At 32.4% G+C, this 288,358-nt stretch overlaps 16 protein-coding genes and 1 long non-coding RNA gene across 23 annotated transcripts; 9 read left to right on the plus strand and 8 right to left on the minus strand.

The window, feature by feature from the left end:
* Nucleotides 1-12,202: 12,202 nt before the first annotated feature.
* LOC121113617 (uncharacterized) lies at nt 12,203-17,324 on the minus strand. 2 transcript variants are annotated; one of them, XM_040707446.2, is made up of 9 exons: nt 17,252-17,324; nt 16,043-16,063; nt 15,574-15,964; nt 14,968-15,141; nt 13,063-13,299; nt 12,944-12,992; nt 12,569-12,604; nt 12,457-12,509; nt 12,203-12,386 (listed from the first exon to the last, which is right to left on the minus strand). In XM_040707446.2, the coding sequence occupies exons 3-9, from the start codon at nt 15,746-15,748 to the stop codon at nt 12,337-12,339; spliced, it is 774 nt and encodes a 257-aa protein (XP_040563380.1). In that variant the 5' UTR covers nt 15,749-15,964; nt 16,043-16,063; nt 17,252-17,324; the 3' UTR covers nt 12,203-12,336. The 2 variants fall into 2 exon arrangements, 1 of the variants encoding a protein (XP_040563380.1); XR_011779033.1 differs by having other exon boundaries at nt 12,366-12,386; nt 12,901-12,992.
* A 3,102-nt stretch (nt 17,325-20,426) lies between these two features.
* Nucleotides 20,427-22,889, plus strand: LOC121113615 (uncharacterized). Its single transcript, XM_040707445.2, has 4 exons — nt 20,427-20,692; nt 20,770-20,990; nt 21,875-21,950; nt 22,023-22,889. The coding sequence occupies exons 2-4, from the start codon at nt 20,822-20,824 to the stop codon at nt 22,276-22,278; spliced, it is 501 nt and encodes a 166-aa protein (XP_040563379.1). The 5' UTR covers nt 20,427-20,692; nt 20,770-20,821; the 3' UTR covers nt 22,279-22,889.
* A 12,652-nt stretch (nt 22,890-35,541) lies between these two features.
* Nucleotides 35,542-52,136, minus strand: LOC121113614 (sodium- and chloride-dependent glycine transporter 1). Its single transcript, XM_040707444.2, has 5 exons — nt 51,428-52,136; nt 46,311-46,498; nt 44,471-44,670; nt 39,337-39,833; nt 35,542-36,467 (listed from the first exon to the last, which is right to left on the minus strand). Exons 1-5 carry the CDS (start codon nt 51,659-51,661, stop codon nt 35,769-35,771), a joined length of 1,818 nt encoding a protein of 605 aa, XP_040563378.1. The 5' UTR covers nt 51,662-52,136; the 3' UTR covers nt 35,542-35,768.
* Nucleotides 52,137-92,812: 40,676 nt separating this feature from the next.
* On the minus strand, nt 92,813-94,400 carry LOC121113609 (E3 SUMO-protein ligase NSE2). Its single transcript, XM_040707439.2, has 2 exons — nt 93,968-94,400; nt 92,813-93,892 (listed from the first exon to the last, which is right to left on the minus strand). The coding sequence occupies exons 1-2, from the start codon at nt 94,247-94,249 to the stop codon at nt 93,536-93,538; spliced, it is 639 nt and encodes a 212-aa protein (XP_040563373.1). The 5' UTR covers nt 94,250-94,400; the 3' UTR covers nt 92,813-93,535.
* A 356-nt stretch (nt 94,401-94,756) lies between these two features.
* LOC121113611 (ADP-ribosylation factor 4) lies at nt 94,757-96,236 on the plus strand. Of its 2 annotated transcripts, XM_040707440.2 has the most exons (4): nt 94,757-94,896; nt 94,953-95,153; nt 95,229-95,413; nt 95,483-96,236. In XM_040707440.2, the coding sequence occupies exons 1-4, from the start codon at nt 94,884-94,886 to the stop codon at nt 95,693-95,695; spliced, it is 612 nt and encodes a 203-aa protein (XP_040563374.1). In that variant the 5' UTR covers nt 94,757-94,883; the 3' UTR covers nt 95,696-96,236. The 2 variants fall into 2 exon arrangements, with proteins under 2 accessions (XP_040563374.1, XP_040563375.1); XM_040707441.2 differs by lacking the exon at nt 94,757-94,896 and having other exon boundaries at nt 95,006-95,153.
* Nucleotides 96,237-96,938: 702 nt separating this feature from the next.
* LOC121113613 (uncharacterized) lies at nt 96,939-98,620 on the minus strand. The gene is made up of 4 exons (XR_005863086.2): nt 98,464-98,620; nt 98,132-98,399; nt 97,567-97,788; nt 96,939-97,496 (listed from the first exon to the last, which is right to left on the minus strand). It is a non-coding gene; the product is annotated as an uncharacterized lncRNA (long non-coding RNA).
* A 1,398-nt stretch (nt 98,621-100,018) lies between these two features.
* Nucleotides 100,019-102,744, plus strand: WDR79 (WD repeat domain 79). The gene is made up of 2 exons (XM_071886772.1): nt 100,019-101,195; nt 101,259-102,744. The coding sequence occupies exons 1-2, from the start codon at nt 101,007-101,009 to the stop codon at nt 101,733-101,735; spliced, it is 666 nt and encodes a 221-aa protein (XP_071742873.1). The 5' UTR covers nt 100,019-101,006; the 3' UTR covers nt 101,736-102,744.
* On the plus strand, nt 102,744-105,517 carry Sans (SAM_USH1G_HARP domain-containing protein Sans). The gene has a single exon (XM_040707437.2). The coding sequence runs from the start codon at nt 103,930-103,932 to the stop codon at nt 105,259-105,261; it is 1,332 nt and encodes a 443-aa protein (XP_040563371.1). The 5' UTR covers nt 102,744-103,929; the 3' UTR covers nt 105,262-105,517.
* Nucleotides 105,518-109,522: 4,005 nt separating this feature from the next.
* Nucleotides 109,523-110,986, minus strand: LOC121113606 (THUMP domain-containing protein 1 homolog). The gene has a single exon (XM_071886771.1). The coding sequence runs from the start codon at nt 110,340-110,342 to the stop codon at nt 109,668-109,670; it is 675 nt and encodes a 224-aa protein (XP_071742872.1). The 5' UTR covers nt 110,343-110,986; the 3' UTR covers nt 109,523-109,667.
* A 405-nt stretch (nt 110,987-111,391) lies between these two features.
* Nucleotides 111,392-112,711, plus strand: LOC121132197 (zinc finger Y-chromosomal protein-like). The gene has a single exon (XM_040727591.1). It carries the CDS (start codon nt 111,392-111,394, stop codon nt 112,709-112,711), a length of 1,320 nt encoding a protein of 439 aa, XP_040583525.1.
* Nucleotides 112,712-112,999: 288 nt separating this feature from the next.
* On the minus strand, nt 113,000-115,003 carry LOC121113605 (uncharacterized). Of its 3 annotated transcripts, none has more exons than XM_040707433.2 (3): nt 114,763-115,003; nt 114,298-114,653; nt 113,000-114,235 (listed from the first exon to the last, which is right to left on the minus strand). In XM_040707433.2, the coding sequence occupies exons 1-3, from the start codon at nt 114,824-114,826 to the stop codon at nt 113,153-113,155; spliced, it is 1,503 nt and encodes a 500-aa protein (XP_040563367.1). In that variant the 5' UTR covers nt 114,827-115,003; the 3' UTR covers nt 113,000-113,152. The 3 variants fall into 3 exon arrangements, with proteins under 3 accessions (XP_040563367.1, XP_040563369.1, XP_040563368.1); XM_040707435.2 differs by having other exon boundaries at nt 114,550-114,653; nt 114,763-114,978; XM_040707434.2 differs by having other exon boundaries at nt 114,298-114,699; nt 114,763-114,961.
* A 2,091-nt stretch (nt 115,004-117,094) lies between these two features.
* On the minus strand, nt 117,095-118,352 carry LOC121113604 (Na(+)/H(+) antiporter NhaA-like). Its single transcript, XM_071886773.1, has 3 exons — nt 118,082-118,352; nt 117,639-117,921; nt 117,095-117,555 (listed from the first exon to the last, which is right to left on the minus strand). The coding sequence occupies exons 1-3, from the start codon at nt 118,350-118,352 to the stop codon at nt 117,312-117,314; spliced, it is 798 nt and encodes a 265-aa protein (XP_071742874.1). The 3' UTR covers nt 117,095-117,311.
* Nucleotides 118,353-118,407: 55 nt separating this feature from the next.
* Nucleotides 118,408-122,052, minus strand: LOC121113601 (triacylglycerol hydrolase DDHD2-like). The gene is made up of 2 exons (XM_040707427.2): nt 121,180-122,052; nt 118,408-121,107 (listed from the first exon to the last, which is right to left on the minus strand). The coding sequence occupies exons 1-2, from the start codon at nt 121,837-121,839 to the stop codon at nt 118,495-118,497; spliced, it is 3,273 nt and encodes a 1,090-aa protein (XP_040563361.1). The 5' UTR covers nt 121,840-122,052; the 3' UTR covers nt 118,408-118,494.
* Nucleotides 122,053-122,332: 280 nt separating this feature from the next.
* On the plus strand, nt 122,333-223,774 carry LOC121113603 (tubulin gamma-1 chain). 3 transcript variants are annotated; one of them, XM_040707428.2, is made up of 7 exons: nt 122,333-122,605; nt 184,502-184,581; nt 204,473-204,692; nt 204,807-205,181; nt 210,330-210,815; nt 222,199-222,423; nt 223,466-223,774. In XM_040707428.2, the coding sequence occupies exons 3-7, from the start codon at nt 204,531-204,533 to the stop codon at nt 223,601-223,603; spliced, it is 1,386 nt and encodes a 461-aa protein (XP_040563362.1). In that variant the 5' UTR covers nt 122,333-122,605; nt 184,502-184,581; nt 204,473-204,530; the 3' UTR covers nt 223,604-223,774. The 3 variants fall into 3 exon arrangements, with proteins under 3 accessions (XP_040563362.1, XP_040563363.1, XP_040563364.1); XM_040707429.2 differs by lacking the exon at nt 184,502-184,581 and having other exon boundaries at nt 122,341-122,605; XM_040707430.1 differs by lacking the exons at nt 122,333-122,605; nt 184,502-184,581 and adding an exon at nt 198,627-198,639.
* LOC121113600 (uncharacterized) lies at nt 144,980-156,703 on the plus strand. Its single transcript, XM_040707426.2, has 2 exons — nt 144,980-151,908; nt 152,086-156,703. Exon 2 carries the CDS (start codon nt 152,229-152,231, stop codon nt 156,390-156,392), a length of 4,164 nt encoding a protein of 1,387 aa, XP_040563360.1. The 5' UTR covers nt 144,980-151,908; nt 152,086-152,228; the 3' UTR covers nt 156,393-156,703.
* Nucleotides 223,775-243,183: 19,409 nt separating the features above from the next.
* On the plus strand, nt 243,184-251,390 carry LOC121113599 (uncharacterized). The gene is made up of 28 exons (XM_040707425.2): nt 243,184-243,304; nt 243,363-243,531; nt 246,015-246,113; nt 246,193-246,288; nt 246,351-246,446; nt 246,511-246,627; nt 246,681-246,797; nt 246,855-246,953; nt 247,022-247,117; nt 247,174-247,272; nt 247,350-247,460; nt 247,515-247,781; nt 247,851-247,946; nt 248,000-248,098; nt 248,445-248,555; nt 248,616-248,846; nt 248,899-248,994; nt 249,051-249,146; nt 249,215-249,328; nt 249,395-249,508; nt 249,571-249,708; nt 250,148-250,243; nt 250,306-250,401; nt 250,469-250,582; nt 250,640-250,756; nt 250,807-250,968; nt 251,026-251,121; nt 251,191-251,390. The coding sequence occupies exons 2-28, from the start codon at nt 243,525-243,527 to the stop codon at nt 251,304-251,306; spliced, it is 3,096 nt and encodes a 1,031-aa protein (XP_040563359.2). The 5' UTR covers nt 243,184-243,304; nt 243,363-243,524; the 3' UTR covers nt 251,307-251,390.
* Nucleotides 251,391-251,527: 137 nt separating this feature from the next.
* On the plus strand, nt 251,528-252,974 carry LOC121113598 (uncharacterized). The gene is given in 8 exon segments (XM_040707424.2): nt 251,528-251,584; nt 251,655-251,798; nt 251,855-251,950; nt 252,006-252,215; nt 252,282-252,398; nt 252,459-252,508; nt 252,510-252,585; nt 252,647-252,974. Coding segments are annotated over 6 exon segments (765 nt in total). The 5' UTR covers nt 251,528-251,584; nt 251,655-251,798; nt 251,855-251,889; the 3' UTR covers nt 252,898-252,974.
* Nucleotides 252,975-288,358: the final 35,384 nt, after the last annotated feature.

A 288,358-nucleotide genomic window follows, 5' to 3' on the forward strand; every position in this document is an offset into this window, starting at 1 on the left:
AGGGAGAGTTGGAACATTTGACAGATCTCATCTAATTGCCATTTGTGAAATTCCCTACTTGTTGATATGCTCTGTCAAATCAGCTCCGAATAATTGAACTCAAAGTGTGGGAACTAATCAATGAATTCTTCTACTATGCAATTTATACCTAAATATTTTTTTTATTAAAAAGTGTAAGAACTGTAGGGCATATATTACGCCTCAAACAAAATTTAATCTGGGTATTGTGCAATAATTCTGAGTAAGTCATTTTCTAATAACCTGGATTTTGTTATTTAACATATGGTGTATTAAAGTAAACTTGATGTTACACCCTGCGAAAGCTTCGCCCTCATACATATATTATAGCATAAACGTATCTTCCACAAATAATTTAAGATTTTCCTTTATTTCAACTTGAAGTCCTTTGTAATTAATTATGAAGTTATGGCATTTGAGTAATTAACATGGAATAATTGTTGTTTCTGATTATAATGAATTCGAACCGTTTGATATATTCTAGAGTATGTCCAAAAATTGATGGTGGTTTTTGTTAAAATCATTAAATAACCTAAACAAGTGATTTTTTTTTTTGGCAAAAAACTTTATTAACGTTCTGAATATGACGATCTTTAAGCTTAATATATTTTTTTATGCGTTTTGGCATCCCTTCATACAGATTATTCAAAGTATCTGGATAAATTTTTTCACAAGCATTTGTCAGTCTCTTTTTTAATTCATCCTCTGAAGTTGCTGGCGCATATTCATTGAGTTCCCTCTGGACCAAGGCACACAAATTTTCAATGGGAGACAAATCCGGTCTGTTGGTAGGAATCCAATTTTCCTACTGGAAAATGGCTCTTGATGTGTCAGACAACGTTTTCCTCTTCAAAGGAAGTCCAGTGTCTTCAGTACTAGACAAAGCTGACAACAGAAACTTCCTGAGGATCTCCGTTACGTAGTACTCGGCCGTCACAGTTTGGTTTCGTGAAATCAGGTGAAAATCTAACACTGCCTGGTGGCTGATAACGACCCAAACCTGAATTTTCAATGGAAATTTCACAGTTGGAGTGGGTTCTACATCTCCCTTACCTCTTGCCCAAACCAAATCTGTTTGGGGATTTGGGGCATGAAATAGCTCACATGAACTTTCATCACTGAAGAGAATACATTTCCAGTCATCTGCAATCCAGTGTTTCCGCTCACGACAGGATTGAAGCCGGCCATTCCTTTGGTTCCTGAAAGTTTGGGGTGCAGACGAGGTTTGTATGGCAAAGCATTCAAAGAGGGCCTCAGGTAGTTTTGAACAGATGACTTGGATATTTGATAGCCTTTTGAAGTCAATCTTGCTCCAAGTTTTCTTGTGGATTTTCTTGTGAACTAGGATGTGTGGCGTAATATCCTAGAGCCCAACATGGGACAGTTATGAAAGTCACCTTCTTATATTTTGATTAAAATTTGATGAATTGTTCCTTTATACTAGATATGCAGAATGGCAAAATTTTAGCCTGAAATTTCAAGTCTTTTAAAATTCATGAGGCTTGATCGTTGTTCTTCTAGTTTACAATATTTTACGTATTTTTTAAGAAAGCTTAATCAGCTATATTTTTTTAACTAATATACTTGAAAATTTAAACATAGACACAGTTGGAGTGTTAAATTCTAAATGGTAATGAAAACAGCTGATTCTTAACGAAAAAAAGACTTTAAAAAACCAAGCCAGAAAGTCATGGTAATCAAAATTGACAATCTTGCCTAAAGTTAAAAGAATAAAAAGTTTTTGTGGATTTTAATCAGCCATAGACTACATTTATTACAAAAAATGCATTCACACTCTCTTGGAATCAAGAATTAATCTCATTTTATATGAAATCCTCAAACTCATTATTTAAACATGTGATCTACATATAAGAATTACAATGACGATTTAAAATGTAAACAAAAAAATTCTGACTCACTTCTGAATTTACGTGAATATTAAATTTTTGTGAGAAAATAAATTAAATTAACTGTTATTTAATAGGATTTGGTAAAAAAATCTCTACAAAATGTTTTTCTAGTAAACTTGTAAAACTTACTTTTAGGTCCTAAGGCATCCGTATAAGTCAGAAACTCATTGAGAAAAGTTACACATTTTTTAGATAAGGAACAATAAATAGGCTTTCTCCTCTACATTTTTTCCATATCAGCAAAAGGAATGTCAAGACCTTCCAAATGGAACTACTAAGTCTTGTAGTTAAATCAACATTGTTAAAGGTACTTGAAGTTAACTATATGGTAAATCTTGTTTTAAGTTGATTTCCTTTAATCAACTTTTTTATAACATATGCCATGTCACGTGTTATATAACTAGTGATGGATGTGAAAAGGTGTAATCTGATATCGGGTTGAGGTTAAAAAACCACCCTTCACATATTCTTATAAGAAATAGGGTAGCTCTGAAAGAAAAAAATATGTTTTTTGTCAACATAAAAGCATGCTAGATAGTTTTTATCAAAATGGAACATACATAGACTACATTTTCTTTCTTTTACGAATTATTGTCAATTTCTATCAACAAACTATTATCATTAATCTTTTGAAAGCGCCGCAAGTTGCTCTTAAAATAGCCAAAATTCATTATTACATTAAAATAATGAGAAAGCGATAGATTTTATTTGAACGGCCATATTCGGTCCAATATAAGTCTCATTAATCGTATATTGGTTTTTAGCCTTAGCTAAAATTTGTAGATAGTTTAACTCATCGCAAAAATCTGAAAAACTATAATAGACTAAAATAAGTCTATGCAATATTGTCCTTTTCTGGATTTTTGTCAATATTGTTTTATATAGATACATATTCATAAGCAATAATTAATCATGCTTCTTGCTTCCAGATTCATTTGAAATAGGGATATATATATATAATAAGTAGGGGTGGTAATATCAGTAGGTTATCCAAATATATACATTTCTTTTTTACATTAACGCTCGCCGGGATTTCAACATTTTTCTCATCCCTATACAAGTAACTCACCGTCTTTTTATTATTATTCTTTGAACAAAATGAAATCGATTATAGGGCTCTACAAAGTATATACATATCTTTGAGTCAAATGAAATAAAACAATCGTTTGATAAATTGTGAAGATAATGTCGTCTATTCCTTGCACTTCAATATATAAAGGACACAGTGTATAAAGGAGCTTGAAACTGTAGAGACTCAATTCCTTTAAAAGAATAAGGATAATTTAACATAAGAAAAAAGATATTGTAAGTGATGCGTTATATGAAGAAGCTCCTAGATAAAAAAATATAATATTAGACATGTTATACTTTAAAATAATCTCTGATTGAGGTGATGGTGTTTCAAAAGATATATTTTGCTCTAAGTCGTACCCGGATTGGGACGGATCAATCTATATTTGCTTTTTATTTATTCAAGATTAAAGTAAAAATTATTTTTGAGCCTCACACCCATAACTTTGGGGACAAGTTGCTGAGGAGAAATTATGCGTTTAAAATCAATGGTTCTGGGTTGGGAATGTGATCCGGCCCACTCCAGGAAAATAATTTACGTATACTCCAATACCACATGCAACATATTTAAGTTTACACTGGAGATAAAGTTTATTCAAACTTTAGTAAAAAAGTTTGTGATGACAGTGAGAAATAAATTAAGTCTATTCCCAGTTTTTTATACAATATGGCCTCCCTCGGCCTTAATGACGGACTGCGTCCTCTTCCTGAAGGCTGCAAAGAACTCACGGTTGTAGTTTTCTGACAAGTGAGCCCATGACCGAATCCAAAATCCGAATCTACCTTTACCTAGATAGAATATTCCAAAGGATTAAGATCGAGGAGACCTTGGAAGCCACAAGTTCATTAACACATTCAAAAGAGGCTTGGCTCTAGACAACTTTTTCTCCTTAGTGGGTGTTATAATGAGATTTTTCTACCTTCATGCCCTTGATTTGGCTCCCAGCTCATCTTTAATGATCTTTCAGAGCGTAATCTCGCTCACATTCATCTTCCAGGGCATACTGAGAATCGTCCTTTCTGGATTTCAAGCAAGAAAGTTTTTGACACCCCTAATCGTGACCTTTGTTCTTACTGTTCGTTTCCAACCTTACCCATACTTTCTGGCGACTATTTCTTAGGTTTCAAATCCCTTTTTAATGTCATACACAGACCTTGGGTAGATCCAGGGAGCATTGGCAATCTCAGTTGGGATCTTCTGGCGCGCAAACACTTCCAACACAGGAACTCTTTTGTCTTCTATTATGTTGTCTTTGAAGAGACAACCAATATTTATCAATAAAAACTCGGACTCTGAGCATTTTTGTAAGGGTAAACTTAAATATGACACATTTATTACAACGTATTAATCAATAAACCAATAACCAATGATCAATAAAGAAAAGTACAAAATACTTATTTTTACACTACTTATCAGATTCAGATTATTCTGCTAAGCTATGTATGAGCCAGATGCGATTTCAGACAACTGGAAACCCGGGTGTTATTTGGGCTTACAAAGTCAAAAAATTATTCAAATTTGTTTTCATAACTTATAGGAATACTTTTTTTTAACTATAAATTTTTCGAATATAAGTACAGAAATTTTTAAAATCACGTGATGATAATTTATATTATTCTGGGTGTCCAAGCTATATAGGTCGCCAATTTGCCGCTCTCTCTCTCTCTTGGGAAAAAAGGGCATTTCGGTAGGTGTTTTATGCCTTTTTTTTTTTTTTTTTTTTTTTTTTTTTTTTTGCTAGATAGCTTGTTCAAACTTGCACAACTCAGTGTAGACTCAGTGTGACTTTCGTTTGCAAAGTTAAGAGGGAATTTGAGACTTTCAAATGTGATTTTGAGGCAACAGCAATGCGAACTGAGGTCAAAGATCGAAGTGACTGTACTTGGACGCCGTAATTCGTGCCCAGAATCCAGCAACTTGTCAATAAGTACCCAGGGAAGTCCATCAGTGCAATTTCTCAAAAAGTTGGCCTGTCAGAGCCGATAATCTGTCTCTGTATTCACGAAAATCTTCGTTACTTCTTATACAAAATGAAAAAAGGAACAGATCATGACAAAAAAAGGGCAAGAAAATTGCTTAAAGCACTCCCAAAAGCTCCTCAAGCACCTAAAACATCCCTTCATCGATACATGCATGCTCTGGTTTTTCTTGTATGATAAATTTTTTTGCTAGGACCAGAAGGTCAACAACCAGAACAAAAAGTGGCTGGCCTTCTACCCAAGGATGTGCCAGTCGTCATGAAGACTAAGTTTCTAGCCTGGTGTTTGGGGCCGTTAGCTCCGAAGACCATGTCATGCCTACTAATGGATTCCCTCAAGGTCTCAGGGGCAACACTGATGGCTACTTGGCCGTGCTAGATACTAAGATACATTCCTTGATCAACATGGTTGCCAATGGTATGCCTTACATTTGGCAGCAGGTCTCGGCTCCCTGCCACACCTCGAAAAAAAGTATAAAATGGCTCCAAAAAAATTTTACGAATTCATCTCACGGGACATTTGGTGTACAAACTCGCCAGATCTGAATCGATGTATTTTTTTTTTTTATTTTTTTTTTTGTGGGGTGGGATCAAACAAAAAAAACTGAGCCCCCTGTAACACCTAAGACGTTCTTATCAATCTAAAAAATAAACCTTATATTACAAATTCAAAAGATTTTCTGCAAAAAAATAGTTGCTATTTAATTGATTTTTTGAGTAGGATTTTTAATCTCCTTTATGGAATATTTTATAAAAAAGCACTGTACGGTTGTATAAAAATGTTTTGAAATTAAATTTAGAAATTAAGTCAATTATTTGACAGACTGTAAAAAGTAATCCATATTTTAGAGAGAGGAACATTAACCATAATTTAAATATGTTTCACATCCTATGTATTTTATTGATTAAATATAACTAATCTAATTGACTAATATACATTAAATTTTTGAATATTTCTTGCCTTTAAAATATTCAAAAATTATTCAAATTAGTCAAATAATCGACTTAATTATAATTAATTTCGAAACTTTTTCACGCTACCTCTCGTTGCATATTTATTAAATATTCCAAAAGAAAATAAAAAGTTAAATTGAAAAAATTGATGAGCTAACGATTATTTCTCTGATACAAAAAATAAAAATGCTAATCATTTCCGAAAAAAAGTCACTTACCACGTAAGTGATAAATATTATCCAGTTTTATAATCGTAACATACAGTTAAGTTAATTTTGCACCAATTTTTTAGGTAGATTATAATCAATTTAAGGGTATTCTGTAGAAATAATTGTAATATTAACTGATAACTAATAAGTTTATGGATTTGATTATTGCTTTATATATTAGCAAAATAGCTGAAAAAATGAACAATTATAATTTATAAAGCTTGACGCAAAAATTGTCATAAATAATTTCGAATCGAACTCTATACTATTATTTTATGTACATTTTAAGGAACATAATTATCAAGTTTTAATGTATACAAAAACTAACTCTCACAAGCCTTTTTTGAGCCCTGCCCTGACTAAAAAACAATTTTGAGTCAAAGTATATATATATAAAATACTAAAAAAATAAACTGTACGAGAAAAATATGATCATACAATATTATTTTTACTCTTCAAAATCAATTTTTATACATTATATACATACATAGATGCAATGGTAATGTCAATTTAGTGGCTATAGCTTTTTTAGTGTTCGAGATTAGGGACTATTCTTCCCCAAATAAAAAATAAACTGATCTAATTTATCAATATACAGTAGAATCTACTATAGTTTTTAAATACAAAATATCCTTTTTCAGTCATTCTATAAAAAGATTTGATAATAATTCGCTTAAAGGTTTTAAAAATCAATCAAAATATGTTGAATAAAGTAATTACATTATGAAAGATAGATTCTGTAGGCTACAAAATAAAATTTATTTTGCAAACTTATTTACCTATTCGTATCATTATTCATTATATCAAATCCTTTTATATATGGGAATGAAATTATATTTATTTGCAATCATCTTAGATATAATCTTTCAATTGCATGTGGGTACTACAAAATTGATAACACAAGAGTTATTTTTTTTTGCAAATGATACATTTGCTCTCCAGTTTAACTACTATGAAGGGGGTGTGAGGGGGAATAAAGTGAAGTGTCTGGTAAAATTATTGTTGCAAAAAGGTTGTACAAAAAAACCTTATAGTAATATCATTGCAGGGTATAATCCTGGTATATATTATACCACTGTGAAACCAAATTTTTGTGGCTAATATCATCACGCAGCAACGTCATTGTAAGCAATATTCTTAAGAGTAATCTGTTGCTGGACAATATTATCGCTTGAATTTCATTGTAATTATATGATATTCTGGCAATCAAATTATTAAATAATAAAAATAAACTCCACCGCAGCCGTTTCCTTGTGTTGCATGGATGGCCGTTTCGCCGTTTAAACTCCAAGTTAACCGCATTTCTAAACATCAAAGACCCCTTCTAATATGTTATACTAAACCCCAGATGTTAGGTTGTACACTGTATGTACAGGTTAAGTTTTGTCCCAATGCAGTTTAAGCTCCACCGTTGGCCTGTTTCATAGCCTCAGGTTGCTTCACGATGATATTAGCCACGAAAATTTTGTATTACAATCATAACGTACGCCAAGGTTTTACTAAGCAACAATACTACCCCAATGATTTTTGTCTGCAATCTTTTTATCACAAACATTTTACAGTGAACAATATCTGTCCCTCACAAGCTCCTTTTGACAAAAGACTAAATTTTTGGATGTAAGAATATGCAAAAACTTCCTTCAACAGGGATAGGGGCGTCCACAGGGAGTTGGATGGAAGGGCTGTGGCTCCTCCTCTCCCCCTCCAAAAAAAAAAAACCAAGGTCAATGTGAGAGAGTAATTAAGTATGAACTATTTGGTAAATTTGAGTAGAAGAACCAATAATCCGAGAGATCTTCCATCACGCCTTAGTTTCATCTGAAATTGTGAAATAAAGATACGTTTTGTTAAAACGTAGGACTTCTTTCTTTGTTTCTTATCCTTAATATTGACATTCAAGCTAGTCAATTATTCTGACGTACTCACACCACACTTGGATTTCCTTCAGTCATTAACAAAAGACTCTATGATTAAAAGAGATCTGACCTTGGAAGTGATCGTCAAGAACTTTATGGTAGATCTGGATTTAGATTCTCAGCCTGGATCAGTTGTTGGTTATGCATTGGACTGTATTGCTTCGCAGCGTGGCTCCAGAGTATTATCACAAGCTCTGGAATCACCCCAAGGAATTTCTTCTCTGTATCTGAGAGATAAAAGGGATATTTTCATAAAAAAACAAATGCTTTGGTTGTTTGTCGAGAGATACTGCAGTGATCATTTATCTTATCCTTGGCTATAAGACTTTTTAAATGTCTATTCAAATACTAAAAATAGTTAGGCTTTCATTGTAAGGGAATTTCAGGATGTACAGAGTGGTCCAAAGAAATTGAGGAACTCTTTCAAGGCTTATAACGAGGGAACTACATGGGGTAAAGCCATAATATTTCATTATTTGAAAGCTACATTTAATGTCATTCAATTATTCCGAATGAGATCCACTTCTCTTGATAACCTTGGTCACACTGCACCGGAAGCTTTGGCAGGTCCAAGTAATCTCACAATTTTAGCATTGTCATTATCCTAGTTTTCAGTATTAATTACAATACTTGGATGGACGGAGTAGCCCACGGAAGAAATGAAGCTTTCCAAAATGACACCGCAGCAAAAAAGTGTATTTGTATTGTCCACAAAATGTTTGGCCTACAAACAGTCCAGACTTGAACACATGCGATTACTATCTCTGGGGAAAGGTCGAGCATAAAGTCTGTCCTAAGTAGCATTCCTCTGTAGAGGCTCTGAAAAATCCCATTACCCATAGAGGTCGATCGTAAATGTAGCATTGAAATAATAATAAAAATTATGGTTCTAACCTATCTAGGTTGTAGATTTTCCCCATTCCCAAAGCAAAATATAATAAAGATGGAGGTCTCATTTCCCCAAAAACTCTTGAGAATACATGTGACTGCCCAGTAAGAAAAGGAGAGACAAAACTACTGAAGAATACGTTGTTGCACTCATAGCATTATTGGGGAAAACCATTGAACAGTTGATAAATTCCTCACATAGTAAGCATCTTATCTCTAAGTATTTTTAATACCATTTTATGTATAAGTACCCATTGTATATAAAATATTTTCTCTAATGTTAGAAACTATTTTGAAAGGTTACATGCATAGGATATACATTAAATAAATATTTAATTATATATAAATTTTTAATTGAATGTTTCAGATACTTAAAGTTTAAGACGTAGGCTCAGAATAGATTTGATGTAAACTGCAAAATTTGCCTATATTTTATTATGAAGTTAGTAGGGGGGAAATTTAAAGTTAACATCATGTGTTAAGGATTTGTTAATTGTAACAACAAAGAGCTAGTACAGGAAGGTGATAGAGAATGTATACAAAAAAACCTAAGTTATCACCCAACCCTTACATATAACTTTTTCATAATACATAGTCATGAGGACAGAAAAATATTCAATGGGAATATTTTAAAAAAATATCTATTTAAAAACTATGCATCTTCCATGATTTTTGTTTTTGTAAGTGATCTCATTTTGAGATATAACAATTATCTATTCGCCGAGAATAGATCACTTTATTGTTTCGTTCCTGGTATCTCATTTCCAAGGAGGAGGGAGTCAACTCTACTCCTTTAAGAGGTTTGATAGTTTTCCTCGAAGGAATTCTCATTTTTGGCGTCCCTCATGAAATTTGAAATCCAAATTCGACCATCTCTTGAGATAGAAGAGCAAAATCGAAGTATCTTCCATAGATTGTCATTATCTTCCTTTTACATGGCATTTTCTCATGAAATTTGCATTGAAATCAGAAAAAAATATGATGATAATATTGATTATTTGCTAGTACAATCCCATAAAAGATGAACTCACTTAAAAAATAACAAATGGAACCAAAATCCTTGGAGATACATATTTTTTAGATAGATTTTTTTTTTAAATTATAGAATGAATACTTTTCTATAATATATAAACACTTTTTATTAGTCTTATTTTTAATTTGGTAAATGTTTTAAGTGTAAAAAATGATTCGGAACGATAATAGTCACGTATTACAACTATCCCGGATATTTCAGAATTTAAGTGACTGAGAGAAAAATTGAGATTCTGCGCTCATAGATAAATTAGATTATTGTCTCCAGTTCATTTGTAAAAATTCCCCCTTTGTAATTTGTAAATTAAAAAATATATTTAAATTTATGTTGTTACTACGTACATTATATACAGGGATGTGCAATCACACACTTTGGAACACACTTTGACCTATTCCAGATCCGGTATGAATGCATCACGGCCAGGTTTCCAGCTAATACAGGCGAATACATTTCCTTTTATTTACATTTTTAGTCTGTTGTCAAAGTGGAGAAAAATGATGACTCATCAAGTTTTGCTCATTTGAAATTTTCAAAATTATTTGAATGAAGCTAAATCCAGATTTATCGAGATACAACAGAGTTTATAATTGGTGCCATCTAGTCCTTTGTTATTTAAAAATTTAAATTGGTGTAGTTAAGTCAGATTGGGTAATTGGAACCAACTCTGGGACCGTTTATTTAAGATTTAAAAAAAATAATTATGAAGTAAAATAATTAATCACGTTTTTATTTGATAAATTCATATAAATGCAGATATTGAGTAGTAAAAATTGAAATAGGATAAACTGTCAGTAATACCAACCTTTTCAAAATATATGAAATATTATTTATATATATATATATATGAAATATTTGAAACTTTTTCATTCAGCGTCAATTCTTTCAAAAAGTGCAACTCAGAGAGAAATGGAAAACTTGTCTAGAATGTGAGTTTTCTCATACAAAAACGGAGAGTAAAAAGTTTAGGATTTCTTGCGGAGTAATCTTCTATATTATTAAAGCTAAAGTTGTCATCTAGCCGACGCCTAATTACTCCGGGCAACGCCAGATACCACTGCTAGTTTATTAAAATAAACAACGACGATCTAATGAGATTTTTTATAAACAGTAAGATTTAAGTCCTTTGGTTCTAATTTAACAATCAATAGTTGACTATTTTCTTTCATTTTGATTTAAAACAAGTTTGTATTGTTATAAAACATGGTTATTTAGACCCTTAAAATAGAAAAAATTAAAATCGTGACGTCACGTCAAACCCCTGTATTAAAGTTTCATTATTCTTATAAAATAATTGGCCAAAAATCCTTCAATTCAATATCAAAATTGAAATGCCAGTCTTTTACTATATTGATAAGATATTATTTATTTGCTTGTCAAAACACTTATATAAATGATCGACTAACGTGGCATTCCATTTCATTTCGAGGACTATTTTTATAGGCTTTTATTAAAATAGATATAATCATTCAATGTCAAGTTTACTTTATAATATCTCTTTTAAATATTGACTCTGAAATTTTCCTCTATTTGCGATCTTTTATGTACAGATATACCTAGTGTATAGATTTTCGTAACTATCAAAGACACTTTGAATAAGAATTGATAATATACATTTATGTAGAGTAGTAAATTAAAATTAAAACGTGGTGTGCGTAAAATAGTGATGATATAAGCTGGCAACCAGTTTGTATTAAAGAAATGTAATTATTTTACTTATTTCATGGCTGTTCCAGTCATATTATTGGAGTTGTAAATTGTAAGCTATTTCGACATGACGCCCTTCGCCCATAAATGAGATAGCAACTCTGACAAATTGAAGAATGTTTGAAAACTTAGCTCTCATCAGATTAGATACAACCAATTATGAGAAAAAGGAAATTAACACAAATCCCAATGTGTATCTAGTAACGACATAGCAAGAATGAATCCGTTATTGATCCTCAATTCTACACTAAAAAGAAAGTGTAAGTGGTACCATAAGTTTTTTATGGTCACAGGCACATATGGCTACTAAATATTTTGATGTTATCTCTTCAAGAATTAAAGAATAATCCAAACACTTTTACCAGATTGCAAACTAACAAAAATCTCACACACAAAAAGAAAAACTTAAAATTTACAATTCTAGAAATAATCCGTATCAGTTTTGTTGCAATCACACTTGTAAGTCCATTTTATATATCATACAAGTACATTTGAGAATTAAGTTAGAAAATGACCACAATCAGTTTCATTATTTTTTTAGTTTAAATTATTAATCTACTATTTATTTTGATACAAGTTCTTGAAACTTTTAATTAAATCCTTCATCAGATAGTTCCCAAATGTATCCTAGGAGGTGAGGCCCCCAACTTCTAGTTATGTCGTAATGTTTGTCGATGTTAATGAAGGTGGTCTTATGTAGGGTGGTGCCTTACAAAAAAGATCATATAATATATTAGATTTTGAACAAATAGAAATTAAAAGAAACTACACTTACGAACGTATTACCAGGAATCATCTCAGGGATTGTAGCTAGTGGTGCTTGGGGTCTATAAGAGATTAAATATAGAGGGTTTAACTAATGAATTTGAAATGGAGTACTACTTACGTCACTTCATCATTCTCATAGACTCCATCTTCTCCACTGCAAACAAAGATAATAATTAATTAATCTCCATCAATTATCGTTAGTAGGGAGATGAGATTGGGTACAGTTGCAGCGATTTAAGATTCTAATCAGAGCTCATTTAGCTTAAGCATAATAACATTTGATATTAATTTATCTGTAAACGATTTTATCAATGTTTTGACTGACTCAAACCAATGATTTATTTTCTTGACGAAGAAAAAACAAAACACAATTTGACGAAACAGGAGGAAATTAACAGCAGTTTGAAAGAGCATTTTTCAACCTCCGTTGATTTAACTATCTTTACTTGCCCCATCAGTGATTTAAACAGTTGATTGATGTATCTTTCCTTACATGGATTCAAAAATATTTTTCGGCGGAGTCGGTGGAAGTTGGGGATAATCTTAGAAATACATAAGTATTTAGAAGTAAGTTATAAAAAGTATTTGTTAAAAAAAAAGTAAAATAATTACTTGGCTCTACTTGACAAAAGTACCGCAACTTTAGATCGCAATCCATATGAGTCCATTGATAGGGATATTTTTTATCATTTCCATAACATTTCTTGGTAGTTGAAGTGTTGACATGTGCAGAGGGTGACATGAACATCCCACTCTTACTTGCTTCATAGTCATCCCCGTTTTCCCAAACAAGAGTTGTGAGTGTCCCCGTACTTAGTCCGATGTAAAAGTCCTCATTCTTTGACATATCTAATATAATTAATTAGTTTATCATTATTGAGGAGAAGGTACAATTATCAATCTACATTTGTGGGCCCTCAACACAAAAAAAATTATGATGATTATTCTCAAAATTGAGTCTGGATAGCATTGGTATTAAATTAATGACGAATAATTGTTCATTTTCATCAACAAGTTATTATGATTAATTCTTTGGAAATCCTCCAAATTGAACTTAAACAAGCAAAATTCCATTGCCCCATTGAATAAATCATAAACAGATGGGTTTTATTGGAAAATTAAGTTTAATAGATCAAAAAATCTTTAAAATTCGAATGCAAAACCTATAGTTAACAGAAATATCTTAAATACAAAATATTGTAAATATTGAAGGGTTGTATACATACCGAGCCGTGCAGAATAATTTACCGAATTTTGTTCAGAACATATCGCGGACAATAATGACATTTCGAATCACTTGAGAAACAATTTATTCATATATTTTTAGAATAATAAAATAGTTTGTGATCAAATTTAATCAATGTAGCCACCATTTGACTCAATGACACTGGTCAGGCGACGTCTGAAGCTGCCACATACTTGCTGGATGTAATCGGCGTCCATGGAGGCCCAGGCCCTGTTGACAGCAGCCTTTAAGGCATTTATGTTCTTGTGTCGTTTTTTGCAGGCCTTGGTCTCCACGTACGCCTAGATAGAGAAGTCTAGTGGGTTCAGATCTGGGCTCTGAGGGGCCAGTAGTCCATGGGCCAAAAGTTCATGTTGTCCTTAAGCCACTCCTGAGCTTTCTTGGAAGCGTGGGTGGGTGCTCCATCTTGTTGAAAAACCCAAGGAGAGTTGCCGACTATGGATTTGATCCACGGAAGGACCTTGGCTTCATGGCCTTCCCGTTGGAGGCCACGAGACCCAACATCATCACCAAAGCTGGGTGCTTTGTTGTTGCCACATAGCGGTGCTTATCTTGCACATCTCCAAAGCTCACAACACGGTCATTTTACCTGTTGAAAACAGGATCGACCGTAAAAGTTTTCTTATCTGAAAAAAATGATGATGCGTCCAGATGAGCTCTTGATATCATTCAAGATTTTCTTGGCACACTCAAGTCTGACTTCTCGCTGACGTTCAGTTAGCAGAGGGCGTTCAGTACACCTCAGGGACTTTCCTCCAGCCCTTTTCAATGCCCTTGAAACAGTTGATCTCGACGTTCCCATCTTTCTGGCCATGTCGGCAATGGACCTGTTGGGAGTCCTCTTGAACACTACCTTTACTTGCCTTGTTGAGACAGTGGGCTTCCTTCCAGCCCCAGGAGAATGCTTGAGATCACCCCCAGACTCCAAAGGGTTGGAAACGTTGTAAATTATCTTCAACGGGGCCCCAACCTGTTCCTTAATGTTGTTATGAGGCACTCCCGCTCGGAGGAGGGCTGCAATTTCGATCCTCTTTGTTTCCTGATTGGACATGGTCTCACGTGTGGAAGTTGTTACGCTCTCACAGGAAGGATTTTTGTTTATTTTAACAGTAACAATACGAAACAATCAGATTGGTGGCCACCAAACCTCTCAAAAAGTATATTTACATCATTGATAAATAATTTTGCACGGCCCGGTATATTGAGAATTGCTCTTTTTCTTGATTTTTATTCAAGACTGTTTTTGGGTTAACTTAAGTTAATGAACTTACCAAAGATGAGATTATTCAGAGATTTTCCATTGACAACAACAGGATGCGAACCTTTTCTAGGACTCATGGAACGACATCTTTGTCTTGCATCAATAAAGGAAAGTCTATTCGTCGCCGAGTAGAAAAGGCATGTATCTTCCGCTGGAAAGTAAAAAAATCCAATGGGGCAGTATGCTGTAGGGAAAAATGATGGATTGTTATATACTTAAATCTCCTTTATTCATATACAGCGTTTAATATGACGTCAGTATTGATTATATTCGCCTTTTTGTGAGGCTATACAATCAGGTTTTATAAAAAAAATGGTGAAATAGCCTTATTTATTTAGATGACAATGACCATATTAAACTGTCTATTAAAAAAATCTTCAATGCCTATTACGTAAATTTAATTCTAATATCAGTATTAATAATTGACATCAAGTAGTATTTCAGTAATTGATTTAAGTTTTTAAATATTTTTAAAGCCATTTGATGAGATTTATTATAAGTTTGTTTGTTTTTAAATAGTTTTTTTTCTTTTTTGAAATCAACTCTAGCCCCAATATGACGTAACCTTCAATTATGTATGGCTGCAGTGAAATACCTTTCGACGTAGTTAACTCACCAGGAATCATTTCGCAAAGAAATGATGTTTTTTCCTCACAGTCTCCTTGCATTTTGTCTCTTGTTTTACTAGCTACAACACAATCATGACCTTGTTCAACATTTCCACTTCTCCAGAATGGAAATGAATAAAATGGATTACCATTTACCCAGAAATACTGACCCTTTTTTTGCATTCAAATCCGTAAGCCCAACAAAAAAGGTTTTTGAGGCAATTTGATCACGTATGAGATTTAATAATTGTGATGAAACAATCGCAGCCATGGATGAGTTTCTCAAAGGATCTTGATTCTTACAATATTCGATCGCTTCTTTGTACGTTAATTTTTTCCCAAGTGATCCATAACATTTATTCGTTTCCTTGAAGTAAAAGTATGACGGCAGACAAAAATCTAAGGTAATGATATGAATGAAAATATTGTTTTTTCTTTTCAAAAAACGATCTAAACTTAGAAACAGAATAAACTAACCTGAATATTCTACAATCAATGCTATAAAAAATATAAAATAATCTGTTAATACTTTTATTATTTTATCAAATGTACAGGATTGCTATAAATTACCCTTCCATTAATATTTAAGCATTTTTTATCAATTTCAAGAGATTTTGAAGTTTTTTTAAGAATTACAAATTTAAATACATTCACTATGAACACCAGTCTCTATCCCGGTCCTCAGTGTCCTCAAATGGAAAAAAATAAACCGTATTCCTGAAGGATTAAGAGTGACAAGGACCTCTACTTAGATTTTATGAAGACTAAGATACTATCAAGGGCCTGTGATGTGTTTTAAGGAAGCCTAATTTGAGTTCAACAGGGTGTAACCCAGGGGCGTCTGCAGAATTATAAATATATATTTGTGTTTATTTTTTATTTTTTTTGGGAGGGGGGGGCTATTGGAATTTTTGGAAAAAGAATTTAAAAATGAAAATTTTTGGAAAAAATTTTGAGAAATTAAATTTCAAATATTAAATTTCTTGAAAAAAAATAGCAAATATTATTTGTTTTTGAAAAACCAAAAATTATCAGACATTCACAAAGAATTAAATTTTCTTTTAAAAATCATAGCTATTCACAACAGATTTAAATTTTTTGAGAAGCAAATTTCAAAACTCAAACAGTTATTCGCAAAAAATTTATTTTTGTGGAAAAAGTAAGTTGAAAAATTATATTTCAAATATTAAATTTTCTTCTAAAAAGCAAAAAGTCTCTTTTGGGGGGGGGGCTACAACCCCTCCAACTCACGCCTTGTGAACCTCCATGAAGCACTTGCTAAAACAGCCATATTTGACTAAGTTTTGGGTGCGTCATTTTTAGAGCTTCTTTTTGGCCGTACTTCTTCTTCCAATTTCAAAACCCTAGACTTTATCTCATTGGATATGGTGTACAAAAATACCAATGCTGTTCCGAGAGTAATCAAGGATCAGCTTAAAGTAGCTACGGAAGCTGATTGAGATGTTGTGTTCCGAAAGAGACTAAATGTACCAGCTGCAAATATATTTTTTAAAGATACTTAAGGATCGGGTCTTGGCCAAAGGAGGGCTTTGGAATGAACTCTTTATATTATAAATGTTTCTCAAGGACAATAAACTTTTTTGCAACTCTTATTTCAGAGCCGTTATGAAACAATTTTGATGGGGAGGTAATTTATAAGAATCCCTTACCTATAAAAAACCTTACATGGAGAAGATTCACAAATATTTTTTCCATCACTCCATAACAGATCAACTAAAAAGAGATAGAGAATAAGAGAGCTATATTATTTTGCTATTGTGGAAACTTAAATAACACATCACCAATTCTGAATAAATATGTATATAGGTCCCGAACGATAGAATTAGTGATTTTTTATTTCATAAAAATCAAAATTATTATTGAAAGAATATGAATTTATCAAACAATGACCGTTGATGATCATTAAGAAACAGTCAAGCTAGTTGATATCTAGTCTTAAGACATTGGATATTAATTACTTAGCTCATATACGAATTTCCTTGTAATATACTTAGAGTCAAGAAAAATCATTTGGTTTCTTATTTTATAAAAAATTAGTGGATTAAATTATTCAATTTCAATAAAGTATAAACGTACATTTTGTTAATTTTATTGTAAACCCCCAACTTTTTCCCCAAAAAAGAAACAGAAAACAGCCCCGAAATCATCTGGTAGTTAGCCAAATAAGTCAATTATACCAATCCCTAAAATCTTAGACTCCTAGACTATCATTGTCATTTTATGTCTCCACAATTTTTAAAATGAGTTATACATATTCATAAATTAAAATCCAAAATAGTTCTTTATTCCAGGGATTCTCAAACTTTTTGTAAAATATTTATTTAACCCAAGTACGCCCTACCAGCACAATGGGTTTTTAACTTCAGGGACAGGGGCGTCTGCAAGATTATATATATTTAGTTTGGGGGTGGGCGGGGGGCTTCTTTTTAGGATTTTTTAGTTTTTTAGAGAAATCCAAAAATTATATTTTGTACAAAGATATTTCAAATATTACATTTTAAGGATAAGAATTTAAAAATCAAAAGCTATTCACAGATAATTAAATTATGTTTATAATATTAAATTCTTTGGAAAAAAATAGTATATTAAATTTTATAGTAAAAACAAAAATTCCTTAATATGAGGGGCTAACAGCCTCTCCAACCCAGCCCAAAATACATGTTATTCTTGTATTAGCGAACTAAAGGCGTGGTAAAATGTAATTATCGGTACTTTTTATATGTTTTTCTTACAAAACCTCTTCATTAATAAAAAAATTTATGTTATTTTCTTGAACTATGATAAGCTGAAATGTATCAGTCAACGAATGTTTTTCCATGATAATTACATGAAGAAGACGAAAGAAAACACATTTTTTGAATGTTGCATTTGACTACAACAAATATTTTTGTTTATGGACGAAATAAAAAACGATGCTGAATGTGACAAAGATAGATTTAAAATGTAGTGCGTCGAAAAAAGATACAATTAACACTGGCAAAACTAATGTCTCTATTTGTATTTGTTATCGCAGTCAAAAGCAAATAAAAAAATGAACACTTTTACACGATATAGTAAAAAATGTTTCTCTTAAAGAATCTTCTGAAAAATGACTTTAGATTAATGAATATGAGACATGAGATTGGTGATTTGAAGGAAGTTAAAGTCCTTGTAATTTTGAAATAGGGATTTTTGACTATTAAAATAACAGTCAAGGTAGACTTTGAACTTATTATATTAAAATATCCTCAGTCCCTTGGGCAAATGTACAAAGAACAGTGAAAATCTAGCCACACACATGATATGTGCTTTTGAAATCTTTCTTACCATACAAATAATCCCGCAAATTGACATCTTGAAGAGAGGCATTGGATACTCCTCTTAATGGAAACATAGTTTGGCAAGTTTTTTGAGCATCCTCATATTCCGTCGGAGTCGTGGATTTGTAATAGCAAAGTTTTGTTTTTTCATAGTAAAAAAAATGAAATGGACATAGTTCTAAGTAAAGAATACAAATATATATTTAATAAATGAAATTTTGTCAGTCAGTTTACAGATAAAATACAAGATATATAAGTACCTTTGTATTTAACTATGGTATTTGGAAATTCAACGACTCCACCAATTTGATCTAAAGGTTTTATGAAACATTACATGTGATTTGTAATAAGTTAATGAAATGATTACATACGTCCGTAAATAAATAGCTGGAATACAAGAGCAATGAGGATCATGCCTTGGACTATTAACTTCATATGAGAGAGTTGCAAACCGGAATCGAATATATATTTAATTACACCATTTCCCTTTATAATGTATACAAGGCGAGAACAATAGGAGAAGTACAGTCCTTATCAAATATCAATTTAAGCAACATACTTTTTAAAAGCCTTCAAAAAAAAGCGACATTAATAAGTAAATTCTTATATTACACTGTGATACCTCATTAATACAAAAATGTACACTGTACTGTGTCGTCAATTGCCTATGGCTCTACTTATTTTCCAGTAATTTGTGTCTGAACGTTAATCGCTTGAATTATAATTTATTCTTGTTAAGCTTTTAACAATTCCCAACAGTTATTATATAATAATTCCATGGTTGGTATGAATTGTCTAACTACCAACTTATTTTAGATCTACTTCTCTTTGGTCGAAAGATGATGATGTACAATAAAAGTAACCCCTTTATAGGGTTAATATGGCCTTTAAGTCATGTATTTGCATAAAATATACACAAATTTTATAATTATCTCTGATTTATATGTGTAGGGATCGTACATTGTCAGGCCACATATTTCACGGTACGAACTCCAAAAAAAACTGGTGACCGCTGAGGTAAATGACACACTTTTTGAAATATTGAGAGCTAAAATGTATTTTCCTTCATCAATTGGCATCTCTATGATTCAAAGCAGTTCACTCTACGTATTATGAACACAAAAAGTCAAGGACCTTGATTTTCATATTAATAAAATATTAATTATATCTCATGTAGGGGTTAAGTAATATCTCAAGAATAATTATCAGTTAACATATAGAACAATAAAGAAGTTTGTTTTTTGAAATTATTATATTTATTTTCAGGGATGAGGTTGCGAGTTGATAAAAATGCAGTAACGCTATGATTGTATTTGTTGTCAGTCGTCAATGTTTTCCCTCGTCAGTTTTTTGAATGTTCATTGTTTGAATTCAAATGAACTCTTGTTAAGCTGGGAATAATTCCCTCCCAAGAATTAATTATTAAATAATAATTCCATATTTGTCAAGATATTCTTTCTATCAACTGATTTTGGGCCATTTTTTAGGGTTTTTTTTTATTATTAGGTAAGGTTTTGGGAACCAATAAAATAATTACTTTTATTTCGTCTAAATATACTTGACCTAGATTCTTTCTAGGTAGTATATTAATTATTTCCTTATCGAGACCTTAATAAAATGTTCCTCTATTGATAGGGAAATAACCCAAACATCAGTTGAACCTTTTTCTATTATTATTTTTCCTTGTTTTTTGCTCTTTTTTTGTCTCATGATTTTGTGTATTCCGTAGGAAATGCAGTATCTATCAAACAAATTTTGCTTTCTTTCCAAGTACATAAATATATTTTAGAGAGAAGGAGAGGGGCAGGTAAGTAAACCATTGTTTGTTTTCATAAATCCTACCTCAAGTTGTGCCTTCTTTAACTAAGAATATATATTGTCTAGACCAGTTCCACGATGCTTCAAAAATAAAGATACAAAACAGGCACGAATCACAATGACCACTTCTCCAGTCAAAATCATCGGTAAAAATGTGAAGATACAACCATTAAGAAGGAAATCGGATGACTCCTCGAGTGGGAAGAACAGTGCTTCCAAAAATGGACGAAGCACCCACAGCAGCAAATCCCCTCTTAATAAATTATTTTCAAACAAAAATCCTCAAGGTATGTTAAGAACATAAGAAATCAACAAAGTAAAATTAATAGGGGCTCTCTTTGAAATTGAAAACGCAAATAAACATACATTGTCTATAACCATTGTTATTAGATTTTTGCATATTTTATTTGATACATTTACACAAAATTGCATATGTAAATTAATGCCTACTTTTAAGCATTTTATGTAAAAACTAGAGGGAGTACTTGGTATTGCTCCAAGTCATTTTTTTTTTGTTCAGGAATAGATATAAAAAACAGACAAACCTTGTTTTAATTACTTAAATAAATACTCCCTTTTTCTTTTCTTTTTAATATGACACGCTGAGCTAAAACTACAAGCTCCTGTTGTTAAAAATGTGTCCTTTCGCGGACAGACAAATTTTGCTTACTAATATAAAATATGTTGCATGGCCAACTGCAGGAGGAGGGCTGGAGGGGATGTAGCCCCCCCCCCAGGGAAAAATGAATTTTTGATTCTTACTAAAAAATTTAACTTTTAAATTTTTCTCAAAAAAATTTTCATTTTTTTTCCAAAAATTTTTTTTTAAATTTCCATTTTTTTCCAAAATATTTAATTTTCCGTGAATAGCTATGGATTTTTATAACTATTCTCTGAAAAATTTAATATTTGAAGTTTAATTTAAGAAATTATTTTTAGTAAACAACTCTGAAATTTTGAATTTTTTTTCTGGAGAATAGTTATGGATACTTGATTTTTTTTGTAAATAGCTGTGGATTTTTGAAAAAAAAAATACAAAAATTTACTTTAAAAAATTAAAAAATTCCAAACACCAAGATATATAATCTTGCAAACGGTCCAATGTATATTTATATTATTAAAACCCCTAACAATATACCTTTTTATTACGCTACCTCATAAAATACTAAAGAAGGGATTGGATCAAAGGTAATGAAAATGGTCAAGAATCCTCTTGGGATATCAAATAAGAAAAAATCAAGGAAAAGGTAAAACCCCAGTTTTTACACTATTTAAAAACCTAATTCTGATTAAAAATATATATTTGCATATTTTTGTAGTAAGGAGCTCAACTCCTCTTCTTCCAAAAGTGCCTCGGAGCCATGCCTTTCTTCTACATCAAGTAACAACAGTAGCAGCAAAGAGAGCCGCCTCTCAAATCTCTCACTTGCATCCTCATCTACCAACAATTCCTCATCCTCTACTAAAAGGAAAAAATCAAAGAAATCTTGGCCAAAAAAGAAAAAGAACACGGTTAAACCACAAAACGTCGAGAGGACTTCCCCAATCCACGTCTTGAAAACAATCAGCAACTAGTTTTTCCTCTAGATGTCAAAACGCAAATGACAAGACTTGTGACTCCAAGGCAGAGACAAGAGGTCTTTGCATTGAATCGTATCATGACACGACTTGAAAATGAAAAATTTAAAAGACTCTTGATCGATAAAAATAACCCAGGGAATTTTGTCCAAGGAGATGAGATATTAGATATTTTCATGTGAACAAAGGAGACTCTAAAAAATTTGTTAAACGAATACTCATATATTATGTAATTGCAATTGGGAATACTACAAAAAAATGTTAAATAGACAATCCCTTACATCCCAAGAGACACGTCTCTAATGAAAAAAAACAAATCATTTTGTTTCTTAATAAAGCAATCCTCAAATCCCAATAGACTTTAATATATTATAGATTTTTGTCAAAAAAATAGCAAATATTATATTTTTCTCTTTTTTTTTTTCACATTTTATTAAAATAATTAACAGCATTATTGAGTATGTAGCCATCATTTCTGCATTGACATCACAAGATCGATTGTTCATCCATAGATTAGAACGTAAAAAAGTATCCAAAATTAATATTGTACTATGTAAATGTATTTTTGTATCTTGCTTGATTGATAGACGGTTCTCAATATTTACTATTTGTATTTGCAAAACAAATTCATTTAGTTTAATCTCATAACCATTTTTATACTAGATTCCAAATAATCCTTGAGTAATAGTCATTTTTCATGTTGTGATCTCTTAATTGTAAAAATAGGGAAGTTATATGATTCTAGAGGGATGTTTCATAGAGGGTGTCGGAACTAGGGGGTGCAACACCATCTCCGGACTCACAGGATTACATTTTTTTTTTTTTAATTATGAATTTCAACTACACTGCGCGCAGGCATCCAAAGGACCTGTCGGTACTTGTTCTTCTTCCTTAGTACGCCACTTATGCTAGAAAACAAGTGTACACAATTAACAGAAGGTAACAATTTACCTCCCGAGAAGTTGAGTGGTAATAAATTCACTTGTTCCGTGAAGTCCCCCTGATTCAGATAGGGGCTAGGATACATTATAGACAGAGGTGATATTTTTCAGTGTGTGTTTATGTAGAATCTCAAACATAAGTTGGTCGGATCAGAGCCTAGCAGTCTGTTTTTTTTTTGCCTTTTTTGGTAGATGAGAGCTTTTCAAATTTTCAAAAAAAATCAGAGACCACTAAAAAACACACATTTATTTAGATGCAACTTAATGGCGTCCTTTTTTGCCTTAAACTTTTTTGTTGAAGCCAGTAACGTGGCAAAAAGGTTGTAGGGTGTACAGGCAATATTCAAGTGCAGTATGACTTGATTAAGTATTTTCCAATTTCAAGAATCACTGACTGCATTTAGTGTTACAAGAAGTGCACCTTGTTGCTTGTACACTTTACTTTCATGAGGAACCTGCTCTCCACCTACTGAGAAAGCCCTTTTATATTTAAAACTTGAGTGATTCATTAAAATTTGTAAAAAAATTCTGTTCTTTTAAATTTTACCCTAAAATTGCTGGATTACCCGCTCTGAGTGAAACTCCTTGCAGTAGAATATTTCATAAGTACCAAGGAAAAAGCAATTTGATGATTAAACGAGAATACAAATAATTGCAGTTCATTTCTTTCCTAACAATATCAATATTGCTTCTTTGATATCGAAATAAATAATAATCTTCATTACAAAATAATTAACAGAAAGAAATCTTTGAAAGGCGTTTGTTGAGCCAGGAAATGTCTTAATGGAATCGACGTAGCAGATAGACAACAAGCTCAGGATAAATTCTTCCCTTCTACTCAATGTGTGTTTGTTCGCAAACTTTTTATTCTTAGAGAAAAAATATACTTCATGTATATGGACTTCAACCAAGCTTCCAAGGTAAGAGTAAGTAAATGTTTAATTATACTTTATAAGTGCAACTCCATCTAACCAATTAAAGGAAAATTAAAAAAAATATTTTGTCGTATTTCACTGTTCTCCAAAGGAGTTTTTTTACTCCAGGACCAATGGCGAGCAAGTTATTAATTTTCCTCCTAATTTAGTTATCGTTGGGATAAATTTTACATCTTGTAGCGGTTCTGAGGGTATCATGAATTAGTCTTTTTATAACTATGCAACCTCAATCAATTCAATCTTTCAATTGAATTACAAAGGTGAATTATATGAAGGAAACAAAAGGTTTGATTTGAAGCCAACAAAATTTGGAAAAAAAATTATCATGATGTCGTCGTTTTGGGTTATTATTAATTAAATATTTATTTTACCTGTATTGTATCACACAACCTTTTTCTCTAAAAAGAAACCGGAAAAAAACCCTTAACTATCCTGACATAGTCGCCTGCTGTGATACTAGAATAATGAATGATTCAGACTACGACATATTTGACCAAATAAATAATAGTTATTTTACTAAAACATGCAAAGGCAAGGGGAATCACCCATGTTCAGGAGTTGCCCTACTCGTACACAAAAGGGTGACTTCAAGGAAGTTGGAAGAAACAGAAGATTGAATATGATGGAGGCGAAGATTGATATCTTTGGTTGCAGTAATGTTGTAAAATCAGTATATGCACCCTGAGGAAAATTGTTTAAAAATATCTTAGAAAAAGTAACATCTAAAGATAACAACTAACATATAGTTACTGGACACTTTAATGTTTCCAGAGTGGGAAAAGAGGAAACAAAAAACTATGTCAAACCCCACGCAAATACGGATGCCTTTGAAGCCTGGATCCAAAACAACGGTATTATACACATTGAAAAAGTTCAAAGCAATCAAAACCATACATATTTGGATAACAGACACTTAAAGAAAAAACAATCATCAGCACGAATAGATTACCTTTTATGCAACGGAGAAATAGCATGTATGATAGAAAACTTAAAAGTGGTGGTATATCTCAACAATTTATCCCTTTATGATGAAGGAGGACAACTGAGAGACGAATAAGATACGGTGCAGAAGATTGTGCAAGATTATTACAACAAAATATTCCATGTATCTGAAAATGCTCCTAAAAATTCAAAATTTGATTTCAAGGTTAAATTATCTAGTAAACACATAAAAAAAACTTACTCAAAGAATTTACTATTAAAGAAGTATATGAGCACAGAAACAAAAAATGAAAAGATGGAAAATCCCCAGGCCCAGCCGGAAAAAGTGGAGAATTTTTTAAAAAGTTTCCTCATACAATCCCTATTTTAACAAACTACTTTAACGAAATCTTACAACAGCAATCGCTTCCCCAAGAAATGAAGGAAGGAATTATAGTATTCTTGAAAAAAAGAAGGCAAAAACACAAATTATGTGCAGAAACTTGAGACCCATTACACTCTTAAATGTACACTACAAAATTTTATCGGGATTCATCGTCGAGAGAATGACCCCAATTCTAGAAGAAGTTTTACATAAAGAAATGAAAAGATGCCTACAGTTTTTATTAATTTAACAAAAGCATTCCATACAATATTGCACGGTCATTTACCGTTCACGGTTACGGTACATTCATTACGGTCATTTAATTCATCATCTCCATACTTTAAATATACCTCTAGAATATATAAATCTGATGACATCTATCGTAAAAGGATCAGAAAGAGAAATTACCCTAGTTGGAGGAGTAAAAATAAATATTGGAGGAGGATGTCCTCAAGGAGACCCCCTAAGCCCCGCACTATTTAACTTGGCAATAGAACCACGACAACTAAGAACTGAGGACGAACATAAATGGGAAAAAATATCTATGTGCTTTTTATTCCACGTTCATATTCGACGAAAATAACATGGGAAAAAATATTAATAACTTTGTAAGCATATTAGAGGAGTTTAAATGCCTCAGTGGACTGAAAATAAATTGGGCCGAATCTACATTTATGACAGCTAGGCTAGAAAAAACAGTTTTAAATAACTTGGAAATGCAGGAAAAAGAGGAGGTGGATCTTTTGTGAATTATAGTGGACAATACAAGTACATACAAAAGGGATACCACTTATATGGAAAATACTCTTCGAAAACGGATAATTTCAGGCCAAAAAGCACCATATGAACCTAATAGACAGAAAAAAAGTGTTAAATTAAATATTAATTTGTTGACTGAACCATTGGTTCAATGTAACAAACTACAGCCATACGATAAGTCAAAAATTTGTGAAAATATGTGAAAATTAATGACCTAAAAACATAAAAAACGACAGAATATACGTGGGAAAATATAGAGGTGGACTAGGCGGAATATATTTAGATGCTCACTGGATATTGATGGCATGTTCGATGACAAGAAAAAAAAATCTCCAAAAAGGATGGGGTCAAGTGGAGACAATTAATACACGATAAAAATTATGATCATCCTCCTTGGGCAGAAGCAATGAAGAACATAATTAAAAATAAACAGGTGCCGTGTTAAAGAATATAGATGTAATTTACTTCCCTATCAGTAAGATGAATATTGAAACGTTAAGTACACCTGAAGTTGCAAATGAACTCGAGCTATAAAAAAGAAGTAGGAAATAAAGCCACAAATTATTCTAAGCAATTAATGATGGGTAAATTTTGGACGGAAGAGAAAGTATAAGCAAAGTTTTTGCACCTTTTAAAAAGTACTGGAATTAAAGCAGGTAAGTCGATAAATTTCTCCTATGGAATCTTTGACAAGGATCTAACTCCGAGCTAAATGCTCAGCAGATATAAAATTGCAATCAGGATCATTCTATTTTTGGAAACCTAGGAACCCAGGAAGGAAATATGCTCAAGGTTTCTGGATGTGAGGAAACAATCAAAAACCATTAGCCACTTTCTATGAGAATGTAAACGCATTAAAACACACTTCACTTAAGAAAGGCGTGGAGGCATTTATTGGGAAAAAACTATGAGAATCTCAAATTAAGTATGGGCTATTAGTAGATAATGAGAGGTATACATTAGTTAATAAATGCATAGTTAAATTCCATATGATGGTAGTTGCAGGGATGGTAAAAAGAATTAATATAAAGAAAGGATTTGTGACGGCGGCGACGAAGAAGCTCCAAGAGATTGCCTCCGATGATTCAATTTCGACTTGATGCAATAACACTACACCATGACCTAGTTTTATTGAACAAGAAAAATTTTATATTTTAGTTTTTTATATCCTACTTTAGTTTTTAGAATGATGTCCCTATAAAACCTATTAATTAAATGATTGTAAGTGAGGATGCACTATGGCTTCTGTTGTTGGTGTGTTTGATTTTTTTCTTTTTTAATAATATTGAGAGATATTGATTGTTTCCCTTTTTTTTTTTTTTTTTTACATACAAAGTTAATATGTTGATGATATTTCTATTTATCGATAGTATTTACTTGGAAAGCCGGTACCTTCTTGTTAATTTGTAATAGTTAATATTTATTTGATGGGGCAAATTATAATAAAAAAACCTTTTTATTAAAAAAAGTAGCGATTAGAAAAGAAAAACAGTTGATGTCTATGCTCAGCATTATTCGTTATTTAAAAAGTTGTGGGATGTTAACATGCCCCTCTAAAGGATGAGTTTCCATTTTCACTTTATAAGAAAACAGCGCTCAACTAAGTTAGCAATGACAATATATAAATCTCAAGGTCAAACATTTGGAAAAAATGCTTTATATTTATCAAAATTAGTATTTTCAAGCGGTCAATTATATACTGCATTTTCAAAAGTGTCAAAAAAGGGTATTATTATATTTACATCAAATGGAGATAACACAACAAACTGTATACAATGAGGTTTTACAATAGAAATTTGCCTGTTATATATTTATAGTAGATCGTTTTAGCTTAGAACTTTAACACAAATTAACTAAATATAAATAAAATACTTTTAATTTTTCATTGGCTATCTTTAAGACAGCGTGTTCCCGCAATAAATGTGGTACTTAACTAATTAATCATTGATTACTGAACCTGTGTAAGTCTATATTCAATTTATTACACGATAAAAAATAAAATATAATGATGGGTAAGCTCTTTATTTCTGCAATGATATCCCATAAATCTTTACTCATTGATGGAACGGGTTTTAAGTCATTATATACATAAGTTTACCACTTACTCGAGTATATATTTTGTAATGTTTCTGATATTTTCTAATACGTTAATATAAATTGTTCAATTATAGAAAGGATATAAAACAGAGATGGACAGTAGACGGGTTTGAATTTAAACTTTTATTCAAATTTTGATTACGAGTATCTGCGGAAAAGTTGTTATATTGTTTGAAAAATTTTCAATGCAAAATTTCATTTAAAGAAGACAAAAGTTCTTTATTTCGTGAATAATTATTAAAATACAGCATTCATCATTATTTTGCATAAATTAATAATTATTTTCATTATTCTAACATGTAAAAATTATCAATGAAGTTTTTTTGTTTTTTAATCTACTATATGGAGAAAAAAGAGAAAATACGTAAGAAAGTTTTTATGTTTCCTGTAAAAAAAAAAAAGAATATGCAATATTCTCTTTTTTTGTTCCAGAGGGTAATTTTTTGAAAAAAAATTACAAATACTTGTTATAGGTTACAAAAAATGTCTATTTAAATTAATGAATGTAAGATAACTAAAAACTTCCTTTAAGGGTCTGTATTTCCTAAGTAAAGAGTTTTGACCTTTTTTTTTTTTTTTTCTCATATTTTGATCGAGATATGCGGCCTAAAAATGACCTTGTAGGATAATACAATTTTCCATAGGTCATTTTCATACCATATGACAATTTTCCGTACTAACTGTAGTCGAAATTCTAAAAAAAATGAAAATCAAACCTCTCAGAGGGTCAGAAATGTAATAATATTTTTTTAAATATATTGTTCGATAAAAATTTGTTAAGATAGAAATATGAAATATTTTTTTCTAAATTTTAGACTTACATCTTATTTTTACCGACTATTATATGAGAAAACTTAGTGATTGAACAATTTAAAAAAATCTATCGGAGAATTCTGCATGTTTTGTTTTTTTTCTTATCCAAATATTAATTTTTTTTTGAAAAATTAATTTTCAAATATTAAATTTTTTTGAAAAAGATTTTCAAACATACCCTTTGATATATAAATTTTTTCAACTATTCACAAAAAAAAATTTTTGGAGAAAACTTTCAAAAATTCATAGCTATTTTAAAAAAAAATTCAAAAATATACAATTGTTCACAAAAAAATTCAAAAATTTAATTTGTGACATAAAATTTTTTGAAAAAAAGTTCCAATATTAATTTTTTTTTTTGATAAATTTCAAAATAGATAGTAATTTACAGAAAATTAAATTTAAAAAAAAAATTTAAAAATTAAATTCCGAATATTAAATTTTTTGAATTTTTTTTCAAATATTACATTTCTTTAATAAATAGCAAAAAATTCATTGATTTGGGGGGGGCTATTTTTTTTCTTCATAAATTAGAAAAGTAATGAATAATAATAAATTTAACATTATTTGTCAGCCACCGATTACAAAAAGTACTGTATTGAAAGAAAGAAAAACTACGGTGAATAGCATTTACATAGGCAGCAATTACTTACAATGATCAACAGCAAAAAATATTACAAAATTGAAATAGCAGAGTTAGGTCTCTTGATCCCAAATTTGGCCTTAGTTTTTCTCTATCATCCTCAGGGCCTTCAGAAAAAGGCTATAAAGTTTTTTGGTTTTATTTGTCTATTTTTAATATTCAAAGCTTTTTTAACAGCTTGTTGTTGAAGATTTGGATAAATGACATTAATATATTTCAAAGCATAATGCTAAAAAATTCGAAAACAATTTTTCAAATGTATTTATTATCTTGACCCCCCTTTGTTTATTAGTTAAAAATGGGATTTTTTTTTCAGAGGATCATAGCTTCAAAAAAATATATCCAGAAAGTGTAAAAATATCTCATTTGATACCTGAAAGTCTGAACTAGAGTTTAACAAAGCCTTTAGAAAATCCTTCTTATATCTTTGTAATATTTTAATGCTACTTCTCATTTTCCTATAATAACTTTTTCTTATAAGATCAATTTATTTAATTATTAAAGGGTCATATAGGAAGAGAAGAAAAGGCTAGGAAAAAAGAAGGGGGAACTCAAAATAAAATCGGTACATACTCATAAAATAATAAAAGATTAATACAAGTAAGAATTATAGGTAAAAGGAACATTAATTATTCAAAAGATTCCCTACGACAAATTAATAAGGTAAAAGGAACATTAATTATTCAAAAGATTCCCTACGACAAATTAATAAAATTGAATAAAAATAAGTGTGATAGATAACACTTCATACGTAATTATTGACAAGACAGATAGCAAATTTTATTTAAAAAGGTTATATTATTTTCAAAAACGAATAATTTTTAAATTAAATTGTCATTTGCCTCGAAATAAATAATGATTCATTGTATTTTATCGTTAAAGATATTAATTAACTACTGGTTTTATGCATCATAAAACTATTCAAACTATGGTTTCTAACTAAAAACTTATTTTAGAGGTTCCACTTTTCGAAGCTTCAAGATACTGAACATCAGTATTTGAATTCTTACCCCTTAAAAAGCATATTATTAAGAAGAATATCAATATGAATGTTCATTCTTCTGGAACTAGCAAATAAATATTTTTTTCTAAGGTACTGAAACAATAGAGGACATGGTTTTTTGTACCTAGTAACAACTTTCAAAAAGTAATTGCTATTAACAAATTAAATAAATAATACAATTTATTACAATTCTACTGGATGGCAATGATTAATTAAATAGTATGTACACTTTCTTGATGAATATATTATATTTATTCAGTATTTATATGGCTTTAGTATAACGCAACATCTCTTGGATTATTTTGAATCACGTTGTTTACATCTCACACCCCCATTAAACACGTTTTTTGGACATTTTTAAAAAACATTCCAATGGAGGAAGGAGTGAATTTTTTTTATTGTTAACGTCATCAAGGACGCTGTATAATTTTTTAAGGGGAAGGGGGCTAGGCTGTTGGGTTTTCTTTTTTGATAAATGTCTAATTTGAGATCTAATTTATTTTAGAAAAGACAAAAAAACTATGTTTTTAAATTATACATGTTTTAGAAAAGACAAAATTAGAATAAATAACAAATTTTGTTAAAAAAAGTTTGTTTGTTTTTTCTCGAAAATTATGACATTTAAAAATTTGTAGATAGGAGGATTTTTATTTTTTGTGATAACTGTTTAAATTTGGCAAAAATAGGAGGGGGGAGGTGGCAATGATGACACGGCCTCTATGGTTCCTGTATCATGGATCCTATTCCAGCGACTGTTGTGGCACCTATGAGTAGAGAAGGGATTTTTGACGAGAAATAGAGATGTTGTTGTTCCTTAAATTAAATTAAACATATGCAAATGCCTTATGTTTTATAAACATGTATATTTTTACATTTAAAGATGATGAAATGGAAATTATATGTAATATTTATATATATATATAAGTATTTCCAATTTCTATCCAAAGTAATTTTTAAGAAATATTTTAAAAGTTGGTTTTTGTATGAGAAATACATTAATATTGTATAATTGCATTATTAATAATTAAAGAAACTTGGCATTTTTTTACAAAAATAGTATGCTCAATATCCTACTCTTTTACAAGAAATTTTCTCGTTCAAGTTTTTTCAAATTCATCATCCTCCCACATCCTCGTCAGTGACGTGTAGAATGTTATAAAATTAGAGAAATATACACTCAAAAACACATAAAAAAAGAAATTAATCGAGAGGGAAGCAGAGCCCTATTGTTTCCCAACATTGGATCATTCATATTTTAAAGAGTCTATTAGCAATCTCTTTACTAATTTTCCAATAATCCCTACCGACATATTTTGCTGCATATATTTAGTATCCCCTGAACTTTGACATCAGAGCTTACATATGTCTAGAGATGGGATTTGGGTATGAGTGCAAGGAGAAGGTGAAAGTGAGACATATGGTACTCCGGAATTAAGATCCCTTGTGAATATCAGCTGCCTGATATATGATTACGGGAGGAAATAATAAATTACTGCCATAATGAAGAACCTTCTATATTTAAAATAGCATCTGATATTTTTTACATACCAAAAGTACAGGGAGCGGGGATCAAATTGTTGCCTACTTTAAACCTTAATAACTTGAAGACGACATTATCAAATAAAAAACCGGTTACCAAATAGGAAAGCTATTCTTGTCAGCTGACGATACGTAGTTCAGTTAGCATCATGCCGTCATCATATGAGGGGATAAAGAGCTACAAGTGGAACGAGGAGCTTTCGAGGTCCGCCGTAGGCATGGCATTGGTTAATAATGGAGGTGAAATATCCGATTCAACGATTGCTTCAACCTTAGGAGTGAATTTACGGACTGTTCAGCGTATCCGTAAGAAGCTAGAGGACACCTGGGATGTCGATGCCACCATAAAGAGGGCACCCAAGGAGGAGGGCGCCGACAGGAAGGTCAGGACACCGACTTTGTTGACAAGGTGAAGAAGATGGTTGAGGATGACCCTACCAGGTCCATGAAGGCCATGGCGAGGGATCTGGGCTGCCATGAGAAAACAATAAGGGACTGTGTATCTGAGGATTTAAGTTGTAGGAGCTACAAGATACAGGTGGGCCAGATCTTGACCCAGAAGGCAAAGGACAACAGGCTGATGAAGTCAACAAAATTGCTCAACAAGCTCAAGCACCCAAAGCAGCCCGGGATGCTGTGGTTTTTCTCTGATGAAAATAATTTCTGTCAAGATCAGAAGGTCAACAAGCAGAACAACAGGTGGATAGCCACCTGCACCAGCCATGTGAGGAAGGTAATGAAGACCAAGTTCCCTGCAATGGTCATGGTGTTCGGGGTGGTCAGCAGGGAAGTTCATGTTATCCTTCCCCGCATGTTTGAAACGGGTCTAAAGGTCAATACAGAGGTCTACCTGGATGTTATGGAGAAGGTGGTTCTGCCCTGGATCCAAGGGGTGGCCGGAGACAGGCCCTGGGTGTGGCAACAGGACTCAGCACCCTGCCATGTGTCCAAAATCTCCATGCAGTGGTTAACCGAGAACTGTTATGACGTCGTAACCAAGGATTTGTGGCCTCCTCACTCTCCCAACCTTAATCCTTTGGACTATTTTGTCTGGGGCTATGTCGAGAGACATACCAACAGACATCCCCATAGCACCAAGACCAGCCTGATGGACTCCATCAAGGAGGTATTCGGCAACATGGACAATGAGATGGTCAGAAGAGCCTGCGGCCTGTTCAGAGGCCGTATTGAGGCCGTTATTGATGCCAACGGTGATTATATCGAATGAATGGCTACTCCATACCTATATGCTCGTCATAGTTTTGATTTTCAATAAAAAAGTTAAAAAATGTATATTTTGTGTTGTTTTTTGTAGAAAAATATTTTGGAATTATCCTTCCAGTAACAATATTCCCAAATTTAACGTAGAATACTTATATATTTCATCATAATTAGAACAAGTACTAATGGTATAATTTATGCATGAAATCACTTTATTTTAAATTGAGTTCTCTTTGAGCAATTCCTTTTCTAATAACATGATCACCTCTTTTACCCTTTTTATTGCAAATAGAAAATTTAACAGTTTTTCACCTCATGAATAAATTCTTCCCCTTATTAAGAAAGACTATTTAAAAGAAAAGAAGGTCCTTCAGAAGCTTTATATGCTACTTTTTGCAAAATATATTTTTATTTTAGCTTTTTATCAAATTGCTTATTTTATTCAATAATTATTTGGATTTTTTTTTTTTTTTGAAGAGAAACAGTTTTATTCTTTTCCCTCCCTACAAAAGTATTTGTTATACCATTTTTTGAATGAAGGGTTTATGAGTAGGGTTGCGGGTTTTGTTGATGTGACTAATTGTGCACACAATTGCTATCTGGGTTATATGTTTCATTATATCAGCTTCTTTCTATTGACAATAAATAATCAATAAAACTGATAGAACAGAACAAAGTATTAAGGGGTTTTTTTCTTATCTTAAAATCAACTCTATATATTGGAGAGTTCTTACATATATATGCACATGATGTATTTATTATTTAAGCTATACAACGCAAAAATGAACATTAAATTTTTTTATTGTACTAAGTTTGGCCTTTAAATGCTTTTTTATTATATTTTTAGAGTATATTATCGATTCAAAGGCATATTTCGAAGTGAAATAACTATATAATTGGAAATTAAAGTATATAAGGATTAATAACTCCAGCATTCAAAAGATAGTATATTTATTAAGTTATCTTGAATATATTTTCTAAAATAAAGGATCTCATAAACACAAATATTTTTTTATATTTGAGCGTAAACTAAAAAACAAATATTTTATTACAACGTAAAAAGATTTGCTGTAAAAAAAACTTGGATATATTTTTACCTATTTCAGTTTAACTTTTAATTAATCAATAAGTAATGTAAGATTGCGTGAAGTGTTGAGAAATTATACATAATTAAATCGATTATTAATTGTAATAAGTAATACATATTTGAGTACCAACAACAATAATTTTACAATTTATGTATGCCTAATATCCATATATCGAAGTAGTATTTATTGATTAATGTGACTCATTTAATCAAATTATTTATACTGTCATGAAACCTTATCTGTTAAAAATTCCATGATATTTTTTTTATAATTAAACGAAAAAAAATCATTAAAAATTGAACTTTTTTTACAGGAAATATTTTAATGTTGTAATATAAGGTGTATTAATTAGATTTAGCTATAATATCAAGCAATTGAAAAAATAAATATGCAAAAAAATCAATTCCTTTTACCTAACTTTGGTATAATTAGACACATTTTTGTAGGAATCGTATTCAAGATAAGTGAATGGATAATTAATTTTTCAAATGATATAATATTTTTAACAATTGTTATTCATTGCCTTTAATTTTTGTCTTTATAGTTATTTTTCGTCAAAATATAGCATTGAATCAAAGTTACACTCTACAAATATTATTCTAATAAAAGGTTTTAATGGTTACTTTCCTGCTCTACGGCTTCAATAACAATAATAAATGTGGTTTTCCAAGACTTGAATTTTGTTGCATTGGGAATTATCATTACAGCCTTTTTATCTCCTATTTCCTTAATGTTTCGTTAGTATGAATAAATTGGCAATGGGCTAATTACATAGCTCCTTATTTTTTTCTATTTTCTTCATTTCCTAATTAATCAACTGGAGTTGATACTTAACTCTATGACTCACGTCCACAAAACAATCAGATTAGTATTACATTCCTTGGATGACAGAAATAGGTAGAATCAAACTCATGATTATTTCAATAGTTTATAACTGTTATATGTACGAATATTTAGGACATAGTATTTAATATATTATAAAGAATAACTTAATTTCCTGTATCACATCTTTCTTAATGACAAAATATATGTTATAAAAATTCATCAATCAATCACAGTCTCATATTATCTATATATATTTATAACGTGTCATTGTGAAGATTGAGCTCCCTCTATTTCTTGAGTTATAACCTTGTGTCTGTCTAGTGAGGTCTATCTACAGTATACCATCCTGAAGACGGGGAGCAGACCTTAGAGAAAAGCTCCCAACCCCGATTCCCCTTGATCCAGTATTGAATCAAGATAGGAATAGGGAAGATAAAGAGAACCATGAGGGGAGAGAGCTCCAGAATCCATCCAAAGGCTTGGATATAGCTTGGGAATTCATAGTCCTCAAAAGACACTTTTTTAATGTTACTCCATCGTAAAATAACAATGACAATTAAAATCCCCGGCGTAATAACTGTCCACAGAGCCTTCCATATGTATTTGCTCAGCTTGGGAATATGGATTTTCATTTCGTCCAGATTATCAAAGAATCGATCAGTGCCATAGACCCAAGAGACAAGAATGACTTCCAGGAAAGCCAGGAACAGCAGACTTGAGGTACATTTCGAGTCAAAGACGGTAAAGACCAGGATGCCTCCATTTGTTGTCATTGGAATACCCAGAGCAAAGAATAAAATACATATAACAACGACGAGTTTAGCTCGATGGTTCTCTAATGAGGGTTTTTCGTCAATGATACAAGCGAGAATGGCTTGAACTCCTCCACTTATAGAGCTCATGGCTAAATTAATCAACATGAAGAAGAAAAGAAAGGACCAGAGAGGAGGTAAATCCATTTCCAGAACCGCCGTGGGATATGTTACAAATGCCAAACTAATTCCTCCATTTACAACCTAAAAAAAGAAAATAGAAGTGATTGAAATGTAATAAATATAAAAATATCTGAAAATCAAGCACAGTTTGTATGAATAACTGTTATTTGAGAGAAAAACAGTCATTTTGGATCTAAGAAATAACGATGTTGTCATACTAAGGACATCTTGAAGACATTTTGTAAGTAGCATCGAGCGTCAATACAGGGTGGGTGCACTGTATATAGTAATCCCTGATGTATATCATATTAATATTTTTTTTATCTAATAAATAACAATTTAATCATGCTAATGAAACGTTTTGTATGTAGAATTGAGCGTGGGATTTAGGAAAGCTCACTTTTGGAAAATTTGCTCTCGAAATACTTTCCTTGGGAAAATTCTTCTAATCGACAGTTTACAGTGGTTTACTCTCACAGGGAGGGAAATGAACCTTTTTTATTCCATATAAATAATAAGGACTTAAAACATATTGAACATTTCAGCATAATTTAAATTTAAATTTGAATTTTTAATTATTACTGAGAGCCTTCTCTTGATATTATGCGTACGATACTAATAAGAAATAATTCCCACAGATCCCAATTATATACAAAAGAATTAATTAATTCTAGCTAAATCTCACTTATGTAATGAGTTCAAACCAATTTATATTCAAATATTACCATAATACACACTAAAAGATTCCCTCAGATCAGCAAAATCATATTCAGATATATATTTAAATAACATAACTAAACTTTAAAAATAACTTATGAATGCATGTGAGAGCCTTTGAATAAAAAATATTGTGTGTGGGACACTGGTAAGAAGAATATTAGAAACTCTGAATAAAATCAGAATATAATTTTGTAAGTAACATTTAAAAATTTATATTTAAATAAGAGATTACGTAAAGGTAAATTCTATTATTCTATTAGATATTTCAGCACAGTGTCTTAGATTAATGCATGGTCATCTTTAATGGTTCTTGGAAAATATTTCGCAAAATTGTATATACTAATATTTCCCTAATAAACACTAAATAATTTCTTCAGATTAGCATAATCCTATCAGAATATTGATAATCAAATCAAATTGCAGTAAAATGATATAAAAATCCTCAATAATATGTTTGTTTTTTTTAAATAATAAAAAAGGCGAATTTTCTTCCAGGCGAGTTTTACCAACGGCAAACTTTCCAAAAAAGGAAGTTACTCAAAGACAAGTTTTCCACTAGAGAAGTAATCCCATGGCAAACCATATAATGTTAAAAACCTGTAAGCAAACGCTCAAACACGCCCACTACAACAAATGGGGTGGAAGAACTGAGAAATTACTGTACAATGACATTACGTAAGTTGATAAAGCCATTTGTCAATAGGGGGGGGGGATATTTATTAGATTTAAATAGTCAAACAAATACCTATATAAAAAATCAGGATTGTCTAATTCATAAATCACAGTTTTAATGAAATAGGCCTCTGTTTCAGGTATAGGTATACCTTCAAATATTTGAATCTAATAAATGGGGGTTTTATTCCATAAAAATATCACAAATGGCTTTATATATTTAAGTTATGTCATGGTAGTAATTTCTCAGTTCTCCTATCCCTTTTGTAACGGCGCGCTTGTAACCCCTCGCTTACACGTTTTTAATATTATATGGGTAAAATTTCACAATGCAAATTTTCTAAAAGCGAGTTTTCCTCACCCCCTGAGCATGTATACAAAGTGCACTGTAAATAGTGATCCTTGATGTATAGCATAAACATATTTTTGATCATCTAAGAAATAACAATGCAGGCATATGAATAAAACTTCGAAGGCGTTTTGTATGTACCATCGAGGGTGTGGAGCTAAGGATCAGGCAGGTAGCACTCTAGAGACTAAAGTATTCGCTGGCTCATCAGTCATACCGTCATATTTTTATGACGTTACCCCAAGCTGTAATCATTATTTCGTTCTTGAGGAGAAAACATCTAAATATTGAGTAACTACTAGTAAGTGTGAGTAACACTGATTATTTCTTATATTTTATATTGTTAAAGTAAAGTTTTTCTGTTTTACTACCCTTAATTACTCCATGTATAGCCAGGTAATACCGCTAGTATCATATTATCTTAAGTAGAGTTAGGCATTTGATTAATTAGCGAACCTTTCTTTAGTTGCAAAAATTATTTAGTATGTCTAAAAAATAAGAAGAAAACTCGATAAACAATATTAGTGCTCCCAAATGTATATCAATCTTAAAGACACTTCTGAATCAGTCGTTCCATAAAACACTTTTTATTCAATGAAGTAATCATCAATCAATCTCTACATTCAAAGGTTTACTGTTTATATAAACAAAATGATACATACTTCAATTAGGCATAATTTAAAAGTAATCCCAAACTATCATCGTGCATGAAAGGTACTTTTATTAAATTAATTCAATTGGGAAAATAAAGTTGGTATTTAACTATACCCATGATATTAGTGAATATGATGTTTCGTAGAGGGAGGTTTAAAATTTGGACTTTTTTTACAAAAACCGATAATATAGACAGATACCACAGGATAAAAGTTTTAAATGTAGTATAATGGGTATTTGTTCTAATCCCCAGTCTGTATTGGAAGCACCGTATAAGATAGATTTTCTTTTTTACTCATTTGGTTTGAGGATAATGGTTTTGTTTATTAAAGAAAAAAAATAAGAAACAGATTTCTATTCTAAAAAAAGGTCAGAATGCATTTCCTTTCTAAAAGAAAGGAACTTTGAAAAATGAGAAAGTGCCTGTTTTTTATTTTATCAAAAAAATACGTGAAGTTATTTTTAAAAAGAAAATTCTAAAAAAAAACAACACACCATACTGTATACTTATGTTATATATATATTAATGATTATTATTACTAAATCTCAACTTACATCTGATATTTTGTCTGCTTCCGTCTGCTTAGCAATGAATCCCAAAATGGAGAACACAACAATTCCGGCATAGAGAGATGTTAGGGAATTACAGATGGATATAATGAAGGCATCACGTCTAGTATTATTATGAAAATTATTGTAGGAAGCAAGAACGAGTTGACTTCCAAGACCAAGACTCAATGAGAAAAAGATTTGAGCTGCAGCCGCGGCCCAAATATCAATCTCCCAAAGTTTTTCCCACTCAGAATTAGTGAAAAAAAAAATTATCCCATCCAAGGCTCCATCAAGTGTGGCAGAGTAGGAAATAAGGCCTGTTAGTACAACATAGGGTGAAAGTGTGATAACATAAGCCATTTTTCCGTACGCCTTGAGGCCTTTTATTAGTATAGCCATGATACAGAGCCAAGAAAGGGCTAAACAGCCAACAATTTTCCACTGAATAGTTCCATAATCGTCAAAGTCATATCTGTCGCCCTCCTTGTTCTTTGTTAGGCCTGAAATGAAAAGTTTTTTTATAGGATATGTCAAATTTGAAAGTTTAAAATGCTGTATTTTTCAAATACAAACTTTTATTAAAGTTTGTTTTTTTTTTTTAAGAAAAAATAGAATTATTGTTGCTCCAATATATTCAAAAACTTTTACTTTAAATTTTTTTTTCCTCCTTGAAAGTTAGTATAGTATGACAGATCTTCAATATAGAATACAATATTTTTTAATGTTTATATTATAGTTTATACAAACTGTATACAGACAGAAAGATAAATTTACATTTCTTAAGATTTTAAAAGCTCTTATATTAACTCTCCGTTCCAGCCTTGTGAGTGCTTATTATTGTGTCTCCAATCTACATGCTAATTCTTAAGTTATGATATACTAAGGGGGGGGGGATCACGGACAAACTTCTCCTCCACTAATCTCACTCCATCACTAGACATTACAGAGAACATATCTTTCCATTAATCAGCCTGGTATGCGTTCCGATATTTTGGCGTTTCGTTATACAATCAGTTTATTCTTTTTTCTTCGTTCATTGTTCATCGTTCAGCCTCATTTCTGTTCCACGTTCCAATCATAAGGTTAGTATCATATATACTGTATGACAACAAATTGGGACTTTCACTTTGATAGTGTCAGGGAGTCCTCATTTGAGAACTAGGTTTCAAGATTTTTTAACTGACTAAAATCGGTTCATTCATTGTCGATATGGAGGGCAAAAGGCAAAGTAAGTATAGTAACTATATAGACAAGAAAAACTGAACCATGGACTAGTCGAGTAACTCCATGAACGGCCGCTACCTCGCCTTTACGATCGATGACGTTCCGACGGTCAACCAGACTTAGTTCCCAGCCTCTTTGATGATAGTGGAAATTGTGGAATCGGACAGGAAGAGGATGCCCCCGTATTGGTTCTCAGGCCTAAAAATCGAAGCCAAGGAGTACAAGGACGGGCTCAAAGAGGTTGAATTGCCTTGTATTAAGTTCAACAACCTAGGGGGAAAGAATATGTTCCAGCAGGATTATACTGCGGTCCTCACAACACACGAGAACAGAATTTATTATTTTTAGTCGCACATTTGTTTACATTCACGGCCAAATGATGAGTCTCGTCCCCATGATTCAGAATTATTGAAATGGTCAAGTTCATATGTTCAAGTTAAGATAGAGTCTACAAACTTTCCTTTTCGATAAGAGCCTTCAAAAAGTCCCTCCTCAACAAACGCAAAAATTTGATTTTAAGCGTTTCAAAAAAAATTGTGCTCCGTTCATTGAACGCACGTTCTATGGAATACCATTCAATTTTGCGTTACATTCACAAGCCTGACATTAATAAATGCATATAGTAGAATTATCTTAAGCTGCTAGATCTAAAGGGATTTACTACATCTCTTTACCCTACTGGGGGTCACTGAAATCTGAGCACTTACTAATTGAATACTTGATTGAATGAAATTAATTCATATTTAGATATATTTAAGATAAACAATTAGTTACAAAAGAAACAAGCCTGAGCTCTCTAGCTTACGTACAAGTCCAGTAAATGAAACTTGAACGTGATGGACGGATTTCCATGTCCACACTCTAAGGGGTTGGGCGTCTCCAGGACCCCCTTTTACGCCGTTAGCAATTCCAAAACGTTGTTGAGGAAGAAGGGTTCTTTCAAAAATGCCAAATTGCATCCGAAGAAGTTAAAGAAATCTACTAAGGCCAATCCCCTCAAGTCCATGAGGGGCCGTACAAGAGATCTGGGGTTTCACACCAGACTACCCAAAAGAGCTATTAAAAAATGATTGGAAAAGGCCTTGTGAGGGCGGAGAGGCTACTTTTGACACAGCAAAGAAAGAAACCTATCCCATCCTTTGTAAAAATCTTTTGAATAAGTCTTTTGAGTTCTTATGAAATCTTTTTTGACATTTTTGGTATCCCCACAGCCCAAATCCCAGACCCCTCACCTACACATTTTGGGTGCATGTATAATTGAATGAAGTAGAAAATAAAGTTCACTCCTTAGGAATTAAAATATAATGAGAACAGCTGAGGAAAAGAAAATTCATTCTTCAGACTAATTTTCAAAAAAGAAAAAAAACGAGTAAGCTAAAAAATATACCGAATTATCATCACAGTACTCAAGGAAAGCTATGGTTAAACCAAAATTATGTACTTGAAATGTACTCAAAAGAGGTCTGATGGATGACTCAAACTGACCACAATATTAATATTCAAGAACTTAAGACTCGACTTGAACCTGGAGTATAAGGACTTTTTATCACTTTTATGAATTACAAACTACCCCCTACTGATTTTGTGACATTTTTTGAAGAAAAGATTGGGAGATGGAAGGAAGATCTGACCATGTGACCATCTAAAGTATCCTTATTATTAGTAATACATGATGAAAGTAATTTTGTAACAAGTAATAAAATCCATTAATTATAATTATCATTAAGATTCTGCAGTTACTTATAGTTAGAGTATATTAATTTTGGATGTTGGGTGCATGCACAATATTGTATGTATATGGGGTTTGAGGAATAAAAAAATTCCTTTAAGAGTAATTTATTACCATGGAGACATTTAATAATTATATGACGATATAAATAATGTATATGCATGGTTGTATTAGAGGGTTATTATCCTTTTTTGAGGTTTCATATTTTACTCTTTGCTAACTACTGCACAGTTAAACTACATGGATTATAAAGGATGTACTGTACATTCTCCAGGGGGGCTTATGTGATCTTTGGAGTAAATAAGGGGATCCCTTCGGTAGGGATTGGATGTTTTCTCAACTGGAATATTGAATTACTTAAATCAGTTGTCCACCAGGGTTGTTATTTTGATTTTTAGTCACTTGATATCTGGTTTATGGAAGTGATCGATTCGATTTCAAATTTGTATTATGTTTGTATTTGCTTTCAATATATTTAACAAATTATTTAATGATTTTATTATTTAAAGTTGTTTAAGATTTCATTAGTTTGGAACGAATATTTTATATATGCAATCAAAGGAAACTGATGTATATGAGAAACTTGCTAGCAACATACATTTCCTTAATTAAGACAAATAACTTGCAAAAACAAATAAACAAACAGTGAGAAAAAGATATCTTCATCCATACGCCTCTTAACTTTATTTATTCATGACTCTTTAAACTATAAATCAGAGCAATTTCTTTGTACACTAAACTCTAGGGTAGGTTGTTCCGAGAGTTTTTAAACAACTTTTTCGATTTTTGAAAATGGGGTATTGAGAAAGACTGTGTGTTATAGTAAAGTGATAGTTTGTGAGGGGGGTCAGAGGTTCCCCAATACATAAACATTCTTATAATGTTTATTTTTTCATAAAATGGATTTATTTTGTGATGTTGACTAACCCATATTCACTCTATCCCAAACACAGTTTCTTATTTTTATGAGAAGTGACTATTTATTAAACAATATTATTCTTCAGCAACAGATGAAAATAACACAATGTACATATATCAAAAATACAAAAGCTGGCTCCATAGAACCAAGCAACTTTTTCAATAAGAACAAATTTGAAAATAATAGGTTAACAAGACCAGTCAAGTTTTTTTAGAAATCAAATTACTGACCATCCCTCTAAGCCTATAAGCCGAAAACATTTTTGCCAACAGACATTTTGTCGAAGGACGATTTGCTGAATGTACATTTTGCCAAAGAAGTATTTTTCGAATAGACATTACGCTGAAGTACTATTTGACCAAAATAAAGATATTTATGTTTGATGTATACGACTACATATTTAGAAACAATTTAAAATGATTGTACAGTAAATATGTATTGTTTATAGGTAAACGAATTAGTGTTCTTTTGCACGAAGCCGCGGTCTTCCAAGAGCGGCAAAGTACTCTAATCCACCTTGGCGGTTTTTCTTTTTCCCGGTACTCTAGGAAGAAAGAAAAGAAAAGGAAAAAAGAAGGAGATAAAAGACAGACAGACAGAGAGGGGAAGGAATAAACTGAGATTTCCAAAGAATTTACTTTCTTTTTCCAGAATTATCTGTATTTCCTTACACTCTGTGTAAGAGAGAACGCTAATTCAGCATGATTGGACAGTCTACCGGAACACTTTCCCGTGACATAAAAGTAGAAATTATTGAAAAAATGGTGGTTGTCGGAAGGGCCATCCGAAAACTTGCCTTTCGTTTTTACTACGTAGATGGTGATCTAAGTATTAGTGGAGATGGAGATAGTTTTGTGTAATTTAATAAAGTTTCGATGTAATTTCCATATTTTTGAACCTTTCCTTCTTTTTCTTCACAAGGATTAAAGAAAACAAGAGTTAGCTAGGATGCACACAACTGACGGCTAATTGAAGCAGTGTCCTCGAACAATTTCTGGCAAATGACAGATTTAGCTGGAAACCCCCAACAATTGTTGTTAATGTTTGTATTTTCGACCCACTCCACTAAACAGAGTACATGTATGTATGTATAATAAACTATAAAAAAACCTCTTGAACCAACTAATTCCTTTCCATCTTTCTAAATCCTCAAATAGGATATGAAAAAAGGAATTCATGTTTCCCAGGTGAGTATACAACTTACATACAAATATTTTATTTGTAGATGGGTACGTTTATAAAAAGTTTTAAGAATATATACATACCTAAAACATTTCCATTAAAATAATCCTCCGCTGGGGAAATTGAGAATTTTCTATAAAGTTGTTGAATGGTATAGCGTCCCTCGATATCAGAGCATATCTCTAATTCACCAGATTGAGCGAGTCCATGTTGACTACAGTACTCCTTATAGGAATAACAAGTCCCGTTGTAATAGGCTTCAGGACAGTCTTTGGCTAAAGAGCTAAAATGGAAAGAATATGAAATTAAAGAACGAACTAACAATGCAGATCTTGGACTCGATTCCCCCTATTTAAGTCTCATTTAACTACGACTTCAGACTCGAACTTGGAAGTCTTGAGTTTCAAAGAATTAGGAAATTGAGTCAGACACGTAAAATGATTTGTGAGCTGGAACAAGTCCGGGAACCATTTTTACGTGTTTGACTAGAACCGCACTTAAATCTAATTTAACTGTGACTTCAGACTCAAATTTACAAGCTTTGACTCGAATAGATGTCCTGAGTTTCAAAGAAAAGGGACTTGACACAGACAAACAAATTATTCGCTCTCTGGAAAGAGCCAGGGGCCAATTTTAATGTGTATAACTGGAACGCCACTTAAATCTAATGTTACAACTTCAAACTGAACTCCAGGGGCGTCCACAGGGGGTAGCCTGTAGGTGCTGTAGCCTCCCACCCCCATAGTAAGGAATTTTTGAGATTTTACTAGAATTTTTTTTTTTTTTTTTTTGCAAAAAGTTTAATATTTGAAATTTAATTAAATGTCTCAAAAAAATAATTAAAAATTCAATTTTTTTCCCGAAAAAAATTAATTTTGTCTTAATAGCCTTGAATTTTTCCTCCAAAAATTTAATATTACAAAAACTTTAAAAATATATATATATTTGAAATTTTTTAAGAATAGATATATAATCCTGCGGACGCCCCTGAACTCGGTCACGTAGAAAATGTCCCGTGAAGAGTGCAGAACTGGAATCTATTACTTGCAACTAATAATTCTCAAGTATCGGGATTTATTAGGAGTAAAGCTATAAATAAGTGGTGAAACGCACCTTTCAACATGAAGATATTCATACTCTATGTGAAATAATTTTACCCAGGCAAAATATAGCTTTTTATCATACCAGAGATTACGTCACTATATAATTTTCCCTCATTACGTATGTAACTTATTCTTCTCTTTGCAGAATTGACCTTGTTAATTCATGTAGGTTGATAGGTAATTTTAAATATTATTAAAATGTACTATACAGGGACGTCCTGCGCGAAAATATTTTAGTGGGGGTGTCTTGGTTTTTGAAAAAAATATCCAAAAATTAAAATATTTTGAAAGAAAAATTAAAAAACAATAGCTATACACAAAAAGTTTCAAAAATAATTTTTTTTTTTAAATAAATCAAATGATAAAATTTTTGGGGAAAAAATTTTCAAAAATCAATTGTTATACACAAAAAAATGATTTTTATTTTTTAAATTTAAAAAATCCAGAGACGCTCACAAAAAAATTTCAAACATTAAATATTTGAAAAACTAAATTCAAATGTTAAATTTTTTGAAAAAGAAAAGTAAAAATCAAATGTTATTTACAAAAAATCATTTTTTTTTAATTTGGGGTGCTACAGCCGCTCAAGACCACCCCGTGCGGACGCCCCTGCTATAAGCCCCCCCAGAGGACAAAATAATTATCTCGTAATCAACTGTATTTAAATGAATATTATAATGTGGCGTCTATTTCATCTCTTAATTTATTGTTTTGATTCGGACTAGAGATGAAAAGTCTCTAGACTAGGTAGCATCTAGGTAGCTCTCAAATGGCCTTGAACAGCTCTTTTTAAATTCTAGCGTAATGGAACACGTAATACCTTGAGTAACAGTCGTAGGTATTCCATTCCCCGTCACATTTCCCCCACGGAAGTTCACTCGCAAATCCAACAAAAAGATAGTAAAAAGACCATGCACAAATGATGAGGTAGTATACATTGACATAGGCTCGAACAGCGAGAATTGCATAGCCTAGTCCCTTGAAAATGGGCGCCATTCTTCCAAAAAGCTACAAAATACAACAACTTTTATTTCACAATAAATATGAATTTTGTCATCAAATAATAATATATATAGGAACTTTATTAAATGAAATTTTTTCACTAAAATATTTGTATCATAAAACTTTGTTTAAATAGTACAACTGAAACGCAGAACTTGAATGGAAAATTAGGTATAATCAATCTAAATATACAGGTTAGATATTTAAAAAAAAAACACAATGCGTTTGATGAAACTAGTGTTGCGTAAAGACAAACAATTATCCACTTGGTTTAATTCCATTTGAGACGATAACTCCACCAAATAATAAGTCAATTTTCATATTTGAAAAAATCTCTATTGACATCATATTTATATTGAGTAGGCTTAGAAAAGGCAGTGCAGTCCTCACGATTTTGTTTATTGATGGAATATGAAAGAGCCACCATTAATCAGGGCTTGGTGGTCCTTAAAATTAACCACTAGCCTACAAACATAGTCTTTTTTTTAAGCCCAGAATACCGAAAATATAAGATCATTTTTAGACTAGTAAAACGGTACCTTTCTTTTGACATAAATTAAGTTTTAGAGTACGAAAAGAAAGTAATATATGAATGTATTTTCTGAAAAACACAATTGTTACTTAACAAAAAGTAGAAATAAAATTGAAGTTGTACTATAAAAATTAGGTTCTAGCAAAATTGCACGGAAGAAAATTGCCATTTGAAAAATGTACCATCATTTACTAATAAAAATCACCACACCTCGGCCCAAACTTGTTTCGTGAAATGGCAGGGCCACAAATCAGTTTGACAATCACTGTTGTCATTTTAAAAAGCATTTAGGGCCCCTCTCAATACCTCCAAATGAACCCAGGGTCCATGAACTGATTGAGGCTAAGTGTGAAAAACACCAAGCAGTTGAAAAATACTTCAAAATGAACCTTAGATCCATGGTTTTTTTGTAGCTTTGCCGTATTTTTTATCAACTCATGGGCCTGAGGTTTATTTTGAAGTATTTGGAGGGGCTTAAAGGATTTGTGAAGTGGTGGGGGTGGTTTTTAACCTACTTGGTGGTCCTTCCTTAGTCCCAAACAACGCATGGGCTTAGTGTTAATTTTGAAGTAATTAAAGGTGGCCTAAATGCTTTGTGAAGTGACAAATGTAGTTTTTAATCTATTTGGTTGCCCTGTCATTGCACAAAACAAGTTGTAGGCCGAGGTACTGTGATTTTGTTAGGAAAGGGCGGGAAATTTACCCAATGCCAATTTTCAACACTGGCAATTTTCTCCCGTCAATTTTTCCCAATGGCAACTTTCTACAGGGTTATTTTCTGTCTATGAGTAATTAATATTAATGTTCCATTGAAATACCTAAGTCTTTCTTAAAACAATCTTCTAAGTTTTTCACTGCCAAGTAAGTAAGCTACTCTGTTTGCCTTATCTTCATCAAAATACTAATCTGAATTGACACAAGGATTTGAGCACAAAATTACCTGAATATGTGGGGTATTTAATATACTGGATTAAGTAGCAATGCATGCTCGACAGAACCATCCTGCACTACCCCGACTTGTTTTTACTAGCCATGTCTATCGATCCCTGCCATTAAAAAACCGATAAATTGATTAAGGACCTGAAGATTAAAATCTACGTCAAATTAATAAAAAATAATTATCCATATATTTGTTTTTCAAGACATCTTTTTTCAGCTTATTAATGAATTAATTGAAACAAGTCGATACAGCAATAGATTAGAATGAATTTCAATAACATTAAGAATCAAAGGTTTGAAGATATTAAAAAAAAAAAACAATCAACCCTTATTTACTTTTGACTTTAAAATGTACCCAACAATAGAACAAAATATAAAATCCATTGATGATAAAAAAAAAAGTTTTGAATTGTTTGAGTGAAAATGTTTTGTTGAAAAACTGTTGTTCAATGTACATACTGAAAAATTATTTCATCAAAAAATAATTGTTTACTGATGGTTTATAAACATAAACAATCAATGAAAAATTTGAGATGAAAAAAATATACTTTTTGTTAGACATGGTAACAAACTTTTTTATTGGATTGAAAATAAGTTATTGGATCTAAAGGCACACATTCATAATGTATATACTTGCAATTTATACCTAGTTAAGAACTTTGCACATTATAACCTTCAAACCTCGACCACTACCTCTGTCAAACACAGAAAGTTTCTGTGTGTTCAAATATTTCTCGTTTGAGGTAGAGAAAATGTCACATTAGACATTTTCGTGCTTTTTAAATTTCAATTAACGTGGAATTTTGACAATTACAAACAAGACAGATTTTTTATCAAAGAACTTCTTCATTTGAATAGGAATAATTGTTGAAGTTTGAAGATTTAAATATGCAAAGTTTTTATACAATAAATTGTCTATGATGTCAATTATTTCATTTTTTTTTTTTTTTGTAAAAAGTAAATATTGGAAGATTTTTTGATAGAAAATATAAAGTTTAGAAATTCTATATTTTTTTAAGATAAAAACTTGATTTGGTTTTAATGTCATCCAAATATTACAACTATTTAGTAATATAAAATTACTATGAAGAGATTTTTATATAATTTTATGAGTTGTATATTTATCTGTCTAAAAGAACGATATTGTATATAAAAAAATTGTAGCGTTCTGCCTACACATGAATTATTTCAAATCTGGATACACTATTCACAAATGATTTTAAATCAAACAAACTTTCTATTAAAACCATTACAGTTTTCATTCAATGATTTTTTTTTTTTGATTTATCGTATTATCTTTGTATCTGAAACATGAATTCCTTAATGTAAAATAATTTATAGATATAAAAAGTCCCTTAAGGACGATCTTCTCCAATACAAGCGCAATATGATAAACTACAAAGGAAATGACAATCTAACAACTATGTCCAGGATTCTTCCTCCAAAATCTCTTCCTTTGAGGAGATTTAATAAGAGGTACATCCTCCAGCCCACTGATAAAAGATATCTGCGATTATAAGTTAGATTGGAAAGGAATAGAAGGAAACTCTATATAAAAAACTAGCTCTTTCTTCGACCAAATGGAATCATACTTATAATTGCTTTCGGAGCACTCTTTCACGTTTCACCCCCAAATAAATGATTTTTTTTTTGGTAAAATCTTTCATTTCTCCACAGTTTATTAATTACTTATAATTATATTACAATAAGGATTTCAATTAAGTCCCTGTTTTCACATTTAAGATTCATCAATTTTTAACAAAAATTATTTTTTGTCTTTTGCAATTGTTATTTAATGGAAGAATTATTTATCAATAATTTGCATACCTCCATTAGCAAGTTTTTGAGCCTAGTATCTGTCCAGACGTTAAGTCATCTATCGTGTATCTCTCTGTTCCTTAGGTTAACACAGCCAAACGATTTGACCAATTTATAGAGTTCAAAGTTTACAAGTACGTTTACTTTTTATTTATACTAGAAAAAAAGTGACAAATTTGATAAACTTTTAGGAAAAAGAAAAAAAAAAAATACTTATATAGCTTAATTAAGAAAATAAATTAAAAAATTATGCGAAAATTCACAAGGAACTAATTGTATAAAAAAATGACCTCTGGGTCACTGGGGCCATTGTATATAGTATAACAAGAGCCTTCTTTCTGTTTGCTTTGGTTTCTAGTCTGTTGTGTATATCCTAATTCATCTACATTTTTAGTATATGTTCAGATTTGAATTAAATATAAACGCTGGTATATAAAAATGAATTTTGTTTGTTATTATTACATTCTAAAGACTTATTTAGGACCGAAAGCTGTGATCCAGTCCAACCCCACTTGTGGGTCCTTAAAGAAGTTAAAACTGACCCTTATGAGGGCAATGTGGGTGTTTATCCTCTTTTATGTAATAGAATCAATTATATATTAATCAAGAATATAATATGTTCGTATTGTATTGTACTATAATGGAAAATATAATATTTTTTTGCAGGATTTGTGCAATAATCTTAATACATATTTCCTATATCTTATTTGCCTTATTAAACCATGGATATTTGTATGAAAAATTCCAAGGATCCACAGTTAAGGACCAGTCCCAAGGACCGACGGTCTTAAGAACCGATCGGACCAGTAGCCCTAAGACTGGACTGGACCAAATTAATAAGGATCGACACAACACTTCACAGAGGTCCTACTATCTTTTTTTCTCAAACTCTTATTAATATTCTTTTATTCTTCAGGAGAGAACACCTATAAATTGATAAAGATATTGCGGGTTACGTATGAGTGTGTTCATAAAAAATGGAGAGTAACGCAGCGGATGTGTTGGGGACTATATTATTCAATCAAAATTTGTATGTTCGTTTACACCTAGTAGCTCTGGGCAATGTCTGACAATACCGCTAGTAATCAATACATAAGAGTTGAGCATATTCTCTTAGATTCAATGATTTAATAATGGATAACCCCTTGTCTACACGATGATCCTTAGATTTTCCAAGAAATAAAATGATGGATAAATGCACCACTTAATTTTCTTTTATAATTATTAAGAACGGGTTATGGACATTTTTTTAAAGCGTGTCGACACGGGGTAATTGTTACTTTGACCTCATGTATTTATCCGAGTATTTTAATAGCCGCCTATAATTTGTAGATAAAGCCTTAATGGTATTAATGCAATATATTTACTAATGAGTGATGAACATCGGTGCAGCTACAGGAGGAGGGAGGATATTAGCCCAATACTTAATTAGGCCTACTATAGAAACTATTTATGCGCATTAAGGATACTTAAAGTTTTACTCAACTAATTTAAGGGGTAAACTGATGTAGGGGCATTGGTGTGAAGTTTTTTCAAGGAGCAAAAAAGGACGGGAGTGGGCTTATTTTAAGACCCATATTAAGGGCTGAAGATTAACGAGTTAATTCAAAATTGTTCAAGTGTTTGAGGAGGAAAATTGAACTTACTTTATTTGCGCCAACTCTTCCATACTGCCCAATGGACTGCTCTAGGAAGAAGGTAGGAAGACCAATGAGAACCAACATGACAAAGTAAGGAATGAGAAAAGGACCTCCTCCATTCTCATAGCAAACAAAAGGAAATCTCCATATATTTCCAAGTCCTACAGCAAGTCCCAAACTTGTCAGAACAAACTCACAATGATTACCCCACTCCTCTCGCTCCGGTACTACTTTCTTCATGGCACAACGAATTAACAACCACTTTACTTTCTTCTCCAATCCAAAGTGAGGTAATGAAGAAGCACTGAGATACTTAATCAATCTATCAAAAGGGATTAATAATTTTTTACTATTTAATGATTAATACATTTCCTTATCTTTTTTCTTGTTTACTCTATAGCTGAGCTCTTCCTTAAAACAGTGCCTGCCCAAGTATTAGGCTTGTCTTTTGGCCTAGAAAAATTCTTGACCGGATATCAAAATGAAATCAAAATATGATTCTCCGCCATGTTCGGAGTACAAAATAATGTTTTTTGTTGCTTTTTTTTAGAAAAAATAAATTTAGATCTGCGGTCTGATCGGCTTTAAAAAAATCACTTAAGACTAGACCGATACAAAATCTGTTTCGAACCCTGTTTCAACACTACTCAGTTTATTTCTGTGTCACACATATAATGTGTACATACGCGCGTCTCTATCGACGGTGACTTTACTTAATAGGCACATAAGAGTTTCATATATATCAATGTGTTCATATAGAATGGAAGTAGTCTTATCATTATACAAGTATTTACTACTCGTTATTTGCTCATGTGGATGTTGAATGATGAAAAAGAATTGCATGTTTAAATCAACTCAGGAGGTTTGTGATTACATGTCCACATATAGACGTGAATCCATTTGAGGTGCAGTTTAATCGTGGATGAAGGAGAGACAATATTATACTCACTGATTTTGCAAAATTAATCCTTTTTGTCTTTTATGTAGATTATACATAGATAAATGTCGTTCTTTTCCAAACAAGAACTCAAATAATTTCAATAAAATACTACATCGTACGTACTCTATGAACTAGATATTTCCTGTTATTAGATCTGTGTTCAAATACGACTCTAGCTTTGATTATTTAAGTTTGTGTTATGTCGACAGGAGTGGATTTGATAAGCATTTGCCAATAATCTTTCCATTAATCAAGAACCAAAGTTAGAGGTTCGAAAGCAATCAGATACAGCCTTAGTTATAAACGGTGCCAGCTAGCTATACCCAGTTGTTTATAGGTTCAACTTGTGTCCATAAATTAAAAAAGGAGGAAAAAAATCCATGTCCACTGCCAATTTATATTCAATACAATATTTACAGCAAATCTAAAAGGGCAAATGAGCCTTGGTGAGTTGATAAGCCTTAGAAATATTGGAAATACAATATCCAAAAGCTTTGTAAGACTAGAGGCTATGGTAATAAGGAACATGAAAAAGGTTTGATTAAAATTTATCGGGACTTTAAACGACTGATGTGCAAAAAATGGGTCAGAAATCGAAATTTCCCAGCCGTCAATGCAAAGATTGGTGCTAAAGGACTTTAAAATGATTTGTTTTAAAGCTTCTCCCAAAGGATGGAGAGTTACAAAAAATTGTGGAAAATTTGTGCATGGAAGTTTGATAATATCTTCCATGCCGAGAAAAGTTGGGTACGCATCAAAAATTTAGTCTGTTGTCTTTCTTTGGTTAAAATCATACTGGTCTTCAATATTTTGGGAAAAATTAACATGCCCTCCTTTGAGTCCAGATCCCCTTGTTCACTTTGTATAGGATGATCTCTAGTCAAGTGTTAAGATTCATTCTTATCTTAATCCCTTATCACTCTGCGATGTCATCAAAGAACTGTGGGGACAACTTCCAGAAAAAAACATTCGTACAGCATGCAAATCTTGTACACTCTTATGTAATGAATGTATTGCCTAATAACGGCATTTATATTGAATAAGTAACTCAGAAATATATTCTAGAACTTTAATTTTTACTTTTGTCTAAACATAGCATTGTCTGATTAATTATCACGTAAAATAATACCTGAATAATTCATAAACTTATGAATAACCTTGTATATTAATGTAATTTGGGATCTTACATTATTAGATATGTACGTATAAATGTTTATCTTAGATTAGAGTGTATACTTAAGTATATAATTTTTTTTCTCTCGGCCTTTATTAGGATATACTCTTTATGTAAGTAAAAATTATTCAAAAATATTATAAACATGGAAATCACACCAAATATATCATAATAAAATATATCAGGTCCAAAGTTAATAGGGATATTAAATTAAAATTTCAAATTAAATGCAATTTAAATTACTCGAGTACAAAGTTAAAATTGGAATGATTCAAATTAAATCATTGTCTTTTATAGTCCTTTGCTTAAATAAAATATACTGTGCCTTAGTGATCATGGCGTTAATTTTATCATTTTTTACTGGTTGTTAGACCAGTCGATCCTTCCATCTTTCTCACCATGTCGCTCTTCAATGAGTTGTATAATACCCCTGTAGGTCAAATGTAGTTGTACGCATTCCCACATGATGTGATCTGTCGGTTTTGGCATTTCTTTGCAGAAAAAGCATACATTTCTATCGTCTTTGAAAAGCTTCTCATCGACTTCAAGTGTGCCTGTTAATAAAGAATATTTAAACCATTTTTCAGGAAAAGTTTGGAATTTAATTCTTATAGCATTTATACAATCTGCTGGGCCTCCTGTGGATATATTTATATACATCCTGTATCAATATAAATGTATACTTATATGCCGATCAATTAAATCAATACTTTTTATCTCTCATTTCTTCTTCATTGATAACTGGTAAATACTCCTTAAGCAATCAAACCAAATTGTACTTGAAATTGAATTCTTTAAGTGTAAAGACTAGATGTAGATTGTAAATCTTAAGCATTTATTAGCGTGTGATATTTCTAGAAAGAGTTGTAGAAAAAATGAAATTAGACGAGAACGTTACTTTTTGTAATTCATAAAACAATGTATTTTATTAAGTATCTGTTATCACCATATTTCCGTTCTTAAGGGGATAAGATCCAGGTAAATTTTTGTTGAAAAAATATTTTAAAAAACCTCAGCCATTCACGCAAATTAATTTGTTTGGAGCTAAAATTCAAAAATTGAATTTCAAATATTTTTTTATTCTTTGAGCAGACATGGTTTTCATGAGTTTATTTTAGCCACTCCTTATATTTTAAGCTTTAGCAATAATATGTTTATATTCATCTTAACAGATTTCATTTATAATTAAATAAGTCTATTAATTTAGACTGATGTATTTTCCAGTCATGTCCATACATTTATACCTTAGATAAATGCACTGAATTTTCACATTTAATTATCAGAATTATATTTATATACATATGGGTATATATTTTTAATATGTTCCCTGTCTTACATACATATTTGATGCAACTAACTATACAAAAAATAATGTTGTTGATAGGTTAGTTTAACTTTTTTCACTGTTATCTTAAATATAAAAGAAACTTTATAACTGTTTGATCAAACCCTTAGAAAAAGGGGTAGGGAATTGTTGGTTCAAATAAATCTGTTTGAAGATGTTTTCGAATCGAATAAAAGCCGTCTCATGGGTTTGTTCTTCAACTTTTTTTCGAATTTCTATTAACAATAGTACTGAGAAGTTATCTTATGCTATGAAAATGACCTATGCAAAATTGCTTTGTCCTCAGAGGTCATCTTTAAGTCCTATGAATGGTATATCTATTTGTGTTAAATCTCGGTTCAAGAAGAATCTGTGTTCAGTTCGGTTTTAAGTGATTTTTGTCAATAAAGTGACCAATATTTAGATTCAAAGAAGATCTATCAAGGACATAAACAGGAATTAATCCGATGCCGATCCATAATTAAACTCAATATAAGTCCAACAAGGACTTACACTTAGTATTAGGAATGCTAATTGAGAGCATTTTGGGCGTGTTAAAAAAGCCACCGAACATAGGCACGGTGGCCCTGACAATTTGAAGAATGTGTTAGAGGAGAGCCGCTTAGCTATCATGACGTTTCATTAGATTAGCTGAATTCAGCTGTGACGAGGGAGGAGGGGAAAGGAAATGGCACCAATATAAGCCAATAACTCTATAACAAATCCTACTTTTTCTCATTTATGAGCACTCACAAATATTTAATCTGGTTTTGAATATCATTGAATGTAGGAGAAAAGGAAGTTTACTCCTACGGAATTAAATAATAATGAACACAGATTAGAAAAAGAAAATTCCTTCTTGAGTTTACAACACTAAAAAACCGGACGACCCTAAAATTAAGTCCAATTTTCATCATTACTTATAATTTCCTAACAAACTTTTCAATGTTCCTCTCCAGCTTTCATGATCAAACGCACTTCATACTTAGATATTGTCTTCATAAGAATTAAATAATTATGACTTTGCTTTGGAAAATAAAATAAAAATTGTTCCGATTACCATCTGCAAAAAAATTTAGAGGGGTTTAAATTCAATTCTATTTTAACTATTATAGTTATAGATACAAAAAACCCCGTTGTAGTTCTTTTAAATTTCTGATCGATTGTCAGGTACTTTTATCTTATTAGGCATGCATAAGAAACCCATTAGTTGTGGAAAAAATTGTACATATAATTTTATAAATCCTAAATGTATTTTTTAAATTAAAATAATCAATGTTGAATATACCTAAAAGATACATATTCCATAGAATTTATTTCTTAAAGCATTTTTTTCCTACATTTATATTAATATCTACTCCATTTTATGATATATTTTTTTTTTTAATATGCAATAGAATTAGATTTCTCAAATAAAATAAATGAAATACTAATACCGGGTGTTACAAAAAAGTTTACACATTGAAATTCGTTCCTCAAGGGCTGAATGACGACGATACAATTAAAAACTTCATTAATAAATAAAAAATTTCAGTCCTAGTATTTTTTCAGAAGTTAATGATTAACGACAAGAGAGACAAACGCCCAACAGATATCGGATTTACTTGATCAGGACATAATATTTCCAATAATGCAAATAATTCTGGTATGTCTACTTATCAAAAACAAAAGCTCATTGAAGACAAGATAAGGCAAGAAACTGAAAATTGACAGCGGAAAGATGAAAAGGGCTATAAAACGAACTCAACTCAAAGACCCGCAACAAGGTTTGCTTGGCGTCTTCCACACTCATAAGGTTGTTTAAAAAGAAGGGTGGGAACTCCTTACGGGACAGGGTAGGCCACTTTTTACCCCAGTCAGGAAAAAAACTCATCCCCAAAGTTACGAAAAACTACTAAGAACCTCAAGTAATCAACTATGCGAGAAGTTATTTTATCTGATTAAAAAAACCGGAACTGCCGATTCTATTTGGCACAAAAGGAATTCTAGATACTTGACTATAAATGGGATATTGATTAGTCAGTCTGAATTATCTTAGTCACCAAAAAGCATGCCATACCTTTAATCTAATTCCCAAAATTTATTACCTTAATAGCGATGATTTCAAGGAAATTTTAAGATCAAAATTCGTACCATGGTTTAACCAAATTGTCCAATATGGAAACATTGACCTGTGACAGAAGAGGTCCCAACCAAGCGTCAAAATCTGTCCAGTACTGACTTGATAATATTATACTTTTTTGGCCAAAACCAATATGGCTTCCCTACAGTCCAGACCTGGACCCACTAAATTAGATTTTTTGTCTGTAAATCTAGTCCAAAGTGTGGAGATGATATCACAAGAATATCAACGCCGTTAACAGTAAATGATGGGCGATGAATAGCGAATAAATCATCAGCATGTGAGTTTTTTTAGACAGTAATTTGAGTTAGTAATTTAGGCCGGATTAGGATACGTTGAATAAAAGGTTAGTTTACTAGGCCTTACTTTTCATTAAAAAAGAGATTCAATACGGCTGAATAACTTGAAAAGTTCAAGCATTTATATAATTAAGTTTATATGTTTTTTTTTTCACAACAGCCGGTACATGGAACAGGCCTTATATTTTTTTCCTTCTTTTTTTGACAGACTAAATGCTATTTCTTAAGACGGATGACCACACATATCCTCCGTGTACACACATCCTATGTTGGATTGTAATAATATAGTGGATATCGGGAGAAATCGGGAGACAACCTTTAATCAACCAACAAGAGTTAATATACATATATTCTATGAGAAAATTTACAGAAGAAACGGATTTGACTTATATTTGGCATGCTGTATTGTTGAGAGAAAACTAGACCAGAAATGAAGTTTTAAACCTGTTTCTGGATCCAACTCTGAGTTTTGAGGTCTTAAAGATAAATAAGTTATCATTTTGTTGAATGTTTGATTAATGATGCATCTTAAACCAAAACAATGATAATTAAGTATGTATAATACATCATTAAAAAGCTATCAGATACCTTAACAAAACTTTTCCTAATATTATTTTTGTTGTATTTTGTATATATACTGGTCATACTACCTGGTATTGCCCAGAGTAGTTTGACGTCAACTAAAAGACTATTTTTTTCCTTTAATATAGAAGTTAACTCCCTAAGAAATCTTTTTAAAAAAAATTAGGAGTAATTGTATTATTGATAAAAGTCGATCCCACCATTACTTCTAATTCTATGAGTTTTCCACTCTACAGAGGTGTTTTTTTATTTTTTAATAATAAGTGTTATACCTATATATGATTTAATATTGAAAGAAAAAATCAAAAACCATGTACCTTAAAACATTTTAGATACAAAAATAAGGTCAAGCTTTTGTTTTCTTTCCTTTTTTTTCAAAACAAAAAGGAAGAAAAAATAGGCATATGTTTTATTAAACTAACTGATAGCTTTACAATGAAGTATTAAACTTATCTATAAAAAAAAATTGGTTTAGAACATATCACTATTCAAGTGTTCATATAAATACTCATTTCCATATCTTTAAGAACCTCATAACTCAGAGTTGAAATAAATTAGAGATTTAATATTTTATTTATTAGCTGGTTTACTGTCAAAAACACCAAATAGTAAATTTAGTCAAATCCGTTTCCTTCTGAAAGTTTCTCCTGGAATGACCCAAATATATATTAGATTGTTTCTTAAAAAAGGCCAAAACTCAGTTGGATTTAGTTAGCCAAGTTTTATTCAATTATTTATTCGGGAATTGTAAACAACTTCACAAGAGGTCATTCTAATTTAACCAATCAGAAAAATGTAGAGCTGTATACAACCACAACTTTTGACTATATATGTTTAATTCGTACTAGACCACAGACAATCTTTAAGACACACATCAACAATATTAAATCATTATACATTTGAAATAAACTCTAAATATATTATTCTGTTTTTTCTTACTGTACTCAACAAATATATTTATGGACTAAAGCTAGACTGGAATTTGTCAGAGGAGATTTGAGACTTCATACTCTACATGGACTTGCAATGATGGTAGAGTTGTAAATTATTAGCATTTCGTAAAGCATGTTTTTTGTTATATGCAATAAGTTCTTGGTGGAATCGGAGTAGAATTGAGGATCAACTACGTTGTAATTCCTGCCTATGTTGTCAATAGTTGTTCTTTTCATTTTTCTCATAGTTACTTGTGGCTAATATGATGAAACGTCACGACAGCTAAGCCGATTTACTCTAAAATGTACTTCAAATCGTTAGGGTTACCATATCACTTTTCCGTTTACTTTTTATAGATTTAAAGTGCATAGAATTGACAATTCAAGATATAAGGTCTTTATCCTCCTACCATTACAATCAAGTTTCAAAATGTGTGCATGAAAAAACCCTGAAATAGGGAAGCTTTCATTATATAATTTTAATTAATATAATGTATTCAAAGTAACGATACAAACATTTCATATGATGATTATAATTACTTAATTATAAAAATAATATTTATTCTTGTTTTGATAAGCTTCCAAATAAGTATGTAGAATGTACACTACAAGGCATATACATATATATTATGCACTATGCATTTATGCTTCATATCCAATTCCTGAAATACATACTCGTATCTATTAGACTGGTTCTTAAATCTCTTATTTTCGAAATGTTGAGGGTATATTGTATGTAGTCTGTAAATGTTTCTTTTAATAATAAATGAAGAAACATCAAGTTCGAGCCATATTGATCAATATTTCGAGGATTTGCGCAAGGCCCTTAAAGTTTCAAGTATTTTTACCTGAAAATAGTTATGCACTTTTTCATTTTCAAAAAAAGTTTAGTTCTTTAGAGCTTGCATAATTTAAAAATCACTGGGGGCCCATCGAGCAGGAACTCTTCAGATTTTGGTAGGCCGTAATAAAATAATCCGGTATATTCACTGTTCTAATGCTTTAATGCAAGGGATTGTACATTTCACCTAACTTCAAATTTTAAAACTTTTATAAACACCGAAAAAGAAAATAAACTATTCTGGCAAATCAGAAAATGGGGATTGTTGTTTAAAGAAAAAGTCGATTCAGTGAATGAATTATATCCTAGAAAGCTTTTATTTTTATTTGGCAATCTGAACAAGCTGTTGTATTTTCAAAAAGCTGCTGTAATTATTAATTAACTCTTAAAGTATAAAGTAATAAATAGTTCGTATCCTTATGAAAGTACTGAGGGGTTGATCCTCAGTAGTTATGTGTGTAGGTCCTTGTTGGACTTGGAGTACATAGAACAGAAAATTTCTTATTTCCTTCCACTTACAACTTTTTGCAGCTGTTATCTGTATTGTACCTTACGTGCTCAGCCTCCAGAAATGATATGTTTTCTCATATAAGAATAGAAGAATAGATCTAGCGAGTAGGAGAGCAAGGGGAGAATGTAATGCTCTCCAATGCTAATCCAATTTAAAAAGATTATAATTATTTAGTTTAACCAAAATATAGGAACTATATAATATAAGAACCAATCCACAGGGATGTGACCTAACCCGCGCGTAAAAAGGGACTGACCATGTAAAAATATAAACTTGATTTTATAAAATGTTAAAAAGTTACACAATGTTTAAATTAATACATGAAAGGATTGACAAGACACAACAGTAACACTCAAAAGGACGGTCTCCTAGTATCATTTTCAGCCAGCCAAAATATTGTATATAATTTTAGACAGCTCGTTGGTGAAGGTGAGTAAAATTTTAGTTGTACGAGTGAAAAAGTGCATAGTCCAGGACGTAGGGCAAGGAATTTTACTAGCCTTGATCATATTTTATTAAGGGGTTTTCCTTAGGGACGCTTCAAAAAAAATTCTGCCAGGGGAAAAACGACGCCATATTTCTTTTTTTTAACATTTAAAAACATCATTTGGTCACATTTCATCATGTAGCGATATACACTTGATCAGCAATTGCAAATTATCCACATTTAATACCAAAATAACCCCAATAAGAAATAACTGATTTTCACCGCAAAATCATCTTCAGTTATGAAGCTGATTTTTGGCTGAATGGGTTTGTTAATAAGCAAAATATATGTTATAGGTCAGGCAGCAATCCACAAGTGCATCACAAGACATTATTGCTTCCGGAAAAATTTGTTGGAGGGGTCATTAGGCCATATCTTTTCGATTGTGATGATAATCGCCACGTTACTTAAAATTGACAACTGATTTCTTTCTTTTTTTCCCCCTAATTGCAAGGTATGGACTTAGCAAACGTTAGAATCGATTTATTGCAAAGCAATTATGGTGAGTGCATTATTTCGAGAAATGGACTAGTTGATTGGCGCCTCGGTAGTGTGATTTAATTACTTTAGATTATTTTATTTTGGGTCACGTCATTGATCTACATTCATAATCCGTTGATGTTGGAGGAGCGCTCAGACGAAATATCAAATGCAAAATTATTGCAATATTGGTAAATTTATTGAAAAGGTAGTGGAACATTGGGTTCAGGGATTGGACTTTTGTAGATGTACTATTAGTGGGCATGCTAGAGAAATCATCGATTTTAACACATAATGTATGTATATGTTTATAATTTGTACTGAAAGAATAAATTTGGCAAAATCCTTAAACATTTGTGTGTTATTCATACATAAAGTTGATGTAATCTTAATGAAAGACCCTTTACATACAATAAAAGACCCACAAGTTTACACTATATGTAGTTCAGATATACTTTATTTTTTCATAAAAACAGTCATTTGAAGGGAGACCATTAAAAAACTTTTAAAAGATTGTTCATTCATCTAAAATAATTAGTTTATATAAAAAGTTATATTTTTCTAAAATAATGAAACATAGAAAATGATGTAAAAGGGATGTGCAAAAGGAAATTTAAGAGCCACTCCTATTATTTTTGTTATTAAACCTACATAAAGAGAATGATTTAACTTTGATATAGGGTATAAAAAAATGGTATCCCTTTATGGTAATGGATTCAAATCAAACGGCTCCATTGACATTTAGAATAGGGCTTTTTGGGATAAATAAACAAACAACGGCTTTCTTCAGTGGATGTAATATGTCTGAATCTACGTATTGTTAATTGAAACGGGTTTTTCGTATTTTTTCACGAAGCAAAGTAACGAAATACGTCTCTTCCTTTGAGGATCTTAAACTCACTACGAGAATACTTTTTTTCCCCTCAAGATGTGGCTTTTCAGATGTTAGTAGGGATGAAATTACTTTATCATTTTTTACAACTTTAAAAGCGTTTTCTTCTGTTTACATAATTAATGTGATTTCATGGGGGTTGCATTGCTAGTTAAAGAGTACTCTTTATGGCAGACATCGCTCTCAAATTTATATAAAATTATTCGTGAGTTATGTTTCATTTGTAGAGCGCGAGGAAAGGGCGGGAGCAAGACTGTTGATACTTAGTTAGTTAAATATTTAGTACTGCTTGCCATACATATATAAAATAAAATTGTACAAATATAAGGCAACGAACTCGACCCCACAGAACGGGGTATTTGTGCAACTACACCAGATTCTAAAACCTAGTGTACATTAAAATTTTGTTCAATAATATCTTTTATTTATTTATATTTCATAAATTTAAAATACGAATGTATTCGTTTTCTTCATTCATTGATTGATGTCTCTCGTAAGATAGAGCGGGGCATTTATTGATGAGATGGTCTGCACTTTGCAATTCTTCCATACATACATTACACGTTGAGTTTGCGTCCTTCCACTTGCTTAGGTGGGCTAGAAAAGGGGCATGTCCAGTGTAGACGTGTACAATGAGTCTCAATTTGTCTCTTCCGAGCTTGATACACTTCTACTTTGGCTTAGACTATTGATACTAGTAACAAAAGACTCTTTGTTCAAGTAACCTGCCTCTTTTATTATGATAGAAAAATGTGCATATTAAGGCTAAGGAACTCGTTTTTCTTGATTCAAGCTCTGTAGTACATAGTGGTTCTTAACTGGGGAAGGGGAAGAAATTTGTATCTCATATAAAACGCCATCTATATGTTTAAAAAACATTCAGCCATGCTTGGATTTTTTCCTCCGACGTCTCTATTTAGGACCTTGAATTGACCTTAACCTCAGCCAAGATCATACGTAAATGGCTATTTTTGGAGAGATCACACCAAAAACCAATGACTAGGTTAGGGTGCTGCCGTTTAAAGACCTTTCTGAGATGGATAGGGACCTCTCAAAGCCTTTAGACCTGTTTTCAACTATATCATTCTCTTTATAACGCTTGAGAAGCCTTGCAACCGTCAATTTCTGCTCCAACAGCCTCCTCTCGATCTCACAAATTGAAATACCCCTGATTTGATAGTTGAAAAATCGTCTCTCTTGTTCGAATTTTGTCTGGCATTTCACGGTTAGTTGTCTTAAAGACTTGAAATTTTCTCTAAACACGTACTATTTTATACAAAATCAGAAAGAATCTGCAAAAAAAAAAAGCAATCTGTCTCTTTTCAAAGGAGCTGATATAAACAAATCGGAAATTTTTTGATAGTTGAATCTTTCTCTAATAGGAACTAAAATTGGACAGATAAATTTTTATCTATCTAATATTCTAAAACAGTAAGTTTCAATAATTTTTTATATGACATTTTTGAAATTAGATAATTTACAAAAAATCTAACTAAATACTAATCGCCTCAGAATGGGGATTTCCAAAATTAATTAATGACATATGTATCCAAAAATTGTAATGAACTATATGATATATTTGCTATGCTTAGAAGACACCTCTTAAAAAAACTTTTTCATCCAATAAAGACGTTTAAAAAAGCTGAAGATTAAATACTGGTCCAATAATGCCCACAACAATGTACCTGTACAATCTTCAGTTTTTCATCTTGGGGAGTTCTTTCCTTATGAGGAAAGTGTTGTAAAAAATATTTGATTGAAATTATAATTTTTTTGACTTGTGGAACAATCTATTTAAATAGTTTTAATATTAAGTATGTGTATAAAAACTCAAACAGGAAGCACAAGTTCATTGGTGTTTACCTGACCCATCCTCCGGACCTTTTTGACATAAAAAATAAATACAATTAGATCTTCAACTCATAAAAAATAAAGAAGAAATTATCATTCTTATACCTAAGGTTTTGGCTCTCTTTTAAAATTTGATTAATGTCAAACACATTTTGTTACTAGTCAATGGCAGAATAGATCCCGACAATACTATACAATATACAACCTGTAAATTGTGGGTATGTTACAAAAAATTTTAGAAACAATATTTTCCTTTTATTTATAATAGATCTAATAGATAAGGGTAAAAAATACCTATTGACAACAAAATCATGTCTCTAACTTTAATATTAAGGATCTAAGACCAATTTATCATTGGAATTTTATCCTTTTTTTTCTACTGACTATGTTATAGCCTATACAAAAATCTGTGATATGATATGATACTTCAATAAAACAACACATTGTTCTTAAAAATCAAGAGAATTGAATGCAATTTTCAGAAATTACAGAGTACAGTATTGTGAAATAGATGTTACTCTTAAATACATTCAATTAAAAAAACAAAATGAGACAAAGTACTTTAAAATTGCGTAGTAATAAAGATTGAAGGTGCGCATATCGGGTTAAAATTTATGTACTTTGCATTGACAGATTAATTGAAAACTTAACAACGTACCACATAAATAAATGTTATACCGTCCACGGTACTTATGATTTGATCCATTATACTATATTAGTAATTTTGAAGATCACCTTGATGTAACTTATTTTCCAGTTTATGGTACGATTAAACAAATCAACGTATTGATTTTTTTTTTAAACTGGGAGAAAAATTAAAAATTTATCTACATTAAATATAATTGACGTCAAATTGATTTTCTCAATTTAAATAATAAAAATCCAGCATTCCTAAGACACTTCTATAATTTCCACTCACACCTCTTGCAAGTTTTTGACGAACCGTAAATCTACATTGTGTAGCATACATATAAATTGTTTGGTATTTTAAGAGTTAAAATAATTGTTATCGATAAAGGGCTTTCAACTATAAACAGTTTTAATTTTAATAAAGCAATGACATTCTTTAATCAAATTAAATGTATTTTGGAGTCTCACAAAATTAGAATAAAAAATATATTTATTTTGTTCGTTTGAGGTAAAAAAAAAAGTGCCTTGGAACGCCCTTTTGTCAGATGTTTTCAACTTCAGAGTCCTTGTTTTGATATTTTTTTTTTTACATTCAAGATCTAAGGATCCTCAAACATCAAAGGAACAACATTTTTCCATAATAATAAACGAGATTTTCAAAGCAATTGATAGCATTTTGTTGATAAAATCACGAGATGAGATAAAGAATAGAAAACACATTGAAAATTTGATTGTGTCGAGTTTGAAACTATTTCTTCTTGTCAGGGAGATTTATTATAAACAAGAGGTAGATCCATGAATTTTCAGGCCAATAACTTACTTTATATCACATGTAAACAAATCAATTTGACTTTAAATACGAATTAAGAAAGGGAATTAGGAGGAGATGAGCGAGTTAATCTTAGTATATATCTTCAATCTTCATTATGGTTGAAGAAGGAACACGGCATATAAGCAGTGGCTATAACAATAAATCAATCATAGGGTCAAACATTGAAAAAATTGCATTATATTTACCAAAATCAGTATTTTCAATTGCTCAAATATATGTTGCATTTTCAAGAGGGTCGAAAGGGGGTTCAAGTTTGATTATATTCACATACAATGTATAGAAAACATCAAAAAATAAATGTTTTATACAAGGAGGTTTTACAATAGAAATTTACATATTATATAATTATAGTTTATAGTAAATGGTTTTAGTTTAGAATTTTAAAATAAATAAGCGAAATATAATTAGAATTTTTAAAATTTTTCATTGACTGTCTTTAATTATTGTTATTATTATTTTTTTATTCTTGAGAAGAGAACATCTAAGTATTGACTAAGTAGCTGCAACTAAAGTAACTAAAAGTGAATTAACTATAACCCCGGTCGGTGACCCTGATATTTGAGGTAATTAAGAAAAGTAAAGAATGTCCTTTCCTCAAATCTTTTTGATCTCAGCAGCCTTGAACTCCATTGACAGGGTATTCTTACAAAAAAAAACCCAATAGTCAGGCTTTGTAGTAAAATGTAGTATCTTGGCCTTCATGACCTCTGTCAGAAGATGCTGTGGGCTCCTCGCTGCCTGTTGGTTTCTTGATCACTCATAATGAGGAAATTTTTATTTTTGTTTGTTTATGCACAAAGGATGGCTGAACTAGAATATCAAAAATTAACCACTAAACTTTCTTATATTAATGAGAGAATTATCATTAATTAACAGTAGTTTAACTATTCTTAGCTCGCCTAGGGATAAGGTCTTGAACTCTACACCTTTCATTATAACTTTAGGTTGAGATAATATAAGAGTCAACATAAAGCATAATATTGGACTCTGAAATCCCAACCATTTATTTTTTTATCTCCGCCACAGCACATGAAAGACTCGCTGATCTTGGTGTTTTGAGCATAGAGTCCATGTGGTTCAAAGCTGTTTTATCGCAATTAGTCTATCTGGTTCGGAATCTGTGTTCTTCTTTCTTACAAATTTTTTGCATGTTTATTTCTTCTCCACCTCCCCTGTACTATTGTGAAAAATATATGTTGATAATATGATCAGTGAAATAAAATCATAGTCTAAGATGTTGTCATTTTTTCTCTGCTCCCTTAGTTATATTTGGTTAAAATTGTGACTAAGTTGAAGAAAGTTGCAACATCAATTGACCAATAATGGGCAATTAATTTTAGGCCTTTTCTTTCCCCCTCTCTATCTCTCTTTTTTTCTTTTAAGAGAAAAGTTTATAAGCCACAAATAAGATCATAATACTTTCTACTACTTTATGTGTAATTATTCCCAAGTATGATAATTAATAATTATAATACTTCTTTTATACTTGGTAAGGTAGGTATAGGTAATATATTATTATTTTAATGGGACGATAATTTTGTGACTAAACTAATCAAATGTTGGTGAGTCGATTCCAACTCCTACCGTGACGGAATTTTTGAAAGACTCATGAATCATGATACAATTCAAATGTATGAGAACTAAAAATAAGGTTATTTTAAATTTTGTAAATTTCCTGTACAAACTTGCAAATTTGAATAATCTTTCTATGTACGTTAGCCTCCGTCTTTTCTTTTTTTCTATTTGTCTGAACGATGTTGTCTTGTATATTTATTTTATTGATTTGAAACCGTCATTTTGTCTCCAAAAAGGAGACCAAATGAGTCATATTATCCATATAAATAGTTATCTCTGGAATCGGCATTTTTTTAGGCCATTCCGATAACCAAGTCGGATACTTCAAAAAAGGTCGATTCTTGCCCTTTTTTTAATGAATCGGGACAGCCTAGTATATATACTTTTGTAATTTCATTCTACACTACCTATTTGAGAAACCAACCCCAAAACTTTACAACAAGAATCTTAAAAAGTAATGTAACATATATATATACATTTTTATTTTTTCTAATGAAAAAAAAAGTTCACCATGAACCTAGTTTTTGCCCTCAAATTTTTCAAGTTTTTATTTTATCCATTAAAAGATAAGACACTTATAAAAAAAAATTTAAGTGTAGAGTTATGAAATCATGAAGTTAGGAGTGATAGTGTGATTTATTCAAATCATAACTTTCTTTATGTAATATTTATTCTATTTTACTGTAAAAAGTTGATGTTCAATAAAACCTAATTTTCTTTTTACTATATAAGTCAATTTATCTTTTTGATACAAAGATGTTATCTCTTTAAGAATTAAAGAATAATTAAAAGAGCTTTAAATAATGAATTAGAACTGCTCCGATTGGCAAATACAAAAAATTGCACTCAATCAAGGTCATATTTTCTACAGTTCTATTTTTACCCTGACAGCATTTACATGAGTTACAAACAAACCATTATAGTGTTATGAAGGAATATATATTTTAATTTAAAATAAATGTAATATAAATTTGTTAAGAAATGAGACAATCATATGTATAAATTTTTTTTAAATATTTTTTTCAATTAATATTAACTTAAAGTGTATTTAGAGTAACAATCTATGAGGTAATGTCTGGAAGGATATATAATTATATGGCACCTGAATGCCTGCATCGGTAGTAAAAACTCTATCAAGACGGATTATATCATAGTCATTAAATCGTATCTAAATTAATTGTTGTCCATCCATCATTATTTTGGATGGATTACAAATATACTTAATGTAATCCTTTTTGGTACTGAAAAATGGTGGGTTTGATATAAAGGTTTTGGTTGCTTGTTTGGTACATCATTTTGGTCATTGGCTAATAAAAATTGGAACAAGAAACCAACAACCGCCTCGCCCTTTACCCCATGGCTCCCCGCCCTCCCGACATTTTACTCCCTCGAATATCAGTAGATAAAACGAGTACATATTATCTATCTACTATAATATTATATTATGGTTGATAATATGTATGTATATTAAATACGAATTAAAAAAGGGAGTTGGGAAGAGAATTAGCGAGTTTGTCTTAGTATTCTCATTATGTGCATAATAAAATGGTTCTATGAGGAATGGCTATAGCGATTTTCTTAAGTTTCTTAGAACTTAATAGTCGCCGATGTTCCATGTCCTATCCCAGGCATGTACTCTTTGAGTTTTTATGAGTTTGAAATAGACTGAAATAATCATTATAGTTGGTTTTATATTAGTAAATGATATTCAAACTTTAAACCTCAAACTGTGAAGATCTCCTAATCTTATAAAATCCTCAAAGCTCCACAATTCTACAGATGAATGGGGCTCTTGATTTAATATTGATCAACCTCTGAAAAGGATGCATTATTTTATAAGGGTCTTGAAACTATGTTTTTCCGAGGCACAGGGAGGGAAGTAAAGGTAAAAGGTAGAAGTGAACGCAACAAAATCTATGATTGTGATAACTGATAAGTTAATTAAGTATGTTGATATACTATATAAAGATTAAATATATCATATTCACAAATACATGTAGACTTTCATGGACGAAGTCCCCAGCATGCTCTAACTCAAGTATTTACAATCCTTGAAGTAAGTAGAGATTTCAATATCTCTTCATGGCATTTTGATGAAAAAATGGACTGCATATGAATGTCTTTTATACTTTGCAACGGAACGTAGCCGTAACATTCCGTGATTCATTCCCAAAGCTTTGAAACATACGTATTATTATTAAGGTTTCAAGAAATGGAATACAATAGTAAAAATTCCCCAAACAAACCTCTATATTTAAGACAAAATACCATTCCCTCTATTATTATCAAGGGCAAAAAAGTATTAAGGCGAAAACGTCGCAAGATGAAAGTGTTACACGCCGAAAACGTCCTAGTCTAATATGTAAACGGCAAAAAATTTCAGGACGAATCCTCCTGACACAAGTTCAGATAGATTATAAAGATAAAAAAAGGAGAAAATGTTGGATTTAGCATTAGAAGCTATACAAGACATATCGATGAGCCTTGAGTTTATATTTTTTCTGATTATTCATTTTTCATTTGTTTCTTAAGTTTCTTTGGTAAGGAACAATAATAACTTGTATGAAAATGATACATCAATCTTGGTAAACATACTCAGTAATAAGCAATATGAAATAAATAATTCAAATCACATTTGATTTACATTAAATAGTAAATTATATAGAATGTTTCTACTCTCAATTAATCTGAATCAAATAAAGAATATTCGAATACACTTCAAAAACTTCAAAGTAACTTCATTTTTTAAAAGTAAATAATCATCCTTTTTTTTGTTTACATTTTAGTAACAATGATATTAATTAAAAATAATCACGCAACCTCTCCAATAAATTTAAAAAAAAAAAAAACAATAATAACAATTTCAGCAATATATTTTGTTCAAAACATTTTAAGATACAAAAAAGAAACACTCTTACGTACACAGCGTTGATTTCTCAACAAGAAAAATATGGATATATGTACATTACACTGGTCCATTTTGAACTTTATTTGGAAACGTTGAGCACTCATAGGCTTTAAAAAATGCATTTGGGTAAAAAACGATGTCTGACAATTTTTGAACAATTTTGAAAAAGTTTTAGAAGTCGCTCAATGCCCTTAAAGTTTTAAAAATTAACGTTTTTTTCCAAAATATTGTCTTCTTCTTTTGATATCCTCCAATCAAAAGCAGATATGAATGAATATATATATATATAACTTTTTCTATGTAATTAACTTATCTTTGAAAAATATTGATATTATTTTGTGCTTAATTTAGTTTCTTTGATTTTAAAAGAAATAGGAGTGAAGGCTATTTTTTTAACCTATTAATCAGTACCTGCATTATTTATCTTTATTTTTTTTTAATCAAATATCAATATTGGCAAATCTTTATTTGAAAAAATACCGAATATATCAGAGGGACTTTCATTAAAGGTTTTTTTACCTCGAATTTCCTTAAAAAATTTGAAAAATTAAGAAAATTAAATATTATTGAAATAAGGAATGTTCTTAATATTGAAACAATTTATAACAGTCTTCTTCTACATAATGTAATTTTTCAAATAGGAGAATCTTTTTCGATGGTCCTGGACTACTGTTAATAAATACTGTTTCTGTTTTTTATCATTAATAATTAAAGAGTTGAGTTCTTTTATGAGAGCAACCCCCTTTCAGCCTAATCATTAACACATGTTAAGAAGTTAATTATTGAAAAGACTGTCTGTCATCCCTTGAATTCCAAGTTTCAGGGTCAGCTTGAAGGAAATTATTCGTTAAGATCAAAGATGTATAAAAAGTCCAGGGTGTTTATTGAAACAAATTTTGCTAATGATACCTTCTTAATATTTTTTTAATCTAATTTTATTGATTTTTAAATATTTTATGTATACATGCCCTCTATATTCATGATTTATTGATGTGAAAGTCTTTAATGTTGTTGACAATACTTTTAACTGTTGATGCAAGTCAAAAGATTTGATCAGATAGCTTTGCTCTGTCTATCGATCCAGTGCAATTCAGGGCTTAAAATACTTTTGACTCTCTTGTTTTTTTATGTGTAATGTATCATGTAATCATTATCACCATCTTTCAATGTACTTTCTTCGTCACTATCATGGTAAACAATCAATTCTTTACTTGAATACATGTTATTAGTTTACCACTCCGATTTTTTTCAATGTTATATGATGATACAAAAAAACAACAAGTAAAACTTTCTTTCTTGATAGTAGCTTTGCATCAGTTATTTGGGTTTCTTGATATCGAAATAAACATTAATCGTAGGTTTTAATCCTTATCGATTCTGCCATTACTTCAGTGCTCCTAGTTTAAATTTAACTGTTATAAGTATGTTAAGCCGTAATATAACAAATCAAAAAAAGAAATAGTTGCATGATTATCTGAATAATTTACAAAAGTACTCTTATAATCAATGTCATGACCATTTTTTAATAATATATAACCAAACTTTCATACTACAGTTTGACTGCCTGAATACTATATAAGTTTCGATGAAAATGCACTATATCAGGGATGTATAACCTTTTAATATAATGGGCCACATTGACACTTGAAATATTTTAATGGGCCGCAGAACCTATTATGTTAAATTTCTTGAAAATGACTAAATGAAACAAAACTATTGAATACAAATTTATTTCAATTTTAGACCAAATATAAAAAAAAAGCAAATCTAATTGTTCAAGGCCAAACTACTTAATAAAGTTAATCTGGCAACACTGTTAGAGTCTCAGAAAATATGATATATCATCAAATATTTTTCAATGTTTGTACGTATTTTGAGTGTTCAATACGTTTTGATGATATTGAAACAATTTTGATACAAAGTACTACTTTAAGGGAGAATGAGTAGTGGGCCACACCTAAGCATTAGGTGTCCACCTAATGGAATGCGGCCTGCAATCCACATCCTTGCACCAGATTATCAAATTGCTTGCAATTAAATTGTATCTTAATCAAATCCATAATGATCAAATTGCTTGCATAATCACCTTTTATCTGACAATATAAACGGAGGTAAAATGACTACTCTATAGGAAATTTTATGGATTATCCGGGCATTTTGCAAAATGCCTGTTTTTCAACATAGCCCGTAACATAATCCTGTTACTTCATACTCTTTTTAATTAATCAAAAATCCTTTTAACAGATAAAAAATAATTCCCTTTATATATACCTACCTATTTATATAATTACAATTACTCTGATGATCCCCCCCTCCTCATTAGAGTAATTAGATTTTTCCTCGCATTGAATTCAACTTATATATTTTTTTTTTTTATGTTTCTTATTACATATGATTATGAATGCATTCAAGTAATACTTCAAAAAAAAAAAGTATTCTTGATCAACGTGTCAAGTAATAGTACTCACGTCGATATCTTTATGGTAAGTCACAATCTTTCATATTAATAAAAGACACTCGAAATCATTTTTTGTTGAGTTAGCCAATTACTCCCAAACGTTGAATAATTGAGAATTGTTCACAGCTTGACAAGAGTTTATTCTATCTCAACCAATCAACCTTCCAACCACTTAAAGGCAGAAAAATAGAGACCTGATTTTACAGTAAAGTAACACTACCTACTAGAATTAGATAGGGAACTGAAAGGACTTTTGTAAATTGTGTTCAATAGTGTACAGGTTACATATCTCTATTTAACAACTAATACAGTATTTTTAAATTGATTTTCACCCAAACTAATCATCCAATTTTAATAAAAATCAATGAAAAATGGTAGCTGAATAAATAAAAAATATTATTATTCCGTACATTTGGTTTCAATAACAGCCACGACTCGACCTTAGAAACGGGAGCTGACCTTGATATCCGTTTCCATTGGCAGATTCCGGAATTCTTACCTTATCCTGGTCATCTGCTCAGATTTAGTATTGAAGGAAGATCTGTTGGTGTGTTGCTCAACGGCTCCCCATACAAAGGAGTCCAAGGTGTTGAGGTCCAGTGAGCTTGGAGGCCAAACACTTTGTAGAAACAAGTCAAATAAAAACTCTGACAACCAGGTCAATTTTGTCTTTGCAGAGTTGCATAAATTGGCTGAAACTGCAGCAATTTGCGTTAAATATTTGTTCAGAGCTCAAGATCTTTTCGCAAAATTCGCCACAACGATGTCACAGAGATGCCCAACGATTGAGAACGGGGCGTAAGAGACAAATTTGGGTCATCTTGAATTGATGTTTGCTTGTGGCAGCAATATTTTTTACACTTCGTGCATTTCTTTGTCTCACTGGCACAGGAACGTTATGTAGCATGTATGTGGACTCAAATTGAGCCTATAAAAATGTTTTGAGAACTGGAAAAAACGTTGGCATATATGTATTGCATCCAATGGAGATTATTTTGAAGGAAACAAAATAAATTTGAATGATTAAATATGAAATTTGTGTTTTATTTAATAATTTCCGGTACTTTTTGACTGAATGTATGCTCGATTGACCCGGAATTACTACATTTTTTTGATTAATAATTGACCCCCTTACTGAGATAGTCAAAGTGACTTAATTGTTAAACTTAACTTGATTTTATCTATTCAATGAAAATAAAATATTTGCCTGATACCTTAATCGAACACGATAGCTATAAATAAAGTACTCAAGGGAAAGAGTGGACACTCAGTAGAATAAAAATATGTTTGTCTTTCTCTTTGCTGGTTGGCTTAAAATTGTCAGTTGTCCTAAGGTCTGGAGGGCAATTTATGTACTACTTTTTGGCCTTAATTTAATTATTTATTATAATTATCCAATACTTATTAAATGCAATAGTATATAGTACACTGTATTTTATTAATAGATCAATAAATCGAGTAAAAAGTCTCCTGGCCTCTCCAGAAGAATTTCAAAGGAAGCAAAGAATTCCAATATGTTAAAACTCATGGCCTAGGGGTTATCAAATAATTAAAATTATCCTCATCACGTAGTTCATAGCTTCCTTTCATCAGACATTTTTATCCAAGAAGATTGAAGCTTTAACATACCCCCTAATTGTACCAATTTTATAGTGGCAAATAAATCTTTAGCTGCAAAAATACAGCATCTTCAAACGAAACTTGCCAGGATTGAGGCTTCAATAATGTCAACTAAAGAAACCGTAAAAAGATAATGAAAAATGTGGTGTCCTTATATGATACAGTGGAGACCATGATATATTACATTTATAATATTTATTTTTTTAGGCTCAGTTTTGTCGCAAAAACTATATTGAAGGGTTCTTGAATGAAGATCAATTAAGATGTTTGTTCAAGAAAGGAAATAACTCAAGAATCACTTGGTAATGTATCAATATATTATGTCTTAATAATATCATTTAATTGTATGGTAAATTAAATTTTTATTGAATTATTTACTCAAGATAATAAAACAAAATATTAACAACTATTTTATTGGAAATCCCCATTTTAAATCATGAATCATGAGAGAATAAGGACTATATATTATTCGGTGTAATAGTTGTAGATGATATGACCTTAGTTCTTTCCCTGATATATTTGTTGTCGTAGTAGATTTTTTGACTATCCGCCCCTTCCCTTGAGCCATTTAGCTATAACTAAAATCCAACACTACATATTATTGAATTGTATTTAGTTTATATAGTTTTTTTTAAGATATATTATTTTTTATTTTGACGAAATTGAGAGTTATTTTTTTTTGATAGAAAATGTTATTTCTTCATTCTCTCTATTGAAGTCATATCATGTAGGGTCATGAATATTGGATAGTATGAGTTTGAGACGATTGATGGGTGGTTTGTTGTTATTGTTTAATATAAAAAATTCTTGTTTTTTTTTGTATGTTGGTTGGGGAGGTGGGGGTTCGCTCAAAACAAATTAGAACCATCCTTTTTTATAATAAAAATTTAATATTATACACATATTATTCCCTAAATAATATATTATAATAGTACAGCAGTAAATCCTAAGCATTTTTTGTTTGCTATTTTTGTCTTCATGTAAAGCTGAAGAATATTTTTTTTTTTTTCAAACTGTTATTATTGTATTTGCATTCTTCCGAAGAGCACAATTAAGTATTGAGTGATCCCGTATGAGTGTGCTCGTAAAAAAAGGAGAATATCACTGAGGATTTGACGTAGAGTTATAAATGCAAGTCCCTGTAGGACTCGGAATAGAGTTAAAGATCAAAATCAAAATTCCTTGACACACCTATTTAAATTCAACAAAACCTTTTGATTGTTATAAGCTATTGCAAATAATGTATGGTTTTCACAAATTGAACGGTACAATTGAACTTGCCATAAATTTAATTCAATGAAATATCGTGAGAAACTTCTTGATTGTATTTGTTTAGAAGTTCTTGAATTTTCATAAATCATTTTATTAACCACAAAAAACCAAAATTCAAAACTTAAAATTAAGTAATCGTTTGGTTGATTTGGTGAACAAGCATGCTCCGACATGAATGAACTACTCTAGAAACGAATCTCGTACTTTCCTTGTATAAATATAACATATATTTTCTCAATATTCTTGACAAGTCTCTCGTTATATAATCTTGTTGAAAACCTTTATTAGTTTTGGTAAAAGCTATATGTATTTGTTTACGACTAGAAAACATTTTGAAGGAATCTAAAGGTCCATCATCATTTTGAAAACGTAACAGTATTACGGATATAACTTATTAGCCTTGAACTCACTATCGATACTTATATTATTGATCACATTGTAAAATGTACAATATCTGAGGCTTGTTCCAAAAATTAAGATTATGAATAGAGAACCAGCAAACGAGAAACACTCCAATTATTCCCTATAATGTATGAGAGATTAATCTGAGACAAAGGCAACCAATTCAAGTCATTTGGACAATAAAAATGGGATCAATTTCTTTTAGAATGCTATGTATACCTTGCGACAGATATATGGAATTATCGAGATTTATCCGCGAGAATATTTTTTCCAGAAAGACTCAAAAACGACAAGTTTGAGGTTTGATTTGGGATAAATTAGTTGAAAATTGTAAGTTAACTTACAGGCCATGTAACAATATCCCCATTGATGAGTAACTATTCACAACAAAAGCTGAATAAATATTTACTCAAAATATGGATAAAAAGCTTGATCAATTTGATATTAAATTTTGGTTGGTTAGAATGTATTTTAGGAACTATGAATCGTTCTCGCAAAGAAATACCTCCTGAACAAAAGGCTACCAAAAAAGCACTAACTACAAGATTGATTTTTTTATGTATATATATAGTAACAAAAGATTGACTTCTTATATAATAAAAAAACGAAGAAAAATTGTTAATTTTGAGCTCTGTTAACAAAAACATGTGTGAAAGTTTCAGACAAAAAAAAACGTTATCAAAAGGAATTCAATATTATAATGAAATTAAGTGTGGAGTTGATATTCTAAGTTAAACGGCAATACTATATTCAACCATGGTGTATTTTCACCGATGGTATTTATAATTTTTTAATAATATTTTTGGATATCAATGCTAGTATTTTGTAGAGAGAAGTGACGAGTTTACATTCAATTTTAGCAACCACCAACAGTTACAAATATTAAAAAATAAATGGTATTATTTTTGATATCCATCGTCGTTGAAGCAGGGTCGTTACCATCCCTCGTTCAGGAGTTAAAAAACGAGCAGGAGCGCGCTCAGGATTTATTGACTGGACTCATACTCTGGTAATGGGTATCAAATTACACAAGTCAACAAATTTTTACTCTTGGATTAAGATGGTGTGCTCCTAATTGCTTTAACTCGAGAACAATGAAAATGACCTTCATAACCCTAAATTCCTGGTTTTGTGGTCTACAGAGAGAAAAATTCTAATTATTATCAATAAAACATGATAGCTTAATACATATGTACGTATTTTTATATACCAAAAAATATTTTTTACACAACAAACCTTAAATAACTTTTGAAATATTAATCTTTTTTATGATGGTCTTCAGCAAAACCAGAAATTTCGGGTTTTAAGAGTCATTGTCATGTTTTTCAACGTAAAGGTAATCAGGAGCACAGCCTCTTCATCCAAGAATAAAAATAAGTTGAAATTTTACTTACTATTGTGTTGAAAAAAACAATTAAATCTATTTTCTTTGAATAATAATTTCGATTTTTCTTAACCAAAATAATACCTACCCATAAATATATAAGCAATATATAATAGGTATATTTTTCTAAGCTAAGAGTTCTAAAGTTATGCAATGTTTTTAATGACTGTTTGTTGACCCTTGGACTACCATATTTTTTTCTTTATCCCATTTGGCAAATTATGTATATAAGGACACGGCGTTACTTCACTCACATGAAGGCCTACATTGTATTTTGTTGTCAGCTGTGGGGGTTTTCTACTTCGTTTCCCTTAATAGTGTTCGAACTGTTGATTGGTCGAATTTGAATTAGCTCTTGTTAAGCTCCGACAATTCCCAACAATTATTAACTAATAACTTCATTATAGGGAAATATTGATTAACAAATACCTAATGATGTGGGGCTTCTTTTTATTTGGTTTCTTTTTGGAATAAAGTGAGATACAATAACAATTATGACGCTCAAAGTCTTTCTGTCTTTTTGATGTAGGAAAATGAAGAATATTTTCCTGCATTTGGATGACATACCATGACTCACAAACATAAGGAATTAAACCTCTAACATTCATTAAAAAAATCAATCTCTCTTCATTATATCTTAGATCGTAATTTGATCCAGGTGCGTAATGGAAAACCAAAAACTTTGAATATGGAATTTTAACAAGTTTTATTTCGGAAGCACCATGAACTACGCTTTGTAAATATGTTGTTAAACGTATTGTCATTTCTAATCTTCAATATAACCTCCATCAACTTTGATAATGGCCTCAAAAGGTTGCCGGTAGCTCTGACAGGTGTTAGTAATGTAATTTGGGCTCATGGGATTCCACTGATCATCAACGGAAGCATTGAGAGCTACGATTCCCTTGCCCAGGAGACCCTGCCCTCGACATGTAGCCAGAAGGAAGGGTTGAAGAGGTTGGTATCTGAGGAAAATGATGGCCATAATGTTCTAGGTCAGAATTGAATGTTGATCTCCAAAAATGATTATTTAACCTTAGCTGAGTGTGCGCGTGCACCATCTTGCTGAAATACCACAATCCCGTCCGGAAGCTTCTACCTGATGCAGGGATCAACTTAGTCCTCAAGCTATCAACCATGTTGATTAAGGGCCTTCTGATGCTTTAAATAGTCTGACTGCTTCCCTTAGCCAAGTTTGGAGTCTCTGCTTGTGATTGTTCCGCGAGAAGTAACGATGCAATCTCGATTGTTTTGTCCCCTTCTGGGGTCATTTTTGATTGATTTTGATAATTTCTGAAGGTTGTGTCTATACAGACAGCTTGTAAACTGATGGGATGAACTATCAATTCATCTCATTTGTTTTTCTTATTCTCTTTATTAGGTTTCCAAATTTCAACTATGCACCCGGTATTAAGAATCTATCATTATACATTTACTTTGTGTTGACAAATTATTTATAACTTTTGTAAGGGTCAAATATTTATCTCCGTTTATCCTACTTTTCTTGTGCTTAATCCATACGGATCATAATGAATTGTAAAAATACTACTATTTTTATAAATATTTTCAAAAACCAATTGGATTTATTTAAATATCACTACTTTTCCTTAGTATCAACTTGTATTCTATACAGCTGTCTTGTCGTTTTTCCTCCTTCCTTATTGGTAGAATGAAGTTGACTCAAGGAACAATTTAGGGAACCAGCTCTTGAAAGGGGTCCCACGTTGGATAATTTTTTTTTTTTTAAATTAAATATATAAACTAGGAATATATATATATATATTTCTTAAAAATGTCCTTTTCAAAATAGAAAGAAACATTCTTCTCAAAAAAGTCATTCAATGAAAACATTGACAAAATTAGTTTAAAAAAGCGCTATAGGAGCCCCCTATATTTTTTTTTTCCAAAAAAGGGTCATAGGAAGAAAAGAAAACAAGGGTCCTGCATTTAATTCTTTAAAAAAAGTGCATAAATTTTAGTAACCAAATTTTTTTAAAGTAAAAAAAAAGGTTCTCACTCAATGTAAAACCAATCCTGGTTGCCTTGATTACGTCATAGTAGAACTGACATTTTTATACGTTGAAAAAAGCGAGAGGAGAAGGCAGGATGGAGATATATGGTACTACTGAATTAGTACGCTTGTTAATATCAACTGCTTGTTAAATGTTTATGGGGGGAAGCAATGGATTACTGCTATAGAAAGGGGGACCTTCTCCATTTAAAATAGCATTAATGTAGATAAAATATTGAAATTATATTTAAGTTCATACAGACGTTGTTCTCCAATACCAGAGAAGTACTCACTCAAAAAATGTCTTCCTTGAATGAGATTTAATAAGAGGTCCTTCCTCCATAGTCACTAATCAAGGCAATCTGCGATTAGAAGTTAAATCTAAAAGGGATAGAAGGAAACCCTGTATAAAATATTAGCTTTTCTTAGACATAATTTAATTATACTTGATAATTGGTTTTGCATGATTGATTACTTAGATCACAAATGAAAGTTTTTCAATGGAGAATGGGATAAAAATTCCTTATCTCTGGGTTCATGAATCATCATTTTTTAATAAGAATTAAAAGAATTAATTCTTCTCTTCTACCATTGTTATTAAATGGAAGAAATATTTATTATTTATTTTCAAGGCTCCATCGAGGAGGTTGTGTGGCTAGTGTCTATACAGATGCTAAGGAAGTATTTCTATTCATCTTTATTAGTATTTTAAGTCACATCTATTTTGTGCCATTATTTTTAAGCAAAAGTTGATCATTCAACAATGTTCTACACTTTTTATTCAATGTTCCCCCCTCCATTCTGAATGATGGCCTGAATACGGGGAGGAATAGAAGCACAGCTGGCCTTAATGAAGTCCGACGGTATATTGTTCAACTCCTCCGTGATCATGGTCTTCAGGGGATCGATATTTTGGTGCGATATCTTGCCCTCTAAGACGCACCAAACAACAAAACGACGTTTCCAATGTTATAATATTAATCACATAGGGTTATCCATTATGACGGCATTGAAATAACCGAAATTTACTCGAATATTGACGTCTAAAAATCCGACTTTTGATTCTGACTTTATAAATAGAGAATTTTCATGAATGTCATAAATTGCATCATAATTGAAGGAGACGCCATCTTGGGAACTCAAAGTTGATATTTTTACAACATAAAATGTACCAATTTCCAATACACCTTGATCAAACTCCTTCAAATGTCTTTAGGAATAAAGAAAGACTCAATACCTGCATTGAATACCCCTTGATGTCAACGATAAACACTTATATTTCAACTAAATCAAAGTAATATGTAGTAAGAATGGCTAAATTTGTACGGTTTCTTTGTTTGGATCGATTCGGGAGGAGCAAAGTAAGATAATTAGATAAAATTATTTGTTAGTTTGTATCTACAACACGGAAATAAGATTGTATAACGGTGTAATATCATATTTTGAACAAATTGTAGGGTCAGATATAAATATAATATAACTAGACAATGGAGAAATAGAAATGTTATAGACGACAAGGGGTTTTTTGTTGGACCCATTCTGACGTTCAAGAGTTATTTAGTTTCCTTAATACTAATGAAAAAAGGCCTGGGCTTCATTGTTATAAACAAAATGGCGGACGTTTACAAAAATGACGTCACCTGAAAAAACTTTACAAGTGAACATATTATTTAATAATGTGAATGGAATGACTCAATTAAGTATCATATTAAATCAAGATTAGGTCATGAATGTAGGAGGGAGGGGGAGGGAATAAGAAATCCTGCCCTCGAGATAATTGTCTTCATTGCTCCCCGTGGGTGGTAGTGTGTAGGGATGAGATGGGGAGAGAGAGTAGAAAAGGGGTTTGTTTTTTTGTTAAAGAAATTAGTTCTTGACTTAGGAGCATCACGAATTTGAGATATGTATGTAGTTGTCTGTTGAAACTTATCAGTATATGTAGATATAATTGACAGTTAAGAATCCTATATAATAGCCGTAAACAGAACAAAACAAAACAAAAAAATGAGTAGAGCAACAACAGAATCTGCATTCTGCATAGGTAGGTACTATAAGAACGCCTGACACTTTATCCATTTCCCTCAGTTGGTATTTCATGTGCAACCCAATAACTCATTTCATTCAGAGAACAACAAAATACCCATTATACTAAAGTTTTTAGAAGATACATAAATATGAGGCCATCAATTGTAAGTATATATATGTATATATGTTCTGGGGTAGCGTTGCTGCTAGCTTTCATTATTTGGGTGGCTTAGCCCCTACAATTATCAACACCGTAAAATAATTACTTATATAAATATTTAGATTATGGGTCATTTCACAGTAAATTTTGACGAGGAAACGAATTTGATATGTTGTATTATTGAGAGTAAACCAACTTAGAAATGAAATTTTAGATATGTAACACAATCCAACTCAGACTTCTGAATCTTTAAAGATGAAGAAATGAGTATTTTGATGAATATTTGATTTACAATATATCGTTAATTTACATCGTGATCTTAAAATTTTTAAGATAAATGGTCTTTCATTTTTATTTTTTTTAGCAATATAATGGTAGAACCATTTTAATTTAAAAAAAACTGTGGAGTGGAAACTTGATGGTGATATTAGGAATAAAGCTATGACCTTTATAATTCAAAAAACACAATATAAATGAAGTTATTATTATTATGAATCAGACCATAACACCTTCATTCCATGAGTTTCCCACTCTATTGTTGTTATTAAAGAAATATCACCTTTATATATGTAGTTTAAAAATTTTTAAAAACCAAAGACTTTGAAAAATTTAAGGTCTTCTTTTTTTTAGTACAAAGTTCAAAGAAATCATAAAATCATTTTGATCCAGCTAACCAATACTTTTTTAATGATGTATTAAACTTGTCTATCATTGCTTTGATGTATGATATATCACTGATCAAATATTCATCAAAATTTTATTCCTCTTTAAAGCTTCAAATCTCAGAGTTGGATTTAATTATATTTCAGAGCTGGTCAATTTTCAACAATGTTATATAATAAATTTTAGTCAAATCCGTTTTTCATGCAAACTCTTTATAGAATGATCCATATATATATATTCTCTTATATGATGAAAAGGGGGGTTCAAAAACTTTGGGGCAGGCTAACTACGCCACAGAAGGTCCATATCATTTTTTTTTTTTTACAATTATATTCATATAAATATATATAGAAAGATCTATATAACTCGGACTGGGTAGTGATCTGGGTGAGTTGTATTCAATTCCGAGTTATAAGATATTTCTTCTCTTGCTATTTTACATATTAAATTTAACTTAATTTATAATTATATACAAACTATTATGATTTATCTCTCGGGATCCCATTTTCACGTGGTTTCTTGGGGTTGTCCCCTATAAGAAATTCCCGGGAAATGCGGCATTTTATAATACAATTTTATTTAATTATATAAATACGATTGGTTTTTGTGTTGGTCCTTGTTTAGAACTAAAGACTGCGGTCCCGTCCAGTTCAGTTTCGGTATGGTCCAGTTCAGTCCTGCGTATCAGTCCTAAAAGTTATAAAGTTTGGTACTTTATGACGTCACATTTATGAAGCTCTACTTCTGAGAGTTTGAGTTACTGACAATCTTATAGACTGGTCCCATGAACTGATAGGAGCGGTTCTAGGACTGAATAACACAGGGCCTAAAAGGTCCCGGTCTTAACAAAGAAAACGCGGGGTTTTTTTTTGGTACCAATTGGCTTTTTTATTGGTTAAAATTTCATCACACTCTGTTCCTTGGTTTGTGAGATATTGTACTAACTGAAAATGAGGTGAATTTAAAAGAAAGTGCTATCTATGTGTTATTTTTTTGGAATGAGATACTAACTACCCTTTTTTTATTTCTGTTTCATAATGACGGTACATCTTTAAAGTTTTGTTTAACAGTTTTGAAAATCATATTAGACATTTATTGTTTATATAGATGGATATGTATATCTATGGAGGGTGAGATCCCTCTCCCTTGTATTGCGACGGGCAAATTTTCAAATTGTATCTTTTTTAAAAGAAAGTGTCATCAAAATGTTTTACCATTTTTTAGTTTCTTAAATATCATACAATTTTACAAGTCACCCAGCAATGAGTCATCAAAAAAAGTCTTGTCCTGCATTTCAGTCCTCAAAACTTATCGGTCTTTGATGACGTCACTCAACCGTATTCTTTCTCTTCTTTTTTTTAAATCAATTCTAGAACTAACAGTCCGAAGAGCCGGTTCCAAAGGCTTATTGGACCATTTCCAAGACTGGACTCGAATAAGTAAGGACTGACATAACACTAATCAAATATACAGCTCTAATACTGGAGATTATTATCACGTTTACCCAAATGCACACAAATCGTATGATAATATTATAATTAAGTAATTTTCTCGAAAAAGGTAATAACCGAATATTTTTAGGTAATTCCTTTTTCTGTCAATCAAAGAGTGACGAATTGATTTTAGTTTTAGGAAACTGATGAGGAACTGAGTCATTAAAAATTATTTTAAAACCAACAAATTTATCTATCCTTTAAGATACAGGGTGTGGCAAAAAAAAAAAATCTTTACACTTCGTTTTTGCTACATAAATCAAGTTTTTTGTAAATGCAGTAAAAAATTTTCAGTCAAATACTAAAAAAGAAAAATAGATCTTCCTCAGTGTGTTAGAGCCCGAGAAAATGCCATTTGAAAGTGACCACCGAATTTTGGTCCACACACTTTTGGACGCTGGCAAGAAACCAACAGAGATTGCATTTTTAACTGGGTCCAGACCAACTACCCGAACATTAACGTGGAATTCCATCAGGATGGTGCATCTCCACACACGTCCAAAAAGGCCCAGAAGTGTTTGGAGGACAACTTGCCTTTCTGGCCAAAGAAAATGTGGCCAGCATACTCAGCCCATTGGACTTCACTTTTGGGATACCTGTTTAATCCATGGCCTAAACCTTCCGTCACCCAAATATCAACAATCTCAAGAACACTGCCAACCAGCACTGGGATGCCATGTCTGAGGAATACATCTGCAATGGGTGTAAGGCCTTCTGTAGCCGCCTGGAAGCCAACATTATTGCCAAGGGGTGCAACATCAATTATTAGGGTAGCCAAGGCATAATATCAGTTATTTTTATTTTCTTGACATACACAATTACAATTGATTGGTTCCTGAACTACATCTTCATATAGTTCAAGATTGAAAGTGTAAAGATTTTTTTTTATAGGTATAATACATATTATAGTTGTATAATTGTACGTCCCCTCATAAAAACGGATAAGGAAGGGTATTCATTTCAAAAACGGAGACTGATACAGACATTAGAGCTAAAAGAACAATAAAAGTTGTTCAGAATTCTCATTTACGTACCTAGAGCTATATTTCATTCTGATCAGATTAGATTCCTGGGTTCTGGAGAGCAAGTTTGTTTTTTCTCGAATAACTTGATTTTTTTCATTATAAAAATAGATTTCCAGTGTCTCAAATTTTTCTTGAAGGTATAGGTTGTCGATTCGAAAATGCTCCAAAAAAATAAAAATCCAATAAACGAATTATGTTAATAGCGGAAGAAGGGAGAACGTATATTGAATATGAATTAATAAAGTACGTCCTAGTCCCCCCTAAAATGTCTCAACAATCTATGTTCACTGCTTGTTGGAACTTTACACAAAAAATTGGCAAAACTTAGAATCTAATCCTTAGAGTTGTAGAGGATATTACATGAACGCGTCTGAGTTTTTTTTTTTCTAGTTGGAAATCATTTATTTTTTCCCAAAGCTTATTATTATTTAATTATTCAGAGAAGAACATTTGAGTGTATAATGCATTTGTTCCTGAAAGACGGAGAGTAACACTAAGGATTTGTGGGGCATTTATAAACGTAAGTCCTTGTTGAACTCAAAATAGAATTATAGATCGATATGGGTGTTATACCTGTATATTTCCTTGCTTGGAGTGAGATTTGTGTTTATTCTTTTCCTCAGCATCTTAAAGCTGCCTGTATAGGTACACGTACCCACTGGGAAACGTGGTGGAACTGTGAGGCAGTGGGCGGGGAACAGGGCTAAATTGATTTAGAAAACGGGGCCCCTCAAAAAAAACAATAATTAGGAAATTTTGAAGAAATTTGAGGCGAAATTAGGAGAAAAAATTTCATTTTGTGTGAATAACTATGTATTTTTGAATTTTTTTGTGTATAGTTGTAAATTTTTTTACAAAAAATTTCCACAAAATTCCATTTTTCAAATTTTTTTCCTAAAAATTTAATTTTCCATATTTTTTTCAAAAAATCACTATTTGAATTATTTTGTGAACATAAATAGATTTTCGAACAAAAAATTCCAAAACCAAGCCCAAAAAAAAAAAAAAAAAATATATATATCTCCGGCCTTCATGGACCTGGTAGGGTCATCCTCAACCATCTTCTTCACCTTGTCGACAAAGTCGGTGTCCCTGACCTTCTTGTCGGCGCCCTCCAACTTGGATGCCCTCTTTATGGTGGCATCAACATCCCAGGTGTCCTCTTGCTTCTTACAGATACGCTGAACAGTCCGTAAATTCACTCCTAAGGTTGAAGCAATCGTTGAATTGGAGATTTCACCTCCATTATTAACCAATGCCATTACTACGGCGGACCTCGAAAGCTCCTGATTCCACTTATAGCTCTTTATCTCCTCATATGATGACGGCATGATGCTAACTGAACTACGTATCGTCAGCTGACGAGAATAGCTTTCCTATTTGGTAACCGGTTTTTTATTTAATAATGTTGTCTTCAAGTTATCAAGGTTTAAAGTAGGCGATAATTTGATCCCCGCTCCCTGTATATATATATAATCCTACGGACGCCCTTGTACTAGTTTGAGGTAAATTAATTTTACTACAAGTTCTTTTGGGGTAACGCTAAAAAAAAGTAAGCCAACCGTGACTGAAAACACGTACGGAGTAAAGGATTGAGAGCTACTGGTCTATACTTTGGTCATTCTTTTAAGGATAAAGATATTAATACTATATATATCATAATTTAATCACTATCAAACTTGATTTTAAAATAAAAGAATATGAGACATTAACATTTCAATCCCGTGTCAGCAGCTACAAAGGTTTTCCCATCTATCTAAAATTTGGCAGGAATACTTATTTTTATATGTATATAACATTGAAGTGTAACTAGACATATTTGATTTTCTAACTTTTTTCGTTTTTTGGCCCGCCCTAATATACATTCTACCTTATTCTGATGAAATTAATAACAATTAAACATAATGATGTTTGTTAAAAATGGTTTTCCAAATCTAAATCATTATCTAATTATTTTTCGATCAAATTCCCATTATCTGATGATCGATTGGGATGTTTACCCAATTAAATGGGCAATCATGAATTGTTTATTATTTGTTTTATTCACCAGTATTCGTCAATTATAACAACTTCAAGTTAAAAGTATACGGCTAAGAATGGCAAAAAAAAAAACATGTTATAACTAGTGTTGAGACTCAGTCTAGCACTGAATTTTTTTTCAGTTCCGTCTTAAGAGATTTTCTCTATACCTATTTTTCTGTCCAGACTCTGGGCTCTCACTGTGGACCAATTTTTTTCGGTCTCACATTGTAGACAGATCTTGATTTGGTCTTACTCATTGGACCGATTTTTTTCGATCTCATATATTATGAAAGACCATTTTTTTTTTCAAAAACAACTGTCATTCGTTTTTTGTTTTTTTTCAAAAAAATCTCAAAAGTACACGAAAAGTTCTAGAACAAATACTCTATACATATAAGAGCCGGCGGGATCAAAATTAATCTTAGCTCTCTCTGTTTAAACTTCGCATAACGTCATTGTTCTTGAAAAAACTTATCTGTAAAATAGGTATTGACCGATTTTTTTTGAAATCGAACAATTCGGAATTTTTCCTTTAGACCAATCTAGACCAAACTTTACCTATGGACTGATCTGTACCGAATTTTTAAAACGACCGAGCAAAAAATATAACAGTCTCAGACCGGTCCAGGATTTCTTCACCGAACCCTAACACTAGTTATAACATATTTTTGGAACCGATTCCGATACTAAAACTACTTTTTCGAAAGTATTTTTAGTTGTATGAAACCAAAATGTCGTTAAAGTTAGATGCACTTACACGTTCGGAGGTTGTTGTTTTTGTTTCTTTTTTTGGCCAGGGGTATAGGCAGGTTCATTAGGCCTTTAATCTTTTAAACGGCAACAAACAATGAAATAATGTATTACTATTATGTTTTTATGTACTTTTGATTTGGTTATGTAGCTTGTGTGCTAACCTGAGGGCTAGATCTGAAATGTCATCGACAGTTGAACTTTTCCAGTAGCAATTAAGTATAGTATGGCGTGAGCCACTACAGCACCAATATACCGAACAACACTATATAAGTATGTAGCAATTTGTGAGGAAGTGACACAAATTTGAGAAGGGAGCCATTGTGTAAATTTTAGCGCCCTTTAATAGAGATTTATTTTTAAAAAAGGTCTTTTTTAAGGGAATTTCAGATCCTTGACTTTTTTTCAGAAAATATATTTTAAATCTTTTATTTAATTATTATTATTCCCTCTCCTCTAAATTATGCCTCATTTCAGGGATGATTCTCAATACTTTTTTATCAAGAAAATTTTGATTTATATACATTTTTGAAACTGGAATTCAATCCTTCTAATTTTTGGCCCTCCCTAAGATATTCAACGGTGTTATTTGACTCAGATAAAAAATATATATCGAATAATAATTCCAAAGTTGGAGAGCTAACTACCAAATGATTTTGAAATTTTTTCACTTTCTTTTTGATATACAATAAAAGGCAACGACGTGCTTATTTTGTAGATAATTTTGATTAACCTTAAAATATGCATTCATAACGTGGGGTCTCAGAGGCCCTGACACCCCTTGCCACCGAGTATCATACATAAAGATGCCATTTTTTTAAAGACAAAATGAACTCAAGAAGAAGGTGGGGCGAGACATATGCTATTACTGAATTAGGACCCTTGTTAATATCAAATGTACGCTATATATTTTCGGGTGGAGAAAAAGAATTATTGAGCTATAAAAAGGAGAACCCCTCAACGTTTAAAATAGTATTAGTGCAGGAATTTTTTAATTATATTTACATTTATAAATATATGTAGTATTATGTTGTTTTTTTTTATTTACAAGAAGATAAGCAAAAGTGCATACTTTAAAGGGTTGAAGTTAGCACAAGGACGACATGTTATTTAATGAAAAAAGGAGAAAGGAGGAAACGCAATAACTGTTTTTAATTATTTAATTTCTAAAGCTATTTTTTTCTTCACAAAAATAACATATAGAATATATTGGGTTGTTAATCTAAAGCATTTTTTAGCGTCCGAGTAGTTTTATTGTTTGTAATCTGAAGTGCTTTTCATGCGCACTTATTAGTTGCTATGATATTGTTTCATTCTTAAGGAGGGAACCTCCAAATATAAAGTAACCAAGGACATGGAGTTACACGGAGGACTTGTTGAAAATTTATTAAGTAGTGGTATGTCGGTCCTTATGTATTAGGTCCGGAACAGTCATATAGGCAGCAGTAAACTTTTTTTGTGAATAAGCATTGATTTTAAATAAAATTTAACTTTACAATTTTTCATAAATAAAAAAAAATCTTTTTTTGTAAATAGCTATGAATTTGTAGCACTTTTTTCCTAAAAATTTTAACTATGTCAATATTTGTGTCAAAATATTTCCTTCCTGCCCAGCAGTCGTTGGTATTGAAAATTCTAGAAGGCCCAATTATATGATGTTCTAACCTTGTATTTCTATTAACCTTTGGTTAATTTTTTTTATAATAAAAATGCTTACGATTTATAACTCTTAATATGTATTTCATATATACAGATAAGTAAAACTTAAGCTACTACAAATAGTCAAGTTTTATTTACCCCAATTTAGTTTTGATGTTTATTTTTATCACTAAAGGGAAGATCAAAAGTTAAAATGTCTACAACATTTCCTCGAGGGAATGCCTATGCTTTTTAGTAAGAAATGTTTGATGATTTCCTTAAATATGAATATTAGGAAGGTACATTATATTATATCCTACGAGAATATATTAATGTGCTTATATATATATATATTCAATTTTGAAGTCTCAAAGTTATTTAAGCTTTTTGTTCCTTTTTCCTGCCTTTGAAATTATGTTTGTATAATGTATGTATATTAATTTAGAGATCCAAAAGTAGGTAACTTCAAGGCGTTTATAGTAAGAAAACATGAAAAAAAAGAGAGCTTCATTTATTATTGAGCTAATAAAGTACTCTTAACTAAGTTCCAAATACAAAAGCTTATGACTAGAGTTGAGTATTTTGTTAGAAAAAACTACCCCCCTTAGCCCCGTATTCACAAGCCTGAATAAAGATTGAATGTCTCTATCTTTAATGATAATTAGGAATATACCTACCGATACCAAATTTTCAACCGATTCCGATACCAATTCCTTATTGTGTATAATGGAATTTCATTATCAAATAACAAAATTGATTACATTTGTTTAATATTTAAATTATTATTATTAATTACAGATAGGAAAATATTATATAAATGTATCAATCATAATTAGTCATTAAAAAATTGAAATTTTACTATTAAAAAGTTAATTACTCTCCATCCTTAAATAATTTATGGGTGGTTCATTTATAGGGAGTTTGACGTCCTTTCTTAGATATTGAAAGTTAGCCTCCTCGTCCTCAACCTCTACTCTAATTTCAACTGCCTCACTGATTAAAAAAAAATACTTACAACACTAACAAAAGGCTATTTATTTATTATTTTACTAGTGGTCTACATGAGATCAAATGATGTTGAACTGGCTACAATTCCTAACTCAGGTTTATATGCTTACCCTAAAAATTGAAATATGTACAAACCAGTGCTCAAGTCCGGACTCTTTTCTTTTTAATGGACCCGCAGGACGGATACTGCTGACTGGAACTTGACTCATAAAATATGGACTCGACTTCAGTTCTGTTATAAAAAATATTATTCAAAAAGCATTCAAATAAGAAATATTTAGTAAAAAAGTTACTTAATGGTTTCAAAGTAAATCGCTATTCCCAACTCCAACCGTACCGGACTTTTTGAACAACTCATACTACAATTCAAATGTATTGGGCATTAAAAATGTGGTTATTTCCAAATTGTTACTTTCAAGTAAATTTCCTGTACAAAAAGTGTATAATCTCTCTACGTACTTTCCACAACTTCTTTTCTTTCTTTTTTAGAATTTATGCGAATAATGTCAATGTCTAGTTTACCTGTTTTATTGATTTATAACCGTAGCAAAAATGAGCTCAAATAAGTCATGGTATCAGTATAATTAATTATGCACAGGTATCGGTGGAATCACAAACGTGATTCAAAATACATTAATAAAGATAATTTTATATTAGGAAATGTACTTGGCTAGAGGTTTTAATTGCTAATTAGCCTCCGTAAAATTGTCTTTATTTTAATAGCTCAAATAGCAACTTAATTATAAAAATTAATTAACCAAGTTCTACTTAAATATGTACACAAATTAATCAAAATTCAAATTAAAAACAAGACTCGTATATCAAGGTTTTATTATTGCATAATAAAAAATGTACAACTATCATCTTGAATTCTTCAAATAAATTATATTTACTTTCAATTAAAGATAAAATTAAATATTCATTAAGCTTTAATCGAATCTATATATCAGTTTAAGCGATAGAGATCTATTTTATTATATGTATTATGTATAATATTCAATTAAATTGATACCGAGGATCTAATGCATTTTACCTACTCTACTCCATGCCACAAATAATGAGATTCTAAAAAAAGATTTGAGTCGACTTCTGTACTCCCAAATCTCTATATACAGTTTTGCTTATGATGATACCCCAATGGTATATTTACAAATGGCCAAGCTTGCAATTTAAAAAATCATGCACATCTCTTTACTTAGATATTATCAGTATTAGTCATTCTTCATTGAGCTAGCCAACAAAATGAAGTTTTTGAATCGTAGGAATTCCCTCATTAGTACAAAAAAATGATGAAAAATTGACCTTTTATTTAAAAGTCTAATAAGTTCCTCATTTTTGAGTAAAAAAATCATAGTTGTACTGAGCAACCTTAAAAGAATAAATGTTTCCAAAGATATTTAGGATTTGATACGAGTAAAGTTACAAAATATTTTTGTATATTTATTAAACTGTCAAGGGTTATTAATAGTAGTATATGAATTGTGCCTCTCTGTAGGTCACAAAAGTAGAAAACTTAATTTATAAAGGTCATTTTCCTCTTTCTCACATGAGGTAAAAACAATCAGGAGCACACCATTTCAATCCAAGGGCAAACATTTGTTGACTGGTCCTTGACTGACATAACGTGAGACAAGTAAAGGTAGTTCTTATTCTGTCTGGAATTGTACTCCATATATGATCTATCTTTAAGATTCGACAATTATTTAATTTGCAAAGAAATTAATATTCCTAATGTATATACGAGCAGACTAGGGTTCCTCTCCTGATATTCAACTCCTACGACAAATTCCCAGGAAACAATATATTTAATAATTCCATTATTAAGAATATAAAATTCTATTATTAAATGTATTAAATTCAAAGTACTATGTGATCCGTCACTACAAAAGTAAGATAGAATGATTTTTCTCTAAATAGAGTATTATGTAATCTTCCACTAATTATCGTCAATTTCTATCCATAAATTGTTCTGATTATTCCATTAGAGGCGTCATAAATTGTAATTAAAGTAGCAAAAATGCAACATAATAATTAAAGAATTAAAAAAAAATTTATTTGAAAGCCATATCAGAGCCAAATTAACCTTCTCCTAAATCAAATGAACCATTTTAAATTATAGTTAACTCTTAAATAGTGATGGGACAATTAATCAGAATCGGAAAATTGGCTATTTTTTATGGAATAACTATGTATTTTTTAAATTTTTGTACAAGAAATTTAATATTTAATTTTTTTTATATATTTTATATTTCAAATTTTTCTCCAATTTTTTCGAGAAGAAGTTTAAACTTTTGTAACTATTTGTCAATAGTTGTAGATTTTTTAAGAAAATTTAAAAATCAAATTGTATGTTTGAAATTTTTGGGGGAAAAAATCCCCAAGCCCCCTAAAACATACTCCTGCAAGCTATACTTAACTTTACTCCTGAAAGATAGCAAAATAGTATTTTTTAACTATTATTAAAAATATTAAAGAATCTGAGTAGGAAAATTTTTTACTTGAATCGTATAGGAATCGGAATTCCTATGCGATTCAAGTAAAAAATTTTGATTTTTTTGAAATCGGCCCATCATTACTCTTAAGTATGACAACCCATCTCAGAAATATGAATAAAAAGGCTATAATTGACTCAAATATTTCTATAAAATATTGGTTGTATGTTTATATGACGTCTAAAACTATATAGGACAATTTTCTTTCTTGATTTTTGTTCCAGATTGTATTTGTGTTAGCTCACCCCATATTGAAGATATTCTTGAGATTAAGTTTTTTATCATTTATATACTATGCAAATAATAATTTTGGATTTTTCATGACTAGCTTATAATTTATGTCTTCTTCTTAAAATATAATAAATTACTTAATTTAACAATATTTAATATTAACTGTGAAGATCGTCATTAAGACTTTCATTTAATCCTGAGAGATCTCGAATTTATCTTTTTTTCATAATATTCCTTCATTAATAGATCAGTTGAATACATATTGAGGATTACTTTCATATAGACTGTTTAATGGTTTAACCAAAAGTACTAATAATTATTTCCTAATGGCATCGACAAAAAATGATACTTTATAACTAAACTACAAACCCATATTTAATTAATATCACTTCACTTTATAATCATAATTAAACATGAATTATTTTTGTATCTTTCACGATAACTAGCTTAAAATTTTATGTTTTCTTCTTAAAATAGAAAATGAATTACAGAAATTTCACAAAATGTATTAATTATATTATCATCCCAGAATTTATGTGATTGAAATCAAGAAATTGGTTTCCTGGGAGGATTATTTTAACATTTATAATATGTATAAAAATTATTTTTTCCAAAGGCTTTTCAAACACTTTGGTTTTCGTTGGTCATAATCAAAATGAGTGAAGTAAATTCCTTTCCACAGAGAAAGGAAAAGCTTTCTTATGTAGAAATCCCATTTGATGATTCTCTCAAGGATAAAGCCTCAAGAACCGGGAGAAGATATACAGAAATGATGAACACAATGGACCCCTTAAACTCCACGCGACGTAAAGAGGACTATGATGAGCCTCTTGTGACCATTCCATTATGCCAATACTTGTCTTTAAAGAGATACTTTCCCAATTTCTGTAGAAGGCACCAGAAACAAGAAGCTCAAATAATAGGGAGAGAAGTATTGTTTGCCGTTCCTCTCAATCAAACAAGACTAGTAATGTCATGAAAGGAGGACGTCGGAACTTTTAGCAACACAAATAATATAATTTTAAAATATAAATATATAGCAAATAATTAATAAATTATATGATTGACAAATGTTAGGACTCATTTTTTCATTGCAAGAATTCGTTTTTTAAGCGCCTTGTCCTCTTCCAAGTCTTTGAGCTGAATTGGTTTTTTGTTAGGACAACTTGCAATAGGACATTTAAGGGGTTTTTTAGAAGTGTTGACCCATGAAGTGACAGATTGTCTATCGTAGACATGACCACAATGGGGATTTTTTACGGGAGACACAATGGTGGCCTTAGTAATGGGATCTATCAGACTTTGGGAGGATTTAGTAACCAATATATCAGAGTCATTCTCCATCATTTTCTCGATTTCTTTGTATCTGGGATCTTTTGAAAAATAATCGTCGTTATAAGTAACTTGCAGGTCCTTGTACTTTGCAGCATAGCGCTCCTAGATAATTAAATAATAGATCAAATTTAAAAGTCTACGTTAAAAAGAGAGAGGAAAAGTAAAGTATGTACAAACTTCTGGAGACAAAGATTCATCGTGACTTTCGAATTGGGATTCATTTAAGGCTCTGTTTTTTAATTGAAATTCTTGAGTAGATTTGAGGTACTCGGCTGTTAAACTTTTGAATTCTCTCAGAGCATCCATTACAATTGGACGTAGCTCTTCACTTTGTTCTTGATATATTGTTCGTGCTGATTGAAGGAGAAGGTCCATTCCAGTCTGGTAGTGCTTTTTCTGTTGTGGATCCATCGCATTAAGTTTGAAAAATTGGCGGTGGGTCGAGAAATTAGTTTTCATAGACTTAAATATTGTGGAGAGGTTGTGTGAGAGTTAGGTAAAGACATTTCATGACGTCATTGATATTAATTTAACAACAACATCAAACATTGCAAATTGCACATCGCCCAGATCCGTGAATGAGCAAATATTTTTGTAAAGAACAACTGAAGTAGCCTTTGGTGTTTGTATTATTACTTATTAGATTAATCATATCAACATTGAAGAGAAATAAACCATGCAGAATTAAATGTATTTATGGGGAAAACAAAAAAGTAATGACGAAGGGGAAACTGGGAATGTTGCAACACTTTCAGCTCAATTAATTTAAACTTATTTGACAACCCAAATTTGACAAACCATGGCAAAAAATGTTTGTTATTTGTTGTATCTATTGATAGGTTGTACCAGACAGTAGTTTTTCCACAAATTGCATTTGAATGCGACCCCTCAAATGTTGCAATGGATTTTTTTTTTTCACAGAAATCTGCAACATATACTGTTGTAGTTTAAATTTTCTAGCGGTAGTTTTTGATGTTCGAGAAAAAGGGCAATATGTTATAAGCCTATAATAGTCTATATTATGACGTGTGGTTTGTAAAATTTACCCTACTTATTCGTATTCCTGGAACCACGCAAGTATTGCATCAACATTATGAAATATATAGGTAGTCCCAGCCTCCAGGGGTTTGAAGCACGCAAATATTGATTCGAATTTATGTAGCATATAAAGGAAGTCACAAGTTTTGTTTTGTCTTCACTCCTATTTCTAATATCATGGGATTGTCATCCTCTAGTTTATTCTGTCGTCTCTTTGGGAAGAAGCAAATTAGGGTTTTGATGGCTGGATTGGAATTCGCAGGAAAAACAACAATCCTCTACAAATTGAAGCTTGGAAAAATCGTAGAGACAAACAGGACCCTTTGTAAATTAAAAAAGTGATAATTGGTATACTCTAATAATTGTGAGTAATTTTTTTTTTTTTTTTTTTTTGCTTCAGGTTACAATGTTGAGACTGTGGAGTACAAAAACATTTGCTTCACAATCTGGGACGTGTGCAACCGGGACAATTTCCGCCCTATCTGGAGACATTATTTTGAAGATACACAAGGAGTAATTATCTTTGTACTGGACTCCAACAACAGAGAGTTCATATCCGAGGCCCGTGAAGAACTACAGAAAATTGTATAATGAATAAATAATTATATAGTCAATTTCATCAAAATATAATATGCTGAATATTTCCCTTTTTAGTTACAAGAAGATGTTTTTAGGGACGCGCAGTTACTCGTACTGGCTAATAAGCAAGATTTGCCGGAGGCTATGAATGTTTCTGAATTGACGGATAAGATGGGTCTTAATGATTTAAAGAGGAGAACGTGGCATATCCAGGCTACATCTGCTATTCAAGGAAATGGATTGGTTGAAGGATTGAACTGGTTGTCAGATGAATTATCCAAGTCCTAATCATATACGTCATATTACGAATTTCATTTAAATATCCAGGGATCAACCAATTCGTTTTAAACGCCATAAAAATGATATTCATAATAATATTTTTTACTAATATAAAAAGAACAATAATTTATTTATTTTAAAAACGCTAATTGTATACTTACGTTTATTCATGTAATCTTGGTTAGCTACTTAAAATAGATAGTATACTACTGTAATTAGGAATAAAAAAATATTTTTTGGAATATTTGTTTTCAAAATATAGTTATTAAATTATTACTTTTATTTGTATGTTGATTAAATTTCTGAGCAAAAAATCTGGGAGGACATAGCTTTACTGAGATTCTAAAATTGGTTAGTTAATGAAATTACGAAAGTTAAGAATCATTGATCAAATTAATATTTTTTTTCCCTCCTGTTTTTATTATACTTATATTTTTTTAACAAAAAACTTTATTTAAAATACATTCATGTTATAGTAATTAAATAATTAATACTTATTTATTGTTTTGGATATTCATTACTCATAGAAATATACAGAGCAAACTCCAAAGACTGTCTAGGCCTTCGTGGAAACTTATTCCCATATGATGTTGAGTAATTGTGATTGATACAAGCATAAAGTAACAAATGTATTATATATTTATGTTTATTGGTTACTAATTAATTATCATGCAATATTATTATTGTACCGGAAAAAAAAATAAGTGATAGTTAGAATAAGTTAATGATAATAAGTTCTAGCCCCACACATTCTCCTTTAAACTTCAGGTATCTAGCTTATATGTCTCTATTGAAAGATGTTATGTTGAATGACTAAAAGGACTTCGTAACTACGTCATTTCAGCTATTGTAGTTACTATAAAAGGACGATCAGGACCGGTTTTAGGACGGAAAAATTTTATTGGGATCGGACTGCAATCTTTTTAGTATTTTCAGATCGATTCAACTCAAATGTCAATATGTTCACTCATTTACACACTCTCGATCTTAAAAGGACTATATATGGGACTTTAGTACAGCGCGAGGAGAATAAAAAAATGTAATGTTTCTTAACAAAAATCCCATCACAAAATATGACGCGAGTATGAAGATGAACATGGCGCAGTAGACAAGTTTGAACTTATGAGTCAAAGGTGATAATTTTTTTCCATATTGATATGTTTGTCGCCTCATTCCTTAGAGTATCTTTCGTATCAATTTTTTCCCCTGTCAAAATAAGGCACTGACACGAAACAAAAACAAACGTATCGCATCCGTAGTATTAGCAAATATATTTTAGAAATAAACAATATTTTAAATATTAAAATAAAAACAAAATAATCGATATTGAAAGACTAATAATTGGTCGATATCTTTTTTTTTTTTTAATTTTGAAGCACACTAAAAAGATAAGTATAACTATGAAGTGTCAGTCCAATTTTATTTCATCATTTTACTCACAGAACTTGAAATGATGCTTTTATTGTTAATATACCTCTTCTTTAAAAATGCAAGAATGTTGTAGACTTGACTCATAAATGTTAGCACTAAGAGAGGGCATAAACGTTTGACAATTTGAATGGACACTTTAAAATTTCCATGAAACATTTTAAAATGAAGATTGTTCAATATTTGAAGTGAAAACATGATCTTCGGAGATGAGGGATCAATGAACAAGAAAAGTAAATCCTCCCTTCTAATAATTTCGTGGTATCCACTGTGTATAAGTTTTTTTTCAATTTATGTATAATGTCATTTATTGATTCAACATTGTCCGAGTTCAGAAACTTTTTAATTTCCTCTAAGTTTCGTTTTTTTTTGTAGCTTATCTCTGAAATGTTGAAACATACAAATCACACAATTAAATTTATAGGAATAGTTCAATTGAACTAGGTGTTTACTTATTGCCTAAAGATGTTGAAGTTTTTCTCGAAGATGGAATTTTTTTTATCAAGAAAGAAGGTACACCTTCAAATATTGTCGGAAAGGAATTTGTTTTTAATAGTGTTCGTTTTGCAGGCTGGATTTGAGTTGGAGATATTTGGTTTCGCTTACAAATGTAGTCATCATCATGAAAATGTTTACTACAAATTCTTGAAAATTTAGAAGGTTTCCAATTTTTTCTGAAAAAAAGTAACATGGATGGAATAAAGAATTAACTATTTAATAAAAAAAAACTTGTGCCGTGCAGATAAAATACTTTAGTTTAAGGAAAATGAGCTTGATGCCTGAAACTTGAACAGTGGATTGGATTGAATAACGAAATACTTTACTTGTACCTACTCAATTACATAAGACAATGCAGTCTTTGAAATAATAATTATATGCTTCGTAGGACTTTTTTAGATTACATATAATACTGGACTACACATACTTAAGATAAAAAACAAGACTGGAATTCAGATCCTACAGACACCACACTAACAAAGAAAGGAGTTCGAATGGGATATCTGACTCAATGCTAACCTTGGAATAGCACTTATTCACTTGGAGCAGAGTTCCGCAATTTTTAAGTGGAAATCTATGAAAAACCACTTCCAGATCCTTAGGTTCCTTGGGGTAACCACTCCTGCACATTGGTGCACAGCAAGTCATCTTGATTTTACAGTCGAAACAAACAATAAAATCCACCGGGTCTCAACTCACAATTCTGATGGAACGACGAACGTGTCGTTCGAAGTCGTTTGAATGACTTGTTGATTTTTATCCTAATATTCTTTCTATACAGCTAAAACTTCAAAATAAAGTGGTAAAAGTTAAAACGCAACAAAATAGCTTAAATTTATTCCTGGTCGTACTGATAACAATTTTCCCACGTCAGATGTCGTTTTTTATACCACAGAAGGGGATATTTTCTGCCATGCCCCTTCAATTTTTCTTCCTTTTACAGAATTTACCTCAGTTAAAAGGGTAAATTCATACAGGTGCGTAGTTAGTTATGTAGAATATTCAAGTATACTCAACGGTGCCCTAACGGACAAAAAAGTGTTGCAACGACGACAACTTGGTACAATTTTGATCACGTGGTTTTTGATTCGCTACTCTCTGTATAAATTACAACTTTCTATCCAGCATCATCAAAAATATAGATTTATTATTGTATATCTAATCTGAGACTTATAAACATCTTATTTTCATACTATACAAGCTTGATAGTATAAATATGAGGGTTTGAAAAAAAAAAGAAGATCTTTCCATCTATCTACTTTTGCGAATATAATACGTTAGACTACTACTAATTGCCTTGTAACTTTGAACAACTGCATTTAAATCACATATGAAAACATAAAATTACAATAAGATCTTAATTTGTCATTTATCTTGAATATAACGATCAATGTAATTATCTTGCTAATAGAATCCAAGATAATGTATTGCATAAGTATACGTTGCCTTGTGATTTTTACTATTATCTCCAGAGATTATAGATTACTTAACATTTAAAATGGTTCAGTAATCTATGGAGAGAGATATATATTTTAGAAAATATTTGAATAATACTCGGGGATATATCAAATTTTCTAAAGCATCCCCACTTTCATATTGCTTGCAATAGTTTGCAATAAAGACTAATAGCTATACAACTAATGATAGGAAGGATTTTGAAATTTCTACTCGCCTGAACAACAATCACAATAACGAAATAGCATTTACAAAATAAAACCGAATTAATCAATAAGATAAAAAAATAAAATAACGGAGAACTCATAAATAGGGAATGTAAATTTTGAAGAATATTATTTATGTTTTATTATTTTCTCAATCAATACTGAAATCATCTTATTAATATTTTGTTACATTTTAACAAAATTGTTTTCAGTAAAACAACTTATAATTAGCTAGTATAGCAAACATTTAATAATTTATTATTTGGTGAGGAGATCCTAGATCTTTGCGAGAATGATATTCCAATGTAGTGACAAGCAATTTGGCTGTTTATACGAGGATTCCCGCCTCAATAAGTTTGGGAATTGCGATGACATTAAGATATTTCAACAAAATTTAAGAGGTATTTCATATATTTTTTAAAGCACGTAATCCCTTAAAAGTTCCAAATAACTGTATTATCTGTATTTAATTGATTTGTGTTGAGATCCTGGTTCTTAACAAGAGTAATATAAAAAATAAGGTGACACGCTATTTAATTGTTTAGAAGAAGATTCCCTACACAATACGTTTGGAAATTACAATGATATATTCAGATATTTCAACAGAAGTTAAAAGGTCTCTTATATTTTTTTAAACACTTCACTCACTTAAGAGTTCCAAATAACTATTTATATGTAATAGCCAAATATAATAATATACTTTCTAGAACAAAATGTTTAGAAAAGAAAAGCACATTATCTTTATGAGTCTAGAATTATCTTTGGCTTGTTTTAACAGAAGATACTTAGTAGTAATAAAAAAATTAGATGTGAGCTTGAAGTGTCCAGGTTATATAATTATCCGTAAAGACCATGTATCACAAAGTCCAACATATAAATGGAATGGATATAAATGTGATTGAGATGAGTGATTTCTCCATTACATAAATCAAAAACACTGAAGGATTTTTATTAATTAAATAGTTTTCTTTGAGTAGGAGACGAAGCAGAATTGAATTTCAAGAATTTCAATGAAGGAGCTGCGAATGGAGGATGAAAGCTCTCTCAGCTCCTCACAGGCTCTTTCAGTCGGTTATTCTGTGGTTTTATGGAACTCCTTAGTTCTTAGTTACTTATATCATATATCCGTATAAATATAAGTATAACTATAAGATTATTCCGTAGAAGATCTGGAGGCATTGACAATGATTAACGAGATCAGAAGTCACTATCACAGTCCTTGATATGAAGGAGCATCTGCAAAATGAAAGATCCTTCCAAATGACCATGAATGAAATATCTTACCACGCAGTTCCAACTCTCCGCTTTTCTCACATCCCTCATTCTACTGAGGTTATGTTAATGTAGTGGAATTGGAAGTCATACTTATAACAATCTACAGGTGTCCAAAGGTTTTGTGAATCAAAAAGAAGTTGAAGTCCTCCTTTATATTCTCCTGACAAGGAGTTCTTATACTAAAAGTATAAGAGGTCTTTTATATTTGATATTAATGACGTCATTAGCATGCGGCTTTAAACAAAACAACAATAAACAAACAAACTTTAATTATTAGCAAAACTCGAAACCTCTCGCTCACTCACTTCATTTTTTATATCATTTCATTTATACTTTTTGGTCTTTTATAGTATTAACGTAGCTGTAATAATGAATTTGTTATAATTGATCTGTCATCCATTGACATGAGATTAATATGGAGTTGTGTTTTTGAATAAGAGTTGATCCTATAGAAAATAATGGAAGACGCCAAGTTTAGGATAACAAAAGAGCTTTTTCTCTCGAATCCCAAGAACAAATTTACGAAATTGAGTGGATGTAGCTATTATAACTCTCCTCCTAAGGCTTGTTTCTGGTCTCCAGATGGAACCTGCCTCCTTACATCCCATGACGATGCCCATTTTCGTCTCTACGAACTACCTAATGATGTAATGAGATTTCTTTTAGACCTAAGTATGCCTACTCAATATTAATTCTCTTTTTCATTGTAGCCTCCTCTTCCGGAGCTCATGAAACCTGTTTTGGACATTCCCAAAACGGAGTGTATCTACAGTATGGATTGGTATCCCAAGATGTCTTCCATGGACCCTGTGACGTCTGTTTTCCTCTCCACGGCCCGTGCATCTCCCATTCATTTACTTGATGCATTTAATGGATCTATTCGAGCCACATATCGTTGCTATGATGAAGCAGATGAGGTCACTGCAGCCATGTCGGTCAAGTTTGATCGGACAGGAGGACGTATATATGCGGGGTTGACTACAGGGAGAATTGATGTCTTTGATACGGCCATTCCTGGAAGAGATCCGCTTCTACGATATGGAAAAGGACAAATTGGCTTAGGAATGTTGAGTTCCATTGATTTAATTTTTTGTTTGTTTGTGCATACACGACTCAAATTACTTTTTTTGTTTTTTTTTGCAAAAATGTTCGTTACATACCCCTTAAAAATTAGCATTATTAAATAATTTAAGATTTCGTAAAACATTTGTAAATATTTTTATATTATTTTTTAACTTGACATTGAACCGCGCAATTAATAAAAAGATAAATTCACTCTATTTTTGCAAAAAAAAAAAAAAAAAAAGAGAGATAAGAATCAATTATTTATTTAAATAGTATGAATAAACACTAACTTATTTTTATATCTTATAGGCCGTGGCATAATATCATGTATTGTATCGCATCCTGTTGTTTCCTTTTTATTTGCTGCCACTTCATACAATCGAAGGGCTGCCATATATGACACTCGAAAAAAGAGCCCGCTCTTATTAAAGCTAGAAGGTCAAAAAAGTGGAATAACTTATGCCTCTTTTTCAAATAATGGAGATTTGTTTCTTACTGGAGGTCGAAAAAATAATGAAATCGTAGTTTGGGATCTACGAAATCCCGGAAAACTCTTTGGTATACTCAAAAGAACCGTTGAAACCAATCAACGCATACATTTCCATACTCTTGATAATGACTTGGTTATTAGTGGAAACACTGATGGATCCATCAAGGTTTATGATCTTAAGTCTAGTCCTGTCATTGTAAACGATGAACCACATATATATCCAATTTGGTCCCAAGACAATGTACATCAGGATAGTATAAATTGTGTTCATGTTCATCCTTTCTTACCCTTGTTATCTACTACCTCGGGACAAAGGATTTATTCGAAACCTTGTGACAACGAAGAAGAAGGCGAAGATGCAAAGAAAATTATACGAGATAACTCTTTAGGAATATGGAATATGAGCTTTGTCTAGTTATGCTCTGTTAGTTTTTCATATCATATTTATTATAAAGCAAAACGTGGCCTTCGTTAATTAATGAGCGCAGAAAACGAACATTTGTATAATATAATATTATGTGACATTTTTCCGATTACTTAACAGTATTATGGTTGATTGATGGTGCGAAAAAACTTGTAGAAATTAACTTGACATTTTTTGATATACTATAATTCATAAAATGTAATAATATTGACAGTCAGCTTCTCTAAGAATGTCTATTCTATTACTAACATTTACCTGCTTTCTCCTTCCACGATCCATGAGCTGTAGTAGAACTCCATTGGTTGCTCAGTTCACACATCTTCCTACACGAACTATATAATATTTTCTATATTGTGTGAACAAACATTAACCGAATGATTTGCAATTACATACAATCGTGGGGAAAGATTTGTATTTCTCATCATAATTTCTTAACGCAACGACTAAGGATTATTACATTTGGAAAAATTCATTAACACTCAAATGTTAGGGGTTAGTAGAATGTTAATTCATATAAAAACATGCCATATTAAAAAACACTTATTTTATATTTCTTGCTCGTGCAAAGTTATTTAGATTGGTATTGAATGAAGGTCGTTAGCCTCTCTTACTCATAATTAATTATTATTAGTAGTAACTTCATACTTTTAAGACTGAATACGCCTTATAATTTAATTATTATAGAAGGCAGATAAACTAGATTAGATTTGATTTATTAAACTACTTCCGTTCGCAATTTGTGTATACAAACTTGGAAGACTGTTTGTAACTTATTTATGTGTGTCTCATCGTTTATACATTTTTCTTGACCAACTATCGTAATATAAAAAAAAGGATTCAAAAACCTTGAAAAATGGACTGGCAATTATTATATGAATCAATGTATACATTTGATTTCGTGTTTCTCACAGGCCTGTAAAATCAAACAGTTTCATTTCAAAACACACAAGTATACATACATGATATAGATAAATACAACCCTTGGTGCTATAAGTTTAATTTCCGTAAATTACTCAACCATAGATATATCAATGTAATGTAGTGTTTGGGGAGAGTATGATTGAATATCGCACACATCACATCTGCATGTAAGCAGGTAAAATCCTGTTACAATTTGTATTCACATTGCTGCCTTCTGTAGAAATACAGAGGTATAATATTACATTAATAAGTAACAGAGGGTTAGATTATATTATTCAGTAATAATAATAATACTATTATGTGTGCGGTTCTTGCGTAGTGGTGGAACATTGTTCAGTACGTGGTGTGGATGTATCAAGTGTATTTATTTTTTACACACTTGATTATTATTAAAGAGATGACAATGAGGTAAATTAGTAGTTGCATTTACACAATCATGTAATGTAATGGTGTACTGTAAACCACATTTAATTGCATTCAAATGGAAAACCGTTATCATCGCGCTGCTAAGGATGGCTATCTTGAAGCCCTTAAATCCATTTCAAAAAAAGAAACTAATCAAGGGGATGAGGATGGAATGACTCCAACATTATGGGCAGCCTTTGAGGGAAACCTAGAAACTCTCCGCTTTCTTATTGGTAAAGGTGGTGACCCCGAGAAGTGTGATTATTTTGGGAATACATCCTTACACCTATCCGCTGCTAAAGGTCACATGGATTGTACAGAATTTTTAGTGAATTTTGGAATTAATGTCTGGGCTCTTGACATTGATTTGCACACTGCCAGAGAGCTTTCTGGTATGAATGGCCAAGCAGAAGTTTTAGCATATTTGGACTCTATTCACAATAAGCTTGAAACAGAGTCCCCTTCTAAAGTGAAAAAAATGAAGGAAAAGGCCGAGAAATCTGCTCAAAAATTACTCAAAAGTTATCGAAAGTGTCATAATATATCAAGAAATGTTAATAGTACTACAACTTTACATCCCAATGGGAGGAATGAGTATAATTATCATAATGATATAATGAAAGATGAATCTTCCAGCTCTAAAAAGAAGAACAGCCTGAATAATAATTTCCCTTTAACTTATTCTGAAATGACAGGGACCTTGAGTATGGAACGAAAGCAACCCATTGCGTCTTCTTCTTTAATCTTTAAAAAACTTCAGCGATATAATAATAAAGTATCGTCATCATCATGGAATCAAGAACACGATCAATTCAAAATTAGAAGCAAAGATGACGACGGTACGTTGAAAATAACTAATTTATCAGGTTACAGAAGAGATTCGGAAATTATATTTGTTGCCCCACCAACAAATAATACAAGTACTGAGGTGCCATCAGAAGAATTGAACTACTCTCATTCCCAACAAACTCCTCGACGTAAAGAAATTGCTGGGATTTTTGAGAGACCTGGGTTTGGAAGTGTTGCTTTTCGGAACTCTGTATCAGCTAGTCTTTTTTCATTCCCTATGACAACCCTAGAAGAAGGGAGTATAGGAAGTGCAGGATCTTTTGCCGAACGCATTGATTTTGATGAAAGTAGTTCTTCTTTGGAGGAGGATGAAGTACGGGAGGAGGAACCCCGGGATCTTGAGGAAATTGATGTTTTGCTTGCCAGTTTAAATCTATCAGAGTTTTCCTCTCTTTTTCAAAGGGAAAAGGTGGATCTTGAAGCCCTTTTACTCCTTAACGATGAGGATCTAAAGTCAATGTCTATACCTATCGGCCCACGAAGGAAACTTTTAAAGGCAATTTCAGAAAGAAAGGATGATATTCAACATAGCATAGTAATGGAAGATAGCTCCCTATAGTTATAATTCCTCAGGGCTGTACCGGGGGGCCTGGGCTCCAATATTTGTTGAGCAGTAATATTTATCCGTCTATCAATAGTGAGTAATCCAGTCAGGCCCCTCAATAACAAAACTTTGAATACGGCACTGATCCTGAAGGAATTTTTAACCACCTCTCTGAATATATATCCAGTCCATAATTGTTTTATTTCTATTTTAAAAACTATTTAATCAGTTTTTCACATTAATGTAGAAATATAATTCTGATTATCTTTAATTGTACGTATATTTTATTACTTTAAAGCCTTTTACCACATTACAACCAAAGAATCGAATCTTAACTCGATGTAAATTAATTATTATATGTCTTAATTTATAATTATTATTTATTTATATAAAAAAATATAAAATAGCTTGATCAAATGTACGTTTTTTGTTTTGGTAAATGACAGTAAGTATTTGTACAGTTGTTAATGGATAGTCATTATACATGTTCTAAGAATAATTATTTCTAAATTATAATGTTATGTTTTCGTAAATTTTTTCTATTCTTTTGGAAATGAAGAGTGTGAAAGCTTTTGGAAGGTATCATGGGTCTTATTAAAAGATATGAAAAAATGCCTATTTTGAAGTTATTGGATAGTTTTTGGATAAAAATAATTATTGATAACAGGCATGAAAATGTGGCAAATTCTACGTTAGGAATACAATATGAACTTATCTCAATAATATATATATTATTGATTTTTAAGCTTGGAAATTAAAGGGGAAAATTAATGTTCGCGCTTTCCGTTAATTTTTGAACAATGAACGGGAAATTAATTGAACGGCGTTCATTTCCTTATTGTTTTTAAGGGATCATTTTATGACTATTTTTTTTTTCCAAGGATAACTACATTTTTGTTTTCTTGAGGATGAGTATTATAATTATTATCAGTCAGATTCCAGACCCTAAAAATATTTTAATATCGCCCTATTTGCACTTCCCATCTGATTCAAGTGCCTCTGAACTAATGTTTACACACTATTTAGTGTTATAACTTTTAAGTGTTTTATGATCTAGACATAGGCAACTAGTTGGAAAAAAACAATCAACAAAGTACGCTATTTCTGCAAAAAAAAAAAACATTAGGGCCCTGAGGTTAAGGATACCTTTATACCAGTGTTGGCAGTTTTAAATCAAGTTTTTATTAGTATTAAAATAGATAAACAAATAGAATTTCTAATAGTTAATCTTATAAAAGTTTTTAATTAATGATGATTAAGTATCATTAATAGCTTATAAAGACTGATCATAAAAAAAGCTGGGGATCCCAAATCAGTTAAAAAGTTTAGATTACAACAAAATTTCCCCTGTACTACTATCATCATTGATATTTACAGAAATGCCATCTTATATAATGGGATTAATACCATTTCAGAAAACATATATAAATTTAAACTAGTGATGGGGTGATTCTAAAAAAAATCCCGATGCCGATTCCTATGCGATTCTTTAATATTTTAAATAATGGATACAAAATACAATTTTGCTGTAAATTTCTAAGAATTAGAATTGATAAAATAAAAGTAGATATTTATAATCAACATTTTTAATCATTCAATATTGATTATGATTGCATAGATTGTAATAAACTAAACTAATCCTTTCTGTCTATTTTTAATGTGAAATAAAAATACGTAAATGAACTAAATTTAACTCGCTACTAGATTCAATTAAGCTATAATTAAAAATCAATAACTTCCATTTATATATAGCTAACTGAAACTTAAAATATAAACTTATAAATTATACTTAATGCCTAATACCCTCAAATTATAATGTAGGAACATTAACATATCTCCAGCGTCAGCCTATTTCTTTTGAGAGAGTAGATGAAACTCCCAACACTGGAGACCTTTTTTCTAGGAAGGGCAAACTTGATTGATTAATTTTCCATCACATATTTGTCCATTCAATCCCAGCTAAGAAACTTTAAAATAAATGACTAATTGCTTTAATATTTGGAATTATTATTGAAGCAGTTGCAACGCAAATTTTCCAAAAATGAGCTTTCCTAGATTGTTTAAGTACTAATGACTAATAGGTAATAAGTGACTGAGACAACATGCATTACATTAAAAAAAACTTATTCCCTTAAAATAACAATTGCTGGATCGACCGCATGTCTTAAAAACACGTTTGTTCACGTTGAGTTTGTATTAAATTGGTTTTTCTTAGTTTTTGAGTATTTTTTATTATAGATTACTTTATTACGATATTTCATAAAATTATAGGACTCAACTATTAAAATTCACATTGTTATTTTTTGTGTCTTTTCGAATATATATATTTTTTTTTCATAACTTTTAAACTGGATATAGCCGCTTAGTGTAGTTATACACTTAAAAAGGATGGTTCTATGACCAGATTTGATTAATCTTTTTTTTATGAAATAACCAAGGTTGTGCCTTTAGCGGTCTTGTGGTTCCGATTCTTGAACCGCTACAACTGGAACCGATAAAGTTGAACCGTGCCGGCAATATATTGCTTATCGGTCTTGGTTCTTACTTGGTTACTCCTATATAGAATATATTAAGAAAATATATAATATATATTATTAAAAATAAATTAGCTTTAATCAATAAGTCAATTTTCTGAGTTTTTTTTTGTGTATTTCCAGCGTTTTTCAATCATTTTTACATTGCCAGGCTGATACAGTTGTATCTGAGTTCCAGATAGATAAGGGATTCTTATGGATCTGGAAAAGGGGTTTTAGGCACCAGACAGTGTAAATACAAGAGGGAAGGGTTGGGGTAGATTATGGATCCAGGTCCGCTACTAAGCTTGTCGGAGCCCTATAATATGATAACTATAATATTTCTTAAGTCAGGGGTTTCCAAACTTCACTATGCCAAGCTCCCCTCCTACACTAATACATTTTAAACTGAGGCCCCCTTTATACGAGTTTTCTGGGCACCAATTGGAACTTGAGAGTACTATGCACTCTGTGTATAAGGTAGCTGCGGCCTTGTTTGTATCTAATATCATTTCTTGGAGCCGAATTCTCTAGCGACATTCATTTTTTAAGTGTCTGTTACCAAACTGATCCTATATAAAAAAGAACCGAGACCGATATAACCTAAACTGGGCACAATCTTGGAAATAGCTATAACAAGGAATTGAATTATTGTTTTAATTTTTTTGGTATAAATATTCCTTTTGGTCAGATGAAGTTGCATCGGTTACATATAGGTAGACATTTTATTTTTAGAACTAAAAAAAAATTAGGAAAAGTTGAGAAATCTATGATCCAACCTACTGCACTCGTTGACATTAAGATAATAACTTCTCCCGACCACATTGCCCACTAAGCTAAATGGTTCCATGGGAAAAAATAATACTACACATATGCGCCGAATTTATTGGATTTGTTTCCATATAGTAGCTTAAAAGTTCATTTTTACTGTACCCACAAAATTTCCTTCTTCCATTTTTTTCCACAGTTCAAAAATGAACGGAAAAAAGTGAAGAATAAATGACGAACAGTAACATCTCAGAAAGTGACTAAATGAATGAAAAAGGGCCCAAGCCTTGTGATTTAATCCTGTAAATATAAAAATTATGTTATTTGAAGGAAATAAGGCAAACCATTGGGTGATATACCAGGTACAAAAATTGTCTCTTCCCTACAGTACTTATTGTACTAAGAAAAAGTTATTTTTTAGAAACAAGTCTTAGTAATATATTTATCATTAATTGTTAATAATACATTTAAGAGCCATTTAACCTTCCTTCGATCTTCGGGCGCCCCGTAACACATTTTTGAACTCAATTGTCGAATTGTTTCTTTGTTAGTGATTTGATTGTAGCCTTATCTCTGGACATAGTTAGATATCCTTATCCGTATGATGTAAGACTATAGAATATCGAATTTCTTATCTTAAAGTAAGCTCCATGAGAAATACGATGTTAAAGAGTTATTTGTGATCCAGACAAGCTTACTTCTACATACACGACTTGTAAATGTCTTGTGGTAGCTTGAAATATGCTTGACATCTTTGTCTACAATATTGTTCTTCATCTTCAAATCAACAAAAGTGGATTGAGATAAAAAGTCATTAGTGAAGACTCTGTGATATAAGAATTATGAAGAATACACAATAATTAGTTCTCATATTTTACAAAGGAAACGTATCCCTCGAGACGAAGTACCCGTCTGCCAATATTGTTGGAAATATACAAAGTAGAAACAAAAGATGACAATGAATGAATTTTAAAGAAAATGAAGCAAAAATAAAATATGTTATTAGTGTGACCAAAAAGTCAACTACAGAGAAAGATGAAATACCATTGGCATGCCATTAATTTCTCCTTATGTATTTGAAATTTGAATATAGTTTATAATATATACATACGTATTGATAAAAAAAAAGGTAATTTAAGATCACAGTGCACTTTCAACAACAGATTCAATTTTCGTTTCATCTTCTTCCAAAATTTCCCTACCCTTCTCTTGACTGAATGTTTCTTCTTTTTCTTTTAAAGACAAGACATCTGAGTCATTGTTAATGGTTTCATTTCTCGTCTTCTCTGTTTTAATTGGGGATTCATTGGTGGCTTCTATCGTCTTCCCTATTGCAATCGATGATTTATTATCGTCTTCCATCTTCTCCAATGAAGTTTGTTGACTCGCTTTTGCCAATTCTATCAAGTTATACTTTTTCAGCTGAAAGTATTTAGGTAGAATCCCAATACAACAGTAAGAAGTAATAACCTCCAGCACTATAGCATAATCCGATTCCTTCAACTTAATAGTCCATTTGCCATCCGTTTCTTTTTTAACTGCTTCGTTAACAGCCTTTAAAGCTTCTATTTGCGTTAAATTATTATTGTAGCGAGTTTTAAAGACAACACAGTATGTCAAAGAAAGAGCCTTTAAGTTGAGCTTTCCTATTAATTCTCCGACGGATGCCTGAATGGACCCACTAAAGGCCTTACACGTGGTATGAATAGGAATAAGTCTAATAAGGTAGCGTGTTCTTTGTTGTCCATCCTTTTGTATGGATTCAATGATACGTGTTGCAATGGGGAGTGGATCTAAAAGGGATTTGACAAACATAAAGTTGGATACTCCCGCCGTGTAGCAGAGTTGGAATTTTTTTTCAGCAGAGAGTTGAACTCTTTCCTTTGCCAGTGCCGTCTCAATGTCTTCATCTTCCTCAGACTCGGATTCCTCCTTTTTGTTTTCTACTCAAGGAAAGTGGAAATTAAATCATTGGATTCCTTCCCTTTTTCTGTCAAAGGCTTGAATCATATTAAATAATAAGGACTACTCCTAATTAAATAATATTCAATTTGAATGATTAAATGGATTGAATTTCTACTTTCCTTGGTCCTCTTTGGACTCGACAGTCTCATTAAGGAGTTTATAAGCCTCTCGAATGGCCTCCTTTTCCCATCCATTGCACACCAAAATAAATCCTTGAAGCGATTCTTGAATCACATTTTTGTCGGACGAGAATTTAGCCTTTTTATTTTTGAAGGCCATAGCACGATAATGTCGCTTACGTTTACTTTTCTTATCCATGATGCAAATAATAATTAATTAATCAATCGTCTCCCCTTGATTTGTAATTGTATTTATTTTGTAGGGTTCCTCGGCCGGAAAAGTACTTATTTTTACAAGGACGGCTAGTTGATATATGACGTCATGATGGAATCAAAGTACACGCTACTTTGCGAGATCTACTTATTCCTTTTGATTTCCCTATTTTTTTTAAGCTGCTGATAGGCTTTGTGGACTCATACTATTAGGATTACTATGAATTATTAATAGTACTAAAAGGGGCACAGAAGACAGATGTGGAAGTGCTGTGGCTTATCCCTAGAGTACTTGTCTCAAAGTACTTCCTTCCCACTTGACATCCATTCCACTTTGAGATTTCAGAGTTGAGTTGAGCTTGAATCATTGACTCTATAACACGACCTCATGAGACAAGATCCAAGATTTGCGTCCTTAAGTAATAATCCCTTCAAGTAGAGGGCTGATTAAATTCAAAGTATTCTGTGGCCCGTTTCTGGACTCTTTTTCGTTCGGAATTCGAGTGTAGTCGACGAACTGATAAAATACTTGATCCTGGATGTAATTGGTAGACTCTAGTTTTGAACATGGGACGAACAACTTTGGGCAAGCATCCCCTGAGATATGCTTGTCCCTACTGCGATAAGAAGTATACTTCTCGTAGCGGACTTTTGAGCCATAAGAACACGATTCATCTTCGACGGAAACCCTATCGATGCGAATATTGCAATGAACACTTCTTCACTTCAGCTTCTCGCGTCGCCCATATTCACAGGTGGCACTCGGGGGCTCCTCGATCTCAAAACTCAGCACTGGGATGTTCCACTTGTGGACAAGTCTTTTTCTCAAGTCCCCGTTTGGAGGAGCATATGAAAACGGAGCACCAAATTTCGGATCCATTCAGTCCCTTTGACCTCTCCAGAGAAGAAAACAAAAATAGTTGCATCCCCTTTGGAAGACTTGCAAAGAATCCCAATGGAATCAAGGAATCCTATACTTGTCTCAAATGTGATCTCACGTTTCCACTATCAGAAGATCTTATCCGTCATTTGGAAGACAAACATCAACCTCCAAATTTGGGTCCTTTTGCCCTTCATCAGCTCAAAGAGCCCGTCTTCTCTCTCGAAACCCCCACTTCCCGCTCAGATCGCCTACCTCCTTATTCTCAGCCACAAAAATGTTGCGACCGCATCTTTGATGAGCCCCTAGAAATTGAAATCCATAAGAAGTATCATCATCGACATGAACAAGGAGCCCCATCTGGGTCCCTGTACTGCAACCTATGTACTCGGGATTTCAAGGACCATGAATCCTTAAGTCTTCATCAGTCTCTTTATTGTGGACTCAGTTTCCTTTGCAATCTCTGTGGAAAACGCTATAAAAACGTAGGTTCCTATATCAAACATGTTCAAATTCATCATGCAAGTGAAAAAAGGACTGCGGATTCAACAGCGTTAGAGTCATCCTATCCTCAAGAGAGCTCCAGGCTAACATGCTCTAAATGCGGAATATCATTCTTCGACAAGAGACTCTATAATTTACATATGGAGCAACATGTGATACATCCCATGCAGGCCTGCGTTAAATGTCCGTATAATACTTCCTGTTCGGAGGATTTAAAAAATCATTACCAGGAGAACCACGTCTTTAAATGCGATGTCTGCTTTAAGATTTACTCTTCTTCTAAGGCACTGAGCCATCATAAGAGCACTAACCATCTACTTCTAGGATTATGTTCTTTCTGCCCAACCAATTGCCATACCAAGGATCTTCTCCTTACCCATCTTGAAGAACATCATGTTAAAGAAGTATTTGATAACCCAAGATCGTGTGAGCTGTGTAGCTTCGAAACACTCCAAGTACACTCCTACATTTATCACTTAAAAAATGGCCATAATTCACTTTGAGTAAGCGCAAAATTATTAACTTTAAATTCCCGAGCTACGTTATATGTATGTATATATTTAAATTCTATCAGAGTCGTCAAAGCGAGGGCATCATGTGAACAGCTTTCTACTCCTCTGAGTGATTACTCCTGTCTACCTCTGAATGAATAATTATTAACTTCCAAGTCATTTAACTTTACATTTCTAATTAACGGATTAATTGAATCAATAAGCCAAGCATAAATAATTTATCTTCAAATTTAGATTATGTTATAGATTTCTATGAAAATAAAGAAAATACAAAGAAAATTAATATATATTAGGTATATAGAATATTATATTCTTCATTACAGGCTTATTCAGTTTCTGGGCACGGACAATAATTTATATTAATCATTAATATACAATTTTTGTACAAGGAATTTACTTAGTTGTTACTAAAGTCATAACGTTTTCCACTTATTAGATGGTGTGGGAAGTGAATTGTAGTATTAGATTCCGAATAGCTGCAACACAAAATATCAAAACCTCCATGTACGGCAGAAGGTTATTGTCTAACATTTTGAGAACTTCAAATTGCCTTATTCCTTTGGAGATTCTTTTTATTTGTGATGCAAGAGTTGTTTCATGATCCGAAATTCGTCTGAGGAAAGCACCCTTGTTCAATATATATTGTTCCAAGTTTTCGAATCCTTTACGACAGAACACTAAATCATTCTTTTCCAATAATTCGAATAAACCAGAGTCTAACACTATATGTGTGTCTGAAAACTGTCCTCCATAGGGTCTACTGATAAAAAGAGCAATCCCTGATGGCGACGTAGCAATAAGGTATTTCATAGTAGGAACCGTTTCAGAATCATCTCCCTCAGGTGTTTCAATATTCATTTCAATAATCTGAAGCATTGCCTTTGCTTTTGGAAATTCAGAATTGAAGATACTCTGGTTAGGGTACTTGAGAGGGAAATTGTCTGGAACCCATTGTACAGAGTTCTTGAAAGTCATAAAAATTGACTTTGTAACCGAAATAAATGATTCCCTCGCAGTTAGTTCATTCGTTCCAAACAAGGCACCAATAAATGTAAACGGGTTGTTAAATCGGAGTTTCATAAAAAATATCATTACTTTTTCAAGCTTGGACAAATCTTTTGAATGAGGTTGATTTATACTGCCACACACTTTGAATAATACTGAGGAAGGAACTCCACATAGACTCATACAATCATGGTCTGAGGACAATACCCTCGTAAAAAAATCTTCCTTAGGGTTTCTCTGTTGATCAATGACGGGGGAGCTAGTAGTTAAAATAGTGTCACTCGGACTAACAGGCATGTCACACTCTATAGGCAAGGGATCCTCCTCATTCTTTATAGTTATGGGGTCGGAAATTAATATAGTTGAATTAGGAACTGAGGGAGGAATGTCAATTCCTTCCTCTATATCAATAATTGACGAATGATCTTCAAGAGAACCATTGGTGGTGCTGGTGGTGGGGGCTGTGGTAGTAGTCATGACTTTGTAAAGTTTCTCTCGTTTTTTTGCATTCTAAAAGAAAAAATAAGGAAAATATAATTGTGGTTACTATGAATAGGTCCAAGAGTGGATACTTTTCGTTTTAATTGTAGTTGTATGTGATAGCATTTGAAAATGGTGGGGACATAGTCGGGATCGGATGGGTTATTAGATGGCTTCAATTTATGAAAGTGATTGCAGCAAATTACATCCGCAGTACTGGAAATCCCTTTGAGTGCTTTTATCCAAAGGAGTTTCTGCTCAATCTTTTTGGAGGGAAATCCGAAGAATTGTGTATTTTTGGGATCACTTCTGCAGTATTTCACGGCACAGTAGCGACCACTCACCTTTTTAATGGATTTCATTGGGGAAATGTTAGTATTAGCATTGGAATTATTCGTGGGAGAACTCTTCATTGAGCCGGGCACCACGTCGATCACTTCGCAATCATCTGCAAACAAAGCCAATTACACATTTGTAGTAAAGATCAGTCATATCTACAACAACACACAAAGTGTGGATACTCATGAATAATCAATAGCAGAAAAGGAGTCTTTTACCCTGGATCATGACACAGGAGTGCAAAGAATCATCATCCTCTGTTTTTATTAGTTCTCCATCCATTACGTATACACAATAAAACCTCGTGGAGCAAAGGAGCCAAATCCGAATTCCTAACTCTTGGACTTTCAATCCAGCCTCTGACTCGAGTAACTCGTTGCGACAAGTCCCAGCTCAATAAGCAGCTACTACTACTTTATGAACAGAATGATGATATTTACACGGCTAGCATCCCCCAATGACGTTGATTTCATTTATATAGCTCCTACAAAAATACACAAAACCTCGCTATTAGTAAGCGAGGTATTTTATTACGTCATTGGAGGACAATAAAGCCTACACCTAAATAATTCAGTTACGAAACATGCCTCATAAAAGCTTCCCTTCTTAGGGGAGACTGGACTAGTTTATTATATGGGTTATTACTTAGTAATTACGCTATTTTGAGGAAATGATCGGCTGAAGTTATTTTGATTTCAAAAAAAAAAAAAAAATAGGTCCTAATCAATCTCGCCTTAACGAATAAAATACTAATTTTGTGATTTTATGTTATTTTTATTACATTTTCAACAAATCCTATTATCCGTGAATTTATAAAATAGTTACCAGACCCAGGAAAAGAAGACGATTATTAATCCAGGAAATTGGCTTATCAATTAATTATTATAGAACCTATACATAAATCTGAGCTTCTATATATCAATACTAATAAAAGTGTATGAGCTAAAGTATAGGTTCTTTAGTGAATAAATTTTGAGTCACTCTGATTTTTTATGTATAATTATGTGTTCAATTGAAAGCTATTCGAAGAGGACTTGAAGCCCAATTGACTACAATAACACAATTAAAACACAACTTCTGGATTAAATGTAGATAAAAAATCAAATTTCTAATTTGCAGATAAGATATTAAAATATGATTGAGTGAGGTAAATATTAGATTAAATCAAGGGCATGATACAATGACAACCTACCCCAGTCTCCCCTCCTGTTTAGATAGAGAAAAACGCGGGAGGTCGTCAGCTGCTAGGGTATAATTTTGAGGAAAATATACGGCCAATGGCAAATAATATGTTATTGTCTGAATTAAATTGAATAAATAAGTCAAAAGGGTATCCTTCTTCAATTGGAAGCCCAAAATTAAATGGAGATGTTTTCTGAAATTGTATATATTATTATAATACATTTCGTTAGAGAAGCTATTTTTGGTGTTTATGCAATATAACATGAGCAAACTTGATAAATGATAGTATATTATCCACAAGTTGGCGTGACAGAAGAATTTCCACAGCACTCTGTATGTGATTAATGTACACCTATATTTTTTTGCTACATTAATAAAGAAAAGTCTGTCTGAATGGATGAACGATGAAAACGAGTGATCGGGTGCACTGTATATAGTGCACCATGATGCATATCATAAATATATTTTAATCTAAGAAATAACAATGTAGTCGTATTAATGAAATATGGTAGGCGTGTGTATATAGCATCGTACGTGTATACAATGTGCACTGTATATAGTGCTCCCTGATGTATATCCTAAAAATATTTTTGATATAAGATATAATCTTGTCGTTTTAATCAAGCGTATGCAAGGAGTACTATTTCTGTTTTTTTATTGGTCTTTTATGTATATAATTCAGACTTGGATCAGTTTACCCTTTTTCCGTTCATTTTCTGAAAAGTTTCCGTTCGTCGCTCACTTTTTTTCCCCGTTCATTCATTCATTTTTGAAGTGTAAAAAACAACATGGAAGAATACATTTTTGTGGGAACGAACAAAAGTAATGTTCTCACTACATGACAACAAATCCAGTAATGTCAGAGCTTGTTAATATAACTGTACTAAAGGGAGTACTCTGCATTGGTCGGAGTCATTAAGAACTTTACTCTAAAAATGTAGATATGTACACGTACTATCTTTCTTTTTATTTTAATATGATTTGCTGGACTTGAGCTACATACGCTCGTTGCCAAACCTAATATAAAGTTACATTCATTATTTTTTTAATTTGATATATGTTGCCCCGATATATAGATGCAACAAGGTCAGATTGAACTGGACTACCTCCAGGAGAATTGATTCGTAAACATACTTACGACATACTACTACGAAATTCCTTGGTTTAAAAGCAGCTTCAATTATTTTTTCGAATGAATCGATATTTATTCTATTATTCGAAAAAAAAATTCGCATTGAGCAATGCTTTCTTTTTCGGAGACAAAGAAAGACTCCGGACTAATATCCACGATGGAATAGTTGTGAATTGTCGTAAATGTGGAAAACAATGTGTATCACAAAAAAGTTTGTGAGATGACGTAGCCGTGTGTTAAATGTGATAAAATTTTTAATTATAATTCAAGTTTGAAAGATCATATAGAGTCCATTCATGAGGGCATAAAACATATTTGTTCTTTCTGTGGGTCGAAACATGCGACAAATAGAGGTCTTAATAAACATATGAGAGTAACATGTCAAGGAATTGATCAAGTAAAAGATTTAAGTGAGAAAAATAAATTAAGTTAGCATTATTCAAAGTACATATTTCATTTAAATTTGAATGTGTGAGTTAGCTCATCTATTTCATCTGAGAGTGTATTTCTTGTTCCAAATAAAGAGGATAGTGGGTTTTTGGACTTTCCCTTTAAATACTTGACGTAAACAGTTTGACCGAAATTTGAACGTATCCAGGATCTAACACTATGTATCCCATCGGCCAGTCCCAAGTTAATCGCATCTTGGCCAGACCAAAAGTCGCCATTGAATATTTCTTCTTCGTTCGATGTCAATCTATGGATATTAGTAAACATGTTTCCCAAAATTCCATATTAGTTAAGTATGTATTGTTATTAATTTATTAGTTAGTTACATACCTATCCCCTCTTGCCTCCTTCACGTGCTCTTTGAAAATTTCATGGATCGCAGCTAAATTCTTATGGATTTTAGAGCATTCGTCCTTGGACATTTCTCGAAAAGGATCCATCATTGATTTGTTCTTTCCTGCAGTTATGATCCTTCTTTCAATACCATAAGTTTTCATTATTTCGTGAAATCCGAAAGACTCGACTATAGCTCCTATACTTCCTATAAAAGAACTTTTGTTCACGTATATTTCTTCACCTGCACAGAGAAGCCAGTATCCTCCAGATAAAGCCATATTTATAAACGAGAAAAGATTATTAATTTTTTATCATATTTTTTTTTTTTTTACTTTTTAATTGTATTAAAGCACATATGAAAGTTTTTAAAATAAAAAAAGTTAAGTAGGTCTGATATTCATAAATGCTGAAATGTATAAAATATTCATAAATTATCTTATCTTCGGCAAAGCTGACAACTTTAACTTCAGGTCTTTCTTCGGACTTTTCTTTAATCATAGATGCAACTAGGTCAGATTGAACTGGACTACCTCCAGGAGAGTTGATTCGTAAACATACTGCTACGAGATTCCTTGGCTTAAAAGCAGCTTCAATTATTTTTTCGAATGAATCGATATTTATTCTATTATTCGAAAATTTTGAATCGCTCATAATAACTCCTTGAAAGTTTATCACATTAACTATCGGTAGATTGACCCAACTCAACATGTTGTTTTTCTTTTTATAGGTAACTAACAAAATTAAGAACGATCAAAGATCCATGTTAAAATTTAATATACATTTTTATTGATTCTGAACTAATAATAATTAATTTAACAAACAACTTCAACATGACAAATAATATTTGTATTTAATTATTCTTTGAAACAAAACCTCCCATTGGAGGAGGTCCAAGGGGTAATGTGTTGTTACCTAGAGGAGCCGTTGGATCCATTCCAATACGGGGACTAGACATTGAAGAAGCTACAGGATATATTTTTGGATATCCAGAGGGCCGAGTTAAAGACATAGATACACCTGGATTACAAGGTGGGGGTGCAATTGGGGGTGGTTGGTACACTTGTGGTTGTGTGGATGGCGTAATGGGTGGAGGTGTAAACATTTGTGGCTGTGGGGAAGGAGCCATTGTAGAAGGTTGAAATAATTGTGGTTGGGGAGATGGTGATATTGACGGGGGTTGGAATAAAGTTGGCCGAGGAGATGAAGATATGGATGGGGGCTGGAATAAAGTTGGCTGGGGAGATGGTGATATGGATGGGGGCTGGAATAAAGTTGGCTGGGGAGATGGTGTTATGGATGGGGGCTGGAATAAAGTTGGTTGCGGGGATGGTGATATTGATGGGGGTTGGAATAAAGTTGGTTGCGGAGATGGAGATATCGGTGGAGGTTGTGATAGGGTTGATGGTGCCATTAACGGTGGTGGTGGGCCACTGATAATCTGAGACTGAGAAGATATTGGTGGTGGCTGAAACAATTGTGATTGCGTAGACGGTGTCATTAAGGGAGGAGGTGGGCAACTAATAGCTTGAGAAGATATTGATGGAGTGAGTGAGGGTGGAGAACTTATCACTTGCGACTGAGTAGAAGCCGCTCCTAGAGCAGATGGATTATACATTTGGGGCTGCACCGGAGGAGTATTAGTATTCATATTGGCCAAGGAATACTGACTGGGATCCAGTACATTAGGGGCAGATGGAGGATTGTATATTTGGCTCATAGGCTGCATAATAGAAGAATATGAATCCGAGGTGGTTGGAAATACTGGAGCAGGACCAGGTTTTGGAAGTGGTGGCATCATTGAATAATTAGAAATATTTTGAGGAGGCATAGAATATGACGGATGATGATGAACTGATTGACCAAAAGGTTGAGTATGATTTGAATCTACAAAACTGCTCATTTCATTTGTAGTTATATTCAACTCTTCATCACATCTTATATTTAATTTTGAATACACATTCTTTAAAATCATAAGACCCACATCTTCAGAGTCCCAATAACAGATATGAGAAGCAATTGCAAATAAATATTCGTTAAAACTTTCTAAAGGAGCTTCTTGAAGAACAAAATCAATTCTGTTGCCCCCGTTCAGTCCTGACCGAATTGTTTTAGGATTACATTCATCTTCCCTACGACTTATCTCTTCCTTCCTTAGAACTTCATCCTCCACCGTTCTTTCGAATTCGTCTGTTCCACTTTGGCCAGTAGCCATATTATATACAGAGCTCAAAGTATAACTCACTCCTTCCAAAATCTTCTTTCGTATATCAGAAGTCATCAACTTTGTTACAGTATCCTTGAGTTCCAGATGCATCCTTTTTCTCCCCATATGATGCGGGATAGTAATGGGTCTTAATTCTGAATATTGTGGATTCACCATGGCTTCCATTCGATATGCAACGGGATCATAAGGGTGGAAAATGTTGAAAAAATCGGAGCAAGTCGGAAAGCTAAAGTCTTCACCGAGAGAAGATATTCCTCTAATAGCCAAAAATAGAGCTATGGGTGAGCCAAGAGCATAAAATGCGGATGGATTAAAATCTAGCTGTGGATAATTGACAGAAAGTTGCCCAGTGCCAGCAGGACCAACGACGTATTGAACATCTGACATAACAGTTTTCTTATTATAGTCTTCTATGGTTGAAACTTCTTTAACTTCACTGGAAGTTCCATTAATGTAATTCAAGATTTTTTCGACAGCATCTTCTGGCAAGGCCACTTCCTTTAAATCTTCAGCAGAGAACGTTAGCAATGAAGTTAAATCAATTCCCTCAGAGACAAATAAATCAGAATATTCGGAAGAAATCTCGAGTTTAGTAAATAAATCTTCAAGACTGTCAACTTGTTCCTTATCTTTGGATGGATCCGATTCTAGACTTTCGACTTTTTTCTCAGCTACCAAAGGTTCCTTTTCCTCTTCTTTTTGATGAGACAAAATATCAAAAAGAATAACAGAGCCTAAAGAATGACCCATTACAGATGTTTCCCCTTTAAAACTTGGATTTCTCTTTAAAAATATTTGATAAACGCGATTGATTTCATTCACAACCGTATCCACAATGGTTTGACCAAACACAGGACTAGTATAAAATAAGATATCCATTAGAGTATCATTCATAAAGGATCTCAATTTTGGAATAGACTTGAGAGTGAGGGGTTTCAGTCGGGAATCTGTTCCAGTGTCTTCTCCATGAAGAGTCTGATGCCAAGTTATGGGAAGAAACTCCACTCGATGGGCAGATCCTGCTAAATGGGCCGACTGAAAATGTTTTTCACTCAAATAGGACACTTTTTCACGCATTGAGGAAACTACTTCCGTCAAGTCCCGTAGCTTCATGTCGCAGTACTTTCCAACCCCATGGACAACAAAAACCAAGTGATCCACTTCAGCCATATCTCCATCTGGAATATCGGGGAGTCCTTCAAGTCCTCTATGCACAATGCGTGGTGTGGTGGATGTCTCCTGAAATGTAGAAATAGGTACAATACATTATATATACTTTGAAATGAGTCTGTAAAAGATGGATGTACGAACCTGGGTTTGACCCCAATTGTCCACCTCTTGGGAGAAGGAGCAATGAGGAGAATAGAACATGAGATCCTTGGAATGGAATACAACATGTCCCATCTTTTCTCCGAGAGAGATCCTTCTGTGAGCTCCCCAAGAGCCTTCATTGTAATTTTCTTCAAGAAGAGGAACAACGTGTTCCGAGAAAGGGATCCAATGGGAGGCAGGCCCTTGATAAAACCAAGAGGCTCTCATCACAGGAATTCCTTCTTGAGGATAGGACCAATACACGGGGTGAAGGAGTCGATCCTTGAGAGAAACATCGTATCTCCCTCCCATCACAGCAATGCTTTCTTTTTCAGAGGCAAATCCAGACTCCATATTCATCGAGTCCACCATGTCAAACGGCTTCCAATAAAAACTCTCCCCTTCCAACATCTTTTCCGTTCGATAGAACCAGTGCTGACACAGATTTGCTTCTTTCCCATGTCCCACCGTCTGGGAAGACACTTCGTCCTCTACTCTTGGAGCTGCAGGATTCATCATGAGGGGTGGAGGGCTGGCATTGCTAACGCCAACTTGCAGCGTAGGAGGAGACGCCTCATCACGCACACCAGCTCGGAACTGAATATTCGTCTCGGAGAGAGAAGGAGCGTAGTGACTTCCACGGGCGAGCAGAGGATTCATTTTTTAAGCTGTGAGCCCCAAATTGACAACGAAATATTTCAAATACAAAATGAAAATCGGGGGATCCAAGTCACAGAATTCGACGTATCAAGAGTGGTAGCAGCAGAAATTCAACTTCATGAGCTGCTCAGCCCTTCATGCAGAAAGTAAGAGCTAGAGAAGACGTGGCAACACATGACGTCACTCTACATTCCATTCCCATTACACAACTTACAACACAGCTTCACTAAGAAGTGAGCCTTGTCATCTACTCCTCTTCCCCCCCCACATGTATTATACCCATACCCTCCCAATAAAGAGTTCAACTCTATCCATTCAAATACAAATTTTGACAATGATAAGGAAGGAGAGGAGTACATAAATGGACTCATGTTCACCTGCATTAATGCAAAAGTATCTATAATCATATGCAATTTTCCCAAAGTGGAGCGGAGAGCTGTCAAAGTGTTTGAAAAGGTTGCGTGAGCTGTAAAGTGGATTGAACCCTTGATTTGCTCTTGCCTCTCTCCCTTAAATACATAGATTTGTCTTTTTTTCCCTCCGAAAAATCATGAGTATTGCCTCATATTCTTCATAACATAAATATAAAGTCTGTGGTTTCATCCTTTTGCTGCTCAGTTCACAACTTTACAACACTTTCTACTTCTCTTTTACACCGGCATTTCCAAACTATGAGAGGAATCCCTGCTCATTTGTGATCAGTTCCATCAAATATCTACCTACATTTCCGACTCCTTACTTTAAATTAAATAATATTAGTATAAAGGTAAGACATATTTGTTTTTAACTCGTGAAACGCCTCCTATTTGATGATTCCATCTCCAAGGGGCCGAATTGCTTCCGACTCCGGAAGAGTGGGTCCTTCATAAGGTGTTTTTAATCAAGGAATCATGAACGTATATTATATTTTTGATCATTTATAGGATTTATAATTAGGTCATTACCCATGAAGTTAATTCAATAATTGCATGTGAATGTCGTTCTCATTGAGGCCCGATCCCATTATTAGTTTAATTATGTTCCTAATGTTATGATACTCTGCAGTTGATGTGCACGTCCTCTAAAAGGATCTAATAATATATTATTAAATGACTCCTCGAAACTTTCCTCTGGATCTCATATTTGATATTAATTATTATAATGCAGGGTTTGATTAAATTTAAATGGTCATTTCATCCCAATTAAGAGATAATTTAGCATCTGTACATACACAACAAACAATTACACATCAATGTGTTGTCCTACAAGTTGGGATTCTGTACAAGGGTCATTCCACGTCAAAATAACCACAGGAGTTATTCACATAACTCACAATTAACTCATTTTTTCACAAGACACAGATACTCATAATTGAGATCAATTGGTAAATTAACTACATCAGAGATATAAGATTTCTAAAGTAACCAAAATCCATTATTATATTTTCCTAAAAATAAAAAAAATGCCGAAATTAAACTTCCCCTCACTTCAACACCAATGACTTGTTCTATTTGTATCCAATTATGCTCCAAATTCGTGTATAGATTTATTAAAAAAGATGAATGCATATATGATAAATAAACTAATTCCCCAAATATATAAATTAGTTCATTTTAGACATTATGTAATTTTTTTGGGGGCATCGTACAAATTGCAACCATGAAACATTGTAATATATAGCAATAGTTCCTAAGTGTGTCTCCTCTGAACCTCAGGTGTTCCGTATTGTATTGTCAAAGGCTCCGCGACAGATTACATAAGTAATAAATAAAGTATTTGATTGATCTTATTTTATATGTTGTAAGAACTTACAAAATGGCTGTAGGAGTCAGAGTGATGAAAAGGTTGGGAATCACTGATGTAATTTTGAATAATTTAAGGATGACTGCTAAAAAAGTGCCGTAATCACGGTTTTCTAATTGGGTGGGGGGGAAGGAATTGCTGACTGGGGTGACTGTGGATGACTCAACAGTAATAGGCCGATAAATACTACTAATAAAAAAATTATTGGCAAGCTCAGAGCAAGTTGGTGATTCATCATATTCAAAAATATGATGCAATGATTGAAATTCCATTAGACCTCCAATATTAGTGAACATACAGTCATGTTAATTTTGTCATTAATTCTTCAATTTATCTTGTTTCATGATATTTAGTATTTCGTTAAGAAGGGAAAAGTTTTATTTTAGTCCAACTAAACATTAATATATATATATATATATATATTTGACGAATACGTTTTGTCTAGTTCTAGCTAACTAAATGAACAATGGCTAGAAGAGTAAATTATACTTTTCTCTAATGACAATTACTAATTGATAAATTATTTTGTGGCACTTATAAAATTCAAAAAGGCCACAGTTGGGTCAATCCCTTACATATACATGATACATAAATGATTTTAATAGATTGAAATGAAATGATAATAGCCTCAATTAATAGCTAGTTTGTAAAATTAAAATGCCTTGTATTATAATTTACTATAGTGCAATATAGTTTTCAAATGGAGGCTTAACTTTTTACTCCGAATGTTACCCAGACTATTTTATTTTAATATTAAACATACATCCATATGCAATGAGTTTCAAAATCAATCACTTGTTGATCACATCGCATCTTATTCTATGTACATTATCAGTATATATTATCATTATATGTGAAATCAGCTGTCAAAACACGCTTTCTTCCAATGCAACTCCACTCCCCGGCAAGTATTTGTTTAATAATATCTACTTGATATTGATATCATAATTTAAGGATGTTAAAAACATCCAAAATCGTAGTATTGATAGTTAGGAATAAAAATATCAAAGATGGAGGTTTGTATTCTACAGAGTGCCCATTCTAGTTTAGTTTGAAGCGTATTTGACAAATTAATACAAAGATAAATTATTAATAATATACATATCTGAAGCACATTACTTCACTCCCAAAATCGATTTTACCTCTTACATATCGATACTGGAGGTGGAAAAAAGTCTTTATACTGCAAGCTTAAGTTAAGTCTCAAGTCTTTGAATATTTGTATTGAGTCCTCAGATTTCCTTCAAGTTCCTTTTAAGACCATCATGTATATTAATAAAGCAAATTTTACATTACATCGATGATTAGGGTAGACAAGAAATCATATTCGTTATTTATTTTTTATTGAATTACCCTATTACAACTGATTGCTGAAATACATCTTCCTTAATTCAATATCAATATTCGTCCCTTTATGGAAATGCTCTCGCATAAGCCTTACATTTATATTAATACTTAAATAATTCTATAATTATCTTTTAGGCTCTTATCTACTCCTCTGTTTAAAAAAAAACATATTTTTGCTATGGCGCTTAAGTGATGTTGAAGTGATTTAGGAACAAGTAGGTGGAGTAGGTTAATTAATTACGTTCTTAAAAAGTAAATAATACGTATGTACATTTATTTATATTTTATTTTTATGTTTTTTCAACAATGTACCTATGTACATAATATAATCCATTAGATTTCTTTACTCACTCTTAAAAGCCATAATGGATATACACAATATGTATTCCGATTGTTATTTAAGGAAATGAGTAAGAATTGAAGGTACATTAGTATAGTTGTATGTAAATATATACTCTTGGAGTAATACTTTGGAGTGCGAGACAATTATTTTTTTTTAGTTTGAATTTAGGACAGAGCCGATTATAAATGGGTAGGCCCTTTTCTTGCATTAAAATTCCAAATATTTTCACTTTTTTTAGAATATTAAAATGCAAGGCATTTTATTTAATAATTTTTGTATTAATATTTATCGAAAGGTGTTTTTTTTTGTTAAAGAAAAAGAAAGTTTTGTTTTATATAAAAAGGTTATTTCTTAGAAAATGCCAAGTCTTCATAAAGCCTTTTTACCTCCGTCAACGAAGTTGAACAGAGGTTATATTTTTGTCCCTGTTTGTTTGTTATCAAGATTACGGGAAAAGTAGGAAATTATATTTGATTTTGATCGAACATGGTCATATTAAGAGGCCATTAAATTTTGAGAGGTGAAGGTTCAGTGGTCTAGGTAACACAAAACGTTAATTAAAAGTTCATAATCGAGCATCACTTTGGATCATATTGAGGTACAGAGCTCAAGTTGGTCTCATTATGTAGGTTTAATGAAGATGCTTCATATTGCAAAATTTGATTTTAGGTGGAGGCTTTGCGTACTGCTGAGTGCCTATTTTAGTTAAATAAATTGCATCCATATTAAACAATTTCTCTTTTAAAATGACCTTTTTAAATAATTTTTTCTATTTATTTAGTTTTATCATGTCCGGGGGGGAGGGTTGTCCAAGATACTCACTCTCAAAATTAGCTCTGATTTGGACATGAGTGGTTCGTTGGGGGGTCCTAGTTTTGATTGTTCATTATTGCTCCTTATGAATACATTGGTTAAATTTATTTTTTCAAAATAATTTTTGATTATATTCGTACACTAAGGCAGTGGTTCCCAAACTATTTCGAGTTCGACACTTAAAATATGTGCCTAGACAAAGTGAGCTTTGTCTAGGTGAAAAAAATATATATAGTCAAATCCCAAAAAGTCCTTAATTCCTCGTATCCACTATGTTTTTGTTCGAGCACTATCTACTGGTAAATACTTTTTAAAGTGATCCAGAAGGGATTTATAAAAAATATTTATATTCATCAATATTTCAGTTTTGATACCACAATTTAAAATATATTTTTCTTTTTTGGAAATCATTTCGCGAACTCTCGGTTGTGTTCCGTGACCACCACTTTGGGAACCACTGCACTAAGGTAGGAAACTGTATTGAAAGTATATGTTGGTTACATTATCGGTTTAAAAAACTAAACAGTCTGCATTTCTATCAGCCTGGTCCTAATAAAATTTGTTTGTCTAAGGACGGTTGAATAGTTAAGAAAAAAAGATTGGACTAATAATTTAAAAAGAAATGGAAAGGGAGGGTTAGACGGAGTTTGAAATAAGTTATCGGACCGAGCCAACACTCGTTAGATGACTTGCTCGAAATAGAAAGACATAAAATGTTTGATAGGGGAGATTAGGACTCTGACATATAAAGAAGATTTGATTTATTCATGTTAGAGAGAAACTAGAACAAAATTCCTATTAAAAATCATTATTACATACGCTACCCGCATGCACTAGTACCTGTCAGCTATGCTAATTACATATTGTAACATCGGGAGGATGTGTGTCCCCATGTCAATATATTGTATGAATAAATTGGTTTTTTTAAACAACATAGACTTAATATTAACTCCTTAATTTTCCTGATTTTTTCTGTAATTGGGGATGTATACAGTTTAAAAACAGGTTTATAGGAATACAAGGTTAGACCATCATGCCATCGGGCTTGCTAGAATTATAAATTTGATGTTGGTCAAGACAGGGAGATTTTGACAAAACACACAACATCTCATAGTCTATGACGTTACTATTACTACCATTTTCAATTTAATATATCGTACCTACTACTAGGCAAGAAAAACAGATTGTGACAAAACAAGCAACCACTCATACACGATGACGTCAATATTAAAAGCGTGGTGGAAGTCAAACATCAGTCATACATGAATTATGGTATGATCTTGTATCTCTATTAACATTGAGTTGAACTGCGATCTAAAGGACCAATAGAGTAGAGTGGGTGTTCGTTAAAACCAGTGGTCCGTTATAGTGAGGCTGGTGGTTCATGTAGCATTTGTTTCCCATAATTCTGATAATTCCTCCATTTTTATTTTTCTTGTCCGGCGTTTTTTTCCCCCATATGCTTTTGTATTCTTCGGTAGCGATCTCCCAAAACAAAGCGGGTTCGTCTGCGGTATAAACTTTATTTAAATGGTAGATCGAGGCTTAACTGTAAAAGCTTTAGGACATGCGACCCATAGATCAATTACTACTCGTCACCACCGATGGGGAAGTCCGGATATATGTATAGTTTTCCGATTGATAATGATACTCTATCTTCGTTTATATGTACACCTTTTTTTTAATCTATAGCCTTTGTTCACAAAACATTTCTACATCATGTTACTTTGCCAATGACATCAGATGTGGAGAGTGCTTTGGGTCTTTTTTCTCTAAACAGCAAGGCACATTACATAAATCATTTACATAATTAAGGAGTACAAAGGAATTGGAGGTTACACTTTATTTTAAAAACAGAGCGTCAATTTAATTTCCAACAGTATTTTCTTCATCTGAGTATTAGTTTATGATACTTTTATGTATGTAATCACTAGCAAAGGATTACCAGACGTAGGTCGAGGCAAGGAGGGAGCGGTTTAATATTTAAATACCTTTGGTGCGGGCGAGCATTATAATATAGCACATGTACATCATATGAGATTTTTTATTATGAATTTTAAAACAAGTCTATTTAATTAGACTGATTAAGATACGTTCTGACGCACGAGTTTTGCATATGAAATACAAATCGCTCCTCGATGTATGAAGAAAGTGGGTTCAAATAGTATTTAATCTTAAAAGTTAGGAGTTTCGTTTGATTTGAGACGTTTTATTCTTAATTTTACATACAAAATTCAATTGTTTTTAACATACTAATATATATTTTTTTTTGTCCTCATATGTAATACTAGAGTTTACAGCTGACTTAAAAATGTGCTTCTTTGTAGATCTTGTATTCACAGATATATACATACTTGAGGGCTCTAGGAGCTATCTACTATGAGTAAATCCATTAATTTGATTACTCAATTCGAGTAAGCAACGTGAAGACGGGATTGCTTACATGAATGTTTTTTGTTTTTTAATCCCATTAAAGTCGTATGAATTATGAACCTACATAAAGGTATCTGATTTTTTTACAACTTGGATATACACCTATGGGACAGTTTATTCTTAGTGATTGGAAAAATTTGTAATATTACAAGCCATAAAAACATTGATTTTAAAATAGGTTTTGACTAGAATTGATATGGTCAATATTAGAGTTGATTGTCGGTCTGGACATCTAAGACCGGCCTGAGACAGTTATAATTATAACTTCTTCGGGTTAACTTAAGTCTGGACCGGTCTTGATCCCATCCCACGTAATTTAAAAAAAAAAAATGGAAATATCGGTCCAGAATGGTCTAGAAAGAATCATTGAAGACTGAATTGAGAAAAAAATGATGTCTCAGACCGAGTTTCAACACTAATTATGCATATATGTACTGTTTTTTGATAGAAAAGGGAAGTTTTCCCAAATATTTATATACCATTGGTAGTGCCCAGCATTGCCCAGAGTAATTAGGCGACGGCTAAAAGACAAATTTTGCTCTAATAATATAGAAGATAACTCCCCAAGAAATCCTGGGTTTGATTCTCTGTTTTCCATGAACACACTCAGATGTGACTACTCAATACTCATATGTGTTCTCTCCTCAAAAATGAAAGAGTAATTATAAGAGTTTGAGAAAGAAAAAAAAAAGAGTTGGCATGCCTGATTAATGGTGTTGTGTGGGCCCTTGGAATTTTTCTTAAAAATATCGATGGCGTATCAAGACAAATAAGATATGTATATGAAATATGAATTAAAATTATTGTACATATATGTTGTAAAAAATATTATTTTTTTAAATTACAATACAAAATAAATTAAACCTATTCTATTGTTATTCTGTTATATAATTTATTTTATTATATAACATAATAATTAAACAGAGGAAAAAACCCCTTATTGACGTCACGCGGGATCGATTTTACCTTCTGTAAGGACTGGACTGGATTGAGGTCCACAATAACAACACTACTGATCGGTACTTGAATCTGATGAGCGCTCACTAACAAGAACAAACAAAATGCATTTGAAGATACCTGACTTTATATTTTATTCAAATCTAAATATATATGCACATAAATTATGATAAAAGACAAGTAACAAAAACAAGCTGAAACAATGCTTTTGTTCTACGGACACGCCTACAATATTTCATTAATACAACTACAGGTTACCCGGTTACTCCCATTCATCTATTCAGACATGCATACAAACTTTTTTTATTAATATAGATATACTATGTAATGTCGAAACTGGGTCAAACCCCGATTTCTTTTTTTGCTTCGGTCTTAGAGAATTTGTTCTAGACCGATTTGTAAAGATCCAAACCGAATTTCAGACTGTTAACCGAAATTTAATCGTTTTCAAATCATGGACCGATTTTTTGAGTCTGAATCTATGGGTTAATGTTTTCCCACTCCTAATTTATGAGTTGTACAAATAAGACGGGTCCAGGAATTGTAGACCAAAGCCCAACCCTTATACAAGATTTGTAAAGGTAAATTTTTCACAAACAATTCTGCCCTTGTATATTGTATGTAGGTATGTACCTATTGTTAATTTTGGCATGTCCTTTTCCTCGTTACATATCAAATATTATACCTATACCTGCTCAAAATATTTTCATAATTGTATTAATACTTTTGAGTGTATCTAAATATGTGTGTGGATTTAATATTTTATGGTTACTCATTAGTGGTGGATTCGAGTACTACTCGAACTCTGAAAAGAGTGATGTCTTTGCTCAAGTCAGACAATTAATTTGTATGAAAATTCGATCAAAATATATTTTTTTAAACTTGAAATATTCGACTATGGGTGAACCCTTTCAAAACGACTTGTCACACATGTGTATTGATGGAAATCAGGTGCATTTTTTTGAATTGGCAAGTTCAAGAGTAAATTTTCTCTTTTTATTATATACAAAATCGCGCGTGTGCTCATAAAAGACGCAAAGGATTTTTGCAGAATTATAAATGTATATCCTTGTCCGACTCGGAGTAAAACTAATGATCGACGTCGGGGTAATTCTTGCTTATATCCTTCGTTACCTCATCCCTTGTCACAGCTGCTTGTAGCTTCTCCAACGAAACGTCATGAAAGCGAAGCTCTCCAAAACATTCTTCAAACTATTGGCAGGGTTATAGTGTTAATTTTCGGTTTCGTTTATTTTTAACATGTCCAAATGCTCCCGATTTGCATTACTGGACATGTGACATCATCTTAAATTGCATCTAATTTGTACATACTTTATTTTCTGCGAGTTTTTATAACTTTTGAGTACTTTATGCGGTCTAACAAGTCTTTTTTTATATAATTTACAAGGGCTTTACAATGATTTCCTATGTGCAGTGTGTTTTCAATCATAGAAAGACGCTGGAACTGCGCTATTTTCGATAATAGCATTGTAAAGTCATTATTTGAATAATATTTCAAATTAATATTTATTGTTAAATAGGTTTTGCCTGGAGTATACTTTATAGCCACAATTATATGTTCTCGCCTATGTGTGACATCTAGGTCTAACCATTTAAATGCATAAAGTCTCTGAAAAATGAGGATGCAAATATTTATATTTTTTTTTTACAAATAGATAGTGTTCTTTACTATACAAATAATATCTATGCAAAAAATCATCTTGATTATTTTTATTATTTCCTCCCTCATCTTTCATGGGTTAGACAATACACATTTTGAGGTGGGTCAATTTCTACATACGCCTACTCTACGTTCCAAAGTCACAAGATATTTTTTAGTGGATGAACAGTGAGTGAAAAAAGGCCTTTTCAAACTCCTTAGAGCAAGCCATGAAATATTTACTTGCACATTTCATCAACAACTTTGGTGCGTGCGAGAGTGGTTTTTCTACTCCTCAGGAAATTATAAGGACAAATATTATTGGTAGTGATGAGGCTATGACAAATGGCAGCAAGCTAAATTAATTTAATTTTTGCTTTCTTGTGATTATATAGAGTGGAGACCCAAAACTTGTAGTAGGATTTAATTACTATTTTATCTCCGTTATTTTTAAAATGACAAGGCTTCATTAATCCACCGAATGACAGCTGAAACAAAAATAAACAAGTTTTGTTTTTATCCCATGTCTCTAAGTGTAAAAAATTTCGAGATACAACAAAAAAGGTAAAGTGCCTCTACCGCGCCGGTGTCGAAAAGAATCCAGAGACTGTTGTGATCTCCATCTAGATTCCCTACAATATCAAAAATTGAATTACCGAGAAATAATAAAACTTTTGCCTGATATATATGTATAACTTCTGGCCTGCCTCAATGTGGCCCTGACCTCAACTCCCCTTGACTTTGTAGTTTAAGTCGTCTTGAAGAAGAATGGAGAATTGGAAGAATTTGGATTCGCTCCTAGTCACGCCATACACAGGGCTTTCATTGTCAAGAGTTGCCAATATATTCGCGGGCCTGTCGAGGCGGATATAACTTGTAAATGAGTACATATTGAATAAAAAACACAGTATTTAAACATATCATTAATTCGTTTTGAGTTGTATTTTTTTATTTATTCCAATAACATTACGTTTTTCGTAATAATTCAAGTTTTGGGTATCTGTAGTGACTACTAGTGATGTGTTAGTTATTCAATCTCGTCTTAGGACCGATCCGATCAGTTCCCAGGACCCCTTCCTTCAGACTGTCAGTACTATAACTTGATGTAAAAACAAGATTAAAGTTGAGGGATCTCATCAAGAACCCAACTTTACAATTGCTAGGACTGACTGATATACAGGACAGAACTAGGTGTCTTCTGCTCTGAATAAGGATTGAAACAACACTAGTTTGAACTTTTTGCAAATAAGTAAGTTGACCAATTTGTTGGTCACCTTAGAATTTAACAAGCCAATGAAATAAAGATTATTTTGCCGTGGTGCGTTACTCGAACTCCAAAGTTATAGGATAAATCCAACACTATTAGTAGTTACAAGTCGTTATATGTACTGTTTGTTGTCGAAGGACGCCCAAAAAGAAATAGTTGTTGTTGTTATATGAAGGCGTACGAGATGGTGGGGATACTCATTAGTATCCCCCCCCCCACGATACACATTACACCTGCGCCTTAACCATGATTTTGATCATGGGAATTGGAAGTACGTAATAATAATTATGGACTTTTAAGACTGAATACTACATGTTTCAAAATATGCATTTAAACAAATCCTCAAGAAGTTAAATACTTTACGTATTTTGCATGAGGAGTCATATATTGAGTATGGTGCACTTACTAATAGTAGTAGTAGTAGTAGCAGATGCATGACCTTCAAGCCTTTTTTTTTAAGAAAAAAAAAATGTTTTTAAGGTTTTTTGGAAATGAAGTTTTTTGAATGACAATGAATTGTAATCCGGTCTTTTAATTACTCCAGATTTTCTTCTGATATGAAATAATGGCATGGTTAGCAGACAGATGTTGGTTATAGATATAGAGTCGTCATTTTCAAGGTTTATTCTTCCTTTTGTGTGTGTGTACCTATCTTTTTTTTTCTTTTCACTATGTACCTAAAATTATGTATTATGTATATTTATAGTCTGTATAATATCTACAATCTAAGGTACACACTCCCTTCAGAAACGAATTTGCCCCGTTTCTCTGTATATGCTCATAGTAGTATTCCTACCTACCTCATTGTTCTTCAAATGCACTTTTTCCACGTAGTAATATACAATAGTCTACCCCTACAAGATATTGACGTCTTATGTATTATGTAGTATGCGAAAGGAGGAGAGAGAGACAAGGGAGGGGGATGCAATCTAAAAGTGCATCATCTTTCCATCTCAGTCAGACGACGAAATCCATAATATTTATTGTGTAGGGACGACACAGACAACTTGCAATTGTCTCTTCTTTTATTGTTTTAGGGAATCGTCAAAACTTTGGAAAGGCTTCATTGACTTGCTAAATAATATACGGATTTTGGTCTGTAATGTCAAATACTAGAGCAAGTTTCTTCATGTTGTCCAACACAATTGTGATGGAGGGCAAAAGAAATAGCATGTTAGCGCGGAAATGAGCGAGCGGACTTGGAGTCGTAAAATTTATCCAGACTCCATCTACAAAAATTATTAAAAGTTAATTAAATAAACTTATTTATAATCTAAGGGGCTTACATTGAGTGTTTGTAAAGTTTGTTCCTAAATGGTTATAAATTATGGGTATTAAGTACTATGGAAATTTATGAAACTTGAAAGTTAATTCATTATAAGTTTATTTGACAAATTTCCAATGTGCTCTATAGTCTTATTGAATCGCAATTCCTGAACATTTTTAAGTCTAAATTATTATGCTGGGTATAGCATAACCACAGTCGAAGTCGTAGTTAGAGGTTGTTTGCATACTGGTTCTTCGGTTACGAGTACATAAATTATGTTCGGGAACTTATGAATGTATTATCTGCAATACATAGATTTTGATCCATTTCATTTGTTATTCATCTTGTTAAATTCTTTATATCTGGAACAATTATCTACTACAAATAACTAATAATTAACCAATGCTAAAAATTGGTTTTATAGATATAGTCTCAGGACTATAAATATAGATCTAAAATTTAATATTTGAATTAAATTTTTGAAATTTTTTCTAAAAAATTTACATTTTAAAATACAAAGCTAATCACAGAAAGTTGAATTTTCTTGGGGAAAAAAATTTAAAATTCAAATATTATTTTTTTTGGAGAAAAAATTTTAAATTAAATTTCAAATATAAAATTTTGAGGAATTTTTTTTTCTAAATTCCATAACCATTCATAGAAAACTAACATTTTTTGGAAAACAATTTCAAAAATTAAATTTTTTCCAAAAATCCATAGATATTTACAGAAAATTAAATTTTTTGAAAAATAAATTTAAAAAATCAAATTTTTCTGGAAAAATAATAATAAAAAAAAATTAAATTTTTTGGAAATACATTTAAAATTCTCTGCTGCCTATTTTTCCCCCAATCACCTTTTAAAGAAAAAAAAATTACCCATATTTTCCCTAACAAATTTTCATCTTGACCAAAAAAAATCTAGGAAAAAGCAAAACTTCCTTAATTTGGCTGGGGACTACCGCCCCTCTAGCCCACTCCCTGCAGACGCCCCTGCAAATATTTTTGGTCTCCCCCCAAGGCTAATAGAAATACAAGGTTATACCATAACGTGTTTATACCTGATGTTTGACTTCCACCACGCTTTTAATATTGACGTCATAGTGTATGAGGGGTTGCGTGTTTAGTCAAAAAAATTCGTTGCCCAGCAGTCGCTATGATACATTAAATAGACAATTCTAGCAATAGTGACGTCATATACTATGAGTGGCTACGTGTTTTGTCAAAATCTGCCTGTCTTGCCCAGCAGTCGGTACAATACATCAGATTGCCCATTCTAGCAAGCCCGATTACATGATGGTCTAAACTTGCATTTCGATTAACCTTTGTCTCCCCTAGATATGTATATACATAAATATAATGAATGAGTCATTTGTGCATTTAACATTATGTATATAAATGTATTGATCTGTATAAATGGGGACGCCGTATTGATTCACGAACACTAGCTACTAACTGCTACTACGTCTATCATCACCATTGGTAGAGAGTAGAGACAGTGTGACTCTCTAATATAATAATCACTACATAGATATAACATGTTAGTGTTTGTAGGATCGATGATGATGTCATGTTGTGAGGAATGAAATGAAATATTATTTACATATATATTTTGCTTTTTGATAAATCATGCCAATGATGTATTTTTCTCATGACGAAAAATACAGACAGCTAATGATTGATACCAATATATATCTTTTGTTTTTATCGTAAACTTTCTTTCCACATACATACATTCTTGGAATCTATTTAGGTAAATAAAACCTATAAATATTAGGCTGGTTTGATTGTCTACTCTTGTCTAAATACGACCACTTCATTGGTGTTTTGAACGTTGATTGGTTGAATTTGAATTATCCCATGTTAAACCTTGATTGGTTGAATTTGAATTAACTCATGTTAAACGTTGATTGGTTGAATTTGAATTATCCCATGTGAAACGCTGATTGGTTGAATTTGAATTAACTCATGTTTAACGTTGAATGGTTGAATTAGCTTATGTTAAACCTTGATTGGTTGAATTTGAATGAACTCGTGTTATAAGCTATGAACAATATGAAAGAAATATTCACATGGTTTTTTTTCTTTTAAATAACACAAAATTTTCTCTGTATTTTGTTCTCAACTGTGGATATTTCTCTGCTTCTACCCCCTTAATCAGTGTTCTGAACGTTGATTGGTTGGATTTGAATTAGATCATAATAGGCTGCGAACAGTAAAATAAAAAATAACTTATGGAAAATGCCATTATTTCAAAGGTTTCCCTTACGAACACACCATTTACTATGAGTTTTGTTATCAACTGTGGATATGATTCTGCTTCTATTCGCCTAAGTCAGTGTCCTTGACGTTGATTGGTTGAATTGCCTCATTTTAAACTGTAAACAATTGGCTCACTACTACCAACTGATTTTAGTGCTTTTTTCTCTGTTGCTACTTGAAGTAAAGGTTGCGAGATGTAATAAGGGTAATAACGAGTTCTACGATTTTATCTTCTCTTAGATGTTACTGTAAGATTGAAAAACGGCAAAAAATATTTATTTAGTTAATAAATATTGAAACAAAGCATTATTCGTTATTTTCCAATAAAAGTTTTTTGATAAGCATTCGTTTGACCTATAGAATATATCAATAAAGTGATCTTCTAAAGTCGCCCTATGGATCAAAAAGAGGTAATGAAGTGTTTGGGAATGTTAATGATCCACGTATAGCGCGCATCTTTTTTCTTTTACATTCCAGGAAGGAAAGATTAAAAATTACGTTCCAAATTTCCGTACGTTATTCTCTCTCCTTTTTCCTGCCTAGGATTACTTTAGAAAATTATTTTATCCCCAATAAGGGCGGATTTTAATCTTATTGACGAAATAAAGAACGATAACTTCTTACAAACTTTGATCGAGATCTGCGACCTGAAGATGAAATGTTTATAGTAGAACAATGGAATTTTCCATTTGGTTATTATTTTCTAATATTATGTCAACAACTTTTCCACGCACACACTGTAGTCCTACTCGAAAATTTGAAAAAAAGTGGAAAAACAAACCACCCTAATATTTTATATGTTCCGTAGGTATAATATAACAAATTATGTACCAACATAGAAATAATAAATAAAAAAGTATGTTAACGAGTAGATGTAATTGTTATAATTATTATGTCTTAAATGATGTATATATATATATTTGTATTAAATCTAGAAGTACCATATATATGAGGGTTTCTTACTCCCCGGGAAATGGTCTTTGAGTGGGATCCCGGGAAATATCAGGAGGTCCAGTGTTTAATTATTTATTATGATTGGAAGAAGAAATATATTCAATTGATATTCCCATTACTGTGCTGGTGGGTTGATTTAGAGCTTCACCGCTTTTTCAAATTTCATAGCTCGATCCGACCCGCAAAAAAAAAAAAAAAGTCAATTGGGCATGTCTCTAAAGTGCATTTAACTTTTTTATGCAAATATGTTACATCTCAGTGACGCCTCACAAACAGAGTTGAGTTCATTTTAAGGAAAGAAACTGGACGAGGAGAAGGCAGGAGCGAGACATATGGTACATTTGAATGAAAACCCTTGTTAATGTCAACTGCTTCTTAAATGATTTTGAGGAGAAAATGAATTATTGCTTTAAAGAGGAGAGCCTTCTACAATTCAAATTGCATTATTGCAGGGAAAATAATATTATAATTATAGTTATTTTATTATGCATTTTTAAAACAATTTGCACCAAAGATAAGCGATAATTCTTCTTTCTGAGGGAGATAAATGTAGCTTTTTCATTACAAACTAATCGACCCTAATCATATAGAATGTCCTATCAGTATCTAAAAATAAAATAACCCGACAATGAACATGGTAATCCGTACAATTTGAAGAATATTTGAGAGGAGTTTAGCTGTCATGACTTTTTAAACAAAAATCCCACTCTGTGTATAGTAAAGACATATAGGCTGTAATTACTCCGATGCCGATCCTCAATTATACTCCGAGTCCAACAAGGACTATATATCCGCAACAAACCCTCAAGGTATTTTATGAACACATGTAAATACTTTACACTTTGATGTTCCCTTCTCAAGAATTAAATAATAATACAAACAGCTTTGAAAAATAAAAGAACCTGTTCAGATTGCCAACTAAAAAAGCCACTCTCGCTTACTTGGACATATTTTATATTACTGACACTACTTCAAAAACACGTGAAAGTAAAATTCGGATTATATAAACTGGTTTTTTTTTTAGATGAAAAGTTGACAATATCCTGATTTTTTGTCTTTTCAAAGTATATTAAAACAATCACAATTTATGGATATTTATGCAAATAAGTAATTTTGAAAAGTCCCGGTTTGAGGCAACTCGTGTTGGAGCAGATCCTATTTTTGACAGATCGTGGAGGAGGATTTTTAGCTTATCTTTCAGCAATTGTTTTTTCATGAAATGAATCCGTCGTAATGATTGAAAATCAATGTGAAATGACTTTAAAAAGAAGTAAAAGAAATCCTCATCCTTCTAAATTCAACTTATATCATTAAATACGTAGTTTTAGAATCCCTATAAATCCCGGGATCCCGAGAGAGATATCCTTGTACCACGTATTAAATAATGATATGAATTATAATCTTGGGCTGCTCACACTATGTGTGTATGTAAGAAATACAACATTATAAACATGTTCCCAGAAGGGATCATACCATCATTACATGCGTATATCATTGTTAGAACTAGGAATATATATGTACATCCATTTCTTTATTATCTAATTATAATGTGTCACCAACAAAAGAGACTCTTCTTAATGAATTCAAGTTGTTTTTTTTTGTTCTCATGTACTAATAAAGTAGTTCTTTTTTGTAACTTGGATTATCTTGATTTTTGTGTGACTGTTTTTGTCTATACGTAGAGTTGTAAATTCTATGTATTTACTCAGGCGAAAATTATTTTTGTAATTGGTAGTCTGAACAATATTTGTTATTTTTCCAACCCAAAAATCAAAATTCTTTGATTTTTGCGTTGGAAACATCTAAGTAGAAAGTATTTAGTAATGAATGACAGAGACGAGCACTGAGGATTTGTTAGAGAGTTATAAACAGTGATGTAAATTGTGTGTGTTTTTAGATGGCCCGTTTTTTGGAATTGGTAATCTGATGAATTAATTTTCTTTTTGTTTAGCAGTTGTCCTTATAATTTAATTCCAGAGTTATGAACTTGTGTTCTAGATAAAATTGTGGGGGAAATTTTCCCCGCGGGTAATTTTGCCTTGAGGAGATTTTGCCACATGACATTATTCACTGCCTTTTTATGTTTTTTATATCATCGATTCGAACTTCTCATCAAAGAATGATGCTTATCAATACAATTAGTTTCGTGATTGGAGCTTGTGCTCCTTTGGATAGTATTAGAACTCATTCACAATTCTGATACAGATACAACAGTTAACTTCGATCCGATAATATAAGAACATAAAAAGACGGCGAATAGATTTATGCGGAAAAATCTCATTGAGCCAAAAAATTTCACGACAAATTTACCAGTCACGGCGAACTTCCTTTCCTAAATAGATTTAACTATATTCAAACCCTGATGCAACATTCGTATGTGCTCATAAAAGACGTAGAGTACCCTTGAGGGTGTTGTGGAGTTTGAACGTCCTTGTTGGACTCCGAGTTAAATCGGGTATCAATATCGGAGTCATTCTTGCAAATATCCTTGTTTATTCCGATTGTAGCTGATCTCCTCCATAAAATTCTTAACATTGTCAGGGTTACCAAATTGATTTTTTTTTGACACCCTAATTATACACACGATTTACATCTTTAGTTATAAGTGTAATTCCCTGTTGAACTCTGTTGGAGTGTAATTGAAGATCGACATTGGAATATTTTTTGTAATATATCTTAACTACATACGGAGTGGAATTTATGTTGATTTCCTTCCTGTTATAGCGGTTTGTAGCTAATCTAATAAAACGCTGTGAGCTTCTCTCTTCTCAAACATTCTTCAAATTGCCAGTTTGACCGTGTCATTTTTTGTGGGGTTTTTTTCCAGCTTTATTCTTACTGCCAGTACATAGAATTTATAATTATAACTTTATTTGGAATTTGTACATAACTTTTTTTGAACAAGTTAAAATTTTGTACACATTGCATGGCATCTTATGTAATATCAAGTAATCAGAAGCGTCATTTTTAATATTATCCCTTAAAAACAAAAGAAATTCAGACTGCTGAAATTTATTTCTCAGATCCATGTTATTGTAAAAATTTGAAAACATCATTGTTCAGAATGAAAAAATTGAGTTATCAAGCTTAAATTATGTTCTAATTTGGGACCCGATTGATTAATTATAAGCTAAATTTATGCAATTTCTAGTACAAGTCAAAAAAAAATAAATTATTGATTAAAAATCTTTTGAATATTCAATTCTAGGAGAACTTGACGCGTTGATTACGAATCTGTAATTAGTTTTGTTTTTCCATCTATTCGGAGGTGCGAGAATTTGTGATTTGATTGTTTGATTATTTTAAGCCTTTTTATAGAGGTTTGAGTCAACTTTTGAATATGAAAAAAAAAAAAAAATCAATCATTCACATGTAAATAAGTTTATTATTTGCAAAATTTTATGCTTATTACAAATATTTGCTTGTATTTTATATGGGATCATCCAATCGTGAGAAAATGCAATATAAAGGTTAAAGAACCCCCATATTTTATGGGTTTTGGTTGAAAAGGAATAACGCCTCCGTTTTTTTGAATTGTTTTTACACCAAAGAAATTTATTTGGGATTAAACAAAGAAGTATTTGGTTTTAAAAGGTCTAATTCAACGGGAATATTGATTATTATTATGGAGATGGATTGGTGATATTTTTAAAATTCCGGGATAATGACTTATATTGTATGAAAAAATAAATCAAAATATAATTTGGTAAGAAATTGAGTTTTTGTATATTTATTTTATCAACAATCTCTTATTGATTCTTTCCACAATAAAATTAAATCAAATTGATATTGTAGCTGAACCAGACCTTCTAGAACAAATAATTTTTTTTGTAAATGAAACCCTAATAATTCAATTCCAAAGTGACTATATATAAGGTATGTCGATAAGAGATTCCTTTGCTTTTGTTTACTGGCTATTTCGATGACGTCACAGCGGAGTCCATTAAGAAGGAAATTTGATAATTAAAAAAATTGACTTAATACATAATATATTATTTTATTTTATCATCAGACAATGTTATTACTGTCAATTTTACCCTCCGAGGATTACGGTACTAAAATTATTTTAAAAAAAAACAAGTTGGTTAATGAAAAATAATTCAGAACATAAATTTTTAAATAAATATACAAAAAAAGTGGTCATTTTATGTATTTGTACGGTTGCCACAGCACAAATACGCCTAGTACCTCCAGAAGAAGACATAATTCTTGGAATAAAATGATATAACATTGAACTCGGCTCTGTTGTGACGTCATCAAAAAGTTGCCAGGTAACGTCAACCAGACCTGATATTATATGATCACCTTGACTCATTCATGCCTCAAATAAATTCATTTTGTGTGAAAACAGTTGAAACCCCAAGGCGTTTTTTCTTATTATTTTATTGGGCATTTTTTTAAATACATCAAAGGTAAGCGGGAATGGGTATGTCCAAGAAAGATGTTTTGAATATATATCGATCATTTTTTTCTTTTCTATTTTGTAAACTGTATTTATTCTCTACAAAAATCCCATGGCATCCCAGTTAATAAGTCTTCCCCCTCTCCCCTTTTTTATCCATCTTTGTGGTAGACATATAATAAAAATGCATATTAAACATTCTTTGAAACCTGAATAATTAATTACAACTTAAATTTGTTAAAGCCTTAGAAACTATGGAGTAAAATCAAAGTATAAGATAATTTACTTAGAAGTTGGAGCCAAAAATATAATACAAACAAGATATTAGAAGGATATTTCAGTACATGGAGTGAACATACAGTTTTTAATTAATAAAGCCCAAGCCTTAGAAAATTTAAAGATAGCTGAAATGATCAATTAATCTTTTTTGATCCTCAATGTTCCTATACAGTACACATTATATACATAATTTAACACACATGTGACATCCCTTTAACTGTTATCACTTTAATTATTTTTTGACAATGCCTTCTTCCCAGACAAATCCTACTACGGCCATTAATAAAATAACACGCTTTTATTGTACAACAATGAATCCACAGTTTGAAATTTTTTAGGGAAGACATTCTAGAATGTTTAATAATCTTTTGTTAATGAGCTGTATTGCTATGGTAATAAAGGAAAGATATCTATAATACTCTGGCCAGAATAGCAAAACTTGTGCTTTTGTCTGAATGAATTAATTTTACACTATGCGTGTTTTCTATAGTAAGATTTAAATCCGCTTTATCAAGGACAATATGTACAATATATCAGGAGTATTTTTTTAAATTATAATATCAACTATGATTTCTCAAAACGTCCCCCTTTGGCGGCGGCCACCACAACCTCCCAGTCTGGGCCTGAAGGCATTCTTTATGACGTAGTCATTGGACTTATCTGCCCACTCCTTCTCAGTGGAAACCTACAAAAGTCTCTTGGTCTCTATAAAGCTCTATATTCCATAGTCCAGTGGCGAGAAGTCTGGCGATGAAGGGGGCTAAAAGTTTGGAGGCTTGAAATCGGTTAGGTTGTTCTTGCACCAAGCTTGAGCCGTTATGGCCTTACGGCCATGTGCTTGGTCTTATTGGGTTGGGGTAGTTGGAATCAAATCACGGCTTGACAACCTCTTTCATCACCTCATGGTACTCCTTGGACCCCACCATAAGCCAAGCTGGTCGGTCAAGAAGTCTTCATTGACAATCTTGTTGTATCCTCCACGTCTACTCTTCCTGGAGAGGCTCTCAACGCTATTAGTGAGCCTCCTGACCTTATGGACTTGTTATTCAAAATGTCCCTATTACATATTGATCGGAGATGTGAAGATCTTCAATCCGTTGTCTTTTTTCCCCCATTTTCATTATTTCTTGACGTATTGCAACCAAAAATTCAGCGTAGGAATTACATACTAAACAGTCCTTTGGACTCACGAATGATGAAAAATACTCGGCTGATAAGAAAACAGACTGAAAGGGGAAGAAATAAATGATTGATTAAGAATAGAGTCATTGGATCCATCCAACGCTACTTCTAAATGATTCATTTCCGTTTCATATGAGGATGTTATTCATCCATGTACCAGAAAACAGTTTTCTAATTAACCCAAGGACATGAAGTTGTTTTATAACTTCTGTATTATTGAAGTCATTTGCAATATATTTCTGTAAGTCTCAACTCGATGTTATCGAATTAGATAGTACTTGACATTTTTTCTGAAATTACAATTCCTTTTTTGATTATGTATATTAAATATTACATGTAGGCAATTGCCAAAATTGGGGTTCCTACATTTTAATAGATTTATCAAAGGATTGAACTTCAGTAATGTACAATATCATTAATGTAAAATGTTTAAATAAAATAGAATGAACTTTGAGATCTTTGACTCAATATTAAATTATATTAATTAAATTTAGAAGTTGAATATTGTTTAATTTTCTATGTTTAATTTTATTAATTAAAAAGTTAATAAATATGATAGAAACTAGTTTTTTAATAGATTCCTTATATATTAATACTCCATTTAAGTTTTCCAATTATTCTTTATATTTATATTCCTGTATTTGGAGTCCCAATGACGTCATTGGTTATGCTAGTAAATTTTCAGTGAGAACTAAAAATCGTTGCTGACAAATCTTGTGATAATAACATTGTAATGTTCCCAGTTTGAAAACACACTTGACCTCATAATCAGAGTATCTATAAAATCAATCTAGGGTAAATAATTAAATGAGATCGATACAGACACAATGTTCGTACGGATGTCGTATATATTCGTCACGCTTCTAATAATAAAAAATACAGACGATAAATAGATTCGCCAGAATTAAATTGATGAATGAATATATTCGGCAGTCATAGAATAAAATAAACAGATTTGTTAACCTGAAGGAATGAGGAAATGTTATTGTTTAAATGGCGCCAATAATCGCCCGTAGACTAGGATTGTGTCAGTCCTTATATAAGATCACGGTCCAGTCCCTCTAGTCGATCCTTAAAGAAGGTAATATCGACCATTAACTTTTTTAAAAGAAATACAAAAATTAAATTTTTTGGAAAAAATTTCAAAATATTAAATTTTTTCAAAAAAAAAAGAAATATTGATTTTTTTCAAAATAATAAGAAATATTAAATTAAAAAAAAAAAAAATCCACAACTATTCACAAAAAATAAATTTTTTGAACAAAATTTTCAAAAATCCATATGTATTCTCAAAAAATTCAATTTTTTCATAAAAAATTGCAATTATAAAATGTTTTGGAGAAAAATTTAAAAATCCAAAGCTATTCATAGAAAATTTAATTAAATTTCTAATATTGTATTTAAAAAAATAAATAAAAAATATTAAATTTTCTAGTCAAAAACAAAAATTCCTTAATTTGGGGGCTGCAGCACCTCCAGCCCCGTGAACACTTCCGAGTTATGTACCACTTGAAAAATATTATTTCAAACTCTCAAGTACCCCAACAGTGGTCAAATGGGGGTACCCCATTTGAGAACCACTGTTCTAATACTATATAAGGAAAAACAACAAACAAGTATTGGACTAAGCCTAGGCAGAAATGCATTATATCTGAGTGAGATTAATTCGAAATGGACAACATAAATATTGAAGAATAAATAATTATTTTTCCTTAAAAATACAAATTCACATTACTTTTTGAACACATCTCGTATGTAGCTATTAGTGTTGAGACTCTGTCCAGCAACGATTTTTTTCCCGTTCGGTCTTAAGTGATTCTTTCTAGACTGATTTGGACTTATTTGTCGGTCCAGACTGCGGTCTCCGACTGCAAAAAAATCTCAAAAGTACACGATAAATTCTAGAAAAAATACTGTATACATATAAGAGACGAAAATTAATCCGAGCTATCTCTGTTTAAACTTCGTATAACGTCATTCTACTTCAAAAAAAAAAAACATATGGTGTCAAGTTATAAACAATTTATCAGTAAAATCGGTCTAGACCGATTTTTTTTGTGACCGAACTAGACTGAATTTTTCCTTTGAACGGATTTAGAGCGAATTTGTATATGAGACCGATCCATACCGGTTTTTTTTGTTGTAACGAACTAATTCGCTCCAATAAATACCCTAAGGGTCTCAGACCGATCTAGGATTTCCAGACCGAACCCTAACACTAGTATGTATTCTACTCTTTGATGGAATGCAAAATGAATGACATTTAAGCCTTGAAGGATAACAATAATTATTTACAATGATGATAAGTAGGTTCTGTATGTATTTATAGATCATTCCTTCCTTTAATCAAAGTCTGAATGATCAGTAGCGGCGGTTCTATTATTTATCATTATTGTTTTTAATTGTAACTATATTTTACGATGAAAGAACGACGAACCCTTCTTACATTGAGAGTACAGCCCATTCAAAAAAGAGAGGAGGGGAATCATTTTGTTGTGTAGTAGTGTTGGATTCAAGGATTACTCGAACTCGAAACTCAACTCACTAAAGCTGACGAAAATTTACTGAAAATCCCTCGAAATATTTGTATTTGAACTCGGTTACTCAAAACTAGATAAGTTTGAGTACTAATTAGTCAATGAAATTCTGTAGTCCTTATTAATTTGAGATACAAGTTGTACTCTGATCAATCATTTCCACATACCGGGCCAAGCTTTATTATTTACTCATCTCTATTATACAAATTTTGATAGGTTAAGAGTCGTTTTCTTAGAATGTTTCGATTAGCAACAATGTTGTAGAATACATAATTAACTATCGATTGCTAAGAAAAAAACATTTTCTTAGTCGTCACAATGAGCAAATTGTACATGGATGACATTGTAAATTGTCTTCCTCGAGGGACCAGTCTGCTGGCCTTCTAGGACAATCCGGGGCAGAAGAGCGCTGCTATTTCAGCCCTCTTCTTTTACTCTCTGCTCATGGTGACGACTAAGACAATATTTTTTCAAAGCAATCGATAGCCAATGATGTGTTCTACAGCATTGATCATAGGAAAACTGTCAAAAAAATTAAAAGAAAAGTTGTTGTTTTATTAAAAAAAAGAAAATTGCATTATATATTTTTTGGAAAAGTTTATAAATTAAAAAAGTAAAAACGGTTGTTGCAGTTGTTTTTTTTCCTCATTATTAATGGGTCGTTGTGGTGTTTAAATTGTTTTAAAAATGTATAATGATAAAAATAATTATATCAACTTCAATATAATTAATCATATTTTTCCTCCACTAAAGCTTTTTTATATGTAGATAGCAATAGTTCATTTTCTACATATAACAATGATTTAAATTCAGTAGTACCACCTGTCCTGCTTCCGCCTTCTCCTTACAAAAATGCCCACTCAAAAAATTTTATATTTGAAATTTAATAATTCAAAAATTAATTTTCTGTGAGTACTTTTGATTTTAGACAAATTTTAATTTGGATATTTTATTCAAAAGATTCCAAAAACCAAGCCCTCAAAAGTATATATTTATATATATATATATAATTCTGCAGACACCCCTGGACGGTGATTATTTTCTATTTTAAGTAGTGCAATTTGTGAGCGCCTTCATAACATTTATCAGAAGGATTTATTGATGGAAATGAACAATGATTAGTTATATTAGTTGAAGAATACAAAGTAATACAGATTCAATTTAGATAAAAATCCTTCTAGCTTGCTTTTGTGATTTGAATATTGTTCTAACAGGAACTCGAAAATTTTGATTCGAAACCAAACCTATGTACATGTTATTATTCAGTATGAACGCATATTTGGGTCGGGAGTATTGAATAACACTTTTTGCGGATTCATCTATTTTGTACCCTATATACATACAATGTAGGTCACATTTCCTTGGTTAGACGAACAATCAATAATAATAACATGTCGATAGACGGCGGTGAATGATTTTCTTTTGGAGTGTGTACTGTATGGTAAATATGATTAGTGTTGGATTCGAGTATTACTTGAACTAAAAATAAAACTCGAATCTACTAAAGCCAACAATTTTCTGAAAGTTACCTAAACTCCCTCCAGTTTTTGCTGTTGTAGGTAAATTCATCTTTACTCAATAATTATCACAACTTCAAACAGTTGGAGTAATGATTAAAGGTATGGTATGGTATAAGTGAACTTGTCTTGTCCAAAAGGATCTTAGATCCAAACAGGCTTTGGGTACTTAAACTTTTAAGGATCTTTAAGAAGATTCATAGGATTTCTCGGATCTTAAAATTGATTGTGCATTGAGTAAAATATACATAAACAGCTGCAACGTGTGGTTATTCCAATATTATAACAAGAAAAATTCGAATAATGATGATTTGAATGTAATTACATCGATTTATTCATTGTTTCAGCATCAGTAATCAGTAAAAATGTAACTTAAATCCGGATCCTATTTTGTTTTGGTCCGAACTTTGAGTAAAATGTTACTAAAATCTGAAGTGCCGAACCTTTTCGGATCCGAGTTAATGTGAATCCATTCTATCTTTAGTCATGATTAGTCAAATGACCAGTTTAGCATGCAAATGAACAGTAAATAGCTACATTCTTATTAAAAGAAGAAAGTTATATCATGTGGATATTCCCAAAAGCTTCAACTCGAGTTTACACGACCATTGACTGTTGTGCTAACAGATCAGTTTGACTCGAATCCAAACCTATTAAATAATAATCATGTACAAGAACGCGACAGGAAGTATTTTTTGAAAGAAGTTAAAAAAAAAAAAATCAGTTAGCAGCTTCCAAGATCCTCTAAGTCGTTGTCGTTTCCCTGCATATGCGTTTCCTTCCTCTTTCTTTCTCTCTCTCTCTCTTTATATATAGTCTTTATTTCAACAGCAACAACAAATGTTTTTATTATTATAGGTAGGTTTTTCTGGCTTGTGTGTGTGTGTTTTTTTTTTAACGAGAAGTGCTAATGAGGATTTATTTTTTCGAAAAAAGAAGAGGAAGTAAGACTTCTTTTTTTAGAAAACTAACTCTTTAATATAATATAAATTAGAGTCAAGCCAACTGATGTTTACAACCCCATCAACAAACATATGTACACACTGTAGACTGTCGTGTTTTCGGGCCAATATTGTTTCCTTCTTGCACAAAGATCTTTTCTTTTGCAGACAGTCTAAAAACTGACTTTTGCAAAGTTTGTGGCTTTTCATGCCTTTGTTTCATGCATAGTTCAAGCCATTTTAATTTTTTTGAAATTGGACATTTTTAAGGCTCTTCAAAGGTCAGGGAAAGTTATAACTTCTTCCTCTCAAGACAGCATTCTCGCTTATCTTTGGTCTGAATTGTTTTAAAAATGCATAATATACAGGGTGACAATTTTATATCTGGAAAAAGCTTAGACCTCAATGTCTTGGCAACTCGGATATCTTGGTAGGTTAGCAACATTGTAGAGACACTCCAAATAGATGGGGAAGATTGGAATAATAATAATTTTGTTTTTTGTAAAATTTTCTCAGAGTCTTCAACTATCATTTGACGAAATTTTATGAACCTGACATGAACCATCTATGTGATAGTATATGTCGAAAAATTGAATCAGAAATAAAGAAGCAGAGATGATGAAGTGGTAGTTTCTGTCAGACAAAAAAAAATCAAATCACTCTGTGCGCTCGAATAAATATAGAAAATATTGGCATCACTCAAATCAGAAGAAAAGGATACATCAATTAACGTTTATTATTGCCTTCAAATCTATTTTTTTTGAAATTGTTTAACATACCTACTCAAAGCTATGTTTATGAAAGTGTGCTCATTAGATTCAGCTGAGAAAACTGTTTTAAGAAAAAATACTCAATCCTTTAGATGTATTCCGAATATAAACACCGTGTAGCCATTATTGTGGGGCTCCGTTGCTGGGTGCCCCCCAATATTATTCTACGGACGCCACTGGTTGAGGGATATTAAGCCGGCAACGGGACAGTCTAGTCATAGTTCACAGTGTGTCTTTTAAACCCTCCTTCTTTCAAACTCATAAGCCTATAAATAGATTTATTTATTTATATTTTTTGTTCAAAAAGAAATCAATGTAAGACTTTTTCATTAAACTATGCATGGGCCGGAGTAGATGAAGTATTAAGAAACAGAATGTAAAAAAAAAAAAAAAAAAAAAAAAAAACACAACAGTTTTCACTTTTACCGCCCCCGTGTGTTATTGTTATTACTTTCATCGTTTCTTAAAGATTCTAGTTAAAGAAATAATCAGAAGGAGGACTCATCCGCCCACATCCCCCATTCGTCGTACTTTGCTTCAAGTCCAAGCGAGTCATCATTAATATGCGTTTCGACACTTATTTATTTTGAGGGGAGTGAGTTGGATTTTTATAATTTGTAATCATAATATATTGCTTGCATTAAGTACACCCAAAAGTGAAATTTAGCTTCTTTGACTGTTAAAAAAATATACATATAAAAGTCTGGAAACTAAAACTTTTTATTTATATTTATGAGTTACAATCTTAACCAAAAGTTGAGTCATGATTCATGGTTAATAGAATGCATTTCTACATTGCAAATACTACATCATAGATTGCTTGGAATCAAGTTTATGATTGGAGATGTACTCCACATCAGTGGTTCTCAAACTCTACGACGTGCAAATTTCCTTCAGAAATATATATGTACAAATGACATAGTTAGGTTCAAACAAGAATTTAAATTAAAAATGAAAGAGGCAAGAAGACAGCTGAAATGTTAATAAAACCTAAAAATGCGTACCTCAACTATGTTTATATATTCACGCAATGTCGATCAAAAGAGGGGTAGGGACATTTATAGAGCACAAGGAGAATAAAAATGTAATTTTTCTTCACCAAAATCCCATATTGAACAATAACGCGAAACAAAAAAATAACTTGGCGTAGTAGAAACTGTCAACCAATCAGAACTTAAAGTCATAATTGTTGTACTTACTTGGTGATCCTGAGACTATTTTCTCCCCCAGTACACACTCTAAATAGTTCACTGCTCTATTTAATAATAGTTATTATAAATTATAATGTGAGACGACTCATGACAGGGAACTCTCTAGATTATGAGTAAGGGAAATGAATATGGATCAATTAAGCTTTGGACACACTTCGTTTATTTATTGCTATCATTGCCAAGAAGTTGGGATATAATATATATATGAGAAGAATAAATTGAATTGTATGCAAATGAAGGTCTAAATATATGTAGCTGTCATGGCTCATTGATGCTGGAAACTTGGGCCAATTTTGTGTGTGATAATTTTTTTAAAACCCTCAAAAAGTGTTAAATAGATTTTGAACTCTTCATTCTGACTCCATCGTGATTTCCCATCCTTTTTCTTTTACTCCAAGAAACCCTTTTCATTGTTTAGTATGATTACTTCTTTTACAAGATCCCTAGAGATTGTTTTTACTCATTAAATAACCTTTGGAACAAATTCAGTACATATACACTCCTTATTTCAATATAGAGTAGTAGAAAAGTACTTATAAGAGGCTGTACCAAAGATACAAACCAAGTGGCGTTCAGAAGAACAAGTTATCAATATTTATCCAAACAGAGTTGTCTATAGGATAACTTTTTAATCGTCTAGTGGCGTCTAGTATACTTGAATATTAGTCTATTACGAACTATACAACCTCCAGGGATTCACGTTTTTAACTGAATTAACAATCATTATTTTGTTTCATTCGTCATGAGGGAAAATGAATTAGTAACGTCATCTGTAGTATCTTAAAAAGTGACATCTTGCCTGTCAAAAAAGATGTACCATGAATCTCCTCCATCTATCAGGTGATGCAGGCTTCAATCTTCAGAGATTGTGAATAATACCTATTATCAGCCATCTCGTGGTGGTATTAATACATTACCACATTTATTCCAGAGAATGAGTACCTCATATATACATGCATAGTGAGTGGAGTGAGGAGCTGAGGGATATGAATAGGATAAGAAGGGAAACAGAAATCGTGATCTCTTAAATAAAAATAATAGCTCTTGAAAGAGAAAACTTCTGACATAGTAATATAATTTATAAATTCGTGATTTTACCGTGAGGAAAATAGCTAGTGAGTAATAATAATAACGATAATAACAAGAGCATAAAAGTAATGAGTAGGTATACTTTTTAGTCTCTTTGAATCTGTGATGAAATTGTCAAATTAAGGTGCATACATATTTAATAGGTACAACTTAAGTACGGATTTTCCATCGCGTGACGTTAGCTGTCGTGATTGCTTCATACTGCGGTTCATTGATTCCCTCTTGAATGATTACATATCAGAACAAAGTCTAATTGATCACAATAAGTAGCTTTTAAATTAGTGTAATTATGTAACTTATTAATAGCTATTAATATCATTGAAGTAAGTAATGTATGATGCTAGGTTGCGTTGAGTAATATATTGTGTAGGTGGCAGTTGGTTTGATCAGGAGTGAAACATCTCCCATCTCTTTTTGATTCATAAATTATAGACTATTATGCACTCTCTGAAATGACGTCTTGCTTGGAAAATGATTAAATTCTTCACTAGCACTTTTAATTTTATCCGATAAGATAAGATCATTAGGCGATGGATATATATATTAATACAAAAAACTAAAGAATCCATATATAATACTGATAATAATATAAAATGATGGAACTCGCTCCGAGTGCATGTTCGCGTCTCTCTGCTCCCTCAGCTCCTTTGCCCTCTCTTTCTATTTCTCTCTCTTCTCCCCCTACTCAATAGTATGTACGTACACCACCTCACGGAAGGTCGGTCCATGAGCACAATCAAACACACGCTCTTTTTCAGAAGGAAAAAAATAATAGTAGATAGAACAAAACAACTAACTCGAGGAATTCTAGTGTACGATTGATTGAAGGTGAGTGGGTATGTAGTTGATTCCTTGCATAGTCCTTCCTTTTAGTAACACAATAAATAGTTTCGTCCTCATCCATCGCCACCCCATCCTCAATAGTGATCGTTTAATAGTGTGGTGTGTGAGTGAAATCATAGTTCTTTATTTTGGTCGGGTGGGTGTGTTGGATTGAGGAAAGGACAGATCATTTTATAGAGATGAAGAGTTGCGTTCCTTCGTCTAGGAAGTAAAGGTTCGTTTGGACGACTGTTATTATTCCTGTATATTTAATAATAATTAATGTGTATAGGTAACATACTACATGGGTAAAGCTCTTAAGAGTTTTGTTCTGTGGATGCTCTCTGCATTAATAATTACTATTTTATGTATGATTCCAAATAAACATCATTAAAATAATGTAATATTATAGGCTGTTTGACATCGCGGATTTGTGTTTGAAGGAAATTATTTGCACAAATCAGAACAAAAGCAATGAAAGGCAGGACAGGGATTGTTTACATTTCGAATGTACTTTCATTGAATCCTTCCTTCCAAGTTCTCTGATAATAGACAATGAAGTGCTCCGCATTTACCTCTAATATCAATCACCAAAATAGTAGGAGGAGCAACTCACTGGCCGAAGAGGAGGAAGAAGAAGACGAAGGGATCAGCACCATGAAGATCACCAATGGAAATTACATCCATCTACACAACAACAACGTCTCTCCAACGGTCACAACCTCCATTGGAGGCCGTAAATTTGAAATCCCCCTCCCCTTCGGCTATCATATGGATCTGGACTTTCTTCGTTTCTGCTCTGAGGAACTAGTGAATGGGGAAAATATAGAGAGGCTCAAGGATTTAAAAAGGACTCGGCGACGCCAAAGGAAAACTCTTGAAGCTCTTATGGGCATCAAACAGGAACAAAAGGATAGGGAAAAAAGACTTATCCGAGATCTGCCTCATGCAAATCGAAGACTGAGTCCCTTTTCTCGTTCCGAAAAAAGTGTTCTGGATGAGGATGAAGGAGGGGATTTTGAGGAGGAGCGTCGACGACAAAACTATGGAGATCAATTTATGAAAGAGGCTCTAAAGGATGCTGTTCGTGACTTTGAGCGCTGTATTGCAGATACAACAACGAAATTTACAGATAGGAGACTCTATAACAATAATACTTTCCCCAGATCTTCTCGAGATCCAGAGGATAAGTTAATGATGCGTCAATCCTCCAATTCTTCTATTTCTTCTGTTTCAACTTCATCATTCCACGGAGGTAACTCTGAGATTCCTCATGGTAGTAGTAGTAGTAACAATAACGCTCATCTACAAGATCGAATGGAAACAGATTCCATTATAAGCATTAGCTCCGAAATGAGTGCAAGTACACTCCGTAACATTCGTGAACAAATGGCGAGATCCTTGGCCAAATTAAAGGACTACGAAAAACAGGTTGAAGCCATTCCAGTCATGCAAGTGAAACTAAGTGTTCTTAAAGAAGAAAAACGACTCTTAATGCTTCAACTCAAGCAAAAAGAACTTGAAATGACTCGAAGTTTCAGTAGGAATCGAAATAATAGTGCTGTTGATGATGTGGATATGCTCTACGATACGGAGGATGACGAGGAAGAGGATTACGCTGTTGGAGGTGGGAAACAACAATCAAATGGAACGTCTAAGCGAAGATCATCATTTTATCACTACGTAGATCCCAGCTCTCGGCCAAGGGCTCGATCTGAGAGTCCATATGGCTATGGTAGCTCAAATAAATTGAATCCCGAAGAATTCATTTCATATCAACGTCACAAACGCTCCAACTCTTGTGGATATAATTCTGATGATTCTCTCATATCACCCACTGACTACAAGTCCTTAAATCGTCGTGTTCAAGGAAGTTCAAATCTTGCATCTACACCCCTCCCTGGTGATCAACGAACAGAACTCAATTTCTGTATCACGGAGCATAAAAAACCTCCTGAGACAACGGATTCATCTTGTAATACTGAGTCGGTTCGTATGAGGGATCATGGAGTTAATACGAAGGACGTTTCAACTGGAACCAGAGGTACTAACACTTTAAAACCTCGGACATCCACTCGTGCTACGAAAACTACGCTCTCAATGGAGGACATCATCACGAGGGAAGAGTCTGAAAAACTTGTACAAGAAGCTGTTTTTAAAACTGAAGAAGAATTAATGGAGTGTCCACTATTGCAAAAAGCAATGGCTCGAGTGGAAGAAGAAGTAATACGGGGAGGACCCTTCGAAAAAGTTGATAGTAGCTGTCAAGTGGGTGTGGAGAATATTTGTCCCTTTGTCATTAGTGTCGGTGTTCAAGCAGAATTTGTTGAATATAAGCCTGCAACCTACGAAATTTCCACCCAAGCTCAACCTGAACAAAGTGATTTTGAGTGTCAGTCTTATCATCATCATCATCATCCATCACCTATTCCGGAGGAGCCTGAAGGAATTGAAACTGTTTCTATTGGTGTTGGTGATTGTAAAGTCTATGAGGACCCTGTCCTTCCTCTCCAATGTAGAAACGTAGGTGTGTGCACTGAAAAATGGGTGGAGGTCATAAAAGCCTCCAAGCAAACTGACACAGAGGATTTTGCTTATAAAGATACTGAGTCGCCCCGAGTAGCTGATATTCTAGCAGAATTACCATCAACCCCACCTGTATCTAGAAAAGGTAGCTATGGTCGTATTGGATCCCCCAGTCACTCTCGACGAACATCCACAAGTTCTCCTTCAGTGAGTCGTAAAAATAGTCGCTCAGCCTCAACAATGACAGATGAACTCCCTAAAAAGAATATGTCAACTACATCCACATCTGCTAACTCTCCTGTAATGAAGTCTATTGGAACTTGTACTATGGTTCTACCTCTCAAAACTGAGGAATTTATACTTCCAGCACCTGGAAGTCCCTTGACAACTCCTGACCAAGAAAAACTTAAGTTTAATCTTTGTGATAAATGCAACACGGACATCAAAACAGCAGCTACAGGAATTGTGATTGGAAGTTCAAGTCTTGAGAAAAAAAAGTTGTCGCTTCAAGTTCAACCCCCATCTCCGGATACACCCTGGATTTCAAAAATTCCTCGTCCCATCCCAGAAAATCCGGATGTTTCTAAATTAAAATCCGCGTCATCCACTAGTAACTTGACTTCTTCGCTCATTGAACAATCCTACCGTCCAAGGAGTCCTTTGCTTCAAAGATCCAAATCCTCTCTTACACCTTCAATGGGACGAAAGTCTTTGAGTCCATCATATAGTAATCCGTTGAGTCCTCCTAGTTCTAGAAGAAGTAACATAGGAACACCTCCTCCGCACCCGCAAACGCCACCCATTAATAGTAATACTAGTAGACGCATCCCATCACCTTTAACCCGATCCTACTCCCCTTCTGAGAAAAGGAGCCTCATTCCTAAGTTGAGTCCAATTAGTCAGAGAAAAGCAGTTTCTGTCTCTGAGATTCGTGAATCCAAAAAATCATCTAACTCAATCGAGGAACGTAGAGGAACACCCTCAATGATTCCTCGTGTCGTGACTCCACCCGCCCTCAGAAAAATGTACCCAAAAGAGTCCGATAAACTGGCCACTCCCGATAGAAATGTAGTCAGAAAAAATACATACACAAAGCATACAACGGGAGTATCTGAGTTGGAGTTAGGGAATGGTGTGGAATCTAAGCAGCCCTCACTAGCAGAGAAATTGAAAAGAAAGATGGGCAAGGAAGAAGCCATCAAAGTAGTGGCGGCTGCAACTCGAATCTCTGAGGAATCTGTTAATCACGAGAAAAAAAAGGCATCATCCTATCCCCTTCCGGGAGCAGCTCTCTTCGCTCCCATCGATGAGAATCGAATCAAGGTTGAACCTTCTCAGGAAATGAAGTCTGCCTTAAAAGTCCTCAAGGACTCTTTTCATTCCTCCACTTCCCGCTCTAACGCACAAGTAACAAATGCCATCAATATAGTCCAGCAAGAGTGGTTCAAGACTTCAAGTACAAAGTCATCAAATCCTTTGGATGTAGAGGACTACTTGGACTTTGTTGAGGACATGTCCAAAGATCTCTTGGACCGTGTTGTGAATTTAATGGATGTGAACGGAAATACTGCCCTTCATTACTCCGTTTCTCATGGAAGCTTTGATGTCGTCTCCATTTTATTGGACTCAAAAGTCGCTAACCCTAATATTCTAAACAAGGCAGGCTACACCTGCATAATGCTTATATCCTTGGCTCAAATCAACAATTCAACTCATAAGGCCGTCGTTGAGCGTCTCTTTACCGCAGGGGATGTCAACATTCGAGCCTCTCAGCATGGTCAAACAGCTCTAATGTTGGCTGTTAGCCATGGACGTCTTGACATGGTTCGTCTCCTGGTAGAGGCTGGAGGTGACATCAATGTTCGAGATGAAGATGGCTCAACTGCTCTCATGTGTGCTGCTGAGCATGGTCATATGGAAATTGTCAAGTTTTTGTTACTACAATCTGATACTAACGTGAATGCTAAAGATAACGATGGGCTCACGGCACTTGCTGTGGCTATGGAGGCAGGTCATCGGGACATTGGAGTTGTTTTATATGCATCCATGTCTTTTTCACGAGGGGCTTCTCCTTACTCTTCTATGAGAATGAAGAGACCGGGATCTGTTACTCCTGTAGGAGGTAAAACAACACCATCCCCTGTTCCTCCTACTCCTCCCCATCGCTCCAGAAGAAACTCCAGTAATCAATAATAATAATAACAATTATTACTCTCAACGATTTTGATTTCTATCATATATTTTTTCCCCTCATAATTATTCTATTATTTTTGTACACCGTATAAACTGTACGTTTCACCTTCTTTTCGTCATGTTATACCCCTACACGTACATACATATTTAGAGTCTGGATCCACAAACTATTATTTACTTACATAGATTTATTTTTCTACACAAATATTTAATATAATTATATTATCATCATTATTACTATGTATAAAACTTTAAAAAAGATTATAATTGCTTATTATTTCATTCAAATATATGGAACTACAGATTCACAATATATGCTTATATATTTATAGTTAATTTCGTCATTCAAGTATATATTGGAATTGGTGGCTTGAGATAAGATAGCAATTTGCATATTATTTATTTACTTATTATAAATATCATGCCAATACACAGTATGTTTTACATTCAAATGAGATGACGCTGTACACATTTACACTCTTGTTAGCTCTCGATTTTTCTACTTATTTAAACCCTTATCAGATTTGGGCTTGATTGAATTCAAATTAGCTTCTGCTAAGCTATGAACCATTCCCAACAATTATTGAATGATATATAGAGAGTTTTCACTCACTTCGATGGCATCTTGGAAGGTGGTTATAGTTCCTGTCTTGACTACATGAAATGAACCAATTTCCAATTATTCTTGATGAAACTTCATCAAATGTCTTTAAGAAGAATACTAGATGCCAATGATTACACGTGTAAATCCGGTGTGTTTTTAGCCGGTCCCTTAATTCGTAATTGGTAGTATATAGAACAAATTTTCTTTTCCTTAGCAGTTGTCATTATTATTTAATTCTTGTGTAGTGAACATCCTTTCCTAAATAGTTTCAATTATATTCAAACCCTGTTTGAATGTTCCTGTCTGCTCATAAAAGACTGATGTAATGAAACGTCATCTTTCTCGCCTCCCAAACATTCTTCAAATTTTTAGGGTTAGGATGTTGATTTTTGGTTTCTTTTTTTTTTTTAAATATGCCCATTCCACACTGCCAATGATCAACACTGATATTGGAGCTAAATTAAATGAATAAATAGGGGAGGAATATCCCTAAAATAGCCATATGTGTACAATTATTATTTTTTACTTTTTGATTAGGGACGATACTCGTAGGATAATAAGATATAAATATCTTCTTCATTCCATTTTAATAGTTTTATGTATATCTACATTCAATATGGAAATATGATTGTATTTATAATGATGTAATAACAAAACATATTTTTAATGCATTTTAGGTCTAAATATATAGTTATATATAGCCAGGCAATAGAGGGATAAAGTTCTGATAAACACTTAAGGATTAAGTCCTTTGGTTTTTCTTCCCATAAGTTGACTATTTTCCTTAATATTATTTTAAAAAAAACTTTTTTAATGTTATAACTTATAAAACTTTTGGAGGTCTCTTCCATTGTGGTACTTAAATATGCAATTGGCTTGTTTTGTAAGTATGTAGTTTTATACTGATAAATTATAGAGATAATAGAAAATATACTCAAAATGTATTCAGATCTGCTTAGAGTCACACCATATGAACACAGACTTATAGCTCCGAGTGTCAGGATCCCAGTACCACTAACTACCGAACAAAACAAATTTGTACACTTTTTTGTGAGATTCGTTAAAGTTGAAGAAAGTACTTTGTAAATGGAAAAGTCCATCTTTTTAAAAGGGCTTTCAGGAGGGATGAGCAACATTAGGGTTTTTTCCCCAGCTCTCTTATTAGTTAAACTAAAAGGTTTATTTGAAAAATCCATCATAAAACATTTGTTGGCGTTTATGGATTAAAGCCAAAGAATGGGAGTGAAACCTCCTCCTACGAGTTTAGAAAGACAAGTAACACTTTGCATACACATGTTGATGTTACATAATAAATAAAAAATAATAGGTACTTTATTTTTCCTCTCAAAAAAAGGCCTTATCAATATATAGGTATATACATTTTTTAGGGGGGTAAAGAATAAATAAAAAAATCCGTCTGAGTTTATTTATTTATTGCTTTGTGTGAGTGAGTATTCAATCCATGCCACTAAAAATCTTCTCAACAACGCGTAGGGTTATATATACATATTTATGTATATATAAAAAAGCGGTATACAGAACACTTTATCTCACTTCTTCATCACTAACACCTCAACATCATGTCTGTCAATCATTATTTCCTTCCACAGCGGATAGTTAATATATATAATGTATAATTATTTCGGTCTTATACATTTTTATTTTTTTTCACACACTTATCTATATATAGAGGGGTCTCACAATGACGTCAGCATTGTTCATATTGGATCAAATTTTATCTTTATGCGGATTTGGATTCTTCTTCTTTCTTTAACTTCACTTCAAAAGTGATGTAGCGAATGTTGTGTGGGTCCTTATTTAGGACTGAAGACTGCTGGTTCGTCCGGTTCAGTCCTTTGTATATCAATCCTAAAACGGATATAGCTAATTCCTTGATGACGATAGCAAACTTTATATCCTCTTTTTTAGTCAGTTTTTTTATGGCAGTCCAAAGGGCCGACAGTCTTAGGGACCGGTCACAAGACTGGACTGGATCGAATATATAAGGACTGACACAACACTAGTCGTAGCTAGGGGGAAGGGATATGTTTTTTCTTTTGTTTTTTTTTGTTGTAAAAGTGCGAAGAAAAGGCTGGAGTGAGACATATGGTACACCTGAATTAAGATCCTTATTAATATCAGCTCTCTGTTATATAATTTTGGAGGGAAGAAATGAATTACTGCTATAAAGAGGGTAACCATCTACATTTAAAATAGCAATAGTTCAGAGATTATATTTAAATTAATATATATTTACTTTATTATGCATTTTTAAAACAATTTACACCAAAGATAGGCGAGAATTCTCCTTTTAGAAGGTGAGGTTAAAGCACCCACGACTTATTAAATAATCAGCAAAAAAGAAGAAAGAGCACACGCATCAACTATTTTTCCTTTTGTAATCGCTATACTTAGTTTTTTCTTTACATACATCCCACCTTTTATACATCATTGCTAATGCACAGTGATGCATAAAACATTTCATATCGATGATGAAAGCTGTAATCCTGACAATTTGAAGAATGTTTGGGAGCAGAGTAGTTCAGCCATCATGACGTTTTATTATATCATCTGCATGACTCGGAAGATGAAGGAAATATTCACAAATCCCATCCCTTATCTAGCAAGGGCATATAGGGTGGAATTACTCCGATGTAGATCCTCAATTTCACTACGAGTCCAACATGGACTTACACTTATAGGGCCCCAACGAGCCTGTAGTGTCTTGTCAATCCTTTCTTATATTAGTTAAAACATTGTGTACCTTTTTAACACTTTACAATCAAGTTTAACTTTTACATGGTCACTCCCTTTTTACCCGTGGGCTGGGTCACATCCCTGTGCCTGAGATCTTATATTACTTAGCAGTGGGATTCTAGTGGAACTATCTAATATATCCTTTTGAATTATACCCACAGACCTATATAATAACTACTGAATGCATAACCTATTGAATAACAAGGAGAAAAAGAGCGACTCATATTTCAGCTGTTGAACACTACATAAATAATACTACTACTTGGATTTTTTTTATTACATAGATATAACATAAAATATCAGCTGACAGTTGACTCTCCTTTTCTTTGCCTGTTGAGTATCCAGCTATTATCTAGGTCGATGATTATACCCCGTCCTGAGTCATCTGGCTTTTATTCCTTTAATAAGTTGGGTTGGCGTCCAGCCTGAATTAAGTTCTTAAGTGAGTACACATCAAAAACCTCTTCACCTTTCTTGAGCACACGAACTAGTGATTACTTTATTTTTATATGTTTCCTCTTCAAGAATGGAAGAACAATGATAAAAGCTTTGGAAAATAAAAGAGCCTCTTCTGATTGCCTACTAGGATAAGGCGCTCTGCACATATTTTATATATCTTTGGGCATTATGGGATCGTGTCCACCCAAAACTATCCTTGTTCTCATCCCCTAAACTGAAATATAAGCATAATCTAAACTTTATTCTACTAAAACTGCAGAATTTTCATCACATTCTAAATTATTGTACTTAACAATTGTATATTTTTAAATGTACTCAAAGGATATAAACGTTAAATAAATTGTCTTTTCTATAAATATAAATATATATATATTTGTAGCTTCTAAAAAAAGTTGTTATCAAATTTAAAGAATAAAAATGTCATGTCAAGCCGCAAAGAAAAACCTTGTATCACAGCACTCACTCCTCCTTGGATATAGTTTTGGTTACGCGACTGCTCCCAACTATCACCTGAAGATATGTACGAGCAGAGGTTAAAAAAATATGAAATTTGAAGATCGCACCCTTTTTTAATTGCTACCGGAAAAGTATTTTTTATTTAGAACAGCTGTCATGATTATTCTTGAAGAAAGAATAATAAATATAAAATAGTCACTGGTGCATAGAGTAATTCTGAGGATTGGTTGTTAGACCTTGTTGGACTCGAAGTAGAATTGAGGATTGATAACAAAGCAATTTTTTATTTTACAATTCGTTTGTCATTATTATTTAATTTTTGAAGACAGAATATCCAAGTATAAAGTAATGACTAGTAGGAGTATTGGCCTTTGAGAGACATAAGTAGTGATGTAAATCGTGTGTATGTTTTGACTGGCTTATTTTATTGGAATTGGTAATCTGAGGAATACATTTTCATTTCCATAGTAGTTGTCGTTATAATTTTATTTCTACTAATTGAATTTTATTCGAAACCTGAATCAAATTTCCTGTGTGCTCATAAAAGACTACAATTGGGATCTTAAACAACTTAAATTCAGTACATTGAAAGTAGTAGATAAAACTTAATAAAATCATCATTATAATTAATTTTTTTGAAACAACTAATTCAAATTATATAACATTACAAGTACGCCATAAAATAAGACGACTTTTCCTATTATACATATACCCAATAAATATGATAACTTTGCATGATCATTTGCAGAAAATGTTTGCTTGCCAAAATGACCAAAATATAAATTAAATAAAGGTTTTATGGCAATATGGAATTACCTTTTTCATTAAATATTTATACTTATGGACTTCCAATTTTCAATTAGTTTTGACAATTATTTTATACAATATTTTTAAATTTCTGTTCCTTTATCCTTTAGCTTTTTGTTCAAAGTTTAATTTTATTCATTGATTTCTTCTGTCAGAGGAACAACGGAAATTATTTTTCATTAATTTTCCGTGGAAGTTATAGAAAATGAAGCAATTGCTTGTAATTAAAAAAATGACAACACGTACCAATATTTTAAATCTAAAATGAACTGAATAATACTACAGCTTTAAGAATCCCAAAAAAACTAGATTTTATTGAACTTATAATGTAAAAAAAAAAATCAATTTTAGAAGGAAAAATATGATACTAACATACTACGACTACTCAAACTACAGGGTTCGGAAGCAAAAACTGGGCGGAATGACTGATGTTAGAAAAATGTCAATAATTTACAAATTTTTTTAAACAAAACTTTGAGACAATACCTTTGTGAACATGTTCACTCAATATGACCGCCCTCAGCAGCAATCACAGCCTTCACACGGAAGTGGAAAGCCTTGATGGAGTTGATGATGAACTTCTCCGACAAGTCGTTCCACTCCTTCACAATGGCGGCCTTCAGGGAGTTCTCGTTCGGTGATATGTCCAGTTAGTCTCCCTCTCTAAAGTCCCCTACACAGCAAAGTCCAACGGGTTCAAATCTGGCGAAAATGATGGTCACATGTCCTTGTGCCAAAAATCAGCCATGTTGTCGGCGCAGAACTTCTGGCATTTGGCCGATGTGTGTGAGGGTGAACCATCTTGGGTCCACAAATAGTTTTCCTCTGGGTATGTGTCCTTGAGCCATGGCAGTAGGGTGAACCTCAGCACATTGTAGTAGGTCTCCTGGCCGATTTTCTTCCCAGTCTTAAAAAAGAAGGGAGGCATCTTCTTGCCGTCGGCCGCCACGATCTTGATCTTCTTATCAGGTCCCCCAGAAACTCAGAATCCCTTTTCAAGTTGTGTCCCCCACTTCCTTCTTCCTTGAGATGTATTTTCCATCCTTTTTCATATATATGAAGCACCTACCAATGCCCATAATCTCTGCCACCTCAATTTTGGCATCCAGAAGGTCTGAGATCCTCGTGACTTTTTGCTTCTTGCTCACTCATGATGAAAGATTTGAGAAATGTTTATTATCTAGCTAAGCTGTTCTTCTCCATATTATTCAAATTGTCAGGGGTACCACCATGTTCATTTTCGATTTCTTCTTTTTAACACACCGCTAGGTTATATTATTGAAATCTCTCTGTACATAAATATGGAGTTACTTTTTTATTTTCCCATTATTTTTTTCTTTACAAATGCGTAAAAACTAGTGTTGGGTTTCGGTCTGGAAAATCCTATACCGGTCTCAGACCGTTATATTTTTTGTGGGACCGAATTAGTTCGGTCCAACAAAAAAAATCGGTCCAAAGGAAAAGTTTGGTCTAGAAAATACAATGAACTATGTGTTTGGATGTTAAAATGAAATTGAAAGGACTTATGTACATCAATACTCTGAGTCAAAAATTTATACCTCCAAGACTAACATTTTAATTACATATCTTATCCTAATATATTTCTAAAGTAATTCATCTGAAACAATTTCGTGTTTTAATTTTACACGCTAAAAAAAACAATTTGTCACGAAAAAAAACAACTTATTTTCTTTGTTAAGCTTACGATATGTGGATTTTCTTCTTTTTGGGATTTTTGTTCAAGATTTTTTCTATTGACACACACTACATCAATTAAAAACAGGTTCTTGCATCGTGTTGCACTCCATATTTACGTAGTATGGGCCATAGATGAACCATTGCAATGGAAGAAATAATATATTTTACTTGAATTACAGGAGCGTCCGCTATAGGCCCCCCCCAACCCCCCCAAAAAAGGATTTTTTTATTTTTACTAGAAAATTGAATATTTGAAATTTTCCCCCTAAATATAGAATATTTGATTTTTTTTTTTCAAAAAATTCAAATATTTGAAGAAAAAAAAGAAAAATATTTGAAATGTTTTTCCAAAAATTAAATTTTTGGGACTACCAATGGATTTATGAAATTTATTCCCCAAAAAATTATTTTAAGTGAATAGGTGTCGATTTTTAAATTTTTATTCCGTAAAATATAATATTTGAAATTAAAAAAAAAAAAAAAAAAAATATTAATGAAAAGCTATGTATTTTTGAAACTTTTTTCGAAAAAAAAAAAAAAAATTGGGAATGGATATGGATTTTTGGCATTTTTTTATTCTAAAAAAATATATTCGATATTTAATTTTTGTCATTTTTCCCCAAAAAAATTAATTTTTTGAGTCAAGCAATAGATTTATGAAATTTTTCCTCCAAAAAATAAATTTATTTTTGAATTTTTATTTCGAAAAATTTAATATATGATATTAAATTATTGATTTTTTATCTCCAAAAAATTTAATTTATCGTGGACAGCTGTGGATTTCTGAATTTTATGACAAAAAATTTAATTTTTTGAGTATGGCTATAATCCTTAGGACGCTTCTGAATTATCCTACATTTCTTAGCTGTAGATTTTTCAATTTTTTTCCAAAAAATTTTATTTTGAAAAAAAAATTTAAAAAAAAATAATGTTTTGACAATGGCTATAATCCTTCTGACGCTTCAGAATTATCCTACTTTTCTTGTCCCTATGTAGTCAATCTAAAACAAAAAGACTCAGAGTAGAATTGAGGGTCAACGTTGGAGTAATTTTTACCTATGTCCTAGTTTATTTCCTTCTCCCCTTCGTCACAGCTGCTTGTAGCTGATCTAATGAAACGTTATGACAGCTAAGGAGCTCTCCTTCCGGCTGGGTATAATTTGTTAAGGAAGATTTATTTATAAAAATAGAAAAAGGATTATTGACCATTTTTTTATTAAGAAAAAAAAAAGGTTATTTTAAAATTTAAAAAAATATGTCAAGGTATTTATAATCTTATTGTCCTTTATTTCAATATTTGACAAGGGCAGAAGGAAGTTTGTTTTCTTTATTTAAAGAGAACATAACTAAAAATACGTCATCTATATTCCTATATACATATGTAGATAGAATATAATGTCTTTGGGCTCTTGTTCCTTGTACATATGTATGATATTAAATTCCACCTTCTTCCATTACTAAAGAAGTTGTGGTGATTAAGTATGTTATGAGGGGTAATGACTATTATTTGTCTTATAAACTTCATCTTTAATATGGTAGTGGCAATGACGACATTTGTTGTCTCATTCTGTCAATTGTGTGCTTATCAATAGTCTCTTATTCTTTTGAGCCTTTCTACGGAATGACTTGATTATTAATTAACTTATTTATTTTATAAAAATAAACATTTGATGATTAAAAAGACCTCTAATCAAGTTTTGTGATTAAGCACTGTAGAGGCTGATACAAAGGAGTCAGTGTACTTTGGAAGAGTTTTTGCCTCAATATATTTCCATGAAATTGGGACGAGATCAGCATTACAATATTTTGAAGCATAGTATCAATTAAAATGAAGTTATTATCAGACAATTTTGTATATATGTAAATAGCAAAAATAACTATTAGGTATAATATCACGGCCTTATCAAAGGACAAATACTTTTTTGTCAATTCCTTTTTGAATTAATTTGATAAAATAACTTTACTTATCATGTTCTGTCCTATCTAATATACATATGGATATTTGTCTATCTGTTTGTGACGTATATGTTAATAAGCGGCTTGAGTTTTGCCATGTGAGCCTCGTAAGCACTTTGTGGAACTAAGTTTAATTCTTTTCGTGGTGTCATTAGGTACATTTTTTCCCCCAACTTGTGTACTTTAGTAAAAAATGTTGTTATATATATTAATACTCTGAATAAGGGCTTGAGATAATTTGCTTAGATATAAATGAAACATAACACGGTCCAGACCAACGGAAATTAAGTATTCGGAAGAACTTTGAGAAAACCTACGTAAGAAAAATTAAATATTTAAAAAAAGATGCCGACGAAGAGCGAATTTGAAATAGAAAATCAATCACTTATGGATCGGATTCAAAAGCTAAACAAAATGTAGGAGTTGCAAGTCGGGGATCTATAATCTCAATGCTGAAACAGTTCATGGAGAAAATGTTTGAAAACTTCATTAACCATAAGGGAAGTAAAGATACTGTGAAGATCACAGAAGGAAGGTCATGAGCAAGTGTCTCCGAAGTAAAAATTCACATAAATCTACCACCACCGATCGAAGAAGATATGGAATTCATAGAATTGATAAGGTAGAGAGCGCTCTGGAATAATTACTTAATTTTGATGGGAATGAATGACTAAACAGAAGATATGAACAAATCAATTTTTAAATCATTATGTAGCCGTGGAATTTGAATAAAATAAATCGCGCCATGGAAATCAACATTCAAAAAATTCAATAGTATAAACTATAGTAAACAAAAATGGCATTAATACGAATACAATTAGTGGAAATAAAACAAAAGGTGGATGACAAATTCGATTCAAGTTGCTACTTGAACACAACATATAACATACCGGTCCAACCGTTATTATTTACCCATTTTAGCACACAAAGAATTGAAGTACATGGTAGGATTTTGGGCGAATTAGTACACAAGTTTATTAACTATTAATTGAAACACACACAAAAAAAAAAAAATGTTTTTATTCAATGTATCCGCCCTCAGAATTGACGGCGAGCTCCCCAGGCTCATAGAGGCCCAGACCTTGTTGATGGAGGTCTTCAGGGCGCGGGCACCGTTGTGGCGTCTCCTGCAGGCCTTGGACTCAATTTGTGACTAAATGGAATAGTCTAGGTGGTTGAGGTCCGAAAAGGCACGAAGAACCCCTTTGTCCGGAAGTGCATGTTGTGCTGGAGGCACTCTTGGGGTTTCTTTGCGGCTTGGGCAGGTGCTCCATGTTATTGGAACACCCAGGGAGAATTACCAACGATGGATTTGATCCATGGGGTAACTTTGTTGTCCAGAATTTTGACTTACTCATCAACCTTAAGATTATATACTAAAAGGAACCAGACTGGATTCATGGCCTTCACGTTGGATGCAACTAAATCTAGCATCATCACTAAAGCAGGGTGTTTGTTGCAGGAGACATATCGGTGCTCCTCAGTTCCACCCCCAAATGACACTACTCGATTATTCTGCCTGTAGAAGACAGGGTCAATAGTTAATGACTACTCATCAGAAAAGATCACAACGAGTCCATAGGTTCCCTGTTCCCTACTGCCTTTTTTCGAGCCGTGGACATCCCTAATGGGGACTTGTTCATCTGTCATGAAACCCAATTAAGGAATTAGGTTTTTCTTGAATGTCGACCTCAGATGGTTGACAGACACGCGGAGGGTTTCCTGCCTGTTCCTGGATAGTGTCTGAGGTCTCCCTGACCTTCATCCGCTTGGAAACATTGTAAAGCCTCTTCCTCGAGGCTCCCAGATGGTCTTCTGGGACAATTCCGTGTGAAGGAGTGCTGCGATATCAATCTTCTTCTCGTACTCTGTGCTCATGGTAGGGTCTAGGACAATGCATTTTTAGCAATCAACAGCGAATGACGTGTTCTACAACATTGCTCTTTGGAACATTGTAAATAAATGAATCTTAACCTATCAAAATTTTCATAATAGGCATGAGTAAATAATAATGCTTGACCCAGTATAACAATTCCAAGAAATATATCAACAATATAATTTGAAACTCAGCGGGATTAGTTTGTATAATTAATAATTTTAATTGTTTTTTATCTACTACTGGTGTCTGGATGATAAAGCGATGTAAGACGTAAATTCCTCAAAGAGATTCAGAGCCAATTACCTAGAGAAAGTCTTCCTAATGCTATACACTAAAACTGAAATTATTACTTATTTTGTATGTACTTTTGACTCTCTCCAATGGTTCTTTCATTTATAATCACATTAGGGTGGTTGATTTTTCAACCTTTTCCGAATTTCGATTACGGCTATTTTCGAAAAATCTGTCCTATGGTATGATAATGACCTATGCCGAATGGCTTTGTCCTACTAGGTCATTTTTAGGTCGCACATCTCGATCAAATTATTAAAAAAAAGTAGGGAAAAACACTTTCTTAGTGAATATGGATACTAAAAAGATATGTATCGTTATTTTGCATAAAATAATTTTTATAGACATTTTTGTAACCCTTAAAAAGTGTTGAAAAAGTGTCTTTTTAAAATGGATCTAAGGAACAAAAAAAGATAAAAAATTAGGAAAATTTGATGATTTGCGTATAGTGCGCATCCTTTTTTTACATTTTTGGAAAGGGAAGATCAAAATTTTCTTATGTTATATTCTCATTTTGCTCCATAGGATTGCTTTAGGGGAAAAAAAAACCCCTTAATTAATGTTTATCTAGGTTTGAATAATGTCTATCCTAATTAATTTATACAAATTAATGATAAATGCTGTATTTTAATCTTAATTGACGAGATAAATAACCATTTGTCTCCTTACAAACTTTGAACTAGATGATGTACTATCTAAAAATTCGAGAAAAAGTTGACAAACTTACCATCCTAATGGACATTGTTCCTTAAATTCCCACTTTTGTATCTAGGGCTGTACGTACATAATATATACAAGTGCTAGACTTGATAGCTACGCCCTTCCAAACCGTTGTATTAGAAATAAAACAAAATGGTTTTTAGCCTTTACAGAAAATCATTATTATTATTAATATTGGACTCCTGCTCAAGCAGAAGGGGAAAGAACAAACTAATTTCAAGGTTTGACCTTTTATATGTAATTTATAGGTATATTACATATGTTTATTGCTTATAAACTCCATGACCCTTTGTCGTTCATTAGATATGCCTACTACTACATATGTAGCTTCAATGTACCTATGAAAGGTTGACCTCCTCTAAGTGACTTTACTATTTAGATCCATATGTTGTATATATATTTATGTGTGTTGGATTCGAGTATTACACACGGCGTAAAGCCTTAACACTGGAGTTTTAACCATTGGAATTGTATTGAAGGAGAGCAGTTTAGATGTCATGAAGCTTCATTGGATCAGCCACAACCAGTTGTGGCAAGAAGAGAGCTCAAATAAATAAATAACGACATTAAGAGTTACTCTAATGTCCATCCTCAATTCTACTCTAAGTCCAAAAAGTACTTAGAATTACATATACCTCTGCAACAAATCCTCAGAATTTCTTTGTGCCTTGAACGAGGATACGCAAATGTTCAATCTGATGTATAGCTTGTATGCAGTTGAAAGTTCACTCCACAGGAATTAAATAATTAGTGATGCAAATGATGTATATTTTGAACATGTTAAAAAATGAAACCGAAAATCAATACGGCCTTGAAGACACAGAACTTTTACAAGGAGCACTTTGCTGACTTCTGGGACAAGACCTTCCGGTCCTCTTCCAATCCTGATCTCAATCCCCTTGACTTCAGTGTGTGTAGCGTCTTAAAGAGAAAGGTTGGGAAGACATCACACAGAAATGTGATTGAACCCAAGGCCAGCATTAAGAAGCAATGCCCGCAGATTATATTGTGCTAACCTGTCCCAAGTTCCGACCTAGTATGGAGGCTGTCATTATGGGTGGAGGTGGACATATTGAGTAATTCTTGTCAAGATGGATTACTAAAAGTTTTTTCATTAACATTTTCATGGTACTTTTGTAATTAAGGTTGATCAAAGTTTTGGTTTTGCTTCTGGATCACGGAAAATTCCCCTGACGTACTCTGTATATGAAAATGGTGTGTATTTTGGACATGTTATATAAAGAAACCGAAAATCGACATTGTAACCTTGACAATTTAAAGAATCTTTTAGACGAGAGCAGCTTAGTTGTCATGATGTCTATTTAGATCAGCTACAATCAGTTGTAAACAGGGAGGAGGAGGAGGAGGAAATAAACACGGACATAGGCAATAATTACTCCGATGTCGTTACTCGATTCCACTCGGATTCCAACAAGAACTTTCAATCAGAACTCTGTATCAATTCCTCAAGGTGACTCTCCGTCTTTATGAGCATACAGGAATGTTCAATTAGGTTTTGAATATAATGGAATGTTGCAGAAAAATAAGTTCATACTTCAGGAGTTAAATAATAATGGCAACAGCTGAGGAACAGAAAATTAATTATTATATAGCTAAAAAATACGCACGATTTACATCACTATAAATATTAATGACAGAAAAGAAAATTTACTCTTGAGTGCGACAACTCTAAAAATAACGTGCGAGTTAAAAAAAAAATCCAAGAGATTTTCATCGATAGGCATCAAATAAGTTGCATTGCATGAATTTAAATGACTTCTTCGTGTTCCTTATTGCTTGAGGTGTATATTGATAGATTTGTAGGAATGCTGTTCAATATTTCTTTCGTTTTTGAGACTGGATTGACAACCAGATGTTTTGTTCCCTGCTATTTGTAGTTTAGATATATTGCGTATGTATATTTAAATATGGGCTATCTATGACACTGACATTAGATGATGCAAATAGTAAGTCCTCTTCGTTTGTATATTTGCTCACTACAGGTCCTATAAAATTAGTATTCATACATGTAAAATTTTGATTTGTATCTAAATGAATGTCATAAGATATAATAAGTATTTGCTCTGTAAATATCTAATGAATCTTTTTTTTATTTGTATGTTAAATTAATGTCAGGGGCTATGTATAAAGTATGAATGCATGCAAGTAAGTGGGGGTAAGGGGGAAATCGTAAGGAGAAAAAGTGTTGCATCGCTCTTACAAAACAACTATGCTAAGTACTACAGTCAATTCGGTCCAGTCCTGATTAATCTTTGTAGGTCTTAGAAACAATCTTTATCGTTCTTTAAGTACTATATGCCATTTCAGTCGTTGAAGTGTCATAAATTAAATGTACTCTAAGGAAAGAGTTGAGGTACAGACCAATCTAAAAAAAATAATTATCAAGAAGACGAGAAGGACTACAATAGCTTTCTGAAAAAGCCACTTTGAGATTTTATTGTTTATATAAAGGCTACTTGTACTTTTTGAGAATCTTGATCTAGTTGAGCTTGAGAAAAATTGTTCACAAATGGCACAATATATTGGTGTTGGGCTTGGGTCTGAAAATCGTTATACCTACAATTGCATTTTCGGTCCATAATCGGAATAAAAATTCGATCTCGGACTGAGTCTCAAGACTACAATATGCCGGTAGTTGTATTAATACGCGGTCTAATTTTTAAACGCTTATATCTCGAAGCTCCGTGACCGGAAATAAAAAAATCCCAGCACAAGTAACTCGGTAAATCTTTTGGCTTTCTTTTTGTTTTTCTTACTCGCATCAAACAAAGTCGTTTACGATGAATGACGAGGCCAAACGTCATAAGGTTGCCACTCTCCTCCGCGCCTGTAGGTCTGTCTACTTGGAGATAATCAAGGACACTGGACTATCCAGGACTCCTATGTTCAAGGTCCAGAAGCTTGTCAAGGAGAGAAAAGATCTGAAAGACCTGCCCATACCTCTAGAATGACTCAGGGTTGGCTCGCTGCCAACATGCAATTTTGGAACAAACACGTTTGGCCACCTCAATCACCTGATTTGAATCCCCTTGACTACAGTGTGTGGTGGCAAATTGAGAAGAAGGCCTGTGCTACAATGCATCCCGAATTTGGACTCATTGAAGGCCAGCGTCAATGAGCAATGGGCAGCCATGAAAGACCATTACAACATCAATGTGTGCAAGGGCTTCCGCGGGCACTTGGAGGGTGTCATATCAACTGATGGCGGTTATATTCAGTAGTTATATTAAATTTTATATCAGAATAAATTCTCTATTATATAATTCTCAAAAAAATATACGTCATACGAGTTTTATTACACATTTATTTATTTGCCACAAATAGTCCGTGTATTTATGCAACTACCGGTATATCTATATAATGAGTATCCAGGAATTCTATATTAATCTACTAACTCAATAATAATTAATAATACCTGCCTCTACATGAACGTATGTAATTTATAGGTACATAATGCCTCTCAGTAGGGCGGCTTTAGCCTTTACTATCTTATCGCAGAAGAATAATCAAGAGCGTAATTAAGATAAATCAACTTTGTACGACAGATACCACAAATATCATCATCATTCTTTTTAACATGAGGAATGAGGAGAAGAGTATCTATACATTCATATGTTGCTTTTGAGGCCTTTTTCCGGGAGACATGAAAACATGTTTTTAAAAATATCATATGCAAAAACTTCTCCATTTCTTGTAAGAACCCCTTAGAGCTTCGTTTTTCCATCTTCTTCCTTATAAAAAGGGCTCTTAATGAAAAATAAGGAATTAATAGTGTTGATTTTCAGGATTAATCAAACTCGAAAGAAAAAAAACTCCACATTAATATAGTTGATAATGCCTTAAAAATCCCTTGAACTCGTTCCAAATATTATTTTAAAGAAACTGACTCAACTCGAAATATTCGAGTTTAGATTCATCTCATCTCCATTAGTTTTTATTGTGTAATTCCTACTACATTTCTTTGTCAGATTTTTGGCGGGAGATTTTTTCTTTTCTCTAAATGCTGCCTAGTTTTTTGACTGCCTTCAAGAAGTAGTCAGACTGGCTTAATTGTTGAACTAAAATTTTATCAATTCTATCAAAAAATATTTTTCTTTGTCTTCAAACTAATTCTCCAAATTATATCATAGTGACGTCATGAGAAGGGACATGGAACATAACTGGTGTGGGGAGGGAGGGTATTTTTGACAATTTCTCCCCCATCGTGTGGTCTATGAACCTGCGTTGTTCCATCTTTTTTAGATTGTTTTGGACTAATATTTTTTGGGAAAACGACTAAATTTGAACGAATAACTGTTTTTTTTAAAGGATTTTTTTTTATTTTAGTAAATACAGTATTTTTATATTTTAAGGAAAATAGGGGGTGGAAATGTCCCTATGATTCTGGTGCCACTCGCCTATAAAAAATATATATTTTACTAAAAGTATAATTGAAAAGTGCGCTAATTTCTCTGCAACACCCTTGATCGTATTCTGCCATAACTGCCTATAAGGTGTCTTTATCCATAGAATGCGACTGTACACATTTCATCACTTGTATCTAATCTTCTTTTGACTTCTTACATTGGGTAATTGTTCTGATTTATTTATTTAAAAGAATAAATAATGTCTTTGCTCATTATTACCTTTTATACATTGAAACTATTTATCTTTTTCAGAATATGTAGAATGAAAAAAAAAAAAAAAAACAGTAGGTATTTACGTACTTACATTCAGTGCTTGTAATTATGTAGGTATCTATTAGAATCCACTCCGAGTATGACAAAAATTCAAAGAACTTTCTTACCAAATATTTATATATAAATATATATTCATTACATACTATTTAAATATATATTGTTTCGACAATAATATTTATTAATTAATGAGCAGAGACGGAGGTATTTATATATTATACAGTAGAACCCCGTAATTAAATGAATATATGTTCTGGAAGGAGCGTCAAGAAACGATGCAGGGGGTAACCCTTTAATGTTGCTGACTGGAAGCAAACAAATCTTTTTGTTGAAACTTTTACCAGCACTGTAGTTGGTTTCATTTGAACAGGGATTTTAAACTAAACATCCACATTTTTTCAAATTCGAGTAGGGTCGTATATTTAAAAATAATTACAGGGTCGTCTGCAAGATTATATATATATATTGAAAAAAAAATCCATTATAAATTTTTTTTAAATCCAAAGCCATTTATGTAAAATTAAAAGTATTACATTTTTTGAAAAAAAAATTCGAAAATCTATAGGTATTCTCAAAAAATTTAATTTATTAGAAAAAAAAAATCCATAGCTGTTCACAAAAAATTTTTTTTTTGGAAAAAAATTTTCATAAATCCCCAGCCATTCACAAAAAAATTACTTTTTAGAAAAAAATTCTATATTTATATTTCAAATAATAAAAAAATTCAAAATTAAATTTTGTGAGAATAATTTCAAGAATTTACAAAGAAAAAATTTGGAAAAAAAAAATTGAAAAATTTAATTTCTAATATTACATTTTTTGAAAAAGAATTCGAAAATCCATAGGTATTCTCAAAAAATTAAATTTATTAGAAAAAAACAAAACAAAACAAAAATCCATAGTTGTTTACAAAAAGTAAATTTTTTGGGAAAAAGTTTCAAAAATCCACAGCTATTACCTAAAAAAATTATTTTTTAGAAAAAAAATTCTATATTTATATTTCAAATAGTAAAAAAATTCAAAATTAAATTTTGTGAGAAATATTTCAAGAATTTACAAAAAAAAATTTGAAAAAAATAAATCGAAAAATTTAATTTCATTTCTAATATTATGTTTTTTGAAGAAAAACTAAAATTCAATATAAAATTTTCTATATTCATCTCTCAGTGAGAGGTGTCGTGGTCGCACATTATCTAGCCCACATATTTTAAGGATTGAACTCAAGAAAATTCTTCACAGCCTAATAAAAACTAATTCGTATATAACCCTTCAATGTGTAGTAATCTGATTAGAAGGAAAGAAAAAAGTCATTCTTAGTAGTTTCGTCACTACAAAGGTGGTCGAGTTCCGGGGTTAAACTGTGTTTAGCATAAGATATGAATCTATTTTGAGAGCAAATGTCATTTATGAATGTTTTCGCCTTCTTAATGAGCCTTTGTCCTCTGGATCATACCTATAGGAGGAAGTGAGATTATAATCTGTCAATCGTCAATTTATTATTATTAAATAAGAAGAAAGGGGGGGGGGGAAGGCTATCAAAAGAGAAGAAAAATCAGCATCGTCATTTGTTTCTTAATATATTCGGGTTTAATTGTGTGGCTGGCTTCTTCTTTGGGTTGACCTTGGTCTGTAATTTCCTCTCCGTCTTTACGTGACGTAGAGCTGTAAAGTAATTAAGACTGAGGAAATAATATGTATTCATGGGAGGATAGCAAAACAAAATGGGTAAACAAATTTCTTTTGTAGTCATTACGTCACGTTTTGCTCATGATGAGGTAGTAGTTACTGAGCGTTTTGACTGACGTCACTTATTGCATCATAGTTAATATTTGTATAAATCTTGATTAAACTCCATGTATGATTAGTTGAAATATCTAGATAAAGAAAATTCTAGATGCTTTGGACAGATTTTTACGATTTCTAATATAAAAATACCCTTTGTATTTTGTTGTCAACTGTCGATTCCCCCGTTGTACTTGAATCGCAAGAATATTATTTCTTGTTGATCGCTCGTAATATATATATTGGCCTTTTTAATAAATTTTGGCTATCCTTTACAATATAACCTTTTATTAAAATATTACTTAGTCATATTATAATACAGTTTCGAACCAAATACTATGTAGGATTTTAATATCATTAAATATATATGTAATTCATTTAAAAATTGGTGATACATAATATGACTTTGAAGGTCAAGGATGACTTGGGAGATAAATAGCATTTGGTGAAATTGACTTATTGTTCTGAATACCAAAAGATTTAACGTGTGTTTTTTTTCTTCTGTTTCTTTTTGGACTAAAGGTTGCGTGATACAATAAAGGTTACAACGTGAGGTACGTGAAAAGTAGGATAATAGTAAGAGAAAAATAAACTATTATTTCGATTTATTGTCTACACATGGAAAAAAAGATTGTATAAAGATTTAATATCATATTTTAAATACATATTAGGATGTGATGTACAATAAAATTAGACGTTTAGGATATGGATTTTTATTAGGCAGTAAAAATGAACGTCATTTTATTTTTTTGTACCATTTTGACAAACAATATTTCCCTATTTTTCTTTGTATTCATGAAAAAGGTGTTTTTTTTATTATAAAATTTGATTGTTTTCCACTAGTGATGGACGATTAAAAAAAAAATATTGATGCCGATGCGATTCTGGTAAAGATTAGCTTCGATTAAAAAAAAAAATATATATATATAATTTTGAGAAAAATTTCAAATATACAATTTGATATTTAAATTTTTTTCAAAAATCAAGAACTATTCAAAATATTTTACCAAAACACTTAGCTATTCTCAAAAAATTAAATTCTCAAATTCACAACTGTTCTCCAAAATTAAATTTTTGGAAAAAAAATTCAAAAATTAAATTTTTTATATACTTTTTAATATTAAAAAAAGATCAAAAATAGATAGTTATTCCGAGATAATAAATTTTTTTTGGAAAGAAATTGAAAAAGTAAATTAAATTTTCTTCTGAAAAGATTTTTTTTTTTTTTTTTTTTTTTTGAGGGGGGCGTGTTTTTTCCTTACTTAGAAAAGAAAGAAATAAGAATTGGTATTGCAAATGAAACATTATTTTCAAGATGCCGATTCCTATTAAACGTTTCATCACTATATTCCACAATGATGACGGATATCAAGAATAGTGACGTCACATCAAAGCGCTCTATAGATTCATTTAGAGAATGGTTGTATTTCCTTTAATTTAATGAGGGGTTTTTTTTTGCCTCTACCCACTCCTCTCCTCTCCTAGTCGTAATACCTAATAGTTCCTTGCACTAATCATTGAGGATGCAAAAGTATGTTGTTGCGTAACGTACGTATAAGAATCGCCATATGGTCTTAAAACATGACCTTATAGGAGAAGAGATGCAATATGTGGAGTATTGGCTAAAAGATTTTTGACAGTAATGCCCTGAAATGAAGTTTTGTGTGTGTGTGTAGGAAGACTGCTCAAAAGGATGCGAACTTATTTGGAATATAATTAATTATATATGTATGTGTGGTCCGTTAACATACACGCAAACTAGAGTCATTTTTCTCTTAATTGAGTATGAGAGTCATGTACTGAGTCTATAGGAGGGTTTCAATCCCGGGATCCCGTTTGTATTCAGATTTCTTGGGAATCTAGCAAAGTGTGCTGCTTGTTGGATTATTTACCTCTTGGCTATATTAAAAAAGAGAGGAATTTATTAGAGTAATATACTTAGTTTCAAGTTTTAGTTTTTGGAAATTTCCAAATAATAGGCACGTAATGTGGTTTTTCTTTTTAAGTTTTTAATAGATTTATTTGAACGTATGAAAAACAGTCATTAGGTGGGCTATTTATACAGGGGCGTCCACAGTTTTTTCAAATACTCGACCCTGTAGATTATTTATTGTCATTACTAATTTCCCATGTTCCTTCTTCAACCAATATGAAGATTGAAGATGTATACTAAGATTAACTCGCTCCTCCTCTTCCTACTTCCCTTTTTTAATTCGTGTTTAATATACGTTCTCCCTTTTTCTGTTAGTACAATAATTGTTTTTTAATTTTTATTTTTTGTGTTAAATTTTCGAATCGACAACCCATACCTTAAAAGAAACTTTCAGACACAGGTAATCAATCTTCTTTTATGAAAAAAATAAACTGATTAGTCAAAAATTTAAACTTGCCCTGATCAGCCCAAGAATCTGGTCTGATCAGAATTAAAAATGGCTGTACATACGTAATTAAATATTCTGAACAACTTTTAGCTTATGTCTAAAGTCTGTATCTGACTCTGTTTTATAAATAAAGACGTTGCTATCATTGTTTTTCTACGTACACACAAATAAGTTTTTTTTAATACTATGTATCTATATTATAAGATGCTAATTTTGTTTGGGACATTTCACTTGTTCTTAACTCCAATACAAGATTGTTTTTTTTTGTTCACTCATCGTATAGGATATTATGCAAATAATACCTAGAACTACGTAGTGATTAATATATAAAATCTTTTTTTGCATCATCTACCTTGGTACATACCTTGACCTATTAATTACTGTGTAATTAATAGGTAGAACGATAATATCGTATCTTAAGCATGCATTATATTCTACCTTTGAATCCCTTTAAATATAAAGAAAAGTATATTAAATCCCCGAAACAATGGCATTGCGAATTGATAGTCAGAAACAATATCAAAAAATTGGGACATTTATTATTATTTTTTAAATATCTTTTGTTTCCATCATGTTACTAGCCATTTTTGAAATTAAGTATGCAAATAAAGGTCAGTAAAAGGTAATAGAAGAACAGGGTTATACGATAATGCCTGTACGACTGAGGTTTGACTTTCACCGCGCTTTTAAATAATGATGTCATAGTGTATGATTGTTTGCGTGTTGTGTCAAAATCTATCTTCGCAGTCGGTACGATACATTAAATTGAAAATTCTAGTAAGCCGATTACATGATGGTCTAACATTGTTTTAATAGAAATACATGGGTTTTCCATGGTTTTGGGGACTGGAACTGGATGGTATTTTTAACCTAATATTTAAATATTACAGACTCCAAATTGGTATAGAAATTTTTTACTAAAATTGGATCTGCATCAAGATTTTTTTATTTTAAATCGTCCTTTTACTAATACTATCCTATGGACACCCCTGATAAGTGGTCTTAATGATAACCGAGAGAGATATATTTTTTACTAATACATACAGGATGGGAGGTTTGTAAAAATTAAGGACGTCCAATGGGAGAGAAGATATCAAGTTTTGCACAAATACAGACAAGGGGAGGTCAAAAAATGTATTATTTTCCGGACGTCATAAATTTATGACACCTAGTGGAGAATATATGTACATAGATTGGGACAAGAAACAATCGGTCTTTATATTTACCGATTCATATTATCCAACAATTTGAAAAGATTACATATTGTTCTAGAGCCTAAGATCGCGGTCTGGTCCGAAATATCTGTCCAGAAAAAACCCTACTCGGAAAAAAAATCAGTCTTGGACCAACTCTCAACACTAATATATACCACGTATTAAACTATCAATACATGTGGGTTATCTATCACTTTTGAGGGACTGTAACAAATCCAACGGTCATGCATCTTACATATTTGGTTATTACATTGGTTATATGACGTAGTAACATGGTGTATTAATAGCTGTGGGTGGGCAATTGATTGCAAATTAATTATTTTTAAGATATTTCCCACTCTTGTCCGGAGAATGATGTCCATCTATCAACCACTTCTAATTTTTTATCATATCGATTTGAAGTATGTACACTTGAGTATTCATAAAATCCAACGATACACTTGATAAAATATTATATAGGTAATTTGAACTCCAATCATATTCAAGGCATATTTTTTACTCCATCTGAAGTTGATATTAATTTTACTGTAGAAAATATTTTTTTGTAGTGTAAGATTCACGATTATGTTCGTATAGTTCCTAATTTCTTGAACGTTTTTGAATTAAGAAGATTTCGCTGGCAGTTTATGAAATGTACAAATTCAATATTAGCTTAACTTTTTGAACGATCTTGAAGGTATTTTCATTAGAAAAAAAAAGTTAAAATTAATTCCATAATTGATGGTTGAAATCAGGCCTGCAATATTGTTGATATAATAGTCAAACTGTGTAGTAATGCACGTATTTTCTTAGTATTTGCTCATAGTGGCCATCAGGAACATTATTATCATTATTTTTCTGAGCCTATGTATGAATCTAAATAAGATTTATGTATTTCTGTTAGCTTTTTCCAAAAAAAAAATCGTTACTATATAAATAATAGGAAGTGAGGGAGCATACGCCCATCGGTGGCGTGGACCCTGTACTAGAAATTACTTCTTAATTCATGGAATCATCGACAGTATAAATATTAGATAATTTCAGTAAAAATTTTATTAAATGAGGATTTAGATGAAATAGTAATTTGGTTTTGACCGCAAATTAAAAATTATTTTTTTCTAGAATACTTCAAATATTATTCTTGCGTACAAAACGATGGCTATAATAGAATTTGATTTTAACACCCCGATACAAATCATACATACAAGATGCGTTTGATTTCGTTTGAGCCAGTATTTGGCATCCAAGCTCACCTGACGGCAACCCCATTGACTTCTTTGTCTGGGGCGCAGTTGAGCGACACACCAACATATCCTCTTACAAAATCCGTTCTGATGTCTGGAATCTGCCAAAGGAGACCGTCATCAAGACCTGCTCCATTTCTGAGTTTAAGTAGATGCAGTTATTGACGCCAAAGGCGATTATATTGAATAATAATTGGGAAAAATGTGATTCAGCTTTCATTGAATATTGGTTTTTATTAAAATCTGATGATTACTTTAGGAGAAAATTCATTTTTTTTTTTAAATCATGTTGGTTGTAGAATAAAGGTGGCACTCTGTAGGTTTAATTCCTTTTATTTGTGCATCCCATTTTGTCATCTAAATACATACATGGCGGTTATTCATCATTTCCTTCAGGGTTTTTATTCGCATAAATTTTACATATTTAGTTTCCAAAATGGGTGACGTCAACAATGTTGACGTCACGTAAAAGCGCTCAAACGCTAAGAGTTGTATTCATTTCCTCTCACATAAACTTCTTTCTCGTAGTTTTTCAAAGTAAAAGCAACACCAAATATTGCTAAATATATAATATCCATGTAAGTATTTAAATGAATGGTTACTATAACTCCATGCTTCCTTCCAGATAGATGTATGATCCAACGGAAGTCATAATTTAATGAACTGTTTTCTTTCTCTGATTCATCCTTGTTATTTTTTTCTCCCACTTCTTCTTTTAACATGACAGGCTGTTATTAAGTACATTTTACCTTGATACGTAACGAAACAACAGATTCAAATGTATATTTACTGTTTCTATGAGGGTTAGTTTAATATATGTATATTAGGGTGAAGGCGGTGCCCAACAAATTCTTATAATTTGAGTGATACTACTTAACCTTCTGCACGTACCTAATATGGACTTAATGATCAACAATTTCATTGAAATATACTAATATTTCAATGAAATTACACCAAGTTTTGAAAGAAGTGACAAAAAACTACGACAGCCTCATTTTTGGATTATTGATAGCGTCTAATAATTTTTTTGTTTGTACAAAAACATATATTTTTTAGATTATGATGCAGTGATTAAAAAATATTAATACAGTTTAAAAAAATAATGCAATTTATTACCTTAAAAAGTAAGTCAATTTTGAGAGTAGATACTTAATAAAAAAAATAACTGGTCATGAAAATCCTGTGTATAATGTGCATTAGGCCTATTTAAAAACATACTTTTTTTGAATTGGGATATTTGACTCATGCTTTAAGATGTGAGAAGCTCAAAAAATCATTTTTTTAGGGATCTAAGTATGTCCTTTACCCTGCCTTATCGGCCTTAAATTTGTTCCCAAAACGCCGTTTATGATGATTTTGCGTAGTTTTTGGACAAACACCTTAGATGAAACACGCCATTGAATGCTAAAAAAGACCTTAAGCTAAAATATAACCATTTTTGAATAATACTTTATATATTTTTTTTATCTAAGTATCAAAATCGTCCAGTACAATGAAGGTGAAGAGAAACATCGAGGTGCTGCTTGGACCGCAGTACTAAAATTGTATACTCCCATCTATCAATGTTATTTTCTCTTATATTTTAAGCCTTTGTTGCGGAAAAAATATTAATATTTTTGAATGACTATACACATACCTCAATTGCTTATGTATAATAATTTTTCTAATACGAATTTAAAAGCCAAAATGATACACCTTTTATATTAGACTTCTATAAATGTATACGTAAAAATCACACAAAAGTGATTATTTTTATTATCCATTTATTTATTGAAGACATTCTTTTTCAAATAATCCAATCATTGGGTATTATATTTGTGCGTTGTGGCCATACTAAACATGTTTCACCTTTTTTCAGTACTGTGTATAGAGCACTTAATGAAAACAAACAAAATATACACTGTATTTTGTAATCAGTGTTCGATTTTTCTGTTCCTTTTCCTCCCCGAATGAGTGTATTTTTTAGCTGGCCCGTTAATTTGTTATTGGTAACATAAATGAAGTAATTTTATTTTCCTTAGCAGTTGTTATTATTATTTAGTTCCTTAGTAGCGAACATCCTTTTCTACATAGATTCAATTATATTCAAAACTTGATTGAACGTTCGTGTGTGGTCATAAAAGACGGAGCGTAATCCTAAGGATTTGTTGCAGAGTTATAAATGATAGTCCTTGTTAGAATCAGAGTAGAATTGGGGATCGACATGGGAGTAATTCTAGCAAATGTCCTTGTTTATATCCTTTTCTCCGTCCTCTCTTGCCACAGCCGATTGTGGCTGATCTAAAAAACGTCATGATCATTATTCTTTCTGTCTTCCAATACATTCTTCAAATTATCAGGGTTGCCATGTTGTTTTTTGGTTTCTTTTTTTAACATGCCTTGACTACACTGGATGTTCATCATTAACTATGAATGCTAATATTTTGAATAAAAAATAGCTCTTGTTAAGGTGCCGTGAACACTTTTCAACAATTATCGAATTATAATTCTTTATAGGATTAGTGGACAAAATCTGCCGCATTTTAAACACGACATTACACCATCAGCGTATGTCTGATCCGTCTGTTTTTGGTGTTAAATTTTTTTCGGGGCATAGGCTTCAGTTATTGTTTAATACTAGTAGCGATATCATCATTTTAAGTGTCCAAGAAAAGTGATTTATGTTCAATGAGAGAGATCGTAGCTGCGCTGCTATTCAGATTATGCTTAGTGATCACATGAAATTAAGCAGTGCTGACATCTCTAGCCTTCTGTCAATGCCAGTTAGAACGGTCAGAAGTCTCAGGAAGCAGCTGGAGGAGTCATCGGACCCGATGGACGTTGTTGACAGGAAGAAGAAGGAGGAGAAGAGCACCAGGATTGTCCGGGACTTCACCTTCATCAAACAGGTCAGGGACATCATCGACGAGAATCCCCAGCGTTCCATGAGAGCCATGGAAAGTCTGTTGTCAGCGGCAGGCCATGGATGTGGCCGGAGGACTCGCCTCCGGCCCACAAAGCTAAGCGGATGCAAAAATGGCTGAAAAGCAATGCTTATGCGTTCTCCTCTTGGCCTCCATCATCACCGGATTTGAACCCGTTGGACTACTTTTTCTGGTCCTTTTTTAAAAACTATGGAGTAAAAAGATAAATTAACATAAGAAAATTTTGATCTTTTCTTTCTGAAAATGTAAAAAAAAAAAAAATGCGTGTTATACGCGGATCCTCAAATTTTCCCTACTTTTTTTCTCTCTTTTTTTTTGTTTCATATGAGCATTTGAGAAAAATACTTGTAAAACACTTTTTATTATTTAAAAAAATGTCTATCAAAATTTTTTTTTAATAAATAACTCAATTTTCTGTATTTACTAACTAAGGAGTTTGTGTATTCTTTCATAATTTGATCAAAATGTTCCACCTCAAGATGACCTCGTAGGACAATGCCATTTTGCATAGGTAATTTTTATAGCATATTGAGATCTATTAAACAATCCTTTTTGGAGACCCAACATTCCATTTCTGGCCACCATACCTTCCAGATGTCAACCCGCTCAACTTGCCCTTCTAGCTGCATATCGAGGCTAGGGCTTGCTGTACTAGTACATCCAATCTTGAAGCTCTCAAGGCTTTTATCTATTGAGCATTGAAACTCCATGAGACCCATTACATTACAGGTGTGCGCGTCTAAAACTGATCACTCCTTTAAATTTTACGGCTTGAGGGCTTGAGAAGGGGTTCTCTTGTAGACCTTAAGGCCAAGATCTTTCTTAACCAGCCGTTCCATGGTTCTTCTGCTGACGTTGAACTCCCTCGAGAGGCCGCTGACGGTGACCTTGCCTCTCTTGTCCTTGACAGACTTTTTCACGGCAGCGACCATTTCGTCCGACCTTCAAGGCTTTGACTTATATTTTGTGGTCGCCTAAGGAGTCCCTTTGGCTACCACGCTGTAAACGGCGGTGCGGCTGTAGTTCAGAACCTTGGCAATTTCAGTGGGACTTTTTCCCCTTGCGGAAAGTTCCAAAATTGCAACTCGACGTCTCTCCATATTATCGCCTGTTGTTTCAGTGTTGCTATTTAGATTTTGCTGGAGTTTTGTTTATAACTAGTCAAGACCCTTGCCTCGAAGTATAAATCAGTTTCAACTCAATAAATTCACGAATATGTGAATGGCATAAAATTTAAAGGAGTGTTCAGTTTTAGACGCGCACACCTGTATTACTGCCTGTCAGAGCCGCTGCATTGACACCATTATCAAAATAGATGAATGCCACATTGAAGGCCAACATTTGTACAAAGCTGAATTAATGGTGTTACCCTACTTTCTGAAGTTTCAAAGTGACTAGTTTCACCTACACGTCCTGTACGTATTTATAACCAAAATGATTAAAAACACACTTATATCTATACTTATGTAAAGATGAACTGTCCTTGAATTCCCTCCAGGGGGCACTTTTATGGCTTTACATACTACTATGTTTTAACTTTATATACTGTGTATAACATATTAGTATTAAGTATATTAAAGAAGAAATAGAGTGATGTAGGTACCTATGTCGAAGGATTTGGTATACATATTATGTTCGGTGGAGAACAGTAGTCACGAGGTGTGTCGGATAAAAAAACAAAAGACAATCAATCTAGTTTTATTAATTAAAAAATCTTTATTTATGTTGCATAATTATCGTACACATTTGACCTTTTGTTTTACGCAGTTTTAAAAATCACATCAGGTAGAGGACCATTGTTGAATAAACCAAACTTTGGTATATTAATATCCGGTGATTTTTTCATTTTTTTTTTTTTCATTTCTATTTAAATAACTTTTCATTGAGATTTTTTAAAAAGAGAGTTATCTTATACAAAAAAATGGAGAGTTTTAATTGGTAACATATCTTAATATATAGTTGGGGATGATTAGTTAATTAATTAATTAGTAATTGGCGATTCTGCAGTGGTCTTAAAAATGTAGATTTTTATAAATAACCCCAATTTTCCAATTACCCGATTCGGACAAACGGCACCAATTTTCATTCTTTGTATGACACCAAATCTGATTCAAGTTCTCTAGTATCATTATCCGTGAAGTAATTTGCGTTCAATTTTTTTTTTTTTTGCTAATTTCAAATCATGAAAGTGAAATCATTCATGTGATTGCCGATTTTTTAATAAAATAAATTGTAAATACTTTTTCCTTTATCTTACATAGATTCCGTTTTATATGAGGCCTTAATTCCAACCTGAACCACTCCCTTTAGAACTCAAGAATTGTAGACATATTGTATTAAGGTGAGTTACCACCACATCTATCATGTATGTGAACACAATTTATTTCTAAGAACGTTGCATTTTATATTCTTCAAACCTCAACTATTCTACTCTTCAAAATAAAGAGGTTCTGTGATTGAAAATGCCTTTGGCTTTTTTTTATTGTAGGAGAGAAAGTGTCATTAAATTTTGAATGCACCATTATGGCATTTTCTCGCCTCCATACAAGAAACGCTTTAAATCACAGAACCTCATTGTTTTTAAAAGGATGAATTGTTGAGATTTGAAGATAAGAATTATGATATGTAGAAAATTTGACCTGTTGGTCTGGAACAGACCAACAGGCCATTTATTTATTGAGAATTTTGGATATTATAGTTCATAAAGTAATGTTTAATCAACAAACGAAAAAATTTTTCTTCCATTTTTTGTAAACGACTCCACTTATTTGATTCAAACGAATAATATCAAAAACAGCCAAACAGCCAGAAATATACTGGCTTAAAGATGTAGCGTGTTCTTCCAAGAAATGCTACTAACTAAACATAACTCCGATACGCACCAGTAGTTCCATCTCTTAGACTTTGCACGGACTTTTCAAACGACCTTCCTATCTTAAATGCAGGAAGGATTATCTTTGAGTCTCTTTTAATCTAATAGTTCACGTTGCTCCTTGACCCTCATTAAATTAATAGTTGCTTTCTGCTTGAGATATTGAACCTTCGTGTAATAGCAGATATTATCTGCTCAATGATTTTATCTCGAGAAAGGTCAAAACTTTTCGGGGAAAAATCATGGGTGAGTCTTGATTTTTATGATAACTTTAGTGAGGGATATATAATCAAATCCGAATAAAGTAAACTTCGAATTTTCCCATGAAAAGTGCACAACATCCAAAGTATTTTTTTTTTAAACCACACTTTTTGGGTGCTTATTTATATAAGTAATTTTGAAACTCCCTACTTCGAGGGAACCTGTGTTAGATTAGATCCTGTTTTTGAGTGATCGTGGAGGATTTTACCTAATCCTTCATCAAAAGTGTATCGGTGAGACACTCATGATATGTACCCCTACTGATTGCAAAGCAATGTTAAATGTATTTAAAAATAAACCTACTGAAAAAAAGTGTTGTACCTATAAAAAAAGGAAAATGACGTTAATATTAAAAATGTCAAGAAAAGTTGATTATATGCGGATTTTTCACTACGTGTTTCTTCTATGTAAAGTATTTTATTTTTTTTTTTTTTAAATAGGTATATTAGAGAACGTTGACTATAAGCGTATTTTTATTATATCCGGATTTGACTGTACTTAACATGTTAAAAATGATTTATCGTTTTTCTGACTCACACGATGTGTAATTAGGAAATCTCTGATGATTTGCATTTTTCTGCAATATTCATGATTCTTATGAATGAAAGATTAATTATTTAGGTGGACATATGAAGTACATACTAGGGGAGACACGGATAGATGTTAGACGGGATGGTTGTTCATCTCCAACATCAAAAAGATATAAGAATAAAATTTTTAAATTTTTCTCCTAAAAATTTAATGTTAAAATTTTATATTCTATCTTTAATATTTGAAATTTTTTCCCAAAAAAAATATTACTTAAAATTAAAAAAAGAAAAAAATTTTTTTTTTTTTGGAATATTCATGGATTCTTGGAATTTTTTTTCATAAAAATTAATTTTTTATGAATAGCTGTATATTTTTGATTTTTTGCCAAAAAAATTATTATTTGAATTTTTTTTTTTTTTTTTAAATTAAAAAAAAAAAAGACCCCCTGCAATAAAAAAATATATATATATATATAATACTCTGGACGTACTTGAACTCATATCATTTGAATTTTTGATTATTTTTGCGATCAGTTATATTTTATCAAAAAAGAAATTTGAGATAATATTGTGACACTCAGTACAAAAAGAACAGTTGCAACAAGTGTTTGAATATTCATTGCTTTGTTTATCATTTTATATAATTATACTTCATAGCAAGTATGTTAATTAACTATTCTGAGAGTGAATTTGTTCGATCCATAGTACTGATCCGTTATCTATAATAATCATCTAAGTATACCTTAATAATACATTGAAATTTAAAAATTCAACATCATGAAAAGTCTAGTTTTTTATTCATCAAAAAGTAATATGTAGTCTAATATTTTACGTTTTTAACTTGTGATGTGACGATTAATCAGAATTGGTTCCTTGTTTGGGCTCGGCATAAGAACAATAAGGGTCTCCTATTCCGATTCTTGTGCATCATAATTTATTACTGGTATTTAACTATCTATTACTCTTTCAAGTTATGGAATAAATTTACGAAATATTTATGTCAAGAAACCGGAAACATTCATGTTAATTTATGAATTTAGTCTTATAATTTTATAAAATGTCGTAATAAAATATTTCATGATTAAAAAAAACAAAAAAACTGCTCGAAAACTGAAACAAATCGAACACAAACTGAACGTTTTCTAAACGTAGTTGCAGCAATTGTTAATTTAGTGCCATACGTTTTGTAAAGGTCTCATATCTAGGACGACCGTACATCACGGCCTTAAACTTCTATAATCATACCACTGTACTGACTTACACGTTAAACTCGCTAATAATGCTATAACTATTGATGGAAATCGTTTAGCCTAAAAATAAGAAACAACTTTTGAATGATCTGAAGCACAACAGCAACCGAGTAATTTTTTTCTCTGATGAAAAGACCTTTACCGTTTACCCCGTCAACTACAAGCAAAATGATCGTGTGGTATGCTTTGACAAGGCTGACATCAGGACAGTCACCAAGACCAAACATCCGGCCTCTGTGATGATGTTGTGGCATCAACTAGAGAAAAAATGCCTCCTTTTTGGTTTCCTGTTAGATACCGGTTACCAGAGGCCACCTACTTGAGGGTGTTGAATGAAAATGTGGCCCCATAGGCCATCAAGACCATGAAGAAGTCCAACAAGGCCACGTACGTATTTCAGCAGGATGGGGTTCCGGTCCATAATGCTAAAATTGTACTGTAGTGGATGGTTATCAACACGAAATTCTGGTCCAAGAAGCTTTGTCTCCCTCAGAGCCCTGACCTGAATCCACTGGATTACACCATTCGGTGTCAAATGGAGAAGAAGGACTGCAAAGTCAGCCACCCAAATATTGATGCCCTGAAGACCTCTGCTAACCAGCTGTGGAGGATTATGAAAAAGGACTACGTTCCCAATGTGTTTAAAGGGTTCCGGAGGTGGTTCGAGGCTGTCATTGAGGATGAGGGTGGCTAGATACATACATTATGTGCATTGTTAGAGTAAAAACATTATGAAATAAAAATGTTCTTGTCAATTATGAGTATTTGACTGACTACATAGAGGCAGGTCTCAGTACTAAGTCAAACATGCCTTGGAGTAATTGAGCAAAAAAAAGAAGTCTTTTGTAAATGTGCCACGTCTCCTCTACTACTTAAATTTTCCTGGTCAATTATGAGTATTTGACTGACTACTTAGAGGCAGGTCTCAGTACTAAGTCAAACATGCCTTGGAGTAATTGAGCAAAAAAAAAAAAAAAAAGAAAAAAAAGAAGTCTTTTGTAAATGTGCCACGTCTCCTCTACTACTTATGAATAGAGTTAAATGATAATAATTATTATAATTCATCAATGTACAGAATATTGTGACAGCCAGAGTCAAAAGATCATAAAATGCCCATGAAAAATATATACTTTTTCTACTAGTGTTGAATCTCGGTCCAATCCTGGTTTTTTTTTTTTCAGTCGGATCTTAAATAATTTTTTTAGACCTATTTGTACGGATCTTTCGGTCCAGACCGTAGAGTAAGAATAAATTATTTTCAAATCACGGAGAAATTTGTACTTCTATCCTAATTAAAGACATGTACAAATATGCATCACATTTAACTTTATATGACGTCATCGTAGGTCCATGGTCAACACTTTGAAACGCATACGGGGTCATCAATTTTTCATTTATAGTTTTGTCTAACCGCACGTAGTTTTATTTAATAAACCACGTGCTATTTCTTTTAATTCGCCCCACACAAATCATAATGGTCTCAGACCGGGCTAGGATTTTCAAACCGAACCCCAACACTTAAAGGTAATCATTTAATGCCATGAGAGATACTTGAAGCATCTCACAGTCATACATTTTGATGTATTTGCATGACAATACTTTTCCACTTCATTTGATTATCATTTTATATGTATGTAAATATCCTGCATCATCAAACTTTTTTTAATTATTCACATATTATAGGCTTTTTCAGATAAAAAAAAATCTCATAAGAATAATTCCTCAACTTTCTCCTTTTGCCTTCTTTTTCAAGCATTGTTAGGAGTAAATATTGCTTCATAATTGTATATATTCAATGAGTTGCTAGGCTTTTGTACTATCTCATGGGTAAGGCTAAAGGATTCTCCTCTAAGGATTTGGGTGATTTCTTGAAGGTCATATTTTTTTTTTGCTGTGATCTTTTTATAGTGTACACATAAAATCATGTTTTTATAGTCGTTTGACCTGCCCTCTATTACATATATCCATATACTTTTTCAAATAAAAACATGATTGACCTTTTAATGTATACTAGGGTGCATCAAACGCCCTTAAGTATATCCTTGGATTAATGTATTTACTTGTCCGTTAGGGGGTTGCTGATAGTTTTATATATTTAACTCCTTAACTAACATTGCAGTTTTCATGAATTCACCCTTTAATTGAATTAAAAAGAAGGTGAATTCAAAGGAAAGAGAAAAAAAAATGATAAAAAGAACATCATATAGTTTCCAGAAAAGCATCATTTTGTGGGAGGTGATTTTTTCTTACGGGGAAAGGAATGTATTCAAGTTAACAGATGCCTTTCGTCACTTTGTATGATAGCTTTGAATATACTATTGTTTTAAAAAAAAATATCATTTTTTAATTGAAACCTGTTCAAGTAACAATTTGTCCAATAACTCAACTTGTAGAACCAACATGAATTATAGGGGGTGGTCCATTGAAATCTGAACACTTATTAATTCAATAATAAATTAAGGTTGAGTGATTGAAATTATTTCATATTTCGATATATTAAGGCATAAACAATTAGTTAAAAAATAAAACAAACTTTAATTCTCTAGCTTATATACTAGCCGAGAAAATGACAAATGAACGTGATCGATGAATTTCCATTGCACGCACCAAGCAGTTGGACGTCTCTAGGACCACCGTCTACGCTGTCAGCAAGTCTGAAACGTTGGAGAGGATGAGGGGCTCTGTCAAACAGGCCAAACTGGATCCGGAGGAGTTAAAAAAACAGCCCAAACCTATTAACTCAAGTCCATGGGTGCCCATGTAAGAAATCTATAAGTTTCACACCATTCTGTCAATAGAGCGATGAACAAAGTGGATATAAAGATCTCTGTGAAGGTTGAGAGGCCACTTTTGACATCAGTAATGAAAGGAACCTATCTTGTCTGTAACAAGACTCTTTTGAACTCTTTTTTACACTTTTGACTGACCTGATGCCCAACCCCTTGACCATACCTTTTGGTTGTATGTCAAAGGGAAGGCCTGCATTGTCGGTCATCCAAACAATGAGGCCTTCAAAGCCACTGTCAGCCAGTACTGAGACGCCTTGGCAGAGGACTACATCCCTAGCGGCTTCCAGGCCTTCTGCCATTGCCTAGAAGCCATTATTAGTGCAAAGAGCGGCTACATGAATGATTAAGATAGCTCAGACACTTCATCTATTTATAGTATTAACTTTGTTGAAATTATATTGTAAATAAATTAATTATAGCTTGTTGAAGTTTAAAATTCAAATTGTTTGGATTTTAATGGACTACTCAGTATAAAATCACAACATTTTTTGTTTCGTATCGTATTCAATAATGGTATTGTTTGCTGCGTTTCTTCAAAACTTTTTCATCTCCCCCCTTCACTTTATAATTACACTTAATTACATAATTGTCACAATCTCCACATTCCCTTAGTCTACACATACTAAGACGTAGTCTTGCTGTTACTGTTCCTCCATGATTCTGTGTCGTCATCCTTTTCAATTAGGTACATAGTAGGGTTTGGTTTTGATCTGAAAATACTGGACCGGTCTACGACTACTGTGAGTTCGGTCTAGATCGCTCCCAAAGAAAAAAGCCTGTCTGGATCGCTCATTTAAAAGTCGGTCAAGATCAATTCTATAGATCAATTATTGATGGTGTCATTTGTGGTTCAGAATTGCGAATATCAAGCTACAACACGTCATAAGAAGTTAAGAGGGATGCGTTTAATATTATGTATATATATGTAATATATCGTTCAATAAGTCCCGAGGTTTTCTTACAGATGGTGCCACTATTTCCAAATCTATAGATAAGGTAGTACTGGCCTTGAAACAAGCATATCATTTTTTCATGACGATTGGACTATTTGTTTACAAGTTACAAGTGCTTGAAGTGACGCTACTTAGGGTGTTTGTAAAAAAAAAGAAGATTCAAATCAATTGCTTGTGTTGAGAAATCACTGCTTCCTCATGGGACAAAATACTGTAAAGGCAAAAGTTTTGCTTGATAAATATTATCCAAACTCTACTCCATCGAAAGCGACTGTGGAACGTTGGTTTGCTGAGTTTAAATGTGGCCGTACAAATACCGATGATGCGGAACGCTTTGGTCTTCCAAATTCTGCATTTGTTCCTGAAAAGATACAAAAAGTCCACAAAATGGTTTTGTCTGATCGTAAAATGAAGGTACACGAGATAGCTGACATTCTAATGATATCAAATGCCAATGTGTTAGCTATGTTGCACAAAAAATGGTGTATGAAAAAGGTATTCTCAAAGTGGGTACTGCGTTTGCTCACAGTGGACCAAAAACTACAACGTGTCAAGGACTCAAAGCGTTGTTTTACCGCAATAAACCAGAGTTCTTGCGTGGTATGTCACAATTGATAAAACATTTGATTTAAAAAAAATAGTAATATTTTAAAAATGGTATCATGGTTGAAGGAGAGACTAAGTTGATGAATAAAGCTGAATTTTGCTAAAATATTGAGTACTACTTAGTTTGCATCCGGAATTATTGAATGATGTGTTAAGTTTGTTTTTGGTGTTATCACACATATAATCCTGAGCGATTCAACAGATCAGTCTGAAATTTAGGGAATAAATGCATAAAATAACCAAGCATTTTTTTTTTTTTTGTCCCTGTGAGGTCATTAAAAGGCTTTGTTTGACCGAAATAACACCTCTCTCCCCTTTTCTAATTCCATATCACTCCCCCTTCTTCTCTTTTTATTCTGTCGCTTTTATCCTACCTTCATTCTTTGTTTCTATTCTCTTCTATTCAACCCTGCAACGCGTGCACCCTCCGCTAGTAAATTATATTTGTACAACACCGGGATTAGGATAGATGAGAAAATTGATGTAATTTCCCAATTTTTTTCGTAATATTAACTGTTAGAGCAATAAACAAACAATTATTTTGAAACCAATTTCTTTATCAGACCAAGGTTAACTGAGAAGGAGGACTAAATAAACTATGTGTCCGCGTTTTTGACGCAATAATAAGTTATGACGAGATCTTCTGCATCCCCTCCTGCTCCGAAGTTATCACCATCAAGATTAAAAAGCTCTAGTACGAGAATAAGAACATTTAGTGGGAGCCTGGAAGTCTGTGGCGCCATCGAAAGAAAGCCCTGGGATACGTCTTATATGAATGCCGAGGGGTTGAAAGATGACTTGGAGAAGGAATGGGTTGTCCTGTCGGAGGAATAAGTGAAGAAGTCCGGCAAGGGATACAACTTTGAGATTTAATTGTTTAAATAAAGTAAAATAAATACGCTTATAAACTCTCATTGTCTTGATAAAGTATAGCTTGGTAAAAAATGTCTCCAGGATTCGTAGTGACACAGAGTAGATTAAGAGCGAAAAAAATTGCTATATATATATGGAGACTGAAGAAATTGGTCCACGATTTGAAAACGATTAAATTTCGATCTATGTTTTGAACCGAATTATCGCTCCAAACCAGACTCGAAAAAGATCTCAAGACCAAAATGAAACTTATATTCGGTCTTGAACCGAGTCTCAACACTATTTAGTTGTTTTATTTGTTTATCTTTAAGCCTTCATACCTAGGTGCAATACTTCTAATAAAAACCCTTTTATTACGACATACATAGGCGTGAAATATATGTTTTTTTAAGAATGCTAATGAAGGAACTACATAATTATATTTATTAAGGGTTCAGAAGGTGAAGATTCGGAGAGAGGGAGCAAATTTCCTTGGAGTTGAGAGAAGAAGGTGCCTTGTGATGGCAAGTAGGGCTTTTGCACATGTATATGCATGCACGAACGTACAGTGACTGAGGATTGATGTTAATTATACATAAGTAGGATGTATAAAACATAAATAATTATTATTAGTGAAATGTGTATTGACATGGATGTCAAGGCCTCGTACAAAATGCAATTGTAATGAACCCAAGGGGTATCAATATATCACTCGGTTATTACCTCTTCCAAATAAGCTATGTAGTCATTTCAGTTTATTTGTCTCATTAGAAGAAAGGGCTACGTAAAAAGTTACGGCCCGATTTTGCTATAACTTTGTAGGAAGATTAAATATGAGGTGAATGATTAATTTTAGTGGATTTTTCCCCATTAATGTTAATCTCCTTATCAATAAAAACAGTGCCTAGATAACGGTCCACGATTTCCATTGTTTTAGCCACATTTTCGACAATTGGCCTTCGAGAGCGTGATGCATCTTTGACGCCATCTTTGATGACAGCACTAACGTAAATAAAAGCTAGTCACATCTGAAGAGGCTATAAGGCAAAAATGACTCATCTATACTAATCAGTAATCTTTTTTCTTATCCCTAATTCTGATTCGTCGGAAATTTGGTATATGCACCATTTTCATTTTCTTTATATTTAAACAGAAACATAAACTATTAATTAAAACTATAGTTAATAGTATTTGAATCATAATTATGTTATGAAAAATTATAAAAGTTATTTAAAACAAAAATACTTAACCCTAATCATGTACTTCAAAAAAAATCGAGGTTAGGTGAATCCTGAACATAATTTATATACATATATAGTTTTTGTTTACCTTCTATTTGAACCATCTTGTTACCTCTTTCTAGCATCTGTTTACAGTTACTCACCAAAGTTTCAGGCATTTTGGACTGGCAATTGCTTGAGTTAATTGATGTGCGTGTTTTTGTGAAAAACATTTCTAAATATATTTTTCAACATGGTCTCCTGGTAACTCTTCATACTTCTCCTAGCATGACCCGTCTGTTATTCCGCTTGGATAAGTCTGTAGATTTACAAAGAGACTATGTTGGGAGGAAAAAAAAATCCATCACATCAACTCACTCAAACGACTGTGGCGTGGCATAACGCGTCCAAAATGGATGTAACTTTGCGTAGTAACTTTCAACAGATGCTAGATAGATGTGACTAGCTTTTATTTACGAGTGATGTCATCTTCACGTGGAGGTCGGAAACTTATCAGACCATCCTCGTATTTGCAAACTTTGTACACATACAAATACATATGCTAATCTGTAGATCGATTGAGCAAGGTTTGAAAAGTATCATTAAAATAGTTTGATTATTCTATGGTTTTTTTATTATTTTTTTTTGACTTCTCTAGTTTCAAAGATATTTGATTACATGCATGATTATATTTGAATCAGTGATCTTCTTTTTCTATAGTAAAAGTCATTAGTATAGTTTTTTGCATAAATACAAAGTGTATAATTATTACTTAAATATATTTTTTAAATAAGAAAAAGTAGGTATGTGAGATTTTTGGAAGGTTTGAGCTGAATTTTACAAAAAAAAAAAAAAAAAAGGGTTGCAATTAAAAATGGATGATAAAATCAAAAACTCAAAATAAAAATTATTTTATATATTTACTGGAACACTTAAACATAAAAATAAAATTACAGAGCAATAATAATTATTATTTGAAAATGGTTAGATCCACCTTTTAGGTGGAGAGTCAAATAACTAAAACAAGAAATAATAAAATATTAGTATTACTCGAAAAATCGTTCGTATATATATCAAATGGAAGGATCTAGTCCTGTATGTACGTACGAATTTCAAACCTTAACAGCAGCGGTTCTTCACCTTTTTACCTCAATTATTATTTTATTTTTTAATTCAGATAATTTTCCATTCTTTTATACAGAGTGTGTCGACATATCTGCCTTTTCAAAAAGGCACTGAAATTATTTTAATTATTCACAAAAGTTTTATTTTTCTTTTATAATGATAGAACAACTTTTAAAGTTTTGCTTAACACAGTTTTAATAATCGTACAGAGTGCGACAGGGGAATTTTCCGCTAGAAAGAAGCAAAACCAAAACCTTAATAACTTTTTATTATAAAAGGATAATGAAAAATGTTATTGAAAAAACTTTAAGCAATCAATCTTGGAAAGAATTGCTCAATATGGCAGCCTCCAGCCTCTATCACACCCTCCACACGATGTTGTCCCATTTCTTCATTGATGCTGACCTTGAGCTCCTGCATATTTCTCTCCAAGACGCTCTATAGACTGAAGTCGAGGGGATTAAGATCAGGAGTGGAAGAGAGTCAGAAGTTATGATACTAGAAGTTAGAAAAGTGCTCATAGCAGAAGTTTTGTGTCTTCAAGGCCGTATGGCTTGAGGCACCCTCTTGGGTCAACACATAATTGTTCGCAGGGTAGTTAGCCTTCAGCCAGGAAAATTTTTCTACTTCATGACCTTATAGTAGGCCTCAGTCCCGATTTGCTTATTGGGCTTGAAGAAGGAGGGATCCATTTTCTTCTCATCAGAGGCAACGACTCCCAAGCACATTTGTTTGGGCTGGATATTTTGTCCAGAAAGTGGCTTGAACTTCCTGATGTTCCGTACTGTCCTCACTTTCACGTCAACAATGTCTTAAATTCCTTTTGGATCAACATCCGCGTTGAGAAGATCCAAAACCCTTTGCCTTTTTGATTCCTGTTCACTCATTTTTCGGCCGATTTTGATCAAATTAAAAGATTGTACAAGAAAAACAACACATGTATCGAAACATTGCTTGGGATGTCATCTAAAAACTTAATTCGTGAAAATAAATTAATTTTAATGACACGGAAAATTTTCTCTTTTCATTCTGTCCCAGGGCAATAAACTGAACTTCGATATTTTATACTGGGTGATTTACTATTTTTTTTTATTTCTCTTGAAATAACTTTTCATTGCGAGGTTTAATAGGGACAGTTATTTTCTACAAAAATATGCAAAATTTAATTGACAACATATCTTATTTCTTAGTTGTGGATGAAATGTAGATTAAGTTATTCGTTATTGTGCAATTTTGCAAAGATCTTATTTAATAAATCCGGTTTCAATTACCTCATTTGAACAAACTGCAAAAAAGCAATAGTTTCTGCATGACGCCGGATCTAATGGGAGCAATTTTAGCGTTCTAACATCCTTGTTTGTGTAGTTATTTGCTTCCAAAGAATTTTGCGAATTTTAAATTACAAAAATCAAAGGAAAAAATCCTTTTATTAATCAATTTATTTTCATAAATTACTCCAATAGAAACTCAGGTGCAAAATTGCTAATAGGTTAATTTGATATAATATTTTGTTCCTTACTATTCCAATATATGAGAGCAACTGACTGTATTTCCAAGAAAACTGTAGTATCTTGACTCTAGAATGAAACTACTTTTATCTTTTTATAAGATATTTAAAAATTATTCAATTAATATATCGATTCTCTCAATAAAATACAATTATTGGATTGTGTAGATCTCATTTTTTGGTTGCAACTTGTATATAGAATATATTATGTAATGGGTTTTTTCATTAAGAGCGCTTCAACTTTTTCTATAAATAAAACAAAAAAAGGTTAAAGATTTTGTTTAAGATTAATTAAAGGGATTTGAGACGGATTTTTCTTGATCAATATTTCATTTTTTGTTGTTGTCCTAAAAACGGGTTATTATTTGATTGAGTAAAAATCTGTCATTTCAAAAATGGTATTATCTTATTAATTTAATAAATTTTTACATATTATGTATTTTGATAAATCAAGTTATTTCCATATTATGCGACCATGACTTAGTACACTAAACCAGTAGTTCATAACCCTTTTACCTCCATTATCCAACTTCAAAACTTCTAGTATAAAGCCATATCCTCCAAAGATTTTTGCTTGGAAATTTAATTACCATTTTAGCAAAGATATTACTTTATTTTTGGTTTTTTAACGAAACTTCAATTCTCACTGGTTTAAGCTCTTCCCAATCTTACTTACATGCCTTGGACACTTTTGCAACGTATTGTAACGTATTTTCACCTTTTATATCTTACTTGTCGTAACGTCATTGTGATAATAATTATAAGCGTAGGTTTTTAAAACTCCCTCAAAATAGAGTCAAAAATTATACCTAGTCATCCCCAGTTTTAGTATGTGCAAAGCCTTGGGCAAAGATAAATCTGTAAGTTATATTTATTCTTTTAAAAATAATTTACTGTTGTAGAAACCAACTCGGGGCCTTTCCTTTTTATGACCTTTTTTAAAAATAAATTTTCTGCATATTATAATTGTAGGATTTTTTAAAGAAAACAATTATTTTTTACTTCTTGAAAATTACCTTTATTTTTTATAAAAGATAGTTTCTTTTTTATAATCTATGACCTTTTTGTAGAAATATTAAAAAAATCTACCCTATGCGCGGCTCTAATTACGAGTGGGGCCGTGCACTTTCCCCCTTAAACCCGATTCTGTACCTAGTATGTACTTAATAACTTGATATCCTATAAATAAATGTTAAGGTCTCATTAAAAGAAAAAGTTTGTAGAGGAAAAATAAAGGGGGGAAAAGATATCCGAGATCCTTACGTAATTTGTAGCATTCTTACAAAGAAGAATGAAAAAAAAGGCGGGAGGTATTTTAAGTACTCCTTCCCCCTATAACAGATGGTGACCTTTATAGGTAAAGCTATTTATCTTTTTCTTATAAAAGGAATAGGTATGCAAGCCCAGGAAGTTTCCCACGATGTCCTCTTTGTTTTTTGTTTGTTGGACGCTCACATCTTGAATGTAATTATGTATTTATAATAATTTGAAACTTATTGTATAATTACATAATTATTTATCAATTTTTTCATCATTAATATGTAATTAGGGGAAGCTGGAGACAGTTGTAATAGATTACCGTCACAAATTATATAATACGAGGGTCGTTTGAAAAATCCGTGAAAAGTCCGACAGATGGCTCTACTTGCAAATATCGATGAGTGTTTTACAAAAAATGGACAAAGAAACAATTTCATGTGTTGATTTAACATTACTTTGTCAAAGGTAAAACGCTTCAGGAGACTAAAAAGAAGTTTTATAAACATTATAAGGACTCTGCACCTTCGATTAAAACAGTTTATAAGTGGTTTCAAATTTTTTGGAGTGGTTATACGGGCACAAGTGCCACTGAACGGTCTGGACAACCTGTTGAGGTTACGACTCCAGAAATAATGTATAAAACCCATGATATGCCCATGGATGACAGAAGAGGGAAGGTGCTTGAGATTGCTCTTACTGTGGGCATATCGAGTCCTATTCCCAATAATTTTGCGACCAAGACTGCTGAGGTGTGAGTTGATACATTTTCGTGATGGAAAATGACTTTTTTTGTGGGCCAATCGTGGGCATTGTTCTTGCAGCTTGGTTAATAGTTAATGAGGATTATTCCTTGTGAATCCAAAAGACAGACGTCATAATCTTTCAGTCCGATTCCTCGATTCAAACGAATGTCAAACAGCCAGAAATAGTTGGTGTGTGTTTTTCCAAGAGATCCTACTAACTAAATATAACCTCGAGTTACATTAGTAGCGCCATCTCTTGGATTTTGCACGTACTTTTCAAACGATCCTTTTATAATGTAGATTATTCTCAAAAAATCAAACATTTTTGTCAACTTTTCTTCAACATGGAGGGATACTCTTTTTGTAATTCAAGTCAATTTTTGCTCTATGATGTATATTCGTCCCCTTTTAATGTTTTTATTAGTATAAAGGTTCGTTCTTGAAATCCTAAACCAGTCAGAGACCATTATGATTTTTGCTGGACCGAACTAATTCAGCTTAATAAAAAATCGCCTAGATCGGTGCAAAGGAACAATTTGGTTTAGTTTGGTCCCAAAAATCGCTCTAATTTAATGTGCGGTATAGACAGATTTCACCTATAAATTATTTATGACGTCATAAGTTTTTTTAAATGCTGAACAAGGTACAATGACATTATAATGAAGTTTAAACAGAGAATTCACAGAAGAATTTTCATCCTATCGTCCCTCCAAGAATAAGGAAACTCCGAATTTGAGTATCTCTTGAGATCGATGATCAAGTTAAAAGTATATCCCTTTGATTATCTTCATCTTCCTTTATTTCTAACTCTTGGAGACTACGGAAGTGCACTTAATCCGGCCTTAAGAATGATCATAGGCCTGAGCAATTGTCCAATTAAAGCATATCTAAATTTCAAATTCTGTTATATAGTTATAATTTCATATATGGTTGGATAGATTCTGAATTATTCTGAATGTTATATGTACATATATAATATGTATTCGAGAACATATCCTGAACTTTTTAGATTTTTAAGATATTCCAGATATTTATAATCCTTTTTAAGATCTTTGTTCAATGTAATAATGTCCCTCATAATTAGAGTTGATATTTTTGTAGGAAAAAACAACGTCGTGAAGATGAATAATATCTCATACATAATAAAGTCGGTCCATTAAGTGAGGCCGCGATCCGGACCCAAAAATCGGCCTAGAAAAAATAACTTAAGACCAAACCGAATAAAAAATTATATGCCTTAATTAATATGCATATAAAATGTGGGTATTTTATCATTTTAATTAAGCAAATCAAGTTTTATTTCCCATTTAATGAAGGTACAAATATATTTATATGTAGGTATAATAGTCGTTACGGGCATATACCTAGATATATGTATACTAAAATAATTCCTTCAAGGCTGTATAAATAAATTAAATTCTCTTTTACTTAGTTATCATTCATATTTTTTGCCTATATAATATGTAGATTTTATGCAATTGAAGAGACATTTTAGGTTGTGAAGGAAATCCAAAATGTACGTTGATTGAACGTAGGTGTAAAATTATTAGTTATTGATGGGTGTGAAGCATGTTATCTTTATTATTTTGTAAACTTTGTCTCTAAGAAGAAGAATAAGTCAATTTGTCAATGATAGATTTATATGGCTAATAAAAGTATAGGGGAACAAGGTTGACATCATAATTATGACATATCAAGGACTCCTCCTGGAGGGAGGAAGATGATGATACTACAATTACATTTATGTACAGGGGCATCCGCAGGATTATATATGCATATTATTATTAAAATTATTATTATTTTTTAGGGGGGCTTAGTTTTTGAAAGTTTAAAAATTAGAATTTTTACAAAAAAAAAAAAAAATTGAAAAATTTAACTTTTTTTTAAAAAGTTGAAAAACTAAATTTTTTCTAAAAAAAAATTCAAATATAACTTTTTTTTTGGAAAACATTTCCTAAAACAACAGTTGTTAACAAAAAAAAATTTTTTTTTGGAAAACAATTCCAAAAACTAAAAGTCAAATATTAAATTTACTGGAGAAAAATTTCAAAAATTTATGGCTATCAATAGAAAATTAAATTTTTGGGAAAATTATTTCAAAAATTCATTGTTTTTATGAAAAAATTATATTTTTTGTAAAAAAAATTAAAAAATTATATTATAAAATTTTTTGAAAATAAATTTCAAATATTCAATTTGTTGAAAGTAAAAATTTTCTAATTTTGGTAGGGGGTGCGCGGATGTAGATTCGAGACCCTTGTATGTATCTTTATTTCTCTCTCTATGGAGGATCGTAATTTATTAATGTACATAATATCTACAACATAGCTACATAATAAATTTTAAAAAGTAAGGTTTGAGGGGTAAGGAATCATAAATCAAATCCATTTCAAGGACATGACTATTTTATAGCAAATAAGAGAAATTAAATTACCGACTACCAATCCTTAAGTCTCTCGTCTCTTAGATATATATAAATATATAAAGCTACTTGCTTATGAGAAAGTATAGTCACTGCCTTTTTAAGAAGCAATTATCAAATAAACTAGTGGTAGGTTACACTCGACTAACATGCAAATTTTGCTTTAATAAAATAGATAAAAGTATCTGGCATTACCTGGAGTAATTAGACGTAGGCTAAATGACACATTTTGCTTGAAAAATATAGAAAAAAGTACCCGGTTATGTCCAAAGTAATTAGGCGTCTGCTAAAAGACAAATTTTGCTTTAATAATATAGAAGAAATTCTATACATAACCACTCAATTTATATATGTTCTCTCCTCAAGACTGAAAGAGGAAGAACAAGAGTTTCAGAGAGAAAAAAATAACATGATGTCATGAGGCAGGGAGTATTTAAGTCCCAAGTGGGATCAATGACTGTATCTTACCTACACAAGCTCGTTGCTAAACCTAATACCATTTTACATTTAGGGCTGCGATATTTCATAAATACTTTGCTATTTATTAGATCTAAAAAATGATATACATAAGGGATCACTATATGCAATGCATCCTCTATAAAAAGCTCAATGCTACATGCAAAACGCCTATTGGACTGAATTAATATGACTACATTTCTATTTATTAGATCAAAAATGCCTTATTTGCATTGACACATTCATACACTTTGATTTATTAATATTGATGTTGTATGTAACTGGACGATTCAAGTTGGGATGTTTTACTTAATTAGCCATTCATGTGGGAGTGTAACATAGTTGACATGATCAATGGATATGAGTTTTTTTCATCCTTCAGCTTAATTTTGTATATAAAGGGAGTGGGGGTCAAATTGTCGCCAAAATATTTTTCTACAAAAAACAACACAAAATATACATTTTCTAACTTTTTTATTGAAAATCAAAACTATGACGAGCATATAGGTATAAAGTAGCCATTCATTCGATATAATCACCGTTGGCATCAATAACAGCCTCAATACGGCCTCTGAACCGGCCGCAGGCTCTTCTGACCATCTCATTGTCCATGTTGCCAAATACCTCCTTGATGGAGTCCATCAGGCTGGCCTTGGTGCTATAGGAATGTCTGTTGGTATGTCTCTCGACATAGCCCCAGACAAAATAGTCCAAAGGATTAAGGTCGCGAGAGTTAAGAGGCCACAAATCCTTGGTTACGACGTCATAACAGTTCTCGATTAACCTCGGTTAGCTCCTGCACCTTAAATCCTCAGATCCACAGTCCCTTATTGTTTTCTCATGGCAGCCCAGATCCCTCGCCATGGTCTTCATGGACCTGGTAGGGTCATCCTCAACCATCTTCTTCGCCTTGTCGACAAAGTCGGTGTCCCTGACCTTCCTGTCGGCGCCCTCCTCCTTGGGTGCCCTCTTTATGGTGTCATCAACATCCCAGGTGTCCTCTAGCTTCTTACAGATACGCTGAACAGTCCGTAAATTTACTCCTAAGGTTGAAACAATCGTTAAATTGGAGATTTAACCTCCATTATTAACCAATGCCATGACTACGGTGGACCTCGAAAGCTCTTCGTTCCACTTATAGCTCTTTATCTCCTCATATGATGACAGAATGATGCTATCTGAACTACGTGTCGTCAGCTGACGATAATAGCTTTCCTATTTGGTAACCGGTTTTTTATTTGATAATGTCGTCTTCAAGTTATCAAGGTTTAAAGTAGGCGACAACTTGATCCCCGCTCCCTGTATTAGAGTTTCCATTAGAGGGATATGGAAGATTTAAAATCCTAACTTAATCTAGAGCATGTAGTAAGAAGTTTTTTTTGTTTGTTTGTTTAAAGTGTGAGATTTGGTGTTTGAGAACATATTTGTTCTATCATATCGCATAGACAATCAGTATATATATATATAAAAGCAAAAAGATACAATTGTTAAAATAGTGTGCACAATTTTCTCTCCCTGTGCAATAAAGAACTAGGTTTGGCTTAAGTTTATTACGTCTATATCCCCTGGAATAAGGATGTCAAGATTGTGAGCAAAGCCTACAAGCCAAGGTGTGACAATATTTAGGCACAATCTTTGCTGTTGACCTAAAACTATCCAATAGATCAAACCCTGGAATCATATAATTGTACTAAATTCAAGGGCAAAGCCATCAATTTGAACTTAAAGATGAATTCTTCAAAACCCTAGATCCTTACAAAAGTATTTAGTCATTTCTTGAAAAAATCTATAGGGTTTTTATGTATGTCTGAAATCCCTTACTATGTACATGATATTTTTTTTATCCGTCTTGCAAAGGAGTCATTATAGGGATCTATCATGCAAGGATTTAATAAGTTAATCATTACCCCTCCATTGTTTTACGAAGGCATTACTACGTCTCTTGTTGTGTGAGTAGATGAAGGACAAAATGGCCAATAATGGACCATTCAGGTCTTAGCCTTAAAACAAAACCATTAATAAATAAGGAAGAAATACAAGAATCTCGGTCATTAAAAGATAATCATCTTAATGTGGAACTATATTTCAGACTTTTGTACGTGATTTTTTGAGAAGACTCTTTGGGGATCCACTTCTTACATTTTATATGGTTATATAAGTAAGTACATTGCACTTTAATGTGAAGAAGCTCAAGGGCCTCTTAACTGAAGTAAATTTCCTCATTTAACAAAGTAACATATAAAATACAATGTTTTCTTGTTTCACCCCTCCCGTCCCACGCAGATGGTTACTAAATGTCAAGTACAATGTGGATTAGAGTGTCCTGTTTTCGTGTCAATACTTTCCCCAACACACATTTTTCTGCAGGAAATAATCAGGAAGCTAACTTTTTGCCATGGTACATACCATTTTAATTTGAAACTAGAATGGGCACTTGGTAGAGCACAATCCTTGGCCTATGAATTTTTCTGACATATGAAGCATCTTAATTAAGTCTACATTACAACAACAATCAGGACTTTGTATTTCAATATGTTCCAAAGTTATGATCTATTATTTATTTGTAACGTTTTGTGCTTTCTGGACCTTTGATTTATCAAAATTTAATGGCATCTTACTGTGACCATATATAATTTTCGTACTTAGTTAGATCAAAATCCATCTGTAACTTTTTTTTGGTAATCCTGGTGACATTTCACACGTAATTACTCAATACTTAGATATTGTCTCGTCTCAAGAATGAATAAATAATGAAAACAGCTTGAGATTGTATTTATATATGATTATGACTTGAACAGCCACAGAGTACTTAAGTCTCTAGAGCGCTCCGTGGTTGTGCTTTACATGTGCGCGCTCATTACTAAACCTCATCTTATGTTACATTCATTATAACTTTGTTGATCTGATCTTAAACCAAATACCCAAGAGATATATAAATTAATTTTTTTTGACACATATCATCATATTTGGAACGGGAGAGCAAGAGGCTTAAAATCGTCAATGACGACCCGAAAATCCCATCTGTTTTCAAATTAAAATAGCCTGTACCACGCCAAAAATGGTCTGAGAGGCATCAAACTTTGTTCAAGTCAGGGTTTTTGTATTGTTTTCTGGAGAAATGGCCTTCATGTAAGGGAAAACAAATATTGGCCCAAAAATGGGACAGTCTACTGTACACACTATGTCCATACATCTGTAGTGGATCAATATTGTTTTGATGGGAATCCTCAGAGACTTTCTATGTTGTAGTATTCCTAATTTTTCTTTCTTTCTCGCCACCATTCGAACCCCTACATAATTATATATTGATTCATGTTGCCAAGAGTAATTGAGAACCTGCTTTGTCATGGAGTGATTTATGATTATAATTCTTCTTTATTTTTCAGATATTAGTAAGTGTGAAAGTATTTCGATTCCGATTGCTTCTTCCATTATCTCATCAAAATGCCTTGTGAAATGATTATGCTCCAACTGGGGCAATGCGGGAATCAAATTGGATTCGAATTTTGGAAGAAACTATGTAAGGAGCACGGTATTTCTCCTGAGGGTATGTTAGAGGAACATGCAAATGAGGGCCTTGATCGAAAGGATGTTTTCTTCTATCAGGTATTATTTTAATCCATACTTTTTTAAATTTCACCTTCATTTAGGGCCTATTTAAGCGTTAGTAGGGCCTACAATCAGCCTTCTCTTCATTGCTCATAATTTTCACTTTTTTAGGCGGATGACGAACACTACATTCCCCGCTCCGTTCTCCTGGATCTGGAGCCTCGTGTCATTAACAACATTATGAACACAGAGTATCGAAAATTGTACAATCAGGAAAATATATTTTTGGCCAAGGATGGTGGAGGAGCTGGTAATAACTGGGGCTCAGGCTTCTCTCAAGGAAAGAAACATCATGAAGAGATATTTGACATCATTGATCGAGAGGCGGAAGGCTCTGACTCCCTTGAAGGATTTGTCATCACACATTCCATTGCAGGAGGAACTGGATCAGGGATGGGCTCCTATTTGCTTCAAAACCTGGCTGACCGATTTCCTAAGAAACTAGTTCAAACCTATTCTGTTTTCCCTAATCAAGATAGTAATCAGGTAAAGAGAAATAAAGTCAATTTATGTATGTTGTATTTAAATAAGACAAATGAATAGGTGGATATTAGTGTTGCGTTAGAGTCTGAAAAAAGTAGACCGGTCTGAGACTGTTATAATTATAAGTGTACCGAAAATATTCGGTCCTTTAAAGAAGGACCGGTTGGACTTTTTTATTCTTTGTCTGGATCGGTCTCATTTAATATTCGTTATAACCGATTCTATGGATGATTAGTTGATTATATCACTTGTGCTTCAAAATTATCATCATCATCACATTAAGGTTATATGAAGTTAAATCTGTTGCATAAGTCATATTCGCATAAATCAACAGTGTCAAGGACCAAGTTTCGCCACTAATAGATAGCTACTGTTGTTGATATTCGATCCGAAACCGAATTTTTTTGGGGTTTGAAGTAATTCTAGACTGATAAAAAAAAATAAACCAAAAATCCATAGTTACTCTCAAAAAAATTAACTTTTTTGCCACAAAATCTCACAAATCAAGAGCTGTTTACAAAAATGATTTTTTTTTTCTAAAAAAAAATTCAACTATTAAATTTTTCGGAGAAAAATTTCAAAAATCCATAGCTTGCTCAAAAAAAAAAAAAAAAAAAAAAAAAAAAATCCAGAGTTGTTTAAACAGTAATTAAATTTTGTTGATAAAAATTTCAAATATTAAATTTTCCCCTGGCGTAAGACCGCTCTAGGATTTTCAGACCGAACTCCAACTCTAATATCTACCACTACACCTGGTTGAAGTTTTTTAACTTTTTTTTTGTTGTTGTAAAGGTAGGAATGATTAATTTTATAGATCTTTTTTTCTTTCAAATAAAAAGAGTAGGTATTTTTATGTGATTATATTGTATTTTTGTAAAAAATTTAGGGTAGACTGAGGACAGTTTAAACATCATTTGTTTTGTGTTCAAATATTCCAATACAATTATACAGATTATACCATACAATAGTTTTCCTACAAATTGAAATTTGAATGCAACTCGTCAACAGTCCCCGTAGTCAGGGACGGTTGTAAATGTTGAAAAAAGTATTGAATGTGAGTTAGAAATAAATTAATTTTTTGAGCAATAAAGAACCTTTAAAGGCGTTGAATCATATTAAATTTCAATGAATTATAGCAAATTAAAATAAAATAACGATTTATATTATATATATAGTCACGACACGACTATTTGCAACTAGTGTCGTGTTTTACATTAGTTAGGACTCAAGACTGCAGTCATGTTAAGGTCATTCTCGGTTCAGTACTGCATTTCAGTTCTAAAACTTATAAATTTTGGTTCTTGAAGAAGTCAATAAACTTTATTCCTTCTTTTTTGACTATGAGTTCTAGTACTGATAGTCCGAAGGACTGATAGTCTTAAAGACTGATCCTAAGACTAGACTAAGTAAGGAACGACACACACTTGTTACAACTGTTCTCCGCAAGGGTGTTTGTAGGTGGTGGTATGGAGGGGGGGGGGGCTTCAGCCCCCTCCCAACTAAAGAATTTTTTCTTTTTGCTAATTTTTTTTGGGGTGAGAATGAAATTTTTTAAAAAAAACAGGGATTTTTTTTTTAATAATTTTTTTCTTAAAAAAGGTAATTTAGGCTAATTATCCAGCAGAGAAAAAAAATAATATTTGATATTTCTCGGATTTTTGAATTTTTTTCCCCCAATAAATTATAATATTTGAAATTTAATTTTTCTAATTTTTTGTGAACAGCTGTGGATTTTTGAAATTAAAAAAGAATATATATATTTGAAATTTAATTTAAAAATTCATACATATTTAATCTATGAATTTTTGTTCTAAAAAAAATATTTTTTTGTGAACAGCTCTGGATTTTTGAATTTTCTTCCATAAAGTTTGAATATTTCAAATTTAATATTTGGAAATTTTTTCCAAAAAAGTTCCAAAAAAGAATAATAAATATAAATTACCCTGCTTTGTCTCCCCTACATAATAGTAGTAATCAATGAGAGTCAGCTGTTCAAATGGTCTTAATGGGTATAGATATCCATGTATATACTTATCTGCATATTGACCTCACTTGACTTCAAGGAGTGTATATGATATGTATGGTGATGATTTTAATTGAGAATAACGTATAACGTAACAAGCTGAAGAAACATCTAATTTCTGAGAACGTGGGTGGACGGAAATGATTATATGGATTACTTCTCAGGTAGAAATCTTGATTTAGAACGAAAGACGACGGATTGATTAAGATTGTATCACTTTCATATTTATGTGTGTTGCTTAATTAGGGAGTGAGTCAAAAGGGAGCCAGATATATAAACTAGGTGTTCTTCTACTTTTTTAAAAATTTCGATAACGGTTCGTTGTGGAAAAGTCTTTATAGAGTAAAAAAATAATGCCCTATACAAAATTTCATTCTTCTACGACAGGGGTAATCTACATATTTTAGGTGTTAGACAAAATGAGATGAAGGGATCATCTCGTGGGCTACACTAATGATCCATTGGCTTTGATTTTAAATGAACAATGAATACCTAATATAAACATCGTACAAGTAATTGACGTTTGAATTTTTTTATTTAGACATATTATTACTCTAATTAATTTAATTAGATCTGAATTCAGATCTATTTTTTTATTTTTAAGTTCATATCTAGACTGGCTGTAGAAATTAAATTATCGGATTTACGTGCTCATGAGTCATTTCAGGAAAAACAGTTTCACATCCTAAATAAATATAAATACTGGGCCAACTGTTACTATTTCCCCATTTTAACACACAAAGTATTGAAGTCCACGGAAGTATACTGGGAGAAATAGGATCAATGAGTCTACAGGCTCTTTTGAGGTAGTCAAAGATATTTTTCACACGCTCCGCATGGACTTTTCTCTGCTGTTCTGTCAACAGAAGCCAGGGAATCCACCGTAGATACTGTCACTCTGCCTCTTTTAGAGCCTTGGGCACCGCTGATAGGGACTTTTTCATCTTCATGACTTTGTCAGCAATTTAGGAAATCAACTTTTTCCTTGAAGGCTGACTTCAGGCGGTTGACGGATACGGAGGGTATCTTTACTGCTTCTGGAGAGTGTCTGAGGTCCTTCCCGACCTTCAATTGCATGGTGATATTGTAAATCGTCTTCTTCGAGCCCCTGGTCTGCTCCCAGATGACCTTCTTGGACAATCCCGTGTGAAAGGACGCTACAATATAAATCCTCTTCTAATACTGTGTGCTCATGGTGGGGACTAGGAATATTTTTTTTCGTTGATATCGACAGCTATGTTCTACAACATTGCTATGGGAAAAATGTAAAAATAAAAAAAAACTCTTAACCTCTCATAATTTGCATAGTAGAGATGAGTTAATAACAACGGTTGGCCGGTATCGAATCAAACCTGTATAAAAACGATATATGTCGTTGGATCAATTTTACAAGTGAAACCTTTAGCTTGGAGGAAATATTGGTTGATTTAAAGGCGTGCGGTGAAAAAATGAGGACATTATCTAGCACCAATAAAAACAATTGGAACTAGGTACTTTCGCCTTAAACTATTTTGCCTCCAGACATCTTACCTGAAACCATTTTGGCTTAAAATATAAATAACTAATTGTATAATTATACCCCAAAATTTTAATACATACATCCTAAAAAATCTATAGAGTTCAACCCCATGACAAAATAGTTAATAAAATTTAAAATAAACAAACAAGATAGCGATTCGAACGGAAGAAGTGTTAATCACTACTCCGTTATAAATTATCGTTGGAAATGTTGGAAAAGATTCATGGATTGACAAACAAGCCTTATACGAGGAGAGAACATTATTTAATCATTATTACAACAGAAAACAGCTATTGAACGCGTTTTATTGTAATAACCACAACATATGTTGATATAAAATTCAAATGGAACATAATCTCAACTAAAAATAAACAATAATGATGTATAAACATAATTTACTTATATATAAAGACAAAATATCCTTGAGGCAAAATAGATCTAAGGCAAAATAGTTTCAGACGGAAGTTCCGGTTACCCAATTGATTCATCCCCTCTCGAAATTATTGGGTCTATCCATAAAAACACAATTTAGTCTATTTATATAAAAATAAATTGCATTTATTTTTATTTTAATGTTGTTATTAAATAATTTTGGGAGACTGGGCTTGTCGCATGTCTAGAATCCCTGTTCCATTAGGTCAGTTTTAGGTCGCACATCTCCATCAAAGTTTAAAAGAAGGCAAACGTTCTTTATTCAGTAAATAAATATTAAAATATGGCAATATTCTTTATTTTACATAATGAAATTTAAATAAACATTGTTTCAACTTATAAAAAGGTTTAATAAAGTTTTTTTAAAAGTCAACCCATGGATCAAAAACAACAAAAAAAAAAGCGAGGATAACATTAGAAAATTTTAAACAAATATTTTGATCTCTCCTTTTTGAAAATGTAAAAAGAGATGCGCGCTATACGCGGATCATCAAAATTTATTTATTTCATTTCTCCTTTTCTTGGCTCCATGGGGTGGCTTTAGGAAAAAACTTGATGAATACTTTTGAATAGTTAGATCAAAATGATTGGATGTAAAATAATTGACTAAATTATAATTTTTTTTTAAAGCTTTGATTGTAATAGAATAATGAATTTTGCACTTGTTAATTTCTGTGAACATTTCAACAGCTTTTCCCACGTAACCTTAATTGAAATTCGAAAAAAGAGAGAAAAACAAACCTTCCTAACATAATATATGTACATATTACGTATGTTATCAAACAGTTTACACCTGTAGGCTACAATGTCTCTAATGTAGACCGTTTTGTTGTTATTTGACCTTGGGAACATGTTTTGATCGTTCCTCAAATTATGTTCATAGAAGGAACTTTCTTTATTCAATTCTTTTATTTTATTTTCTTGGATGTAGAACATTTAGATCATTATCCGGAATACATGAGTTTATCCATCTATTTATGCATAGGCGACTGCAGGATTTTCATAAATTTCTCCTCTTGGGGAGGGGGAGGGCTGTAGCCCCCTTGCGGACGCCCCTGCTATGGATGTTTGACTATAATGCTCTGTCATTAAACCCTTCATCTATACACCATAATTGAACAATGATTTTATTCTTTGTAAATATAATTTTATTAATATTAATATTTTTATTTTATAGGATTCCACGGGATCGATCGGCGTGTCTGACGTCGTTGTACAACCCTACAACAGTCTCCTAACTCTCAAACGCCTCACACGCTCTGCTGATTGTGTTGTAGTCCTAGACAACACGGCTTTGAATCGTATTGCCGTGGATCGTCTCCGCATTGAGAATCCCTCTTTCTCACAAATCAACGAGCTTGTCTCCACCATCATGTCCGTCTCCACTACAACGCTTCGCTATCCTTCCTACATGAACAATGATCTCATTGGACTAATTGCACCCCTCATACCTACACCTAAACTTCACTTCCTCATGACGGGCTATACACCACTCTCTACGGAGGCAGAGCATGCAGCTGTTCGTAAAACCACGGTGCTGGATGTGATGCGTCGACTTCTTCAACCCAAGAACATGATGGTGTCTACCTATGCGGATAAACAAGTTGCTCATTGCTACATCTCCATTTTGAACATTATTCAGGGAGAAGTGGATCCCACTCAGGTAAAAAGGATTTTCTCTACCAAAATAATCAACCATTTATTGCATATTATATTTATTTTTTGACTCGTTCAATCCATTTTCTACTGTGCATTTTTGGAAAGAGTTTTGGGTATTTTATTTGCAGAACTGGCCCTCTGCTATCCAGATTTAATCCAATCTGGTTAAGGATGACCAGGAATTAGATTTCGATTTTTTTTGTGGGGTATTTTTAGAGAATACATTTTAATTGAACTTTTTTAGAAAGAAATATACAAGGCCCATTGGAAAGGGGCCAACTGCCACCTCAGTTGCCTTATGTGTGCCCTGTTTAGTTATAGAATTACGTGGCTAATTCATTTTTTTTTTTTTAGAAAATAACAATCTTCTAATTTGAATAAAAACTTTCCATCAATTTTCAATTTGAATTAAAGCTTTCAATCAAATAAAGGAAATCTAAATAGCTGAATATGAATTTCGCTCCAGGTAACTATCTTATTTTATAAGATTTGTTTACTGTTTTCAATTTTCAAATCAATATCACTGAGGCATTATATGTACACATTGCCTTTGTTTATAATTTTTTCATGCATACAGGGTCAACGCGATATTTTTGACACATTTCAAAAACTTTACAAAACAATGCTTAACATCTTTAATCATTATTTATTAAATCAAGGAACTCAAAACCTATTTCAGAGTTGTTACTACCGGCTTCAAATTCTACTCAAAGTAGGCACCCCTTGTGGCGATGACCTTCTCCAGGCTGAACCAGTAGCAGGCACTCTCAACCGGGTCCCTAGGTAACTTGTTGAAAATCACGTGCTGCAACTAATTTTGCTCGAATATATGTGACCTTGAAAATCTAGTAAAGCTCTACATATACAATGTATGCCCTTGTATTCAATGTAGCTCTGTATAGAATGGTCTAATACAACATGTTTAATGTTTATTTAGTATTTGATTTTGCTCATAAACAATTGAACTGCTCATTATGTTTTGAAAAGTCATGAGGCTCACAATCTCCATTTCTTTTGTGGGCACAATAATCATAATCATGATTATTATGCTTTTACCCCTAAAGCAAATGATAATTATTTTTAAGAATAATAATGCTCTTATGAATGAAGGAGCTAACTAACGAAGTCGTTTTCACTTTGTCATTTAAAAAGATATACACTGAGACTCTCTCAATGAAGTTGTTAGTTAGCATTCTACTAGAAAACATTCTTCATCGTCTTGAGGCTTTGTATGCTAGTCAGGATTTCAATAACGATAATCATAATAATTGAGTTAGCTTAATTGAGGGGTAATGAAGGGACAATCATAATGATCCTGTTGAATCATAAGTGAGTCTATTATGTAGATAAATTAAAGTAGGCGGATTTTTATGAGTGTTATCGCTAAAATTAACTCTATTTTATGTTTTTCAATCATTAATAGTCATGGATCAGTCCTACGACTGATGGCCTAATCCAAGGATGTACAACCTTTTAATATAATGGCCTGCTTTGTCAATTGAAATATTTTAATGAGGCAGAGAACCTATTGAATTAAATTTCATGAAAATACCTTCCTAAGACAAAACTATTAAACAACGCATATTCATATCAAATTTTTGCCAGACATTAAAAAAAGATCTAATCTAATTTTTCAAGGCCAAACTGCTTAAAAAAAAGTGGTCAATTTGGCAACCCTGTTCATGGGGTTTTGCAGGATTATATATTCGTGTTTTTTTTTAATTGATTTAAAAAAAAAAGTCCTTTGTTAATTTTTTTTCCAAGAGCAAGAATATTTCAAAATTCTTTTATTTCGGAATTAATTCAAAATGTTTGTACGTTTATGCGCGTTCTATGCGTTATTGTTTCAATTTGTATAAAAATACTACTTGAAGTGAGAATGAGTTGTGAGCCGCACTTAAACATTAATGGGGCTGCATTGAGTCCTGTGGCCTGCAGGCTGGACATCCCTGGCCTAACCAGTCTTTTCTTCCTTTTCAGTCTTTTTTTAAATTTATTGATCCTATCTTTTTTACCATTCAACGGTCCTAAAGAGCGATACTTTGGACTTTCAGTTCTAGCTATCTTTATGGCTATTTTTCCATCATTTGCCAGGATTGAATAATATAAAACCAATGAAAATAATAAATGATAGGTAGAACCTATAATGATAAGTTCTAGCCACACACTTCCTACTTTAAACTTGAGCTATATTGTCTCTTGAAAAAGGTTATGTTGAATACCTCAAAGGACACAGTTAGTAACTACCTCATTTTAGCTCTTGTAGTTACCATAAAAGATCGATAAGGACCTGCCCTAGCACTGACAAATTTAATTAGAACTGGACAGAAAGGACTTGAGTTTTTTTTTGTTTTTTTTAGACTGGTTCAACACTAAATTCATTATGCAATCCTTCCATGATCATATTCTTGGTCCTCAAGCCTCAAGAGAGTTGCCATGTCGTTGTTGACATAAGGAGTAGAAAAATGTACCATCTATTAGAGCAGCTGTTGTTGAGTCTCGAATCCTAAACTATTGCTATTCCACTGCTTTTTCATCAGTACGAGTACATATCATGAGTGCCCCCCAAATAAGCTAAAAATCCTGGGTGATCTGTCAAAAAGCAGGAAATAATCAAATACTGTTTGTCTCGAAGTGGGAAGTTTCAAAATTTCTTCATTTACTTTAGTATCCAGAAATGGTGCTGTTTTTTATACACCTTGGATACAAGACAAAACTGGATATAGTCCTCTTTTTATCTGAGAAATAGCAGTTTTATGTATACGGATTTATATACTGTATATAAAAGTTGATAGAAAATCAGTGCAAAGAGTGAGATCGTAAAAATTGGTCTAGGGTCCGAGACCATTTTCTATGTTCAAATATGTAAAAGAATCAATCACTGAAGAAAAAAGACAACACAATTGATCTCAAACCCAGCCACAACACTAACTTCCTTCCACCCTATTCGTTATTGACAAGCAAAATGAATAAATCCATGCATAGCATAGGTACACCCTAGCGCAGTAGACAACCCTCCTCCCAGCAAAGGAATATATATATATGTATATAGGTATACATAAATAACCATCATTCAACCATATCAAAATACTCATTAGTGCCTTGTTGATACTCTAATATTATTAGTTATGGGACGTTTTTACTGAGTGCGCAAGCTATTTATGCTGTACTTTGGCGTACTTTCTTGGTCAAACGTGGCCACTTAGGCAGCTATTTTTGCTATATAGCTTCTTCAAACCTGCACCAGTTGAATAAATGGAATCAATTGACGAATTCGTGGTCTCAAATTTTTGGAGAAGGCACGGAGCCCGCTTAGAAATCTGTCCCGGGAGCGATAACATAACAACAGGGGGTCGACCTTCCGGCCCATGGATGGCCCTGTCGTCTTGCAGACAAAGTTTACAACCGACATCAGGGTGGTTAGCTCTCTTCATGCCTCCACATGTATTCTCTCAAGGACTCATGCTCAACACTGATGCCTACCTAGACTTGCTAGAGAAACCCTAAATCAACAAGGAAGGCCTTACATGCGGCAGTAGGACTAGGTGCCCTGCCAAACCTCGAAAGAGAGTCTTAAATGGCTCCAAGACATTTTAAATTTCGACGACTCCTTTGTGGCGGAACTTTAGCCTCCAAACACGGCGGATTTGAATCCGACGAATTTTTTCTTGTGGGCACAATCGAACTACAAACCAACCGAACTCCTTGCAATACCAAAGACGAACTTAAAAGTCGAATCAAGAAATAATTTCAGGATTTGCCAAAGACCAAGTGGTAAAGGCCTACTCTCGCTTTTGAGCTCGTATAGAGACTGTAATTGAGGCAAGAGATGATTGTATTAAATAAAATAAATCACAATCCATCAACTTTTCAGAATTTAGTTTTATTTTTATTATTTGAGAACCGGTTGGAGAGAAAATAGCGTTTAAAAAATTCATTTTCGCTGAACGGATTGCTTGTGCACCCTGTACATTGGAGTATATGAACATAATACGTCGTTTTAATGTAGGGAGAGGTGAATATTATTTAGTGGGTATGTACCTATACCATCAAGGAGTAGAAGAAGAAAAAGAAGGAGGAAGAAAGAGCCTTAACCCAAACAGGAAACAAGTTTTCCCCATTTGTAGGTCCTTGTATTCATTTCTACAACATATAATAATATTTAATTCACAACCAGTTTGTGTATTTTGTTTTGAAGCCATAAATATATTGAGCTTACAATTGCGTTCTCACATTAAAATCATTTCATTGAGTACCTAGTCATTTATATCAAATGATGAATATATATTGAGAGTTCTACACGTTGCAATTTTGTTGTCATTTGTATCTTCATAATATAACCAAATTAAAGAAGTTGCAACGCAAAAATGAGGTGAAGAATTTAGAGTACTGGTTCTCAAACTCTAATACGCATAAATGAAGATATAAATATAATGAAAATGGAGGTTGACAAAGTGCAGTTCTTTACCCACATTCACCACGTCATCATCCCTGACACTGAGAGACTCCGCCAGTTATAATCCGGTGTCGTTGGCCACCACTTGCCTAGGCTGAAAGGCTTCTCATCACTGAACAAAACGACGACATCGGCTGGCTTTTTCTTAAGCTTTTTGAGAAGAATCTTCGACCTTGCTAGGCGTTTTTTCTTGTCTACAGGCTTGAAGGCTTGAGGAGGGGTTCTCTTGTAGACCTTAAGGCCAAGATCTTTCTTAACTAGCCGGTCCATGGTCCTTCTGCTGATGTTGAACTCCCTGGAGAGGCCGCTGACGGTTACCTTGCCTCTATTGTCCTCGACAGACTTTTTCACGGCAGCAAACATTTCGTCCGACCTTCGAGCCATTGACTTAGATCTTGTGGTCCCCTCAGGAGTCCCTTTGACTACCACGCTGTGAGTTTTTCCCCGCACGGGAAGTTCCAAAATTGCGACTCGACGTCTCTCATATTATCAGCTGTTGTTTCACTGTTGCTATTTAGATTTTGCTGGAGTTTTCTTTATACCTAGTCAATACCCTTGCCTCGAAGTATAAACCGATTTCAACGCAATAAAATCACGAATATGCGCATGGTATAAAATTTAAAGGAGTGTTCAGTTTTAGTCGTGCACACCTGTATTCTACTGGGTTGTCCATCCAAATCTGAGCACATACTAATTCAATAATTAATTAAGTCTGATTGATAGAAATTTATTCATATTTCACTATATTTAAGCATTCACAATTAATTACAAATCAAAACAAACCTGAGCTCTCTTACTTATATAAAAGTCGAGAAAAGGACACTTGAACGTGATCCACAAATTTCCATTCACGCTCTCCAAGCAGTTAGGCGTCTCCAAGACCAATGTTTACGGCGCCAGCAAGTCCGAAACGTTTGAGAGGAAGAAGAGCTTTCTCAAAAAGGCCCAACTGGATCTGTAGGAGCGAAAGAAAACAGTCCAGCCCAATGCCCTCAAATCCATGAGGGTCAAATGCAAAAAATATTTTGATTTGAAACCAAAATGCCCAGAAAGCTATCAAAAAGTGGGTGGAATGAGCATTGTAAGGGCAGAGACGCCCTTTTTCACACCAACATTGAAAGAAACTAAAGAATCTTTTAAATAAGTCTTTTGAACTCTTTTCTGACCCTGCTACAGCCCTGATCCCAACTCCCCTTGAGTACATCCTTTAGATAATTGTTGAGGGGGTGACCTGCAGTGTACATCATCCAAACAGCGAGACCCTCAAAGTCACTGTCAGCCAGTTCTGGGACGTCGTCACAGAGGACCACATCCGCAGCGGGTACCAGGGCTTTGACCACCGCCTGGAAGCCATCATTGCAGCTGAGGGTGGCTACATTAATGATTTAAAAACGCTCGACACACATCTATTTATATTATTAGTTTTGTAGAAAATTATACTGTTAATTGATGAATAATATTTTGTAGAAGTGTAAAATTCAAAGTGTTTAATGGACCCCTTGGTATATTATTAAAGTGAAGTTTTAATGTTTGTCGAAGTCTAATAACTCCGGGAATTGCCGGTTTCATTATGAAAGAATAGAGTTTCCAAGCTAGATTATGTGGAGTAAATATATGAAATATGACAATTTGCCTCTCACCCCCACAAATTGTAATTCGTACATTTCAATATGTCTTACATATCTAATTATGACACCAGGTACTCAATTACGAATAATTTACCTACTGATGCTATCATTTAATTACACATTTATTGTGTCGTCATGTACTTAGGAATGGACCCTTGGATAATTAATTATCTAATGTGTCGTAGAATATATATATATCAATTAGTATTAGTCATAAACTACAAAATTAGCGTATCGATGATCTAATGGATATTCAATCATTGCATGATATACACAATTATCCTTAAATTCTTCTTCATATTACATACAATGATCCATCTTATTTTTTTATTGCAACTTCTTCAATCTACAGAATATAGGTAGGTATATAGGTACTTTGAGTGTGCAAATTGTATGTTTCAAGTCTATTATCTCAAAGTTACCACTCTCCTTATATATATATATATATGATAAAGAGTCATTCTAAATATAATCCCTCCTTAAAATAAGGCAATTTTTCACCCCACCACCTCAGAATTTGAAGAAGTTTTAATGTAGATTTTTTCATGCAAATTCCTTTCTTTCTTTGCAATCAGATGATTGATTCCCGAGATATGTTTTCTATACTTCTTTTTGCAATTGATGCAAAAAACTGTGATGTGCATCAAATTTATAATAGTCATTTCTTCTGAACATGAGTCTCAATTTCTATTTATAAAGTCTTTTACAAAAGTAAATATATGTATTAAAAAAAAGTTATATTCTAGACTTATTTTATTATTAGTTCTTTATAGGATCATGACCTTAAACTTTGACTGTGTTTGTGGAGTTTTTTTTTTTTTTTTTTTGCTCTGACTTGTCATCTACAATATATGTAAATATTAGTGTTGAAACTCGATCCACGACCGAATTGACATATTAATAATGTAATTTTGTACTAAAATATGAGTACAGGGTCGTTCAGTTAAATCCGGCCACCTTTAACTGCATTCTCATTAATAAGGCTAAGGAGAGTTTTGAAATTCTACCTACAAATTCTAATAATACAATTAAATCATTCATTGTGCAAGCCAATCATTTGCTCAGTCCGTGGCCTAAAGGATTTGTAGGGATTGACCACGACCTGCGGGGAAGCTTTGTCCCAGGACTTGATGATGGAGGCCTTCAAAGAGTCGATGTTGCTATGTGAATTGGCAAAGGCTTTCCTCTCTAACTCCTCCTAAACGAAGAAATCCATGGGATTCCTATCGTGGGACTTAGAGTGCCAGGAGCTCACAGTGCTTGTCTGCACCCACCCTCTCTTTTGAATCAAAGAAGATAGAGGGTAAGACTTGCGGGATATTAGCTCTCTCCTAGGCCAATGGATGTTGTCGACAGTCCACATTGTTTCTCATCCGAATAAAATATGATTCAATTACCTTGGGACTTCAAATCGTTCAGCAATTTTCTTCTGTGGGCAGCCCGGATGGCCCTCATTTTGTCTGTCAGGATTTGTCTTTTGTAGTGGTGGTACGACTTCATCCTCACGTCAGTATATATGGCCCTGGAGACTGTTACACAGCTTACTTGGCGCTTTTTGGCAAGAAGGTTAATTGGAGTCCATAGAGATGCCTTCACGGACCGTTTCAGCCCTATGATATAGTGACTGGGAGTGCGTTTTTATCACTTCAGGACTTGTGGGCTTTTCTCTAATATACCCCCTCCTTCTTCCAGTAGACGTCGTAGATTGCTCTCATTGAATATTCGAGCATCTTCTTGATGCACGACGATGGTGTTCCTCGTAAATAATTATTTTAAATCAAATTTGGCGGAACTAACTTGAAGTTAACGCTCAACCTCTACCTTTAAAATTGAAATCACCTAGTTAATAGCTTTCTTTATTGTTCAGGATGTAGTTAAAGATTGTCCGGATATACTTGAAAGACTCTATATGATGTGGTACACTTTAAAGCTCAAATGTCCACAGTTATGTGCCTCGTAAATACATATTGACTGTGTAATTTTTATAGATGAAAATGAAAATGATAGTATCAATGAATTGTTGGGCATTAGAATGTTTTAAAAAAATAATGTATTTTAAGACGAAGAAATTGTCATTTCTACAATTGACTTATACAAACGATAGCTATAACAGAACATCTATATATAGAAAGAGAACAATTAAATAGCCTATTGATTGTGAATTGTTAATATGTGTCTTTAGATAGAACTCTATTTAAGACAATAGACTTATAAACCATATTTCATACAATGGTTTATTTCTATTCAGTTATAGATACAAAAAAAAAGTATTCCAAAGGAAGCATTTTTGTGTAAATATATACTTCAAAGACGTCTCTTTGAATATAGATACATATGAATGTATTAGTAAATAAATATTCGTATTTATAAATACATACATAATCACCAAAAAATATATTTTTAAATGTATGTAGTACTTACATACATAAGAAAGGGTGAATTACATGTATGTATGTCATATATTTAGTCTCAAGCACTGCGTGTCTTTTGCAGATGTCAGCCGTATGTTTGCGATTCTTCCTTTTATTCTTATTTTAACATTAATTGGGTCTTCTAACGAAGGCTAATGGAACGTTTTTTACATGTACACGTATTTTCAGATTCTAGAGTTGTAATATTTCAACCTGAACAGGGGTTTTTATTTTCCAAAGCTCTTGATACGGTGTTGGATTTGTGTTTACTTCCTTTTTTCAGACCTACTCGCAGCGGATCAAATAAAAAGTCATAAAAGCTAAGCTGCTCTCCTTTAAAACATTCTTTAAATCCTCAGGATTATCAACAGTGATGTAAATCGTGTGAGTTTTTTTTTTTTGAATTGGTAGTCTGGAGAATGAATTTTTCTTTCCTTAGCAGTTGTTACTAGTATTTAACTCCTGAGTAATGAACTTCCGTTCCTAAATAGATCCAATTATAGTCTAACCCTGATTGAACATCTGGATGTACTCATAAAATACGGAGAGTAACCTTGTTGATTTGTTGTGGAGTTGTAATTGTGAGTCCTTAGTTGGACTCAGAGTAGATTGGAGGATCCAAACAGAAGTTATGCTTGTCACAGCTGAATGTAGATACTCTCCTTCAAACCATTTTTCAAATTCTCAGGCTTACCATGTTGATTTTCGTTTTTTTTTTTTTTGAGTAGGGGCCAAATTTTCTTTGGCCAGAAAGACAAGTTGTTTGCCAACCTCTTCTGGGCTTTTTGGACACGTGTGCAGGTGTACCATCCTGCCAGAACACCAAGTTAATGTCTGGGTAGTTGTTTTGGTCCCGTGGTAATATGGTCATCGCCGTTGGTTTCTTGCCAAGGTCCAAAAGTGCACCCACAGAAATTCGTTGGTCACGCTCAGAATGCATTTTCTCGGCTTCTAAGACATTTAGGAAGATTTAGGTGTTTTTTTTAAAAGTATTTGACAGAAATAATTATGCTGCACCCATTACTGACAAGATAATGACGAGTGTCTGAGTTCACGAATGACGAAGCTTAATGCTGATGATTTGTAGGGAAATTATAAGTGTAGGTCCCTATTGGACTCGGAGTGGAACTGAGGATGGAAAAATGAGTCATGCCTCCCTACTACCTTGCTATATACGTAGTGATATTTAAGCTTATTATCTTCATCTCACAGCTCCTTGCAACTGATTTAATGTTAACATAATGACAGCTCAACTGATCTCCTCCCTAACATTAATCAAATGATCAGTCACCATGTCATATTTTAATATGTTTTTTTATAGCATACCGATAGAGCATATTTTCTACAACTCTAGCTCTAGACAATCATTTGCCACAGACTCCACTTGATGATGCAAAATAATGTAGATTTTCATAAATTAATGTCATTTCTAAGAAAAAAGATCATTTGAAAAAACAGCAACATATATATTATATTTTGTCAAAAGACGATGTTTGTAATTATTTTCTTTAGAAAAAAAATAAAAAAAAAGATTATAAATTAAATTCAAATGGAATAAAAGGGGTTTGCACAATTATCTTTACCTTGAGTTCCGCCCTCAATCAAACCCGCACTGATTATAATTGATGTGTGCTTCATATTATATTTTTAATATGAATCAGTTATTAAATATTTAGTTGTTTTGTTTTTGAGGTTATTATTTTGTTGACAGGGGTTTTGGTTTTGTCATCCCCTGGAGGGTATTTAAATAAATATATATATTTGCAAAATGGCAAGTATATCATTTATTGTATACTACTGGCATTTGATGTACATATGAAAGTATGAGCCTTTTTGGCTCAAAATTGCAACTTTTTAAACGCATTCTAACCATTTTAATTTTAAAGCTAGGGATATTTTACACGTCGTTTATTATATCAGGCAACTTTTCCTCCGACAAGCAACAGAAGAAAAGGACAGACATCATCTAGTAGTTAGCCAAATTAGTCAATTACACCAACTGACATTTATATCTTATATAATCTCAGACCTTCACTGTCTTTTATTCATTGGGCATTCTTAAAATGAATTACAGTTTGTTATTTAAATTTATAAAGTATTTGATTTGATTCTGTTTGTATAATATTGCTTAGTAATATTTTATTTAAAGAGTAGCTATACATTTGTATTTGAGTATGATACCCAAAATTTGTTCATAGAAATAATCAAATGCCCAATTTATATATTTTATAAACGAGGAGGGGTCACAAGAAGTTGTATACCTGTCCTTTTGGAAACAGAGAATGACTTATTATTATAGGTTTATTTATCAAAAAGAATAAATTATGAAAATGCCCTGAGGATTCAAGTGAGTTGAGTGAATCGGCAGCTGACGGTGGGTATTATTGGTTTAGTGACGTGATTAGTAAGACTGATTGATCATCATACCCGCCAACCGTGTGGAAATAAATAAATTTTACTGTATGTGCGTTCGCACTGCGGGCGCGTTGTGCTAAATACATGTGTTTGGATCTGTAAACTATAAATAGTACGAATTGATGTAAGGAGTTTCGCACTCCTTTTTTAATTTATTCTCCCTCTCCTTCTCTTTTGTAAGTGTCGTGTGTATCTGAACTATAATATGTATGTACGCCCAGTTTGCAAAAAGTAATTCTTGGCGTGTTCTTCACTCCTGTTGAAAATATATTTGTCTACTTTTCATACTCCCCTCTACACCACTTGCAAAAAACTCTCTTCTCCTCTTTTTTGCAATATATAGTATTACATTTATTCTGTAGCCCCCTGACGTATTTTTAGCAAAGCAAAGAGCTCTCTCCTTGTTAGGACTACCTGTTTATGTTTTTGCATACTAAAAGAAGTTTTTTTAAGCTCTACATTTTTCATCCATTATAGGTGCACAAGTCTCTTCAACGTATACGTGAACGAAAGCTCGCATCCTTTATTCCATGGGGCCCTGCAAGTATACAAGTGGCTCTCTCTCGAAAGTCTCCCTATGTCTCTACGACACATCGTGTGTCGGGTCTCATGTTGGCCAATCATACTTCCATTTCCACACTCTTCCAAAGGGCTCTTCGGGACTATGATAAACTGAGGAAGCGGGAGGCGTTTATTGATCAGGTATTTATATATTATTATACCATTGGGATGTATCGGTCCTAAGTTTTAAGAACTTGTTCGACTCGGGTGGAATATTTGTCTCGGAAAAATAAATTAACGTTGCTAAATGACGTCATCAATTTTGAAAAGAGTAGTAATACTTAATATTTATCCTTTAGTATATAGATACTTCAAGTTTGAGGTAACTAATTCAATATGAGGTATTTTACTTTAGACGATTTCTTCTGGAGGGTACATGATTTTTTTTTGGGGGGGGGAGGGGCTTGGTTTTTTGGTATTTTTTTGAAAACGATAGCTATTCACAAAAAATTTAATATTTTGGAAAAAAATTTGACAATTTAACTTTTTAAAATATTGAATTTTTTGGAAGAATAATTTAAAAAATCAATAGCTATTCACAAAAAATGAAATATTTTTTTCAATACGAAAAATTAAATTTTTTCAAAAAAAAAATGTAAATTCAAATTTATATATTATATTTTTTAGAAAAAAATTTCAAAAATCGTAGTAATTCACCAAAAATTAAATTTTTTAGAAAAAAAGTTGAAACTGTAATCAAAATTTAATTTTAGATGTTAAATTTTCAGGAAAAAAATTTAAAAATCCATATCTATTCACAAAAATTAAAATTTTTATGAGAAAAATTTGAAAAATTAAATTATTCCGAAAAAAAATTCAGAAATTAAATTTTAAATATTAATTTTTTTTTGAAAAAAATTTCAAATATTTCATTTTTTAATAAAAATTTAAAAGATAAATTTTTTTCGAAAGAAATTCAGAATTAAAATTATATCTATTAAATTTTTTGGAAAAAAAAATCAAAAATCCATAGTTTTTCACTAAGAATTAAACTTTCGATCCGCTGCATTGTTTGCCACAATGGATTTTTTTTTCTCTAAAAATTAAGCAAAAATTCCTTAGTTTGGGGGGCTACAGACCCTCCAGCCCACTCCTTGCGGACACTCTTGATTGAGGATCGATACTATAAAACGAACATAACAAATATGCTTATATATGTATACATGATTATATTGTTTGACAGTTTCGTAAAGAGGAAATGTTTCGTGATAGCTTGGATGAAATGGATGACTCGCGTGAGGTGGTGCAAACCCTTGTTGATGAATATATTGCCGCTACCAAGCCGGACTATTTAAATTGGGGACTTAAGCAACAGAAATAAACAGGCTCTTTGAAAAGGAAATAAATGATAACTTAAACTAAAATGTAACTTAATTCAGGTTATTTTTGATATTCATCAAAAAAATACCTCATAATAATAAAAATATTTAATTTAATATTAATAGAAAATTATATTTTTGTGATCTTTTTTAATAATAAATAAATAACAATACCCTTGTCTTAATATTATTTTTGTTCATAAACAATAAATGGAAAAAGTATTTGAATGCTATACCAAGTGCGGCAGAAAAATCTATACACTTTGTTTTTGCTACATAAATCAAGGTTCTTGTGAATCCCGTAAAATTGTTCCAATCAAATACTAAAAAAAAAACTAAATCTTTCTGTGTTAGAAGCCGAGAAAATGCCATCTGAACGTGACCAACACATTTCCGTTATCAAACTTTTGGATGATGGTAAGAAACCAACGGAGATTAAAAAGCAGTTGGGGATCTACAGGGCATCGTCTATCCGGTTATGAAGTCGCAGACGGTGGACAGGAAGATTGGGTCCGGTAGTCAAATGAAATTAAATCTGAAAGAAGTCCAGGAGGGTGCCCAGGCCGATCCTTTGAAGTCGATGTAAGAGCACGCCAAGGACATTGGCTTTTTGGATCGAACCGTTCGTAGGTCCAACAAAGAGGCGAAGGGTAAAAAGCTTTATGAGGGTGGAGAGTCCCCTCATAATAACGTTGAATGCCTCTGTTGAATGACCTAAAGAAGACCAATCAGATTGTGATCTTCATTGATAAGAAGAACGGTGGACGCCGTGAGAAACCGCCAAAATAATGGGTATTTGTCCTTTCGGGACGTTGATGAGTCTCTCAGGACTACCACAAAGCACCCTACATCTATCATATTCCTGGGGTTGGTAGCCTCAGATGACAAGGACATTCCCCTCATCTGGTTACCAGTCGCTTACAAGCTCACAGGGGGGTTACTACGTGCAGACCTTGGAGGAGAGTTTGATACCATGGATCCAGACCAACTACCCGGACATGAATGGGGTGTTCCAGCAGGATGGTGCGCCTGCACACATGTTCAAAAATGTCAAGAAGTGGTTGTATGACAACTTGCCCTGCTGGCTAAAGAAAATGTGGCCACGAAACCAGGCAGTACCAGAAGGCCTGCGTAACCCGTCACCCATATATAAAGAACCTCATAGACGCCTTCAACCAGCAATGGGATGCCATGTCTGAGGACTACATTCGCAATGGGGGCAAGGCCTTCTTTGGCTGCCTGGAACCCATCATTGCTGCCAAGGGGGCTACATCGATGATTAGGTTAGACAAGAAAGCATATTAGTTAATTTTTTTATTGACATACCCTATTACAACTGGTTGCTGAAATACAGATTGAAAGTGTAAATATTTTTTCACCGCACCCAGTATTAAAGACTCTCTATAAATCGTAGGTACGTTATTTTGACTACTCGACTATTTCTCCACCCCTTTTAAATTAAATATGAAATCTACCACCCTTTCCAAAAAAAAAAAAAATCAAATTTATCATGAATCACTAAAGAGGCAACCACACCTTCATGGAGTGCTTTGTCCATTGAAACTATTAAGTATTTGTGCCTTATGGCATTCATTTGAACTTTTTATAATGAACCATGTACATAGTACATATTCTATAACTTTTAACCAAAAAAAACTAACAAGTCAGGTGCGTTCGCAAGATTATATCTTTGGGGAGGTCTGGGTTTTTGAAATTAAAAAAAAAAAGAATCCAAAATTTACTTGTTTTGGAAAAAATGTCAATAATTAAATTTCAAATATAGACAGAAAATTAAACTTTTTTGAATAAAAAATGAAATATTAGATTTTTTGGACAAAAATTTCAAAAATCCACAACTATTCACAAAAAAATAAATTTTGGGGAAAAATATTCTAAAAAAATAATTTCCAAATATTAATTATTTTGGAAAAAAATTTCAATAATTGATTTGCAAATAAGAAATTTAAAAAAAAATCAAAAATCAATAGTTTTTCTCAAAAAATGAAATTTTTGTCAAAAAAATGAAAAGTCCATATCTTTTCACCAAAAAAAATAAATTTTTTGGAGAAAAATTCAAAAAAATTCTTATATATTTACAGAAAATTTAATTGAAAAATGTTATATCTATATATATATTTTTTTCAAATATTACATTTTCTAGTAAAAAGTCAAAATTCCTTATTTTTTTTTTTGGGGGGTGAAGGAGCATCTCCAGCCCGCCCCATGCAGACCCCCTACAAGTCTTTTTAATTATACAGTCTATTACAAAAAATGTCTGATCTGATAATCTACGCTTTTAATACTGATAATTATTTATTTCATTTGGATATCACAATTTTTAAGCAAAGTTTATTTACTATGTTCTTCGCCAGCCTGTATCAAGGCCTCGACTCTGAGTCCATGCCTCAATGATAGCAATCTCAAGATACTTTATTCACTCTTTATTAATGCCAGCCATTGCATATCCATAATTATTCGTGAATAAAACTTGCCCTTGAAACCGGAGAGGGCTTTTCTACGTAATTGTAACCTGGACAGGATTTTTTTATTTTTTCAAATTTATTTGTGATATTCATTCAGTTAAAAAAGTTATTATTACACAACTACATAAAAAAATGAGATCGGTAGAGAGCCACACTAAAAACAAGAGCTCCAAAGTTAAACCATAATACAATTCTTTACATTCATCAAATAATCTATTTAAAAAAACATGAATAAAATGTTTTGCAATATTTACCTACCCGTTTCTCATCGTATAAAACAAAATGGTTGGTTTTTTTTTTTGCTAAAATACCATTGAAAAATCATCCTTATCAAGTTTACATCCGAAGGTATTCTTCTGCCAAATTTTAACTTTCATATATGCATAATATAATATGAAACAATCCCAGACAAAAGTGGTCTATGGTTTATAATATTCTGCATAAAAGGTAGTCCCCTCACTTGTGTCTATAAAATTTGGCTCACACTTCAAGAGTTCTAGTAAATTCTCTATACATAAACCATTTATCTGCAGACATTAACAAAAAAAAATTCTTATGAGATTCCTCAATTAATGTTTCTTTGAATTATCCGCCGCTTTAGATAGTCCTTAAAAGGATCCAAAGTTGGAGTTTGTGAGTACTTTCTAAATAAGGACACCGGCATAATTAAAATCCTCATTCTGAAACAAACAATTGGAGAAGGTACACTATTGCCCACCACAATAATAGATCAATAATGACCAAGGGTAATTTGATTAATAAGTGTCGGAGACGTTATAGTATAAACAGTATGGTCCAAACCTTTAGTTTTCACATACACATTAGGTACCAGTGATGAAGATAGCATTTTCCTTGCTTTTGTGCCCACCCCTTCCTTGTGGCTCAAAGACGGTACACCCAGCCGTACGGCTTTGAAGGCACAGACCTTCTGCAATTAACACTTTGCTTATTCCTGAGACAAGACCTTCTAGCTCTTTTCCTTTCCTGATCTCAATCCCCTCGACTTTAGTGTGTGGAGAGTTTTAGAGAGCAAGGTTGGGAAGACATCACGTATAAATGTGCAGGAGCTCAAGGCTAGCATCCAGAAGCAATGGGGCAACATGACTGCCGATTATATCGTGGCAACCTGCGCCAATTTCCAACTTCGTGTGGAGGCGGCCATAATGTGTAATTTTTGCCAAGATTGATTGCTAAAAGTTTTTCCAATAACATTTTTCAGTATATTTTTCTAATAAAACATTATTAAGGTTTGGGTTTTGCTTCTTGATCGTGGAAAAATTTCCCTGTCGCACTCTGTATATATATAATTCTGCAGACACCTCAGAGCAAACATATACAGATATTATATTGTCTTTTTCCTCAGAATTTGTTCTCACTTGCGAAAACAAAGCTTTATTGTTCGTAAATAAAGAATATAAAACAGATTTACCCATTTTTAAAATTATTTGTCTTACTAAATCGGAAAAATATTTATTACACATTTGCACTCTGCATAAATCTAAAGGATTATCCTCTTGTTAGAATGGAGTAGTAAGTTTCATTCTCTACGAACTACTCACATACATCAATACTAATCCCACGGATTATTATTATATCATACAACTATTTTAATTGTTTCAACTGTTTTGTTACTGCATCATACCCATTATTAAAAATATGATATTGAATTATTATATAACTGTATTTGGGAGCCCTACAAGTTTTTTGATTTGAAAGAGGAAAAAGGATCCTGATAGGAGTTGAGTTTTGTTTTTAAAAGAGACCCCTTTAGGGGAATTTGTCTACATTATTATATATTTAATTAATGGTGAACGATATCTAATTGAAAACCTTATAGAATTTTTATTCAGATATTACGTAAAGTTGAATAAGATATGAGCGTTGTTTGTTTACATGACTCAGGATATTACGCCATCTTGCCGACTCTTAATGTTTAGTTAGTTTGTTCAAACACTGTTAGAGTATGAAGTGTGATGAAAATCCGCAGTATTTTTTAGGAATTGATAGTCTGAAAAATTAATTTTGATTGTTTCTGATTGTCCCTTTCTAACTCCAGGATTAATAAAACACAATTTTTTTTATAGTTTACATAATACGAGGGGTTAACCAATGAATATACTAGTCACTACACCATATATCTACGATATCTTAAATATCAAGCACGCTAAGGGGTTGAGGAAGAGTTATCAATGTTAGTATAAGCTTACTGATGTCAAAAAATAGGATCACAGTTGAAATTGTTTGCTAAAGAAAAAACACTGATATAATATTATATTAGAAGAATATAGACAGCGATTTGTCTCATAAGGGGCTAGCTTCAACTGTTCTGCTATAAACTAAATCTCGTCATTTTGTATTTCCTGCGTCAATCCATGAATAATATCAATATAACTTTGAATACTTCATATTATATCTTCAATTACATATATTGTTTTCATATTTTGACTACGAAAATATTAAAACATTTATGAACTCATTACAAGAAGGTGAATCTCTTTTTTCATAGAAACCTTCAAATTTGATCTATAAATTTAAAATAAACTAAAATAATCAAACTAGTTCTTTGATTGGAGATCCTGTAAAAATGTATGAACAGTTTAAAATTGGGTAGATACTATTTACAATGATTTACAATTTTTAAAGAATAGAAAAGACACTTGATTGAGTCAAGTGTAAAATTATTTAAATTTATAGAATTTAAAAATTAGCTTAATAGCTTCTGATTCTGTTATAAACTTTCACTTTAATAATAGAATTTTTCAAAACTAAAATATATGTTTGAAACTTCCTGTTGGTTGTGTTTGATAGTTATTGTATAATAAAGATTTTTTATTATTGGATTTTTACTAACATTATATAAAACAAGACATAATTAATGTTTTCACTGAGTTATGTAAATTGTATTATATCTACATAGATCTTAGTTGTGAACAAAAATTGAGCTTATTTTCCAAGCCAAATAGTGTTTGAAACACTGTTCAAATCTATTTTTTCTTTCAGTTCAGATAAAGATGAGGATTTGTGGTTTTCTTCCGGTGTTGAGCTTAATTAAAGAATTATTTTGAAGATTAAATGACGAAAATAAATCTTTTTTCAAGAAAAAGTGTTTTACAAGCTTGTCCGAGCATATGTATATATCTATTGAGTACAAAAATATTTCTATTGTTCTATGCTATTTATATCCTTCATCAATGTTTTTATAAAGGACACCGGACAATTTTACTTTTTTTTCCTTCGTTATTATGTATATGAAATGGTGAGCTTCTAAGGTTTCTTTGACTTTTAAAACTTCCGCTCATCAATTTGCTAGTAAGTCATGCACATACATTTATCGTTTCCACGCTCTGTATAAAATTTCTCATCGAGGAAATTCTGTGGTAGGGATTAAGGATTTTTTGGTTTTTCATTGGGGAAAAAGAAGAGCTGTTTTAGCGTCATCTGGAACTATTCCAGGCTTTAATCGGTCGATGGAGATATGTTATACTCGGAGAAATCCGGGGAAAGTTGCAATTTTTATCTGACTTTAACATGGCCTTCATAAGGAGACTGTAGGTCTTTGAGGGAAGGCACACAGCGAACGAAAACAAATAGAGAGGTTCGAATCTTTGATGATACGTAATTGATTTGACGTGATGAATGATGGACAATGGGATGAGTAAGTAACGTTGAGACATGTGCATGATATGACGTGGTGTGGGTTAATTTATAGGTTAGAGAGATATCTACTTGTTGCTAGAGTTGAGAAGAGAACTGAGGCCCTTTGTCGGAGTTTATTTTCACTGGAACGTCAAATCATGATATCCAATGTAAGTACAATTTTGGTCCACTTGTATTCGTGTATGTGTCAGAGATAAGAATAGCTTCTGACCGACGAGAAAAATAATATATTATCTTTAAAAGATGGGTAAAACCATGAGAGGAGAGAAGTGGCCCCACTAGATCGGTATGAATATACTGGGCCCTACAAAATTAATTACCGATGATGTAAATATACTTTTTAAGAGGTTTGGTAGTAACCAATCTGATTGTTTCGTATTGTTACTGTTAAAATAAACAAAAATCCTTCCTGTGAGAGCGTAACAACTTCCACACGTGAGACCCAATCAGGAAACAAAGAGGATCGAAATTGCAGCCCTCTTCCGAGCGGGAGTGCCTCATAACAACATTAAGGAACAGGTTGGGGCCTCAATGAAGACAATTTACAACGTTTCCAAGCGCTTGGAGGCTGGGGTGATCTCAAGCATTCCCCTGGGGCTGGCAGGAAGCCCACTGTCTCAACAAGGCAAGTAAAGGCAGTGTTCAAGAGGACTCCCAACAGGTCTATTGCCGACATGACCAGAAAGATGGGAAAGTCGACATCAACTGTTTCAAGGGCATTGACAAGGGCTGGAGGAAAGTGCCTGAGGCGTACTGAACGCCCTCTGCTAACTGAACGTCAGCTAGAAGTCAGACTTGAGCATGCCAAGAAAATCTTGAATGATATCAAAAGCTCATCTGGACGCATCATCATTTTTTCAGATGAGAAAACTTTTACGGTCGATCCTATTTTCAACAGGCAAAACGACCGTGTTGTGAGCTTTGGAGATGTGCAAGATAAGCACCGCTATGTGGCAACAAAAAAGCACCCTGCTTCGGTGATGATGTTGGGTCTCGTGGCCTCCAACGGGAAGGCCATCAAGCCGGTATGGTTCCCCACTGGCGACAGATTAACAACGGAGGATTATGTGAAGATTCTGGCGTCCAAAGTCCTTCCGTGGATCAAATCCATAGTCGGCAACTCTCCTTGGGGGTTTCAACAAGATGGAGCACCCGCCCACGCTTCCAAGAAAGCTCAGGAGTGGCTCAAGGACAACATGAACTTTTGGCCCAAGGACTACTGGTCCCCTCAGAGCCCAGATCTGAACCCACTAGACTTCTCTATCTAGGCGCACGTGGAGACCAAGGCCTGCAAAAGACGACACAAGACCATAAATGCCTTAAAGGCTGCTGTCAACAAGGCCTGGGCCTCCATGGACGCCGATTACATCCAGCAAGTCTGTGGTAGCTTCAGACGTCGCCTGGCCAGTGTCATTGAGTCAAATGGTGGCTACATTGATTAAATTTGATCACAAACTATTTTATTATTCTAAAAATGTATGAATAAATTGTTTCTCAAGTCATTCGAAATGTCATAATTGTCCGCGATATGTTCTGAACAAAAATCAGTAAATAATTCTGCACGGCCCGGTAAGAGAAATGTGAAACCAGAATGGGAATTTTAATGGGTGTTGATTTAGTATATCGGTCGACTTTTTACATTTCACATTTAATACGTTCACGACCCCCAAAGTTTAATTAATTTATTCTTACAATTCCAAACATATTTTTTGGTATAAGTTTAATGGATGAACGAGCTGATGTATGTGATAACGAGTTAATAATATCAAATACAGGACCGTTTCAAGGACGCAGGCGCGGAGTGGAACCAGAAATATCAGATAAAAGTGCAATCGGTTTTTCCGAAAACCCAAAGTCTACCTCAGATAATTTAAGTTTGGATTTAGTTGTGATGTAGGAGGACATTTCATTTTGAGCTTTGGGTTGCGCAAGATTCGAAGACTGATTCGTATGATAAGTAGTTCCGTTCCAGATTTTCCATTTTCAGTTTCAGTTTTGCTATCATTTTTTTCTGAAAATAATATCTATTTTTAAGGTCTATTATTTCAAATACTTAATTCATAGTAATGTTTTCAAATTCCATCTTGTCAATATTCAATACTTTTCCTAAACAGTTACTGGTCATTATAATAATATCTAGGTTTAACATAGAGTACCTAAGAAAAGTATTTAAAAAAATAATTTATTATACAGTTTGCATGACATCATCGGGCATTATATGTATACTTAACCTAGTTATTCTATATAATGTCTATTTGTAAATACTGTCGGTAACATACACATATGATTGATTATCCTTCATTTGTATAGAGGGTAATACCGGGTACATATGTACATAAAGAGGTCGACACATCTATATTAATAAAGAAAAATTTGTTGGTTTTTCTTTCTGAAAGTATGTCTACCAAAAATACATATTGATTAAAAAAAAACAATCTAGTTTTTCAAATAAAATCTCACATGCGTTTTGAATGTAGCAGCGAGCGTGTGTAGCTAAGGCTCATCCATGAAGTGCTCTAATGAGTAAAGTACTCCCTCTCTCATCAAGTCATATCCGATAAAACATCTCAAGCTGATATACAGGGTAACTCTCTTTTTGTTCAAATGAATTCAAGAATTTTATATTTTTTGAAATATCCCATTTTTGAAATATTAATATTCTCTACTCATTGTGATTGGATCGCTTTATTGTTTTAATCCTGGTTCCTCATTCCCTAGGAAGGGGGTTAGGAATGATGTTTGGTAGTTTCTCTTGGATGAATTATCCAAGAGTTGTCCCTCGTGGAATTCGAAATCCGAATTTGAACATCTCTAGAGATGGACGATCAAGTTAGCAGTCTCTTCCTTCGATTGCCTCAATATTTCTTTTAGGAGGCATGACGTCATAAAATTGGTATTGAAATATGGAAAAAATATGATGATAATATTGACTATTTGCTAGTGCACCCCCATAAAAAATGGGATCACTTAAAAAATACAAAATGGAACAAAGATCTTTGGAGATACATATTTTTTTAGGTAGATCTATTTTTAAATTCGATATTGGATATTTTATATATATTATGTACTATGATTTCCTCATCACTACGTATTATGAATAAGTTATAAGGGTCTAAAGAAGAGTGTAGTTTTTCATCATTTTTCAGCTTAAACATGCGAATATATCGAGTTCGGAACAAGATACAGAATCAATAAAAACCCTTTTACATAAGTTTTATTAATATTATTTTTAATTTGGGAATTGTTTTAAGTGTAAAAAAGGACTCTGAACGATAATAGTCCCGAATTAGAATAACCCCAGATAATTCAGAAATCAGATGACTGAGAGAAAAATTGAAATCCGCTTTGGATTCTGCGCACAGTGCTAAATTTGATTATTGTCTTCAATTTATTTGTACAAAATTCCACCCCCACCCCACCCCACCCTAAATGTTCACCTGTGTAATCAATATAATTTTTAGAGATGATGTATACGGGTATAAATAATTTATTATTTTGATAGTACTTATTAGTGTTGAGTCTCGGTCCAGCACCGAATTTTTTTTTCAGCTCGGTCTTACGTAATTTTTTCTAGACCAATTTGGACCGATTTTTCGGTCCAGACCGCGGTATCAGACCGTGGATTGAACTTTTTCGGTCTCAATTTGTAGACAAATTTTTTTCAGTCTCACTTTATGGACAGATTTTTTCGATCTCATATATTATGAGATACCTTTTTTTTCTAGATCATCTGTCATTCATTTTTTTTCAAAAGAATCTCAAAAGTTCTAGAGCAAATACTGTATACATACTAGAGACGGCGGGATCAAACTTAATCCCAGCTATCTCTGTTTAAACTTCGTATAACGTAATTTTACCTGAAAAAACATATGACGTCATGTTATTCACAATTTATCTGTAAAATCGGTCTTGACCGATTTTTTTTGGGACCGAACGAGATCGAACTTTTAAATGCGACCGGTCCATACCGAATCTTTAAATTAGACCAGTCCATACCGAGCTAGGATTTCCAGATTGGAACCCAACTCTAGTACTTACATCTTTTACGTATTCATCACGTATATTATATATTAGTCCGTATATGATTATACAACAGTTTTTGATGATTCTTTGATGATATTTTTCTAGAAAAAAACCACCTGCAATATCACTCCTTCATTAAGCTCTCATTTGGAGGTAAAATTATATATAAGATGTAATAATCGGATATGTGATTGAACAAGATTACGGCTATAGCCAATTAAAGGAAGGAGAAATTATGTACTAATTTAACTATTGAAAAATCCACCTAGAATGTTGCAACATATCATTAATATGTTTACCCCAAATTGTTAAATCCTTCTATATATGCAAAAAGTTGGAATCAGGTGACGTCATGATGAGATGCCTCTATTTAATAAGACTCTTGAAGATCATGGCAACTTTATATTTGCTCCATCCTTTAATGTGGATGCTGAATAGTCTTTCAGCATGACTAAAACCATCAATACATTTCAAAGGCAAAAATGAAAGAAAACTTTTCCATAATCTTGATTTGTCGATATAATGTGGCAAAATTTATTAATACAATTTTGAGAATGTTAAAAAAAAAAAACCCCGAAAATCATCATAGAAACCTTGACAATTATCAGAATGTCTTGAAGGCGAGTAGTTTAGCTGTCATGACGTTTTATGAGAACAGCTACAAGCAGCTGTTACGAGTGGGATTTGGAAATAAACAAGAATGTCGATCCTTAGTTATACTCTGTGAGTCCAAAAAGGATCTACAATTAAAACTCCTCAACAAATCCTTAGAGTTACTCTCCGTCTTTTTATGAGCACATATAATTGTTCATTTTGGTTTTGTATATATCAATCATTTGTTGAATGTAGTTGGAAAGGAAGTTGACTTCTCAGGAACTAAATTATAATGACAACTGGTTAGGACGATAAAAACAATGTTCAGATTACCAACTCAAAAAAGATAGAGCTAAAAATATAAATCCTTTACTTTTTCTAATGAAGTAATAAGTAATATGTAAAGAAATTACTTTTTCTAATGAAGTAATAAGTAATATGTAACGAAATTACTTTTTAATTGAGTAATGAAGAATATATATTACTTCATTGAATCTGTTATTACTCATGTTATTAATCAAATGTATTAATCTGATCAGAAGATGAACAACAAAAAAGAAATTTTTTTAATTATGTGCTATAAATTTATGTCTCATACAATGTGAAAATTCTGAATTATTTTTAAAAAGAATTGAAACGACTTAAAGTTGAAAAATCTAAGTACAAATACTAAATTAAAAACTCTCTGTGAACCAGAGAATAAATAGTTTTGAAAGTATTAGTCAAAATGAAGTTACGATTGCAAATTCAACGATGCAAAGTTAGAATGATACTTCATATTTGCAAACTGCGTTATTATATTAAAAAAAAACTATATTCATGGAGACTCTATAGTTTACAATACACTATTACAAAAAAATAAGGACTTTGTATATTATTGTTATTTGACAATAGATAACAAAGTACATTTTTATGTTGTGGATACGATGTTATCTTTAGTAGACGTATATCAGCGTCAGTACCCAGCATTGTTCTGAGTAATTCGGCCTCGGTTCCAAGACAAATTTTGATTTATTAATATAAAAGATAACTCTTCAACAAATCCTAACGTAACTATTCAATACTTAGATGGTCTCTCCTCAAGAATAATGACTACAGCTTGAGGAAATAAAAATAAAACATTGTTCAGGTGTTCTATAAAAAAATCGCACGCTAAAAAATGCTTAGTGTATATACAACTTTAAGTATATGATCTTCCCTTTTCTTCCTTTTTTATGACGTGATGACCCAGTGGAGTACTTGCGTCTCTAGAGCCTTCCCAGGCTGAGCTTTTAGCTACAGACGTTTCTATGATATTCTCGAGAAAAAATCCACTTGCAACAATCCTCTTTTATTAGGCTCTCATTTTGGAGGTAAAATCATATCTATGATGCAATGATCGAACATGAGATGGAGCAAGATTACTGAAATAGTCAATAGTTTCTTTTTGATATTGCTATAAAAAAAAGACGAATGAATATTTTCAATATTTTTTTATTTATTGGAAAGCCTCAAGATTCCGGTTAATAATGCAACACCACTTTATTCATATGACTGCCGTCGCTGGCCTTACAGTAGCCCATTCTGTCGACCCAATTGTTCAATGCATTTTTGATTGTGTGAGCTTCAATAGCTGCAATGGCGACTCCAATTTCGTGTTTCAAATCGTCAATCGTCTCTGGATGGTTGGCGTAACCTTTATCTTTGACGATTCCCCACAAAAAATAGTCCAACGGAATCAAATCGCAGCTACGAGGTGGCCAGTTGACGTTGCCGTTTCGGCTTATGATGCGATTGTCCAAGACAGTGCACAAAAGATCCACTGTAACGTTGGCTGTGTGGCACGTAGCGCCATTCTGTGGAACCAAATGTCATCGATGCCTTCCTTTTCTATTTGGGGAAACAAAAAATCTTCCAACATGGCCCGATAGTGCTCAAAGTTGACCGTAACGACAGCTCCTTGCTTGTTTTTTCGCTTTCGGGAACAGTAGCAATGTTTTCGATTGAGCGCACTGGACGAACACGGGAACGCGTTGTTTTATCCAATCCATTAACGAAACAGTTTCGCGCACACGCTTCACAAATTTATCCACAAACTGCCTGGAATGCACTTTATTTCTACCGGCGTAATTTTATTGCAGTTCCGTTTGAAGACTTTCCATTTTGGAAGTAAGTCTTCAGTATTGCCCAATTTTCTTTGAGCATATACTTAATTATTTCGTAAACCGGGGACCTTTTACAAAATATTAGACACAATGAGAATGTTACTACAGCTCCCAGACGTCCAAAAAGTGGTAGTTTAAAATGCAACCGCTGGATGGCCACCCGTTATATATGCAGAAAGTTGGAATCAGGTGTTGTCATGATGAGATGCCTCCATTTAATTAAAGATCATGCCAAAAGTCTTTTAGAATCTTTAAAACTATCAATACAGTTCAAAGGCAAAAACAAAAGAAAACCTGTCTAAAATCTTGATTTGTCGATCTAATATGGCAAAATTTATGAATAAATTATGATAAATATTAAACAAAGCTCATTAATTGAAATTATCCTTATAAAATTGTATTTTTCTTTAAATATAAAATGCTCAATTTTGATATTTAAAAAAAATTACACTCGGTTTTTGCTCATTTTGGGCAAATGTATGCCCAGTTCTAATGATAATTAGGTTCTTAATTCATTACTACTAGCGTTGTGTTTACCCTTGTATATTCATTCTAGTCCAGCTCAGTCTTAGGACTGGTCCTTAAGGGCGTCAGTTCTTGAGACCAGCGCTTAACTGTCGTTCCTTTGAATTCTTTATTAAAATAATATATATGAAAATGTATTAAGAGCATTAATCATAAAAATATAATATTGATTCTAAATAAGGACCAATACAAAACTAAGTAGTATCTCAAGTCTTGTCTCACTCCTGCCTTCTTCTTGCTCGCTACAAAATGCCCATCTCTATTTGTAGATATATCCTCAGTAAGTAGAAAAATCTATAGTTTACCCCAAAATATTGAGCAAATTTCTATACTGGTGGGATTATACCATGTGACCTTTTGTATTTGTTTGTCCTTTTGAAGAATTTTATAATGGCCTTGTGAGTTTTACGCATTAGTTGATTGGAAAAATCATTTGTCATTCCCAAAGATCTACTCCCTCCCCCCTTTTAATAAAGAACGATTATATCTGTTATTATTAATGAGCTTCTCTATGCAGGTATACTACATGAGTTATTTAATTGGATTATTCCATCCCTGTCTAAAATGATGGCGTTGGATCAAGTTATATTTGAAGTAATCGTCATCTAATGGATCACTCTTTCTCTATGGAAGCCGGCATTGCATATCAATATCTAATATACCATTTTTTTTTTTAAATATGAACTAACTTTTACAAATTATAAAAAAATATATATATTAAAAAATCGTGATATCCCCTCTCCCAATCTCAAAAAAACAATTTTGTAACATGACTTTTATTTATTTATTTTAGAGCGTGGGCGAAGCTTGTTGCGAATAACACAAAAGAATACAATATTTTCTATAGGTACCAACTAGTGATGTAACGGATGCTTAAATCGCAGTTCTGGATTCTATGTGGTTCCTTCCTATGACAGTTTGTCGTTCTTAACGGAGCATCATCTAAATTTTAACAGTTCTGATCTGGAACAAACCCAGTTCTTTTGTATACTATTTTCTGTAAAGAAAAAAACCAGGGAGAAGCAGAAAGACCTTCATTGCTGTTATTAGTTGGTAAAAATCTTTGCAATCAATTAATGGGTTATTTTTCTCTAACTTTAGGAGTTATATTTTAAATTTTACCTCGAGGGGCAATGAACTAATTGTTGCCACAATGTAAAGGTTGTTTGACATGGACGTAACTGAGCTCTGATATTAGGGACGTCACAGCCTATTTCAAGCACTACGACCATTTCAGCTTGCCAATACACATACCGGATAATTAAATGTGTGTGAGGGTATGTGTTCAAATTATGAAAAGAACAATTCAGTTAAATATGGATCAGTTTTATTGTTGATAAAATCCAAAATATAAATGTTATTATCTTTTACACATTTTTCATACCACTCTAAATCATGCAGACAACAGACATCCAGAATTATCAAGAATCAAATGCATGCAAGCCTCATTTTGTTTCGTAAATTCGTTGATTATCTCCTTCATCTTATTAGCCTGAATAAAGTTAGTGGTTACCAGGGCGTCCGCAAAGGTCGGGCTGGAGGGGATGTAGCCCCCTCCAAATTAAGGAATTTTTGATTCATACGAGAAAAATTTAATACTTGAAATTTAATTTAATTTTTCAAATTTTTTTCAATAAAAATTTGTCTCCGAAAAATCTAGTATTTGGAATTTTTTTTTTAACATTTTATATTTGAATTTAATGATTTCCAAAAAAATTCAGTTTTTTATGATCAACTCTGGATTTTTTAAATTTAATGTTTTGAAAATAGCTATGGATTTTTTAAATTAAAAAAAAAAAAAAATTGAAATTGAAAATTGAATTTTTGGGGAAAAAATTTCAAAAAAACATATTTGTTCACAAAAATTAATTTGATCTGAGAAACATTTCAAAAATGTATTGTTATTATGAGAAAATTAAATTTTTGGAAAATAATATTAAATTTAAATATTATATATTTTTTTTTAAATTCAAAAATTAAATTTTCTTGTAAAAAGCAATAATTTCTTAATTGGGAGGGGGGTTACAGCCCCTCAATATCTTCCCCTGTGAAGCCTCTGTTAGGGGTCGACGAACAGACACCATTTGCTTTAAAAATATAGAATATAACTGTCTAGAAATCCTTAGTATTACTCTCTGTTTTTCAATAGCATAATACCCACAAGTAATTAATTGATACATAGATGTTCTCTCCTCAAGAATATAAGAAGGCGAATAACTACTTGAGAAAAAAATAATAATATGACGTCTTGAGCCAGGGAGTACACGCTCGTTGTTAAACCTAATCTAAAGTCACATGCATTATTTTATATAATGTGCCTCCCAATTTCATTCATTTTTATATATCTCTTTTATATAAATCTATACATATAGGTACTGCATTTTTTCTTTTCTTTTTAATATGACCGCAGGTTCAAACTATATTCTTATTTCTTAGATCTCTCAGAAATGACTATAAGAAAACGTTCAAACAACAGACTTTCCCTTGGGGAGAAGGCATTGCAAATTGCCCTTACCGTCGAGTTGAAGACGTCCTCTTCAGGTAAAGACACAATTTGTATAGTGTTGTAACATTGCTGGACCTGTTTCCTAGTACAGTGAAGCAGGAGATACTTTTTCCGTTCCTGGGACATTTCCCAAACAGGGACACGTACATTTTAAACTCGTCCCACCATGTCGACCATCTATGGCCCCTTCTCGCACCATCAATCACGAATGGAGAAGGTTTCCGTAACCCCAGCTATCCCGTCGTGCCTGACGCACCATCTCTAGAGACTTGAGTATCATCACTAAAATCGAAGGACTTGGGATCATAGCCACAACCCTCGATGTAATCGTTCACCAATACCACGAGTTCCATTTTCTTCTTTCCCCTTAACTCGTTCTCACTTCCATGTTCCAACTAGGAACATTCATATCTCAGCTCCGCGAGCATGAGCCTGGGTAATAATTTTACCATCTTCGTTGCCACTTGATGTATTCCATGAACCCTACTACTTAAAATACGGACGTAACGGGACCGGAGGCAAGGCGAATAAAGGAGACGATTACACTGAATTCACTTTGGGAGGGATTACTTATTTAAAAGGATGTACATAGACTCTGATAATAAAATATATACGAGGTGACTCTTCTTGATAAAAGATACATTCAATGACTATTGCTATAAACTAATCCCTACGCCATTCAGAAAAAAAGTGAATAAAAAACGAGAACACATAAATGAAAGTATACAATCAAACGTACATATATTCTGACAAACTTAGGGATGGTACGGTACAGTGTTGTACCACAGTTCGGTTCGGTATGTTTTTACCCTTGGTGAGTTTTGACGGTACGTATATATGTTATGCATACCGGTAGTTGCATAAATACGCGGACTATTTGTCGCAAATAAATAAATGTGTAATAAAACTCGTATGACGTATTTTTTTTGAGAATTATATAATAGAGGATTTATTCTGGTATAAAATTTAATATAGTTACTGAATATAACTGTCATCAGCTGCTATGACACCCTCCGAGTGCCCGTGGAAGGCCTTGCACACATTGATGATTTAAAGTCTTCCATGGCTGCCCATTGCTCATTGACACTGCCCTTCAATGAGTCCAAATTCGGGGTGCGGGTAGCACAGGCCTTCTTCTCAATTTGCCACCACACACTGTAGTCAAGGGGATTCAAATCAGGTGATTGATGTGGTCAAATGCTTTTTTTCCAAAAGGGCATGTTGGCAGCGAGCCAATCCTGAGTCATTCCAGAGGTATGGGCAGGTCTTTCATATCTTTTCCCTCCTTGACAAGCTTCTGGACCTTGAACACAGTAGTCCTGGATAGTCCAGTGTCCTTGATTATCTCCAAGTAGACAGACCTACTGGCGCGGAGGAGAGTGGCAACCATATGGCGTTTGGCCTCGTCATTAATCGTAAACGACTTTGTTTGATGCGAGGAAGAAAATCAAAAGCAAAGCCAAAAGATTTACCGAGCTACTTGTGCTGGAATTTTTCATTTCCGGTCACGGAACCTCGAGATATAAGCGTTTAAAAATTAGTCCGCGTATTTATGCAACTACCGGTATATATAATCACATTAACTATTTAGATTCAAAAAGAGTCATGACCTACAAAGTGTTATATATCAACATCCCAGTTGACAAAAATCCAGCTGTTTGGGGGGGGGGGAAATTTAAATACAACATTATATTTTCTTGTTGGCTTTACAATACCTCAACTGGGACATTTTATTCCGTTACCAATCCCTTCTTTTTTGAGTAAAATCTCTTATTTGTGATATATCCTTGACCTATGATACATAAAATAATTATTTTCCAAGCTCATTTGTGAATTTGGAAATATTCCTGCATTAAAGAAGTTCACAAAATTTCCTCTTCTGTCAATTTAAATCTCCAAACTTGTACATGATTTAGTGTTTTTTCGCCTTGAAATATAAAAAAAAAAGAACATAGCATAAAATTTAGTTTTTAGGTACATATTTCCAGATTTAAAAGCATTAATTTTTTCTGTATCTGTCTCTAAACTGCTATAAAAACTGACAAAGAAAAAATTAAGTTGTCAAAACATAATTAACATATTGTTTTAAATTTTGCAAAAAAACAAAAAAACAATACTAAACTCAAATAAACAGCTCCACAGGTTGAGTAATATTCCATTTTTTAGAGTCTATAAATTCCTCTTTTTGGATCACAAGGAAAAAAATTCTATTTTATCGCAGAGTAAAAAGTAATTCATTATAAAAAATAGCCTAAAAAATAATTTTTTAAAGTTATTTATTATTCTAAAATATTTTTTAAGCTATAAATTCATTTTGACAGCATATAAAATGTTTATCTCTCTAGACACCCAAAGGGAAATCGTGGTTCTAATGTTTATAGAGGTAAAGACAATGGGGAAAGCACCATCTCAATCCAAGGGCAAAAATCTGTGACAATTTTTCTTATTTTGAATATTCTTTTGATTTTTTTTCTCCAATAAGAAGGATTTGGCTAATACTTCTCTTAATTCATCGTTAAAAAATAGGATACGTATTGATTCACTTAGATAAAAACATATAAACTCGAATTATGGACTAAATTCGTCAGGTGTTAATATAAATGGATTTCAAAAATGTTGTATATGGAATATAAAATTGAAGGTGTTTACTTTAGAAAATCATAAATAAGCTTATCTTATGAATAAGGAGAGTTTTGAATCAGTAAATATTTACAGCCAACAATAGGAAATAAAAAAATGTAACAAAATTGTAATTGATTTTCTTCCTTCAGGCTCCACGATGTGGCACAATGATAGGCGCCGGTTATAGGGGGAGTCCATAAGCTTTCAAGTCGGCAGACACATTGACGAAGTTTCGCCCTTTCTTTTTTCAAATGGCCTACTTTTTCATATAAAAAAAAATAACCAGTAGATATTTTTAATAAATGATTTTGATTATTTCATCGTCAATCCTTACTTATTTTAATGGTATTTTTATATAAACTATGGATGTATATCTAATTGAATGACTATTTTCAGAAAACTTTATTTTTTCTAGGGACATTTCTTCTATAGAAAAGGTCAATTCTAAATTTTTAAGTATTTCTTTTTCGATGCTCGTAATTTTTATTCAAAATTCTACAGAGAGTGGGGCCCCAATCAAGAGCAAGGGCTGCAGCCATTTTACACCATGCCCCTAAAAAAACGCTCTTAACTAAGGATAGATTTTTTTTTGCCTGAGGCCCTGCTGAAGCACAAACTGTTCCTCCACAGAGGATACCAAGGGTTATTTTGAAGAGTCTTTTACTTTTTTGATGTTTTCCAACACATCACTAGTATTGAATTTTCAAAGGAATGTACAAAAATCCTTTAGAAGGATTTTATAATTTATTTATGTCCGAAATTTTATTTTGCGTGTATTTATTCCTGTAGAAAATTGACAAATGAAAAAAAGTTTATGATATTTAGGTTATTCCAACACTCAGCTCACTATTTTCATTCACATTGACAAAAGGTATTATTTATAAAATAAATTCCTTCCTCAAAAATAAATATTAAATATTCAAAAGTAAATATAATTATGATGGAATTTTTTGATTACACATGGATCTAAATACATCTGAAACATATATTTAAAAACTATAAATAATACTTTATTAACCACACACTTTACAAAATGATTGTCACTTCAACACGGATTTTACAAAGAGGATGTGTTGCATGTTTAATTCGAAAAATGTCACTGCAACAAGGAACATCAAAGCTGCCGTAATATATCTTGAAACTGTATACGTAAGCTTACATATATTTAGTGAAAAATAGCTTGAAAACGAGCAATATTTACCATCAGCATATATGGAATCATCTGGTTGATGCTCTAGATATCCAACTCACAAGATGATCCTACAAACTTTGAAAATCTTGATGAAACTTTACCAGACAGTAGTTTACTCTAATGAGTGTTGGAGTAACCTAGCCAGAGGATTAAGAGAAAACGGTCTCGAAAGTTTTTATGATGGGTAACGTAACAATCATTTTTAAATTCAATCAATAATTGGTTATAGTTCATGAACAGTGTTCAGGGACATTTCCAAAACAAATGATTTTTTTCCAAAAAAGTTAATTTTCTGTGAGTAACTATAAATTTTTAAAATTTTTGGTCAAAAAAATTAATATTTGAAATTTTTTTCACAAAAATTTAATTTTTGGTAAAAAATGTAGATTTTTCAAATTTTTTCACAAAAAAGTTAATTTTTAGTAAAAAATGTGGATTTTTCAAAAAAAATTTCCAAAAATTAATAATTGAAATTTTGTGTTAATTACAGTGCATTTTTTAAATTTTATTCCTAAATTTTTTTTCAAAATTTTTTAATTTTTTCCCTAATTTTTTAACTAGAAAAAACAAATCCAAAAACAGTTTATATATATAGTCCTACGGACGCCCTGGTGGGCTAGCTCACTAATCAGAAGGAAGTTCCATCAAATCTTAAAAGTGTCAAATGCTTTTCAAATAAATTATACAACTTTATTTTAAAATTTCTAAATTAAAACTCTGCATTATTTTAAACAAGATATCGAACAATACTATTGATTAGTAAATGAAGACATACATTAGTTTTTTAAAATTTTTGATACATTTATGAAAAAGATCCAGAAGGATAATTAATGATTGTAAAATCCGGAAAAGAGAAAATTATATTGAATTTTTTTACTTTGTACATATACACACAATCCATTTTTAAATAAACATATTTAAGGCAATTATAGGCTTTGTATTCAAATTAAGGGGATGAGTTAAGATACCCAAGAGTTTTAGTTATAGTTTAAAACCATTATAATATCTAAAAGACTTATATATAATCCCTGATATGGTCTTTCAATAAAATTAACCAATTTCTCATTATTTCATTGTGATAAGCAATTTTGTCTACTTTGAAAGTGCACCAGTTGTAAACATACAATTAAGTTTGAAAAAAATTATTTCTAGATTGCTGTTATGTTGACTGGTCCTGCATATATAAAAATACATTAAATTGTAACATTTCTTTTACGACGATTATCATTCTGTATCTTGGATAATATAAATTGTTAAAAAATATAAAATTTCTAGAATATGTCCAAATAAAAAATGATTAAAAAAAAAAGGAAAAATTCATTGTGTGTCAAGCTTCATATAAACTCTAACGTAAGTTGTTGAAGTACGTATTTACATACATACTTACCTAGTATATGAATAAATTTCAGCTAAAAGACTTGTGAACAAATTTGAAGGCAAATATGGCGCTATTTTGATCAAAAACATTTTTCCTCTTAATATTCGGTATTTCTTGACTGATGGAATACTGACTCTACCAAAATTCCCGACAATTGCTTTAGGCAAAAGTAAATTTCATGTTACAAGTGATTCTTGCGATACAAAATTATTCTCATTTTTAAAAATTTTTTTATTAGTTTGCAAAGATGATGAAATTGGAGGTACGTCAAAAGCTTGTAAGTGTTTCTCAAGACTTAAAGTTTATATTTAAAGAAATGATGTCGCTTAGAGAGCATAAAAACAGGGGCGTCAGCTGAATTATATATATATATATTGGTTTTTGTCAAAAATTAATTTTTTTGGAAAAAAAAATCCACAGCTATTATCAAAAAATTTCAAAAATCCACAAGTATTACCAAAAATTTCAAAAATTTGCGACTGTTAAAAATATATAACCTTTTTTTGAAAAAAAAAAAAAAAAGTGACAAAATCTACTGCTACTGTCAAAAAATTAAATTTATTTGAAAGAAAAGTTTCAAAAATCCATAGCAGTACACAAAAAAATGAATATTTGGAGAAAAAATTTAAAATATTAAATTTTCTAGAAAAAACCAAAAATTCCTTTTTTGGGGTGGTACTGCAGTCCCGGATGGCCTCCTCTGCGGACGCCCCTAAAATTTATTTGTACAACAAAAAATTTCCTTGTTCTATGAATAATTGTGCTGATAAATGATCACATTAGGGTTCTTTTGACAGGTATGAATATAGGTATTTTCAATGCAAATGATTTTTTCTTAGAAGGGATGTACAGACAAAACTTCAATTTGATGGTAATTCTCAATTTGAGTATCTAAGTAAGTACCAAATGTTTAGTTGTGTATCTGGGTAAGTATATCTGTCTGTTTATATTTTCCTATTAAAATCTTAATCATTTTTGTAAAACTTATGTATATGATAATCAATTTATCATAATTTGATCTCATCAGAAGGTACCAACAAAATAAAATGTTGTAAAAAATATATACATGAATGTTAACTATTATTTAAGACTTTAAGTGTAAAATGTATTAAACTATTTTAGTGTTATTCTTGCAGGTCTAAGGGATTCAGTTAAAATAATTATTATGCCTAATCCTACTTGTAACATATGTGGTAATTATTGGATGTTTCTCGTTGGCACTTAATTTTCTAATTTTTAATCTATTACCTTTCTCTTTTTCAAACATAATATTGATTTTAACTTTTTAGATATTTGTAATGATGAATATGGTTTTAGATCCTGTTTCACTCGAAATTGTGGAGATTATAAAATTGCAACAAGATGTCCTAGAACTTGCCAGCGATGCAGTGAGTAACAATCTTTTCAAAAACAAATTTGCGGAAAACGGGTGTTAATTCTTATTGCATTTCTTTTGTACATACACAGGGTGCCAAGATGATCAATACGCTCATTGCCAAGATTCTTCACAATGTTACATAGAATCTTTTAGGAATAGATGTAGGAAAACTTGCAAAGTTTGTGGTAATCTAAATAAAAAGTTAGTTTTCTGTAAACGTACACCAAAAATATTTAATATGTCTTAGCCTGCCAAGATTTGTTGGAAGATTGTCCCTCGCAAAAACATCAATGTCATAATAGAAAAATTTCCAATGAATGCCCTCGAACGTGTAACAAGTGTGGTCAGTTATTTCAGAATTATCATCTTAATTAATCTAAGATTAATATGATTTTAATTTAAAACAGGACCTGATTGCGTTGATATATTATCCAAGGAACAATGTGATAGATTTAAAGATTACAGAGACTGTGAGAGAAATGGATTTGTACAAGCATTTTGTGCAGCAACTTGTAAAACTTGCAGTAAGCTCAGTTTTATTTTCATTTTACGGTATTATATTTCATATATCTAATAGAACAAACATGCAATGATGTTTTGAATCCACATACTTGTCAGAGATATAAAAATGAAGGACGGTGTCAAAATAATGACTATGTTCGAAACTTCTGCTTCAAGACTTGTGATCTTTGTGGTTTGTGAAGATTTTTTTTATTTGAAAGATTTCCTTAATAATTATTGAGCACTGTAGGTGATGTTGATTGTAAGGATTTGGATACTAATTGTGATATAAATTTCTGCTTTAATGAACATCATCAAAAGCGTTGTCGCAAAACATGCAAGCTATGTGGTAAATATATGCAGATTAATTATGTAATTATCGTATTCTTCCATGATCAATTGCATTCATTCTATTAGATTGTAAGGATCTTATTCCAAATTGTTTTTCAACACCAGAGAAATGTGCCTGTGAAAAGTTCCGAGAGAAATGTCAATTAACTTGCAAAACATGTGGTGAATATTAATTACGTATATATTTTACATCAATTTTCGAAATTTTATATCTGTAGAATGTCGTGATAAATCCCCTGAATATTGTAGAGGATCTCAAATATCTTGTACTCGACCAGACACCCATGAAAAATGTGCAAAAACCTGTCACTCGTGTGGTATTGCATGAATAAAACTATTTTAATTTTGAAACCTTTTATTAAATTTGCCTTTCTTTTTTTTTTTTCAATTTCAGAAACACATTGTATTGATCTCTTACCCGAAACATTTTGTCTTCGAAATAAAAATATGTGTTTTACAAATAAATACATGCAAAGTCACTGTGCCTATACTTGCGGCTCCTGTAGTACGTTTTTTGGCCCATTTTTTGATTTGATATTTTTACATTTAATAACTTCAGCTTCCAGATGCCAGGATCTTTGGGACAGCAAAGCTTGTATAGGTGTTAAAAAGCAAGGTAAATGCAATCAATATATCGGAAAAACATATTGTCGGAGATATTGTAACCAGTGTGAGACGTCAACTACTACTACGACGACCACGCCCACTACTACCCCAGCACTAGGAATTGAGTGTAATGAAAAAAGCTATTGTGTAAATATTCGAAAAGATAATTGCGGTAACCCAAGAATATCCGAAAATTGTCCTAAAAAATGTGGATATTGTGGTAAGAAAAATTAAACCTACTTATACAAATGTATATTTGTGATCCCTTTTCACTTTCCAATCATCCCAGGATGTGAAGATCAAAGCTACAATTGCATAGACAAAGAGGATCAATGTTTTGACAATAATTTTAGAAACAATTGTCCTCAGACATGCCAAACTTGCTGTAAGTTAAATAATATATAATATATACTACTTTATTTATTCATTTGATTACAGATTGTAATGATATTGATAATTATTATTGCTCAACGGTTTCGTATGATTGCTCAAAATTGGAAGTTAGACAAAAATGTCCACTCACGTGTGGAGTCTGTAGTATGTTGATAACTATATAGATATATGAGGTGTGTTAAAAAAGTAAGGATACCTTCCAAATTTTGCGGGATTGTAACATTTGCAAACTCAACTTTTTTTATTTTAGTTTACTAGACATATGTTTACTGTTTTATAGTTTGTTATTGTGAGGCATAATGGTTATAAGTACTTTGCCACTCAGCAACAAACTATACATATGATTTAGTTGAAGCTGTAAATATATGTTTGTGGTGAGAGAAACAACAAGCATACCAACTGTTCGTTGCCTACAAAATTTGAAAAGTCCCCACTCTTTTGAACACAGCTCGTTTTTTCATGAATTTGATATTAATACATTGCAATTTAGAAAAACGCTGCATGGATGTATATGATAAAGATACTTGCAGACAAATTATTGCTATTTATAGCTGCAACAATCAGTATGTAAAAGATTTTTGTGGATTATCTTGCGGCTGCAGTAAGTAGAAACATAATTTCCTCACTAGTTTCTAACATACTGACTATATCTTATTCTTAGAACCTCGTTGTAAAGATTACATCAAAAGTAGTCATTGCAAGCTGTTCATCCTGAAAAACCCAGGATGCTGTTCTAACACTTATATCAAGAGTATATGTAGGGAAACGTGTAAGGCATGCGAGGATCCAGAAGAAATTTGCGAGGATAAAAAAAGCCCAGATTTCTGTAGGAGTGAAGACTGTGTTAAACCTGAAGTGCTCAAGCTTTGCCAAAAGACTTGTGAAGCTTGTGGTATGTTAAGTTTATTCATTATATTATATTTACTACAAACAAACTTGCATAGATTGTTATGACACCAAAAAGGATTGTAACGAGAACAAAAAAGAGTGCATTAAATTGTCCTACCGTAAACAATGTCCTCAAACATGCCAGGTTTGCAGTAAGTTTAAAAAAAAATCAATTATTCAGCATAAGGAATTATAATTTAATGATTAGATTGCGAGGATAAGGACTCGTCTTGTAGAGGCCAACCCCATAAATGTAATGAGTTGTCTATGAGGAAAAAGTGTCCAGTTACATGCGGAATTTGCAGTAAGACTATTTTCTTTTCCTCTAAAGAGAATTAATTACCTAGAAACACTTTGTTTGAATATTTTCAGGTAAATCCTGCTTTGATGTTATTAATCAAGGATTGTGTAGCTATTTGATACGGAAAAATTCGTGTCAGAATGATTATGTTAGAACAGTCTGTAGAAAGTCTTGCCACATTTGTGGTAAGTATTTTGTTCTCTTTATAAATCTGTTAGATATAATTTCAAATGATGCATTTCTATGAATAGATGAAGTCTGTAAAGATTTCATCCCTGAATATGTATGTAGATACTTCCAAACAGTCACTCATGCGGATGAATATCTTCTTAAAGTCTGTAAAAAGACTTTTGGTGGATGTAAAGGTATTTCCTTATTAGGGTTATAATCTGTTATTTGTACTAATTATTGAGTTAATTGGAAAAAGAGACAACGACCACGACCACCACCACAACAACAAAACCTATCATCGTATGCAAGGATGAATATCCATACTCTTATTGTCAGCAACAACTTAGCTGTCCTGATAAATACAACTATTGTGCAAAAACGTGCCAAACTTGTGGTAAGTATATACTATTGTTGTATCGGATCTCCATCCAGGACTAATATGCGTCCCGTCCAACGTAGTCTCAAGTACTGTCTCTTCCCTATTTTGTATCCTAGAAAAACGTTCCTTGTTTTTAAGTTCCCATTAAAATCCCTAACTTTATTTAGAATTATTGTAAGCTATCATACAAATAACTTACTTAAAACTTTAAGTATCTTTGAAACACGTGAATATGTCCACATTATTCTTAATTAAGGCCTCAACTAGGCTTATTAAAATTATATTAGAAGATTAACTTATGATGAAAACACTGGTCAATGATTTTTTTTGAGGTCAAATGTGGAAGTTTTCTTAGAATTTAGGATTGAACGTCAAAATTTTGGAACCGATACATAACAAATTATATTTAATGATTTTTTTTTGTCAAAAATATATTTTAAATTTTAAAAATTAGGATGTAGAGATACAAGACCAGATTGCAATGTTATTATTTCTCAGTGCACGGATCCAGAAGTTAGAAAAAATTGCAAAAGGACGTGTGAAATATGCAGTAAGTTTCTTTTGTTTTTTGAATACCAATTTTTTAAGCCAAGTCATTTAAAAAATTCACAGTATGTAAGGATGATCGAAAAGACTGTAGTAATTTGATCCATCAATGTCATATATCAAATATAGAATCTGAGTGTGCTAAAACTTGTAGGAAATGCAGTAAGTTTCACTTAAATTTATCTTTCCACAATCAAATCAATAATATTTTATTCATCCATAAAATAAGAACCCCATTGCAAAGATAATCTTGAGGCTGAGATTTGTGTGAATCTAAAAAGAAAATATTCGTGTCATAATACTTACATGATAAAATATTGCCCAGTTAGTTGTGGATCCTGTTGTAAGTAGAATTAAGGTGATAACTACATTCATAATGACTGTATCCATTTATTAAAAGATCCTGAATGTGTTGATATTCTTCCGAATAATACTTGTAAGCGTTTCAAACAACATCAAATGTGCCGGGACAAATATGTTGGAACCATGTGCAGGAAGACTTGCGATCTCTGTAGAGGTAAAACTGTATTATTTCATGATAAATGATAATTCAAAAGATGATTTTAGGTACTCCTCAAACAACGGAATCAGACAAACCAACATCCCGGCCTAGACCAATAACACCAGCTCCACCAACTGAATGTAATGATCATTCCCCAAATTGTGACATTAACAAATGTGGAAAGGAAAATGTGCACGTTGTTTGTGCAAAGACTTGCGGTATTTGTGGTAAGAAATAATTAAAGGTACATTTGATTCCAGTTAACTTTTAAAAATCATTTGAAGGATGCGCTGATAAAAGAAATGATTGTCTTCGTTACATGGAACATTGTTCAAACCCAACTTGGAGTAAACAATGCTCTAGAACATGTCAGATATGCGGTAATACAATTGAAAATAAATTAGTAAAAAGTTTACAGAAAAATAAATACATCAATTAATCATTTGCAGAATGTCGAGATGAAACACAAGATTGTCCATTAAGACAAAGTTATTGTCACGATGCCATAACAAAGGCTGAATGTGCATACACTTGTAAAATCTGTAAAGCCAGCTTGCAAAGATAACTTTGCCTCAAAGGTTTTGAACATTTTAAAAGACAATACGGATGCAGTGGATATTTTATGAGGACATATTGTAAACTAACTTGTCATTTATGCAGTGAGTATTGGCTTTGTTGCCGCAAAATACATTAAAGTAGTCTCAACTATATTCATAATTATAATAAAGAGCAAAATGTGAAGATATACAAACTCAACAACTGTGTAGAGATTAAAAGGCATTGGGAAATGTTCAAGCAGTTATGCAAAGATCTATTGTAGAAAGACCTGTGGTTTATGCAATGGTAAGAAAAGTGAAAACTAGCATATTTAAGCTTAACGATTTTTTTTTGTGTATTTTTGCTTTACCTGTAGATGTAACTCAGCCACCTGCACCAGCAACAAGACCACCTAAACCTCCAACAACTGTATGTAGAGATAATTCCAATCATTGTAATATACACAATTGTCCAAAAAAAGATGAATACAGAAATTGTCAAAAGACATGCGGTGTTTGTGGTAAGAAATAATTTAAACACTTTCGATCTGAATTAACTTTCAAAAATCATTCGTAGGATGCGCCGATAAAAGAAATGATTGTGCTCAACACATGGATCATTGTCCAAACCCAAATTGGAATTGTCAGTGCAAAAAAACGTGCCAAATATGCGGTAAAAGTATAAATGGAAAAAAAAAACAAAAAAAAAAACAATGATTTATTTGCAGAATGTCGAGATGAAGCAAGAGATTGTGCCTCAAGAACACGTTATTGTCATGATTCCAAAACAAGGGCTGAATGCGCAAAAACTTGTAGGATATGTAAGCCAGCTTGCAAAGATAACTTTGCCTCAAAGGTTTGTGAAGATTTTAAAAGACAATACGGATGCAGTGGATATTTTATGAGGACATATTGTAAACTAACTTGTCAAGTATGCAGTGAGTATTGGCTTTGTTCTAAAATACATCAAAGTAGTCTCAACTATATTCATAATTATAATATAGGAGCAAAATGTGAAGATATACTCTCTCAACAACTGTGTGAGAGATATAAAAGGCATGGGAAATGTTCAAGCAGTTATGCAAAGATCTATTGTAGAAAGACCTGTAATTTCTGCGATGGTATTGAAATGCAATTTTTTCACATAACATAAAAACATTAATTCGTTATCTTTTTAATAGATGGTGGAGGAGGAAAGGATTGCCAAGACAAATGGAGTTATTCAATTTGCAAAAAAAGAGCATAAATGTGGTAATTGTTCGAAACCTAAAGTTCAAACTAATTGCAAGAAAACATGTGGTCTTTGTAGTAAGACAATAGATTTTTATCCTTAACTTTTTCTGAGTTAACATTGAACGTCTTATTTTAGGATGTCATGATATTTGGAATTTGTGGAAATGTTCGAGTTATAAGAAACAAGGTTATTGCAATAGTAATTATCAAGTTAAATATTGGTGTAGAGCAACTTGCAAGTGTTGTAATAGTCACGACGATGATGATAGCATAGACGATGATGATAACTATGACGAAAGCTCGGACGATGATGATAGCTCGGACGATAGTGATAGCTCGGACGATAGTGATAGTTCTGACGATGATGATAGCTCTGACGATGATTAAATTCTAGTTATATAAATTCCCAATCTAATTAATTTTCCCAGAAATAAACTTTCTTTAAAAAAACCGACTCTAATAACACAATTTATTCATTTCGGAGATATATTTCGGACAATTCCAAATGTAAACTCCTGCAATAGTTCATTAATAGATACCTCTTCATTGTAATTACATTATTTAGATCAAAATATGTTTATGATATACATCAGAGAGCACTATATAGAGTACATCTCGTGACGACTATTTTTCATATATTGAGACTTTATGCAGACAAACCTTACTTTATTAATATATATTTATTAGGTACATTCAGAGTACGATCTTGAATTTTTTCATTTTTCCTGACGGCTTTTAAGAACCGTCTATTCCTCTAACCGTTTTCCAGATATATTTTATAAGTTTGGTGCTTCTCTGAAATTACACTTTCAAATTTGTCCCATAACTTTCATAGCATGTATTGTTTTAAAGTGGACCTCAATCTTTATCAACTCTCTTAATGGTTCATCTACTTTTATTAATTTTGACAAAAAAAAATTAATAATGATAATTGATTAGCTAAGCCCATAAATGATCTGAATTCACTTCTATTTCTTTCTGCCGGGAATTCAAAATTGGTATTGACTTTTTTATTATCTGCAGTAATCCCATCCTTACTGATTTTATAACCAACAAAGTCTGTTTTCTCGCGAGCTTATTCAAACCTTTGGAGATTTAGAGTCGTCATTCCAAATTCGCGACATCTCATAATTTTTTTTCTAACTCTCTGAATGTGTGTATCACATTAACTACTTTGTGTACTTTTGAGATTCTTTCTAGGCCCAGATCACAACGATTGTTTTAAGCATCTCCATTTAAGATATCTCCCGTTGGGCTTCTCTTGAACAAACATCCTCCGTATGGTGTGATAAAAGTAGTGAACCTCTTTTGAATATTCTCAGAATGGATAAGAGAAGTCAGGAAGTAAAATTACCGACTTAATATGAACATTTTGTGAGATGAATAATTTGGTTAGGAGAATATTCTTTATCCCATAAACTATCACTTCATGACTATAGTTACCCATTTTCAATCTCAAATCAAATCAATATCTAATTGAGATCCATCAACTCCAACAATTTTAATTTCAAGTGTTGATCTTCGACGGCCCATATTTATATTATCCTTCAATATTCTAGATCCAGCAATTGATATCATAGCATCAATGTCACAAATAGTCCTTCTACCGGGCCGTGCAGAATAATTTACCGAGTTTTGTTGAGAACATATCGCGGACAATAATGACATTTCGAATGACTTGTGAAACAATTTATTCATACATTTTTATAGTAATAAAATAGTTTGTGATCAAATTTAATCAATGTAGCCACCATTGGACTCAATGACACTAGTCAGGTGACGTCTGAAGCTACCACAGACTTGCTAGATGTAATCGGCGTCCATGGAGGCCCAGGCCTTGTTGACAGCAGCCTTTAAGGGATTTATGTTATTGTGTCATTTTTTGCAGGCCTTGGTCTCCACGTGCGCCTAGATAGGGAAGTCTAGTGGGTTCAGATCTGGGCTCTGAGGGGGCCAGTAATCCTTGGCCAAAAGTTCATGTTGTCCTTGAGCCACTCTTGAGCTTTCTTGGTGCTCCATCTTGTTGAAAAACCCAAGGAGAGTTGCCGACTATGGATTTGATCCACGGAAGGACCTTGAAGGCCAGAATCTTCACATAATCCTCCGCTGTTAATCGGCCAGTGGGGAACCATACCGGCTTCATGGCCTTCCCCTGGGATCTCCAAACATCTCCAAAGCTTACAACACGGTAATTTTGCCTGTTGAAAACAGGATCGACCGTAAAGTTTTCTCATCTGAAAAATGATGATGCGTCCAGATGAGCTCTTGATATAATTCAAGATTTTCTTGGCACGCTCAAGTCTGACTTCTCGCTGACGTTCAGTTAGCAGAGGGCGTTCAGTACGCCTCAGGGACTTTCCTCCAGCCCTTTTCAATTCCTTTGAAACAGTTGATCTCGACGTTCCCATCTTTCTGGCCATGGCGGCAATAGACCTGTTGGGAGTCCTCTTGAACACTGTCTTTACTTGCCTTGTTGAGACAGTGGGCTTCCTGCCAGCCCCAGGGGAATGCTTGAGATCATCTCCAGCCTCCAAGCGCTTGGAAACGTTGTAAATTGTCTTCAACGAGGACCCAACCTGTTCCTTAATGTTGTTATGAGGCACTCCCGCTCGGAGGAGGGCTGCAATTTCGATCCTCTTTGTTTCCTGATTGGACATGGTATCACGTCTGAAAGTTGTTACGCTCTTACAGGAAGGATTTTTGTTTATTTTAACAGTAACAATACGAAACAATCAGATTGGTTGCTACCAAACCTCTCAAAAAGTATATTTACATCATCGGTAAATAATTTTGAACGGCCCGGTATTCTTGAAGTAATTTCGATGAGCATTCAATATATTAATAACTATCTTGCATTCAACGTTTTTTTAGGGTATTGTCTCTTCTTTGATATAGGTATATTCACTCTGCTTGGCTTTCAATTTGCATTGATTCCCTTTGATACTAGATAAACCATTTAGACTATTTTAATTATTTTTTGCTGTTATTACAGTTCATCTAAAATGAGAGTATCTTTCAAATTCAGCTGTGGAGTCTTCCCCAACAACTTTAGTCCTACTTCTTCGTCCTTGATTCCGCAAATTATTAAAGAAGCTAACGAATCTTTTAGATTCATTTCGAAAATGTCTGCCTCTTCTGCTAAAATTTTCAAGCAATAGTCAATTTCATCAAACTTTTCATTACATCCTTAAATTCTATTGAATAATTTGAATCAAGTTGCATCTATTTATCTTTTTTCTTGTAGGTACTCAAAAATATCTGGTATCACTTCATTCAGAATCTTATTCGTGTTTAGAGGAATCTTTACGATATGTCAAAATTTTTGTGAGGAATTCATGTGAGCAACATGCTCATAATATTGATAATTAGTCCTTGCGCGAGTTTTCCCCCATCATATGATTTAATTTGCCATAGTTATTCCATGTTTCTCACTATATAAGTCTGAGTAATTAATCCCGTCTTCGATTCGATTCTCTTTTTATTGTTTGAGTTATCTCCATTAATTTATATTTCATATATTTTAATTGTTCATCAATTAGTCTTAAATGTGCTTCTCTAGACTTTCAGACTTAATTAATATGGTCTTTTTATTTAGAAGCGTCCGGAGAGGGTGGCTTTGAGGGGCTGTAGCCCCCTTCAATTAATGAATGTTTTATTTTTAGTATAATTTTTTCCCCGTCATTCGGGGAAATTATGCAGCAGATCAAAAAAATTAATATTGGTATTTTTTCCCAGAAAATTATTTTTTTTGTGAATAGCTGTTCTTTATATTTGTCAAATATCTTAATGGTTCACTTACTGTAATTAATTTTGACAAAAACATGCTAATTGATTAGTTAAGCACATAAATGGTCGGAATTCTGTTTATGGGGGAATTCAAAATTGGTCTTGACTTTTTTATTATCTGCAGTAAGAAAAATCATATAGCTATATGATTTATGAATTTGTTTTCAAAAAATTTTATTATTTAAAATTTCATTTTTGGATTGATGTAGCTACTTAATAATTCCTTTCCTAGATAGCATCCAGATTAATTATTAATCACACAACCCCTTTTTTGGTGAATAGATAATTAAATTAAATGGCTAATGATCTAAAGTTGATACGTACTATAGAAAAACAGTATTTAATACATACAAAAATATTTAAATATACCTACGATTATTCGTCTTTGAAATAGATACACATTTACAAAAAATCTAAAGACGATCAACAAAATTTAGTGAGAATCAGGGTGTTTTTTGGACTCCAGCGGAGATATACGCTCCCTTGACACAAGTTTTGTAAAAATATAACCATCTCTTGTAACTTCGTTGCAATATTTTAATGATACTTCTGACACAACTTTAACTGCTCTTTCGACAGCTGGAGTATGCCAATAACTTTTTTCTGGAATGAGTAGCTCTTCATTATTGATGAATCTATCAATTTGCTCCGAGGATAAATCTTTTGTAAGGGGGGTTCAGTCACCTCTACTTTGGCTCTGTCAATAATTTCATAATATTGACTACAATTAAATTTTATATAGGTATTTCAAACGCTATTTGGGACGATTTTGAAGGACTAGTTCGTGAAGATCGAAATTTTCTTCCTACAGTTTTTTTAATCTCGGGTCTAACATCACAAAAGATTCTAAAAGCAACATTTTCTCCATGGGAAAAAGAACATTTTTTTGATGAAAATAAAAAAAAACATTTCTTTGCATAATTGATGGAACTATTTTTTGAAATATTTCTTTGTATTCTTTAATCAATTTCATTGCTTAAAATATATGCTTTGCCGCATCTTTTACTTATTAATTCTTATTTTATGTGAATCACATAGGAATATAGAATAGCAGTACAAAATTTACCAGACAGACAAAGTTATGGGAAGGATCATCTCTACAAACATACAGAGGTAGACTCTTGTTGGCATTCGTAAGCCATCTTGCATGATTTATATTTCCTGGAGTTCTAAAAGCAATGTCATACAACGTATGCCCTTCCCTAATTTCTTGGTAAAAGATTTCCTCCAATTTCTATATTTTTCATGATAAAATACTATCTGATCTTCCACTTTTTTTTTTGCACAGAGCACAGATTATACTAATTTCTTTCACAGAAGATTATTTCAAATCTTCATATCTTGGCAGTTGAGTTTTATTTGAGTGAAATTTCTGTGAACAATTTGTCTTGGGGGTATGTGGAGCGCTGTGTAGGGAATACATATTTCGAAGGGGGTAGGTCAATGAAAAAAGTTTGAGAACCACTGTTCTATATTTTTGAAATTCTTATAAGAAAGATACCAATTAATAATAAAATAATTTATTCACTGCAGGGTGCATGTACATAATCAGCCACATTTTAAAGACGACAACACTCCATCAGCTGATGTCTGATCCGTCTGTTTTTGGTGCAAAAAATTTCCCGGGTCATAGGCTTCAGTTATTGTAGGGATAGCATCATTTTAAGTGCCCAAGAAAAGTAATCATGTTCAATGAGAGAGATCGTAGGTGCGCTGCAATTCAGATTATGCTTAGTTATCACATGAAACTAAGCAGTGCTGACATCTCTGGCATTCTGTCAATGCCAGTTAGAACGGTCAGAAGTCTCAGGAAGCAGCTGGAGGAGTCATCAGACCCGATGGACGTTGTTGACAGGAAGAAGAAGGAGAAGAAGAGCACCAGGATTGTCCGGGACGTCACCTTCATCAACAAGGTCAGGAGCATCATCGACGAGGACCCACAGCGTTTCATGAGAGCCATGGCAAGTCTGTTGTCAGCGACAGGCCGTGGATGTGGCTGCAGGACTCAGCTCCGTCCCACAAAGCTAAGCGGACGTAAGAATGGATGAAAAGCAATGCTTTCGCGTTCGTACCCTTCTTCTCTTGGCCTCCCTCATCACCAGATTTGAACCCGTGGGACTACTTTGTCTGGTCCTACGTGGAGAACATGACCAACCGCTCCTCCCATAATACAAAGCAATCTCTCATCAGCTGCATCAAGGAGAAATTCAGTGAGATAGAAGCAGCGCAGATCCAAAATGCCTGTTCTCAATTTCGTAGCCGCATTGAGCGGGGTTTGGCCGCAGACGGCGGCTACAATAAAGAGATAACTGCTCTATGTCCTAATAAAGATATTCGTTTTTATTTTATCAATAAATATTATAAAATAAGCTTGTAGTTGTTGTTTTTTGAAGCGGCAGATTTTTGTCCACGCACCCTGTATTAAACTAGAATTTTTGGAAGCACCAGGAAATGTAGGCTACAAAAATGAGGTACAAAACGTTTTCTCATCCATCTGAAATTTGGCACTTTTGCTTATTATTATGGATAAAATTCGATTTTCTAACTTTCGTTGTACAGTGTGATAGGTAAAATCGTAGAATTGACTTTAAATCAATTTGGGTTACTTTATGTTGCATATTCTAAAATACTAGGTTGCTGTTTTAAATGGACTATTACGGTTAATATCCAATAAAAAAAACTTTCAAAAATAAACAATTGTCAGCATAGAATACTCCCGGAATCTTGTTTACAAAATTAAAAGAATTGTGGCTTTAGGTCAGAGCCTTGAGAAGTACCCTGTCAGCAGAAGACGCAGGAAAAACAGGATCATGAAGAACGTGGACACCAGAAATCCATTCAAGTGGATGAGGTCATGTACAAGGGCTCTCAATGACAGTGATTGGACTTTGAGGATTTATGTTAAGAATTGGGGGAAGGCCATTTTTGTACGTCGACATTGGCAACTGTTTTCGACAGTAATCAAGGTCAACTGGGTCAAAAGAGGACAGAAATGGTTGATTTGGGTAAAACATAATGGTCGATTTTGCCACCCTCTTCCCTAAACCATTCCCCTTCGACTATTTTATTTTGGAACTAGTTGAGAAGAGAGCCTGTGCTATCCCTACCCGATATTTGGAGGACCTCGATACCTCAGGCGTGCATCAGTGGGCGGCATTGTCTGAGACCTTCATCAAACAATGCTACTGTGCCTTCAGGGCAAGGTAGGATCCTATGTAGCACCCAAAGGAAATCTTTTTGAAAAATAGAAAGATATAACAATCAATAATTCTTATATTCTTATATAGGTTTACCCAATTTCTTTATTTCCAAAAAGTCCACAAACTTTAAAAGAATCCTTTACCTCGACGGTGAATCCATCATGCGTTTAAAGAATTGTGGATGATATGAATATTATTCATGGTAATTCTAAATTAAAAAAACAACACATTGAATGAATGATTCGACCTTTCCTTTTGCAAAGTCATGGCGGGAGTAGTTAGGCAATGAATAAAAGTACATTTATATGGCATGTAATTTCTCAGTAATTACATTAAAATACATGTATGTTGTACTTAAATAAGAAAAAATCATTTTAGAATTTGTAAGGCTTTTAAGAATATAATATAAAATAAAATAGATAAGACTTTTCCTTTTATGGCAAGAACATACAATAATTACAAATTATTATAAGGGTATTTAAAGGTAAATATACAATAAGAATCGAAGATGTAGAAAGATTTACTTTCATAGGAACTATCTCCCCGAACAGGGGCGGGGTCCGCAGAGGTGGGCCGGAAGGACTGTAGATTCCCCCCATAAATTAAGGAATTTTTGCTATATAATAGGACATTTATTTTAATTTTTAAAACTTTGTTCAAAAACTTTAATTTATTTTTCAAGTTTTTTCCAAAAAAATTAATTCAGTTTTTCAAACTTTTTCTCCAAATTAAATTAAATTTAAATAAAAATTTTTTTAGACAAATTTGAACAAGCCACTGCCTGAAAAAAATATAGTTATAATCCTGCGGAAGTCCCTGCCGAACAATAAACCCATTGAACTCTTTACTCTCATCAATTTTTATCTCTGTTATTGAGAAGTACAGGTAGTCAACGATAGAGGGCGAAAGAAATTTATGGTTGTTGGGAGCAGTTGTTGGGCAATGCAACTTTTGAGTTCAAATTAGAAAGTAATAAAAAATTACAAGATGTAAAAATGATCAATTTTCATGGAACGGCGAGATTATTCGACTCTAGGTATAAAAGACGCCATTCGCTAGACAGGCTGAGCATAAATAAGTAAAATGACTTAAATTTCTTAAGCTGGGGGGGGGGTCACTTTTCTAATAAATTTCATGCAAGAAACGTAGTGGGGATTTCTACTAAATTAAGTCATCAACGGCCAAGGCTTAGGGGACCAATCAAATCCTGCTTATTATAGTGGCCTTCGCAGTGACGAGTTTTCTCATGCTCAAATAGGTTGGAACATACTTAAACCTTTTATGTCTTTTCGTTTGTTTTTTTGTCAATAAAAATAATTTTATCAAATAAAAAACGTTTCATGGCGTAAAATAAGGAAGAAAAATTATTCTTGAAAGAAATATATATACATATATTGATCATAGCATGAATGGGATTCAAGTTTTCCCCAGATCCTAGATGAAACAATACTACAGTTTTAATAAATTACATTGAAACGGAGTAAAATCATTGAGAAAATAGGTAAATGCTGGTGGATACATGGCTTGGGGAGGGATATCCTAAGGGTGAATGGTTGAAAGTGGCGGATAGTTGTCATGGGGTAGGTGTGAACCATATTATAAATAGATTCTTGTTCATAACATTCCCACTCAATTCTCCTGCCTCATGATGGATTTTTACCATGATGTATTATATAGTTTAATTAAGATTGTCATTTGGAGGACATAAAATAGTACTTCATTAGACAATACTCTATTGATCTAAGACGATATATGTAGGAATAAAAATAATTATAAGCTTAGATCTTAGATCTGAACTACATAAATATGATCACAAGAGACTTAAAAAAGAAAGTTCTTTGATGTTCATTGTGGGAGTGTTTGATCTAATTTATGGATTTGCAGTTTTGCAATATCATCTTTAACATCTTTGCATTATTTTCCTGTCTTTTTAAAAATATATATGTATAATATTTGTAATAGAGACACACTCAAATACTATCTGTTCTCAATCCTTCTCAGCTCTCTCTTCCAATTGAATGATTCAATGATATCTGCAGTGTCTTTCAATGCAAAACTGTATTTCTTATTTATTATTAAATGTTCTTATTGGTACAATAATGAAGAGGAAAAAATACATGGATCGACCACTACTACCTAGATACCTAAAGATTACTTACTAGATTGGTAGGGTGGGCAGAAATAGTTGAACCAATTTTTTACTCAATTTGATGAAACTAATGTCTGCTGTTGCTTGAATTTATTTCGTAGAAGATAACTCCCCAAGAAAATCCTCACTGTTACTACTCAATACTTATAACAATTCATATGACGTTTTCTTTTCTCATTAATAAGAGTTTGATCAAATTAGTCTCTATAGTGCTCACTAACAAAAACATTAATACAACTACGATCAGGGTGTATTATATACAGTCCAACCTCTGTACACATTCGATGCTATATGCGCCCGCCTTCAATATTTCATGAATACGACTACATTGTTACTTTTAGATCAAAATATACATATTATATACATCAGGGAGCACTATATACAGTGCACCCAGAATACACATTTGATGCTACAGGCAAAACCCCTGGGATACTTTATTAGTACCACTACAATGATATTTCTTAGATAAAGAACTGTTTATGGTATACACCAATGATCATTATATACGATGACCACTGTGACTGTTTTTCATACATACGTGGAGATAAACTTTATTTTATTAATAAGTTTTTACGACAAAGTAGTTTGTCTTGAAAATAAATTTGAATGTTACTCGTCGATAGTTGCAACTGCCCTCAAAGCCATGAACGGTTACGGCTTTTAACTGTCCCTGAGTTCTTCGATTCCAGAAAATGGGTTTGTTACAAATTGTCCCCCGGTCTACTCTACATTAAATACTCCTATCTTCAATCATCTTTTTAATTTGAGAAACTTAAATATAAAGGGAGATTACTTTGTTCGTTATTGTTTTTATGAGTTTTTATGTTCATTAGACACATAAATAAACTTAAATAGAATCAGGACGTCCACAAGAAGTGGGCTGGAGGGGTTATATCTAGCCCCGCCCCCCATTAAGTAATTTTTTCTTATTACAAGAAAATTAATATTTTAAATTATTTTCCTAAAACTTTTTTTAGAAATATAATTTTTCAACCTTTTCTCCAAAAAATATATTTTTCAATGCATTATATAATAAATTTAATCTATTAAAATTCAATTTTTAAATTTTTTTTCCAAAATTTTCATTTTACAATTTTTTTTTCGAAAACCAAGTCAAAATAATAATAAAATATACATCATTCTGCAAACACACCTTAGAATTGACATAAGTAGAAACTCAATAACCAAAAAAAAAAGTACTATAATACTTTACATATTATGTAGGAAAATGCATTTCTTAGAACATCTCACTTTGAATACTTATACCCACAAATGATTTATTTTTTTGGAGAAGAACCGTGAAGGTTACAATTTAATCTACAAGAAAATCGACCTTCTATCTTTCATGCCTATGTATATATTGGGTGGTCATACATACATATATTATACCCTTGAATGGAGGCACTTTATTTCAGAATAGAACTACATCAACAAAGATTGCCAGGAATTGCGAACTCCCTGGGGTATTTGTATTAAAAATAAAGTTAGAATGTGATATTATCAGGTTCATTTAGTATGTTAGGGTGTGTTATGGTCCTCAATACGTCCTTGATTACAGATAAAAACTTTACTAATAGTGCGAACAAAGAGATGCGTCAATTATTTTGTGAGATTAAAGTTACTTCCTAGGGAATAATAGAGTCAATTTATAATGAACATCGTTTAATCTCACAAGACTAAACCTTGTGAAAAGTTGGGAGATAGTCCTTAGAATGGCGTTCTAAAAGTTCTTTTTTTCCAGCGTGTGCAACAGTTGCCCCACAAAAAGTGACAAAAAAAAAGGGAAAAAAATGTTAAACCTTTCTGTTACTTTTATATTTATATCCATTGGAAAAGGCCAATTGACGAGAGTAATCTGCCATATTTATTATTTAAGTCTTGATTTATGTACATATTATTTGATTGAATGTTTATATTTTCAAAATGATTTCGTCACGGTCTTATATCTTTGAACATAGTTTATTCCATATATACAGGACTTATTTTATGATTATCGATACATAAGGTATAGAATGTGACTGGACTTAGATGACAAATAGTCCTTTTCCCTGTATATTTCCTCTTTTTAAATCCTAACCGGAGTTTCAGAGGGCTTTTTTGAAGCATTTATGATTCTTTGTTCTGGAAGTTCATAATGATTAGACTTAAATTCTTATTTCAAAGATAAAATCTATTGTTTTTTAAATAATAGATATCCAAGTTTTAAGCACAATAGATGGAAATTGATTGGGTATGTATTATATAAAGGGTTTTTTATTCGGAACGTTTCAGTTATTTTTTTCCGTTAAAGAGAAAAAACGACCCCACATTTATTTTCTTCCTTTGACTCTTAGAAACTTCATTAGTATACATTTCATCATGGAGCTATATATATACTTGATCAACGATTGCAAATAATCCAAATTTATTATTAAAATAACTATTCAATGCTGATTTTCATAGCAAAGTCATCTTCAACTTAGCATCATTTTTGGCTCAATGGCTTTGTTCATAAGAAAAACATGCGTGATTAGTCAGGCAGTAATCCCAAAATTCTTCACGAAACATCATTGCATCTCTTAAAAAATAGAGTTTGGTGTGGACTTTATGCTGGAGGGCCATATTTTGTTCTTTGATGATTGCAATTGCGACGTTACTGTGAATGGAAATTTGCTATTGCACCATGACAACTTGGTAAACCTTTGGTTTCAACCAAACGGTGCCGTTTGTCACACAAAAAACTTTACAGTGGATTAATTGCAGCTATTTTTGCCTTCAATGTTTGGAAAATGGGGTGAGCGCGTTTTTTCGAGAAATGGACCAGTTTAATGGCAACCTCGAACGTGCTATTTAACGCTTTAAATTATTTTCTTTGTGGTCATATGAAGACATTGGCCTTCACCAATATGCCGGCGACGTAGAAGAGCTCAGAGAATAGAATATCGGTCAATTTATTCGAAAAAATAGTGAAAAATTGGGTTCAACGATTGGACTTCTGTTAATGCGTTCGTGGTGATCATACTAGAGAAATCGATACTCATACATGAATGTATATGTTTATAATACGTAATGAAAAAATATATTTGACAAAATCTTTAACCGTTTGCGTTTTATATGTAAAAATAGTTGAAGCGCTCTTAATGGAAAACCTTTTATTATAATCTCTTATAAGAATATCATTTAGCACCAAGGTTGTGTCCGGTTCAGGTTCAGCAGTTCTATTGGTATCAGTCTCAGTTAATCTTTATCGGTCTCGGTTCTTTTTTTATACAGGCTCAGTTTGGTAAGAGGCACTGAAAACAAAAATTCGGATCAAGGAAATTATATTAGATACAAACAGGACCCCAGCTACCTTATACATAGTGCCCCAAGTTCCAGTAGGAGCCCCGAAAACTTAGATTGCTTCAGACAATTGTTTTCATTTTTCATAGTTGGGGGGGCGCGAGGGGAGGCTAGGGGTGTCAGGAAAATGGGAATAGCTTTCAGTCTACACATACATGGTACACATTATTCTTATAAAGGGCCCTTAGCAAAAATGTATTAGTGTAGGGGGGCCTTGGCATAGTAAAGTTTGGGAAACCCTGGCTTAGGAAAGATTATAATTATCATATTATAAGGTCACGACAAAGATTAGTAGCAGACCTGGATCCATAATCTACCCCACCTCTTCCCCCTTTTATTTACACCGTCTGGTGCCTAAAACCACTTTTTCTGATCCATAAGAAGCTCTTAGATATTTGGAACTCATAACAAACTGTAACACACTGGCAATGCACAAAATCATTGGAAAACGCGGCAATTGCACTCTAAAAAACTCAGAAAATTTACTAATTTATTAAAGCTAATAGATTTTTTATAAAATATATTATATTATCTTAATATATTCCATATAGGAACAAAAGTACAAGAATCGACATCAATAAACAATATATTCCAGTATCGGTTCGACTTTGACTGGCTCATGCTGCACCTTACATTTTGAACGTAGTGTAACGTCATTTGATACTTTTTTTTTTATACATAATCTTTTAATTTTATTTTATACGATACATTAGAAAATAACAAGGGGATATATACAAAAAAATTTAGTTTTTTATTTAAAAAAATATCATTTCCATATGAGGGAGGCTTTATCAAATTTCGTCTTGTTTGGTCAACAATTGAAATGGTCTCTTCTGTAATTTTTTTTAGGCATACTTTTTTGTATGTTTAGACTTAATTGTTAATTGTAATTGTCTATGAATAAATACATTTTTGTATTTAAAAAAAAATTATCCTTTGGAAGAAGGAGCTGTTCAAATTCAGAAAAAAGTGTAGAACCTTCGCATTTTTGGTTCTATCATAAATTATTTATGGGTGTATGGAAGCACGTCACCGGACGCACTGTATATAGTGCTCCCTAATTTATATCATATAGGTACCAATACAGTATAAAGGAAAAGAAAAGGAGAATAAAAAAACAAGAAGCACTTTATAAAATAAATAAAATATCGCAGGTGTTTAGTTTAGCTCATATTTAAAAAAAAAAAAAAAAAACAATAAGTACTTTACTTTAAAATCTCTGTCTCATCTATTAATATCTCTATTTTTCTCAATCTGTTATTATTGTTTTCTTATTCTTGAGGGAGTAGCTACATATGCCTCTGCTCAAGAAAAACAAAGGCTAACACCCCGGATTTTTTATGGGTGTTATCTTCCATATTATTAGATAAAAATTTGTATGTTCGTCAATACACAATAACTCCAAGCATAGTAAACACAACATAACAGGTATTATGGAACACAAAGTTGCACAAATACACACATTTAATTTACTCAAAATCTAATGAATTACACTGGGGAAACAATTAGGGATGGTTAATTTTGTACAAATGAATTGAAGACAATAATGGAATTTATCTATGTGTGCATAACCCAAAACTGATCACAGCATTATTTCTCAGTCATCTGAATTTCTGAAATATCTAGGATTATAGTAATTTAGGAGTATTCTCGTTCAGAGTCATTTTTTACCCATAAAATAAAACCCAAAATAAAAGTATGATTAATAAAACTTTTACAAAAGTATTTTTATTGATTCTGGATCTCGTTTTGAACTCGATATATCTCCATTTTTAGGCTGAAAAATGATGAAAAGCTATACTCTTATTTAGACCCTAATAAGTAATTCATAAATACATAGTGATGAGGAATATTATAGATTATATTATAGAAAAATATTCAATGTATAATTTAAAAAATATGCATCTCCAAGGGGTTTTTTTCCATTTTGTATTTTATAAATGAATCACAATTAGGCAATAATACATTTAAATAGTTAATTATAATAAAATGTGACCAATAATCAAGACATATTTTTCACAATTTCATCCATACTTGCAGCTTTTTTTTTCCGGTTAGCTTGGAGCTTTTGTTTGTTTTTTATTTTTTAGAATGTTCAAATAAAGTAGGAATTGCATTATGTACCAAATGTCACTATGCCTTTCGAGACTTCCGCAGAAACATTGATTCCTCAAAGTGAGCTGAATAATTAGAATATAGAGCCTAGTGACATCCTTATAAAACAACCCATTAATTTAATTTTGATTACTTGGTAAACTCTTGAATCTTTGGTGGGAGTCCAATTCGTGCGTTTGATGGCATTGATCCACAACTTCCTTCGATTGATGTCTTTTGGAAAATTAAACATTGGGCGATAAGGCAGGAGACTTTTAAGTCGAAGTTGATCTATTATTACAATACACTGCACAACACGTTACCATTATAAAAATATATTGCAATTAATAAGTATTGCTTAATTATTATAAATAATTAAATTAGGCTCACAATGTAGTACTTATATTGCCTTCAAGACCTTCAAAATATACCTTATGGGAGCTGACATTTTTGTTGCCAATCAGCAAAGAGAAGGAACAAATGTGTTCTTCCTCTACTAAAAACTAAGAATTTATTCTGATTTCTAAATGGACTCTAAAATAAAGTTGTAATAAAGGAAGGTACTGTATATTTTCGAATTTAAACGCTCGACACACTTGATTACTTATGCATTTATCCAGTCATATATATTTTCATAATTTATACAAGTACGTTGAATCTTATCTCCGAATCCAGGACCCCCAATGGTTTCTTCCTAAAATGATACAATTTACAAAGTATACTCATATGTTCATAGAATTAAATCATCTATATTAAATAAACATTAGTATAATGATTGAACTCCTATCCAGAAATAAAAATAAAACAAAAAACGAAACACATCCATCATTCCATGTATATAAAAATTTATTGAGAAGAGAAACCTGCTATTATTACCTGATAAGTATATAGGTATATAATATTTGTACCTGAGGATTTCAACAAATAAAGGTAATAAAATACATCATACTTATCAAGGATCGAGTGATATGAGTATGTTACATTCTACACAGAAAGAAAAAGTAGTGATTGAATAGAAGCAATCAATAGATAAGTATTTACATTGTTCCAATCCCTAAAATTACTTTATCGTTTAGAGAGGTCAACAGGTTAGCTGCTGTTGGCGTGTATGTAGTTTGAAACATAAATTGGATGTAAATGATATAACCTTGAGTCTCGGAATCTAGCCAATAAAAGAACAATGTATTTATTTATCAATACTACGTATGCAGTTTAGCTATTTTGAATTCATAGAATAAGTATTAAGCTATTAATTGATATACTAAAACTATTTATATAAGCTATACATGTTGATCAGATATATACTGAGGGTATGGGGGGCTGGCAAAGACCCCTAGCCTTCCCCTGACTCTGTCTATTAGGATAACTAGTGATGCAAATCCTGTGTATTTTGCATATGTTAAAAAATTACCAAAATCAACATGGTAACCCTGACAATTTAAATAATGGTTTGGAGGAGAGCCGCTTAGCTGTAATGCCGTTTCATTACATCAGCTGCAAGCAGCTGCAACAAGGGAGGAGAAGGATATAAACAATGACATCCGAAAGAGTTTCTCCGATGTCGATGATCCTTAATTATAATAGGAGTCCAACAAAAACTAAGAATTATATATCCACAACAGATCCTCAACTTACTCTCCCTCATGTATTAGCATGTTCAATCAGGTTTTAAAAATAACTATATGTTGTTGAAAAGGAAATTAACACCTCAGAAGTTATATAATAACGAATGCAGCATAGGAAAAGGAAATTCATTCTTCAAATTACCAAAAATTACAAAATAGGGGCCGGTTTAAAAATGCACAGGATTTGCCTACCTAAGGATAACTTCACAAAGACGTTGAAATTACGTCCTAGCTAATCGTTAAGGACATTTTGGAAAGGTTTAATTCATTTATTAAATAATTTACCAATTTTTTTCTGCAATATCAACTGGTCGAGTAATAAAAAATACAACCCTTGTGAAACAAATGTCTACATCAGACCAAGGTCAACCGAGATGAGGGCCATAATAAATCGTGTATCAGCTCTTCTTGACGCGGGAATTAGTTATGACGAGATCTTTTGTATTAACACCCAACTCACAGGATCTCATCATTAAGATTAAAAAGCTAAAGGAGGACAACAAAAGCCTTCAAGAGCCTTTTTTATTTTACTACGAGTCCAAAAAAAACTCAAAAGTGGGTTGAAAACAACTTGGAAAATTTATATTCCTTACTTATGTGGCCACCGTCCTCAGCAGACTGCAACCGTCTTGACGATGAGCTCTAGGGTGCCGTTGAGAGGAAGGCCTATGCCAGCTCCCATATGAGTTTGAGTGCTCTAAAGACTACTGTATATATAGTGGGATATTCCACGCATTATTATCTTCAATTTCTTTCAACAAACTACTTTTATTATTCTTTTGGAGGCACTGAAAATTGCACTTACAAAATATTAATTCATCGGCACAATGAATGAATTAGTAATTGATTGATTTGATTTGAAAGGTCAATCTCGTATCAGGGCCCAATTAAGTCTCATGAATTAAACGAAGGTACTGAAACGTTAGTCAACATTCTTAGACATCTCCACTAATCCTAGAAGTTTGAATATAATGCCTATAATTGTCCGGAATCTGCCTTTTTTTTTTTTTTTTTGGGGGGTCTACAGTGGATACCCCTCCCTGTATTATTTATTATTTTGTTTCTAAGACTTGAAAGGACCTTTCTCCCTTCTTTGGGTTACATTTACTGGGTCCATTCTAAGATGAGTCAACACTCCTTCTGTCTAATAGTTTTACAACAAATGTCTAAAGCATTTGGAGAAAGATGAAATTGTCCCTGATCCATCTCCCAACTCTTGTATATGACTTGTCTTTCTTTAAAATATCCAGATTACTTAGTAGTCAATAATTTGAATTAAGGTCCCTTCTACAAAGGCTCAATTTCCTTTCATAGTATAAAAGTTTTCAATGTGGAAAAATCTATTCAAAAACCTAATTGGATTCCGTTAATCTCATTTGGTACCAAAATGAATTATTTTAAATCTACTTTATATCATGCTCATTCAATAGTGAATGTTTTGAGGTTTCATCTGATGAAATAAACTTTTATACAATTGATGCAAGTTGTGGGGTTAGTTCAAGACCCTACCTGAAACTTAGGAGCTAAGAAGGATTATTGTTAAGGGCATCCCAAAGAATTCAACCCTAAATTAAAAACTATGATATATATAGATCTGGATAAAATATCTAAATGCTTATTCTGCAAAGTTTTCTTTTGCAAGTCTTACTTTATTTAAAAATTATACCCTCAAATTAAGATCAATATTCAACTATTGTTACTATGTACTTTCATTTACTTTTCATTCCTTCAGCAGGGGCTGTGGAGCTGAGGAGGCAAGGGGGGGATCGCCTCCCACTTTCTTGAGAAGCTTTCATAAGCATATATGAGTTAAAAAACGTGATTTATTTTAACTATAGTTATTGCCCCTACTTTCAAAAACGGTGCATATAGCCCGCTGGGGGATTGCCACGTTATTGTGATCAGAAGGTTTGAGAGCCTAATCAACCTTAAGCTCTACCAATACAATAAGCTAGGTTCTGCGAGTTAGACGACCTAAGTCGAACAAATTTTAGAATAGAGTTATTGGCAAATTGAAATATGCTTGAGAGCTGATGGACATACAGCTTATAATCCTTACTGGGAGAAAAACACGAAAAATAAAAAGAAACACATTTGTGTCACCCAAGAATCAGTCTTAAATTGAATTTGGTTCAAAATAAGTCTGACCATACCTCGTATCCATAATAAAGATCCTTCGCTGTCACACCTATAAACAGTGATTGCTACTTTTACATGTTTATATATTGATGAAAAATAGTCTTCTTAGCGATTTCGTATTGCTACCAAAATAAACTTCCACTTGTAAGAGGGTATGAGTCATGTTAATTTAACTCAAAGTCTCTACGCCATCTTACTATAAACCAAGTGCATCCACTTGCCTATTAGCTTGAGTAGATTCATGGTCTTTGTAAAATCTTTTTCAGACGCAAGATGTCACTTTTTATAATGTTAGGGATGACGTCACTTAATCATTCCCTCATGACGTATATAATATTTTCTCCCCTTTTCAGAATTTACCTGATTATTTCAATTAAAAGGTTGTTGAATTAATTGAGGTTCAACAAACGCTATCCATATTTTGACAAATTTCGATCACATGACCTTCTTTCCACCATTTGTTGTGTTTTTTTTCAGTATCTGAGACATGTTTGGCCACTAGACTCAAAAATCTATGCTTCATATTACGCTGTCTTGGTTTTTATTAGTTTACTCACATGGATACATAGTGTGACTTCAAATCCACCAACTCAAAGCCACAAAGTATTTATTATTCATCAGTCATTACAAACCTCAAATGAGGTTTTATTATCCATTTTTACCTGTGTACATGGTCATAAAAGCCGCCACTAAACAAATTGATCTCTATAACCCTTCAAAAATACCACCATCATAAATATATTTTTTTAAATAAATCTACATACTTTTGGGCTACATACTGCTTCGACATGTTTTTTTTTTCTTTCAAAAAGTGCAAATACACTTGAATAATAATTATTAATATATATCCATTGTTTAACCCTTCATCCATTTCTGAAAAATCCTTTTTTTGTTCCTCTTAATCCCATGTTTTCAATTGTGTAACAGAGTGACAAGTGTACTTATAATATTAAATATGAAAAAACGGGTAAACAGATTATAAAAAAAACTAGTCAATGGACAGTATTTTATAGGATCAAGTGTACCTGTTTGTTTTCCTAACTAATGCTACAAGGGTGTTATATCACTAGCTTATAAATTCATACTGTATTTTTGCTGTCATCTGTCAACTTTTCTGCTCCTTTTCCCCTGATCCGTGTTCAATGCGGGGATTGGATTAATTCGAATTAGCTCTTGGATTGAAGGAGTCTTATAGAAAAATTACAAAAATGTAAAACGCTTATACAGTTAGTACCGTTAATTACGAGGAAGGTAGGTTATTATCAATGTGATAAGTAAAAAGCTGTTCTTAGCATGCATCAAGGTCTTTAGGGACAAGAGCGTCCGCAGGGGGCTATAACCCTCCTCCCATGGAGAAATCCAAAAATCCTTAGGACGCCCCTGAATGGAGACTTTTACATCTAATTGTTTTTAGACGTGAAGATAAAAAAAAGTGGGAAGCCCCTATGGTTTTGGATCCACTTCTTAGAGATGAAATGGTAAACCTCGTTTGAAAGAGAGGTTAGGCAAGGAAACGTTCGTCCAATTGAAGACATGACTATTTCTAGAACTACTATTTATATATTTTTACAAAATGCTAAACCTTCTAATGTGCCTTTTTTTTTTACTGATTATGTCCATATTTCATTTAAATACGTTTTAAAAAGGTTCATTCTTTTTCTGTTTTTATTGTTTTGTTTTTTTAAATGTGTAAAGGGTTTTAGAAGCCTTTGTCCCTATTGAGATAAAACCCTGATAAACAATTTTCACAAACCTTTATTGAGTCCAAATTTGTACTCCCAAGGGCGTTTGCCATAGACAGCGTTCGAACGTTGTCTTGATGATATCTTGTTGTCTCTTAGTCACCAATGCTGGCCGCTTTAGTTCAATCGCCAGCTTTAAACGGTCGAGTTACTCACTGTTGAGGGCAGAGTTGAGCGAGAAAAAAAAATCCCTGGAACACCTCCTGTACAATACGAACCGAAAGAGTATCAGCCCCATATACATCCCAAATTTCTTGGTGGCTTTCGACGCGTTTTACAGTACCTCCCAAGTACAAAAATATAACAAGGCATTTGTAGTATATACTCACACCTTATCGAATGATCTGCTGTGATTAATAATACACAAGATATTCTTAATTAAAAACAAAGTGTGAGGAAATACAAAGATACTTTTTTCCCAATATAATATTATAATTTTTACAAAACCATATCCAGAGCGTGACTCCCACTCAGGAGCGGAGCCTGGATCAATTTCTCCCTAAAACAAACTCTGTTTACATCACTATCAAAAATGATACAGCATTTGTTGTCAGCTGTTGATTTTTCTGCTTCTTTTTCCCTTTTTCGTGTTCTGAACGTGGATTGGTTGAATTGGAATAAGCTCTTTTTAGGTTGTGAACATTTCGCAAACATCATTAAATAATTATTCCATTGTTGGGAAGAATTAATTGAGTAATTACTCAATGATTTTTGTCTTTTTTCTCTGTTTATTTTTGGAAGAAAGGTTGGGAAAAACAATAAAAGTTTTACAATGTACATACATAGAGATTCACGTTTCTTCTCTTACTAATATCACCAATAATAATGTAGCAAGCAAAAAAATAAACGAGAGTCATAAATTGTGCCGATTTTTTGAAAAATGTTTTTTTTTTTTTTGCATTTACTACTTGGATAGTTACAAATTTGTCATTGAGAAAATACGTATCTTATAAGTATGTAGAAGCAAAAAAAAAATGAATATTATATTTTCTATAGGAAAATATTTAAAGTTTTTTATATACTTAGATATTTAGATAACTCTGAATAAATAATGGTAGAAGTTACAATCATAGAACTCGAATAAAATAAATCTGTTTTCTGAAGTTTTTATGACTTCGTGACTGTTATTCGACATCTTCATTTCCTCTCATATTTATCGAATAAATCATAGTAATTCTTCATTTTATTCTGCAAAATGTGCTTGCACTAAAAGTTCAATGTTCATACATAGATTCAAACAGAAATAAAATGAGAAGCTCATTAAAAATTCCTATCTTCTACTACACAACATTAATCATTCTCCACACATGGGACAAAGACTCGAACAAAGAGGAATAAGTGAAACTCAGTGGATCGGATCGAAACCGCATAATTGATTTGACAAATATTTTAATATATAGACACAGTAGTAACGAGGGTCATTATTACTTTAAACAAGTCGTGGAATCCTTGACCTGGTCAATTCTTTGTTTACGTTAGTGCGACCTGAAGAGAAAAAGAAGACAAAATGGTTGTTGCAATATTAATGATACTCAAACATATGTATGTATATTATGTTCACTCATTCACACATCATCGATCAAAAAATACTAGGGATTGGACATTTGTGGAGAATTAAGAGAATAAAATTGGAATGTTGTCCATAAAAATACCATCCATAACAATGATGCGAGTCATAAGATGAGCATGGCGCAGTCACTAATATTAAACCTATCAAAATTCAAAGGGAATAATTTTATTCTCCATGGTCTCATCTCCCTGAGAGTAGGGATTCTCATCAGGCAAGTGCATTCATACGGTCCGCCAAAATTGTTTAATAACAATAGGATTTAAAAAAATCTATCGAAGGCTTGATCAGAAAATTTGATCAAATATTTCAATACTGAGATAATTGTGATGCTGTATTTCAACTGGTTCAGTCCCCGTTTTCATCCCTCCACAATGAATGTGGTACAAAACTAATATCTGACTTTACTCACTCTTGAGTTTTTAGATCCCATAATGAAGATTGTTATAAGGAACTCAAGAAAAAGAGTGGACACTCAATGGAAGAAGAAGTTTATTCCTTCTCGTCACTAATTCTTGAAATTGTTTGCTCCCATAGTATCTATTAGAAAGGTCTTGGAGGAGTTAACATTTACTATTTTGTGTGCTTTATTTAATTATTTGTTATAATTAGCCAACAATTGCAACATATTTTCCCAAATAGTAATGCCAAATGTTTACTTCAGTGCATTATGAACATAGAACAGCTATGAAAAATTTTACATTTCCAAAATACATTAATAGAAAGAAGTTGTTGAGTAATGACATAAAACGTACAAAATTGTAATCCAAGCTCATGATTCAGTCAAGTAAATTAAAAAAAAACTATTTTTACTATTGAAAGATGTAAAAATTAAATCAATGAGTTTGTCTTAATGGATGCATTTGGTAATAATGTAATTCCTACTTTATTTGAACATTCTAAGATATTAAAAAAAAAACCCAAAAAACAATCGTTTAACTGAAAATTTGTATTTCGGAATCGATATCATGTATTCAAACATTCATTTGCCAAGAATTCTATTCATTTCCTTACCTACAGGGTGTCCACGATAAATTGGAACTATCTTAAAATTCAACTTGCTTGATAAAAATAGAATTTGGAGTGTATTTGTTAAAATGAAAAAGTTAGACATGATATTAAACAATAAATTTATTCAACATGTTCTCCCTCAGCAGCCACCATCTTCTCCATCCTGCCCCTAAAGGGTTTGCAGCCCTGATGACTTCCGCGGAATCGACAGCTTTCCACTCCCTCGTAATGGAGCCCTTCAGGGCCGCGATGCTCTTGTGGCTGACCTTGCACACCTCCCTCTCCAACTTCCCCTACCAGTAGTAATCACACGGATTGAGGTCGGGTGAGTTGGAGGGTCAGGTGTTGCGATCCCAGAAAGTGATGTTGTGGGAGTTGAAGAGGTTAGTGGTCCTCATTATGATGTGTGCGGGCGCTGAGTCTTGTTGGAATATGAACTCCCTCTCAGCGGCCGTATCCTTCATCCAGGGGATGACGAACTCCTCCATGACTTCGCAGTACCTTATCGCATTAACCCTTTCCTTGGGATTGAAGCATCACCTCACCGGTGCTGCAGATGACACACAGGCTCATCACGGAGGCCGGGAACTTTGTGGTGACGACCACAGGGACCTCTTCTCTCTCCTTGGCAAACCACCTGTCATTCTGGACGTTGTAGAAGAAGATGAGTCTTCCTCCATGGCTCTTCAGGTCATTGAGGAGATGCTTACAGTTGGTAAGCCTGGTGGCCTTCATGGATGCAGTGAGGATGTGTTGTTTGGCCATTCGGTATAACCTGTACCCGAGGTCTTCATTCACAGCCTTGGAGACCAGCTACTTACTCACTCCACGGTTCTTGGCCAACCTGGACAAGGAAGTCCCCGGCGAAGCCTTGATGGACTTCCGGAGGCCTTCAAGGAAGCGGGGAGTGCGGATTTGGTCACTTCTCATGTTGTGGGCCTTGCAGCAGACCTTCCCCTCAACCTCCCAGGCATTGAGACCCGGCACACCGTGGTCTTGGACTAGTTAAGAAGCTTGTAGGTAGCAGAGGGCTTGTGTCCTGCGCGAGCTAATTCGAAGATGGCGTTTCTCCTTGCTTGTTCCATGATGACCATTGTTTTTTGTCAAAACAATTGCGGTGGAAGTTATAGTTCATGCAACCTTTTTATATTAGTATGATTTAACCCCGAATCTCCACATTATGGATTTGGATGAAGTTTCAAGTAGTTCCAATTTATACTGGACACCCCGTAAGTCTTCCGGATTATTCGGAAAGAGTTCCTAAATGAGTTGAGACAGTCTCTCATCCTCATTTAGATGATAATGTCAAAGATGTGTACCTCTCAGAATCTGTCTCTTTAGTGTCTAAGAACTGAATCACAAAGATAACGACGAGCTCACATCGTTTTAAATCAGGTTTAAAAAATAAAAAATATGAATATTTTCATTCATGAGATACTCCTTGGCACGTAGAAACGGATGATTAACTTTTAGAACTTTTTTTGCTTGACAGTCATTTTGAGAAGCTTCGAGGAAACTGATATTTTTTTCATTCAGTTAAAATAGCAATTATTTATTTGCGAATCAATGGAGTGTAGCAAATTTCAAATAAGTTGATTTAAATTTATTCAATCACTTGTTTGAATCTTATAATATTAGGAAAAGTTAGGGATAAGGATATCGACTTTATTTTGACTATGCAGAGAAATTTATAATTTAGGAAGATAAAGTGTATAAGAAAAGTAATGATGAGTTCTTTAATCAATTCTTCAAATATTTGACAAGAAATGGAAAGGACCATTTTGGAGTGTAAGTTTTAGAGTCAGAATGAGAATTTAAATGAGAACAATATTTAAATCCGCCATAATATTAAAATAATTTATGTGTGAGTCTGATGTTCGTTCCGCTTGGAAAAACAATGATAAAAACATCAAAAACAGTAACAGATACAGACTTTAGACATAAAATAAAAGTTATTTAGAATTCTGAGTTACGTATGTAGGGCTATATTTCATTCTGATCAGACCAGAAGCCTGGAGGAAAAGTTGTTTTTTTATCTAATAAGTATTTTTCATTGCAAGATCCGTTCCCGTGTCTCAAAGTTTTTTAAGGCTATGGGTTGTCTATTCGAAAATCCAAACAATTAAAAAAATTATTGTAGAAACAGAAAAGGGGAGAACGTATATTGAATACGAATTAAAGAAGGGATTTAGGTAAAGGAAGGAAGGAAGAAAAGGATTAGCCTGTTAGTACTAGTATGTATCTTCATTAGGGTTGAACATGGCAAGTTAGCAATGACAATAAATAAACCCCAAGGTCCAACATATGAAAAAATTACTTTATATTTACTAAAATCTGTACTTTAAACGACTGTTCTAAAAAATATATATATATATATTATAAATAATTTTTATTTTGAGTAGATTGATATCCTTTCTGGTCTTTTTAAAATAATAAATTGATTACCTGAACATTGTATGGCTTGCCAAAAAAAAGGAGGGCAATTGCCCCATCCCTATGTTTATACTTCTGAATGTTGATTGGTTTGAACTCGAATGGACTGTTATTAATAATTACCTACAAAGTCTTTCAATTAGGAAGATTTGGGTAAACTAGCTTTGTAATGCTAGTTAAAGTTGATTTTTAAGTCTTTTTTTCTCAAATCCAAGTCATAAAATACTTTCATCCCAGTCCAATTTGAGTTCGTGCATATTTTTATTGAGCTTTCAGATTTCTTATGATAAATTTGCAAGCTCATAATTGTAATTTAGGGTCCATAGTTTTACTACGGATTTTTTTGAGTTTAGTATAAAATAACTTTGGAGTCCGAGTCGAGTCGTGAGGTCTTTGATTCTGAGATCAAGTCGAGTTGTAAGTTTTCTTAATATTAACTTAGAATCCCCAGCTCTACTATTTAAATTCATTTAGTAATTTCAGCAGAATCCCTTGCTAGCCATATAAAAGTATCTGGTAAGCGACATTCGTCTCATAGTTTGCCCAAACCGGGTTGATTTATAAGTAGTGCTGAAAATCCTGTGTGTAATGGGCATGTTAAAAAAAAAGAAACTGAAAATCAACATGGTAATCCTGGTAATTTGAAGAATGCTTTGGAAGAGATCAGGTAGAATCACCTGTGACAAGGGAAGAGCAGGATAAGGAAATTAACCCAGATAATAGGAAGAATTACTGTTGATCCCTAATTCTACTCTATTCTATAATTTTTTCATTGACCTCTCCATTTTCAAGAACAGTGCCTGTAAAAGGACATGAGCAAGCTAAATGGCGCAGAGATCATGAGTAGTGATGAAAAACCAAAGATCAACAAGATGAGCATATCAATTTCAATACTTTAGCTGTCATGATATTTCATTAGATCAACTAAAATCAGCTGTGAAAAGGAAGGAGAGAAAGAAATAAACGTGGATATATGCAACCAATGTACATCCTCAATTCTTCTCTGACTACAAACAAGGTCCACGATGAAAGTTCAGTCAGATTTTGAGTATAGTCAGAAAGGAAGTTCACTAGTCAGCTGTTAAATAATAATGATAACAGCTTAAATTCATTATTCAGATTACCAATTCCTAATAAACTGGCGTGCTAAAAAACACAGACGATTTACATTACTGTTTATAATCTTCTAGTCGATTTGAATAAATAAATTAGGTCAAAGAATCTCCTATCATAGGAAGTGTAGATCTATTTTCTCTATTCCGTTCAATTAATTGATATTCATCTATTTACTAAATCCTTCAAATAACAAAATAAAAACGAGCTATGAAAACAAAGTACTATTCTGCGGAATTTATTTTTAATTGATTTTTTTAAATCTTATAAAGGCGAACAAAGGCTTGCAGAAGAAGATTACTTCAAATAGATTATACAATGTACAGACAGGGCTGTCCAGTATTTCTCACAGATAATTATCGTTTGTAATAATATTTTTTATAGGTTTAATTAGTGTTGTGTCGATACTTATAGTGGACCAAAGACAACTCATCACTGCCTTGCAGTAAGAACGGAAAATATTCTTCTGGAATGTTTTACCCACTTGACCTCCACGGCTGGGATCAGGGAGTCTTACTGCGCCAGGGAACTCCATTGACATCCATTTTGACCTTACTCTACATTTGAAAGTAAATTGGGTTATGATCAGGTGAAGAAGGATGCCAAATGGCTCGGTCCCCTAAGTGCTCAAAAGTATTTTTGCTATATTTTTGCAGGTATTTTGAGATGTTGACTGAGGCCCCATATTACTATTGCAATATTTTTGATTTGAGTAGCGAAATCCTTACACGACATACTCTTAATTTTATTAGGCTAAAGTTTTCTGGTGTATTATTTATGTACGATCCTGTACATATATAGATCTGTAAATCTCTTGGAGGTTCCTACAGTCTTTCTACCTTTAGATGGCAAGGTAAAGATACCTCTATATGTGATGTGTTTGTTTGTGTGGATGAATGTAAACACAACTACTCTCTCATAAAAAATAGAATAACAACTGCGAATTCGCATTAACTCAGCGTGAAATTTCACCAAAAAACAACTTAGTTTTTAAATGTATACATATTTATTATATGTAAATGCAAATTATAACGTAAGAGTCATAAACATTAGTTTAGGAAAGATAATTTAAGGGATTGTTTGTACATAGTAATGATGTGTACACTTTAAATCAAGGGCGTTCGCAGGGAAAGGGCTGGAAGGTCTGTAGCCCCCAACCAAATTAATGAATTTTGGATTGTTACTAAAAAATTTAATATATGGAATTTTTTTTAAAGATTTAATATTAGAAATTTCATTAAATTTTTTCCTACAAAATTTAACTGTCTGTTAATAGCTATGGATTTTTGCAAATTTTATATTTGAAAATTGATTTTTTAATATTTTTTTCAGCAATTTCCTTTTCCAAAAAATTTCAATTTTTGAGAATAGTTATGGATTTTTAAATTTTTTTAGAATAGCTTTGGTTTTTTAACATATTTAATATTTGAATGTTTTTTCCAAAAAGTTTTATATTTGAAATTAATTTTAGAATTTTTTTTCCAAAAAAATAATTTTTTGTGAACAGCTCTGGATTTTTAAAAACTAAATGAAACTTTTTGTGAATAACTATGAATTTTTGAAATTTTTCTTCAAATAAAATATTTTTTTTTGGAAATTTTGATCCAAAAAGTTATTTTTTTTGTTAATAGCCATAGATTTAGGAAATTTTTCTACGAAAAATTTAATTTTTTGAATTTTTTTGAGAAAAAAATTCCAAAAATCAACCCCCCCAAAGTAATTCGTTCCAACAAAAAAGCTCAGACTGGAATGGTCTCAATGAACAGTTCGGTCGACATCGGTCCCAACAAAAAATTCGGTCTAGTTATGTCCCAAAAAAAAATCAAATAGACTGATTTTACAAATAAATTGCTTGCAGCATGACATCATTTGTATTTTCAAGTACAATGACGTCATACGTTGTTTAAACAGAGATAGATTGGATGAATTTTAATCCCGTCGTATCTTGTGGAATACAGAATTTTGAATTGGAACGTCTCTTGAGATGAAGGATCAAGTTAGAAGTATCCTCCTTTGATTCCCTCTATTTTCCTTTGTTTCTAACTCTTGGAGAACATAGGAGTCCACTTCTTCCGGTCTTAATGAATTAAGAATGTTCTTAGGATTTAGGTTTGTTTATATTGTGTACTTTTGAGATTTTTAGAAAAAAATCAATCACAGCTTGTCTACGAAAAAAAGTTATCTCTCATAATATATAAAAAAGAAAAATACATACATCCCTGGGTCAAAAGTGAAAAAATATGGCCATAAATTGAGACTGGAAAAAAATTCCATAAAGTGAGAGTGAAAAAAAAATCAGTCCACGGTCTGAGACTGCGGTCTGGACTGAAAAATTGGTCTGAAAAATATTAATTAAGACCGAACCGAAAAAAAAAAAAAAATCCGTGGTGGACCGAGACTCAACACTAAATTTTTAACAATTCTACAAAGCTCCAAATGGTTTCTCCATCAAAACTGGAATTGTTTTCATATATCTTTACAATGTCATTGAACTTCCTGAAAAGGAGAAAACAGAAATACAGACTTAAGGTCATTTTTTGCTTACTTTAAAGTCTACATAATAAATATAATTGTACAAAAAAAAAACCCAATAATATGTAGGAACAAATTAATCACTCTGAAGTGGAGGCGTTATTGATAAATAAAAAAAAATTCTAGCAGCTTGTATCATCGATGTCTGTACAACTTGATAAAACATCTAGTTATTTAGTTAAAACTTAGAAGGCGTTGATGCCACAAAGAATGAAAAAACTATTTATATAATGCCTTTTATTAATTCAATTAGGCTCTAGACTTGCTTACATGCCTCAATGAGTATGATTGACTTGGCATTTAATACTTTTCTACATGATGAAGAGTGCAAAATAATCCAGGTTCCAAATATCCCGAATATTTAAGCAGACTCCTAATGGCAAAATGTCATATTTTTTGAAAAAATACATTCATCTATTTAGATATACATAAATATCACCTTTTTTAAATAAATTATATGTACAGAATGTGATCTTATATTATATCTCGCAACCTTCCCAATACTCAAAAAGGGAATTTAAAAAGAAGAAAACAAAACAAAATTTAGTATGTACGTGTAATTGTGCTCATGAAAAATAGCAAGTATCATTGATGATTTCTTGGGTAGTTATCTTCTCCATATATTATATATTGCCTCTTTGTCGATGTCTAATAACTCGGGCAATTTCAGGTACTACCATTAATAATTATATGATAATTTTCATAGTTGAGAACAATTGGGTAACAAATGATTGCCGGCCTTTTTCCAATTTATTTTTAAAGGAAAAGTTGCACGATACAATAAAGTTAATAATATGATAATACCTACATATTGCAACAGATTTCTACCAAACACACAGATGTTCACTTTCAAACAGGACTCTCAATGTGACTTTTCTAACATTACGTCACGAGCAAAGGAGCTCCTTGTCGTAAGACTATGGCGTCATCACCCTGGTGGGTGAAATAATTTTGTTAATAGTGGAGTATTGTCCACAGAGGAACTTCAACTGCTAATAGAAGTTCAAGTCATCAAGATGGATAGGAAAATCCACTTCTGACAAAGTTATACAGAGTAAATTTTAATGGGTGTAGAGCGTTTTTACTTATATAATAAATTACATAATAATAATACTCGCCATCTTGGAGACTCAGAGTTGATTTTTTGGGTCCCATTTTTGACATCTAATAGCGTTTTTTATTTTTTTTAAAACTTGGTTGTTTAGGGCCCCAAAGTAGCGGACATCAGTAATGCTCACGTCATATGAAAATACTCTATATGAAAATCAACAGCTGAAGAAATAAAATAGTATAAATTGTTATGTACAATAATATTATGCGGGATAACCTCATGATATTTCTTCTTCTTTGGAATGATGGTTCAGTTTGTTGGATGCCATTTTTACAGACATGTGTGTGCGTATATATGTTTGTCTTAAATGTCATTTTGATCTAGAGAAGATACTCACTCACACAAAAACAATATTATTGTTTATATAACATAAATAATATTATCTTCTTGTAATCTTCTATAAGGTAAGTACTATCTATCGTGAGGCTTTAAATATTATAGGAGATTATTATTTACTTTTGAAGAAGTGGGATACTTCTAGAATTGAGTGGGATGATGACAAACCCAAAGACTATCTAGCTTCTTTATTCATGAGCTTCTCCAACCACTCCTATGTATGTAAGTCTCAAGAAATAAATACATACTGTATTATAAGTCAAATTTGTAACAATTACAAGTTACAGATGACGTATGTTCATACTCCATACACTAATGAATCCAAATTAATGACAAATTATTAAATACGAGCATGATTTGAAAAGTTTAAGACCTAACAAAGAAACAAGACATTTCTCCTGAATTTTTATATTTCAACATTGTCCAGCGGTGCCCCGAGGTAGACCCCCCTCCAAATTAAGAAATTTTTGCTTGTTACTAGAAGAGTTAAATTTTATTTTTCAAATTTTTTTCCAAAAAATTATATTTTCTATTAATAGCTATGTATTTTTGAAATTTTTCTCTTCAAAATGAATTTTTTGAAATTTTTGTGAATTGTTTTTTTTTTTTTTTTTTCAAATTGAATATTTCAAATTTATTATTTAATTTGATTATAAAAATTTTTATGAAATGCTTTGGATTTCTGAATTTTTTTTTTCCAAAAAATCTAATATTTGAATTTTTTTATGGAGGTTGGAAAAAAATTTCAAAAATCCCAAAAAGTTATATACAAAATGTAAGTGGGTTTTTGATATTTTTTTCGAAAAAAAATAATATTCAATTTTTTTTTCAAAAAAGTATATGTTTTTTATAATTAATTTTGGAATTATAAAAAAAAAAAATAATAACAAAAGTCAAAGCCCCTCCCCTAAAACATAAGCCTGTTATCTCAACTCATCCCAGAAGTTTGAACACAATTCTCATTATCGACCGAATGATACATATTGTATAAGGTATAATTTTTTTTTTTTTGATATTTCTTCTTTTTTTTATCTTTGTTGAAGATTGTTTTTGCGTTAGCATTGAAAAGGAAATAATTCATTTCATATAAAATGTTATCATTTGTTGTCTATAAATACAATTTGATGCCCCAAGACATGGCTCTCAATCAATATAAAATTTAAGAGTCAAATTGAAGATTGCAAAATATGATATTATTCACTTTATTGTTTTACCAAAATCTCTGGGGGTCTTGGTCATGGACTGCATGACTCAGCTTCTGTAAAAATAGGAGAAGAGATGGACTTAGATCACGTCCTTACTTTTATTGTATCTCGCAACCTTTCCCCCAAAAGGAAACAGAAAAAAGACGCTATTCAAAAACAATGACATTATTGTGTACTTCTCCGGAGTAATTAGGCGCCGGCTAAAAGACATATTTTGCTTTAATAGTATAGAAGATAATTTCCCAAGAAAACTGTTACTCTCCGTTTTTATGTTTATACTCAGACGTAACTACTCAATACTTGTATCAATTCATATCATCTGTATGAAGAAAGTGTTTTTTGAGGCGGAAAAAATCAATATCATTGGAATACTGATGAGTAACTTAGTCTTTAGAGCGCTCACCAACATAAACAAACAAAAAAAATTACTTTTACATACGACCGTTAGTATTTTATTTAATTTTTAACATATAGAATTTAAAAGTATGTATATGAATTATTGCACATGGAAGATAGCTTACGAGAAAATTGCCATAGAGGAAATTATCAATTAAGAAAATTCCCGTATTTTATTAAAACTTAATGATGAATCATATTATAAATTCGCTAAATATTATTTATGACAAATGTCTAAACATATTTGTTTGCTCTATACTCCAAGGGAGTATGTTCAAGTGTAAGTAATATTATTTCAATATGGGAGGATGAGGGGGATGGGAACAAATAGCTTAGGGCCTCTTAAAATGTGATAGAATTCTTAAAATATAATCAGATTTACCAGTGTTCCCGGGGTAGTATCCAATGCATCAAGGAACCCCTCTAGCATCACAAACTAGTTCAAAGCTCTCGCTTTGGCCAAGGTCAGGGGGGTAGTGTGGGATAGTTAAAAACCACCTCCAAAGAATAACATACATCCATTGAAATCCTTCCAATATCAAATATTACTCACACTTGAAGGTACTCCTTTGGGGGGATGGAACAAACCAATATGTTTAGATATTTCTTATAAATAATATTATACGAATTTATAATGTTTTATCCTTCATCAAGAAGTTTGAACGAAATACGGGCAATTTTCTTAACTGGCAATTTTCCCCCATGGCAATTTATCTCCTGGGCAATCTTCCTAGGACCGAATTATGATATATGTACATTAGAGAGTAATGACCAAAACAAGCAGAAACAGTTCGATGCTATATGCACACGCCTGCAATATTTCATTAATACGACTACATTGTTATTTCTTATATCAAAAATATGCTTATACCGGCAGTTGAATAAATACGCGGACTATTTTTGGAAAATAATTAAATGTGTCATAAAATTCGTATGACATATTTTTTTGAGAATTATATAATAGAGAATTTATTCTGGTATAAAATTTAATATAATTACCGAATATAACCGCCATCAGCTGCTATGACACCGTCCAAGCGCCTTGCACACATTGATGATGTAATGGTCTTCCATGGCTGCCCATTGCTCATTGACGCTGGCCTTCAATGAGTCCAAATTCGGGGAGGCGGGTAGCACAGGCCTTCTTCTCAATTTACCACCTCACACTGTAGTCAAGGGGATTCAAATCAGGTGATTGAGGTGGCCAAATGTTTTTGTGAAGGCCTCCTTTACCTCTTCCACATTGATTTTCCGTAGTCTGCCAGTCCGAACACCCTCCTTCAGATCTTTTCCCTCCTTGACAAGCTTCTGGACTTTGAACACAGTAGTTCTGGATAGTCCAGTGTCCTTGATTATCTCCAAGTAGACAGACCTACCGGCGCGGAGGAGAGTGGCATCCATATGACGTTTGGCCTCGTCATTCATCGTAAACGACTTTGTTTGATGCAAGTAAGAAAAACAAAAACAAAGCCAAAAGATTGACCGAGTTACTTGTGCTGGAATTTTTTATTTCCGGTCACGGAACCTCGAGATATAAGCGTTTAAAAAATTTTTGTTGAGCAGGAAGAGAATAAAGCTATAATTTTTTTCCAACAATATACCATACCTTCAAATGACGCAATGTCTAATGATGAACAAGGATCACTTATACCACTGTTTCTTAATCTTGTTGGAGATACTGAACCCCCCCACTTTCATATAAATATTCACCCAACCCTTCTTAATTGGTTAAGTAAAGCGTGTCATCATCACAACTCATGTGCGTTTTGATCTCCGCCGAACCCCTGAGACTAACTCACAGAACCCCTTTTAAGAACCACTGACTTAGACAATTAAGAATTATAGTTGATCATTCTTTCCAGCAATGAAGTATTTATCTTTCCTTTGATACTTGGTGCTATGGTTTGATCAATTAACAACATATTCTTAATGTTAACGTATTTTTAATTGTTATTTGGGAATGTATAAGTTGATGCAAAATAATGTTATTTACAAGAGTTCCTTACACAATTAGTTTCTACAAGGCATTTTTCCACATAAAATGTCTACATAAATCGTAGATTCTCTTTACAAATAATGTTCTAACGAACATTTAGAAGAGTCGTTCAATTCTTCAAAGACTGTTTGAGCACATTCCTTCATACTTATTTATTCACGTCTTTTTTTCTTTTTGCAAAAAAAGCAGTTCTCAGTTATGAATGTATTTACCTTCAAATATTTTAATCACGTATGACTTTTTTTTCTAGGGGAAAAAAAAAAAAAGATAAATTTTTTGAATATCATTCAGTAAAATAAGAAACAAACTCTTTATTTGCATTAGTGATGGGACGATTTCAAAAAAATTACTTATGTAGACTCCGATACCGATTCTTTAATATTTATAAATAATAGTTTAAAAATGTTTTTTTGCTATCAGGGGAGTACGAAGGATTATATTTGGGAGGTTTGGTTTTCAGAATTTTTTGAAAAAAAATGAAAAATTTGCTTTTCTTGGAAAAAATTTAAAATATTAAATTTTTTCAAAATAAAAATATACAATTAGAAAAAATTCAAAAATACACACCTATTCAGGAAAAATGAAATTTTTTGGAAAAAAATTTTAAAAACCAAAGTTTATTCTCAAAAAATTAATCTTTTTGGAAAAAAATTGAAAAAGCCCGAGCTGTACTGACAAATATTTTTTTTTTGTAAAAATAATTCAAAAATTAAATTTCTTATATAAAATTTTTTGAAAAAAAATTTCAAATATTAAATATTTTCGAGACAAATTTCAAAAATTAAATTTCTTATATAAATATTAAATATTTTCGAGACAAATTTCAAAAATACATATATGTTGACATAAAATTAATTTTTTTGGAAAAAAAAATTGAAAATTTTAATTGAGTTTAAATATTAAATTTTTTGAAAAGAAAAAAAAATATATACAATTTGAAAAAAAAATAAAAATATACAATTTGATAAAAAATCAAAAATACACACCTATTCAGAAAAAATGAAATTTTTTGGAAAAAATTTCCCAAACCCAAGTTTATTCACAAAAAATTAATATTTTTGAAAAAAAAATTGAAAATTGAATTAATTTTCAATTATTAAATTTTTTGAAAAAAAAAAAAATTACATTTTTTTAAAAACAAAAAAAAAATTCTTAACTTAGAAAAGTAATAAATAGTTAATCAGAAGTAGTTTATTAGAAACGGAAGCGCAAATTAAGTATTTTTTTCCTGATGCCGATTCAAGAAAAATACCCAATTCTCAGATTAATCGTTCCATCACACATTTGTACAAGGACAAGTTAACAAAAAAGAGTTCTGAGCGGCTTTTGAGGCATTCCGACATCATCTAATAAATCTTCTGATTTAGCATCTTGCAGGTGATTATTTATAGGCATGAAGTCAAAATAACAAAGAGCCTGACACTTTCTGTGGGCTATGGCTACGCCCCCTCAAAAATAGTTTTATATATATAAATGCATCATACGTAGTTATTCTCACTCAACCTCTTCTTTAAGAAGAGAATTAAAACAAACTTCTTTTAACACCTTCTTACGTTTATTGTATCTCAGAATCTTTCCTTCAAAATGAAAGAGGAAAATAGGAGGCTCAAAATCAATTGGTTTTCAATAAATGTTGGGATTTATTCATAGCTTAACACGTGGGATAATTAGAATTTAACGGATGAATAACGTTCAAAATACTGAGTACGAGAATAGAAACAGAAAAATAGGAACTGATAACAAAATACAGTATAAATATTCGTGGCAGTGAAATAACACCGCGTTAGTGGGTCAAGGGCGTCAGCAGGATAATTATTATTAATTTTTTTTTATGGAGGCGGGGATTTTTTTGGATCTTTTTCAAAAATTATATTTTTTTGGGAAAAAAAAAATCAAAACTGCAATTTTTTTGCAAAAAAATTTGAAACGTTTAATTTTTTTGGTTATTCATATTCTTTTATACAGACATTAGCGTTAATTTTTTAACAAATCAAATACAATTTTCTTCAATATTATCGTAAAATCCTTAGGCAATGGTGTTCCTGTGAGTCTAAATTTATATAACAGAACTTGTAATTTTGCAGTTATGTAA

The sequence above is a fragment of the Lepeophtheirus salmonis genome, chromosome 2, assembly GCF_016086655.4.
Source record: "Lepeophtheirus salmonis chromosome 2, UVic_Lsal_1.4, whole genome shotgun sequence".
NCBI classification, from domain to species: Eukaryota; Metazoa; Arthropoda; class Copepoda; order Siphonostomatoida; family Caligidae; genus Lepeophtheirus; species Lepeophtheirus salmonis.

Bases quoted from the DNA above. Each gene is read 5' to 3' on its own strand.
- Sans (XM_040707437.2), top strand. From the start codon at position 103,930: ATGGAAAACCGTTATCATCGCGCTGCTAAGGATGGCTATCTTGAAGCC.
- LOC121113609 (XM_040707439.2), bottom strand. From the start codon at position 94,249: ATGAAAACTAATTTCTCGACCCACCGCCAATTTTTCAAACTTAATGCG. The intron at 93,893-93,967 runs GTTTGTACATAC...TTAATTATCTAG, and splicing joins ATGAATCTTTGTCTCCAGAA to GAGCGCTATGCTGCAAAGTA.
- LOC121132197 (XM_040727591.1), top strand. From the start codon at position 111,392: ATGGGACGAACAACTTTGGGCAAGCATCCCCTGAGATATGCTTGTCCC.
- LOC121113599 (XM_040707425.2), top strand. The intron at 247,782-247,850 runs GTAAGAAAAATT...CAATCATCCCAG, and splicing joins TAAAAAATGTGGATATTGTG to GATGTGAAGATCAAAGCTAC. The intron at 248,847-248,898 runs GTATGTTAAGTT...AAACTTGCATAG, and splicing joins AAAGACTTGTGAAGCTTGTG to ATTGTTATGACACCAAAAAG.
- WDR79 (XM_071886772.1), top strand. From the start codon at position 101,007: ATGGAAGACGCCAAGTTTAGGATAACAAAAGAGCTTTTTCTCTCGAAT. The intron at 101,196-101,258 runs GTAATGAGATTT...TTTTCATTGTAG, and splicing joins TCTACGAACTACCTAATGAT to CCTCCTCTTCCGGAGCTCAT.
- LOC121113604 (XM_071886773.1), bottom strand. From the start codon at position 118,352: ATGTTGAGTTGGGTCAATCTACCGATAGTTAATGTGATAAACTTTCAA. The intron at 117,922-118,081 runs AGATAATTTATG...CGTTTATAAATA, and splicing joins TGTCAGCTTTGCCGAAGATA to TGGCTTTATCTGGAGGATAC. The intron at 117,556-117,638 runs GTATGTAACTAA...TAATATCCATAG, and splicing joins AAGGAGGCAAGAGGGGATAG to ATTGACATCGAACGAAGAAG.
- LOC121113600 (XM_040707426.2), top strand. From the start codon at position 152,229: ATGAAGTGCTCCGCATTTACCTCTAATATCAATCACCAAAATAGTAGG.
- LOC121113605 (XM_040707433.2), bottom strand. From the start codon at position 114,826: ATGGATGGAGAACTAATAAAAACAGAGGATGATGATTCTTTGCACTCC. The intron at 114,654-114,762 runs GTAAAAGACTCC...CTTTGTTTGCAG, and splicing joins CTCCTGTGTCATGATCCAGG to ATGATTGCGAAGTGATCGAC. The intron at 114,236-114,297 runs GTATCCACTCTT...TTTTTCTTTTAG, and splicing joins AACTACAATTAAAACGAAAA to AATGCAAAAAAACGAGAGAA.
- LOC121113615 (XM_040707445.2), top strand. From the start codon at position 20,822: ATGACCACTTCTCCAGTCAAAATCATCGGTAAAAATGTGAAGATACAA. The intron at 20,991-21,874 runs GTATGTTAAGAA...AAAATACTAAAG, and splicing joins TTCAAACAAAAATCCTCAAG to AAGGGATTGGATCAAAGGTA. The intron at 21,951-22,022 runs GTAAAACCCCAG...ATATTTTTGTAG, and splicing joins AAGAAAAAATCAAGGAAAAG to TAAGGAGCTCAACTCCTCTT.
- LOC121113601 (XM_040707427.2), bottom strand. From the start codon at position 121,839: ATGAATCCTCTGCTCGCCCGTGGAAGTCACTACGCTCCTTCTCTCTCC. The intron at 121,108-121,179 runs GTTCGTACATCC...TCTACATTTCAG, and splicing joins ACAATTGGGGTCAAACCCAG to GAGACATCCACCACACCACG.
- LOC121113611 (XM_040707440.2), top strand. The intron at 95,154-95,228 runs GTAAATTAAAAA...TTTTTGCTTCAG, and splicing joins AGAGACAAACAGGACCCTTT to GTTACAATGTTGAGACTGTG. The intron at 95,414-95,482 runs GTATAATGAATA...TTCCCTTTTTAG, and splicing joins GTGAAGAACTACAGAAAATT to TTACAAGAAGATGTTTTTAG.
- LOC121113606 (XM_071886771.1), bottom strand. From the start codon at position 110,342: ATGTTTGTCAAATCCCTTTTAGATCCACTCCCCATTGCAACACGTATC.
- LOC121113614 (XM_040707444.2), bottom strand. From the start codon at position 51,661: ATGAAGAAAGTAGTACCGGAGCGAGAGGAGTGGGGTAATCATTGTGAG. The intron at 44,671-46,310 runs GTATTACGTGTT...TTTCCATTTTAG, and splicing joins ACCTACGACTGTTACTCAAG to CTCTTTAGCCAAAGACTGTC. The intron at 36,468-39,336 runs GTAAGTTGAGAT...TTCTTTTTTTAG, and splicing joins AAGCAGACAAAATATCAGAT to GTTGTAAATGGAGGAATTAG.
- LOC121113603 (XM_040707428.2), top strand. From the start codon at position 204,531: ATGCCTTGTGAAATGATTATGCTCCAACTGGGGCAATGCGGGAATCAA. The intron at 204,693-204,806 runs GTATTATTTTAA...TCACTTTTTTAG, and splicing joins AGGATGTTTTCTTCTATCAG to GCGGATGACGAACACTACAT. The intron at 205,182-210,329 runs GTAAAGAGAAAT...TTTATTTTATAG, and splicing joins CTAATCAAGATAGTAATCAG to GATTCCACGGGATCGATCGG.
- LOC121113617 (XM_040707446.2), bottom strand. From the start codon at position 15,748: ATGCAAAAAAAGGGTCAGTATTTCTGGGTAAATGGTAATCCATTTTAT. The intron at 12,605-12,943 runs GTAAGGAAAGAT...CTTTGTTTGCAG, and splicing joins AAAAATATTTTTGAATCCAT to TGGAGAAGATGGAGTCTATG. The intron at 12,387-12,456 runs TAAGTGTAGTTT...TTTGTAAGGCAC, and splicing joins GATTCCTGGTAATACGTTCG to CACCCTACATAAGACCACCT.